Source organism: Martes martes (assembly GCF_963455335.1).
Source record: "Martes martes genome assembly, chromosome: 18".
NCBI lineage: Eukaryota > Metazoa > Chordata > Mammalia > Carnivora > Mustelidae > Martes > Martes martes.
In genome coordinates, this window is record NC_137906.1 from 29,861,441 (window position 1) to 30,149,798 (window position 288,358).

The 288,358-nt window shown below is 44.5% G+C and overlaps 2 protein-coding genes across 3 annotated transcripts; one reads left to right on the forward strand and one right to left on the reverse strand.

Annotated features, from left to right (window-relative positions):
- The first annotated feature begins 13,696 nt into the window (after positions 1 to 13,696).
- LOC308359345 (uncharacterized protein) lies at positions 13,697 to 106,643 on the forward strand. Of its 2 annotated transcripts, XR_013968427.1 has the most exons (5): positions 13,963 to 14,100; positions 15,508 to 15,596; positions 56,499 to 56,700; positions 95,043 to 95,119; positions 106,395 to 106,643. XR_013968427.1 is itself a non-coding variant. In XM_080830357.1 (4 exons), the coding sequence occupies exons 1-4, from the start codon at positions 14,097 to 14,099 to the stop codon at positions 64,758 to 64,760; spliced, it is 327 nt and encodes a 108-aa protein (XP_080686483.1). In that variant the 5' UTR covers positions 13,697 to 14,096; the 3' UTR covers positions 64,761 to 65,461. The 2 variants fall into 2 exon arrangements, 1 of the variants encoding a protein (XP_080686483.1); XM_080830357.1 differs by lacking the exons at positions 95,043 to 95,119; positions 106,395 to 106,643 and adding an exon at positions 64,729 to 65,461 and having other exon boundaries at positions 13,697 to 14,100.
- On the reverse strand, positions 47,718 to 229,256 carry MRTFB (myocardin related transcription factor B). Its single transcript, XM_080830358.1, has 17 exons — positions 229,201 to 229,256; positions 221,027 to 221,091; positions 162,263 to 162,478; positions 101,155 to 101,220; positions 99,050 to 99,105; positions 97,833 to 97,908; positions 94,310 to 94,471; positions 92,821 to 92,999; positions 82,420 to 82,554; positions 79,744 to 79,991; positions 74,806 to 74,938; positions 73,007 to 74,035; positions 71,210 to 71,347; positions 68,125 to 68,283; positions 67,670 to 67,807; positions 51,911 to 51,971; positions 47,718 to 49,596 (listed from the first exon to the last, which is right to left on the reverse strand). Exons 3-17 carry the CDS (start codon positions 162,414 to 162,416, stop codon positions 49,064 to 49,066), a joined length of 3,267 nt encoding a protein of 1,088 aa, XP_080686484.1. The 5' UTR covers positions 162,417 to 162,478; positions 221,027 to 221,091; positions 229,201 to 229,256; the 3' UTR covers positions 47,718 to 49,063.
- Positions 229,257 to 288,358: the final 59,102 nt, after the last annotated feature.

Here is a 288,358-nt window from a genome sequence, read left to right on the forward strand (position 1 = left end):
GATTGGAGCCCAGCCTCAAATCCTTCACCGCGGGTGGGGGGGTGACTTCCAGAGAAAGATCCCACCCCTCCCTCCCCAGACAAGATCCAAGTGATGGGCGGGGGGCGTAGAAAATCCTTTGCTGCGGAGAGCACGGAGCCGACGGGGCTGCACCCGGCCTCCACGGTCCGCTGCCGCCACAAAGCCGCGCCCCCGCCCCCCCCCCGCTCCCCCCGCTCCCCCCTCCCCCGCTCCCCCCCCACGCCCTATGGCCGGCCCGGGGCGGGGGCTGGGCCGGCCCGGGGTTGGCGGCGCTGGGGAGGCGGCGGCGGCCCAGGCGGGGCGGCTCCTCCCCTGCCCGGGAGAGAGGGCGAGAGCCTGGAAGCGGCGCGCGCCCGCCTGCCCGGGTGGGGGCTGGGGCGGGGGCGGGGGGGGGGTGCCTTCCTAGAAACCCTCGCCAAATATAGTCAGCGGATAGGGGCATTCCTAGAAATGCGGCGGCGACGTCAGCCTCGACCTGTGGGGGCAGAGCCTGGGGTTCTCCAAACTGGGGTGGGGGGGGACGGACGAGGGAGGGAGAGATTCCCCGTTTCCAACACCCCGTGGGCCGGAGGAGGGAGCCTGGGCTGGGCCTCCCTTCTGGGGGCGGGCAGGAGTCCTCCCCATGCGCTCCAGGGATCCCTCGGCTGGGGTGCAGGGTGCCTGAATGGGGACACATCTACTTAAGATTCAGACTCGCCCCCAGATCGGCTAGCCTCTTTTGGGAACAGGCAGTGACAGTGCCAGCAGGCGCTTTTAGCCGTTCCTCCCATTTTTCATCGTCCCATGAACAAACAGTGGAAGTTGGAGCAGCACCCAGACGGGCCCCCACGCCCGGTCACCACCCTAATCCTAACCTGCTCTGTGATAACTGGCGTCCCTTGGAACCCCCCAGTTTTGGAAACAGGACGGACATGCTCTGTTCCCAAGAACTCCCCAAATACCAACCCGCTTTCAAGCCAAAACATAAAGTTGTGCTTCTCCCCCTCCTCCCACCTGCCCCTGTCCCGTTCCAATGTACAGCTGCTTTCCAAGCGGCAGCGTCAGGGAGGTCTGCTGGAAATGGGGGGTAGAGCATTCAGGGTAACTTCTGCACCTGGTGAAGATCTGACGCCTGGCGTGACACCCCTTCCATAAGCTACATAAGGTTCCCACGGTGAGAGGGACCCTCCCCTACAGCTCAGCCCCTCCTGAAATCTGCCCCACCTGCATTCCTTGCCTAGGGACGCCCCCCCCCATTATCCTACAAGTGTCCCCTCTTGCCCCAAGAGGATCCAAATAACTGAGACATGACTTGTCCCCTCTACTGACCAGCCTCTTTTCCAGCAAATGTGACAGCACTGAGCCTCCCAGGATCATAAAAAATGTATTTGCTGTCCTCTGTTGGCCAACATGTGTCACACTCAGAAAACACATCGCCCAACCCAGTGGGGCCTCTTGATGCCATCAAGGGGATCCCAGGGACCACAGCCAGGAGGAGTGAGCTGGGTAGACCCCTCTTCTCCTTCTTCCACCGGTGGGGGGCACCCCTACTACCCCCCTCCACTTTTGGGGGGGAGGAAGTGGGGGAGTCCTGGGTTGTAGTCACTGCACTGATCTTCGACTCACTGCTTTGTGTCTTATGCCCCTTCTCCCTGGCAGGGTTCTAATTCCAGAAGCCTGGAGGGCAGGGCTCAGAGAGAGGCAAAGAAGGCTGTGGAGGGGAGGGCTCTGGGTTCACGGGGGCGGAAGGACCCCTAGGGGATAGTTTGTTCCATAGCAACTTGGAGGGGAATGTGGCAAAAGGGGGAATAGGTCAGATGCCACTTAGAGCAAAGGGCTGGTTAGTGATAATCACCGGTCCCCATTTGCTCCTGAAGACCTACTGTGCGCCGAGCACGGACGTATACTAGCTTGCTGAGCTCTGCCCATTTTCCGGAGGAAACGACTGAGACTTTGAGGTCAGTTGTTTTTGGATCCCAAGCTTGCTGTGTGCCAAGCCCAGAGCTGACTGCTGGGTCCACAGGGCCAAACGGGACAGGTCCCTGACCTCAAGGTGTCTGGGTCAGGGCACCATGAGTGACCAAAGGTGTCCACCTGGGCCAGGGTGTCCACCTGGGTTCTCCCTGCTAGTCCTTCTGGCATGTGGTCTCCATGAAGACTGCATTGCCTTTGAAGCCTCTCTTATGGGGTAGGGCGCTTGAGAGGCTGGGCTCCCCCTACTGCTTCTCACCTACAGGTAGACCCTGGACACTGCTGAGCCTGCCTGGGCCTCAGCTTCCTCATCTGAAAAGTGGGAATTTTAATACCTGCCTTATAGGACTCTCCTGGGGCTTAAATGAATCAAATACCCTGGTAGGGAGGGGGTACTTGGCATTTTTTCCCCCCATTGCTTCCTATAAAGATTTTCTTTTTATTTATTTTGTGTTTAAAAGTTGCAGTTTTAAGTCCCATTAACAGAAAATACGTAATAAAAATATCTTAACAAGGAAAAAAATATTCAGAAATGCTGCAAAAATTGGCCTCATGGACATAGTCTCAGAATTTTCATTAATACAGCCTCCTGTGGAAATTAATTATATGACATTTATATAAGTGTCTCTGAGTCACTCTTCATAGCGAGCACCTGTGGACAAGATGCCCCTCCCAAGCCAACCAGGGCCCTGCCTTTACTTTGTACTTTAAAGCGCCCTAGGGCACCTGGGTGGCTCAGTGGGTTAAAGCCTCTGTCCTTGGCTCAGGTTATGATCCCAGGGTGCTGGGATCGAGTCCCGCATTGGGCTCTCTGCTCAGCAGGGAGCCTACTTCCTCCTTTCTCTCTGTCTACTTGTGATCTCTGTCAAATAAATAAATAAAATCTTTAAAAAAAATAAATAAAGCACCCTAAAAGATGCCCCCCAATCCCTTGGAGGGCTGCTGTTGCCCATTCTGGCTCAGGGTCCTGCGACCTATGCCGGTGGCTGGCCTGACATCCAGTTAAGCCAGACTCGGGGAAACACCCCACTCTTCGGCCAGAAGCTCCAGGGGCCCACTCTGGCCTTCTCCCAGGAAGGGGTCCCACCTGCACCTAGGTTTCTGGCCGGGAGAAGATGCCAGGGCCCAGGCCAGAAGTACAAAGTGGCTATCTGGGCAAAAGGAGCCTCCGGGGAAGGTCTGGACTCCTCGTACCCTGCCCCGTCCCGCACATGGCAGGGCGAAATCAAGTTTTGTTAGGAATAACAGAAAGAAGAAAAAGTACTAGAAGAGAAGCTGTGTGGGGGCGAGCACTGGGACCGCAGTGACGTCCCATCTGTGAGGATGTGGGGGCTCTCAGGAGGCTGACAACCCTAGGCCCCGGGTAGACAGAAAGACAAACTGCTCTTTGGTGAGACCGAGGGCTCTTTGCTTCTCAGTCTGCTGGGGACCCACCCCTCGCCTGCTAGACACAAAGTGACACAGACCGGTTACAAAGGCCAGTTAAGAAAGGCTTTGCAGTGCAAAGAGATGCCACAGGTCAATCAGGCTGTGACCTTGGACAAGTTCTCGGCTGTCCTCACTGGTAACAATGGGGATGTTTAAGAGAGTGAAATCGCACGATTTGCATGGAGAGCATCCTAAGCACTCCGTAAATCAATCGTAGCCATGGTCCCTCCCTGTTAAGTGGGAGAGGGGAACCGGTCATGCCTCTGGACGCTAGGGGTGGATTCAAAAGGGGTTCTCCCTTGTCTCTAAGTTGTGGACACCAAAGCGGGAGCAGTACCACGGACTGGGTGGGTAGGTCGGCCTGGTCCGGCGTGACCTGATCGCTTAGAAATGCAAAGTCAGTGCCTTGGAACTCCAGCAGAGTGGCCAAGCTGTGTCAGGAACCTGGAAGAATGTTCCACACGCAACCCAGGTAGACACGGAGGACTCCGACGGCGTCTCCTTCTGCACAGACCTCCTCTCTGGAACCCTCATGACCGTCGGCCTAGCGCCGCCGCTCAGACCAGCACCAACTTAAAAATCAATACTGTTGGCTTTGAAGTGTTTTGACCAGACGTTGCCACTGGCAGCCCACAGGCCAAGTGGAGCCCGCAGACGTGTTTCCTTTGGCCCGCAGGCCATTTAAAATAATAATAGTAAATTTGATTTGGTTGCCAACATTTTTCAATCAGGAAATTTCGTATTTTAAAAAATCCAGATTTCTGGCTTCTCTTAAAAAAAAAAAAAATCGGTTGATCAAGAGATTTGGCAGCGGTGGGCCCGCATTGCCCTGGGGTCACAGTTGGTTAGAAAGCAGCAGCCAGTGGTAGAACATCAGTCAGGGAAGGCTAGCTGCTGTAACAAACAATCCCACACTTCCAGTGGCTCACCACGGTACGATTTTATTTCTTGTTTGGATCACAGCCCAGGAAGTCGGGAGCAGGGAGATCCACAGGTTAATTAGAAACCCAGGTGCCTTTTATTTGGGGGCTCGGCAGCTTTTTCAAAAACGTTTTAAAATATATTTTTTAAAGATTTTATTTATTCGAGAGAGAGAAAGTGCAGGGTAGGGGTGGAGCGGTGGTAGAGGGGCAGAGCGAGATAGAGAAAGAGTCCCAAGCCGGCTCCATACTGAGTGTGGAGCCCAACAGGGGGCCCGATCCCACGCCCCAAGATCATGACAGGTGCTCTGATATCTTCTATGGCTTCGTTCTTTCTCCATGAGCTGGGTGGGGACTACAGGGAAAGCGAACCAGCTTTTAAATGCATCAGCTAGGAAGTGTCCCACATTGGTCAGCACCAGTCATGAGGCCCAACAAATACCCCAAGAGGCTGTGAAATGTGGTGCCTGGCTCAGAGACCAGGAGGACGAGGAGGCTTATGGACCACCAGCGTCTCTGTTTCAGGTGGCTGTCCCAGATCCTTCCGCAACTCGGTCATGGAAATTCTCTTCTCATTGTTCTTCCTCACTCCTCTCCAGCTCAGGTCTTGGGCTCAGAGGAAACCACCAGTCATTGGTTGGAGAATAATCTTCTGATACAATCCCAACCAATGAGAGATGATGAATTAGGATGTGATGCCTGGAGCCACAGCAGCCGTTTTGGGCCAGGCTTGAGAGTGAAGCCAACATGCTGATGGCAGAGAAGAGATGGAAGGAACCTGTGTCTCTAGTGGCCTGATGGAGTTGCTGAAACATTCAATTAAGAGACCCACCGTACCTCTAGACATCCTGGTAAATACCTTATAAATGTCCTTATTTTTTAAAGGCAGTTTGAGATGGGGCAGCCCTTGTTCCTTGTAGAAAAAAGTATCCCAAGTGTTAAGGGCATACTTCCTGCCTGGCTGGATTTGCTTAGGTCATCTGCCTGGTCATATAGGTATTTGAGTTTTGACCCCTTGACTTAAAATTCTTTCTTCTTGCAATGCAGAGCTGAGGTCAATGTGGCGAGCCCCAACCTCCATGGCCTGGAATAGAAATTTCCCCGTGTCTATCCCTGGAGAATGCAATGTGCAACTTTCACTGCTGCCTGGGACCACATGGCCGTATTCGGGGCCCAGATCTCCACCTGCATCTTGGGGAATCAGCAATCCCTGTGTGACACTGATGGCAAGGTGTCCTTGGAGTTTAGGACCTCATGCTGGTCAGAGGCTGGTGGCCATTCCTAATGGCGGTGCCTGTCCCCAGGTCTCTTAAGAGAGTCCCTGAGATGACTGGCTTCTTTTAGACGGAAGGACAGGTAGAATGACCCATCCTCCTGGTTTACCCAGGACCGAGGGGTTTTCTGGGTCATTGGCTTTTCAGTGATAAAAGTGGGACAGTCCCAGGAAAACCAGATGGCTGGCCACCTTACCTATCCTGGACAGGGGATGTAGGAAGAATGGAGAGTTGCTGGTTCAGGTCTGTGGGAGTGGCTGTCACTGGGGAAGGAAAGAGATTAGAATCTTTTGAATATCCACAGCTGGTCCCCAAAGACTCCGGGTTAGCCTTGTGGGCAAGGGCTTGATATGCCCGTCAGGGTAATGGGTGACGGGACTAGTCGAAAGGAACCTAGACATCATGGAGATGCATTAGGAAGGGACACATAGTCTGAGAAAGAATAGGTTATGTAGGTGACAAGTGGCAAGTTGGTCAGAAGAGAGTCATCCCAGCTTACAGGGGAAGGGTAGGCGGGGAGGGGAGGAGGGGTGGGCAGGGAAGGGGGTAGACAGAGTCGGAGAGGTCAAGGCCAAAGGCGGCTTCCTACCAGATGGGCTGGCCATGGAGACAGTGGGAGAATTCTTAGAGCGATTGAGTTGAATTATTGGAGCCTCTCCCCACTAATGCCTGCTCTGGTAGCTTCTAGAAGGCCACAGGGGACACTGAAAAGGCTGTTCAGCTCCCTTCTGATACCAGACTCCTGTGGCCTTGGAATGCTACATTGTGCCATAAATCTGCATAAATCCGAGGCTGGGAGGGCTGGTTCTGGGAAAAGCCCAGGGGTGTGCCATTTCTACCTCTATACACAGGCCTCCAGCCCTGATCCCAAGGCCAGTCTGTCCTCCGGAACCTGGGGAGCATACCTCCTCTCTCTTTCTCTCAGTGATGCCATGTGTACAACGGACATAGCATTTTCCTCAGTGTAACGTGCCAGGCGGCATGATGTGGGTTAGACCCCACGAGAACCACACTTTTGTCTTCTTTTTTGTTTTTGCCATTAATTGTGAGGCATTTTGAGCCCATGAGCCAACGGCAAACAACAGAGAATAAATTAACAAACACCTCTGTGCCACCACCCAGCGTAAGTAATACAGGAATCAAATCCAATCAAATGCAAATTCAGTGAATACCGCTTGTGGCCAGTCTCTGGGATCCCCAGAGACAACGCTGTCCTGAGTGTAGACACTGTCACACCCAGGCAGGTCTTTAAAATGTTTTTTACCACCTATGAGGCCAGAAACAAACAGGGCTTTGTTTGTACAATGTTTACGCTGTATAAATGGCATCATCTTTCTCTGCCTGCCTTTTTTTTTTTTTTTTTTTTCTTTTTGCTCCACATTTTGCGAGCTTTCTCCGTGTCATTGGATGGAGTTACCATTTATTTCTTTGAACGGCTGAACTTCTTTCTCTTCTGTGAGCATTCCACAGTTTGCTTTTCGGTTTTTCTGGACGGACATTCAGCTCTTCCCAGCAGTGCTGCTGGGAACACACTTGTGTACACGAATTTCTGCAAGCCTTGCAGAGGCCAGAGGAAGGTCCCTGGGTCTTATTTACCTGGGTTTTTCAGAAACGTGGTGGCTTTTAGCCTGGCGTGGACTCTCCAGTTTCCCTCAGGCCCCTTGAGTCCTTGTTGCCTTATTGAAAGGTTTCACACGTTCACACAGCCCATCTGGCTCCTCTGGGCATTTGAGCTTTTAGCCTCTCATCTCTTGGGAAATGCATGGGCATGTAAGCCAGTAGTTGTGATGTCGTGCGGTAGGTGCTAGGAAAACAATAGACTCAAGGTGCTGGTGGTGTGTCAAGGAAAGAGCAGCTCCAACCAATGCACTGAGGGATGATTCAAAATAGTAGTTAAGTTAGTAATAGTGGGGCAAAGTTTTGTGGTATGCGTAGGAGTTTTCCAGGAAGCTGGAGATGGAGAAAGGTCATTCATTATAGGGAGAGGGAACAGCATATGTGCAGGCCCCCAGGATAAACCTGAATTGAATATATACTAAAGACTGGTGTAAAACAAGAGCAAGAGGGAGCACTGGAGGTGAGACACTTGAGGCCTGAAATGCCATGCTGAGGAGCTGGGATTTATCCTGGTGGTGGTGGGCAGCTTGTGAAGGATGTAAAGGATGGAATCATGAGAGTGACATATTCACTGTTGTGTTGGAGAGAGGTCAAATGACAGTGGAAGGAGGATGGAAGACAGGCAAGATGGAAAGCAAACGATACCAGTTAGGAGTCTACTGCAACTGTCCAAGCACCAGTCATCAAAAGAAGAAATGGAGCAGGGGAAGTCGAAACCAATACACAGTAGGTGACTAGAGAGAGGTTTAGGCATGGACCAAGTGGATGAGCAGGTGAGGGAGGAGGGGTGCGTCAAGGGTTGAGGTAAGCAGAATCCTGGTCTCCCAAATTCGGGAGAACCTATGAATATGTTGTGTTTCGTGGCAAAAGGGACTTTGCGGATGTAATTAAAGTTATAGACTTTTTAAAAGGAGGATGAGTCTGGATTGTCCAGGTGGGCCCAATCCGACATCTGGAGCCCTCCCAAGCAGAGAATTTTCTTTGGCTTGCAGGAAGCAGAGAATTTTTTTTTTTTTTTTTTGGCTTGCATGAGAGATGCAGAAGGCAAGGTAAGATCTAAAATGTACAGGGGACTTGGCACAGATGTCAGGACACTGCATGTAAGGACTGGAGAGAGGCCTCGAGGCACCGAGGACACAGAGCCCATACCTACCAGTGCAGGGACCCGGATCCGGCCAGCCACCCGAGGAAGCACGGAACCAGATTCCTCCAGAACGTCTGATCATAGCCGGGCTGGTCACCACCTTGACTTTAGACTTGTGTGAGATCCAGAACCCACCTGGGCTTCAGACCTACAGACACGGACAGAGAAAAATACGCCGCAGTTTTAAGTGGCTAAGGTTGTGGTGACTTAGTCCAGCGGCAGGAGAACACGAGTGCAAGCCTGGGTCTGTCACCAGCATGGCCTTCTTGTCCTCACATGGTAGAGAGAGAGAGAGAGAGAGAGCACGAGGGTGCACTCTCATGTCTCATCCTCTTTTTTTAAGGTATCAGTTCTGTCCTGAGGTCCTCACCCTCATGACCTCATCCCCTCCTGATTATCCCCAAAGTCCTAACCCCCTAATATCATCACACTGGGGATGAAGACTTTGACATATGAATTTGGAATTTGGGGTGTGTATGTGTGTGACATGAATGTTTAGCTCGTAGCACCTGGAAGGACTCACTTTCAAGGTCACATGGCTGCTCACAGAATTCGGTTCCTTGTGGCCCATTGGACCCAGGCTTCCGTTTCTTGCTTGTTGTTGGCGGGAGGATGCCTCCCATTCCTGGCCACGTGGGCCTCCCCAACGTGGCCGCTCATTCCATCCACCCAGCAGGAGGGGTCTGCTATCCAGAAGTGGCATCACGTCCCCTTTGCCGGATTCCCTTGGCTGGAAGCAGGTCACAGTCTTACCACTTAAGGGATGACACCGGGTGCGAATACCAGAAGGCGAGTATAACAGGGTACCACGGAGTCTGCCCGCCAGCACTTCTCTAAGGAAGAGACGGGGTTTCTTATCGGTATGTTTCCAGAATTGTCGAAGATCTTACGTGCCGCCAGGCATCGAGTTCCGGGGTTCTTCTGTGCCCACAGGGAGTGAAAAATCAGCTCTGCCCACCTGAGTGAGGGGGTGGGGGCAGCATGGGGGGCAGGGGGCAGAAGGGAGCACGTCTTGGGAAGTGATCGTCCTGCGCCAGCCTGGTGATTTGCAAAAGCAAAACTCCAGTAGATGTGACACAAACAACGTCTGGTGCTTCCAGGGGCCTGCCACAATATTTTCTTTTAAGTGCTACTCATGCCTGAAATATGCTTCTGGTTTTGAAATGTGGTTCTCAACTCATGCATGACTACAGATCACTCACTCTCTTCTTAAGAGGGCCGTTTTTTTATTCTTTAATGTAGGTTTTCAAAGCCCATGATGTCATTCCAGATGGGAGACGGACCAGGGCGGTGGACCCGAGGCCTCTCCTTGGAGGGGGTCAGTTCGGATGACAAGAGTGGGCTTTCTCCCTGCACACTTGGCATCTCGTGTACACGGTGTGAGCTCTGTGTGAACGCCTGTGCCTTCCTGCGCCCTGACACCTGTGTACTCTTCACATTTTCTCCTTTTTTCGGGTAAGTTTGTAAGTTTTTGCTGCAAAAATAATGACCCTGAAAGTGACACAGCTTCTCTCTCGGATGCCGTGATAATAGGAAAGCCATTGGTCATTGGGTCTGTAATTCCCCCACCCCTCCCTCTACCTGGAGGTCTCCATGGCCAACAGCAGGACAGAAGCCTTCCATGCAGGGGAGGGAGAGGGGTGCGGGCGGTGGGTAGTGAGTGTTCTTTCTGAGAAACCAACATAAAAATCCACACATGTGTGGATAAATATGCTTATTTATTTTCTACGAAGACATCCCCTAAAGTTACATTATACCAGATGGAGAAATTCTAGAGATCTGTAGAACAGAATGATGATCGTTAGCAAATTTGTCAAGAGGGCGGATCTCATGTTAAGTGTTCTCATCACGTACACACAAAAAGCAAAGGGGCCCGGGAAAAGTTGGAGGTGATGGTATGTCTACCACCTTGACCCTGGTGATGGTTTCCCCGGGTGTGTCCCTACGTCCACACTCATCCAGTTCTCTACGTTCGTTACATATGAGTGTTTTGGTTTATCAGTTATACCTTGATAAAGCTATAACACAACCCCCCCCCCAAAGCAGGACATGGCTTTTATTGCTAAATTAATCTCCAGATCCATCAACCAGTCATTCCTTTTAATGGCTGCCCATGATGCCATGACGTGGATGGACCGCCCTTGACATCCTGGCTGGTGGAGGGTTACCATGTTGCCATCAGAAGGACTCCACCAGACGAGAAGCAAGTGAGTGTGTATCATTCCAATTTTGGAATGGGAGAAACTGAGGCCGGGAGAGGTTAAGTGGAGGGTGTATTGCCCCCACCGGTTTCTGGTAGAAGTGGGGCCGAGCTAACGCTGCCCTTGCTCTATGCTGCCACCTGGTGTCACCGTTGAAGTTTGCTCCCGCACAGCTTCTGTAGACCAACAGCCCTTCCTCCTCCTTAAGGTTAGGATCCTGGGCTCCCTCTTCCGCTTCAGAATTCTTATTTAACCTTTTTCTGCTGCTGCCTCTCATGATCTGTCTTTACGCAGCTCCCAGTGCAAACCCACCTTCTCCGCAGTGGTCAAGTTCACACAGCAGGGTCTCAGGGGATCAAGGCTCAGTTACCTCTCCTCCAACCCCAGTGCAGGGGGCTGCTTTATCTTTCCCTTTACGTATCTGAAGCAGACCAGAGAACGATTCTTCACAGAGCAAACACAGCGGACTTCAAGCCGACTTCCAGAAATTCATAGAAAAGTTATAGAAATCCAAACATGGCTTTCTATATTCATGAACACAAGTGGTTTAAATCGACATAAAATGGCTTGCTTATTCAAACACATAATCAGCCTTACGCATTTAAGTGGAAAGAGGACCCAAATTCAGAGTTTTGGGGGCTGATTCGGCAGTGTATGCCAAACTGTGGGTTTTTTTTTTTTTCTTTTGAAGATTTTGTTTATTTATTTGTCAGGGAGAGACACAGCAAGAGAGGGAACACAAGCAGGGCGAGTGGGAGAGGGAGAAGTAGGCTTCCCAGGGGAGCCGGATGGGGGGCTCGATCCCACGACCCTGGGATCATGACCTGAGCCACCCAGGCGCCCCCAACTTACCCCTACAGCTTCTCCACATATAAATACATGCCATTAGATATTTTGTGCCATTGCGGGGTGGGGGGTGTGGAGAATGGTACTTAGAATGCTTTAGATAAATTGCCTTTTTCTAAATCATCATGCATCATGGGGGGCTAAAGGGGGCGTAGGGTGTAGGGTGGGGCAGGGAAAGTATTGGGGGTGCTTTCCTAGGATGATGTCTTCATCTAGGTACGCTGCTCCACTCTTTGAAGGGAAAGACAGGAAAATCTCTGCCGTCCACTAATCCCACCCCCCCCCCCCCCCCCCCGCCAATACTGGCCTACCTGCTGGGGGCAGTGTGGTTTTCTGTTTGTTTAACAGGAAGGGCTATTTAGGGATATTTTTAATAGGGAGGAACCTAAGTGCTCTTTTGTGACCCTTCTTCAAAAAAGAAATAAGTGGGTGCCCAGTGGAGAGAAGAGGACATTCAATCATCTGTTAATTCTGGATCGTTCTAAGGTGGTGCCTGTGTTGTAATAGGTTATCTTTGGGTTTGTGGGCTCTGGAATGAATCTGGGGGGAAAAATTGCACGTAAGACAGCCATCTCCCGGAAAATCCAAACAAGGTGAACGTTTATAGGATAGAAATGAAGCGTTTCAACAGCTCCCCGATTGGACCCCCCTCTCCACCCCCACGGAGAGGAATGACTGTTCATTTGATGTGGATCCTGCCCTCTGTCCACCCACGGCGGGCGGGGGCCAGCCACCCCAGCATCAGCAAGAGGCCAGAAATGCAGAGTCTCCAACTCCACCGAAGAATCAGCGAGCCCCAGGCTGAAGCGTGAGAAGCCCCGTTGTTCACTCCTTTCACGTGCGTGAGCTCCCGCCTTTGCACACGTGCACATGCACGCGCCCCTGGGTTTAGAGCGTGGCTCTCTTTCCCGAAGAGCGGCTCCCCGTGGGGTCCGGCTCCATCAGCACCCCGTGGGAGGGAGGTAGAAATGCAAACGGTGAGGCCCCAGCTTGGATTTACTGAATTCGGGGGCACTGGAGGTGGGGTCCCGCGACCCGCGTTTGCCCAGGCCCGGGGATGCTGATGAAGGCTGGCACGGTGGGGGCTCTTACCCCCTGGCCGCTCCTGCCAGGCTCCCCCCACCCCCATCACAACCCCAACCCCACTCTCCCCAACAGAGGGAGCCGGCCCAGATCAGGCCGGTGCACCGAGGTACCCCCCCTCCCCCCGCCGCCCCCACAGTCCACGCAGACAGCAGCAGCCCCCTGACTCCATTAGGAATGTCAGGCTGACCCAGGTTTCCCCGAGCTCGGTCAAGCCGGTTTTCAGACGACAAATAGGCCAGCCCCCCGGGGGGGGGGTCGAGGTCACTCGACTCGTTAAATGCCCTGGAGCAGCCGCGTGGTGCATCCTCCCGCGGTGCAGAAGAAGCAGGTTCCCCGCGACCCCGGCTCGGTATCCTGGGGCCGCCTCGACCGCCCGCGCGTCTGGCAGCGGCTTCACAACCGCCTCCGGCCGGCACAGACCCATTTCCCAGAAGGGCAGACGGAGGCCCGGGCCGGGTTTAGGTTCCCGCGTCCCGACGTCCCCGCGTCTGGGCAGGATTTCCTCTCTCACGCAGCGCCTGCCACGGATTTCGTTTTAAAAATAGCCGGCCCGCCCGCCAGCCGCTGAGTCTGGGCGTGGGCCCGGCTTCAGGCCGCGGCAGTGCTCTCATTAGAGAGGATGAAATTGGACTTGAACGTGGAGGGGAAAGCTCAGTGGCTCCCCCGTCCAATGCCAGCAGCTGGAGGGATTTTTTTTTTTTTTTTTTTGCTTGGGGCCACGGGTGTCCGGGGGACCCGCAACTTCCCGCAGCGGGGAGGGGGGTGTAAGGGGCGTTGATTTGCAGGGAGCGGAGGGCGGCGCGGGCCGAGTTTGCGGAAGCTGCGGGGCCAGAGCACCCGACTCTCACCCTCCGCGAGGCGGGGAGGAGAGCGTGAACCCAAACGGGGTGAAAACAGTGGGTCAGCTCTGCACCCATCTGCACGGCTCTAGACGCGGAGCACTGGAGTCGGGCTCTGCGACGGACACCCTGGAAAAGTGAGTCCACGCCTAAAAAGTCTCCCCGCCAAGGAAGACAAACGCTAGGCACGGACGGGGTTCGAACCCGTGATCTTCGGTTTACGAGACCGACGCCTTACCACTTGGCCACCGCGCCTGCGTTAGAATGGCGGCTCCGCGAGCCTCTATCCTGGCGTCGCTCCCGTGCGCTCGTCCCGCGGGCACGAGCGCGAGCGCGCCCGCCCGGCCGTCGTGCGGCCCCGCCCCTCCCTGCGGCCGGCGGGGCGGGGCGGGGCGGGGCGAAGCTCCCAGCGGGCGCGCGCCGGACGCTCCCAGCAGACTCCCGCCGGTCGACCTGCCGGGCTTGCCGGGTTCCCGCGTGTGTTGGGGCGCTGGTCCCGGAGTCCCCACGGCCCCGGCAAGAGGCGTGTCCGGAATTCTGGAGCAGGCGGGACGCTTGTCGGCGACACAGTCAGCGTTCGAATCCCAGCTCCTCCAGACTTAGTCCGAGACCTTGGACGGCGGGCGCGCGTCGGAGCCTCAGTTTCCCTTCTGGGGGGCGAAGCACCCGGAAGCGGAGGAAAGGTGGCGGTTCCCGTGGCCAGCCCGACAGCCCGGGCGCTCCACGGCCGCCCTGTGCGGAGCCCACGCTCGGCAAGGGTTGTTGAATGAATGCGTAAGTGTTAAAGAGGTCAGAAGCCCAAAGCTCCTTGTCCCCCAAATTGCCGCGGTTGAGCCCAGGGTGCGTGTCTCGTCCCGGACCATCAGCATCACCTGGGAGCTTGCAGCCCTGCAACTTCGCCTGCTCCCCTACCCCCGCCAAATGAGACCCGCAGGTGCGGCCCGGCGACCTGCGCTTTCCCAGGCCCTCCAGGTGATGCTGATGCGCGGGGAATTGCCGAGCCCCGCCGCTCCCGATAGCTGATAGGCACACGCATAGGCTCAAATGTATTTATATTCTCCACTTCTTGTCTTTATACAAATGGACTGACTTTGCAGTTCTCTGCGCTTTGATTTTTCATGAACATTAATGTATGATGGGTTCATCCAGTGGTTTGCAGTGCGTAATACAAAATACCAAAAATGATGGCATATTATTTAATAAATACTAGTAATTTGTGTTTCGTTAATAGGATACAGAATAACACAAGATTGTAAATTATTTATACTAGGGTGTATACGATAACATGACCATTATGCACGATGGGTTACCTTACTCTCTTTAATAGCTGCGTGGTTTCCCATTCAATGGCCATTATCAATTGATTTAATCAGTTTCTGGGAGGTAGGCTTTTTGCCTTGTGTGCGGCTCTTCTGGTGCGCGGAACATTCTGCTCCGTGCATCTTTCCCATCTGCTACCAGAGATGTTTGTTTGTAGGATAGGTGGGAGACATAGATTAGGAATGCTCACAGCCCACCATGCAAACATATAGGTAAATAGGAAACTTAAAAATACCAGGGAGTTGTGTTCGCCAAGTTGCTTTAAATGTCAAGATCTGGGAATGTGAGTGGAAAAGGCACCCCTTTTCCACCCAGCTCCCCACAGATACCGGGACAGGAACCCTGAGACACTGCACCCACAGTGTGGGAGATCTTCCCGCAAACCTCACCGCATGTCCCTCACTAGAAAAAAAAAAAAATCGAAGAACATTTTCAGAATTAAAACATGCATTCCCGAGCAGTGTTTCCAACTAGCTCATGTTAAAATTGGTTCCATCGTTCGCCTCCTTTTTTGGGTGTTCACTGAGCCGTTGGAGGGATTGTGCGGAAGTGGCAGAGGCTTATCAAAAATGAAAAGAAATTAGCAAATGAGAGAAATTCACATGGGAGCTGAGCCCAGAACTAACTGGCAGGTTGAATGGGAATCAGAGTCTAACAGGTGCTTTTTTCCAGCTTTGTCTTCCGAGGGAAGGGAGGGAGTGGAATCATAGAGGGGCATCTGTTCCTTCTTGGGGAGGTGGGATGCCCCAGGGGTCCGGGGTCTGAGGGGCCCTGGGAGAGGCTGGCCCTCCCACCTGCTGTGAGCCCTCAACTAGAAAACACAGGTGCTGGGTGGTCTGACCCTACTTATCTTCTTGGCAGACAAAGCCCTGAGAGCCTACAGATCTTGGACACGTGGAAGGAAGATCAGTCTGTCCTGGCCCCAGCATCTCGAGCGGTGCCTACATGAGGTAGGTCCTCAAAAAAAATTCTGTAGAAGGAATTAGCATTCGGGGTTCCTTTCATTACGGTCCTCTTTGTGGTTCTGCGAAAATTCCTTGGCTGGTGCCCTCCAACCACCGTTCCAGGCCCGTCCTGGCACTGACTGTCTCCTGTACCCCCTCTCGGGTCAGGCAGAAACTTTAAATTCCTTGGTGATAGGAGGTGTTTCTTGTTCACCCTGACAGAAAGAACTTAGATCCAACAAACGTTTCCTGAGCCCTAGCAGAGGCCCTGGGCCCGGAGGCTCCTGACAGCGCACAGAGAAATGTGACCTGATCCCAGGGCTCCCCAAATGCCAGGGCGAGAAACCAGGGCCTGCCTTTCTGGTGACAAAGCTAGGCGAGATGATGAAATACATTGGCTCTTTTCGTTCTGTCCGTATAATGAAGTCGCCTGGATTTGAATAATCCGGGAACATCTATGTTTCTTTTGTATTGAAATACCGTCGCTTTTTTGCATTTTAGAAAAAAATATATAGTTTTGCATCTTTTTTTTTTTGGTACTTTTTTTGTTTGTTTGTTTCTCTGTGCCTGTCCCCCAGGGCTAAGGTTGCTTGAAAAAAATGAAGTTGTCTCCAGAGCCCTCTCCCCTTCCAGGCAGGACTCGCCGAGCCCATTTGTTTTTTGTTTTTGTTTTAGATTCACTCATTTATTTGATAGGGAGAGAGTGTGTGAGCACAAGCAGGGGGGAGTGGGGGAGGGAGAAGCAGGCTTCCCCCGGAGCAGGGGCTCGATCCCGGGACTCCAGGATCATGACCTGAGCTGAAGGCAGACGCTTAACAGACTGAGCCACCCAGGTGCCCCTTGTTGGACCCATTTGAACAACACTTTATAGTCGAGGAGAGCCAGCTGTGACCATGGCAGCACCTGTTACTGGGTCCGCCCGTCTCGGGAAGACACAGACCCACTCACACGGTCTCAGGTGGGGCCCAAGGGGTCGCCTTTTGGACAAACTCCCAGGTCACGCTGATGCTGTTGGTGCTGGTCCTGACTTTGAGAACCTCTGCTTTCAGGTACCTTGGAGAAATTCATTTGCCTGAGGAAGATGTGGGGGGAACCCCTTAAGCTTAGATATTTAGGTCACCTGAATTCGTGATAGCAGGTTTTTACTAATAACCTAAATCAAAGCTCCGTCAGCCACTCCTAGCATCCTAGCAACAGCACTGTTAGTCATGGGGGGTGAGAGCCCAGGGCTAGAGGCAGAGAACACAGCCTTCCTTTGTTACTTTCTGTGAGAAATTCGATGTTTCAGAGCAGGCTGAGCACCTCAGATGCCGGGTGGGGGTCTGGGCTGTGAACTAAGCGGGTGTAAGGGGCCTGGGGCCACCATACATGCCCCCCCACCCCCAAAATATCTGAGTTTCAGTTACTTCACATTTTGCACATCCTGGCATTTTAATTTTAGCTCTTCTGGTGGGTATGTGGTTGTTATCTCGTTTTAATTTGCATTTCCTTGATGACTAATGACAGTAAGCACCTTTTCATGGGCCTGTTAGCTTCTTGTCACCTGTCTTGGGAAGGTGGCCGCTCAGATCTTTGGTCCATTTTTATAGCTCGTTTGTCTATTATTGAATCGTCAGAGTTGGTTGTTTAATCTGGATATGAGTCTTTTGTCAGATACTCATATAGATTGTGAGTGTTTTCACCTGGTCTGTGGCTTGAATTTTCACGTCCTTTAAGGTGTCTTTCAAAGCGCAGGAGCTTTTAATTTCGATGAATTCCAGCTTATCTATTTTTTTTTTTTCCATTTATGCTTCATGCTTGTTGTGTCCTAACGAAGAAACCTTTGTCACCCTAGGTCACAAAGGTTTTCTCCCAGCACTGTTACCGTTTTACCTTTTACACTGAGGCTTGTGATCCGTTTTGAGTTGATTTTTGTATATGGTGTGAGGTAGAGCTTGATGGTCCTGCTTTTCCCATGTGGATGTCGAGTTGTCCCAGCACCATTTGCCAAAATGATTACCCTTTCCCCACGGAATTGCTGTGATAACCGTGTTAAAATTCAGTGTTCTGGGGGCATCTGGGTGGCTCAGTGGCTTAAGCCTCTGCCTTTGGCTCAGGTCATGATCTCAGGGTCCTGGGATCGAGCCCCGCATCGGGCTCTCTGCTCAGCGGGGAGCCTGCTTCTTCCTCTCTCTCTGCCTGCCTCTCTGCCTACTTATGATCTCTCTCTGTGTCCAATAAATAAATAAGTAAAATCTTTTTAAAAAATAAAATTCAGTGTTCTGTGCATTTGTGGTCTGTTTCTGGAGTTTGTGTTGTTTCATTCGTCTGTGTGCTTATCTTTATGCCGGTGACCACCCAGTCTTGATTATTGTGTTTTATGGGGAGTACTGAAATCAAGGATTGTAAATCCTCCGACTTCGTTCTTTTACCAAATTGTTCTGCGTGTTCTAGTCCTTGGCGTTCCCCATCCCCGGTAATTTTTTGAGCCTGCTCATCAGTTTCTACAGAGGCCTGTCGGGATTTTGATTGGGAGTGCATTGAACCTGGAGATGAGTTGGGAGGAAATAGACTATTTCATTTCCCCGTTGTTTGTGGCTGGCGCCTATGGGTCCTAGATTCTGAATTCACTTCTTTTGCATTTCATTACGTGAGTTTCCTGTGATTTTCGGTGAAGGGGTAGCTGGGGCACTTGTGGTAACTGTGTTCGTCTGCTTTTGGCACCCCATTCATGTGTAGGGATTGTGGGGGGGGGGTCCCTGCAGAACACAGCCAGGTGGGGACTGAAGCCGAATGTGTCACTGCCGTCGCCTCTGTAACAAAATTAAGAAGGAGCGATGGTCTCCTAGCTCGGAGAGGGAGGGCATCGTTGTTTAAACACACTTTCCCAAATAATGCCAGCCGTACACGAAATGTGACGAAGACGTAAAGTAAATTTTTTTTGGCAGAAAAATTGCAGTTGTGCGGAATGCCCTGGGGTCACCTCATGAAACCAGTCTTAGAAGCTCTCACCTCGGAAGAGCGAGCTTCAGCGGGTTCCTTCCAGAGCCAGAATGAGAGGGAGTTGGCAGCTGTGAATAATGAAAAGTTTCATTCTTTTACTTTCCCCTTTTGCTTTTTCAGATGCGCGCTAAAAAGGTCAGCTAGAGTGTCTGGGGCACACACATGAGCAGGCAGCCTCGCCAGCGGTTTTATGTATCTGGAAAAACAAACAAGGCAATAGACAGTAACAGAGAATAAAATCGCCGTTTCTCTTGTGTTTTGTTCTCTGTGGAGCAGGAGCAAAGACCCTAGACTCCCCCTCCTCCTTCTAGAGGTTTACTTAGGATCTTCCCATCTCTTTTTTTTTTTTTTGCTTCTGTGTTGATCCACAGTTTACACACAGGAAAATCAGTGTTGGGGGCTTTTCTTCCCTCAAATGGTTTCCTTTTGTAAATGTTTTGGAATCTTTCTTTCTTTCTTCCTTTCTTTATTTGACAGACAGAGATCACAAGTAGGCAGAGGGAGAGAGGGGGGAAGCAGGCTCCCTGCTGAGCAGAGAGCCCGATGTGGGACTCGATCCGATCCGAGGACCCTGAGATCATGACCTGAGCCGAATGCAGAGGCTTAACCCACTGAGCCACCCAGGTGCCCCGGAATCTGTCTTTTTTAAAAAACAACAAAGCATCTGATGTCCAACTGTGTCACTGACAATGGCAGTAGCACCTTCCCCGCCTAGAATGTTTCGAATGTTTCCTCTTTACAGACCGAGCTGCCTTTGTAACTTTGCTTGTGCCTCCCTGTGTTCACAAGGGGAGGGTCCTTTACCAGAAAGGTCAGGGTCATTGCTTTCCTGAGGTCACCTTTCCGTCGAATATTAGCAGCCTTAAGCCAACATCCACCTGCTGGTGAGTGAGCCGGCTGGCCCTGATGCTGGGCTACAAGGGACTTCGATACTGGCTCTGTTCGAGTCTTTCATTTTTTTTTTAACGATTTTATTTATTTGACAGAGATCACAAGTAGGCAGAGAGGCAGGCAGAGAGAGAGGAGGAAGCAGGCTCCTTGCTGAGCAGAGAGCCCGATACGGGGCTCGATCCCAGGACCCTGAGATCATGACCTCAGCCGAAGGCAGGGGCTTTAACCCACTGAGCCACCCAGGCGCCCATCAAGTCTTTCATTTTTAAATTTGTGTGGCAGTGGTTGGGAGGAACAGAGACAGTCAGCCACCGACCTTCTGTGGCAGTGCCGCTGAGGTCTTCCCAACTGGTTGAGGGGTACGTTATGGCTATGTTGCTGTCAAAATGAACAGACAACTTTGGCTCTTTTCAGTATTAGGAGCTTGTAAGAGACACGAGGTGAATGTCCCAGGTGGGTTCCTTCGCAAATTACTGCCCCTTTCTATAAAGTAGCACCATATCTCATATGAACGATACATGGTGTGTGTTTCTCAATACAGCAAAGAAGAATTGATTTTCCCTTAGGTTTATGAATATTATATATTTCAAAAACTCAGATCTTTACTCCTATTAACCAGGAAGTCATTGTGACAGATAGATAGACACCTTCTTCTCGGCCCTATATTTTAAGGACACTGTTACAAAAACGACACCTGCTCTTCTGGGTTGCAATTTGTTTTTTTTTTAAACCAATACAGAGTTTTGGTGAATTTATGTTCGGAAGGGGGCTATCTCCCATACACACCCCTCTCCCCTTCCATGTGGGAGTTGAAGCAGTATATAGATGGTTAAAGATGACATCCATGTTATGAAGTTGAAAGTCACTGTTTGAAAATGTCATCTCCTGTCATCAGGCGCCAATTATCATATCCCCAGCTCTTGGCGTGGGAGGCGATGATTCCCAGGGCTGTTCTTGGCAACTGGAAAAGATAAGCGGGTAAAATTGAAATGGGAACAAACGTGAAGATAAATTTACCTACAGAGCAGAACAAACCTTTTGTATTTTCCCGTGGTGGCTTGGCTTTTCGTGTTGGGAAAACGTAAATGGACATGTGAAATCCAGGGGTACGAAGGTCGAACACGAAACGGGACTTCGCCCTTTTTCCTCATTCCGTTTTGGACACGTGCAAAATTTCGGGAAACCGGCATAAGATTTCATGGGGAAACTTTTGTGGTGGTTTTCTTTCTGGTGGTTCTCTCTCTCCATTCTTTTTTTTTTTTTTTTTTAATGATTTTATTTATTTATTTGACAGAGATCACAAGTAGGTAGAGAGGCAGGCAGGGGTAGGGTAGGGGGAAGCAGGCTCCCTGCTGAGCAGAGAGCCAGGTGCGGGGCTCGATCCCAGGACCCAGAGGCTTAACCCACTGAGCCACCCAGGCGCCCCTCTCTCTCCATTCTTAAAAAGTCGTCCCTGTGTTTTCTTGCAATGAACGTTCTGAGTGCGTAGCTGCTCATTGGGCACCATCTACCTGTGTCCACAGTGACAGTGGTCGCTCTGGTGTTTACTAAACTCTTGGGCTTTGCCAGCTGTCCTGGCCCAGGGGCGGGTGCTGTGTGTTCGGCTCTCTGGAAAGTTCTGCGAGGGCAAATACAGAGACACAGTACAAACACCACATGCAGACCTGAGCTGATCTCAAAGAAAAGCCACGAGCTCTATTCAGGTGCAAACACCTGGAGAAACCCCGATGGCTGCTTTCTTTTGAGTTGGGCTGTTGGGTTTTGGGTTGTTTCTTCCTGTCTTTGTAGAGTCTTTCTCTCCCATGATTCAACCACTCCCGTTCTGCTTTCTGCCTCTCTGTGTGAGTTTGAGTTTGCAGCGCCTCGCATGTTACATAAGTGGAATCAAACAGAATGCATTCTTTTAAAAAAAATTTTTTTTTTTTTCTGGCTTCTTTCACTCAGCGCCCTTATTTCAGGACTCATCCATGCCCTAGATTATTTCATACCAAGAATTCACTCCTTGTGATTGCTGAGTGGTAGGAATTTTTTTTTTTTCAAGATTATTTATTTATTTTTTTGACAGAGATCACAAGTAGGCAAAGAGAGAGGAGGAAGCAGGCTCCCCACTGAGCAGAGAGCCCGATGCGGGGCTCGATCCCAGGACCCTGAGATCATGACCTGAGCCGAAGGCAGAGGCTTAACCCTCTGAGCCACCCAGGCACCCCTGAGCAGGAGGGATCTTTAAAGCTGTTTCCGGTTTGGCGGAATGACCAAGAAAGCTATGACAAACATTCCCGTACAGACCTTTGACAGGATATTGCAGTGCTTTCAAAATGCCTGGATCATAGGTTCATCTTTTTAAGAAACTGGCAGACTGTTTCCCATAGTGGTTGTGCCTTTCACATTCGCACCAGCTGCGTAGGAAGGTTCCAGGGCCTCATTCCCACCGAGGTTTGGTACGGTCACTTTAATTTAGCTATTGTCACAGGCCTGCGGAGAAATCTCACTGTGGTTTTCATTTACATTTGTCCAGTGACTGGCCATGTTGACTATGTCTTCATGTGTTTATTTACTGCTCGCCTATCTTCTCTGGAGAAGTGTCCATTCATATCCCTGATGCCTTTTTTAATTGGGTTGTTTGTTTTCCTATTATTGAACTTGGCAAGTTCTTGATGTATGCTGGATACAAATATTTCATTAGATACTGATTCCCAAATATTCTCTCCCAGTCCGTGGTTCTTTTCATTCTCTTAACAGCGTCCTTTTAAGAGCAGAAGTTTTAACTTCTGATAAAATCCAATTTATCTGTTCCTTTCTTGATGTATATAAGAAATCTATAAAGAAATCTTTGCCTAACTCAAAGTCACAGAGGTTTTCCCCTAGAAAGTTTTCAATGGAAAACTGACATTTAGGTGATCCATTTAGAGTTCATTTTGTATGTGATATGAGATGGGAACTAAAGTTCAGGGGTGCCTGGGTGGCTCAGTGGGTTAAAGCCTCTGCCTTCGGCTCAGGTTGTGATCTCAGGGTCCTGGGATCAAGCCCCGCATCGGGCTCTCTGCTCGGCGGGGAGCCTGCTTCCCCCTCTCTTTCTGCCTGCCTCTCTGCCTTTTTGTGATCTGTCAAATAAACAAATAAAATCTTTAAAAACAAAACAAAAACAAAAACACGTGTAGGTCAGTAGGTCACTTTGGAGAGAACTGAGGATGTTGACAGTACTGAGTCTCCCCATCCATGAACATGGTACGTCTCTTGCTTTATGTCGATCTTCTTTATTTTCTTGGAGCAGTGTTTTGTAGTTGTCTGTGTCCACATCTGTGACATCTTTGTCAGATTTCTCCCTGTGTAGTTCCTGTTTTGGATGGTATTGGGGATGATACTATTTTTACCATTTCCTGGCAGTTCATTATTGGTAACTAGAAATATGCGTGAGTGTTTTGTATTAACCTGGTTTTCTACCATCTTGTTAAACTCACTTAGGAGGAGTATTTTGGTGCCTTCCTCCGGATTTCTCCATAGACAGTCATGTCGTCTGTGAATACTGAGTTTTAAGTCTTCCTTCCTTCCTTCCTTTTTTTTTTTTTTTTTTTAAGATTTTATTTATTTGACAGAGACACAGAGAGGGAACACAGGCAGGGGGCGTGGGAGAGGGAGAAGCAGGGAGAAGTAAATGCAATTTACTGTTGCATACTGATTTCATAACCAGAAACTTTTGTCTTATTGATTTTTTTTCTTTATTTTTATTTATTTGTCAGAGAAGAGAGAGAGCGCTCAAGCTAAGGGGACGGGGGGAGTTGCAGAGGGAGAAGCAGGCTCCCTGCTCAGCAAGGAGCCTGACGAGGGGCTCCATCCTTAGACCCTGGGATCACGACCTGAGCTGAAGGCAGACTGAGCCACCCGGGTGCCCCTTACTTCTTTCTTTTTAATCTGAATGGATTTTATATAATTTCCTTACCTTGTTGGCTAAAACTTCCCGTGTCATATTGAAGTGGTGTGAGATGACCTTCTTGGATAATTTCTGACCTTAAGGAAAAAGCATTCAGTCTTTTCTTTAAGATTTTATTTATTTACTTGACAGAGAGTTAGCACAGTAGGCAGAATGGCAGGTAGAGGCAGAGGGAGAAGCAGGCTCTCCGCTGAGCAGGGAGCCCGATGAGGGACTCGATCCCAGGACCCTGGGATCATGACCTGAGCCGAAGGCAGCCACCCGACCAACTGAGCCATCCAGGCATCCCACATTCAGTCTTTTCATAGTAAGCGTGATGCTAACTACTGTGGGTTTGTCACAAATGCCCTTTATCACGTCAAAGAAGTTCCCTTCTATTGCTACTTTGTTGAGGGATTTTTTTAAAAAGTCAGGATGAGTGCCAGATTTCAACACATTTGCTTCTGTCTATTGAAATGACCATAGTTTTAATTTTTTTTAGTTTTTAATATGTTGAATTACATTGACTTTTTTTTTCCCCAATGTTAAACCATCCCCACATTCCTTGGATAAACTCCACTTCATAATATATTATGGTTTTTATCTGTTGTTGCATCCAATTTTCTAAAAATTTATTTAGGAATTTTGCACATTCATGAAGGATATTGGTCAGTAATTAAGTTTTCTAGTAATGTCCTTTTCTAGCTTTGGTATCAGGGTGACACTGACATAAAGAATATGGAACTATTCTTTTAGTAAAGGAAGTATTTCCTGCTTTAAAATTTTCTAGAAGAGTTTGAAGGAACTAGTATTATATCTTCCTTAAATGATCAGTATAATTCACCAGAACACCATGTGGGCCTGGGGTTTTCCTAGTGAAAAGGTTTTTTCTTATTTTTTCAATTTCTTTCATAGATACAGGACAAATCAGGTTATCTATTTCTTCTTAAGTAAGCTTTCTGGTTTGCATCTTTTTTTTTTTAAATTTTTTTTTTAAGATTTTACTTTATTTATTTGACAGACAGATCACAAGTAGAGAGGCAGGCAGAGAGAGGGGGGAAACAGGCTCCCTGCTGAGCAGAGAGCCCGATGTGGGGCTCGATCCCAGGATCCTGGGACCATGACCCGAGCCAAAGGCAGAGGCTTTAACCCACTGAGCCACCCAGGCTCCCCTGGTTTGCATCTTTTAAGGAAATTGTTCCAACTAAGTTGCTGAATTCCTGATGTAAAGTTTCTCCTAACAGTGCCTTACTACCCACTTCCATTCACAGAGTCTGCCGGGGTCACCGCCCCCCCTTCCTGATATTGGTAATGCGTGTCCTTCTCTTCATTTTTCTTAATTTGTCTGGTAGAGGCTTATCGATTTTTACTTATCTTCCGCAGGGACCACTTTATTTCCATTGATTCCCCCCCACTTTCCTGTCCTATGTTTTTATGTCACTTATTTCTGTTCTGACCCTTATTATTTCCTTTTTTCTACTTCGTTAAGGCTTAATTTGCTTTTCTAGTATTTATTTATTTATTTATTTATTTTAAAATAATTTTTAATTTTTTATTAACATACAATGTATTATTAGCCCCAGGGGTACAGGTCTGTGAATCACCAGATTTACACACTTCACAGCACTCATCATAGCACATACCCTCCCCAGTGTCCATAACCCCACTCCCCTCTCCCTACCCCCCTCCCCCCCGGCAACCCTCAGTTTGTTTTGCGAGATTAAGAGCCTCTTACGGTTTGTCTCCCTCCCGATCCCATCTTGTTTCATTTATTCTTTTCCTACCCAAACCCTCCACGTTGCCTCTCAACTTCCTCATATCAGGGAGATCATATGATAATTGTCTTTCTCTGATTGACTTATTTCCCTAAGCATAGTACCCTCTAGTTCCATCCACGTCGTCGCAAATGGCAAGATTTCTTTTGATGGCTGCATAGTGTTCCATTGTGTGTATATACCACATCTTCTTTATCCATTCATCTGTTGATGGACATCTAGGTTCTTCCCATAGTTTGGCTATTGTGGACATTGCTGCTATAAAGATTCAGGTGCACGTGCCCCTTTGGATCCCTACATTTGTATCTTTAGGGTAAATACCCAGTAGTGCAATTGCTGGGTAGTAAGGTAGCTCTATTTTGAGGAACCTCCATGCTGTTTTCCAGAGTGGCTGCACCATCTTGCATTCCCACCAACAGTGTAGGAGGGTTCCCCTTTCTCCACCTCCTCGCCAGCATCTGTCATTTCCTGACTTGTTCATTTTAGCCACTCTAACTGGTGTGAGGTGGTATCTCACTGTGGTTTTGATCTGTATTTCCCTGATGCCGAGCGATGTGGAGCACTTTTTCATGTGTCTGTTGGCCTTTGGATGTCTTCTTTGCAGAAAGGTCTATCTCTTCTGCCCATTTCTTGATTGGATTATTTGTTCTTTGGGTGTTGAGTTTGATAAGTTCTTTATGGATTTTGGATACTAGCCCTTTATCTGATATGTCATTTGCAAATATCTTCTCCCATTCTGTCAGTTGTCTTGGTTTTGTTAACTGTTTCCTTTGCTGTGCAAAAGCTTTTGAACTTGACGAAGTCCTAATAGTTCATTTTGGCCCTTGCTTCCCTTGCCTTTGGCAATGTTCCTAGGAAGAAGTTGCTGCGGCTGAGGTCAAAGAGGTTGCTGCCTGTGTTCTCAAGGATTTTGGTGGATCCCTTTCTCACAATGAGGTCCTTCATCCATTTTGAGTCTATTTTTGTGTGTGGTGTAAGGAAATGGTCCAGTTTCATTTTTCTGCATGTGGCTGTCCAATTTTCCCAACACCATTTGTTGAAGAGGCTGTCTTTTTTCCATTGGACATTTTTTCCTGCTTTGTCGAAGATTAGTTGACCATAGAGTTGAGGGTCTATTTCTGGGCTATTATGTTCCACTGATCTATGTGTCTGTTTTTGTGCCAGTACCATACTGTCTTGATGATGACAGCTTTGTAATAGAGCTTGAAGTCTGGAATTGTGATGCCACCAACTTTGGCTTTCTTTTTCAATATTCCTCTGGCTATTCGAGGTATTTTCTGGTTCCATATAAATTTTAGGATTATTTTTTCCATTTCTTTGAAATGGAATTTTTGATAGGGATTGCATTAAATGTGTAGATTGCTTTAAGTAGCATAGACATTTTCACAATATTTGTTCTTCCAATCCATGAGCATGGAACATTTTCTTCCATTTCTTTGTGTCTTTCTCAATTTCTTTCATGAGTACTTTATAGTTTTCTGAGTATAGATTCTTTTCCTCTTTGGTTAGGTTTATTCCTAGGTATCTTATGGTTTTGGGTGCAATTGTAAATGGGATTGACTCCTTAAGTTCTCTTTCTTCTGTCCTGTTGTTGGCATAAAGAAATGCAACTGATTTCTGTGCACTGATTTTATATCCTGACACTTTACTGAATTCCTGTACAAGTTCTAGCAGGTTTTAAGTGGAGTCTTTTGGGTTTTCCACATAAAGTATCATATCATCTGTAAAGGGTGATAGTTTGACTTCTTCTTTGCCAGTTTGGATGCCTTTAATTTCTTTTTGTTATCTGATTGCTGAGGCTAGGACTTCTAGTACTATGTTGAATAGCAGTGGTGATAATGGACATCCCTGCTGTGTTCCTGACCTTAGCAGAAAAGCTCTCAGTTTTTCTCCATTGAGAATGATATTTGTGGTGAGTTTTTCATAGATGGCTTTGATCATATTGAGGTTTGTGCCCTCTATCCCTACACTTTGAAGAGTTTTCATCAGGATAGGATGCTGTACTTTGTCAAATGCTTTTCAGCATCTATTGAGAGTATCATATGGTTCTTGTTCTTTCTTTATTAATGTATTGTATCACATTGATTGATTTGTGGATGCTGAACCAACCTTGCAGCCCTGGAATAAATTCCACTTGGTCGTGGTGAATAATCCTTTTAATGTACTGTTGGATCCTATTGACTAGTATTTTGGTGAGAATTTTTGCATCTGTGTTCATCAAGGATATTGTTCTGTAATTCTCTTATTTGGTGGGATCCTAGTCTGGTTTAGGGATCAAGGTAATGCTGGCCTCATAAAATGCGTTAGGAAGTTTTCCTTCCATTTCTGTTTTTTGAACAGTTTCAGAAGAATAAGAATTAATTCTTCTTTAAATGTTTGGTAGAATTCTTGGGAAGCCGTCTGGCCCTGGGCTCTTGTTTGTTGGGAGATTTTTTTTTTTAAGATTTTATTTATTTATTTCACAGAGAGATAGAGCACAAGTAGGCGGAGTGGCAGGCAGAGGGAGAGGGAGAAGCAGGTTCTCCACTGAGAAGGGAGCCCAATGTGGGACTTGATCCCAGGACCCTGGGATCATGACCTGAGCTGAAGGCAGCCACTTAACCAACTTAGCCACTCAGGCACCCCTGTTGGGAGATTTTTGATGACTGGTTCAATCTCCTTACTGGTTATGGGTCTGTTCAGGTTTTCTATTTCTTCCTGGTTCAGTTTTGGTAGTTTATATGTCTCTAGGAATGCATCCATTTCTTCCAGATTGTCAAATTTGCTGTTGTATAGTTGCTGATAATATTTTCTTATAATTGTTTGTATTTCTTTGGTGTTGGTTGTGATCTCTCCTCTTTCATGCATGATTTTATTAATTTGGGTCCTTTCTCTTTGCTTTTTGATAAGTCTGGCCAGGGGTTTATCAATCTTATTACTTCTTTCAAAGAACCAGCTCCTAGTTTCGTTGCTTTGTTCTACTGTTCTTTTGGTTTCTGTTTTATTGATTTCTACTCTGATCTTTATTATTTCTCTTCTCCTGCTGGGTTTAGGCTTTCTTTGTTGTTCTTTCTCCAGCTGCTTTAGGTGTAGGGTTAGGTTGTATATTTGAGACCTTTCTTGTTTCTTGAGAAAGGCTTGTGTCACTATATATTTTCCTCTCAGGACTGCCTTTGCTGTGTCCCACAGATTTTGAACCATTGTGTTTTCATTATCATTTGTTCCCATGAATTTTTTCAATTCTTCTTTAATTTCCTGGTTGACCCATTCATTCTTTAGAAGGATGTTCTTTAGTCTCCATGTATTTGGGTTCTTTCCAGATTTCCTCTTGTGATTGAGTTCTAGCTTCAGAGCGTTGTGGTCTGAAAATATGCAGGGAATGATCCCAAACTTTTGATACCAGTTGAGACCTGATTTATGACCCAGGATGTGATCTATTCTGGAGAATGTTCCATGTGCACTAGAGAAGAATGTGTATTCTGTTGCTTTGGGTTGGAATGTTCTGAATATATCTGTTATGTCCATCTGGTCCAGTGTGTCATTTAAAGCCTTTATTTCCTTGTTGATGTTTTGCTTGGATGATCTGTCCACTTCAGTAAGGGGAGTGTTAAAGTCCCCTACTATTATATTATTGGCATTGTGTTTCTTTGATTTTGTTATTGATTGGTTTATATAGTTGGCTGCTCCCATGTTAGGGGCATAAATATTTAAAATTGTTAGGGTTGGACAGACCCTTTGAGTATGATACTGTGTCCTTCCTCATCTCTTATTATAGTCTTTGGCTTAAAATCTAATTGATCTGATATAAGGATTGCCACCCCAGCTTTCTTTTGATGTCCATTAGCATGGTAAATTGTTTTCCACCCCCTCACTTTAAATCTGGAGGTGTCTTTAGGTCTAAAATGAGTTTCTTATAGACAGCATATTGATGGGTCTTGTTTTTTTATCCATTCTGTTACCCTATGTCTTTTGATTGGGGCATTTAGCCCATTTACATACAGGGTAACTAATGAGAGCTATGAATTTAGGGCCATTGTATTGCCTGTAAGGTGGCTATTACTGTCTATTGTCTCTGTTCTTTTCTGATCTACTCTCTCTTTGCTTAGAGGACCCCTTTCAGTATTTCCTGTAGAGCTGGTTTGGTGTTTACAAATTCTTTTAGTTTTTGTTTGTCCTGGAAGCTTTTTACCTCTCCTTCTATTTTCAATGATAGCCTAGCTGGATATATTATTCTTGGCTGCATGTTTTTCTAGTTTCGTGCTCTGAATATATCATGCCAGTCCTTTCTGGCCTGCCAGGTCTCTGTGGATAGGTCCGCTGCCAATCTAGTATCTTTACTATTGTATGTTACAGACTTCTTGTCTCGGCCTGCTTTCAGGATTTTCTCTTTGTCACTAAGACTTGTAAATTTTACTATTAGATGATGGGGTGCGGACCTATTCTTATTGATTTTGAGGGGGGTTCTCTGCACCTCCTGTATTTTGATGCTTATTCCCTTTGCCATATCAGGGAAATTCTCTACAATAATTCTCTCCAATATACCTTCTGCTCCCTTCTCTCTTCTTCTTCTGGAATCCCAATTATTCTAATGTGGTTTTGTCTTATGGTATCACTTATCTCTTGAATTTTCCCCTCGTGGCCCAGTGGTTGTTTGTCTCTGTTTCGCTCAGCTTCTTTATTCTCTGTCATTTGGTCTTCCATGTCACTAATTCTCTCTTCTGCCTCATTTATCCTAGCAGTAAGAGCCTCCGTTTTTTATTGCACCTCATTAATAGCTTTTTTTGATTTCAGCTTGGTTAGATTTTAGTTCTTTTATTTCTCCAGACAGGGATTCTGTAATATCTTCCATGCCTTTTTTGAGCCCAGCTAGCACCTTGAGAATAGTCATTCTGAACTCTAGATCTGACGTATTACCATTGTCTGTATTGATTAGGTCCCTAGCCTTCAGTACTGCCTCTTGTTCTTTTTTTTATGTGAGTTTTTCTGCCTTGTCATTTTATCCAGACAAGAATATATGAACGAGAGAATAAAATATTAAAAGGGTGGCAAAGACCCCAGGAAAATGTGCTTTAACCAAATCAGAAGAGACCCCAATTTGTGGGGGAAAGAAGGGAGGTAAAAAGAAGTTCAGGAAAAAAAAATTTAAAAAAGAAAAAAATAAAAAATATAAAAAAGAAAATATATATACTAGACTGGTGAATAGAACAGAGTCACCCACTTAATTTTGGGAGTATTTTGGTCTCTTAGAAGAAACTACCTTCCAAAATTTTAAAGAATGAAAAACTTAATACAAAATAAGGGTAAACACGGGTAAACACGATGAAGGGATGGAATATGACTGTAAAGAAGAAAAATTTTTAAAAGATTTTCTAAAAAGAAATTAAAAAAATAAAAAATTTCTAAAAAAGGAGTTAATAAGATAAGCTGGTTAGGAGAATAAAGAAAAAGAAAGTGGAGAGAATTTGCTCCGGCTGGAGACTAGAACAAAGCCCTGTGCTAGATTTAGGGTGTATTTTGATCCATTAGAAGAAGTTGTACCCAAATTTTTTAGAAGAAAAAACCCTATGTTACAAAAAATAAAGTTAGATACAATGAAGGATAAAATATGACTATAATAATGAAGGTTCGAAAAGATTTTTTTTTTAATGGAAGGTATTGTTAAGATAAACTAGTTAAAAAACGTTAAAAGAGGAAAGAGTAAAAGTTAAGAAAAATTTAGCATAAGGAAAAAATAAAATTAAAAACATTAATTAATTTTGCAAGACCAAAGAATCATGAGAAGAAAGCCATGAGTTCCATGCTTTGCTTTCTCCTCCTCTGGAATTCCGCTGTTCTCCTGGCTAAGTGAACTTGGTCTTGGCTTGATTTCTTGCTGATCTTCTGGGGGAGGGGCCTGTTGTAATGATTCTCACGTGTCTTTGCCTGAGGCGGAATTGCACGGCCCTTACCAGGGGCCGGGCTAAGTAATCTGCTCGGGTTCACTCTCAGGAGCTTTTTTTCACTGAACACTTTCTGTAGAGTTCCGGAGGACGGGAATGAAAATGGTGGCCTCCCAATACCCGTCCTGGAGGGGCCAAGAGCTCGGGGCCCCACTCCTCAGTGCGCCCTCAGGAAAAGCGCTCCATCACTCCTGTCTCCCTGGCCTCCAGCCGTGCTCCGACTTTACCCAGCCTGTGACCAAGCATCTCTGTCTCTGGCACACAGCCCTGCCTGGAGTCTCCGAACCCCGCAGATCCCTGAGCTCTTCCAGGGGGTCTCCCTGGATCTTGTGGGGGTCCCTGTTCAAAGAGCAGTGGTTTGACTGTGCAACATATCACAATTTAAGGTAACCCCGAGTTGACAGCTCAGTCCCCAGCTCCGACTCTGTAGCCGGCTTCCCCGCTCTGATACCTGTGAGCTCTGCGACACTCAGATACCCCCTATCCTTCTGTGACCCCACGGGACCTGGGACCCCGACTTAGCCTCTGGAGTGATGTCCCTCAGTGGAGCAGACTTCTACAAGTTCAGATTTTGTGTTCCGCTGCTCCGTGGCTTGCTGGGCGCTGACGCTTCCCCAGTGGACTATCTTCCCGTCGCTTTGGATTCACTTTTCTGCACGTCCTACCTTTCAGAAAGTGGTTGATTTTCTGTTCCTAGAATTGCTGCTCTTCTATTTGATCTCTTGTTGGACTTGTAGGTGTTTGGAAAGGTTTGGTAAACCATCCAGCTGATCTCCTGCTACCTGATGTCATCTCAGCCTGTTACTCCTCCACCATCTTGACTCCTCTCGCTTTTCTAGTTTTTAAAAAATGGACACTGAACCATTGATTTGAGTCCCTTCTTTTTTATTAAAGGCATTTGGCCCCATGCCTTCCCCTTCATGTACTGCTTTCAGCAACATGTCACAGCTTTGGATCTAGTTCTCTTTTCCTTTAGTTCAAAATGCTTATTTTCTCTTTTACTTATTTTTTGACCCAAAGTTTACTCAGAAGTGTGTTACTTAGTTTCCAAGCATGTGGGGATTTTCTAAAGAATCTTCCATTTATGGATTCTGCACTTAATTCTATTGTGTTGGGGGAGCATGTGCCTTTGTAAAGACTCTGTATTCTGCTGTTGGGTGAAGTGTTTTATACATATGAAATTGATTGTTGGTATTTTAAAATATTAAACAAAAATCCTTACTCGGTTTCTCCTGACTTGTTCTGTCAGCTGCTGAGAGGGTATTAAAATCTCGACTGCAATTGTGGATTTATCTGTATCTCCTTGAAATTCTGTGAATTTTTTTGTTTGTTTCACGTTATTTTCATCTGTTAAGTACATAAACAGAATTCCTTTGACTTTTGATGAATTTGTCATTATGAAATGACCTTTATCTCTGGTAATATTATTTGCTCTGGGATCTTTGAAACTTTGTATCATGTAAATGTGGCCATTTCAAAAAAATATAACCATTTCAGTAGTTGATTAGTATAACCATTTCAATAATTAAACAATTGATTGGCATACCTTTCTCTATATGTTTACTTATAACCTATTTCTGTTTGTTTATAGTTGAAGGATGTTTCTTTTAGACAGCATAGAGTCAGGTTTCCTTTCTTAACCATTCTGAAAATCTCTGCCTTTTAACTGGATTATTTAGACCATTTACATTTAATGAGCTGATTGACGTAGTATCTTTGTCATCTTCCTAATTATTTTCTCTTTGTCCCAGCCAGTTATCCTTCAGGAGATTTAAATACTAAGAAAATTTGTCATTTATTTATTTATGTAGTTACAGTTTCTGGTGCTCTTCCTTTGTGTAGATCTAGAGTTGTGTCTGATATCATTTTCCTTCTTTCTGAAAGACTTCCTTTAATATTGCTTCTTTTTTAAAAAAAGATTTTGTTTATTTATTTGACAGAAATCACAAGTAGGCAGAGAGGCAAGAGGGGGGAGTGGGGGAAGCAGGGTCCCTGCTGAGCAAAGAGCCCAATGCGGGGCTGGATCCCAGGACCCTGAGATCACGACCTGAGTGGAAGCAGAGGCTTAACCCACTGAGCCACCCAGGTGCCCCAATTTTGCTTCTTTTTAAAAGATTTTATTTATTTATTTGAGAGAGAGAGAATGAGCAGGGAGAGGGAGAAGCAGATTCCCTGCTGAGCAGGGAGCCCAATGCAGGGCTTGATCCCAGAGCCCCAGGATATTGACCTGAGCCAAAGGCAGATGCTTAACTGACTGAGCCACTCAGGAACCTCCTTCCTTTAATATTTCTTGTAAGAATCTGCAGGTGATGAGTTGTTACAGCTTTTATATGTCTGAGAAAGTCTTACCTTCATTTTTGAAAGATGTTTTTGCAGGTAATAGAACCATAGGTTAACAGCTTTCTTTTCTTTCAGTGTTTTAAAGATGGTGCTCACCTACCTTTCAGCTTATATCATTTAAAACAAGAAGTCTGCCATAATCCACATCTTTGCTCTATTATACATAAAGTGCCCCCCTACATCTGCTTTAAAAAACTGTTTAATGGTGGTAAATATAACATAGCATAAAATTTGCCAGTTTAGGTGTGTAGTTCAGTGGCACTAAGTATATTCCATTGTTAACCGTCATCATTGCCCATCTCCAGAACTGTCTTCATCTTGGAAAACTAATATTGTACCCATTAAACAATAAATCTCCCTTGTTCCCTGTGACAACCCTTGGCAACTACCATTCTGCCGTTTGTGAATTTGAATTGTCTTTGAATTTTTAAAGCTGAATAAGACTTCTTTGCATGTATAGTCCACATTTTGATTTATCCATTCATATCAATGGAAAGTTGGGTTTCTTCCAACTTTTGGCTATTTTGAATAATTCTCCAATGAAGGAGGGTACACCAATACCTCTTCAGAAGTCTGCTTTCAGTTCTGCTAGGTATTTATCCAGAGTGGTGTTGCTGGGTCTATTAGATTTTTTTGAGGGTCTAGTCCTATTGTTTTCCATAGTGGCTACAGCATTTTACATGCCCACCAACAATGCACAAGGGTTCCAATGTGTCCAAATATGTACCAAGATCTGTAATTTTCTTTTTCAGTAGTTATCCTAATGGGTGTGAGCGGTATCTCATGGGATTCTGATTTGCATTTCCGTAATGACTTTTAATGTTGACCATCTTTTTTTTTTTTTTTTTTACATCTTGTGTAATTTTAAAAAAATTTTTTAATTAAATAAGAATTAAAAACATTTTTAAATTTTATTTTTTAAAATTTAAATTCAATTAGCTAACATATAATGTATTATTAGTTCCAGAGGTAGAGGTCAGTGATTCATCAGTTTATATGACACCCAGTGCTCATTACATCACGTGCCCTCCTTACTGTCCATCACCCAGTTACCCCATCCCCGACCCTCTGCCCCTCCAGCATGTTTGCAAACCCTCAGTTTGTTTCCTGTGACTAAGAGTCTCTTACGGTTTGTCTCCCTCTCTGATTTCATCTTGTTTCATTTTTCCCACTCTTCCCCTATGATCCTCTGTTTTGTTTCTTAAATTCCACATATGAGTAAGATCATATGAGAATTTTCTTTGAGTTATTTCACTTAGCATAGTACCCTCTAGTTCCATTAATGTCAATATAAATGGCAAGATAGCATCTTTAAACATTTTTATTTATTTGTTATTAACATAAAATGTATTATTTGTTTTAAGGGTACAGGTCTGTGATTCATCAGTCTTACATAGCACGGCACTGAGCATAACACATACCCTCCCCAATGTCCATGACACAGGCACCCCATCCCTCCCACCCCCCTCCACTCCAGGAACCCTCACTTTGTTTCCTGAGATTAAGAGTGTCTTATGGCTTGTCTCCCTCTCTGGTTTCTACTTGTTTCATTTTTTCCTGTCTTCTCCTATGATCCTGTCTTATTTCTCAAATTCCACATATCAATGAGATCATATGATAATTGTCTTTCTCTGATTGACTTATTTTGCTTAGCATAATAGTCTCTAGTTGCATTCACATCATTGTAAATGGCAAGATTCCATTTTTGATGGCTATATGATATTCCTATGTGTGTGTGTGTGTGTGTGTGAGAGAGAGAGATTTATTGTTTAATGGGTACACACACACACACACACACACACATATATATATCCAAGTATATGTATTATTTGGGTTCTCTCTCTTTCTCTCTCTCTCTCTATATATATATGCCACATCTTTATGAAATTGGAACATTTCCTTACACCATACCTCAAAATAGACTCAAAATGGTTGAAAGACCTCAGTGTGAGACAGGAACCCATCAAAATCCTTGAGAACATCATATATATATATGTCACATTTTTATCCATTCATCTGTCAGGGACAGCTGGTTTCTTTCCATAGTTTGGCTATTGTGGACATTGCTGCTATCAACAGTCGGGTGCACGTGCCCCTTCTGATCACTACATTTGTATTTTTGGCATAAACACCCAGCAGTGCTGTTGCTGGGTCATAGGTCAGCATAGGTCAGAAAATAGAGCTATTTTCAACTTTCTGAGGAACCTCCATGCTGTTTTCCAGAGTGGTTGCACCAGCTTGCATTCCCACCAGCAGTGTAGGAGGGTTCCCCTTTCTCTGCATCCTCACCAGCATCTGTCATTTCCTGACTTGTTAATTTCAGCCATTCTGACTGGTGTGAGGTGGTATCTCATTGAGGTTTTGATTTGTATTTCCCCTGATGCTGAGTGATGTTGAGTACTTTTTCATGTGTCTGTTGGCCATCTGGATGTCTTCTTTGAAGAAATGTCTGTTCATGTCCTCTGCCCATTTTTTTTTCAAGATTTTATTTATTTATTTGACAGAGATCACAAGTAGAGAGGCAGGCAGAGAGAGAGAGAGAGAGAGAGAGAAGCAGGCTCCCCGCTGAGCAGAGAGCCCGATGCGGGACTCGATCCCAGGACCCTGAGATCATGACCTGAGCTGAAGGCAGCGGCTTAACCCACTGAGCCACCCAGGTGCCCCCCTCTGCCCATTTCTTGATTGGATTAATTGTTCTTTCAGTGTTGAGTTTGATAAGTTTTTTATAAATCTTATAAAGATATATGTATCTATCTTTATGTATATATAAAGATACGCACATACACACACCCCCTTTATCTGATAGGTCATTTGCAAGTATCTCCCATTCTGTCGGTTGTCTTTTGGTTTTGTTGACTGTTACCTTTGCTGTGCAAAAGCTTTTGATCTTGGGACGCCTGGGTGGCTCAGTTGGTTGAGCAGCTGCCTTCGGCTCAGGTCATGATCCCGGCATCCCAGGATCGAGTCCCACATCGGGCTCCTTGCTTGGTGGGGAGCCTGCTTCTCCCTCTGCCTCTGCCTACCACTCTGTCTGCCTGTGCTCGCTCGCTCGCTCTCTAACAAATAAATAAATTAAAAAAAAAAAAGCTTTTGATCTTGATGAAGTCCCAATAGTTCATTTTTGCCCTTGCTTCCCTTGCCTTTGGCGATATTCCTAGAAAGAAGTTGCTGCGGCTGGGGTCCGAGATGTTGCTGCCTGTGTTCTCCTCAAAGATTTTGATGGATTCCTGCCTCACATTGAGGTCTGTCTTCCATTTTGAGTCTATTTGGGTGTGTGGTGTAAGGAAATGGTCCGGTTTCATTCTTCTGCATGTGGCTGTCCAATTTTCCCAACACCATTTGTTGAAGAGACTGTCTTTTTTCCATTGGACATTCTTTCCTGCTTTGTCAAAGATTAGTGGGCCAGAGAGTTGAGGGTCTATTTCTGGGCTCTCTCTTCTGTTCCATTGATCTGCGTGTCTATTTCTGTGCTAATACCGTACTGTCTGGATGATGACAGCTTTGTAATAGAGCTTGAAGTCTGGAATTGTGATGCCGCCAACTTTGCTTTTCTTTGCAACATTCCTCTATTCGGGGTCTTTCCTGGTTCCATATAAATTTTAGGATTATTTTTTCCATTTTTGTGAAAAAAGTTGATGGTATTACTGCATTGAATGCATTGCTTGCTCTCGGTAGTGTAGACATTTTCACAATATCTATTCTTCCAGCCCATGAGCATGGAATGTTTTTCCATTTCTTTGTGTCTCCCTCAATTTCTTTTAGGAGTATTCTCTAGTTTTCTGAGTACAGATCCTTTACCTCTTTGGTTTGGTTTATTCCTAGATATTTTATGGTTTAGGGTATAGTTGTAAATGGGACTAACTCCTTAATTTCTCTTTTTTTCTGTCTCATTGTTAGTGTATAGAAATGCAACTGATTTCTGTGCATTTATTTTATATCCTGCCACTTTGCTGAATTCCTGTATGAGTTCTAGCGATTTTGGAATGGAGTCTTTTGGATTTTCCACAAAGAGTATCATGTCATCTGCAAAGAGTGAGAGTTTGACTTCTTCTTTGCCAATTCAGATGCCTTTTACTTCTTTTTGTTGTCTGATTGCTGAGGCTAGGACTTCTAGTACTATGTTGAATAGCAGTGGTGATAATGGACATCCCTGCCGTGTTCCTGACCTTTGGGGAAAAGCTCTCAGTTTTTCCCCATTGAGAATGATATTCACTGTGGGCTTTTTGTATATGGCTTTTATGATATGGAGCTGTGTTCTCTATATCCCTGCACTGAAGAGTTTTACTCAGGAAAGATGCTGTTCTTTGTCAAGTGCTGTTTTAGCATCTATTGAGAGGATCGTATGGTTCTTGTCCTTTCTTTTATTTGTATTGATTAATTTGTGGATGAAACCAACCTCGCAGCCCAGGAATAAATCCCACTCAGTGGTGGTGAATAATCCTTCTAATGTACTGTTGGATCCTATCGGCTAGTATCTTGGTGAGAGTTTTTGCGTCTGTGTTCATCAAGGATATTGGTCTGTAATTCTCCTTTTTGATGGGGCCTTGGTCTGGTTTTGGTTTCAAGGTAATGATGGCCTCATAAAATGCGTTTGGAAGTTTTCCTTCCATTTCTATTTTTTGGAACAGTTTCAGGAGAATAGGAATTAATTCTTCTTTAAATGTTTGGTAGAATTCCCCTGGGAAGCCGTCTGGTCCTGGGCTCTTGTTTGTTGGGAGATTTTTGATGACTGCTTCAATCTTCCTGGTTATGGGTCTGTTCAGGTTTTCTCTTTCTTCCTGGTTCAGTTTTGGGAGTTTATACATCTCTAGGAATGCATCCATTTCTTCCAGATTTTCAGATTTGCTGGCGTATAGTTGCTCATAATGTTCTTATAATTGTTTGTATTTCTTTGGTGTTGGTTGTGATCTCTCCTCTTTCATGCATGATTTTATTAATTTGGGTCCTTTGTCTTTACTTTTTGATAAGTCTGGCCAGGGGTTTATCAATCTTTTAATTCTTTCAAAGAATCAGCTCCTAGTTTCATTGATCTGTTCTGCTGTTCTTTTGGTTTCTATTTCTTTGATTTCCGCTCTGATCTTTATTAATTCTCTGCTGAGTTTAGACTTTATTTACTGTTCTTTCTCTGGCAACTTTAGGTGTAAGGTTAGGTTGTGCCATTGAGACCTTTCTTGTTCTTTTGAGAAAGGCTTGTGTCGCTATATACTTACCTCTTAGGACTGCCTTTGCTGTGTCCCACAGATTTTGAACAATTGTATTTTCATTTTTTGTTTGTTTCCATGAATTTTTTCAGTTCTTCTTTAATTTCCTGGTTGACCCATTCATTCTTTAGCAGGATGCTCTTTAGCCTCCATGTATTTGAGTTCCTCCCAAATTTCCTCTTGTGATTGAGTTCTAGCTTCAGAGCATTGTGGTCTGAAAATATGCAGGGAATGATCCCAAACTTTTGGTACCAGTTGAGACCTGATTTATGACCCAGGATGTGATCTATTCTGGAGAATGTCCCATGTGCACTAGAGAAGAATTTGTACTCTGTTGCTATAGAATGGAATGGCTCTGAATATATCTGTGAAGTCCGTCTGGGCCAGTGTGTCATTCAGAGCCCTTGGGAATGTGAAAATATCTTAATGTATGATACTATATGTATGTTGCAGTATTTGGTTTGCTAGTCCTTTGTTTAGGATGTTTGTGTGTATATTCCTAACCCGCACTGGTGTGTTTATTTTGTTTTCTTATGTCTTTATTAGGTATTGATGTCAGGGTCCTCTCTAATAGAAAGTCAGGAAGTGCTCTCTTTTTTCAAAGAGTTTGTGAAAAATTGCTATTAATTCTTCTTTGAATTTTTGGTAGAATTCATGAGTGAAGCCACCTTGTTGGTAGTTTCTAAAAATTAATTCATTTTCTTTACTTGTTGTAGGTCTATTTGTATTTCAGATTTTTTCCCTGAGTCTGTTTTCAGTAGTTGTTTCTTTCTAGGAATTTGTCTGTTTTATCTAAGTTAATTTATTGGCATAGAGTTGTTTATATTATGTCCTTATAACTTATTATTTTTATTTATTTTTATTAGTATTATTTTTAAAAGATTTTATTTATGTAACAGAGAGAGACGCAGTGAGAGAGGGAACACGAGCAGGGTGGGTGGGAGAGGGAGAAGCAGGCTTCCCACTGAGCAGGGAGCCCGATGAGGGACTCGATCCCAGGACCCTGGGATCATGACCTGAGCCAAAGACAAACACTTAACTGACAGAGCCACGCAGGGGACCCTAAACAAGTGTATTTTTTACACAAAATATTTCCAACTCACTGAAAAGAATGGGGCAGAAGATGCTGTGGCTGATATCAAAGAGGTTACTGCCTATGTTCTCCTCGAGGATTCTGATGGATTCCTGTCTCACGTTGAGGTCTTTCATCCATTTCGAGTTTATCTTTGTGTACGGTGTAAGAGAATGGTCGAGTTTCATTCTTCTACATATAGCTGTCCAGTTTTCCCAGCACCATTTATTGAAGAGACTGTCTTTTTTCCACTGGGTATTTTTTCCTGCTTTGTCGAAGATTATTTGACCATAGAGTTGAGGGTCCATATCTGGGCTCTCTACTCTGTTCCACTGGTCCATGTGTCTGTTTTTATGCCAGTACCATGCTGTCTTGGTGATCACAGCTTTGTAGTAAAGCTTGAAATCAGGTAACGTGATGCTGCCAGTTTTATTTTTGTTTTTCAACATTTCCTTAGCAATTCGGGGTCTCTTTTGATTCCATACAAGTTTTAGGATTATTTGCTCCAGCTCTTTGAAAAATACCGGTGGAATTTTGATCGGAATGGCATTAAAAGTATAGATTGCTCTGGGCAGTATAGACATTTTAACGATGTTTATTCTTCTGATCCAAGAGCATGGAATGGTCTTCCATCTTTTTGTGTCTTCTTCGATTTCTTTCAGGAGTGTTCTGTAGTTCCTCGAGTACAGATCCTTAACCTCTTTGGTTAGGTTTATTCCAAGGTATCTTATGGTTCTTGGTGCTATAGTAAGTGGAATCGAAGAAAGAATCAAATGCCAGTAAGTAATGTTAATGTTTTTCTATATGGCTGTAGAATTATTAAATAAAACATAGAAGAAATTAAATGAAACATTCAGTATTAATTGAAGCTTACTTTACGCCTTCCATAGTCTCATTCTTTTTCTTTTTCCAGAAGTAGCCTGAACCTTGAAATTGACATGTCTTTACCAGCCATATTTTTTTATACCTTATGTCTTTATATATAGAAATCCCCACAGCCTTCTTGTTTTAAAATGTGACTTGAGTTACCCCTGCCTCTTCCTCCACTTTCTTCCCTGAAGCCTTTTGTTTGGAGATTCTTTATGGTGACACATTTGATTTTCTGGTTTAGTGCATTTAGGTAAATGGCTGTGTTTAAAGTTGACTGAAAGGCGTACGGGTTGTCCTCCTTGTTTGCTCTGGATGCGCTAATGTTCATTCGGGCACATGGCGGTCTGGGGCCAAGGTGCTTCTCCAGGACGTACACCAAAACAGTGGAGTCACAGAGTTTGTATCTTCAACTTTATTAGGTGTTGTAAAATTGTTCTGTAACTTTTTAAAGATTTTATTTATTTATTTGTCTGAGAGAGAGAGAGGGTGAGCACAAGCGGGGGAGAGGCAGGCAGAGTTTGGAGAAGCAGGCTCCCCGCTGGGCAAAGGAGCCTGATGCGGGACTCGATCCCAGGACTCTGGGATCATGACCTGAGCTGAAGGCAGATGCTTAAATGATTGAGCCACCCAGGAGTCCCTGTTCTGTGACTCTCGGGCTTCTAGATTTGCTCAAGGGGCTATAGAAGTCCCAGCCCTGACAGGCAATGTTTGGTTGTGAGTCACTCACTGGCTGTAGCCACTGCGGCTCATTTATGGTGTCCCGGGCTTATAATCCCGGCGGTGGCCAGCTAACCTAGTCAGAGCCCTAGCCTGAATGCCACACACCATTCCCAGGGAGTAGCTGCTTTGTAAAAATGTGTGACATGGAGACTTGGGAGACACCCAGTTGGGGCTGAACCTCATGACGGATGGAAATTCAGCCACGATAGGTTGAACTGGTAACATGTCGGAACGGAGACAAGTATTGTATGCACTGAGTCTGCAGAAGTGGTCTGGGTTCCGGGGCATCAGAAGTGTGGTCTCACATCCGGGCTCTGCTTCCTGCCAGGCAAATCATTCCCCTTTCTGTCCTCAGTTGCCACATCTGTAAAATGGGGGCAGTAACAGTTCTTAGCTCATAGACTTGTGGTTCAATGAGGTTGTGTGAAGTGTTTGGCGTAGGGTCTGGGGTCTAGTAGCACTGAGTATGTTTCTGTCCCCGGCTGCCTTCCCATTTGCTGGCACTGTGTACTAGGGGTATGGGGAGAGGCTAAGTAGCTTTTGGTTGTAGCACCTTTTTTTTTTTTTTTTTTTTTTTGTCTCCCTGTTGTGGCTTCTGTGTCTCTTGTGCATGTGATGTCCTGGCCAACCTTCCACGTTGTTTGACGGACATAATTGAAGTAGAGAACATAAAGCTGCTTGTCTGAATGGCTTTGGGGACCTTTTCTAGTGCTTTAAAGTAGTATGTAACAAACCCACTGTGACTGTGCTCTTGGTCGAGCGAACTTCATGGGCACAAAGCTTTGTTTGCCGTTCTGCTGAGTGTGGACTTGAGGACCATCCAGCTGTGGGAGAAGAGGCAGAGCAAAGGTCTCAAAGGCCGACACTGGAGTCCCTAATGGGAAGAACTTGACATTCTTAACTATGAACCTGAATACAGGCCCTTCCTCGCTATTGGTTCACCATCAGTGTCGGACAGGATTGTACTAGCATTTGTATCTTTTGGGTTTTAGATGCTTTTGAGTCTCCTGTATGTGTGGCCCAGGGTGAGTCTGCTGGGGTGACCCCCCCCAACCCTGCCCCCCGCCGGGCCATCGTCAGCGGTCCCCACCTGCAAGGATCTGGGACACAGTCCTGAGCAACAAGAGGGCCTTCCCAACGTTGAGGAGCATCTTTGTTTTTTGTCTAATGACACAGTAGGGGTTTGATTTTAGTAACTTGCCACAGACACGAGCAGAGAAGACGGGCAGGGTTTCAAGATGAGGTTTCTTTCGGAAAGTTAAAGCAGGTTCAGATGAACGGCTGTCAGACTTATCAGAAGCTAAGCCGTTTGTGGAAGGAGGGGGAGGGAAGGGTCATGAGGGGACGAGAAACCTCCGGGAGGACCGTGTGGCCACGTTAACTGGTCGGGGACGTGTGCTTCCCGTCTGTGCTGGAGTCGTTCTGCCCCGGTTCGGTGCGGGTGTGTGATTGCCCCGCGGGCTGCCTCTTGTTCATTTCCCATCGCTGGGCGAGTGGGCGCGTCTGCGTTTACAGCGACGGGAGATTCTAGATGATGCCTGTGTCCAGTGTCTGAAAAGCTTTCCAAGGCTCGGTGTTGCCCGAAGGTAACAGAATTCTCGACAGGAGACTCCGAGGCCCCTCCGGGGGGATCCTTGCATGCCCGGCTCTCGCCTACCATGCAGACCTGGTTTCTCAGACTTTGTGCGTGAAGGGGGTCCCGCAGCTGAACCCCAGCATCTGTCTAGCCTGTGGCTGGGCGCATGGCAGGGCCGCGGCCCCAGTCGCTCGTCATGTCTGGCCTCGCCCAGCCTGTTCTCTCTGCCTGGAACGTCCTCTCCATGTTCACATGCCATGTGAGCTGCGCACCTTCCCTGGAGCCCCCTGCTCTGTCCACAGCCTCTCCTCCGAGGCGGGGCACCTGCCCTGCTCCCTCTGACAGCGTTCTCTCCCCCCCGGGGTGGGGACACTGGCTGGTGATGTGTGATGTGTTGACACATTTTAGGCCCTTGGGAACATCACGGACTCACAGATGTGCTGAGGCTGCTGTCTTGGTCCCTCAGCATCGGATACCGACCCTGGGGCTGTAGTTAGGTAATTCGTGATCTTTCTTTTCTCCCTGTCTGCGGGTGACAGAGAGAGCGACACGAAAGCCCTGGCTGCCAATCTGGTTTACTTGTGGCCATTGTGTTTCACCAGATCGAGGAGTAAAATAGAACGCTGTTTCCCTCAAAACCGTATCTCCACCATGGGCTTCCATTTTTCTAGACTGAAAATTAAATGCCATTTTAGGAAAAGAAGACCCAATTCTAAAGACCATTTGTATGGTCGATAAAAACACCTCATACAGTTTTTTGAAACCTGGTTCCATTGAAGGACTCTCTGGGCGTCTGGGGAACTTTGTTGGTGGCTCTGTTGCTACCAAAGTGTGCGTGTTTACCCCTGCACGGCTGTGCTCGCCATGCTCTATCATGCTCCCTTCAGGGCTCCCTTACCCTTGCAGGAGAACGACCATCACTTTGGTGTCAATCTTGTCATATTCAAGTTCAGCCAGTCCCGGCTTCTCCTTTGTATCCCCCGTTCCTGGGCTTGGGGGAGGCTGGCCCCCTGGATGGGTGAGCCCCAGAGCTCACCTCGGTGAGGCTCCCGGTTTTGTGCGTGGCCAGCTGCTGCGGGGCGTGTTCCGAAGGTGGGTCTCCTCCGAAACCCGTGCCCGCACCCAGCTCTGTCGTGGCCCACCCTCTGCACACCAAGAACCGTAGTACATCAAAATGTTTTTTTTATTTGAGACACAAAAATGCAAAATTGCTGAGATATCAAACGTTTCCCGACCGGCTACAATACTGCCACTATGTACAAAAGATCTGATGAGAAATGTGCACACATATAAAAATACAGTATGCGTTACTATGTACAGTACATGTGCAAATGTATGGCATCCAAACATGATACGGAATTGATTTCAGGGGTGCAAACAGCAAATACAAAGGCATCATGGTTTTCTTTTAAAAAACAACATAAAGGCAATACATGAATGGACCCCCCGATTGCCGTACTTTTTTTGTTCATTAAGCTAGTGCTTTAGTAAGCGGGGCTCTGTAGGTTGGTATCTTTCTCCTTGTTTTCACAAAGTGAGATGCTAAGACGTAATGTGACCATGAAAATAAGAAGAGAAACACCTATCACGCTGTGTTTCGACTGCAAGCAAGAAAAAAGGAAACTAATCTGCACTTAGGAAGAAACCGTATTACTACTAAATATGTATTATTCTTAAACCAACAAAACAAATCTATACTATTTTACATGAAAACAATAGAGAAATTTCTACATCTTTGTGAAAATTATAACCTTAAATGGATAATACCTTTTTGGGACTGACTGTTGAGATGTCGTTAGTCTCAAATTTTAAATAAAAAGTGCCTTCTTTTGGCAAATACTTGGCAATGCCTTTGGTTCCTTTAAAGCAAGTTTGCATTACTATTGGTTACTTGAGGTTAAGTACTTTTGGTAGATACTAAACCCTCTCCTCAATGCTCCCTCCTCCTCCCCGGTCAGCCAGTTTCCTTACAGCATAACGTCGAGAGGTAATGGTGAATGGGTCTCGGTGATTCTATGAACTTGGTTAAAGCTTTGTCTTAGTGGTTGGCACAAAGCTCTTTTGAACACGACAAGCTGTCTGGATTATCGCCAAGGACCTATTCTGATTCCAGAGAGCACCTTTGGTCTGAGATGGCCATCCTGTTGTCAGGGAGTGGTGACACCGCCCGGCTGCGGCCCGCAGAGCAGAGCGACGTGCTGATGCGGCGGGGGGCAGCGCTCTTGTGTAAACACGTGCCGCTCTGGGCCATCCTGGCCTCGCACCCGGGACCGCAGGGAGAGAGGCTCTGCGGGGCCGCCGGCGCTCCCCGGATACGGCAAGGAAGGGGGGGGGTGGGCCACGCGCGGCCTCCCTGTGGTCCTGCAGACAGAGTCACTTCACCAAGAGAACAGGTGGCCCGGACAGGCGTGCGCGGGAGCGGGGCTGGAGACAGGGCGAAGAACGGCCGCGTCTTGTTACTTTCCAGTTGTGACCGCAGCGCTTGGCGGGTGAGCCGGGAAGCGGTAGGAGGCTCTGCAAACACACAGACCTGCCCTGCTCAGCTCTGCTCCCCGATGGAGCAGCCCTTCCAGTTAACACGCTTGTATCCCCTGGGCTCATTCCGTGGCCTCCAGGGCAGTGGACAGTGTGGCGTTCTGCTGTATTGCCGGGGGGTCAGGGAGACGCATGTGTGCGGAGAGGGGTGACAAAACAGGGAGGGTTGCGCGTGGACCCGGAGAAACGGGCTGCCCCTCTCGGGTGACTGCCAGCAAGAGCCTGAAGGGGTTTCGGGGGCTGTGCCGGCCGGAGCGCCTTCGCCCAGCACTTCTCTCGGGCCCCGCCTGTTCGTGGACAGGGGAGGGACTGTCCCATCGCTTGTGGGGACAGTTGCTGGGACAGCTGCTGCGGCTGGTTTCAGCCTGGGAATTAGGAACGGGCGCTGAAGAAAGTGGGGTGGCCTGGAATGATCGGGGGCGGGGGGAGGGCAGAGGAAGCCTGAGTCCACTCTGGTGAGCAGAGGGGGGACAGGCTGCCGACCCATCACTCGGGGCTGCTGACCGCACAGTTCCGGGGCGCTAGCGGATGACCATGACTTTGCTTTCAACGGGCAGCAGCCCGGGGGCCGCCGCGGACTGCCTTCTGAAATCGCACTTCCTAAAGTGTCAGTTACATGGATCACAGAACCGGGTTTTTAAAAAGGAAACTTAAATAAGATCTCTCTAGTATTATAAAAATAGTCCTATAAAACACAGAGTATCTGAGCAAGAAATCCCACGAATTGAGAATATACCTATGTACAAATATGTGGCAAGTACTGTACAGTAGATTGCACAATTCTGGAAGAACGCTAGCACGTGAACCCCCAGCAACATGCCCGGAGGGGCTCCCTGGACGCGCGCTGCTGAAATGTACATGGCGGCCCCCGGCCCCTAGACTCACAAAGCCCGGGGAAGCTCTGGGGCGACTTGCCCTTCCTCCCGGCCTGGACGACAAGTACCAGGCCAGGGTATGCAGGCCTGGTACCTGCATACCCTGGAGAGGCAAGCTCCACGGGATGGTGTTTCCGGAATATTCGGGGAGGTCAGACTGGATGGGAGAGAGCGCATGTCCAGGAGCTGGTTGTTTCCTTGGCAATGGGACGTTGTGCAAGACGACGGGCCATACCCCCCACGTCTACACCACACGCGCGCGTCCTGGCCGCCCTGCCCTGTGCTTTGACGCCCGTGACAACGCAGACAGTCCTTACCCTGTGTGCAGCGAGTCAGGTCAGAGGGGCCTCGAGGACAGCACGGTCTTTGGTCACGTCACCTGCTGCACACATCTCACCTCGGACACAGTGGCCCCCTGCCCCGCGTGCCAGCTGGCCGCCCACGCCAGGATGGGAGGGCCTGGCGGAATGGTGCAAGTCGGGGCTGGTGGAGTTCGGGTCGGGAGGCTCCTCGCCTCCCCTGTCAAGGAAGCCCCGTACGTACGGGTTTGGACGCACGCGTGAAGTAATTCCTAGTCCAAAGCAAGCAGGCTGGTGGGACAGCGTCGTCTGCGCTCGAGTGGGTTTCTGGAAAGCACCCTTCCTGCGGCATGTTTCCGGCCTTCGTTTGAAAAAGCAAAGGGAGAGCTGAGGGCTGGGAAAGCATCTCGGGCACCACTCAAGATGGTGAAAATAGCAAGCAAGAGTCCACGCGCTAGCTGGTCACTCGCCTCCCACAGTCCCACTGGTATCTGGGGTTCACTTGAGAAGCCACTGAAATCTGAGTGAAGGTGATGCCCGGAGTCCACGTGCGGAGCAGGTCAGCCCCAGACGAAAACCACGGCCAGGACCACCCCCAGACAAGTACCTGCCCGAGTAGGCAGCCCGTCCCCGGACGCAGGCCCTTCTGGAAGGGATGCTCCGGGGCCGTGCGTCCCCCGGGGTGACACTCTCTCAGCCTTGCTCCCACGGCGGCGTCCTGCTGAACCAGGCCGCTGGACTCCAGGCGCTGGATTCCCAGTTTCTAAGCACTGAAACTGCTCCCTCAGACCACACCGAGCGTAACCGCTTCTGCCCTGAACGTTTCAGACGTCTCTCAAGTTGGGAAGTGCCAGTTAAAGGAGGGCTCCTGTGTTCTGGCCGAATCCTGGAAAAGCAAACTTTCCTCCCATGGAGGATCTACAAACTGAAATCAGGTCGGCGCTCAGGCAAAGCGCAGACCCAGCCGTGATGCCCGGATTCTCTCCGAGCAGTGGGGCAGGTTGGCTCGGGCACGTCACCGTGGAGACATCACCATCTAAGGACGCAGAGAAAGCAACCTGGCCCTTGGGTTTACAGAACGTGAGGTGCAGAGCATGGTGAGATTATTCAACAAACACCTTCACACTTTTTGGGGTAGATTTCAGGGGTTTTTTGTTTTTTTTTTTCAGAAAAGTTATTTACATTTTGTCCTAACCTTAAATGACTAGCTTGAGATAATTCTGGAAGTCCTGTGACAGTTGGCATTTTAGAAAATTCTTAAGAAACTACTCAGCAAATGGGTGATAACTTCTTCTCTATATAAAACAATGACCAGTAAAACCTCCAGTTTTTCCCTCTTCGGCTTGATAACCTAGTGAGAGCTCGGGTATGACATCCAGTTACGGGCCTGAAGAATGCCCGTCAGGGAAAACGGCAGAGAAGAGGCGGCCAGAGCTGGGGCCCCGTGGCCAGCCTGCCCAGATTCCCCACGGGAGCCCCCGTGGGAACGTTCGGGGCTCCCGGCACACTTCTCCTCGGCCCTCTCTTTGCAACGCAACAGCTCAGAAGGATATTTTACACTGAAGCCTTCCTTGTTCTGTGAGATGGGTCTGGTTACCTGAAATCAGTCAGCATTTCTTTAAATACGGAAATACACATGGCTCAGGGACTCTAGAAACAGTCGAGTTATTAAAACAAGTAGGAGCGCTGGCTACCAATTCCTTACCCCAATGTAGGCTGTACAAATCACAATGTCAGGGTGTACATACAAATGTCTCATATACACATTAAAACCCACCTACTGAACCCCGAGGGTTGCTAATAGAATTTTCAGTGTTATCCGTATGCGAGGACTTTGTACAGTGGATGGTTTAGGACAGTGTTTTGGAGACGTCGTCTGGTGACGGTGAAAGATCTCCCACTTAAACTGAAACCTGGGAAGCTACGGTAAGATTCCCCAAATCACAAAACCACGACACAGATAAACGATGTTGGTTTCCGGACGGAAGCAGAAGTCCGCAGTGGCCGCCGTCTAGGAACGGGCAGGTGCCCTCCCCGGCCTCTGCCGCCCGCAGCCCGGCTCCGGTCACGGCTGGGACGGACCGCATGCAGGGGCCGCTGTCCTCTCGTTGGAGGGGAGCTGTCTGCCTTGAGCGTCGGGTCTGAAGGGGACCGCAGAGGCGTAAATGTAGTTCATGGACAGCCAGAGAATCCTCGTGTCGCTCTCCCGCACACGTCCCTCTTCTGGATGTCTTTATTCGTTCTCTGCCGAAGTCTGGAGAAACAGGTGGGGCTTCTGTAACCAGTGATTTTTCAGAAGGCCCTGTGCTGTGTTAAGTTGGAGAAATTCACTGCTGGGCGCCGTGAAATGTGTTCGCACTCGGTTTCCAGGCTGTGACCGTCTATCCGTTCTTCCCGTGACAACGTATTGTAATTGCAACAGCGCAGCTCTGAATCTGTCTCTAAAAACTGACCTTGGAGAGTGATCTTCATCTTCTGAAACGACATAGGCTCGAACGAGAAGTCGGCGACGTTAGTCCCACGGCAACGGCAGGTCCTGTGGATCTAGAAAGTCAGCAGAGAACATGCTGGGGGTGGTCGTGCTGAGGGGAGTGAGTCCTGACGTGTTAGGCATGGTGATGTCCAGCCACTCCATGTTGTCCAAGTTCGAGTCCGAAAGGTCCAGTGACAGACACGGGGTACTGGCGGCAAACTGGGCCTCGGAAGTCTCCATGGGGGAGTGTGAGTGGTCCAGCACACTCGAGTGACTCAGCAGATCGTTCTGGAGGTCCTCGATCAGAGAGAAGGGCTCTCTGTCCTCACTGCTGCTCGGCAGTGGAGCGATTTCGTTGGCCGAAGGTAAAGTTCCATCTAAGAAAGCTTCTAGCTGGTTCTCTAAGCTGGCGGACAAACTGCTCATGGGTTCTAAGGAGATGGGTGGTGCCATCTGGACTTGGGGTGGTGGCCGGGACACCACTGTGTTGACCGGCATGGTGGTGATGCTGGCTGTCACTGGTCTCATTTTGGAGATAGGCGACGGCTCTTCTTTTATAGGGAGGGAGATCTCTGTGCAAAACAATTGAAGGGATCAGTAAGTAACAATTCAGTACTCTTTAAACATTTCTGTCAAGTACCAGGAGAGTTGTTTTACTACTGGGCAAGGACTCAGACACCGTCCACCGTAGGGGTAGGAGGACGGCAGCGCTACTCGTCAGCTATGGTCCTTGGTGACCTAGCAGAGGATGGCTCATTTGAGTTAAAAAGACACTGAAATTTATAACATTCTGATAACGCTTTCCTCTCCTTTTTAGTAAGCGTGATAAGCATCACATGCAGTTACACACCACTAGGCAGGAGTCGATGGTTTTTTTATTTAATTATTTGACCTCTGGGTCTTGTTCTCCATTATTTCAGGCTTCAGACAGGGAACTGTGGATCTGCCATCACTGTGGTCACCACCCTTAAAGTCAAAGTGGGTGTCCCGTCTGTTCAGACGCGAAGTGCATTCAGAGACCACAGCAGATCTAATTAGTCTTTTCTCTGTTATCGTTACAGCCAAACCGCATGCCCCGTCAGCCATATATGTTCTGCAGGAAGTTGTACAGATACAATGCTGTCTTGTTTTCCTCCCAAATTAAAGCGAACACACAGCTCCTCTGACCTTCTTGACCTTATTTTTCTGACCTGTTTGTTTTCTGAGTTTACCTAAAATCTTGACACTCTGGCGGATGTCTTAGTGAGCACCAACGAAGCGTTCTTGCGGGATCAGGTGGAAAGGGAACGCGCCACCATCTGCTCTGGATACCAGCTTTCATTTAGATACCCGTATTTGAATAAAGTTTCTTTTTTACTTTCTGATGGGTATCTGGTGTCATTTCTATGCAAACATGGGAGGAGAAACGGATTTGCTAAGAGCTGTGGGAACTGACTGGGACGCAGAAGGACGGGAAGGAGCTCACATGCCCACTCCTTCGTGCGAGTCACTGACCGTGTGGACTCATGTGCTGACTCCCTGCGTGTGTCCTGCGTACGTCTATTGTGTGTCCTTTCCTGCGGTCAGCTCTAGAACCGTTCTGAAAGCTCACAGTGCTAGGTAGCCTGCCTCAGAATCAATTCTTTACATTTCTGTTTTCATTATCACTGGCGTTCATTCACAATAAGATAATGTCCTCACTGGATATTTTGCCATTAAAAAAAAAGTCCTGGGGCACCTGGGTGGCTCAGTGGGTTAAAGCCTCTGCCTTCGGCTCAGGTCATGATCCCAGGGTCCTGGGATCGAGCCCCGCATCGGGCTCTCTGCTCGGCAGGGAGCCTGCTTCCCTTCCTCTCTCTCTCTGCCTACCTCTTTGCCTACTTGTGTTCTCTATCAAATAAATAAATAAAATCTTAAAAAAAAAAAAGTCCTTGTAGAAAATAACTCATTTGATGACATCATCACATTTTAATTTCTAAGTTTGGGCTGTAAAAATTACTCCGTTTAATCATTTAGAAAGTCTTTGGCAAAATGCATTAAAAAAAAAAAAAAAACCTTAAGATCAGGCCATGAAACGGTTATTTCTTTTATTTCCAGAGCATAAATATATCACAAGTTATTTTGTGAGGCCAATGTAGTTCTTAGAAAAAAAAAAATCTGCTCATGTAGAGCTATAGTTAAGCATCAAGAATTTCTTGTCTTCAAAACCAAACAGTACCTGCTATGAACAGAGAAATTTTGACCACTGTTTAGAAAGCAGAATAAAACTCCTTTCATCAAGGTGATGTAAGAATCCTTTATTCTAAAACAGTGTTTTCAATTTTAAAATACTGATTTTTATACTTATTTTGAAAGATATATTTGCTGAGGTAGAGATAGCCTTGACTTTGTGAATGTGTGTCTGTGTGGTTAATACCTTTATCCCTTTCTAAGGTGATATGTTATAAAGTCCAAGATTTTCAATTTTATGTAGAAAGTGCTTTAAAATTGCCTTTAAATTTTCACCAAGATACTAAGGGCCCGTGCCATGTAACATGGTTGTTACGACGTTAGTGTGCACAACAGAGTGCTCTGGTCCCCTCCCAGTCATCTACATATGGGACAGGTTTTGAAGTTTTTCAACGTGGAATTTAAATGGGGCTCTACGTGGCTGTTTTGAGACAGTCCGTTCTCAGCAGGCATAGATCTATGGATAAAATCTAACACGATGTTATTGTTTTAAGCTGAAAGAATAACTTTTCCTCCATTTAAAGTTGTTTTAATGTCCTAATTGAAAACAGTGAACTTGGTTGGGATTAGAATACATTTCTCACTACTCCAAGATAGGCCGTGAGCTCTACAGGAAAACGTTCAGAAAATTGTCATAAAAGGCTACTTGGACGGGGTCTGATGTGATTTGTGACCTACCTCCACTCTTGATGAGGATATCAAAGAGGTCGTCCATCTGCTGACTGTGTGCATTGGAAATCTACAACAAAGGAGAATAGAAATCAGCCTTCTTTCCTACAGACGCGGAAGCACTCTCCAGTCGGGAGCTCTAAGCGACCTTACAAATCTATCACTTGATAATTTCGAGAACACTGAGGTCACTGGGGACATGAAGCCATTTACCCAGTGTGTCACAGCTGATGAACGGCTGACAGCAGGAACAGGGCTGATAGCTAGGTCAGCCGACCTATACACATCCCTTAGTTTTTACCACTGCATTCTGAGAGGCCGCTACTACTTGCTTCTAAAAATACCTGATTCATTTCCACTTACGTAAAAATAGAAGGTAGGCGTAAACTGCACTTAGAGAGGGCACAGTCCAAGTTTTAACATCTGTGTACTCCCATAATGCTGTCAGCACAGTCCAGAGAGCCAACATACCCGTGCCCTGCAAGTTTCCTCAGTGGCCTTTTGTAATAGTCCCGTCTTCCCCCACGCAACCCAGTGACTGCTTTTTCTGCTTATAGATGAGTTTAGTTCACATTTTCTGGAGTTTTACAGCAATGAATCCTCACAGTGTAAGTATTTTTGGTAGTGGATGAGGCTTCTTTCATTGAACATAATAATTCTGAGATTTCTCCATGCTGGAGAGGATGCCTTAGGAATATTTTTATTGCCCAGGAGGTTTGTTTTGGATGTTTCCATTTTTTGGCTTTTACAAGTTCAGCTGCTGTGGCATTTATGTACAAATCTCTGCGCTGGGTAAACACCGAGGAGGGGCATGCTGGAATCCTAGGGGAGTTATGGGGTTAACTTTTTAAGAAATGGCTGCTTGGCAAAGTGGTATTTTTCCGTTTCCACCAGCACTGTCTGGTATTTCTGGTCGTTCCACATCCTTGTCAACACTTGGTATGGTCAGTCGTTTCAATTTTAGGCATCTAATGGGTGTGTAGTGGTATCGCATTGTGGTTTCAATGTGCATTTTCCTAATGACTCATAATGTTGAGTATCTGGTCACGTGCTTGTTAGCCATCCGTGTATCTTTTTTTGGTGAAATGGCTGCTCTAATCATTTGCCTCTTCCAGACTTCTTAGGTTTACTGTTTGCATGGTGTATCTTTTTCTGATTATTTACTTTCAACCTGTGTCTTTGTATTTCAAGTATGTTTCTTCAAACCAGGAAACGGACTCTTAGCTATAGAGAACAGATGAATGGGTACCAGAAGAGGGGTGGGTGGTGGGAGGGCTGGGGTATTAAAGGGTGCACTTTTGATGAGCAGAGTGATGTATGAAGGTGCTGAATTCCTCCGTTGTGTACCTGAAACTAATACTACATTGCACGTTAAGTGGAATTTAAATAAAAACGTAAAAAATAAAAATTTTATCAACTAGGGCACCTGGGTGACTTAGTTGGTTAAGTGCCTGCATTAGGCTCAGGTCATGAGCTCAGGGTCCTGGGATCGAGCCCCATATCAGGCTCCCTGCTCAGCAGTGAGTTTGCTTCTCCCTCTCCCTCTGTGATGGCTTCCGCACTCTCTCCAATAAGTAAATAAAATCTTTAAAAATTTGTATCAATGAAAAAGAAAAGGTGCATGTATGTGTTCCCTACGGTATTACACATTAAGCAGTTTAGTGGCTTAAAATGCTAAAGTTATTATCTCACAGTTTCTGTGGGTCAGGAATTTAGCAAGGGTTTAGATGAGTCGTTCTGGCTTGGGGTCTTTCATGGGTCAAGAAGCTGGCCAGGCTCCAGCCGTCTTCAGGGGAGAATGTTTTTACAAAGATGGCTCACTCCACGATGGCCGTTTGGTCCTGGTGATTGACAGGAGGCCTCCGTTTCCCTTCACCTGGGCCTGTCCAGAGCGCTGCAGGACTGGCCACAGGATAGGACGGTCGCCCTTCTCCAGAGCCAGCATCCCAGAGAGAGCGAGGCAGGAGGGGCCTTGCCTTTTCTGAACTAGCATCAGAAGTCCAGCACCATCACTTCTGCCAGTTCGGTCATAAGTGAGTCATTGAGTCCAGGCCCAGGGAGGGATGTCAAAGAAATACCAGACATCTTAAGATATAGTTAGTTGGGTCTGTTTTTAGTTGTTCTGATAATTTGGGCATTTTTTAAAAAAGATTTTATTTATTTATTTGACAGAGATCACAAGTAGGCAGAGAGGCAGGCAGAGAGAGAGGGGGGTAAGCAGGCTCCCCGCTGAGCAGAGAGCCTGATGCGGGGCTCGATCCCAGCATCCTGAGATCGTGACCTGAGCCGAAGGCAGAGGCTTTAACCCACTGAGCCACCCAGGCGCCCCAATCTTTGTTTTATAAAAGCTGAACTTCAGTTGTTGCTTTAGGCATACAGTAAACATCCTTAGTTATTCACAGATTATTTCATGTTGTACTGTTGTATATAAAATATAAAACCCCTGAAAATGTAAAGACCCACTTCCTCCGAAATTTCATTAGGTATTTTATTTTTTACAGTGTAGGTTTTCTGGTGATGAATTCTTATTTTTTCTTTACCTGAAAATATTTTTAGTTCATTTTCATTCTGAAAGGACATTTTTACTTGACAGAGAATATTCTGGTTTGACAGTCTGTTCTTCCCCTCTAAGAGTTTCTAAGGATCTTGTTCCACTGTTTTCTGACTTTGGTAGTTTCTGATGAAAAGTCAATCATAAAACAAATTGTTGTTACCCTGTGTGCACTGTGTTTCTTTTCATGCTCTCAAGATCTGCTCTTTAATTCGGCGGTCAGTAATTTGACTATGGTAGGACTAGGCCTTCTGTTTGTCCTGGTTGGTGTTCACTGAGCATCTCAAAGTTAAAATATTCATCACCAGTGTGATGAAGACAAGTTTATATCTGCCTCATTCTCTTCTCAGAGTCCTATCATACCCATCTTAGACTGTTTGACATTCGTGCTTCTTAAAAACATTTTTGTTATTTAGACTGGATAAATGCTATTGGTTTATCTTCAAGTTCACTTATAAAATTTTACCTTTTACCTACCTACAACCTTTTTAACTTTTTCACTGTCATCTCCATTCTGTGAAGACCATCCATAATTTTTTTTCATTTTAGACATTTTTTGTTTTATTTCTGTTTCACTAAAAAATCATTTCTATATTTGCTATTTTTCATTCATTATGAATATATTTTCCTTTACCTCACTGATTGTTATGATAGTTATTGAAAATCCTTATCTGCAAGTTCTAACATCTGGCTTAGCTGGAGTTGGTCTTAGTTGACTGCCTTTTGCCCTTGAGATAGGGCTGCATTTTCTTATTTGCACACTGCATATTATGAATGCCTATTATGGATATCAAATTAAGCCTCTGTACTGTTACTTTTCTCAGATGAGTGGCCTTTTTTTAAAAAAATATTTTATTTATTTGACAGAGACATGGAGAGACAGGGAACACAGGCAGGGGGAGTGGGAGACGGAGAAGCAGGCTTCCCCCAGAGCAGGGAGCCCGATGCAGAATTGACCCTAGGACCCCGGGACCATAACCTGAGCAGAAGGCAGACGCTTAAGGCCTGAGCCACCCAGGCGCCCAGAGTGGTATCTTTTGTTTCAGCAGGCACTTAATGACCTTTCGAAATGTTTTCTGGGCAGAAGTTCCGATCACAGCTCTCATCTTTTATCTGTAGCTCAGCTTCTAGGACCACTGAGTGCCCATGTGGCTGAGGGGTCTGCTGGAGGTGTGGGCAGACAATTTGGGGATCTCCCCTCTTTCCCTCTTAGGTTGCTCTCAACTCGGCTCTCTGACGTCCCGGGGCAGAAAGGCTATGGTTTTTCTGACAGTAACCTCACCACTTGGCTTGACGCCAGAGTAAAAGCGGCAGAAGAGGGAAGTGATGCTCTCTCGCCCTCCCCTGCGCGGACTCCTCACCAGACTGTGACTGTGTCGGATCCCTCTTCAGGGCCTCCGTGTTACTGCTTTTTGTCTTAGGCCCAGGCTGTACAGCTGATATTGCTGGTAGGTTCCTTCACCACAGTGGGACTGGAAGTCTGAGCAAACGTATTTGAAAACCTCAGGATGCCTGGAGTTTGATGCTCAGCGGTACATAAAGATGACCAGCCCCGGATGGAGAGTGGGGCTCCCTCCGCCTACAAACACGAACCAGAGACCGAGAAATGGCAGGGGTTCCGACCACTGTCTTAGGTCAAAGTGACGTTATCGTGGTCTGGTGTTGCTCCATGTTATCGAGTGAGTAGACATGAGAACCAGGTTAGGAAGGATGAGTGCCACCTTTTGTTTCTCCATTAAGCGTCTGCCTTCCGCTCAGGTCATGATCCCAGGGTCCTGGGATCGAGTCCTGCATCGGGTTCCCTGCTCCGCGGGGAGTCCGCTTCTCCCTCTCCCACAAGCACCCTGCTTGTGCTTCTGCTTGCTCCCTCTCTTTCAAATAAATAAAATCTTCATCTTTGCAATTCACTTCAACCCTGTTCCCCTGTGAGAACAGACGTCACTTCCTAAGGCACCGATGGGGAGGACGGTCTAGTCCAGCACCACTGATCCCATCCTTTGTGTACATGTTTACAACTATTTCTGAAATTTGGTTTTTCCCTCACAGAGAAGGGCCCCTGCGAGGACGGAGCCAGAGAAACCTTTCGTGACGACCCCAGTTCTGCTCCCTTGGCCCGAAGCACAAGGCAAGCGTCTGCGCCCTCAGGGAGGCAGGGCCCCCACCCCCCCCACCCCCCGAGCACCCCTGCACACCCTGGGCGAGGACGCCAGACCAGACACGCACTGCGGTTGCTCCTCGAGGCCACCAGGTAGGTCAGCGTGACACTGCCTGGTTGAGGGCCTGGCCCGGCTGGTGCTTGCTGCAGAAAGTGTCGACAGCTCTTGGCGCACAAGCGATCGGGCCACATCGAGTCACCCCACAGAACGTGGGAGCCACGGGCACCAGCACAGCTGGGCTGACGGCCCCATGTGCTGTGAGCACTGAACAGTCTTCCTGTGACGGCTCGAGCTCGTCCTCTGCTTCCAGTGCCCCCGAGTGCCGTGACGCCCACCCGCAGCAGCCTCAGTGAGGCGGGGGTTCCTCCCTGAAAGTACCTGTGCTTCAGCTTAGATGGGCCGGGAGACCAGGAGGGAGGTGCAGGGTGAGGCGGGACAGGGTTACCGTTGCTGGGCACCCGCCACGGGCCAGCTGCCTGGACCGCAGGAGCTCTGTTCCCATCTGTGAATAGGGGGCCCCAAGGTGGGCTCGGCAGCCAGGCAGGCACCTTGTGCACACGGTTGCCGGCGGTGTGAAGTCAGGAGGACCCCAGGCTTGTCCACTTCAAAGGGCCTTTGCTCAACATGCTGGCAAAGCTGCCTGCTGGAGCGGAGAGGGCTGCGGACAAGAGTGAGGTGAGGCTGGGCGAGGCGGGGGCTGAGCAGTCTTGACGTGCAGCCAGGGCCAAGGTCGTTTCATGCCACCCTGACACATGGAGGCTTTAGAACAGAGGGACCTGCAGAGGACTTCTGGGAAGATGGTGGAGTTGGTCCCACGGAAACACCTAGGTAACAGCCACATTGGTACAACTAAGACGACGGGCACAACAGACTTCCCACGGTGAACGGCAGAGAGGAGGATACACGGAAGAGAGCAGGGAGGCGGAGATGCAGGAGGGATGGGGAGACCAGCCACAGATGAGAGGGTACCACAAGCATGAGAAGGGAGAGGACCCCTCCATCGGGCACTCCAGCGCCAGGGGAGCTGAACTGGGAAGCTTTGGAAGCCAGTGGGGCTTAGCTCGGGGAGAGCCGGACGGCAATAGGAAATGGAGCCCCCACCCTTAAAGACCCTGCCAGACAACCCCACTGAGATACAGCCTAGAAGCAGCAGTTTGAAAAGCACCTGGGGTGTAAGGGAAGACTGACCGCCTGATCTCAGAACCTGGGCTGGGGAGGAAGCGATCTTTGGGAGCCTTCAGCAAGGGTAAAAGAGCCGGGGGTGGGGCGGCGCCGTTCCTCCTCTGCCCGAGCCTGGACCCCCGACACTTGCAGGAACCAGGGCAAACACCCTCACCTACCTTGCGAACACCACACCCTGCTCCGCGCTCTCCTGGGCGCGCACACCATGCCACCTGCCCTGGGCAGAGGGGATGGTAGCGGATTCTACTGCAGCCCCAGCAGTAGGCAGGGGCGGGCCTCTGATTGGACAGCTGACCCACCAAGAAAAGGTTCTTGGTGACAAGGCAGGGAGAGTGCCCTGCGGGTTGGTCCAACCACCGCCCTGGCAAGTGGGCTGAGGGCAGGGACCTGGTTTCCTCCAACTACAAGCCCAAGGCTGCCCTGGTCTGGTCCCTTAACAGCCCAGAGACCAAACCCTGCCACAACAGGCGAAGTGGGCCGCTGCAGACGCCTGGACGGCAGGCAAACCCGGCTCAGCCACTGCAGTAGGGTGCACGCAACACACGTCAGCGCCTCCCGCAGCAGCTACTGCTGGGGAGCGGGCACGTGGTCTTCCAGGGCACTGCGGGACCTCCCCTTGCCGAGGCCACTGCTCTCAAGTGCAGGACACGAAGCTGACTTTCCTCGTACACAGAAACAACCCGAGACGGAGACAGAGGAACGCATCCCCACATATAAGAAAGAACCAAAAATGACATACTCAATAAATGAAATTAAAAAGCCAAAAGAGGGAATCAGTCATAGATTAGAGGAGGCAGAAGAATGGATCAGGCAGCTGGAAGACAGTAATGGAGAGCAACCAAGCTGAACAACAAAAGAAGAAATGAGAACAGGGTGAGGGAACTCCGCAGCACGTTATGAGGATCCCAGAAGGAGAGGAGAGAGAAAAGGGAGCACACAATTTATCTGAAGAAATAAGAGCTAAAAACCTCCTTAATCTGGGGAAGGAAGCAGGCAGGTGCAGACAGCACCAAGAGAAAACAGCTGTATACCAAGGAAACTCCATGTGACTCTCCCCTCATTTTTCGGCATAAACTTGCAGGGCAGAAGGGAGTGGTAGGATATATTCCAAGCGCTAAAAGGAAAAAACTTCCAAAAATACTCACCCAGCAAGGATATCATTCAGAGAATTAGAAGGAGAGAAAAAGAGTTTCCCAAACAAAACATAAAGGACTTCATCACCACTAAACCAGCTCCACAAGAAACATTAAGGGGATTTCTTTGGAAAGAAAAGGCCATCATGAGGAGGAAGAAAATGAGGAAAGGAAAAAATTTCACAGGTAAATACAAACATAATGAAAGTAGATTAATCCTATAAAGCCCAATATGAAGGTTAAAGTATAAAAGCAGTAAAATCAATTATACCTATAACAATCAGTCAGGGGAATGGCCAAAAAAAGGGATGTGAAAAGTATGACATCATACAGATAAAATGTGCAAGGAGGAGGAGTAAAAATTTAGTACTTTTAGAATGGATGCACATTTAAATGACCATCAACTTAATAATATATTTGCTATATGCACAGGATGTTATCTCTCAGCCTAATGGTAATCACAAATCAAAAATCAGTAATAGATATGCAAAAAAGAAAGAAAAAGGAATCCAAGCAGATCACTCAAGAGAGACATCAAACCACAAGGGAAGAGAGCAAGACAGGAAAGGAGCAGAGAAATAAAATCCAACCATAAAACAAGTAACAAGACGGTAATAAGTACATGCCCATTAATAATTAGTTTGAATGTAAATGGTCTAAATGTTCCAATCAAAAGACAGAGGTTCTTCAGCTCAGGTCATGATCCCAGGGTCCTGGGATCGAGCCCCGCATCAGGCTCTCTGCTCCGTGGAGAGCCTGCTTTCTCCTCTCTCTCTGCCTGCCTCTCTGCCTCTATCAAATAAATAAATAAAATCTCAAAAGACACAGAGTGACCGAATGGACAAAAAAAGCAACATCCATCTATACGGGGCTGACAGGAGCCTCCCTTCAGACCTAAAGACACACGCAGATTGCAACTGAAGGGATGGAAAACATTTATCATGCAAATGGGAGTGAAAAGGAAGCTAGCAGAGCAATTCTTAAAGTATTGGACAAAACAGTCTTTAAGACAAAGGACATTACGTAATGATAAAGCCAACAACTGAGTAAGAGGATCTAACGATTGTAAACAGTTACACACCCAACACAGGAGGACCTAAACCCAAAGGAACTACTAACAGTCGTAAGGGAAGAAACTGACAGTGGTACATAGTAGTCGGGGACCTCACCCCACTTACATCAATGGACAGATCATCCAGACAAAAATGAGGAAATAGGGCTTTGAATGACAAATTGGACAAGATGAACGTAACATACATTCAAAGCATTTCATTAAAAAACAGCAAAATACACATTCTTTTCAAGTACGTATGGAGCGTTCTTCAGAATAGATCACAGACAAAACAAGTCTCAATAAATTTAAAAAAGACTGAAATCCTATCATGCATCTTTTCCAACCACAATGGCATGAAACTAAAAATTAATCACGAGAAATAAACCTGGAAAGAACACGGTATGTGGAGGCTAAATAACGCACCACTAAACAGTGAACCCGTAAATCAAAGAGGAAACAAACCAGAGATAAATGAGACTGAAAACATAATGGTCCAAAATCTTTGGGACGGAGCAAAACTATTCTAAGAGGGAAGATGACAGCGATAGAGGCCTACCTCAAGGGGCAGGAAGAATCTCAAGCAACTTAGTCTTAAACCTAGAAGAGCTAGAAAAAGAACAAACAAAGCCCAAAGCCAGCAGAAAGAAGGAAATAATAAAGATTAGAAATAAACGAAATAGAGACCAAAAATAATCAAAATGGGATAGATCAGTGAAACCAGGAACTGCTTCCTTAAAATCACAACAACAATGATAAACCTTTAGCTAACCTCATCAAAAAGGAGGACTCAAAAAAATAAAGTCAGAAATGAAGGAGAAGCGATAATACCACAGAAATACAAGAGTACAAGGGAATACTATGAAAAATGGTATGCTAACAAATTGGACAACCTAGAAGAAATGGATGAATTCCTAGAAACATAATAGCACTTTCCCAAAGTGAATTAGGAAGAGACAGAAAATTTGAACAGACTCATTACAAAGAAATAAAATCAAGTAATAAAAAAACTTCCAACAAACAAAAGTCCAGGACCAGAGGGCTTCACAGGTGACTTCTACCAAACATTTAAAGAAGAGTTAAGACCTATTATTTTAAAACTAATCCAAAATAGAAGAGGAAGGAAAGCTTCTAGATTTATTTTACAAGTCCAGCACTGCCCTGATACCAAAACCAAATAAAGACACGACAGGAAAAAGAAGACCGTGGGCCAGTATCTCTGATGAACACAGACGCAAAATCCTCAACAAAATATTAGCAAACCTAATTCAACAGTACATTAAAAAGATCATTCACCATGAACAAGTGGTTTTTATTCCTGGGATAAAAGGGGGGGGTTTGATACTTGCAAATCAATCAATGTGATACATCACATTGGTAAGAGAAAGTAAGAACCATATGATCATATCAATTGATGCAGAAAAAGCATTTGCTAAAGCACAACATCCATTTATGATAAAAACTCTCACCAAAGGTTTAGAGGGAACATACCTCAACATCATAAAGGCCATATATGAAAAACCCCACATTCAATGGTAGAAACAGCTTTTCCTTTGAGATCAGGAACAAGTCAAGGATGTCCACTCTCACCACTTTTATTCAACACAGCACTGGAAGTCCGAGCCAGGTAATCAGACACAAAAAGAACTAAAAAGTATCCAAACTGGAAAGAAAGAAGTAAAAATTCTATTTGCAGATGACATGATACTATATATAAAAAACACTGAAGACTCCACCAAGAAACTACTAGAATTGATAATTGAGTAAAGTCACAGGATACAAGTTTAATATATAGAAATCTGTTGCATTTCTATACATTAATAATGAAGTAGCAGGAAGAAACATTAAGGAAACAAGCCCATTTTCAACTGCACCAAAAAGAGTTAAATAACTAGGGATAAACTTAACCATGGAGGGGCGCCTGGCTGGCTCGGTGGGTTGAAGACTCTGCCTTCGGCTCAGGTCGTGATCCCAGGGTCCTGGGATCGAGTCCCGCATCGGGCTCTCTGCTTGGTGGGGAGCCTGCTTCCTCCTCTCTCTCTGCCTACTTGTGATCTCTGTCTGTCAAATAAATAAATTAAAAAAAAAAATTAACCATGGAAGTAAAAGACTTGTAGTCTGAAAACTATGAAACTCTTATGAAAGAACCTGAAGATGACAAACAAATGGAAAGATAGTCCATGTTTATGGATGGGAAGAACCAATATTGTGAAAATGTTCACACTACCCAAAGCGATCCACAGATTTAATTTAGCCTCTATGAAAATACCAACACTGTCCACAGAACTAGAGCAAATAATCCTAAAATTTGTATGGAACCACAAAAGACCCCGAGGAGCCAAAGCAATCTTGAAAAAGAAGAAGTTGGAAGCATCACAATCCCAGTTGTCAAGATACAAAACTGTAGTAATCGCAACAGTATTACACAGGCAGCAGTGATCCCATGTAGATCAATGAAACAGAATACAGTCCAGATATAAACCTATTCTTCTATGGCCAATTAATCTATGACAAAGGAAGCAAGAACATACAATCGAGTAAACACAGTCTAACTTAAACAGTGTTGGGGAAACTGGACAGCTACATTCAGAAGAATGAAACTGGATGCCTTGTTTACACCGTGCACAGAAATAAACTCAAAATGATTAAGGACCTAGATGTGAGACCTGAAACCATGAAAGTTCTAGAAAAAACACAGGCAATAACTTCTTGCATATCACTCATAGAAACATTTTTAAATATATGTCTCCTCTGGAAAGGGAAACAAAAGCAAAATTAAACTTGGTGCTACACCCAAGATAAAAAGTTCCTGCCGAGTAAAGGAAACCATCAACAAAACAAAGAGGCAACCTACTGAATCGGAGTAGATATTTGCAAACGATATATCTGATATATATATTTGCAAAATATATAAAGAACTTACACAATTCAATACCAAAGAAACCCCCGTTTCTCCAAAGAAGACACACAACACAGGTGGCCAAGAGACACATGAAAAGATGCTCAACATCACTCATCATCAGGGAAATGCAAATCAAAACCACAAGGAGGGGGCACCTGGGTGACTCAGTGGGTTAAAGCCTCTGCCTTTGGCTCAGGTCATGATCCCAGGGTCCTGGGGTCGAGCCCTGCATCGGGCTCTCTGCTCAGCAGGGAGCCTGCTTCCTCCTCTCTCTCTGCCTGCTTCTCTGCATACTTGTGATCTCTGTCTGTCAAATAAATAAATAAAATCTTAAAAAAAAAAGGAAAAAAAACCACAAAGAGTTCTCACCTCCCACCTGTCAGAATGGTTAAAATTAAATACACAAGAAATAACAAGTGTTGATGAGGATGTGGAGAAAAAAGGAACCCTTGTGCACTGTGGGTGGGAATGCAAATTGGTGATGCCATGGTGGAAAACAGTATGGGGGTTCCTCAAAAAATAAAAATAGAATTACCTTACAACCCAGTAATCTCAGTATGGGGTATTTATGCAAAGAAAACAGAACACTAATTTGTAAAGAGATATGTACACCCGTGGAAAGTGCAGCATTATTTTTTTTTTAAGTGCAGCATTATTTACAAAACCCAAACTATGGAAGCAACCCGTGTCCATCCATAGACGAATGCATGAAGGAGGTGTGGTATTCACACACAACGGAATATTACTCAGCCGTAAAAACAGAATGGGCTCTCGCCACTTGCAACAACATGGTTGGACCCAGAGGGTATAATGCTAAGTGGTCAGTCAGGGAGAGAAAGACAAGTACGAAGCGATCTCACTCATATGTGGAATTTCAGAAACAAACAAAGGAAAAAGAGACAATCAAAAAACCAGACTCCTAAATACAGAGAACTGGTGGTTGCCAGAGGGGAGGTGGGGGGAGGGGAGGATGGGTGAAATAAAGGGGATGAGCACTGAGAAGTGTACAGAATTATGGAATCACTATATTGTACACCTGCAACTAATCTAACACTGTTAATTGTACTTGAATAAAAAGAGAGAAACCCATATAAAATACATGCCAGGGCCATCATCACATCTATCCTTAATGTGACCCATCCCCCAAGGAGAAGTTAAAGGAAAAACCTCGAGTTTGATTAAGTAGGAATTGCAGGTTCCACAGCTGCCAAAACTGTCTGGGAGTTTTCACAGTGCATGGTATTTTGATTTAAAGTAGCATTTACAGGAGAAGCATGGGAAATGGCAGAGTGGGAGGATCCTGAGCTCACTTCCCATGGACACATCAAGTGTGTATCTAAATATAGTGAGACTCACTTGGAAATGACCTGGAGACTAACAAAACTTCTCTCTCCCACAGCTTAAGATCTAAAGAAGGCCACACAGGGAAGGGAAGGAGGAGCAGGGATGTGGTCAGGAACCAAATCCCTGGCATGGTGATCTAGATCACCTGGGAGCGTGGAAGTGCTCCATGAAGATCGAGGGGATCAAGCCCCACAGTGGGCACCCCAACCTGGGGATTTGCAATGGGTAGATGAGCCCCCCAAAACCTCTGGCTTTGAAAATCAGTGGGGCAGGGGCCAGAAGGCTCTAGGGACCTGAGACTCTGCTCTTAAAGGGCCAGTACTTTTTATCACTTGGTCTGAGACCCGGCACAGAAGTGGCAGTTTGGAAAGTGTCCAGGTTATGTGTGAAGGAGACTTACTTTTTTAGGGCAAGTGCTGGGAGAGCAGGGATCTGGGGGAAATTTGTGTATGAATGTAACTGCTGCTGGGAGCCAGCTCTGACACTCTGTCTGTCTGTATCTTGCTAGCGCTGTTGCCCTGCCCACCAGGACACCCATAGAAGTCTTGGCCAGTCACGACAGCAGAGTGCACATGGTCCACACAGAGGACACCCCTGGAGTGACTGGTTCTGGTGAGCGGGAGGGACTGCATTCCTGGGCCTCACAGGATGCCTCCTACATAGGCCACTACTTTTAGGACCAGGAGATGGAGCTGGCCTACCTCATACACGGAAACAAATCCAGAGGCAGACTACATGAAACAGAAGCAGTCTGCCTGATAAAGAATTCAAAGTAATGGTCATAAAGATGTTCAACGGATCTGAGGGAAGAGTGGGTGAACTCAGAACTTCAAGAAGCAGAAAATATAAAAAAGAACCAATCAAAGCTGAAGAATAAAATAAATGAGCTGAAATACACACGAGAGAGAATCAACAGCAGATTAAAGGATGCAGGAGAACAGGTGCGTGATCTGGAAGACAGCGTAGTGGAAATCATCCAAACGTAACAGCCAAAAAAAAAAAAAAAGAGAGAGAGAGAATATGAGGATAGGTTAGGAGACCTCTGGGACAACAAGTGTACTGACATTCGCATTTTAAGTGTCCCTGGAGGAGAAGAGAGAGAGAAAGGGCCAGAAAACTTACTTGAAGAAATAATAGCTGAAAATTTCCCTAACCTGAGGAAGGAAGCCGCCTGGTCAGGCAAGCACAGGGAGTTCCAAACAAGGTGAACCCAAGGATGTCCACATAAAAATTAAAATGTCAAAAAATTAAAGAGAAAGAGAGTCTATTTATTAGAAGCAGCAAAAGAAAGGCAACTAGTTTTGTGTAAGGAAAGTTGAGGCTCTAAGCTGAGTTTTCCGCAGGAGCTTTGCCAGAAGGGAGAGGCATAATATATTCAAAGTAGTGAGAGGATAAAAAAATCTACAACCAAGAATACTCAGCAAGGATATCATTCAGAATTGGGGGAAATATAGAGTTGTCCAGGCCACCAGAAGTCAGAGGAGTATATCACCACTGAAGTGGCCTCACAAGGAATCTTAAAGGAACTTCTTTAAGTAGAAAAGGCCATAACTCGAAGAAAATTATGAAAGGAAAAAGTTTAATCCAAGCATAGCATCAAAGAATGTCATCTAATTACAAAGAAAGAAAGCAAAAGAAGAACTATGAAAAGAAATTAAAAAAAACAAAACCCATAACCAAAAACAATTTAAAAAAAAGGCAATAAGTAAATACCTATCAGTTTAAATATAAACAGACTAAATGCTCCAATCAAAAGACATAGGGTTACTGAATGGATGAAAAAAGGTAAGACTTACCTGTACGCTGCCTAGGAGAGACTGACTTCAGACCTACAGACACATACAGACGTGAAGGGACAGAAAAAGATACTCCATACAAATGGAAGCAAAAAAAAAAAAAAAAAAGCTGATGTAGCGATATTTAAACAGACATGGGCTAACCGGGTGATGGCCGTTAAGGATGGCACTGATGTCCTGAGCATTGGGTGGGAAATGCAACTGCTGAATTACTGAATTCTACCTCTGAAACTGATACTATATGTTAACTGAGTTTAAGTTAAAACAACTAAAAAAACCAGACTTTAAAGCAAAGGCTGGAACAAGAGACAATGAAGGGCACTGCATAATGACAAAGGGATCAGTCCAAAAAGAGGACAGTCAACTGCAGTATCTCTGCCCCTGATGCGGGCGCCCTGTGTACGCATCTGTAGGTGGACGTATACATATGGGCTCTCTCTGTAGCGAAGACTGTCAGACAATGGGACACACGGACAGTAATACAGCAGCAGTAGGGGACTTCAACACCCCACTTACATCAACTAACAGATCGTCCTGGCAGAAAATCAGTAAGGAAACAGTGGCTCTGAATGACACATCTGACTAGACAGACTTCATAGATACAGGTAGAGCATTCCATTCCCAAACAGCAGAATACACACTTTTCCAAAGAAGACATCCAGATGGCCAGCAGACCTAGCGAAGGCGCTCAGCATCACTCATCATCAGGGAGCTATGAATGAAAACCCCTAGAGACCACTTGGCACCAGTCAGCATGGCCTGTATCAAAGACAAGAGGTAACAAGTGTCGGCAGACTGTGGAGAAAAGGGAATTCTCCTTTTGCACTGCTGGTGGGAATGCACACTGGTGCGGCCACTGTGGAAGACAGTACGGGGGCTCCTCAGAAAGCTACAACTAGAGCTACCGCAGGATCCGGCAATTCCACTTCTGGGTATTTATTTGAAGAAAGCAAAAACATTAATCCAAAAAGATAAATGCACCGTAATGTTTACCGCAGCGTCATTTCCACGAGCCAAGACACGGAGGCAGCCCCAGTGTCCGCTGACAGATGAAGGGCTGAAGGCAGTGTGCTGCACACACTCCCTCACACAGAGGAGTATTACTCTGCCGTAATAAAGAGTATCTTTCCCACGTGTGACAGTAGGGATGGACTGAGAGGGAACTTTGCTAAGAGAAGTCAGTCAGAAAAACACAAATACCAAATGATTTCGCTTACATGTGGAATCTAAAAAACAGAATGAATGAACAGAACAGACACCAACTCAAAAACACAAACACTGGTGGTTGCCGGGGGGCAGGTGAAAGAAGTGAAGGGGATGAAGAGGTACAAATGTCCGGTTACAGAATACATCACAGCGACGGCAAGTACAGCATAGGTACAGTGACCTTGGAGTGACTCTGTAGTGACAGATGGGAACCACGCTTACGCTGCTGAGCGTTCTATAACGTCTATAAATGTCGTATGCCTGAAACCAATATAATATCGTATGTCGCCCCTACTTCAATTAAAAAAATAGCATTTAAAGTGCAAACAAGGCTCCTGGCTCTGAAATTTGTGTTTCTGTTGCAGCAAGTATGTCTTCAACAAAGGACCCGTGTGTGGGTGACTCCCCAAATGCAAGCCCGTGGATGTGGCCACTGGGCTCACTTACCTCTGGGAGGGAGGACTGGGCGCTGCGTGTCTGCTTGATGGCCTCCTCGTAGCGCGGAGGGTCTTTTGTCTTGGGGACCGGGCTCCCAAACAGGGAGTGCTGGACGACACACGGCTGGGGTGGCGGGGGTGAGCCGGGCTGAGGCAAACAGACAGAGGGGCACGTTAACTCTGGGCAGCGAGCCTCCTCGAGCCCCGGCCAGGCAGGGCCCTGCCCTCAGCACAGGAGAGCCCCAGGATCTGGGACCCGCGTAGCTGCCAGGGTGACATCCTGTGTGGGAAGGGCCACCTCTACTGTGCTAAGAGCTAAGCTGCCCCTTACAACTGGCACCACAGTAGTCTGTCTGTTCTGTCCCACGCATGCGGACAGTCCAGGGTGAGAGCGCTGGGGCTTGGAATGCCTCCGGACGCCAGCAAGCACGTCCTGCAGCTGCTGCTCCGTGCTCATGGCATTACCTTGCTGGAGGTGGTAGGTCCGTTCTGCAGGGAGGGCAGTGGGGCACTTCTGGGCTGCAGAACGCTGGGAGGAGTCTTATTAACACAGGGCTGCTGGACCGCTGGAGCGGGTGCTCTCGGGTAGGGGAGAACGGCGCTCGACGCTGAGGTTGTGAAAACCTGTAAAGAACCAGTATTTTCCATTCAGTGTGTTCTTTTCCTCTTCCGACCAAAGAAAACCACGTTTTCGGACAAGGGTCAGCAAATGTTTGCTGGAAAGAGTCATCAGGAATCCAGTTAGGGCCGGCAGGCCCCGGGGTCTCCTCTCTCTTGCGGCAGCCCAGAGGCAGCCTCGACAATACAGAAATAAATGGGTGGCACTGGGTTCGAGCAAAACGTTATCCACAGAGACAGGCAGGGGCTGGATGCGGTCCCAAGGCCACCTTTGGCCGACCCTTTCTAGCATCAATCGTCCCTTTACTCAGCGGCCTGTCTCTGAGGGTGGTGTGGACCACACCTCCTGGGAAATCAGCATTTGCTCAGTGTAATCTTTCTCTTAAGCGAAAGCCTAATTTCTCTTCTTCACCAGGATGATCTCATCTACTCCCGTGGCTGTAATGTTCACGATTCGCAACCACTCCTCTTTTCCAACCTTGCTCCCAAGTGCCACAGCCACATTTATAACCCTTATAAGCATAAATTTCGGACATCTCAAATTTAATACATTCCAAACTAAACTTTGCCCTTTCCTCCCACCACCTCCAGCTGCTGAGGAAAAATAATTCTTGGTTTTACCTTCATTTATTTTTAAAACTTGGCTGAATGGAGCCGTCAGTCCCCTGCGCTTTCTGCCCTCAGCGCTCCCGGAGCTTCGGAATGCCTCCTGAATCAGGCCTCTGTTCTGTTGTCCCAATCCGGGCCCTTGCTATCCATCGCTGGAAAACTGGCACAGCCTCCGTGCTGAGCCCCCCTTCCCGCCCTCTGCCACGGTCACGGCCGGGGATGCCCACACTGGATCGAGCCCCCGCACTCCCTGGCTCCTCGGTCCTTCACGGTAAAAAGCTCCCCTCTGGCCAGCACGCGAACCTGCTGCCGCCACCTGGCCCCCTCTCTAGCCGACCCTAACGGCCACCCGGCCTGTGGCCACACTCTTTTTTCCAGTTTCTCAAACACTTCTCCAGATCCCTGCGAGGCCCCATTTAAAGTCTGAGAAGCTAACTTCTGTCGGGGTGCGGTGAGGATTCCCTCCTGTGGAACGGCCGAGTGTGAGTCTGGCCCATTATGAGCCAAAGCTTTTATGGCCTTTTACAGATGTATGGCCACGGTGGGCTTTTGCTGCTGTATTTCACAGAACTGATTTACTAGTAAACACATCTAATATACTTTGTACTGTATTCTGAAAGAGAAAAACTTAGCCCTATATTTCTGTTGTAAATATACATGTATATTTCTCAAGCGGGAAAGTGTATTTATGTGTGTGTCTAAATATCCCTCCAAACGGGACAAGTGCTCTGGATGGGGAGTTCCATAAGTAAGTGTACTCCTCTTTGGAAAAGCTGAATTTCCTTATATTTGGTACAAGAATTTCTTCCTTTAAATTGGGATTAATGACCCCTAATTCTAGTATTTGGACACTTAATGAATAAGCCCTTATTCATCTTGTCTATACTCTGTTTTTCCCTCTCCTCTCTAAATCAAACTGTCTGGACATTTGGAACACTCACTAAGCTTATCACTAAATTAAAATGTTACTCTGAGCCCAGTAAGTAATGCGCAGCTGTAACTCCTTGCTCACTGCGTTTCCCAGAGGAGATTCTGGAAGCACAAATGACTACTGTTTCTGTCTATTGCTCCAGTGCTCTTAGCCCAGACAGTTCACACCCCCCTGGGCCATGTCTATAGGTACACCTAATTATCCAAGTTCTTTTATGCTGAAGACTAAGATTCCGAGACCAAGAATTCTCAACTTTTAAAATACTAAGACCTGGGGCACTTGGGTGGCTCAGTCAATTCAACGTACGACTCTAGATTTCAGCTCAGGTCACAATCTCAGGGTGATGAGATCAAACCCCATGCCGGGCTCTGTGCTGGCCATGGAGCCTGCTTAGGATTTTCTCTTTCCCTCTTCCTCTGCCCCCTCTAAAAAATAAATTAAAAAAATAAAATAGGGGCACCTGGGTGGCTCAGTGGGTTAAGCCTCAGCCTTCGGCTCAGGTCATGATCTCAGGGTCCTAGGATCGAGCCCCGCATCGGGCTCTCTGCTCAGCAGGGAGCCTGCTTCCCCCTCTCTCTCTGCCTGCCTCTCTGCCTACCTGTGATCTCTCTCTGTCAAATAAATAAATGAAATCTTTAAAAAAATAAATAAAATAAAATAAAAGGGTGAGACCTATTTTTGAGGCCTTTGAGAGTTTCCTGGCAAGGAGATGTGCACGTAGCTCCACCTACTGGATAGGAGGGAATTTTGGTAGCTTCTGGGGCCTTCGCATCAGACCTTCTTGGTAGGAACATGTGCAGAAGTTACCGAGCCCTAGCCCGACACCGTCATTTTAAAGACAAGGAAAATAACCCTCAGAGAAAGTAAGTGAATTTTGTACAAGGCCAACCACGTAGGAAGTGGGGAACCGGAACGAGCAGACCTGGGTCTTCTGGCTCTTAATCAGCAAGATGGCAACTCTTACCGATACAGAGATCTTACTCAAGGTAAACCTTTCAGAAAGTATCTTTTTCATCTTCAAACATCTCTTCCCAGGGAACAGCACTTCTTCCCCCTCCAAAAAATTATTAATTTGAAAAGAAATTTATTTTAAACCCCAGAAAATCCTACATATGAGGATTAATAACACACTTCTGAAACTTCTCCTTGGAAAAGGGGCTTATAACTGTTAAGACGAGCTCTCTTTCAGTAATGAAGAACTCTCTTCCCCAAACAACCGGGTGATCTGCGGCCAGAGGCCATGGCCCCTCAGGCCCGCCCAAGGAGGAGACACATCACACAGGACAGACAGGTGCTTCTCACGAGGAGACTGCTTTGCGGGCACTTGCAGGATGGCTGAGCAGACAACAGCTTGCGTCAGCGACAGCCTGTCACCCGTTAGCCTTCACCCACCTTTCTAACTTGCTGAGGCTGATTGAGCACATGTGGCGTGAAAGTGTCTTGCTTCTGAGGTACAGTCTGGGCTAAGCCCGAGGACAGCGTGGCCGCTGCTGTCTGAGGCTGAGTCTGGATTCCTGCTTGTGCTGGAGTCTAGGAAGCAGATAAAAAATCAATTTAATGGTCAAAATCAATCTCAGCATCAAGAGTTTAGATGTGCGGGCACCTGACTGGCTCAGCTGGAAGAGCTTGAGACTCCTGATGTCGGGGTCGTGAGTTTGAGCCCCACGTTGGGCACCGAGACTACGAAAAAAAAAAAATATATATATATATATATACACACACACATATATATATATAAATAAATTTTTTAAAAAGAGCTTAGATGTGGAACAACAGGTCATGTGGGGACCATATCTGAAGTGAAATAAAATATTTACAGATACAAACTTCATTTCATTAACACACAGATTTGAGCCTGAATTCTAAACCAGAGTGTGAAACACCAGACCAGTTATCTTCATGCTCTATTTCTTAAGTGGCTAAGAGTTTCATTCAAGAATTTTGAGAAAAGAGGAAACAGAAACAGAAGCCTACGAGAGCTCCCCACGTACTACGTCTGCTGCTGTAGTAACTGGAGCAGCAGCAGGGGAATCTCTGGGGCCCGCCGGCCCGAACTGCTGCTTTTGAGCTGCAGGCTGTGCTCCCTCTGGGGGGCCGTCAGCCACACGCCGGGGCACACACAGGCCCAGAATAAAACACAATTCTTGTTCTGAGAACATCAACTCCACTGGAAGATTTGGTTGGGGGAAAAAAAAAAAAAAGCTCAGAAGAGCTCTATTACAGAGTAGACCTTCAATTTCACAGACACTGGGAAGGTTAAACAGGGGAATTAAGAGTTTTTGCACATGCCAAGGGCATCGGGTCATGCTTCCTAAGCCCAGGGGTACAGGACCACTCTCCTCTGCCATTAAGAGACTCTGGGGCATCAAAATTGAGGAGCACTGCCCCCATTCTGTTTACTTGTGGCCCACACGTTTTGTTGAAACCTACCAAAATGCATCACATAAAAACAACTTAAGGTCAGTACACGGGTTACACAGGCACAAAGGGAGGTTTCCTGCCTATCAGTGCCTTAGCACGTCTCTCAACCACATCCTCTCTCCTAGGTTTGTGGTCACATTCCCCTCAGATGCCCAACATGCCTTTGGCATCTTCGCCTCACTGGTGTCTTCCAAGAATTACGTTTAGGAGGCAGAATATAGGAGTGGGCGTAAAAGTGAGAGCTCTAGTCAGAATTACCCAGCTCCGTCCTGGAGCAACTTGCCAAACCTCAGTTTCCCTATCTCAAAGTGGGTGTTGCCACTCAGACCTCCTGGGGGAATGGAGCGCCTGGCTGGCTCAGTTGGAGGAGCGTGTGACTCCTGACCTCGGGGTCGTGAGTTCGAGTCCCACGTTGGGTGTAGAGATTAGTTAGTTAAATAAATAAATAAATAAAAAGAATGATAAAGTGCTTGATGCTGCGTCCTGCACACAGAGCGCCCAGTGACACTAGCTATTCTCATGACACTGTGACCAGTATTTAGAAATGCCTGCATGCGGGAGACCGTGTTCACTGAAGATAAAAGGTATACAGAAACAACGCTAGCTATTAACGTTTTGGAATTCGATTCTATGAGGCCACCCCCTCCCCCACCCCCGCACTTCCTGGCACCCCGAAGCCCGGCGTGGAGGCATCTGTGAGAAAGCGTGAGGCAAGCTTCCGCTCTCGGCAGGCTGTAAGGCAAGGGAGTTAGAAGACACACTTCACACCTGGAGTCTGAGGCTGCCTACGGGGAGCTGCACTGAGGTGACACGGGAGCCCTGGATGGACAGCGGCAGCAGCAGCTGGGCAGTCTGTGTGGTCAGTAAAGCCTGAGGCGCAGCGACACCGGCAGGTGGCGGCTGTCCCTGCGAACTCACGTAAAACTGTGGGACGATGCTCGGCGGCTCCGCCTGGGCCACGGCGACCTCCTGCTTGATCACCACCGCCTTCTTGGCCACCAGGGCCTGGCCCGCCGCCGAGAGGGGCTGGCCGGCTCCCGGGCCCGGCTGCCTGGAGCCGGAGCAGTCGCTGAGCGAGGCCTCGTCCTTGACGGAGGAGCCGGCGCCGCCAAGTTTCGGATCTAACTTGGCCGCCGAACTGGCTGTGGTGCCGGGCTGCGGTTCCGGCGGCGGCTGCTGCCGCTGCCCCCGCTTTTCCACCTCGAGCTGCATTTTCAGAACTTCCACGAGCTTCTGCTCTTGTTCCAGTTTCCTCTTGAGCTCCTCGATCTGCTTCTCCTTCTCCTGCAGCTTGCGGTCCTTCTCAGCGGCGTCCAGTTCCAGACTCGACAGCGTGCTGCTGGTGGGGCTCGGGCTGTCCTCGGGGCCCGTCACTCGCAGAGGGGACGAGCACAGGAACTGCGCCGGCGACATCATGGTCATGATCTCGGTGAAGGTGTCTGCCATGTTTGTGTCCTCGGTCCCGAGACTGGACTGTTCGGAGGGGGACGGTGAGATGGGCAGAGGGGAGTTGACGGTCTCAACATGGGCGGCGGTGCTGGTGCCGGCGGGTGGCAATTCTGCCTTGAAGGAGGAGCCCGAGCTGGTCACGGGGTTGTGTAGTGTTGTGACGGGCAGCGCCACGGTGACTTCCGGGTTATTGGTGACGATGGCAGACGCGGGCACTGTCAGGACGCCGCCCGCGGTGACACTGCTGCTGTTCATTTCCTGGTAGGGTTTCAGGCGTTCAATGAGGTCCGGTTTGGTGCCTGACACTGGAAGACCCCTTAACTTCAGTTCTGTCTTCAGTTCCGACACCTGCAAGTACAAACAAGTCACACCTCTTCTTCTGGCCCTGCAACTTCTGACAAATCTACGGGACACTTTGATGAGAAAGGGGCCGATGTCTGTCAGCTCCCTTATGACCACACACCAGCAAGCGGGAAGGTTTCTCTTCCTAACCCACAGACACACACAGCTACAGACCCCAAGTACCGCAAAGGCCAGTGACCCAGCAAGGATTTATGTCCAAGGACTGAAAACCAGAAATCATGATGATAACCATCACATTCACTGAGTAATGACCATGTGCCAGGCACTGCTGGACATGCTTTACTCTTCCAACTCATCTTCACAGGAGGTGTGGGTATTATTACAATTCCTAGTTCGCAGAGGAGATGGGGGCAGAGAGAGGCTGACTCGCCGTGGTCCGAGCTACCATGGATAACTGAAGGCCGAGCTGGGGTGGAAACCCACGCAGGCTGGCCTTGGAGATCAGATTCTGGATTGTTACATTTTTCCTGCTTCTCCCAAACTTGGAAACGAGCAGGGAAGAAGAAAACCTGCCTCTGCAGTCAGAACTGTTCTGGTATCTGCACATGGTATATGCTCAACGAACGAGAGTCATTACTGGTCATTTTAAAAGAAACTTAATGGACATAAACAGAAAGTGCCTCTATAGAGGTTATTTTATGTTGGTGAAGTTGAAGGTCTACTGAAAACTTACCTATACATACGAGAGAAATCTGGCAAATCATTTACCTTTCTGTGGTACCTATGGGTGCATAAACTCTCCTTGGACTTCTCACCTTTAAGTCATCCAAGCTAGAAGGCAGAGGTCCCGGCTTTCTCACAGGAGCAGATGTATTCTGTCTTGGAGGATTAGGTGTGGTACTGTTCAGAGTGGAATTCCCACTGTTGTTATTTTTGTCGTTAAGTGGCCTTCAAAAGAACGAGAAAATGAGAGAGTTTATAATAAAATGATTTCTGAATTTGACATTGCTTCTACTAACAATGTGTTAGCTTGTGAGGAGAAAAATGCCATGGTCATGGGTTGGAAGACTCAATACTTTGAAGACAGACATCAAATTAGATTGCAGTGAAAATCCCTGTCAGTTTTGTTTGCTTGTTTGCTTGCTTGGTAGAAACTTAGACGGTGATTCTCAGCTTTGTATGGAAATACAAAGGACCAAGAAAGGCCACGGCATCCTTGAAGAAAAGCAAAGTCGGAAGAGTCATACCACCAGATATCAAAATTCATTACAAAGCCAGTTATTACGATGGTGTGGTGCTGGGGGCAGGACAAATGGAAGAGAACAGAGAATCCAGAAACGGACCCTCACATATACAGCCTCTTGAGTTATCATAAAGACGGCACTGTAGTGCAGTAGGAAAGGGGTAGTCCTTACGATAAATAGTGCTGGTCCACGCTGGCTATTCATACAGAAAAAAACAGGGTCCTTGACGGACCCCTACTTCACATCATCTCAAAAACCTAAATGTGAATTATGAAACCAATAAAGCTTTTAGAAAACTTAGGATAACATCTTCATGTCCTTTGGGTAGGCAAAGATTTCTTAAAGAGGATACAAAATGCACTAAGAAGGACACATTTGAGGGTTAAAAGTCAAGCCATGGGAAGAGATATTTGTAATATGTACTTCTGACAAGGCCTCATATCTAGAATATACAAAGAAGTCTTAAAAGCAGTAAGAAAAAGATAAAACCCAATGGGAAAATGGGAAAATCTTGAACAAGCGTACCACAAGAAAGGATACCCAAGTATCCTTCAACCCAATAAATGTGTGGACAGGGCTTAGCCTCAATAGACAGGAGGACAGTCCAGAAAAGCACAACAAAACAGCACTGCACGCCCAGCACAAGTGCTGTATGATGACTCAGACTGCGGGTACTGAGGACCCGGAACGTCCCGAGCTCTCGGCCGCAGCAGGTGAAGTGTGAACTGGCAGGACCACCCCGGAGAACTGTTTTATGCTATCTGCTAAAGAAAAACCTGCACCTCTCTTTTGACCCAGAGGCATTCCTAGAAGGACACCTGACAAGATAGACATGTGTGAGCCATGTTTATTATGGCGTTATTCACACCAGCCCCAACCGGACACGACCCAACTGTCCACCAAGAGGATGGTGGGTGGATCGATTATAACACACTAGACAGAGTAAAAATTAACCGCTGCTTTCTGTGCCAGGAAAGATGCAGCTCACAAACATAGTATTGAGCAAAAGCAGCTAAACAATATGTACTGTAAGATGGCATTTATGCAGTGTTCAAAACGAGGCAAACTAGTCTATGGGACACAAGTCAGGTAGTCACTGAGAGGGGACGCAAGGATGCCCGCCTGGGGGTACTGGGGATGTTCTGTTTCTTGATTTAGGGATCTACTTGGCATCGATTTTCAGTTATGATGTATGGACCTCTCCACAACCTATACTTCATTTAAAAAGGTTATTAAAGAAATGTTGGTGCGTCTGTTGTACTTTTGCACTCCTTTTCCTAAACCCCTTTCCATATCAAAACCAGGTCCCCGTCTAACTTCTTCCCCGTATGCTACTCTTGGCAACAACGGCATTTCTCTTCTGGGTGGTTGCTATCCATTCGAGAAAGGTCCACGTGATGCTTGATACTGAAGAGACAATTTCATTACAGCCCCAAGTTTTACTGTTATATGAACCTTGGTGCTGAAGCAAGTAGACTCTGAATTCCTTATTCTGAACGAGGATGAGGTCCCCAGTTAGAGCAGCTTTGTCAAGAGAGTTTTAAGAAGATTGTGTCTGAAGCCATTTCTGGCCCTGTCAACAGCTAACTCTTGATATAAAATCTGCCTAAATTTTGTGGCAGTTAAGTATTTTAAGTATTTAAGTTTTTTGAAGTTTGGATGGAATGACAAATGTTTTATGTATCATTTTTTTTCCTTTCTAAAAATTCAGTTTTAAAATCTTTTATTAGAATTATGAAAACTTCTAATGTAAATCAGAATTTCTCAACCCTATTTTCATTACTTTCCCTGCAAGGAGCTTTTTTAGATTTCGTTTTTCCTAATCAACCTCCCAGTGAAATTTTAATACCACAGGGGTACTGCATAATTACCTATGTACTGTATATCTGGGCTTTCTTAACTAAAAAGTACAAAATTCCTCCCAACCAGCTTTTGCTTTCTTGTGAATATTATCTCCTTGAGAAGGCACCATGTAAATGTGCCTTTTGATGTGCCATCAAAAAAACCTGATGATTCTATTTTGTGCTGTTTTTTTTTTTTTTGAGATTGTCTAATACCCTACTTGTTACTGCGATTAACAATCCAATGTTTACTCTGACCTTTGAAATAGTAAGTTAATCACCCCCGCCCTCGCAAATCGACAAGAGGAAGAAAAGGTGATGTTGGGGGGGGGGGGCGGGGACCTTGCGGAATGTGATGACAGTGTAGATGAGAAACCCAAAGTCCAGACACACGAAGGGACCTTCTAGGACCCTCCGCCAGCGTGTGGCTATGCTGGGACCACAGCCCTGTCTCCCAGGGCTCCTGATCTTCCCAAGGTACCGGCAGTCTGTGTCATCAGATAAAATCCCGCTGTATGGGTGCTATAAGACTTCCACATTGCTCTCTGTGCTGGAACTCCGGGGAAAAGAAACACTGTAATAAAAACAACGTTTCCACATCCAGGACGTGGAAATTACACAGAAGTGATGTTCGGTCTTTGCGTGGTGAACAAATGCAGAACGATAAGGGGTCTTTCCTCCTCGTTCTTTTTGGGGGATGCTTTCCTTAGGTAGGTGGCTTGGCGGCTGCAGGGATGGGAATGTTTACGGAGGAGAGGGGAACTATAGCCTTCATGGAAAGGCGAGGAACCGAGGAACCGAGAGAGACCAGGTCCTCGACACCCTCAGATGTACTCTTTCCATCCACAGACCGGCCCCACACAATGTCTTTCATTACAGAAAAGACTATTTCATAGATACCCTATGCAAAACAATCCTTTCATGGGATTTTCAGTTTAACGGGTTTCCTTGCCTGGGAGTAGGGCTCAGACATTCCAGCTCTTCCTGGAGTTACTAGGAGGAGGAGGAGGAGGGTGATGTCACGTGCTAAGCACACAGCTCGGTGCATCTTAAGGAGCACAGAGATGGGAGCCAGGGTTCGCGTTCGCATCCCCGCTGCCTGCTGTCACAGGAGGGCGGCGGCAGGGGAGGGCGCCTCCCTGGGCCTGGACAAAGCTGTAAAGCAGCGGCCGTTTGCCTCTGATACTCTTCCAATTCTCTTTGGTCTTCCCTGGTTTCCTTCCAACGTCAACATCTCACTCAGGCCTGCTTGCTCTTAAAGTAATAACATGCTACACAAATTCCTTCTTTCTTCATCTTTGTTTTAGATTTAAGCACTTTACAGTAAGGTCTGAATGACTAATAGGTCTAATCTTCCTCGAGATATCAGGATCTTCAAAGAAAAAAGTGAACTGATAATCGTTAGCATATGAGGAGATGGTTCTTAACAGAGGAGCTTTTGAGTGGGTCTTACTCCTTTCCTACTCCTAGAAGATAGGGCTCCCTGTGGAGGAATGCTTGGCATACGTGTAGAAGACAGGAGTCAAGTTTCTACAAATCATAAACTGAGAGGCCTGATCACTGAAAACATTTTTTCTTCTAATGAAATTCTGCATCTTTTTTTAAGTTTCTTTCTGTGAGGTGAATGTAACTATCCCGTTCTCCTGAAAACTGAGGGAAATGAAAGATAAGGCCTTTGCATTTTTATCTATGTTTCCCAGCAAATGCACACTGAGGATGGCTATCTAGAAATTTCTATCAGTGCATAACTAAAGTTTGCAGTGGACGTCCTGCTACGGATTCAGTCTTGGAAGCTGGTGGAACTCACTTCCTTCCGTCCCTCCCAACTGGGCTCAGACTCTGGAAATGTGTTCCTTCTCCACCGTTGTTGGTCACCAAGACCTTTAGCTGTCTTTGAAACATCTCTCATCTGTTCCTTCCTTCCCGTTATCAACGCCCTTTCATCTTCTCACATCTACTCTGTTGTGAAATTTCTGTTCTTCCTATTTCCAGACTCCCCTCCAGGACCAGCATCAAACCGCTTTCTCGCACTTTGATTCCACCGGGACAGCCTTCTGAATCACCTACCACATCAAGATTCAAGGCTGCCTGGCTGCGAGTTCCTCCAGACAGCGGCTCAACTCAGTTTTGTCTTCTACTTTTCTTAAAAAAGCAAATCACATTCTTTATTCGGGCTCTTTTTCTCATCAGCCAGGAACCAGACATCACCCACTCCTTCCTCTGTTCTTGCACCAAGAACGTCCCCCTTGGCTTGAAAGGGCCCTTCCCTAGTTTCAGGCTCTTTCCCATATAAGCATCCCACCTTTCTCATAAAGCTTTCTCAACCACTCCAGCTCCTACACTAGTCTTTTTTTTTTAAACTGTTTACAACAGGTCGTACACTTGTGCGCTTTGCTCACAGCATCTACTACTACGTGGGTGAGTAACAGGCAAAAACTTGGGTCACGGTGGGAATCCCCCCTAACTCGCAAGGTGGGGAAGGGCCGTCAGGGACAGAGACTGGCCTGGCCTGCCGGCCGCTCTCCCGGGGACCAGGGCGAGCCGCTGGGTGCCGAGCCCCGATGCTGCGCGGCGCCCACCAGGCCGGACCGGGAAGCCCGGGCAGCGGAAGGCCCTGGGCGGAGGACTCGAGCCGGCGCCCCCCGCGGCCCCGCGGCCCCGCGCGTACTTGAGCGGCGCGGGCAGGATGGTCTGGTAGTTGTAGTGCTGCTGCTGCTGGCTCAGGATCTGCAGCTGCAGGAAGAGCTGCTGCTGCTGCAGCAGGCGCGCGTAGTTGGAGTCCATCTGCGGCTCGCTCTTCTCGCCCTTCTGGTCGGGCGGGATGTACTGGTGGTACTTCAGCTTCTTCACCCGCGGCTTGGGGTCCTTGCACTTCTTGCTGCGGTGCTTGTCGTTGGGGTTCTTGGGATGGCTTTGCTGGGTTCGGGAGAAAGAGAAGAACGTTTTAGGAGAAGCCATCACCGTGTGCCTGAGGGACCCGGGAGCGAGCGGCGGAGGACCCCGGACCCCGGCGCCACCGCCGAGGCGGCTAGTGGCCGAGTGCGCCTCCAGGGCCAGGAAAACGTGGGGACGCCTCCTCTGACCAAGAAATCTGGCTCCTGAGGACTTACTTCCTCCTGCTGCCTTGTTCCCTTAGAGTGAGGGAAGGCTATGCAGCTCAGCCTTATCCATTCAAGTGCAGCCAAGAGTCACTGCGGGTGTCTCCTGCGGACACACTCGGAAGGCCTCACCCACAGCACTCCTAGTTAGAACAGGCTGCGGGCTTGAGCTACAAACTGGATAAGACGAGTGATCCGTCACTGTAACTGTGGACTATTTTATGGTCATTAAAATATTCTAGAGTCATTCTTGAGCAGATATGTACAAACAGAAAAGATGCTTCTAATGGAATAGAGCGGACTATGAAGTTATGTATTTCTTTTTTTTTTTTTAAATTTTTGAAGAGGGGAGGGCAGGGGCCGAGGCAGAGAGAGAGAATCTTAAGCAGCTCCATGCCCAGCGCGGAGCCCCAAGCGGGGCTCAATCTTATGACCCTGAGGTCATGACCTGAGCCCAAGTCAAGAGTTTGAGACTTCACTGACTTAGCCACCCAGGTGTCCCTCAAGTTACGTATTTCTAAGGAAAATACACCCAAATACTGCGATCTCACAGTATCAATCAGTTCCCCGTCATCTGCTTATTGTGCTATCAATAACTGATTTTATTCCTGGTCTTTTCAAAGTGATTACAACAACGGATGCGGTCTGGGAACCCGAGGTGGCACGCTGTTATGTAATGATGAAACCACTGACCTGGCTAATCAGGAAGGCACCTGCGGGAAAAGGGAGGGGACAGGCACACAGTAACCAGTAGGCCTCAGACTAAATCTGCTATTACCTAGTCACTGGCATGTTCTCCCATGAAGGGAGGGTGGGGAACAACAGCTTTCCTCACAGAACGCCCCGCCCCCCCACCCCGCCGAACTGTGATCTGTTTCTTGTGTGTACCTGTCTCTTCCTCTCCTAGCACAGTCCTGGGATCCCCGACCCAGCCTCTGAACCTCACCTTCTTCAACAATGCCTCCTGCCCCAGAATCAAAGCCCTCCCTACAGACACACCAGTGAAGAGGAGAGACCCAGAGAACAGGAGAGGCTGAGAACTCAGCACCCACAGGGACAGATGGGTCGGCATCCAAACGCTCTCCGTGCCATCTGCGGCACATGCTTGGGAATGTGGGCAAACGAGGAGAGCTGATGTTATTAGCTCAGCTGCCACGTGCCACACTCGGGAATTTCTGGCTCCAGTACTAAGTGATGGAAGGTGGTGAGATACACTGACTTGTGCCCTGAGGCCACAGACACTGGGCTGCACGGACACAGAGAGGCTGGAGCAGAGCCTTCTCTGCAGGAAGACCGAGGACCAAGACCGTGCTAGAGTGGATGGAAGCAAGGAATCTGGGGAGGCAGAAAGAAGGCTTGGCTGCCCTTGGGGAGCCTGGATCCTTCCGAGCCTCGTTACTTCTTCCGGCCTCCCTTCTGGAAGGTGCCGGGAGGGTTGGCTGGCTCTCCAGAGTCCTTTTTGCGTTCTAAACGTTTGACATCAGTGTTCTGCTATGTTTAGCAAAGCCACATCTGAAACGATGACACTATTCTCTATCACCGCCCCTCCGCCCCCATCCAGCAGTTCTAAATACACTTAAAAAAAAAAAAAACTTCAAAAGTATACTACTATATATTAAGAATTTTGATCTTCCGTGGGACTTGTTCTAGCTGGATTATTTGCGCCCAGTCAAATGTAGGGAATGGTGCCACCAATCTGCAGCTTATCTGGAGAACAAACCCGGCTCCGACAGGCCAAATCTGCTAAATCAAAAAATGCAGCCGCTTTTCTAAAGCCTTTAACCTGTCATGTAATACATCTGGACTAGCGCTGACACTGACCTAGTGTACAAAGTCTGAAATTACGTTCCCATTACAGACATCTGTTCGTGAGGCCCCCGACTCCCCAGCACTGTGCTAAGCGGCTCCGTCTTACCCCACTCCCAGGGTTTCCTTCATTCTGGCAGCCCGGATGGCGGCAGAACTGGGAACTGCTGATAAAATGTATCCTAAAGCCTTTCTGCAGGGCTCCGGGAGTTTCACGGAGACCGAGTGTTTTGCAGTTCTTCTGTGACTACAGAACAATAGGGCATTTGTGGAAGGTGGTGGTTTCCAAGACCGAGGCGTGATCGAGCAAGTCTGCCTGTGGTTTTGTGTTCAAGGCTTCAGCCCGAAAGCCAGGCTGGCCAACGCAGACGTGTGCGTTTGTGTTCCCGCAGACCGGCCACCGGTAAAGACCTTGAACCGGGGTGTGTGTAGGGACCCACCTTTACTAGCGCCGGCCCAGGTTTTGCTGAGGATACGGTATTCGTGGGGACAACAGGTGCGGTGGACCTGGTGGGGGGCTGATCCGCAGGAGGAGTTTTCAAGAATTCAGGAACTGCAGGGGGCACTGAAGTAAACTGGTGGAAAAGCCAGAAAGCGAACAAGTATGTGAACTCAGTGACATAAAATTAGAAAAACCAGAATTAGAAGGGAATGACCTCATTTTTTTTTTTTTTGTAAGTCCACCGGAAAAGAAAAGAAAAATATACTATTATATCTGAGACCCAGATGGTGGAGCACCATGCTTCACCTCCACGGAGTCAGCCAGCCAGTCTTTGTCCCAGTAGCAATGAGAAGCTAAAGCTAAATGAGGTTCGACTGACTCCACCCTGGTAGTGTTTTCTCAGAAATATGGTCAGAACCGCCCTGTTCTGGCAGAAGAGAAGTCCAAGACTCTTGTAAAAACGATCAGAACAATACAGGACACTCGTGAGGTTCTCTTGCTGTACAGAGCGGAGTAATAATACTGGTGAGTTCCAGTGTGATCTTTAGACTTGGTCACAGGCTCTCCCCAACACTGTCAGCATATCCTGGACCCAGGGCCTGGAGCATTTGCTAAGAAAGCCCCTGTTCCTTGGAGGTCCACTCCACATACGGGTCCTTAACTCTGCTTTACACTTTGTGTCCCCATGTCCAAGCCTGATGAGCCCTCCCCTCCGCCATCCCCCGCCCTCATTTCCCGCAACAGGAGGGCACCTGCCGAATGCATTCTGGAACAGCGACTTGATTCGCTGATGGCGCACCCTCACACCTAAAGCAAGAAGCTAATTTGTTACCGAGGCCAAATGAGCAACCCCTAAACCTCAATTTGGAGTCCCGCGTTAACAAAGGAAGCTCCCTACGGAAGGCCTTGATAGATTTTATCAACAACCTAACAGCCCATCTACACTAACAGTCTACTTTAAGTAGATTTTACGTATTCACTTACTGGAAGTAGATCTTACTATTATAACAAATCCGTTCAGTGTCGCACAGTAATTAGTACATGGACTTCACTATTACCAGCCTTCTCTTAAGGAAAAATATCTCCCTTTATCACTTCCACTCCCCCCACACAACTCTCAAATTCATTACAAGAATCAAAGTCAGTTCCTTTGCTGATGTATTTGGGTTTAAGAATAGCACACTGTATTTTTCCTCCTTAAAATAAATGACCTGAGAACTCAGAGGCTATTTAGCAGCAAGAAATATGCAGCTTGGCACATACTAGTTACTCAATAAATATTTGTGTAATGGGTGAATGGAAATTCTTTGTGGCTTTACTCATGCGGGGTGAGACGCTCAAGGCCAGCTGGGACTCTGAGTATGTGTGTGGGTGTGCAATGAACTCTGCTTGCCCATGTGGCTCTCTCCCTGAGCTCGCTTTTCCTTTTTGCCACCAATTTCAGCTTTTAAGTAATTTTAACAAACAGTGTTGGCTTTTTAAAGATGGCTACACGGTAGCCCCCTCCACCACGGTTTATGATATTTTCAGTGACCCGGGGGCATCTGCGGCCCGGAAGCAGACAACCCTCCTCTGACATACGGTCACAAGGTCAACAGCAGCCTAAGGCTGCGTCACATGCCTACCTCGTTCACCTCACTTCATCTCATCACGTAGCATGTATCCTTTCCATCATCACCACAAGACAAAGGAGGGCGAGTATAGGACGGTAAGATATTTTGAGAATGAAAGACCACATTCAAATAATTTTTATTATACTACATATTGTTAGAACTGTCCTATTTTATTATTACAGTTGTTGATCTCTTACTGTGCCTGATTTATAACGAGAACTTTATGTCAGTACATACAGGAAAAAACAGTATACACAGAGTTGGGTACTATCTGTGGTTTTCAGTATCCCCTGTGGATAAGGGGAGACTACTGTACTCAATTTCATTCAAATAGATGTGAAAGAAAGGGCCTTATCTGAGAGTCCTGACACCTGTGTTTCAGGCTGACCTCTGCCCCCAAAAGGCCCTGAGCCAGCCGCCGCCTCAGTGAACCTCTGACATGAAGAGGACAGTCAAGGCCAGCTAATCAGTGCTTTAAAGGGTGTGGTTTTAGTTGTTTCCCTTTCACTTTGCACATTTTTTGGAAGTGAGGATATTTATCTCTGGGTCAATTTTCATACAGGGAAAAATATTCCTTGGCTGTGATGTAATTGGCATATGAAAAAGAAATCGCATATTTGAATATATATATTTGCATATATGATAAATAAATATTTATTTCTTTTATATATATATATTCCTTGTAGATAAATTCTTTAAACGTGGCAAGCTGTTTTACCAGTCCAGCCCCCACGGACTGATATGATGGCAATGACGCATTTGAGAGCAGTCAGTGTTAAAAATCTGAAAAATAATTCAGAAGCATGAATGTAGTATCAATTATAATATGTATGAAAATGATTGTCTTTGAGTTCTAGACGTTTCCTAGTGAACTTCAGCCTTGACTACTGATACCCTCATCTTATTAGCTCTTGTGGTATTTCAGTGTGACTTTGCTACCCAGAAAGCCACAGACCCCAGTGAAACATGAGAATAAGCTAGCTGAGAGACAGTGATTATTAGTATTATCTACTCTGAAGATAAATTCTGGTTAAAAAGGGAGAAATGTCTAAGCTCTTCTTTACATTCTGCCAGTCTCTTTCATATGCTTTAGAAATGACCCCTCAAACAATCTTACATCCTATCTTGATGTTATTAGGATCCCGGTGGCTAGAGTTTAAAAAAAAAAAAAAAAATCTAAAGAGCAGTACTTCTGAAATGCCAGCATTCCAAAAAGGATGAAAAGAATATCCAAGCCATAAAGGATACTACACTTATTTTGTTCCACAGTCAAGTGAGCAATACGTTAAAATCTTAAAAGAACGCCTTAAGTGTTTAAATTTCCACTGAGACCTAAGTTCACCTTTTGTACTTTCAAAATTTAATCTCAAAATGATTCAGAACCTTTTCTCCAAGAAAACAAAAAAGCTGCAAACTTTGCTTGGTTTTATCAGATCTGACTGCTGTTCCCGACCTACAGGTCTCATGACTTCCAATCCTTCAACTGTCATCATGACACCGTGACAAGAAATGTCAGAAAAACGTTGCTGTCTAATATTTAGACATGAATATTTAAGCTTTAAAATAAAACTGAAAAAGGAAAATTGAAAAAAAAAAAAAAGGAAAAAGAAAGCACTTTGAACCTTAAAGACTGACTTTTCTCTTCTAAGAAAATGCTAAGGGAAAGTTCTGCTACAAAGAAAAATATAAGTCAGAATAAACGTTTAAGCTGATTAAAATTTTATAACGTATCAGGTGTCTATACTGGTTCCTTCTATAAAGATGATACACTTGTCAAGGACCAATCACCGTTCTCTGCTAAGTTCCTTTTTTATTAGATTTCTTTATGTGATCTAGAGGAGCAGAAATTAGATATTTAAAAACAAAGCTTTTTTTGTACTGTAGATTTTAAATCCAAAATAAATGTGTTTTTAATTTAGGATGCAGCAGAGATCTTAATTAAGATGGGAATATGCAAATAAGAAATGCAAAATGCAATTATTCTTTAAATATTGTTTCCATATTCCGATCCCCAGACAAATAAAATGAATACTAGTAAGAATGAATTGAATACAAATCAAAAACACATGCTTTGTATATTTAATGGATGGATCTCCTATGTAAATTCTAGTTTTGTTACAATCTATCACCTAGCACTGACCACTCTGTTTATGTAGCGCACAGCTGACTGGTTTAGGCATTTCATTTTTAGTACAAGCAGTTGAACATTAAATTAATCTTCTGGCACAACATCTGGAGGACATTGAGCTGGTACTTGATGACCTGATTAGTAGTGAGGATGTGCATGTGTCCTGCATTTAAAAAATCTGTTATTTTAAAAAACTATGGTAAAATATATTTAAGATGAAAGTTACCGTTTAGACCATTTCAGGGTGTATAGTTCTGTGGCATTACGTGCATTCCCACTGTTCTGTGACTGTCACCAACACCCATCTCCAGACCGTTTTCATCTTCTGAAACTGAGACTCTGTATCCATTAAACAATGATTCCCCATCCTGGCCTCCCACCAGTCCCTGCAACCACCCTGCACTCTCTGTACGAGTCTGACTAGTCTGGGTAGCTTGTAATAGTGGAATCACAGTTTTTCCTTTTGTGTCTGGCTTATTTCACTTACTGTAATGTCCTCAAGGTGCACCCAAGTTGTCATGTGGGTCAGAATCTCCTTTTTTAAGGCTGACTGATATTCTATCACACGGATATACCGCATTTTGTTTAGCCTTGTCAGTGGACACGAGGGCTGCCTGGAGCTCTGGCTGTCGTGCGTAATGCTGCCCTGAACACGACTGTACAGACATGGGCTCCGGTCCCTGCTATCAACGCTTGGAGCCATACACCCACAACAGGACTTCCTGGATCACATGGTAATTCTAGATTTAGCTTTCTGACAGAAGTACCACGCCGTTCTCTATAGTGGTTGTACCATTTCACAATCCTACCAAGAAGGTAGAAGGATTTCAATTTCTTCACGTCCTTATCAATGCTTGTTAATTTTGTTCTTTGGATAGTTGCCATTCTAATAGTGTGAGGTGGTATCTTACTGTGGTTTGGATTTGCATTTCTCTAGTGATTCGTGCTGTTAAGCATCTTTTCATGTGGTTACAAGGCTTTTGTTTGTTCGTTCTTTCTTAATTTTTTAAGGGGGTAGGGGCAGAGGGAGAGACAGAATCTTCAGCAGGCTCCACACTCGGCATGACGGCCAATGCTGGCCTCCATCCCACGACCCTAACTTGGGCCAAAATCAAGAATCAGATGCTTAACTGACTGAGCCACCCAGGCGTCCCTTGTTTATCTTTTTTCTTTCTTTTTAAAAGATTTTTATTTGAGAGAGAGACAAGGAGAATGAGCTTGAGTGTGGGGGTGGGGCAGAGGGAGAAGCCGATTCACCACTGAGCAAGGAGCCTGGTGTGGGACTTGATTCCAGGACCCCAGGCCATGACCCGAGCCAAAGGCAGATGCTTAACCAACTGAGCCACCCGGGTGCTCCAATGTCCTTTCGAGAAATGTCTATTCTAGTCCTTTACCCATTTTTAAATCAGGTTAGTTATTTTTCTGCTGAGTTGGGGGAGTTCTGCATATGTTCTAGGCATTAACCCCTTATCAGATTTGTGATTTGCAGATATTTTCTCCCATTCCATTGGCTGCTTTTCACTCTGTTGACAGTGCCCTTTGATAAATAGAAGTTTTTCATTTTGATAAAGCCTAAGTATTTTTTTCTTTTGTTGCCTTGGTGTCATATTCAAGAAGTCATCACCAAATCCAGCGTCATCAAGCTTTCCCTGGTGTCTTCTTCTAAGAGTTTTATAGTTTCAGTTCTTATGATTACGTCTCAGTCAAAGTAATTCTTAGGGGCCAGAATGCAGATGCCAAGTAAATAATAGAATTACTACTATTCATTTTTGGTAACTGACTTCTGGTACTTGCGTAGACTGTTTAGTTGAGTAAATAATGTTATGTATGCATGTGTTAAAGAGTGCACATAGCAGTTGCCATGATGAGTCGTAAGAGGATGACAGGATGCTGGGCTGGAAAAGGGTCTTAGGAAGAATCTCAAACTGCTGGCTTAACAAGAACAAAGTTCTTAGTTCAAACCCTGGGTGGGCCAGACAGATGCTCTCTTGATGACATCTGTCCCTGGGAACACACGTCAAGTAAGTAGCTCAGCGCTAGGCCCAAAGGAGTGCTTGGCACATGATGACCGGTATTTTTTATCCCTCATCTCATTTATAGTCAATAAACCTTGATTTGTTCATACATAAACAGGAAAGGCCTATTCTGTCAAATATACACTTTAGGCACTTTCCTACTGGTCATGGGAGAAGGGAATTAGGAACTAGGACGGAACACGACCTTGTGGTTAATGCTGGAAACCAGCTCAAAACTAAAGCATTACCAGCGATAGCATCCTCTTGGTATGTAAGTAATAGGAAGCTAGTTTGAGAGGGTAACAGGAGAAATTAGAGCCATATCTTGGATGGCCTAATTCAGTCCTTTATTGATAAGCATTTGAGATAAAACATAATCTAATACTAATGATGTGATACACGTGTACATGGCTTACCTGACCTTGCTCAGCCTCTTTGTTCGCTTAACCCAAGGTTTCTACATTATTTGGAAAAGGTCATCTACCTGGAGGTTACTAGATACAATGGGAAAAAAGTACCCCAAGTTCCCCTAAGCTCGTCTCCACACACTTCAGTTACACTGAGTAACTGACCCACAAGGTTTCCTATCAGCAGTATTTCCAATTTGGCACAGGGGTCATCCCTATAGCACAGACTGTGAAAATGAACACAGATAAGCATGTGGGGGCTTAACATAAATGATTAACTAAATGGCTTCAGCAATCGCATAGAGAAAAAAGTCTTTGGATTAAAAGCACCGGTGAAGCAACTCCTGGAGCCCACTTGTGGCAGGCTGTTGGTAATTTTCAGCAGCTTTCCATCGTTCAAGAATTGCTTAGGCATAAAATAAATTGAGCTCCAATATGTGATGTGTGTTCCATTAATGTTCTGGCAAATTCCTTTCCAGCTGTACTTTGATCAAAATTGAAAAGAAAAACCTGTACCCCTGGGGATAAAAATACATTATATGTTTATTAAAATAAAAAATTAAAAAAAAAATTGAAAAGAAAAGAGAAAAGTCCAAGGAAAGGCAGTGTTAGTCTCTTACAGACCACACAAAAATACATATTTCAAAGAAGAACTTTTTTTGGGGGGGGGGGTGGTTAAAATGTACGTTTCCACAGTGTGAAATCATTAGCGTTTTAGCACCAAGATTGAAAGAACCTGGAAAATCATTCTTTACCTAGATATTATGTGTTAATTCTTTTTTTGGGGGAGTAGGGAATATATCTTTTATTTGAATACTTTCCTATAGGACTCAATCCTCTGGTGTTTATCTGTGTGTTCTGAAAAAGAATTCAGGACACAATATGTCACAACACATTTTGGAATAAAGCCAGAAAGGTATCTTGAGCCTAATTTTCTCTTAAGTAATTATCTGTATATATAACTTTTATTTTTTATTTTGTAAAGATTTCATTTATGTGTCAGAGATAGAGGAGAGAGAGAGTGAGCATGAGCAGGGGGAGGAGCAGAGGCAAAGGGAGAAGCTGGCTCCCTGCTGAGCAAGGAGCCTGATGTGGGACTTGATCTCAGGACCCGACTGTGACCTGAGCCCAAGGCAGACGCTTAACTATCTGAGCCACCCAGTCGTCCCTGTAAATATAACTTTTAAAAACCAAAAAGAAGGGTGCCTGGGTGGCTCAGTGGGTTAAGCCGCTGCCTTCAGCCCAGGTCATGATCTCAGGGTCCTGGGATCGAGTCCCACATCGGGCCCTCTGCTCAGCAGGGAGCCTGCTACCTCCCCCCACCCCCCGCCTGCCTTTCTGCCTACTTGTGATCTTTCTCTCTGTCAAATAAATAAATAAAATCTTAAAAAAAAAAAAAAGAAAGAAATTCCCTGCACTGGCCCTGAACTTTATATTAGGCCAAATATTTTTTAAAAAATTGAATAGGGAAGTGAGAAAAATGTGTGTAAGCCATGGAATTAAACGTGCAGCATGAAATAATGATGAATTAGCATATGAAAAACCTCGGTTCAGGCAAACAAGAAACAAAGGGAGATCTGTGACAGAGTTACTCCAGGTGTGATCTGTGGACCTCTGATTCTGTTTATATGAAATACCAGGTTTGATGCTACCCCGCTTTTTTTTTTTTTTTTTTTTTAAGTAATGTCTGCACCCCACGTGGGGCTCAAACTGTCAACCCGAGATCAAGAGTCGCAGGCTGTGTGGCTGAACCAGTCAGGCGCCCGGCTACCCTACTATTGCTTTGTTATTTTGCAAGAAGATTAGCCCACAATGAGTTGGAAATTAAACAAACTACGTAAAAAGCAAACACATACTAGTCTTTCACTACAGGCAATATGAGGACCACTAGACTACAGTAACTAAATTCACCATTAAGCTCTCATAGTGAATTTCATTTTTAAGAGGGAAAATTAATCTTACCAAGAAGTGGTGAGATGGTGGTGAGAGTTGCACAGCTCTGGGACTCTGCGAATAACCACTGAATGAGACATTTCAAAAGGGCGAATTCTTGCAGTGCCATTTTTTTTTACAGAAATAGAAAAATCCACCCTAATACTCATATGGAATCTCCAGGGACTCCCAAGTAGCCAAAAACAGTCTTGAAAAAGAACGAAGTTGGAGGTCTCACACTTCCTGATTTTAACATTTACTACAAGGTGACAGTAATCAAAACAGTGTGGTCCTGGCATAAAGACAAACACTAAGCCAATGCAACAGAATCCAGAGTCCTTAGATTATTATGTATATGGTCAGTGACCTTCAACACAAGTGCCAAGGGGGAAAGGACAGTCTTGTCAATAAATGATGCTGGGAAAACTGGATATCCACATACGAAAGAATGAAGATGGATCCTTCTCTTACACCATATACAAAAATTAACATGGACTAAAAGATCTAAATGTAAGACCCAAGACTATAAAAATCCTAGAGGAAAACATAGAGAAAAAGCTTCATGACACTGGATTTGGCCATAATTTCTTAGGAGAATACCTAAAGCACAGGTAACAAACCCCCAAATAGACGAATGCCACTGTATCAAACTTAAAAACTTATGTGCCTCAAAGGACACTATCAGTAGAGCAAAAAGGCAACACAAAGAATGGGACAAAATATTTGCTCATCATGTATCTGAAAAGGGGTTAATACCCAGAATATACAAATAACTTCTGCAGCGTAATAGCAGAAAAACAAATAATTTGATTAAAGATGGGCAAAGGACTCAAATAGATATATCTCCAGAGATGATACACAAATGGCCAACAAACATACGAAAAGATGCTTAACAGCACTAATCATTAGAGAAAGGCCAATCAAAATCACAATGAGAGGGGCACCTGCGGGACCCAGTCCTTAAGCGTCTGCCTTCCACTCAGGTCATGATCTCAGGGTCCTGGGATCAAGAGCCCCACATCATACTCCCTGCTCAGCGGGAAGCCTGCTTCTCCCTCTCTCATTCCTTGTGCTTGTGTTCCCTCTCTCGCTGTGTCTCTCTCTATCAAATAAATAAATACAATCTTAAAAAAAAAAAACAACCCACAATGAGATATCATCTCATACCACCAGAATGGCTGCTATTCAAAGGAACATAAATTAGTAAGTGTCCGTGAGGATGTGGTGACACTGAACCCTTGCATACTGTTGGTGGGAGTGTGAAATTCTCCATACTACGGAGAACAGTATGGGGCTTCCTTCATAAGTTAAAAATAGAATTCCCATATGATCCATCAATCCCACTTCTGGGTATATGACCCAAAGTATCGACAGCAGGATCTCGAAGAGGTATTTCCAAGCCCATGCACCTAGCACCATTCTTCACAATAGCTAAGACATGGAAGCAACCCAGGACCCCCTGACAAGTGGATAAACAAAGTATGGTATATCCAAATAATAGAATATTATCCAGCCTTAAAAATGAAGGAGATCCTGTCACAACCTACAATATGAATGAACCATGAAGACTTGCTAAGTGCATAAGCCAGCCACAGAAAGGCAAATATTGTATGATTCTGTTTATATGAAATATCTGAAGTAGTCAAATTCATATGTATGTATGTATATATGTATCTATTTAAGTTCCAGTATAGGTAACACCAATATTGTATTAGTTTCAGGGGTATAATACAGTGATTCGGCAATCCTGTACTTGACTCAGTGCTCATGGTAAGTGTCCTTTTTAATCCCCATCACCTAGTTCACCCATCCCCCCCACCCTAAAGTAGTCAAATCCTTAGAAATGGAAGTGGAATTGTGATTGCCAGGGCCCGGAGGAAGGGGCTGGGGGCTGCTGTTTAATGGGTACAGTTTCGGTTTTGCAAGACAAAAAGGTTCTGGAGATCTGTTGCACAGCAATGTGGCAATGTGAGTGTACTTAACACGACTGAGCCGCCCATTTTAAAATGGTTAAGATGGCAGAAAAAAAAAGGGGGAAGGTATACTTTATAGTATGCGAATTATATCCCCAAAAAAGTTATGAGAAAATTTTTAAGAAGCAAATTACATAACTATTTGTAACATAAAAAAATGTGGATATGGAACAGAAATAAAATGTAAGAATCTACTGAAAAAAATGTTAACAGTGTTTGTGCCACTGATGAAAAAAATGTCTATTAGACTCTTCTGGAAGAAGCAGCCCAGTTAACCCGCTGTAGAAAAAAAGGCGCTGTCTGGTTGCGGGAGAATCAAGAAAGGCGCTACCTGGGCTGGAGTGCTTGTAGTCACAGGAGACGGAGATTCGCTAACTTTCGGCTCACTTGGGGACGCGGCTGACCCCTGTGACTCCTGGCTGGCCGGCTGGTCTGGAGACAAGGCGTCACTGCTGTCTTCGTCAAACGAGAAATCGCCCTGAGTCTGAGGATAGTCCTCCTTCCCAACACCTAAAGAGAGAAACAATTTTTAGCTTATCTTGGCCTTGGAATACCAAGCTTAAAATGATAAAGGAGAAACACTGTTTATTACAAGAACAGAAGCAGCTGGCTGAAAAAGAAAAAAAGAAATTGAACATAATGTACTTCCCAGGGGAAGAACGCACCGCTACCTATGATGAGTACTTGGGGGAGAAGTCAGACCTGATCAGATCAAGCCTTTGGATCCCACTCCCAGTTTCCGGAAGTACAGAAGACAAGAAAAGTTTTTAGTGACGCTGGGAATGCGAATGCATTCAGTAAGATCCAGCATGTGGACCGGCTAGAGGACCCAACAAGGCCTGCTCCCCAACAGATAACACGGTAAGAAAAGAGAGGAGGAAGAAGACCCACGCAGGAGATTAAGACTTAAGAGAGACATCAGCCAAAGACAACGTGTGGCCCTTGTGTGGATCCTAATTTGGATACAACTGTTAAAAAACATTAAGAGGTGTGAGAGAAAATGGGGCCATGACTCGGTGTCTGTTGATGAGTCCTACTTCTGGGAGAGGCCCCGTTATACCGACGCCTTACCTTATGGGGCTCCATTTCTTTGGGACTGAATGGAATCATCACTGAATGTACTATTTAGGATCACTGACTAGAAACTGCCTAAGATTTAAACTCATACTAATGCAAAATACCAAGTCCCCAGACTAATGGAAACTATAATAGTTTTTATAGTAGGATATTAACTTTTCAAAACTGCTTGCTGAGTAAGTGGTATTATTCTGGATTTTTTTTCTCTGCTAAAATTTATGCCAGAAAAGAGTACAAGTATGTGCGTGTGTTCGGGGTGGGGGGAGGAGCTGGCAACATTAGTAACGAAGTATAAGAAGATCAGGATGAAAGGACAGATATTACCCTTTTTAATAAACACATCTGTACTCATGTGCTGTTTACTTTGCTGAACTAACACAGAACAAGCGATTTATCTTTCCTAGAAGTAAACAGAATTGAAAAGTCTGTAAAAATCTTCAACAACACAAGAGGAATTAAACAGTGTAATGTAAAAAAGTTAATTTAGAAAACATAATGAAATCGGAACCTAAGGATATCAACCTCAGATGTGACAAGAGGAATCCCTGTATTAACTGGTAAGAGATGCCAGTCTTAGCATACATAAAGAAATAATAATAATGGAAAGTGGTCCAAGTGTTAATCAATTTCTACTTCATGCAGAAAACAACACTCATGACTGGTGCTGGCTTTTTGGATTAAATTTGTTTTAAACTTCTAAGTTCCTCTTTCATGCAGAAAACAGTAAATTTTTAGGGTCTTACCTATAATCGCCTCCTTAACACTGGAGTCTACAGGAAGGATGTTCTTCTCTACCAGCTCCATAGGACCAGGTCTTTGAGCAATCTTTTCGTTCAGATCATCAGCTAGTCGAGCTCTTTTCAGCTTCATCTGAGTGGCCTGCAGGGACGGCTCTGCAAATGTCTCTAAAAGAAGAAACACAGTTTTAACCATTACTTGAATTACTCTATTTCATAATGTTATTTCAGGCCAACAGAATTTAATTTAAACTGGCTTAAAAGTATTCGTATTTATGTGTTCTCGATGTATTTACGGACACAGAAAATGACCATCTGAGAATGCTTTGGTATACATTTATGTATTTTTAGTCCTGGACACTTTATATTGTCTATACAATGCCCTCAGACTCAAATTAACATGGACTGAAGCCCAGAACCGGGGTGCTGCTACTGTTCACTTCTGGCAGGAGGATCACACTCACGTTTATTAGGTGCTGGAGATATGGAGGATGGACAAGGGAGATGTGGTCCGTGGCTCAAGAAGTACACAGTTTTAGATTCGGCTGCACTGCAAAGCCAGTGCCTAGAAACGAGGGCCACTGGACCTTACTTAGGTTATGAGGTTTTCTGCAGGGGTTAATGGGAAGAGCTACAGGTCATATTCTCAGACTGATCCCCGTGTGTCTCAGAGTCGGTCATCATAATTAAGAATCTGGGTTTACTTCTGAATATGTAACTCTGGAATATCTAATTACAGGGTAACTACTGGTCATAAAGAAGCTTCAACTCATCTATTTACAAATGGATGGACTGTACAACAGATGCGGAACTAATGTAAGTATCGTAACTCATTCATTTGGGTAATTCTGTCAGTGACTTGCATTTCTGGTACCTCTCATTAACATTTTATAACATTGTTCTCAATAATGTTTATAACTGATAAAAAAAAAAATGGTGAGGTGTTAACCCAAAATTCTGAGTTGACCATTACTTGCCTCGTATATAGTAGAAGAAGGTCTTTGAATGTGATTCCCCATAAGTAATCTCAGGATAACTGATGTTCTGTTTTTGGCAGGTAAAATGTCCCGGCTGAAGCCCAAAGCTCGCCAAAAGCCCATGGCCTATAGACTACTCTCCAGCACAGCTGAACACTATTCTTTCCACCAGCTGAGCTATATGCTTACCGAAAGTCAACCTTGATTGTCCACATAACAGTTCCTATCAGTTCATATCTGATGTCAATACATAGTTGAACTAAAATGTTATAGGAAAAGAATAAGCTTCGAAAATAAAATTCTTTCTTGGGAACCTAATTTAAATACTTTGGGATGATTTGATAAAGGCGAGTCATTAAAAAATAAACTGGTATCCAATTAGGGTAATTTAACAACTAAACTGTTTGGGGGAAAATGACAAAATCTAGGATTTTCAACTCAGATTGCTTTTCAAGTGTCTTTATGTTGTTTTTTCCACCCTAAATGGAAACTGTAGATGATGTATGACAGCTGTGGTTTATGCCAGAAAGACGATGATCACGCAGATCACTCTCAGGTTGATGTTTAAACGCTTTGTTAACATCTAGGTAGGACAGTCTTTTTCCTCTTTCCCATCAATACAACCAAGTGATATCAGCAATATGTCTGGAAAAGCAAAAAATGAGAGGCTGGCAGTTTTTATGTTTCTGTTCTTGGTCTTATCATCTCCTCATCTCTCAGCGCTGAGGTTGGGTTTTAGCTGAACTTCAGAAAAATAATTTAGACTTTTGCCTGCCAAACATCCAATTCGATCAAAACTGGGATAATGTTAAAATAAGTTGAGGGGTGGTTGGAAGTTATCTTTTAAATTACCGATGATAAATTCTTTCTTACTTCAAAAATCCCAACTTGAGAACAGATGTCCTAAAAACATCACTTACGGTTCATTCATATACACGATTAAGTTTTTAAATGTTGGGTTATCTTTTTAAAAAAAAGCAAATATGATTCCTTTGGATAGTTAACTGTATTTGCCTTGGTTTTAATGGTATTAATAAAGCCAGTTACAGTTAGAAGGCAAGCTGAAACAGACAGCATTGTTCCTTCAAAAAATGTTCTTTATAGGTCAAGTAGGCACATAAGGAGACACCTGTCCAGTTAACTTACCGGTACATTTGCCTCTTAAAGATTCATTTATCCCTGATAGCAGGTAGTTGTTTGGACCCTACCACTGCCGTTCTGCAAAGGCTCTTAGGCCAACGGACTGCTGAGAACATAACCGAAAGTAGTGAAAGGCACAGACCTCTCACCTCCCACCCCAGATAGAAAGGCTGTCCCATAATCATAGATTCTCTGGAGTAGAAGAGACCCCACTTTGGGCTATAGATCTCAACTTGATCTTGTAATTTCTTTACAATGTCCTTACTGTGGTGTCAGCCTGTGCCTAGTCCCTATCATAGCAGGCCGTCTCTTGCCTACCAACCACTTTTGACAATCTATAATTCATTTGTTTTGCCTGTTTATCATCTGTCTGTGCCATCAGAATGTCAGCTTCATGCAGGCAGGCATCCATCTGGCTCATTTGTTGGGTCTCTGGTGTCTAGCTCACCAGCTAAGGAACCACCACCTCAAATGAGGGCAACGTTAGTGCTTCCAGAAGATTTTTGGACATGTCTGACCTTTAGGATATTATTTCTTATGTTGAGCCACAATATAATACTTTACTTTGTAATACCGATGTAATTCTAATATCGACTCTATCATTAGGCCAGAAGAACAAATATAATAGTCCTTCTACTTGAGAACTGTCTCTCAATCTTTTGAGAAATTTTCAGATTCTTTCTGTATCATCTCAGGGTTGAACACACTCAAGAGTATCACAGGGTCAAGCTTCTGGTCTTGAGCAACAAATCAGTCAGAGAAGCAAAACAACAAAAGAAAATGTAACTTGGGAACTTAGAGTGGGGAAACCAGCTTTCAAATATGGTCTGTCTTAGAGAGAAAAATATCCTGGCCTGAGCCACATGTCTCACCAGAGATGGAACAGAACTGTCCCTGCCACCACTTCACAGGTGATGAGGCCAGACCACAGAGAAAACCTAGGGGGCTGAGTGGACAGTGTTTATGTTAATAGTCAGATCAAGAGGGATTGTTGTGGGTAAGTAGTAACCAACATAAGACGTTAAGTGTGGGCACTGGACAGGTATATAACAGGGTCTAGTAGCCGAAAATCTAGGGTTTGACTCGTGGCCACTGACTTAATGGACATATGTTCCTCACTGATGAAGAAATCCTCTGGACCAGAAATGTTTTTCCAGAACAGATGGTAGAGACATCTACGACAGCAGCTGGTGGGGGAAGAGTCCACAAATTGGTTATTTGCAGATTCAAATGCCCCTTCCCCACGTAGCTAACCTAAGATTTTAGCTTTGGATCTTCATGTTGCTATCCAATTTGGAGGATGCCAGTCTGTTGGGTGAAAAGTTACTAAAGTGGAAAAAAACAGCAATGGTGGAATTCTTACTTCTTTTCTTGAGAAAACGCAGCAAAACAAGCAGAAATGAAAATTTTACCTTCTAAAATGTGCATCCTGACAAGTTCAGAACGATCTGGTCGGCTCCGAATCTTATGCTTCAAAAAGTTTTCAGTCTTTAGAAAAGAGAGAGAGAGAGAAAGTCTTACATAAATTGTTTACGACTTAATGTGGTTGTACATTTTTCTCTCAAGGTGCTCCATTTAAATAAATTGTACACTCTTTGGTCATGATTTTGGGAAGTAAAGAGTAGAAATCAGTACTTTGAAAAGCTATTATCCAATACATAATTTAAATTGCAGCCTTCAAAACTGTACAGGGATTTGAAGCGCATGCTGGCATAAAGTAAGCACTTTACAGATTTTTATTTTAAAACGTGGAGAAGGCAAAAGCTCATAATTGGAACAGACATCAGATTTTGATCATTTAAATAGCTAAACATCTACACTTCAGGACACAGAAAAATCCACCTAAATTACAAATTTCTTTAAAATCCTAATGTATGTTTGTTGGCAAACTCATATCCTTGATATTTTCTTATTCAGAACAGTTCTCAACTTGAACAATAAGGCTTTCAAATGGGTTTTGTGTTTTATAAGATGCTAAGAGATTATCATTGAGTTCTGGGAAAATTCCTATGGAATTTTTGGAACATGCTTATTTTTGTATTGCACGATAGAAGTTTTCCCTAAAGGAAAAAGAACGAACGTGCACAAGGGTCCTTTTAGAGAAAACTAATAAACATGAAATCAATGTGCAAATAGGACGGAGACCTCTCAAAGAGTAAAGCAGGGCTGAACCTAGCTACATTTTTTTATTCAGCAAATCCTCCTACCCTTCAAAGGTACAGCTACCACTGGGTCAAGAAACCGGGTCAAGAAACTACCTAAAGATGGGGAGTCAGGACAAGACCGGGCTGTTGGTCTGCCGGGGTTGCAGATGGCAAAACTACTCCATCATTATTCTAAAAACTGTTGGTATGCCCTGAAAGCAACAAAGCGAGGTGTGCTTTGTCCTTTATGTACAAAACTAGTTACAAGTCTTAAAAGAACAAAATTTGAACGTCATGCATTTTCTACAAACTCCCAAGATAAAACTACCTGAGAATATATTGCTCTGCACGCCACGTGTCCTGAAAATACGCTGCATTTTCTCTATTGACAATATTTATAAGTTAAGACTGCTACTTGCCCACAGGTACTTTAAAATAAAAGAGAGAAGCAGAGAAAGAGAACATTTGAAACTGGAATTTCTTACTCTGGCTCGTTCCAAGCTTTTTATCTGCTCATGGAATGCAGCTGGGCTCTTCAAAGCTGTGAGAAGAACAGGAATCATTTCGGGAGCAGAGACAGAGGCGTTAATACTTCAGTCAAACGTTAGGGTACATTATGTTGATGTTCCCTCCTCATCTTATTAGTTTGTACCTACGGTTCCATTTATTACTAGTTCCTTTAGGAGATATGCGAAATTGGAAACCTAAATGTTTCAGAATGAAAACTATGTCTTCACAAATAAAACAAATGAACAGTAAAATAGAGCTGTATACACAATGACAATGCAAATGCCAGGTCAGATGGTTCCAACCAATAGTTGGGCCAAATCACCATCACCAAGGGAACTGTGTGGTGATTCCTTGACAGGTCTTTGATCTTAGTGATCCTATAAGATGCTGGAAAAAGCCCAAATGTCCTTAGGACATTTAACCTAGGGGTGATCTAATCTTGAACACAAGGGCACTCTGCACTTCCCCCTAGCAGAGCTGAGTTACTGTTTACTGTGACCACATATGCTCCTAGCCCGATGCACTGTGGTCCATCACAAGTACACCGCTGTTGATCATTACAGCAACTTTGCAAGGTAAGTATATTAGCCCCAGGACAGATAAAAGGCTCAAAGCGGTTCAAGGGCTGCTTGAAGTCATACAACTAGATTGTGGTCAAAGTAGAACTTAAATCTAGAATTGCGAATGAGAGTTTCCTGCTTTTTCTATTGTATCGCAATACAGCTTACTCTAAAGACATAGTGTTTCTTTAATATGTTAACTATTAGTACTTTAAATATTCCAGAATCCCAGAATGAGGATAAGCAGTGTTTCGCTAAAACATCACTTACTATAGTATTTCTATCAATTATCTTTGCAAAATCTTTTGTGTGTATGTCTACTTACAACTCTAGGCAGTCAGATAATGTGGATGGGATTTGGGCTACGCTTACTTGGGCTGTCACCTCCAAAACTTGGCCTGTTGGCTCTTGGCAGAATTATTTTCAGCTCTGGCACTTGACACTGCAAAGATTCCCAGCAGCCCAGGCCAAACAGGTTTGACTAGGGACCAGCTCCTAACAGAGGACTAGTGGTGGTGTCTTAAATATCCTAATTCGATACTATCTGACTGGTTCATCGTCAGGAATGTAGTGGTAGAGAAGTCTGGCAGATTACCAACCCAGCTTTTGTGTCTATCATAATATGAGATTTAAAATATTTAGATAATTAATAGTAATCCAGAAAAAAAATTTTTACTGGGAAAAATACCTACTGCAGAGAAAAATTGTTCTAGGAACCAAAAAAAAAGGGTAATATCAATGAGTCAGATAACAGGGAAGTATAAGTATGGTTTGTAACTTCTCTTTAGTCTTTTAAAGCCAAATAAGTTACTTTTTAGAGAAATCAATTTTTAGATAAACACTCATATAAATAATCCTAACACCAAAGCAACCAGTCTTCCCTTCTAAAATATAAAATCACCTCCCAACTTAGTGAGTAAAGGTAAGATGACAATGGGCAAATATTCTTAAAATTAATCAACTTTTAAAAGTGAAGGAAGGAGGCATCAAGATATTTGGAAGTTAGGTGTATGTGGGCAAGAAAGGGTGTATTAATTGTAAGTAGAATGCTTATCCGTCCTATTACTGAGATGCCCTTCATTCCAGACCACACACTATATTGTATCAAAGGTAATTATTTTGAATTAAAGTAGAACAAGGTTTTTGAATTAATTTTATCATCCTACTCTTGAATGTCTAAGTAACAGTGGACCTATTACGTAGAGATGACTTCAGTTATTTCAAAACGAAAACAAATGTTCGTGCATGAAGTAAGACCTGATCTTAACCCGGTTTCCCAGTTTTCTTTATACAATACAGAATTCAGGTCCATCTTTTAAGCTGCATCTGGCTTCCAGAATGTATTTGAGATGATTCTCTTAGGCTGGCGATGCCGATGCCTGGTTTTCCTTCTCAGCTTGTGTGGTAATCATATATGGACCCAATGGACACAGCTCAAAGCAGAGTGTGCTCCAGGTTCTCCTCGGGCACGTGCACTGGGCTACATCACCCTGGAGGTGACATCGGCGCTGAAATCTTACGTGGCATGATGCCCTGGTCCACCAGTTGCTCCCTTGTCCTCCTCTGCTGCAGCCTCAGCTGGAGCACTGTGAAAAGGAAAGAGTCACCATTGGAGTTTATGAGCAAGGACGGGATCCAACTCGCCAAGCCCCAGGCGGGATACAACTAAGCTTTATTAAACACCTTCTATTCCTGACTGAGTAAGGATACCACCTGGCACCGTCGGACTGATAGAAAATTGATGTGTAGTTTCTACCTGTTTGCAATTACAACGTACGCAGCCAACGGACAAAATAAACCAATAAACCAAAATGGTTGGTCTATACATTAAGACTTCCTAATAAAGTAGTCTAATTGGTAGAAACAGAAATGAGGGATTCCTTGACATTAATTTGGGTTTTTTTTTTTAAAGCAAGTTAATAACAAAAATTTATTTTAAGATTGACTTATTTGGAGGGACCTGTGCCATCTGGAATGAGTTTTAAATAGCTCTAATGAAGACCAAATTTGTAATAAAAATTAGACCTATGAGATATTACTAATGACCCAAAGGAAAATTTCTACATTAAGAACTCAAAGTTTAATAATCTTTGCACAAACATAACACCATGTCTCATTCTACAAGTTTTCAAAAAGCTGACATCAACTGATATCATTTTAATGAAGAAAGGATAAATGATTCATTAGAACTTGTAGGGAATGAAGAAGACATCACAAAATTTTAAAAATCCATTTTGCCAAATCTAATAAAAATAATTTTCCCCCTCGATTTCTCAAGCAGCTTCCTTTCCTAGCATCTATTTTTTTTTTCTTTAAATCTGGAAAACGAGTCAATTTCACACAAGAGGAATACATGAACTAACTCTGAAAATTACTTTCCTTGGTTTACCTTACATTCAATTTTAAGTTTCTATTTTGATTTTTATGGTTTCATCTGTGGATGAAAACCAAGGTGAGCTTCATTAAGGGTCTGAGTAAGGGTTGTCATGATGCTTTAAAAAAAAAAAATTACCTTAATGTATTTCTTGAAGAAAGAGAGAGAATGTTCTAGCAAGGAGGTGATGGCTGCAACAAGAGGCTAGCTCAGACCAGTCTCGTACCCAGGTTCAAATGTAATGAACACAATGGCTCCTACTTCCAATAAACCCCAGTAGCTAAAGATGCAGGGCCCACGGGCCTCATATCCTTGCTTTTTGCTCGCCATTGTGCTGACTACAGAGCACAAGCCTAGACAGACTTCCAAAACAGTCTAGACTGTAAAATGGCTTTTAAACACATTTCCTTATTCATTGCTAGATACGAATGTCATCCTTTATTAAATACTGAAAAAAAAATTGTTTTCCTGCTTCTGGGGGCCACAGGATCACAAAGCATCAGTGACGTCCCATTTAGAACCGAAGCAACTGACCCAAGATTCTATTACGTGAAGCAAAAGAAAAATTTAGTGGGTCAAAAAAATATATGCACATGCTTCTCAGACTAAAATGGTGTGTCCTACTTTGAATCAATTATTCTCTAACACAAAGATCTTTTCCCTGATAACTTATAGTTTACTGAGGATAGTATGTTCCCATCGCAGTACTTTACCAGGAACAAAAATAACCCCAAAGAGATGACCCGTGCATAGCATAGCACCCAGATGCCTGTGCACTCTAACATTCTTCTGTGAATGCTAAAGCTAATGCTTGTCTGAGTTTGAGACGGTCACACTCAAGAATCCCAACAAGAGGGGGCGCCTGGGTGGCTCAGTGGGTTAAAGCCTCTGCCTTTGGCTCAGGTCATGATCAAGGGTCCTGGGATCAAGCCCCGCTTCCCCCTCTTTCTCTGTCTGCCTCTCCGCCTACTTGTGATCTGTCAAATAAATAAATAAAATCTTAAAAAAAAAAAAAAGAATCCCAACAAGAGGAATACTGAGAGGAGAAAAGGGTGAGAACAGTGTCCAGTTCAAAGGCTGACACTTCTGGAACCCGGCGGTCCGTGTCTGCTGACGCATCTCTAGCAGGAGTAGCCTTCCTTTCTCACGAGGGAGTCCTCAAAGAAAGGTGTAGAACAGAAAGGGTAACGCAAACATCACCAGCCCCCTTCTTTGGTTTAAAACAAGCAAACAAAGCACCATACTTGAGACAAATGTATCCAACACAATACATATTTTTAGGGCGAATGGCATCTTGAAACGACAGATAGGTTGGCGACAGCTTCATGTGCAAACCAACAGTGATGACAACAGCCCGTCAGCCTGGAAGTGTCTCCTGACCGCACACCGGGCAGCCGCACTCATGCACGGTGATGGCAGCGCCGGCAGCTAGAGCACCTTGGACTAGAGACCACGTTCTCATGCTGACATGCAAGGGCATGTGCTACCGCGAGGGTAACACGCAAAGTGAACGCACGTCGCCAATGTTCAAGTCAAACCAACACCAAACGCGGAGCACTTGTGTCTTCCATCCGGTTTCCTATGTGGCAAAACAAGCTTCCTAGGTCACCCTGCTGGAAGGCAGGAGAAGACGCTGCCCAATCAATTCTCTCCCCATTGCCTACTGAACGTTCCCAAGATGCACAATCATCACACTGCAGCTGGGGCGGCAGGCAGCCCCCCGCAGGCGCGTTCGCGGACTAGGGCCCACCCACTCGAGGTCTGCTACCGGCTGCAAGGTGCACATCTGGGACGTGTGGCCGAAGGCAGCAGGAGCAGCAGCTACGAATGGAAGGTGTGCTTTAAAGCAAAGCCATCAGCATGACCAGGAATGGATGAGGAGGCAGAGGCACAAGGAGCTAGCCAGGCTGTGAAGACCGATGACCCAGGCTGACTGGTGTTCACTGCGGCAGGAGGTGGGCACGCGGGACACGTGACACTGAGTGTCGGGCACCAGGCCCTGCAGAGAGACTCGGGTACACTGCCACTTTGGGTCAGGGTTAAAAACACAAGTTACCGTATTGGCCCCTATGAAAGATAACCTGATCGATCACAACCTGATCGAAGTTCCCCTGAGAATAACTACTGGTTATAAAAAGTACATACAGGGGCAGACTCAGTTCTGGGAAAGATCAGACTGCCATTTAGGACTTGCCACTCATCAACCCAGCACACGAGTTCACCTTTAAGAAATGACAAGCAGCATCTGCACCCGAAGGCAGAATGTCCAGGCCAGGAAAGACAAGGCTGTGTGACTGTCTTCCAACCACCGGAGCTGGGAGAAAGCAGCGGTGCTCAACCCGGACAGTGAAGGGGGACGGGGCCCTCAAGATGGACGACTTGACTCTGTTAACGATCGGGGAGCTGTTTGCAGTGGTGGGATCAAGATGCTTTCTCGGGGTTCTCGGGGGCCTGTATGAACTGAGCCTGGAGACCATCTTCCTGGCCCCCGGCAGGCGACAGACTCATGTCCCCATGGAGACAGGGAAGGCCCACAATGCTGACCACCGCCGGGCCTGCTGCACAGTTGTCGTTCTTAAGACAAAGGAGGAAACTGTCATGCTGGCTGGTCTCTGGAAAACCTGACACACTCTGCACGTGTCGATAAGATTGCATTTCTGTGGCCACAAACGCGAGCCCAGACGCTGGTCCAGCCGTGCTTTCCTGTGGCGGCGGCAGGTGGTCGTACAGCTGCCTGAGAAACCACCATCCCAGGCAATAGCCTCGTGTCTGAAAACCAAACCTGACAGCATTGTTCCTGGCGCTGATGTGAGCTGATCAACTGAGCTACTGGGCAACTACATCCCAGTACCTCATCCACGGCCTCCACCCTATTAGGAAACTGACTAAAATCGAGGGTTCTCCATGGCCATTTTGCAAATACTACACGCAGCATAAGAAAACGTGTAAATCTAGAGAATTCAGAGGGAGAAAAAATAGTTCAAAATAGTGAGTGGCTCATCCTTTCAGGAAACAAAGGACATAATAATAATAGAGTTTCGCGTTACAACTGCTCATATGGGAACATTTTCAAAGAATGTCTTTATCTTTTGAAAAAGGTAGAAATGAAATAATCCAACACATGGGCCCAGTAAGTCCGTAAGTTTAAACTCAATGAGTTTAATTCCTGGAAGGAAGAATGTCCTTATGTGGGCCATACAAGGTACGACCATGAAGTGGTGAGACTAATCTCTTCATGCACAAACCAGCATCTTTTGAAATTACCAAAGATGTGTGAGGCCATGGACATGGACTACTTTATATCCATTTCATTTAAAGAAAGACCTTTTTTTCATCAATTATTGAATTTTTCCATTTCAATATTTCAACAAAGAAACAGAAACACAATTTTTTTAAAAAATTTTATTTTTTTCAGTGTTCCAAAATTCAGTTTATTTTGAAAATTCTACTTCACGTTATTCTTTGCCACAGCAGATAAAAACAATACTGATCAACAGAAGTGTTTGCAACTTGTTCTTTTTCCAGAAAAGAAATGCAAAAATCTGATTTTTAACCACCATTCCAAAGAATGAAAGGTAGCTTATTATCTAATGTTAAAGAGGAAATGTCCCTCTAATTCAGCATCACAAAGAGTTTACACATTAAACAGTACTTTCTTTTAGTTCCTTTCCTCCACTTCTTAAATGGACTAAACTGCCTTTAGAACAAAACTTCAGGATTAGTTTCCTACAGAAAAAAACCCTTAAAATGCAATAATGTCTTTCACATAATACTTATACCCCACTTCAAGATTCTCAGCTGCTATGATGAGTGCTGTGAAATGTGTAAACCAGACGATTCACAGACCTGTACCCCTGGGGATAAAAATACATTATATGTTTATTAAAATAAAAAAATTAAAAAAATAAATAAATAAATAAATAAATATTTTAGAAAATGGAAAAAAAAAAAAAAAAAAGATTCTCAGCTGCTTTTTGAGCCATGGGGATATGTCCTTTCTCTTTTGTTTCTATATGTGCAATACTTGAAATGTTTCTATAATATGACATAATTAAAGTGCTTTTTCACTCTAAAGGGAAAAAAAGACCCACGTTATGCAGCATTTTAATAACAGACGACAGTTTAGAACAAGTTGAACAAGCCAAAGCAAAGCACAGTTTTGGGCACGAGCTTTGCAAAGGGACATCTGAGGACTGTATACTATAAAAACAAGGCAGAAATGACCCTTTCTGGGAAGCGGTGTGGCAGTCAGCCATGGTCTTGGAAATTCTTTATAAATAGCTGGTTTCAGTTATGGGGTATGAAGGAGGGTAGGCTAAGAAGGGGAGGGGAGATGAGCAGCTGTCTGAAAGTTAAGAGGACTCAATGTATGTTATTTAATTGCAGGACACCGGGCAGAAAAGACTGCAGAATCATGAGGGCTGAAAAAAAAGGCCAAGATCTGAGCAGTCAAGTGAAGGCCGGGGAAACCAGGGGCAACAGCAACGATGGGAAACCAAAGAACACTCTTATTGATTCTGTCTTGACTCCAAAGGCAGTACTAGGTAAAAAAACAGGCCCTGGTTTCTGTTTTTAAATTTAATTTTTTTTTCAAACAGATGTTTGAATAAAGAGAATAAAGTGATTGGACTTGGCAAAAATGGATTACATATTGTTTAAACTGCATTAAATCAGGGGCCTGATCCTATAAATACAAGACAATGTTACCGTCATATTATCTTTCAAACAGGTACGGGAGGGAGTAACGGGCCCCAGGTAGTATCATAGGACAATGAAGTCTGAGGGCCCCGTCCAGTCCGGGTCACAGGGTGTTATTAGAGCAGCGGTTGAGCAGGGAAATCGACACCTCCACCTGCTTAGTCCAGGGAAGGCCAAAAATTTGAAGTCTTGAAAAAATCTATATTCAGAGAGCAAATGACTGATACACTTTTCCTTTTCCTTAAAAATGGATGTTTAAAGAGGTGGTGGTGGTGATTAACACTGTTACTGTGACCACTATTGCTTCAGGTAACTTGGTAAAAGTAGCCACTGCTTTTTTTTTTCAAATATAAAACCGTAAGGATGTTTTTGAAGACTTTATTATTACTTCTTAAATCAGTTTTAGGTTTATAGCAAAACGGAGAGGGAAGTACAGATTTCCTGCATACACCCCAGCCCCCATACACGCAGCCCTCCTCCACTATCAGCAGGACTAAAAGAATTTAATTCCATAAAGATTCACATGCTTATAGCTCTTTGCTGTGGATGGGTTTCTGTAGTCAGAGGGTAACAGCCACTTGCTGACGGGTTTCTTTCTGGGCCTAGGACTCAGAAATACACCACCACACCACCAATACCTTTATTAAAAATCCACGTTTTATGAGAATTTCTATTTATTTATTGAGATAAGTGACACACACACATAAAAAAGGCATTCAGAAGAAAAGTGAAAGTCAGTCCATCCCGTTCCGCAACTCTCAGCCTTCTCTGCGAAGGTAACCACTGTGAAACTTTTATGGCCCCAGAGGGTATTTTGTGAATATTCCAGCTTATAAAATATGCAAAGGAGATACACAGGGTAGGAGCATACTATTCATGTAGGTTGGTGATTTGTTTGAAAAAAAGCCCCACAATATCTAGCTCATTCTTCTTACTGGCTGTATGAATGTACATGTATACATATGGATGTATCACCATATGTACGGAAGTTTTCAGAGTTTCTGCTATTATCAACCATGCTGTACTGATTGTCCTCATTCATTTTTGGGTATCCTTCCCACGATGATGATGATGACTATATACATAAAATGTATGATAATGGGACATGCATTTAAATTTCTGATAGGGGCACTTTGCAATCCAAATGGTTTGAGCAATCTACATTCCCACTTACGAGGTAAGGGAGTGCCCTTCTGTCCATCCTTCCCCCACAACGTACATCATCATGTTTTAAGGTAACTTTATTTAAATTCAAAAACAAAGATCAGTTCTACTCACCCAAGAATAATGGCAAATATTGTGCCAAAATAATGGTGAAATTTGATATAATTAATCAGCAGCGAGGGACCAAAAGATATCAAAAGCATGAGTGAGCGTGATGGGGCAGGTTTTTGACTGACTGGGGAGATATTTATGGTGGTTGTCAGAAGCCCCGCTCAAGCTGTCCCTTGCAAACCTCCTATTTATTTATAAACTTGGTAGAATTTTTCTGATGTTCCTGGGTAGAAACCTTCAGCACAAGACATCTCATTTTCCCCCCTTCAACACAGCTGAGAGATGTAACAGACAGATTTAAGATATATTTAGACTAAAATCAACAGTACGTGGTAAGAGACTGGATGTTGTGCTTCCAGAAGGAAGAGACAAGGAAGATGACGCCTGGGTTTCTGGCTTAAGCACCTGAGTAGGCCATTTACCGAGATGAAGAGCCCAAGCTGGCCATTCGGGAGCTCAGTCCTGGCCATGTGTGAACTGGAGGCAGAGCGGTCAAACTGACATTTGGCTCTGTGGGTCCAGATTTCAGAAGGGAAGTCTTGGCAGGAGACTGAAATTTGAAAGTCGTCACTTAAGTGGCATTTGAAGCCACGAGTGTTCGCTGAGGTAGAAAATATAGAAAAGATAAGGCAAAAGAAGCCTGAGATTCAGCTCCCAGGAAAGTTAAGGAGGACAAGGCCACTGTGGGTGAGCTAGGGCATGCAGATCCAGCAGAGGAGGGCGGAGGACGTGGTCTATGAAGAAGAAGAGCCTGGAGAGCGTGTGTAGAAGTGTTTCCAGCAGGGGGTCATGACCAACCGCGGTTTCAGCGCACGAGGAGCTACTGCTTGGAGTGGCGGACGGAAGGCAGGCCGGAGGAGGTTACGGAATAAAGCAGGGGCATGCGTGTGAATGAAGTGACTGGAAGCAATGTTTTCAAGATGTTGCTCTGAAGGGTAGGAGAGAAGGGGAGAAGCTTCAGCCGCGTGGAATTTCAAGCTGGAATACACCCGAGCCAGTTCATAACTGACGGAGATCAAGAGACAGGACCGGGGAGGGGGAGGACGGGAATGAATGACTTGAATGAGAACGCACAGGAGAGGAACAGGCCGCAGGTCCCCTGAAGGGATTCCGGGGAACACAAAGACCGCTTTTGTGGAGAGATACTTCCTCTAGGACAAGAGGAGGATAAAGAGGATTGGGTAAGGCTGGGGATCTAGATTTGGTCTGGGATGTCCAGGGATTTCCCAATGACGGCTGTTATTTTCTCAGAGGAGGAGGAGAGAAGGCGACTTGCTGAAAGTGAGAGGAATGAAGGAAAAGTTAGTTTGAGGCCAGCGAAGAAGGAGGTTCGACTGTGAAGAGCAAGTTGGAAAGGGAAACGCAGTTGTTTGTTACTGAAATGCTCCCACTAATAATGGCAACAGCTTGGGGGACAGAAGTCAGTCAGGAAACTGGCAAGTCACTCACTGGCTCTGAACTTTATCATTTTGATCAGAGAAAAGACCACAGGATACAAAATTAGAACATTTGGCAGTTCTTCCTAAAGCTCATTATACAAAGTCTTAGGGAAGAAGAGTCGCAGCCTGGAAATTCCACTTCTAGGTGAACTGGAAAGAACGGAAAACGGGGACTCATCCTCACACACTCACACTCACACACACTCACACACACGTGCACACGCAGAGCAGGGAACAGTCCAAGTGTCTGCAATGAATGAACGGTAAACGCTGTGGCCTGTCCACACGATGGAATGTTATTCAGCCATAAAAAGGAATGCGGCTTTGACACCTGCCATGACACGGATGAGCCTGGAGAACATTATCCTCCGTGGAGGACACAGACACAAAGGCCACATGATAGATGGTTCCATGTATGTGAAATATCCGGAATTGGGAAATGCAGAGACAGAGTTCAGACGGGTGTCAAGCAGGAAGTGGGGATGGACGGGGTGGGGGTGGGGGGCATGGGAGGCACTGCTTACCAGACATAGGGTTTTTTTGGGGGGTGATGAAAATGTTCTGGAACTAGAGGTGTGTTTGAGCAACACAGTGAATATACTGAATGCTTCTGAATTATTCACTTTAAAATGGCTAAGTTGAGGTTACACCAATGTTACCTCAAAAAAAAAAAAAGGCAGAAAAACAGACTTTAAGAAATTAGTAACTTCAGTGCCTGGGTGGCTCAGTTGGTTAAGCGAATGCCTTCAGCTCAGGTCATGATCCTGGAGTCCTGGGATTGAGTCCCGCATCGGGCTCCCTGCTCAGTGGGTAGCCTGTTACGCCCTGCTCCTCCTGTCCTCTCTATCTCGGTCTCGCTCCCTCCAGTAAATAAATTTTAAAAAAGAAAAGAAACGAAACTAGTAACTCAATAATCAAATTTCCCATTTCTCGCTCACCCCTCGCTAGCCCTCCACCACCATAATTTCATGGACCACTAATGGTGACGTCATCTTTCTGTGGTGTGATAACTATAGCAACAGCCACGTTTTATATTCCCTGTCACGGTAAATTCTAGGTTTTGTTGGAGTTGTTTTGGCCTCTATTTCCCCTTCTAGAGGATATCTCTATATTCTAACACCTTCTACAATGCTCATAATATAGAACCTTTAATAAACATGTTTTAATTTTGTGTACTATACTTACAGTATATAACAGAGTTATTTTTTTGGTAAGATTTTATTTATTTATTTGAGAAAGAGTAAGAAAGAGCACGAGAGGGGAGAAGGTCAGAGGGAGAAGCAGACCCCATGGAGCTGGGAGCCCGATGCGGGACTCGATCCTGGGACTCTGGGATCACGACCTGAGCTGAAGGCAGTTGCTTAACCAACTGAGCCACCCAGGTGCCCTGGAGTTATATTTTCTAAGAAAGAGAATATCGTGTCAAATTTAAGAATAAGTCAATGGAAGAATTTCCTGTGGGCAAGTGCTTATCATGGGCAGAACCAAGACTGTTTCACTTTGTTGCAGGAACTTGGCGCTTAGGGTATTTTTGAGTCAATATTGGTGGTAGAACACAAGACATAAGTCCAATTATGTTGCTTTAAAGGGTATAAGAAGATTAGTAGGGGAAGGTGAAGGGCAAGGGAGTAAAGGAAACCATGAAAAACTGGCAGACGCTAATTTGTTTTTGTCTCCACTCACAATTAATGTAAAATTCATGATGCATTAAAGAAGGGAGAAAGCACTTAAGTACTCTCACAAACGATAAAGAGTAGCAACCAAAGGTCACAGACTTCTGGTGATATTTTCAGGGGTCAAATCTGCCAGTTCAAAAATAAGGTTCTTCTTTAAGTGATTCCACAAAATAGAACACAAAGAGGCCCCAAAATAAAATGGCGGTTTGTCTCGTGAGAGCCACACTCTCTGCGCTGATGAAGCGAGCTTCCTTCACCAGCACTTCCCTTCTGGAGCGGAAGCAGAGCCACACTGTGTGCCCAGAAATCCACACCTCGGACGGGCCGAAGAGCAAACAGCATTTTGAGTGGGAGTTTTCATATTATGATTGTTTTCCACTTAAGAAAGGGAGACAGCATCAAGTAAACTAAAAAAAACTATGCAAAATAGCATTTCAAAAAGTTAGGGCTTAGACCACATAGGAAATACTACCTTTCTTTCCAATGTCAGAAAGCCTACTGTATCCTTAGGAAGTCCACCGGGCTGGGGGACGTGCGAAGAGGCAGGGGGTATAGATTCTGGAATTCTACACTTGCTGGCAAGGAGGTCACAGTCTAAAAGGCACCATTTACCCTCTATTAGGAATTAAAAATGAAGTCAAAATGAGAATGTTAACGGTCCGAGCTCACACACTATAGCTTTCCTGAATTAATCTGCAGCATGAGGTCAGGAAAACAATGTTTCCAACGCTCAGCCTTGGAAATTTACAGGCACTTTGATAACTCCATGGTTGGCTGCTGCTTCTGTTACCATGGAAACAGACTGCTAAAAATGGGGCATGTTTCTTTAAACTGATCATACCTTCACACAAATTCCCTTCTCCTTTTTGTCAAAAGTTGGAATGAATTTAAAGTATGCTTCTCGTGGTGTGACAACGTGATGTCAAGCCAGGGGCCTGACACAGATCGGCAGGGATGACATTAGTCTGTGGCAGACGTACAGAAGGATATTATACATATATGCATTTTAAACATCTCGTTTGGTTAAAAAGTGATGGAAATAAAGTACACAGTGGCATAAAAGCAAGTGTAACACAAATAACAGGCACTTCAAAAGCAAAATCAACCACTTAACTGCTTCATCACCAGCAATGTGAAGAGGTTAAAACAATATTTGATTTGTTTCTTTGAGACAATTGATTTCTAATCTGTAGGACGATGCTGGCTCTGCACCCAAACTTCTAGATTTGTTAGCGTCTATGGTTCTGAGAGAAGATACTATTTTTCTTATTTTGGGGGCAATCAGAAATTCTATATTCCACTGCCGCATCAGAATTTCAGTGTGTAGCTCTAGGTAAAGGTGCTGACTGGTAAAACTCCTTCCTAATTCTTCTATGATGGGAAGATGTATGTGGCATAAAAGACTCTGAAATGTCTTAACGTAAATGCCCAAGGCAGCCTCTCTGAGTAAAAGGATAAATGACAATGAAACAGGAAAGCTGTGAAATATTATTTACTTCCAATTAGCAAGTGCTACTTTTTTGAGGTTCCTGATCCTGACTTGATAGCTTGGCCTTTTTGCCCACTGTGTGGATTCAGGAATGGGACTGATACACACACACACACACACACACACACACACACACACATACACGTGCATGCATCTACCTAGTTACCCGCGTACACACACGCACACAGCAATCTGCTCACCAACACAAGAGAGAACAGAGAAGTGGGCTGACCTGTGTGTGTCCTCGTGTCACAGTGACTGCACATGACCGTGCAGAGGAAGGCACGAGGTGCAGCCCGTCAGGCCAATGGACTAGTGTGGGGTGGGGAGGGAGAGGCATGCTGGGAGAGGAGAGCGATGGAGGGACAGAAGTGTGACCTGCTTCTGGACAAAGGGGCCCGGCCTCCCTCCTGGAGGGGTCTGAGTGGGTGGGGCGAGACTGGGAGGCAGCTCTATGTCCGTCCGCTTGAGTGAAGACCCCCGTAAAGACCGTACTTGAGGAAGGGGATGGAGGCAAGGGTGATGGCCGTGGTGAAACAATGCTGTGGGTGAGAGAAAGATTTCTGAGGTCGCGCTGACAGATCTGGTGGCAGGACCTGGTGGCAGGTTATGAGGCAGAGATCAGGGATCAGTCCCACTGAGGTTCCCAGCGGGAGCCAACGGGTAGACAGAGGTGCCCTTAAACTGGAGGAGTCTGTTTCCTGGGAAAACGAGGCCCACTGGAGCCATCAGGGACGTAGAGGGCTGAGCAGGTCTACAGCACATGACAGAGGGCTGGCCTGCATGGGTGTCACCCTCTCATTTGGACCAAAGCCCACATGGGTTTCTCCTGTGCTCTCTGTTACGTGTGTGCAAGTTTGACCTCCTATGTTATCGTTTAGTTGCTCATTTTTTTAGGCTATGAACTCCCTGTATGTTGGCATGACGCTGAGTACTCAAATTTCTGCACAATGAAATTATTTCTAATAAAAAAATTAAATTATATAACTTCATCTCAAAAAGAGATGAGACCCTTTTTTTTTTTTAAACACTGAATCATGCCTAGGAAGAGGAATCGTTTACTTTTCCTTCATACCTACACGTTATTTTAATTTGTTATAAGGACCATATCATACGCTTCCGATTTAGTTTTTAAAAATGGTAATTTGGTGACACCTCACCATACGACACTTTCAATTTTGTAGAACACTGATAGAACACGAAGAAAGAAAAAATTCCCAGAGGAATCAAATGAGATGTTGCAAAACTCAAGTGGTTTTTGCTCAGAGAAGGCTTTGTAGCTCTATTTCAACTGCCCATTTGTCCCTTTCTCCCACCACAGCTCAATAAATGTATTTTGGTTGAGCGGACAGCACAATCACGATCTCACTACTCCATTTTGTTACTTTGTTGCTTACTTCACAGAAGCGTAGAAGCAGCATATCGGAAAAGGGAGAACTGCCAGGTTTTGGCAAAAACCAAACCACAAATAACAGTGCTAGTCATCTCGTAATGATCTAGGGATCATTCTGTGCGCGGATGAGTGATTTCACACACCTTGACAGTGCCTTAAGGCACCAATGCATCCCACAGGGGGTTATGAGTTCATAACTGAATTATAAGTTATATCTGAAGGGAGGAGTTCAGATTACACAGTTCAAGAAGGCAGAGAGGCAGATAATACTCTTTAAATACCTGTTGCATAATATTAATGTGTCCATGACATGCAGGACACTGGGGGTGAGATACAAAAATGATCCACACAAGGATTCCATCCCCCAAATCATTGCAGTGTAAGAGTGAAGACAATACATGTATGCGTGTCACCGCGGCAGAGGGTAAAAGGTGAAGAAGAGATGCCGACGGAGTTACTCAGAACACGCCCGGGGGAAGAAAGTGTTTTCAGGTGATAGCGTCCAGCGACGTTCTTCAGGAAATGGCACCGGGACTGAGTTTTCGGCGACTTTGAACCTGCAAAGCTGGGGTGAGAGGAACGTGGTGGGCAGAGGCGTGGAGGGGGAAGGGGACGGCAGCACTGTCTTTCACGGAACTTTCCACACTGACGAAGTGTTTTATAATCTGTACTGTTCGGCATGGCAGGCACGAACCACGTGTGCCTAATGTGATGACGGAGCTGAATTTTAAAAATCTTATTTCATTTTAATTATTTTAAACAGCCATATGTGGCTAATGGACAGTGCAGGGAGTATGTATGAGATAATTTCCAAAATGTAGAAAAGTTTGGGTGGTTTGGTAAAGGTATTTGTTTAATCTGTTTTTCCCCAGGCTGGTTGGCTCAGAAGACTTTGGAAAAATGTGCACCTTTTTCTTAAAAAGGCCTACTACAGCCATGACCCAGCACACCACGTTCATCTACTCCACTGTTTACTATGCAGGCTACCACACACTGTCACATACTTTATCTCAAGTGTTATTTACCAGCCGGAGACAGAAGTGGGAATGTGGCCCCCAATTCTGTAACTCTTCCTCCCATTCCCACACCCATGGGCTGAGCAGCACAATGAAAAGCCCAGATTCCCCAAGTCACTTCTCAGAGAACAGCTGACTAGGGTAGCAGTCTAATTCGCTTTGGGCTGTGTGCTGAGCAAGAGATGCCCTCTGGTTAAAACACTGAGTTCTGGGGCTGTGGTTAGAGCAGTAAGTGTTAGTCAAAGTAAAATAATACACAGCCCAGTTTTCTTTCTAGGGTTTTTATTCTCACTGTAAGACACTTCTTTAAAGTGAACAACCATTTTCCTCTTTAATTATAACTACCTGGTAGCACTGGTGTTATAATTCATTATCTTAATAATAACTCATATTAAACCACTTATCTGAATTAAATCACCTCAGTTTATGAGATTAGCCCTCAAATTTTGTAAATTGTTAATTCTTTGGTTGTCAAGTCAATGATCTCTAATATCCATCTCTAGTTTTAGACCCAGAAATTAAATTTGGATCTCATCCGTGTTGAATGCAATTAGAAAATGTTCACTTTCTATTGTGGACAAGTCAAAAGTTAAGATTCCGTATTGCTGCTTTGACAAAGTAAACTAGTCTAAGGAGAATTCTCTATCTTGAATTTGATCAGGAGAATTCATGATATTTATTTTTTTACTTAAAAGATTGTATTTGTTTATTTGACAGTGAGCGAGACAGACAGCGAGAGAGGGAACACAAGCAGGGGGAGTGGGAGAGGGGGGAAGCAGGCTTCCCGCTGAGCAGGGAGCCCAATTTGGAGCTCGATCCCAGGACTCTGAGATCATGACCTGAGCCGAAGGCAGACGCTCAACAACTGAGCCACCCAGGCGCCCCAAGAATTCATGGTATTTATTGCTATCTTCACCCAAAGCAGCTAATAATTAAATTCTCCCACTACACACATGGATTGGTATTTATCAGAAAGTTTATACAAGCATTAATGAAACTGTGAGGTAACAGGCTTTGTTATGGGATGACAACTATTCAGAGGCTGTTCACACTTGGAACATTTTCTTCTTAAATTTTCGATAGGTATTACTAAATCTTCTTGTTGAGGTGCCACAGAGACTTCTGAAGCCCACGATTATTTGCTAATAGAAGTCTGCTTTCTCCCTAATAATAATTCTGGCTAACTAGCACTGTCAACAGTAACAGGAATTCTGAAATATCCCAATATAAGTTAGAAACAGAGCACCTTCTTGAGCAGCGGGCTGGACTGCCAAGCCTGACAGTAGACACACATCAGAAACACCAGAGAGACCAAGCTGTGCCCATGTGGTTAGAACGAAATGGACCAAAATTTAGCCTTCCTTCACTACCTGGAAACCTGCGTTCTTGATATTAAAAAAAAAAAAAATCGCACAGGCTCTTCTTTCAAACAAACCCAAACCAAAACCAATGTTGCCAAAAAGGAGTGGAGGACTAAACACTACTGATGTGAAATATAATGAATATTTTTGGCGTCCCTTAACACATGAGGCATCAACCATTGGACACTAATAATCACTAGTACATTTGTCTCTTCTGACAAATAGTACAGGATCTAATTAGACTCTAGCATGTTTAGGTGTTTCCACAACCGCTGCCATATCAATCAACTTTCATGGATTAATACAACAAACGGTCCATGTTTGGTCCATGGCCTAAAAACAGATGAAGTGTCACTGAGGACTGTCCCCAATCCCAGTGTTGTGTTCTACAAGTCTGCTACGCTGACCACTGCAACTTGTCGGCAGGCAGTGACGGTGACACAATTATAGGAGTTCCATCTTGCACAGGAATCACCTTATTTTTATGCCACTCCAAATAAAAAAAAAGTGCTTTCTGCAAAATTTCTCTGATTTTTTTCTGTTCTAATTGAACCCAGGTCTAATCTCTCTTTCAGCATCACTAATGGGGAAGTAACAGATCATCCTTGATATCTACGGGGTTTTTGTTTGTTTTTTCCCTCGGCCCTATCTCTAGCGGAAAATGGGTAGAAATACAATCTGTGGAGGTACATAAAGCAAAACTGTGGTCAGTGCAACTGTCGTGAGTAAGAGTGATTTCACTTAACCATTTCTGTGGAGTGTTTTAAAATATGAAAGTTCTCTTCCCTTACCTCTTTATATGTATGAATTTATCTATTTAAAGATTGTATTTATTTGAGAAAGAGAGCGAGTGAGCATGGGGGGGCACAGAGGGAGGAGCAGACTCCCCACTGAGCAGGGAGCCCAACGCAGGGCTTGATCCCAGGACCCTGAGATGATGGCCTGAGCCAAAGGCAGAAGCTTAACCAACTGAGCCACCCAGGTGCCCCTACGTATGAATTTATATGATTTTATATGAATTTACATGACAGTAACATACAAAATATTTCTCTATAGCTGTAAATTTATAGGGAATTTTAAAAATGAAAATTTAAGTAGAAGGAAAAATAACAAAGGGCTGAAAAAAGACAAGCAGAGGGATGACAAAGTGGCATCAAATCGGGCACCTCATAAAAACAGTGTGAGGTACATGTTGCTTCTTGTCGCACAAATGAGGAGATTAAGGCTCGGAACAGTGAACCTGTCCAGGGTCACGGGGCTCCAGAATGGCGCGACTGGGACCCGATCCTCAGCACCTCTCACTTGAGAGCCCACGCTCGGGCCCTTTGGCCACTCCGCTATCACACAAGCATAAATGGGAGGCACGGTCGCAATGGTTAGGGAAACAACCCATACGTTACGTAACCACGTCAGCTCTGCTCTGCTGTGCTTGCTGTTCATGCTTCTAGCCTGCTTCCCTATTTTTAATCCTTGCTCCTTATCCTACTCTACGCTTGTGATGACTCTGTTTCTTTCCCTGCTTCAAATGTAAGGTACGAACGGGAGCTTAACACCTGGCCATGACTTAAATGATGCTTACATAATTAACTCTTTGTTTTTTTTTTTTTTAAGTTAATGATTTAAAAACTTCAACCTCCCTCAGGGACTCTCCAGAACGTGTCCTAAAAACTCCACTGGTATTGATTCTCCACGAATCCGCAGGAAGGCTTGCTGTGAGCAAGGAGAGGCGACCCCATTGTTTGCTTCCTGGCAACAGCTATTTATACTTAATTGTGTCGTTTGTTTGGACCTGGATGTTTTCTCTGCCCATACCCAGAAGTAGTTCAACTCTAAAAAGTCCAACTATTGTTTCTTCTTCTTATCTTTCAAATCTGTAACAATCTCTATCATCACATTCTCATAGTCTGAATGAGCAAAAAAAAAAAAAAAAAAAAAAAAAAAAACCAGGGAGCAATATCCTTTTGGAAGAAGCTTAAGCTGCCACTGGGGCAGGTAAGTCCAGATGTGCTCTCTGGGTCTCCAAGATGAGCAAGGGCGAGTGGAGAGGTGAGGGGTGGCTGATGGCAGGAGCCGAATGCAGATAAAATATTACTGTGGGCTTTTGTTTTCCTCCCAAGGAGCCCTAGAAAATCAAATTCCAAAGTAACCATGCATTGAGAGGGGTGACCTTCATTATCTCAAATTCAGGAAAAACTTAATCTCTGTAGATCCCGAATTTCTGAAACCACAGCCCTTGATCTCCAGCTGCTCCAGTAAAGCACATGAACTGGTCTGACCACTCTTCAGTATATGCCACGACAGGGGACAGCACAGCTCGTACCTTTGGCCATTTTCTCGAATCAGTCAGGGAGGTACTGTGCAGTGGCCACCGAAAATAATGGACAGTATCCTTAAGCTTATTTTTTGCCTTGTTAAAAGACCACAAAACCAAGCAATGTGTCTTTAAAAGCAAAACAAAACAAAACGATGCAATGTGCATTACGACCAATTAAACCAACCATTTAAAGATATCATTAAGAAAGCACTAGCTACCTTCCTGGTTTTAAACAATAAACCCCGTAAACATGTCAATTGGGAAAAAAATTAATTTTCCCGGAATCATGCATTTGTAAACCTAAAGCAAACAGCGCCCTGAATGCTACTGAAAAGGAAGTGGCCTCTCCTGGGGGTGGGAGTGGGGGCAAAAAAAATGGAAAGAACGAGAGAATATACGAAATGAACCTGAAAGGTTTCCCTGAAACGAGGACTGGCCTCCTAAGTCCTCTTCCTGTATTAATTATTGCAAAATCCCTAGAGTTCTATCAGTTAATGAACCGCGAGCTAGAAAGAGCCACCGAGAACGGCGTTAAGCTTTCATTTCAAAGAACTTAGAACGTGTGAGGTACCCGAGCGAACAGAGAGAGCAGACACACGGCACGGTCAGCAGACAGACACGCTCAGCCTGGCTGACGGGAACACGGATTGGGCGCTTGCGCCCCCGTCCACAGACACACTGACCTTCCTTGAGACTTTTCTGGTTGCTCCCCTCAAGGCATTCCTTTTCTTTTAATGGCTCGAAATCCCCAGCAGTTAAAATCTCTGGGAAGCCCTGTTGCTGCTTCTTGGAGCTATCGATCATGGTGAGAGGCTTCTGGAGACGGGCAGCATCCAGCAGGAGCGAAGCGCAATACGCCGAGCAGCACAGACCAGCGCTCAGCACGCTCTGGTCCCCGGTCCCCGGATCCTGGGTCCTGGGTTCCTCCTCACAAGACCCCGATCGCTGGGCAATTATGTCGTTAAGCAGCCGAAGGCAGCCATTCCCGTTCAGTTCCCAGCCTGACCCGCAAATACACTCGTGCTGCTGGAAGCCCTAAACTCTCTCCCACGTTGGGAGGCAGAGCCCCAGAGGCACGATGCTGAAATCCCACCCCTTTTCCCAGCCGGCCCCCTTCCCCTTGCCATTCCAGCTTCCCCCGCGCGCTGGGTACTTCCAGCTGCAGTTTGATGGTCCGAATCATCTGACAAACACTGAGTCAAGCAGTTAAAAATAAATCCTGTAGTTGTTAAAAGAGAAGACTTTGCTGATACCTAAGAAGACAAATTGCTGCCTGTGGTCTCTCGCGGCTCTCTATAAACACACCCGCAGGCTGTGGAAATACTTTCTATCAGCCAGACGAGCACATTCATTACTCAGTAAGTTCTCCCGCTACACAAACGGCACAGTCTAGGGCATCCGAAGGAAGCGGGTCTTCTCCCCGCGGAGGGACCGCGCTGCATAAACAAGCCACCGGCGGCACTGCCTAACGACCGGGGCGCGGAACTCCCCAAGTTCTTTTGTGGCGTCCGGCTCCTCCTGGCAGAGCCAGTGCTCTTTGTAACAGGGAAACGTACTGCAATTGCGGCTTTCTGCCGTCACCAGTCCGGACCCGAGCGGCAGTTTCCCTTTGTGCCACTAGTCGGCTGCCCGAGTTAACATCGCCATGATTGTTCCCAGGGAAAAATCTCCCTCCCCGGTACTGAAGGCAGAGACAGCAAGAGGAGCTTCTGTTTCAGAGCCGACTCAACCGGCGGCCAGCCCAAGTTTGATCTCACGTGGGCTTTCGGCCACGGGCACCCCCCCTGCCCGCCACGGACTGCTGTCCCCCCTGAACATGAGGGACGCTGCTGGGAGGAAATCTCTAGGGATGGCAACGCCAGGCAAATGCGGAGACAAGCCTGTTTGTAGACCCAGAAAATATATGTCCACCCGTAGCTCCTGCCAAAAAGAAGCTTTTTTTTTTTTTTGAAATGGTTCAAAGTATGCACCTTTGCAAAAGGGTTCCCAGAACAGCCATGCGAGGTTGTAAGAGCAGTAGCTGGAATGTGCTTCCATGAGGGCTACGTTTTGTTCACTTTTTTATAACAGACATCTACCAGAGTGCCTGGAAGACTAGTTCTCAATAAATACTTTTTGCACGATTAAGTAAATAAATTAAAGCAGGAGAAGCTGCAATAGGTAAACTTAATTGTTCAAAATTCTAAAGAAGTCCTCCATCCATGCCCAATAGTCAGTGATTTTAGATGAAATGTTCTCTAAAGGAAGCACATTTTCTCTTCAAAAGAGAAATACCCATACATTTTGAGTGTGCATCTGACATGATCCTTCTGCGGGATGAAGAAAGGCTTACGTTTTCAAAGCCAGAAAAGCCCAGTACTGCTGCCCCCACTGAAACACAGATGGGAACTGGATGAAGATTCTGTCCTTTGTCCCTGGTTCCGGGGCTGGTGTGCACTCAACCCAGACTGTTCGAGAAAGATAGCGATCTACGCTTCTCCAGCATCTCTTGAGAATGGGATTACACAACAGGCAGACATGGCTCTTGTCGACTGAACTTCCTTCCGAAGCAAGGGAAGCCCAGGGCTGGGAGACCACACCCCCGCAGGAACAAACAGCGCGGAGCTTATCACACTTCTCAAAAGCGCCGTGGAATGCTCTGCTCCTCCTTTCCGATCCCAAGGCCTCTGTTCTACCCTGACTGTTCCTGCATCCCTAGAGGAGGAATAAAAGCCTTTTTCAGGACATTCTTTGGGTCAGTCACCTTTTTAGCAGTTTGGCGAAGTTTATCTCTCTTAACCCCCAAGAGCCCCTTCTGACCGGGATGATTATTGGTACATTCTAGCCATTTTACAGACCAGGACCAAAGTGTTCTCCAAAGCCCGAGTCTCTCTCCTACTGCAACGTCTGCTGTCCTCCAGAACATGCTCTGTCTCCAGGCTTTAGTCTGATCTCGGGACAGGTTTTCACAGCAGAGCCCATAACTTTTATGGCCTTCTAGTAATTCTGCTCCTGGTGAGGGAGAAGGAGAGCCAACATAACCCTGCTCAAATGCTTTCATGAAAGCACTTCCACTTTTCCTGAAACGAGAGCAGCAGCGGCCAACTTTATCCAGCCCTCGCAGGGTGACCCAGTCTAAGTGCTTTTCACAAGTCACCTCATGTGTCCTGCTGCTGGGCCTGGGGGTTCAACATCATCACAGTTCACAGATGAGGAAACCGAGGCCTCGAAAAATTGACTATTTTTGTCAGAAGTCCCCTATCATATATATGGTGGCCAGGACTCCCAACAGGCGGCCTGGCTCCAGACCCCACATTCTTAATTACTTTGCAAAAATAACAACAAAAACAACAAACCCTCATATTCTCTTTCTCAGCATGCTGCTTTTTAAACCCCACTCAACTGCAGTGAGGCCACAAGTTTAGAAACCTGGGTAGATACAGAACCATACCAGCCACTTCTATTTTTTTTAGAAAAGAATGGCTGTGTGCATGTGTTGATTATGTTAAAAAATAAAACAGTTCTCTTTTAAGGATCCTCTGTAAGCTTATTATTTTTGCATCTGATAAATATTTTAAAAATTTCAATAAGGAAACACATTGTCCTGCTGTGGGTTTATATCTAAAGTCTTGTCTCTGTAGTTTTGAGAGAAAAAAATTTTTTTAGTGGTGAATATGCCTGAAAGAACATTTATTTTGGTATTTTTAAAAATGTGAAATAATTTCAAATTCACAGAGCATTGTTTTCCTGAACCATCTGTGAGAAGGCTCTGACATGACACTTCTTTACCTTAAATGCTCCGGTGTATAATTCCTACAAACAAGGACATTGTCCTATAAAACCCCAATATAACCATCAACATCAGGAAATCAACACCAATTTATCACCATCTAATCCAAAGACTCCACTCAAGTTCCACTAATTGTCCCAACAACATCCTTTAAGGCAAAAGGATCCAAAACAGGATCACGTATGGCCCTGAGTTATTTCAAGTCTCTTCAGTATTCTTTCATTTGTGAACAGATCCTCAGTCTCTCTTGACTCTTCCTTCCTTAAATTGTGAAGATTACATACTAGTTATTTTGTAGAATTGCCCTCAGTTTGAGTTTTGTGGTGTGTCTTCATGACCAGACTCTGGTTACGGCAGGAATACCACGGGGCGGGGTATGGGGGGCGGGCGGGGTGTGTTCTCTGTATCCCATTATGTGGGGCACAAATCCAGTTCATCTTCTAACTGACAATATTTGTTTTGATGAACGGATTAAGACGGGATTGGCCAAGTTTCTTCATTGTAAAGTTAGTTTTTCTCTTCGTAATGAATGATTTTGTGGGGTTGAACTATTTATTACTTAGGATGGTCACCAAATGGTGACTTAGAAAATTCTATCATTGCTTCTGCGTTCATTAGAGGCACATCTCAGTGTAAGGAGAACCCCCCTATGTGGATTATGGCACCTACTTCCATCACCGTGGACTCACGGATTCCTATTTTATTCAGTGGGTGACAGCATGTTCCCACCATTTAGTCTGATGCTCAGAATATTCCAGATTTGACTAGTGGGAGTCCTTTCCTGCTGACTTCAGTTCCTCTGAGCGCTGGATTACTTTCTGGTACAAGGTATTCCAGGCTCATCTGCTACCTTCCCTGCTCCGCTGAGAAAGTAAGGACTCAGTAGCAGGTGTCCTCATTGCTATGAGGGTGTCAGCGTTCCCAGGCCTCCTCTGTAGGAAGTCAGGGAATATGTCACTGAGTTTGTGTATGAACAAACACGCACACACATACTTATGGTTCTCTGTATTAACAGATGTAAATGCAGATCTATATTTAAGTATGTACATCTGGTCTTATTTGTATACACATGTTGAAAACCATGAGTTCACCCTGATGCCTCCACTTCCAATCCAACACCAAAGGTTCTTTCTCAGCTTCTCTCGCGTATTTGTAACCCTTTTCTCCTATATAGGGAGAATCTTGTCTCCGCCACCCCACTCGTGGATACCCTGTTCATCCCACTACTGTTACTGCTGAACCAAACCCTATGCAGATGTCTCCTCACCCCAGGCGGGCTCCGAAGCCCTCCCCAGATCGCTGCCCCCACCCCCACAGGGCAGCTGTCTTGCTCACCCCCACATAATGTCTTTTGGACTGAATTAGGGATGAAGGGAGGAAGGGCACCTGCGTTCTCTCTGAGTGAAAGCGGCCCACAGTTACCCCGTGAACTGCTTGCAGTAGGTCTGTCCTTGCTCCGTACTCTATGTACGACATCTTCTTCAGTGTCGTTTGGCTCTGCTGTCACGAGGGACGTTTAACTTCAAAGGATAGGTGATTAAAGTCACTGTGGCTAGGGTAAATCTGCTTCCACGGTGTGTGTGTACACACACCCAAAAGGGCTGTTTTCCTACAAAAGAGAGTTCCATAAATCAAGTCAATTTTCCCAGTACTCCAAGCATAGATATTTAATAAGCGTGAGAAAAACTGTATGGCTTGGAGACTAGGAATAATCCAGGAAAGGCTTCAGGGACTCGGAACAGAAACAAACACGGCTCAAGGGACCTACACAAGAACTTGGCAGTCTCAATATATGCTCACAAAGCTGCTGATAAAAAAGATATGGTTGGGATGACGCTGCACTGGGGTAAGCACAGACCTGAGAACATCACCAACTGTGCAACGTTTCACCAATGTAAAAGCATCTGAGAGGGACAGAGACGATAATTAGTAACAGCATGGAAAGAGACTGCTAAATACTGAGTTGTGCTTTTCCTATAGCATTCCCGACACCGGACTGAGAGAAGATGCCTCTTCTTTTCAGCTCCTGCATCTTGGTACTTGGAACCGGGCCTTCCAGTAGCCCTCCCGGAGGAGCGGATGCAGGCCCCTGGTGAGGCTGCCTCCACAAGGCTGGAGCCTGTGTCACAGAAGCCATGCAGAGGAGGGCCACAGACCGGACACACTTAGGGAGAAAAATGTCAGTCCAGATTACACCTCAAGTTTTCCCCAAGGGTGCCAAATTTTTAGTAAAATATGTATTTGAGACTTAATTCTCCCTCCTCTTAAAATTATAAAAACACTATAAAAATATTCTATCTTCAGACAACTACTAAATGGTTATGGTAAGTCTCAACAATTTAATAATTATTAAGCCCAACTTAAGAATCCTGATATTAAAACTTTTTTTTTCCCCGCAAAAAAGGACACAGTGTGAGCTCTGAAATCAGACAGCATATCTTAAAAGCCCTTCGTTTTTGTTCCTTTTTAAATACATGGGTATTGGGGCGCCTGGTTGGCTCAGTGGGTAAAAGCCTCTGCTTTCGGCTCAGGTCATGATCTCGGGGTCCTGGGATCGAGTCCTGCATCGGGCTCTCTGCTCAGCGGAGAGCCTGCTTCCCCCCTCTCTCTGCCTGCCTCTCTGCCTACTTGTGATTTCTCTGTGTGTCAAATAAATAAATAAAATCTTTAAAAAAAAAAATGGGTACCAAACTGTAGTACTTCCGATAGAAACAACCCTACGGAAACCACTGTTTCAGGAGGAGGGACACAGTTTTCTGTTATTCCTAAGAGAATGAGATTTTGAAGGACCAGCAATGATCTGAACGACCAAGTGCTGTAGCATAACCGAGTGCCGCAACAGGGCGAAAGAGCCTGGTGAGTCGGCGGTAAGTTGCGCTTCCGATCATCTTTCCGGCCGGCGCTGCTGGGTTGAGCTCTCCCCTCTCTGAGGCGGGGAGCTGCGCCTTGGCCAGGCATCCAGGACGGGGGCAGGACCGTCCACGGTGCGCTGACCAAGCCGTGCTCCGAGGCAGCCACGAGAACTTCCTGTGGGACGGGGCGGACGGCCGGGGAGGCAGAGGAGCACATCTCCCCGGTCCTTCTCAGTCAGCCCGTGCGTCCCCACGGCACCCCTCCATCACAGGGCTCCGACGGCATGCGAGTGAGCAGGGCCGTCTGTCTCCCCAGCCCCCTGCCCACAGCCTCAGGACGGGTCACGAAGACGTGACACAACACACTTTGTCAGCGTTAAAGGGGTCCTTTGAGTCTTTTCTCCATTTCTAAGCTTTGCCCATTTCTATGAACACAGCCAGGTTTACGACAGAGAGCCAGCCTCAGAGCAAGCCTCTTCGGAGTTGTCTTCCTCGGACTCTGAGTTACAGAGGACACGGGAGAAGGACAGACGGAAGGGAGGACGGAAAAGTGGGAGAGGTCACATCCTAGCAAAGATGGGAAGACGCGATGCTAGGTCACGGTCATTGTGACGGTGGGTTAAGAAAACTGTCCACGGGAGTGTTTCTCCACCTTTTTTTTTGGCATCATCGTCCCTATGGCCCGACCCTTTCTTACAGAATTTTTTCCTCATCACATTCCACGAAATTTCAACACCACAGATCGACATGTCCGTTTCCAAGCTGTATGTGCCTTACACATGAAAGGTGTGATCTTTTTGTCTCTCCCCCAAGAACCGATCTGTGCTCCTGTTGAGAATGCTTCATCTACAAGAGGGAAAAACCAACGTCTCCTGTTTTGCTGAGGAAGAAACCGTAAGGTAGTAAGAGTGAGAGTGAACTGTAGGCAGGAAACCCTCCACGAGAAAATAACAAATGCTCGCCATCTGGGATAATGATTTTTTGGATCACAAGTGGATTTAACGTATTTTTTGTGGACCTTGAAGATCTTTTGATCCTCAGCAGCTCTGAGGTATGGGAAACATGTACTGGCGTTTGTTTTATTAAGAAAAGAAAAGAAAGGAAAGGAAAAAAAGAAAAGAAAAACACTGCGGTTCAGATATGAAATAATGTATTTTGAAGTCACCCTGGTGGTGAGCACATATCCTTAATCCTGGCTTTCTGACTCCAACATCCTTTTCCCAAAAGCAAAAACCTGTATGGTTTTTCTTTCTTTTTACTCAATTCCCACAGGATTGTCAAAGGCACGTAATTAAGAAAAACCAGTAATTTAGTTTCAGGGGGTGATAACATCGCAGATGGACTTAGGAAGCGTGGAGGCAGGACGGTTTTGTGGAACGCGCACGACTTCAGGGGTAAACGTGATTCGATGGTGAGAGCCACGCGATCCTGGAAAAGCAGCGCCATCTCTGTGCCGTGGCTGCCTCGTGGGCAGAAACGCGGTGACGACCCCGGCAGGACAAGAGCTGTTTGCTGTGAGTGTGCAAACTGGGGAACGGATGCATGTGAAGTACCCGGCACGAGCACGGCGCGCGCTCCCCGCATGGCGAAGCCCCGACGGACTCCGTCCCGGCAGGGTCTCCCTCGCCTGCGACCTCCGTGGCTGCGCGTTTGCCCGGTGAGGGGCCCTGCGGCGCGCACGCGCGCACGCGTAAGTGCAGAGCAGCTCGCTAAGCCGCGCGTGCCCTCCGTCTCCCACCACACCCGCGTCAGGCCGCCCCGCGGCGGTCTGGCGCCCCCCTGCTACTTTAGATTTCGTTAGATGGCAGCTGACGTGTCTCCACACGCTGATGCGTTTTCCCTTCACGGAACAAGAAGCCGAAACAGCGCCCCCAGGTGACTGACCGCGGCGGCGGCCCGAGAACCGCGTGGAACCCGCGCGAGGACCTCGTCTGGGTCCAAGGACTGTTCTGGGCCGCGCGCTCTCCGCGGAGGCGCGCCCCCGGGGCGTCAGACGCCCAGGCTGGGAGCCCCGCCACGCATCGCGGCGCGCAGACGGACACCGAGGGCGACGTGGGACGCGGGAGTTTCTGTTCGTGGGCGGGTGAAGTGCTCCTGAGCACAGGTTAGTACTTCCCTGGCAGCGGTGCGTGACAGCAACGTGAGACTAATAAAAATGAAGTCCTCTAGTAACTGTTGTAAACTTAAGTTTGTGAAACGCTGCTTCACCGCTCAACTCAAATGGGGTGAGGGGACCCATTTACTCTGCTGCTTGGCTTCCACGAGGTCATCCTGGGCAACGAAACATCTGCCTTTGTTTCCCTCATCTGACTGGGTATCCTGCTTGGCCACCTTGGGAGTCCTGACAGAGGCGGACAAGATAAAAGAGGCAGGACGACTGCCCAAATCTAATACGAAAGCAGGTCATGCCTTCACACGCGCTCCCTGATGTCTCCTTGGTCTCTTACTGAGTCTCAACCGGGACACTGTTTCAGATCATTTCCATTTTCCTCAAGACCCCACTGTAGCACCAGCCTCACACCCTTCCCAGCAAGCAGCGTGGGCCCCAGATTTGCTAACACTGAGGTCTTCAGACAGAAGCGCTACTCCACCCTCCTGCTCCCCTTCTGGCTCCTCTTTGGTGAAGTCATCCTTCTTCCTGCCGAGGGGTGTCCAGACACTTGGCTCAGGGCTGTAGCTCCTTCACACCTACTTACAAAATTCATCAGTTCATTAGGCTTCTCCTTGAGGATCCTTTGGACTCATTAAGATACCTGCACATCCCCTTGTACTCCTCCTAAGATTCTGACCATTTCTAAATGTTCTCCCTTACCAATCTCATCCTTTGCACTGGTGCCAACTGTTAACTCCGAACACCCAGCAAGGCCCCCATGAACACAAATCCTGCCTCTGGATCATCACGCATTTGCTTTCTAAATGGCACTTGATAAGCGAGTTTTCCTTCTGCAGTTGAGATATCTTGATTCTAAGGTTATGTGCTATACTCAGGACTAACTCACCTATGATTTTATAAGACAGTCCTTGCTTCACTGTAATGGAAAATCAAAAATTAAAAAAAAAAAAAACCAACCCACAACAAAAGCAAATGGCAAGTGATGAGCTCGCCTAGACCTCAGCAGCATCCAGCTCCAGACCCCACACCTCAACGCCATCCCATGCTGCCGTACTCATCTTTGCAGCCTCAGGGCCCAGGACACTCTGATTGCGGAATTAATGCTGCCTGCATAAACAAATCAGTGTCACTAGACCAATCGAAACTCATCCGGGCCTCTCTTCTCGTACCGAATTCTGCTCACATTTCTTCTCTTGGCATCCAAGCCATCAGGGCTCCGTCTCCTGATTTCCTGAGCAGCATTACTAACCCGGACATGGTCCTTATGCTTCAACTAAATCAAGTTGCCTAATATCCCCTAAAACGCTCTGAATTTTTCTTCCCTTTACTCAGGTTTTTTCTTCTGCCTGAAATTCTCCATCTCTGATGGAAACGGTCCTCAGGCAGTCTTCAGGAACTAGCTGCAGTATCAATCACATTCAGAAGCTTTCCAAAATGTGCCTCAACACCACTGAAGAGTCAGGTCTTTTTCCTCTGCTCCCTCTGAACGCTCCCAGTACCTGTCATGGGAGACTAAGCCTTCTGGAATGATAATGAGATGCTGCCAATTCTGGTCCCTAACGGTGATGGGTCACTGACTGTGTCCTGAGCATGAGCATCATGCATGGTGCTGAGGGCTTGACAGGCGCTCCCTCAGATCACTCTTCTCAAGAACTCCATCCACTACTGGCTCCAGCTTACAGGGAGGCACCTGGAGGTGAAGTAGTCTGTCCAGCTACACAGCTTTTAAGGAACAGAAGAGAGATTTTTAACGCAGAAAGCAGGCTTCAGGCTACTAGCTTTTCTCCATGGGTTCTGTGAGAGAATTAAGCTCTAATGCCCAAAGGTGTCCACTATATTAACTTCTCTCCTATGTGTGGAAAATGGCATTAGCTATGTCATCCTTGGGATAATTGAGGAAATAGTCACTCTAATCATATTGGTAGGAATTCATTTTCTCACAGAACCTGGTTGAGAAAGACTGCATGTTTTTAACTACTGATACTCTGCACGTTTCTGATATCCCATCCCCACATTAGCAGATTTCACAAGCCCCTCAAAAGCTGGAACTTGATCTCATCCAATTTTTTATTTCCTGTGAGATGTGTTCTGGTGTTTTAATCATGTTCATATGGTCAAGCCTCTCCTTAATTGACTAAATCCTTACATTCAGCAGCCGAGGCTGGGTGACGAACATCTTCCTTAAAATAGACTTAACACTACCCACCACATTTCTCTGGTTGTTTGACAAACACTTAAAAATCACTATTACTAAGATATAAAGACAGTAAGATACATCAATTTAAAGTGTATATTTGTGGCACGTTTTGATGGAGATTTAGGGCTGTGAAATTATGGTCACATCTGAGATACAGAGCATTTTCAATGTCTCTGCAGCCTTCTTCCTGCCCCTTTGCAGTATATCCCACTGCCACACCCAACCCCAGGAAATCACTGATCTGCTTCCCATCACTAGAGATTAGTTTGCTTGTCCTAGAATTTCAGGTAAATGGAATTATACAATATGTAGTCTTTTGTGTTTGAATTCTTTCACTAAGATATGATTCAGATTCATCCATGCCGTTGCGTGTATCAGCAACTGGTTCCTATTACCAAGTAGTAATCTAGTGCATGAATAGATCACATTTTGTTCAAACATTCATCTGTTGATGGACATATGGATAGCTTCCAGTTTGAGCTACTATGAATAAATACGTTATGAACATTTATATATAAATCTTTGGGTAGATATTTGTATTCCCTCCCCCCTTTTAAAAGATTCTATTTATTTGAGAGAGAAAAAGAGAGCATGAGAGAGTGAGCAAGCACAAGCTGGGGGGAAGGACAGAGGGAGAGGGGGAAGCAGGCTCCCCACTGAGTAGCCTGACACGTGGCTCGACCCCAGGACCCTGGGATCATGACATGAGCCGAAGTCAGATGCTTAACTGACTAAGCTACCCAGGTGTCCCTGAATTCCTTTTTTTTTTTTTTTTTTAAATATAAAGGCTTAGTTAGATAGTAGATGGATTCTTAGCTTTTGAAGGAACTTTATTGGCAGCTTTATTTTTATTTATTTACAACAAAACCAAAAGACAACCAACAGAATGGGAGAAGATATTTGCAAATGACGTATCAGATAAAGGGCTAGTATCCAAAATCTATAAACAATTTATCAAACTTAACACCCAAAGAACAAATAATCCAATCAAGAAATGGGCAGAAGAGATAGACCTTTCTGCAAAGAAGACATCCAAAGGCCAACAGACACATGAAAAAGTGCTCCACATCACTCGGCATCAGGGAAATACAAATCAAAGCCACAGTGAGATTCCACCTCACACCAGTCAGAATGGCTAAAATATTTTTAAAAATTTTTTAAAGATTTGAGGGAGACAGAGCACACGTGTGCATGAGCAGGAGGGGCAAAGGGAGAGGAAGAGAGAATCTGAAGAAGACTACATGCTCAGCAGGGAGCCCAACGTGGGGCTCGATCTCATGACCCAGAGATCACGACCTGAGCTGAAACCAAGAGTCATACGGTTAACTGACTGTGCCACCCAGGACCCCCTGCTGCTTTATTTTTAAAAGCCCAAAACAGCAAATAACCATGCATACACAGGTGACTGAATGAATAAATTTTGGTATACAATGAAATACTACTCGACAATACGCATAAATCTCAAAATAATTATGCTGACTGAAAGAAGCCAAATGAAACTGAGCACTTTATCTAGGACTCTATTTCTAAAAAAATTCTAGAAAACGCAAACTAATCTATAGTAACAGAAAGCAGACAGTGGTTGCCTGGAGACTGTAGTGAAAAGAGGAGTGGATTACAAAGGGGCAGGAGGAAATTTTTAAGGGTGATGAAAATGTTATCTTGATTGTGGTGGATTCAAAATTCCTTAAGTTGAATACTTAAAATATGTGCAGTTTATTGTACATCAACTACATTTTGATAAATTAAAACAGAAAACCCACAATGGTACTTATGGGAACAGAGAAATTCCTTCATGTTAATGACAATTTTGAAACAGTCTCCCTTTTCAAAACTTGAATGCAGCAGATTATTTATGTGGGTGTCTAAAAACAACTGAGCAACAGAACTGCTCTAAAGAATCTTAAAAACAACAACAAAACTCTACTCACACTGACGGGCCCTTTCATCTGTTAAAATAAATAAACTGAATCCCGTGTGTTGTAACTGAGTGATTTCTCAGACGTGTGCCAGAGGCGTGAGCTGGTGTGCAGAGACTATCAGGCATGTGTGAGTTTGGTGAACTGGTATGTGTTACAGACCAGGATGGGGGGTGGTGGTAGTGACCCTGAACACAGAAAACATGGAATTCAAGTTAGAAACACTGCACGTGACACAGAGGACACTTCTTAACGCGAAGTGCCATAATCAATGACACATCTCTAACAGCGACGACCACGCACCGATCAACAGAGCTGCCGTTACAGACTAAAACGAACAGGGGAGCAGTGGGATGCCAGCAGAAACGCACAAGGAAGAGGAGACTTGAATCTGCCTCTCAGCATGAGACAGCTGAGGCAGACAAAAATAAGAAAGGACATATGGCATAACCGTTAAGGAGACCTCACTGTGTTGTAGTGAACTTCTACTGGGTGACAAAGGAGACACCTTCTCAAACTACACATGGAGTATTTTTAAAAAATCACAGATTAGGGCACAAAGAAAACTTCAGTAAGTCCCATAAAATAAACAAATACATACAGCACTTGATCTCAATGTAGTTGTACTAGAAATTATTAGTAAAATAAAATAAAATAAAAACTAAAAAGGCCTTGTCTACCTGGAAGCTAAAAACATCTCCTAATAACTAGTAGAGAAGAGGAAAAACAGAAACTGAAATGAAGGGACTTCTCACCAGAATCTATGGCTTTTGTTCAAAGCAGTGATCAGAGAAACATTTAAAAAATATCAGTAAAAATAAAATGAAAAAAAAAAAAACAACAAAAAAAAAAACTATGTGCCTCAGAGAAAAAAAGATTTAAAAAACAAAGAACAGAGCCACCATGACCCACAGATGATATCATAAGGTCTATCTCATGAGTGACTGGTGTTCCAGAGGAGGACAGAGAGATAATGAGGCAGAGAATGTACTTGCAAAGAAAATGCCTGAAAATCCCCCTCAGTTTGATGAAATACATAAATTTACAGATTCAAGATCCCTGGCAAACTGCCAGTAGCACACAAACACACAGCGCCATCACCAGCCTCCAGACACACAAACGATAAGCAATTAGAGAACGTAAGTAGAGGACACCCCATCAGTAAGAGTGACAGAGAAGATAAATGCTCAGGAGTAAACTAAAGAGATGTGTAAAACTCCTGGAAACCCCCAAAGTAGGCTTGAACAAATAGACAGTCCTCATTCCTGGAGAGGATAATACGACATCATAAAAATGCCATTTTTCTGTGAGTTAATTCACACATTTAATGCAATGTCAGTAAAAACACCAACGCACTTTTTAATGGGGTTAGACAAGCTCATTTGGAAAAAAATGAAAACACCCAAGGCACACAGGAAAAACCCAGAGGGAAAAAAGTACTACGTAGAGGAGGGAGAAAGAACCTTATTAGATTAAGATAAACTCAAAGTAGATCAGGGATAAAAACTAAAAAAAAAAAAAAAAAAAAAAAAATCAAACCATCTGAGTACTCTAAGTAAATATTGATGGATGCTTCTATTACTGGGATATAGGGAAAAGCTTTCTAACCGTGACCCCAAATCCAAAAGCAATAAAAGGAAAGACTGGTAAATCTCAGCCGCACTAAAACAAAACAAAACAGACACGTTACAGAGGAAGGGCTGATCTCTCCAACATAAAAATTATTTTAAAATCGGACTGAGAAATGAGTAGGTAATACACACTCTCCTCCCAAAATATTCTGAAACAGCCCTTACACGTATCAGAAAACGTTCAACCTTACTCATAGCTAGAGAAAGGCAATTAAAATTTCACCAACATACCTGATGGCAAAAACACGACAACACGTCATGTTGGTGAGGCTTGGGGGGAATGAGCATTCGCGTACACTGCTGATCAGAACGCAAACTGGTGCAGCCTTCCAGGGAAGGAATTTGGCGACATGTAACAAACCTACAAATGCATTCACCTTTTGACCCAGCAATCTTCTATCTAGGAATGTACCTGAAAGATAAACCTCCAACACTATAAAATGGTACATGCCGAAGCTATTTACTACAGCACGATTTGTATCTGCAAGATACTCTAAACAGCCTAAATCCCCATGCGAAGGACTGGTTGAGTAAACCATGGGGGCATCCACACTGTATAAACTGGGATGAAGCAGTCTTCAGAAAATAGTAAGTGAAAACAGCAAACTCTAACATCATCAATGTCACCTCTTGTATAAGAAAGAAGGGAAAACAAGAAAATAGAGTCGCTTATCTGAGAGAAAAAAAGCAAAAAAGGAGAAACCAGAAACCAAGGACAGTGATTCCCTTCAGTTGGTGGGGAAATAGGATGGAATGGATCAGGCTGGGGATGGGACAGGAGAGAGCAGTGGGGAGTGACACTTAATTGAGGACATCTTTCTTTTTATATAATTTAACTTTTAGAACCTTGTTAACATATTACATTCTCAAAAATAAATCAACAAAATCAGCAAAGTTGGAGGAACACCCAAATTTGAATACACACACAATAAATGAACCCAGCTGTATTTCAAATAAATAACATGGACACATTGAAGAGAAACTAGAACCAACCTTAGCAACTTCTGACTATATACGTTTGGGCTAAAGACAGAACGAAGGTAAATAAAGATTCAACTCCTGTTAGCAAGTATTTTTAAAATAGGTTTACTGATGCCATAAAGTTCGCCCATTTCAAGTATAGCAGATTTATTTCTCATAGTGGCATGAGTTAGCAATTTCAAAAACTATGTGTATTCTAGAATTAAATACTATGTGTATTCTAGAAAATACATTGTGGATGGAAGGAGGATGAAAGCAGTTTTCTCCCTGTCAGATAAGGAGGTTTTAAAAATACAGAAAGGGGGAGGCTGCAGAGAAGCCTGTGGTGCTGGATAAAAGTGGAGATGTCAGTAAAGATGCCTGATTTTTAATACATGCAGTGATGTAGGTAGACAAGAACAGATACAGATGGACGTGTGTTTGTGAACAAAAACATGCATTTCCTATTTCTGTCGACTGTTTGTGACCAAACAGTAGTGGTAAGCGTATCACACCCAGCTCCCAGGTCTTGGTTTATAAATACTCCACTAAAACCAACCAGACTTCCTAAGAGAAAGGGCTGATGGCAGCCCCTCCTGCTAGGGCAGGAAAAGTACAAGTTGAGTGTGGCACATACTGCTGTGTCAGAAAGCAAGTAAGTACTCAAACAGTGATGGGAACCTGCGAAAAGGACGCAGAAGGCAGCCTGACGGAGACCCCAGCTGGCCAAATCTAAGACAACTTGAGCATCAAAATAATAATGGTAACAGAATTACTATTAGCAAATAGTATTATTTACTAATAAATGCCACAAGACTCCACGATCCCATGCTGATATAAATACATAAATGCAGGGGGTAGAAAGGAAAGCTTGTTTTTAGAGTAGAATGCCATCTAATAAATGTAAGGCATGATGGAGTTAGAAGTCACCAGCATGATCATTGTAGGCAAGAATTACCAAGGGACACCAAAACTACTTAGGACAGGTGCAAGTTGGTTTGAAAGGAGCAGAATATTCACTTAATGGCAGAGTATTTCCTCACATTATACTTATTACTTACAAAATTAGAGCAACAATAACTTCACAGTGCAGGAACCCGGAAGATACTACCTTAACCACATACTGAAGTTAACATCACCAATAAAGGGTCAACCTGTCATCGTACACCTCTTCTGTGGTCTTCCTGCTGAAGGGGCATAGTCTCATCTCATCAGGAGGAACCAAGGGATGAACCCAAACCGATTGTCATTCCACAAAATAACTGACCTATTCACTTCAAAATAACCCATACTCTTCCACAATGTCTTAAAAGACCAAAGAAGAAGAAGAAACAGCAGCAGCAGCAGCAACAGCAAAGAATAAGCCTACAGAACTGTTCCATTTTAATGAAGCCTGAGCGACCTGACAACTAAATAAATCCCATTGGACCATGAAACAGGGAGAGGACACTTTTATTTCGTTTGCTATAAAGGATATTATTGGGACAACTGGCATAATTTGAATAAGGACTGGGGTTAGTAAAGAGCACTATATCAGTGTTAATTACAGATTTAAATAAGTATGCCATGGTTATATAAGGCAATATCTTTATTTTTAGGAAAACATACACCCAAGTGTTTGGAGGTTAAAGGGCAGTATGTCCACAACTCACTCTGAAATAGTTCTGGGGAAACCATTATGTATGGATATGGAAAGAGCAGGATAAAGCAAGTGTGATTAAGACATTATCACTTGGGGAATCTGGATAGAGGGTATTCGGGAATTCTTTGCACTATTTTTGCAACTTTCCCGTAAGTCAGAAATTATTTCAAAAGAAAGTTTTAGAAAACAAGTCAAAGTGTACATGTTGGATCTGTGCGTTTCAGTGTATGTAAAATATAACTCAACCTTCAAAAATTTTAATGACAAAGATTTTTCAAATAGGAGAAAGCTGGGAGTACTGACAAACCCTGCCAATAAAAGCATCAATTGGTTTATTTTAGAAAAGCCACTGGAACTATGTTAAAGAATCCAGAAAGAGGTCTAAACTGTTTGACCGGGTAATTCAATAGCTAGGTCTTTATTCTAAAGAAATATTCTAGAATATACAGATAAACAAAACAATTTATGCGCAGTGCTCTCCATCCTAGCACTAACCACAGCAGCAGAGACATGATCCAACTGTTAATCAACAAGGGAGTGAATAAATTGTGACAAGTATATAATGATATCTTGTATACAACCACTGAAATAATGACTTCAAAACTGGAAAACAATTATCGAGTACTTACAATGAGCCAAATAAGTAAAAATGATTTTTTTCCAAAGGAATATTTAATAACATGGAAAATAATTCACTATAAGATGAAAGGAGAAAAGGAGGCCATATAAATGCATGTTCAGTGTGGTCACCATTTTGTCTTTCTAGAAATTATATGAATGGAAAAAAGATAGGGACAAAATACTGTGAATGATAGGACTTATAGCTTACTTACACGCTCTGCATTTTATCTTTCTGAACTTTAAAAATGGTCTAAAATGAGCATATTTTAGGGGCGTCTGGGTGGATCAGTGGGTTAAGCCTCTGCCTTTGGTTCAGGTCATGATCTCAGGGTCCTGGAATCAAGCCCCACATCGGGTTCCCTGCTCAGCAGGGAGCCTGCTTCTCCCTCTCTCTGCGCCTGCTTCTCTGCCTACTTGTGATCTCTCTCTATGTCAAAAAAATAAAATCTTTTTTAAAAAGAGCATGTTTTACATTTATGATGAAAAAATACTAAACCTTAGTAAAATATTTTCTATGGTAAAATATTCTGAATGCACAATCCAAAGTGTCTCATCAGAGTAAGAGTCTATATGTAATTCATTTAAACAAATTTTAAGTATTATAATTCTAGGTTAGCAATATGGATCTCTATAAAAAGAGGCAAGGCAGCCATTGAGAAAGCACTTAACAATTTTAAGGCATTTTTATGAATTTCAAATTGAGAAGAAATGAGTAATTTATTTCATCAGAATGGTCAGCAAATCACGATATTCTGACATTTTGCAATAGGTATTTCCTTATCTTATGATTCTGATATTGTTCTAGGAAATGACTCTCACATATTACACACTATTGTCATTCTTTGTATTATTTGGCAAAGAAGTTATGCCTGACATTTCTTTTACAACACGAAGAGAGAAGCCATTTGAAAAGAATTAGCAAAATTAATAAAACAAAAAAACTTCCACTTAACAAACATTCCACCTAGTTTCAATGTCTGAGGGACAGTCAGATGACATAATATACTACCAACCTCAAAGCCACATTCTGGTAAAGCAGTCTAATAATGCTAATTAGAGAAAATCATTTTAATGGAGTCCATGGTATATGAGTAATTCCAAAATTTCAAACTATAAAATTAATTTACAAGAGGACTTTCACCATCTCACAAACTAGGATTGTCTCATTTACCATTATACACATATTTCCATGAGCCACTCAAATAAAAGGGACGGCATTTTAGCTATAATATATAAATGAGACTTAATTTCATTTGAATTCCTTTATTTCTATAAAATACAACCAATTCAATAACAGTTACTATAGATATTTTACTCAGCACTAATTGTATATGAGACATTCAGCTAAAAATGCTGTTTCGTTTCATTTACTCAACTACCCTGACAGATATGAACAGTTAACCTGCTTTCATCCCACTTTACAAATGAAGAAACCAATACCCTTGTAAGGTAACTGACTAAGGTTCTTTTTTTTTTTTTCCCTTAAGATTTTACTTATTTATTTGACACAGAGAGAGAGAGAGAGAGCACGAGTGGGGTGAGGGGCAGAGGGAGAAGGAGATTTCCTGCTGGGAGGACACAGGGCTCCATCCCAGGACTCTGGGATCGTGACCTGAACTGAAGGTAGACGCTTAACTGACTGAGTCACCCAGGCACCCCACTGGCTGAGATTCTTAAACTCAGACGCTCTGTCCAAAGAGCCCAAAGTCCATTCCCTTAGCCAGGATACATCTTAAGACTCCATGAGTTAAAGTAAGAAATACTCGAAAATAAAACAAGACGAAATCAGAGGGAGGAGACAAACCGTAAGAGACTCTCAATCACAGGAAGCAGACTGAGGGTTGCCGGGGGAAGGGGGGGGTGGAGGGATGGGGTCACTGGGTGATGGACATTAAGGAGGACACATGATGTAATAAGCACTGGGTATTATATAAAACTGACGAATCAATGAACTCCGCCTCTGAAATCAATGTATTACATGTTAATTAACTGAATTTAAATTAAAAAAAAAAAGAAAAAAAAGAAAATGTTCCCTAGCCCTTCCTCCATTTTGCATTTAATAAACTGACATGCTTGTTACACACATACACACACACACACACACACAGTACTTGAACAGATGGAATTAAAATGTATTTCAACAGTTACAGAAGTGGTAGTGTATTATATACACAGATTTTAGTCTATGGCAAAATAACAACAATTCAAGTGTCCAAGAGTAAGGATATGGGTAAGCTATAACTAATCTACTCACTTGAGCCAATATGCAATAAATTGTTGCTTATAAAGCATAAAAATAAAAAAACTACAAAAAAATATTAAATTGAAAAAGATAAAACAATAAAACCACCCAGGAAACAAATTTTAAGTGACATTTTAAAACCAAAACAAACAGACAAAAGATCAGAGAGCTACTACAGAATTTTACTGTGATTATCGGAGAAGTGGGTGTATGTATTAACCCTTTTGTCTCTCCTTTTCTTCTTTCTCCTAAATTTGCTGTAAGTATATGCTACTGCCATTTTTAGAAGAGTCAAACTCCTTTTAAAAGAGCTAGTAAGCTAAGTATCTAAGCAGCGTAAAAAGACCAAAGAAAATGCAAAAACAAGCATGAGAAGTGCAAACACTGGCTTATAATGAAAGCACTTCTCATAAAAACTGATATTAGCTATTTCTTTACATATCATCACAATGGTTTCTTTTCCAGACTATTGTGTTTGTTGTAGCTTCTATTTTTTTCCCCTAAATATTAATTTTGGAAACATGAAGATTTTTAAGCCTCCGAGAACATTACTAACATGTTAACTTACAAGGAGTTAGGAAGTTTCAGAGGGGGGCGAGAATGTCTAGTGAGGGAGAAAGAAACAGGAAAGGAAATAGGAAGCAGTAAGGCAAACATACCTCAAGCGCTGTCAAGAAGAAACATTTTCTCAGTCATAACATTAGGGACTATACCCAGAAAACAAATATGAAGAAGGGAAATTAAAAAAGAAAATGAGAAGTGGGATATTAGGTGTATTCAAACTGTATTTTCGTAAATGATACTTCATAAGGAAGGACAGAAGGCCTTGGGAACTAACACGACAAAGTACACCTCCATTGTTTCTATGAGTATTACATACAATTTCAAATGAACCAAGAAAAAAAGTCTGGGAAACCAAAATATTCTAGAAATAGTCTTAAAACAACAGGGCAACAAATTCCTGGACACAGAGATCTGTAAAGCACGAAACGGCGTATACCTAATGAAATGCAGCTTACAACAATATTAGCATCACCAACAGTCATCGATTCCTTCCAAGGGACATTTATTACCACTTCAGGACGGTCCTAATAGCATGGAACTTCATGCACACTGGAGAGCCTAAATGGATGGATGGGCCCTCGCAGGCCTAAGCAGGGTGTTCTGCTTTCCAGAGTCTGGTCCCAGTACTCTCAATCAGAGGCAGGGGGAAAAAAGGTGGATTTCCTGAAGTATGTGTCAGCTCAGTGACTGTAATTTTCAGTCACAAATGGCAAGGCTGCTGGGAGGAGATGCTCACTTACAGTATACACTAGGTCATACTTACGCACAGAGGCAAGTTAAAATAAAGAAAACAGTGTAATGTCAGTAGTATGGAAGCCCTATTTTTATCAGCCAAGAAATATTTCCAAAAACATGGGTTTTTCTTGGATTTCCTTATTATTTGGTTGCTCTGTTTCTATAGCAAATACAACACCAATAAACACTCATCAGTGACTGTGGAATGAGCTAAGCCACTGGGCTGTTCCTTGAGAGAAGAGGCTGTAGCTTACCCATGTGCAGAGGCAGCATCTGGCACAGAGTTCAACACTTAACAAAACACGCTGCACCAATAAACAATGATCACAAAACCAAGGCCAAAATGCATCGACCCACAATGATGGCAACATAACTGTCACCTACTGTTGCCTTCTTTAAAATACACATACGTACACACGCGCTTATGCAAGACCATCACATAACACACAGGCACAAATAAACTCACTCCGGGAAGTTCCTAGCAGTTCTGGGGAAATTAAGTCCTTATCTGAAGTGATGCAGAATGAAATGTCTTTTAAAGGGGTTTTCACCTTATGCTTCACAGAAACATAGATCAGTATGGGACAATTAAGAAAGGGTTATTCAAAGTCTACAAGATCATCAGCAAAGTAGAGCAGAAAGTTATGTTTAGGTCATGAAGCCAGAGTATATAAAATAAAATTTAAAAAATAATTTCACTCATAGCACTGCCAAAAACAGATGTATGCACAAGATTTTTTTATTTTTTATTTTTTTGTGGGACACGGATCCCAGGACCCTGGGACCACGACCCGAGCCAAAGCCAGATGCCCAACTGACTGAGCCACCCAGGTGTCCCAGATGTACACGATTTCCACACTGAAAACTAGAAAGCACTGCTGAGAAATTAAGGAAGGCCAATACAAATGGAGAGATGTTATACTGATGGACTGAAGTTAAGAGGTTAGTTCACCCCAAATTAATCTATAGATTCAACACAGTCCCAATCATATTCCTGCTAGGTTTTTGTTTTCGTTTTTGTTTTTTTTTTTTAAACAAGCTGACTCTGAAGCAGAAATGGAAATGGAAAGGACCTAGAATATCTGAGCATTCTTACAAAAGGAAAACAATGTTGGAAAACTTACCCCACCTGATTTAAGACTGCCTGTAAAACTACAGTAATCAAGACAGTATAGTACCAGCATAAGAATCAAGAAACAGATTAATGGAACAGAAGAGAGAGGCAGTCACAGATCCACACCTAACTGGTCTTTGGATTTCAGACAAAGGTGCCAAAGCAATCCAGTAGAGGGAAAGGGGGCTTTTTAACGAATGGTGTTGAAACAACCAGAAATCCATATGGAAAAAGATGAGCCTCATCCCCTACCTCACAGCAGACATCAAAGTTAATTGGAAGTATATCACAGACATACCGACAGACAACAACCGAAAAGCCATTAGAAGGCTTTTTTTTATAAAGGCGAGTACTTCCATGGCTTGCGGGCAGGCCAAGGTTTCTTAGGGGGGAAAAAAGCAGTAATCTTAAAAAAAATTGATATATTAGACTTCATCAAAAATGAAAACTTTTGCTCATCACAAGACACTTTAAGAAAATCAATAAGGAGGGACGCTTGGGTGGCTCAGTTGGTTGGGCAGCTGCCTTCGGCTCGGGTCATGATCCCAGTGTCTTGGGATCGAGTCCCCACATCGGGCTCCTTGCTCGGCAGGGAGCCTGCTTCTCCCTCTGCCTCCCTCTGCCTCTGTCTGCCAGTGCTCACTCTCTCTCTCTCTCTCTCTAACAAATAAATAAATAAAATCTTAAAAAAATAATAATAAAAAAGTAAAAGAAAATCAATAAGGAAGGCACAGACAAGGAGAACATTCACAAAACACATTTGACAAGTATCAAGGGCATATAAAGAACTTCAATAATTTCACAATAAAAAGCCGGCTTATAGCCAGGCAAAGGTGTCTCGGACAATACTATTTCAAGAAATTTTCAGAATCGGACCTGAGAGAGCCTGGTGGCATCTCAGAGCACAACCGGGCAGAAGGGCAGGCAACGGACTGGGGAGAAGAAATGCCAGGGGAAGCACAGACGGCGGGCGCTCCAAGTAAGGTCGTTTGAAGTCAATACTGAACTCTGGTGACGTACACATTGACGTCTGCAGGGAAGCATGCACAGATGCTTATAATTTATTCTGAACTGTCAAAACAAGCATGGGGACAGGTTAATGGTAGAACTGAGGTGGGAGGAGGAACAGATCAGAAGTCATTGATTTCCCCGTGGTTTCCCAGATAACCTTTATACTATTTATTATTTTATTTTTAGTTTTTAACTTTTAAATTTAATATACATGCAAACAAGAGACATGCCCCAAGCGGACGATTTGCTGCTGAATGTTTACAAACTGGAAGCACTCAGGCAACCGGCATCAGGAAATCAAACATTTCCCATACCTGGAGAGCTCTCCCTTTGCACTTCCCTTCCAATCACTTCTCTCCTGACAGTAGTAACTGCTGTCTGGATTTCTCAAACCACAGCATAGTTTTACCTGTTTTTGTACTTCATAAACGAAATCAAATCATACATACTCTTTTGTGACTAGCTGTCTTTACTCAGTGTTATTTTTTTTTTAAGATTTTATTTATTTATTTGTCAGAGAGAGTGAGCACAGGCAGACAGAGTGGCAGGCAGAGGCAGAGGGAGAAGCAGGCTCCCCACTGAGCAAGGAGCCCGATGTGGGACTCGATCCCAGTACCCTGGGATCATGACCTGAGCCGAAGGCAGCCACTTAACCAACTGAGCCACCCAGGCGTCCCTACTCAGTGTTATTTTTGTGAGAGTCACACAGATTCTCACATGCAGCAGTGCTGTGCTGATTCCCATTGCTATGTGCCACTGGGTGATAGGTCACAATTTACTGGGCCATTCTTCTGGAGATGCGCATTGGGCAGCCTCTAGTCTTTCCCTATAGCAAACAGTGGATGAACGGGTAAAGAAGATGTGGTCCTTATACACGGTGGAGTATTACACAACCATCAGAAAGGATGAATATCTACCATTTACATCGACATGGATGGAACTGGAGAGGGACTATGCTGAGTGAAATAAGTCAATCAAAGAAACACAATTATCATATGGTTTCACTCATATGTAGAAATAAGGAATAGTGCAGAGGAGCATAGGGGAAGAACAGAATACTGAATGGGAAGAAATCAGAGAGGGAGACAAACCATATGAGGCTCTGGACTCCGGGAAACAATCTGACGGTTACAGAAAGGAAGGTGGGTGGGGGGCTGGGTAACTGGGTGATGGCATTAAGGAGGGACGTGATATTATGAGCACGGGATGTTATACTCAACTGATGAGTCACTGAACATTATATCATAAACTAATGATGTACTATAACTTGGCTAATTGAATTTAAATAAAAACAAACCAACAAAAAAACAAATAGTGCTAGGGGCATTCCAGTAGACTGAACCATATGAAATTACTCATAGTGCCTACAAAAAAATGGCAGTTTCATATCACTCAAATTACTACATCATCTTCTGATGAACACCTGTATATATTCCTGCTGAATAAAATCTAGGAGTGGACTTGCTGATGCTTAGAATTATGCAAAAGTTTTTGAAAAAGGTTATACCCGTTTACATTTCCACCAACTGTTCAAGGTAAGTCAAGGTAAACTTGATTTTTTTACCTGGTGTTTTTCCATTTTTGCTGTTCTAGTTGGCGCGTGGTAATACCTCACTGAGGTTTGCATTTGCGCTGCTCTGATGACTAATGAACACATATCCATGTCCATATATATGGGCACCATTTGGATTTCCTCTTTTGTGAAGTTTGTGTCAAGGCTTTTGTCTGGTTCATTCTATTGGCTTGTAGGAGTCCCTTATATGTTCTGAAGAAGAATCTTTCGTTAAATATATGCATTAAGAATTATCTCTTCCCATTCTATGGGCAGCCTTTTCTCTCTCAATGGTGTTTTTTGGTGCACAAGAGTTATTAATTCAAACATAATGCAACCAGTCAAGTTTTTCTCTTATGACTCATGCTATCTGTGTTCTGTTTGAGAAATTTTTGTTCACTCCAAGGTTATGGAGATGTTTTCCCCTAAAAGCTTTACTGTTTAACCTTTCATAGTTGGACTGTGTGTGGGTGTGTGGGTGTGTGTGTGTGTGTGTGTGTGTATGAATTCCAGGTAAATTTCTTTCCAGTGGATATTTAACCCAGAACCATTTATTAAAGAGACCATCCTTTCCCATTGCACTTACGTATTACTTTTGTAGTGAGTTAAGTGATAAACACTATCTCTGATTTCTCTTCTGTTCCACTGGTCAGACTGTTTTTCTGCTTAGGCCACTTTAGGGTTACAGCAGGTCTTGATATTTGGACATGTAAATCCTCTGGTTTTGTTCATCTTCTTTAAGGCTGCATGGCTCTTTTGGGTAGAAATGATGATTTTTTCTTTCTTTAAGAAAAAGTTCTAGGGGCGCCTGGGTGGCTCAGTGGGTTAAAGCCTCTGCCTTTGGCCCAGGTCACGATCTCAGGGTCCTGGGATCGAGCCCCGCATCAGGCTCTCTGCTCAGCAGGGAGCCTGCTTCCTCCTCTCTCTCTGCCTGCCTCTCTGCCTACTTGTGATTTCTCTCTCTGTGTGTCAAATAAATAAATTAAAAAAAAAAAAAAGTTCTAGCTCCGTCTACTGAAAAGGCCTAGAAGCAATGACACCCAAGTAACCATGAATGTGCTTAGCTCTCAGATCTTGGTTTCTAAAAACGGTTCCTCAGTGATTGGAACCAGGGATCCTTAGTGAAAGAGCTAATTCCAGGAATAATTTCATGGGGCCATGAAAGCGTAAGAAGACCCTGATATATCCTTTGCCAGAAAGTAAGTATGTGCTCAAAAACTAAGGGGGATGGGTCAAAGGAACACAAAAATCACCTTGAACAGGCTCTCACTGGCCAAATTTGGGACCATTTGTATCACAAATGATGACAGAAATGGATAGTACCTTTCCAATTATAAAAAACAATCTAGTGATACTTCCCTTAGAAAAGAAGGTTCTTTTCAGAAGAATGTCAGCTACTACAGAAAAAATGTCAGAATTAGAAAACCATCAATTTCAAGTACCTATTTGATAACTTATTTAAACAAAAACCATCATTAAAACCATGGCTGAAAGATGCTTGGGACACAGAACTGTTCTACACACTACTTTGTCATTATTTATACTGTAACTGATTATTATTTACAAAGAGGAAAGGGGACATTTACATAGGAGAAATAGGAGGTGAACATTACCCAAGTAATCAACCTGAACTACCACCAGTAATGGAACCAACATCATGTATCTCCTGATGTGATTCATGCACGTCAAGCTACGTAATGTTCCCACTGAAATGTTTAACCTGAGCTAATCACAAGGACCTAAATAGACAAATCCAAACCGAGGGTCAATTTGCAAAATAACTGGTCTGGACTTTTAAAAAATGCCAAGTAGTGTAAGATTAAAAAACAAACAAAAATGGTTGTGAATGCAAAATGGTACAGCCACTTTGGAAAATAGTTTGGTGTTTTTTTGTAAAAGTAAACATATTCTCACCATATGATCCAGCAATCGTACTCCTTGGTATTTCTCAGAGGAACTAGAAACTTATGTCCACACAAAAACCTGCATGCAAATATTTATAGCATCTTTCTGCATAAATCACCAAACTTGGAATCAATAGAAATATCCTTCTATAGATAAACAAACTGTGGTCCACCCAGACAATGCAATATTATTCAGCACTAAAAAGAAATGAGCTCTCAAGCCATGAAAAGACATGGAGGAAACTTAAATACATATTATTAAAAGAAGCTAGTCTGAAAAGGCTACCTATTGGATGATTCCAATTATACAGCATTTCGGAAGAGGCAGAACTAAAAAGATGAATGGTTGCTAGGCTGGGGGGGTGGGGCGGGGATCGAAGAAATGAACAGAGTGCAGGGGGTATTTAGGACTGTCAAGATACGGGGAACACATGGCATTATACGTTTGTCCAAACCCACAGAATGTACATCACTCAGAAAGAGCCATAAGGTCAACTACGGACGCCGGTGATTATGAGGTGTTTATGTGGGTTCATCCTTGGTAAAGTAAAATATGGGCCATTCTGGTGAGTGATGTGGATCATGGGGGAGGCTGTGCATGTGTGAGGGCAGGGGGCATACGATAAATCCCTGTGCCTTCCTCTCAATTCTGTTGTAAACCTAAAACTGCTCTGAAAAAACACATAACATAACATTAAAAAAAAAAGAAAAGAAATGTAAAAAAAAGAAAAAGAAGAAAGAAAAAAGCAAGTCTTTAAAAAAGGTCGAGAAACTGTTCCAGATTAGGGGACATTAGGGGACAACTAGATGCAGTAAATGCTACATGATAAGATCCTGGTTGAAAAAAAACAACAAAGGACATCATTGGGAGAAGTGGGGAAATACGAATATGGGGCAGGTATTAAATATATGCTAGTATCAATGTTAAGATTTTCAGAGTCATAACTATCGTGGTATACAGGAGCCTATAGTGTTAGAAGACGCACGTTGACAGGTTCAGGCATGCCTGCAACTTACCCATAAATCACTCTTCACTAAAAAGTTAACAAACTGGTCTAAGTTCAGGAGTTAAAAAGAACAGGTTAAAAACATTATTACCCTACTATAGGAAATCAGAAAAATACCCCTTTATATTATATTTATATTATACTTTTATATTTTTTCCATAGGAAAAAAATGATTTATAGACTACATTAAAGGAGATTTTTATTTTTGTGTTTAAATATCAAATACTTTCTTATGAAATAAATTGCCATTAACAGGATGATCCATTATTAGGATCTCAATTTTACTCACTAACCTGAAGATGTATTTGTTTAAAAGGTTAAACAAGAACAAAGAACAAAATGACTATTTGGACATCTTCCATTAGAGGAATTTTTTAAATGTCTTCATTTAGCTGAGTACCTTTGGAAGTACAAGGCTAGAATAAAGAGACACACAGAACTGCCTGCGTTCTCTGGTCCGAACGACCGAGGTGCCTGGTTGTAGGGTCGCCCTCCTAGCGTGGAAGCGCCTGAGAAGAGTGTAAAGTGAGGTACGACACGAGAAGAGAGTGGTGACCAGCCCAGGGCCCGTTCATCTGCACGCACTGTGCATGTGGGGAAAACGTACCCAGGGGGGCAATCCTGGCAGATGCGACAGGCAGAATGTCGTCAACATCAACAGGCCTTGAAATTTTAAAGTAAAACTATTCTGCTCAAGCAAGATTTTAACATCTTTAATTTTCGCTTTCTATGCGATTGTATTTATACCTTTTGTACCTATTTTCTGTGTATAAAACTTAAAATAGTCTGTCTTCAAAATACCTTTAACTCTCTTTCGTCCAAATAAAATTTATCTGCCCTACTCTGACACCTTTATATCCTTATATAACCTTAGTTCCCTTTATAAACTTAGAGGTGGTGTTAAAAGCAACCATATCTTTAAAACTTTGTTCCTTTTTCACTGCTTGTCCCTGCATTATTCAATCTCTGTTCAGTTTATATTCCTATAAAATGAAAACACTTCAAACCCATCTCATAAGGGAAAATGACTTTACCCATTCAGGGAATAAGCCCTCTCTCCACAGGCACAAATTCGTACTTTTGCTTGGCTATTTGCCAGTTTGGGCTCCAGGCGTACTGTATGGGCAAGGGGAAAGAATGTAGTAATATGCAGAAACACATGGAAAAACCTAACACAGGGCCTTATTTGCAGGTGGATTTTGAAAAAAATGTGTGTTGGTTGGTTACTTCACAGAAAGAAGCAAGCAATGAAGTGTTTTTGTGAGAAGACACAGAGTAACTAAGAAGGTCAGGATACAAGTGTTAGGTATATGACCTACATGATTATATTCCTAAAAAAAAAAAAAAGTAAAGGCAGGGAAGAGCACCTTATAAAAAGTATTTGGCTTACAAATAAAAATTCTATTAGAAAAGATTCTGCATTAGTATATTTGGACCACTTCACACATTAATGCAAGTATGTTTTCCAAACATTTGGGCTAATTAAATGGAACCGTATATCTGAAACTAGACAGAAAAACAAATACATTCTAAAGTCCACAGTTTGAGTATATATAGATGATTCTAATTTCCAAAACCACAATTAATCTTTTTATTTTTCATTTGGTTTCCCTCTGTCGTTGTCAACACATCATCTGGATGGAACAAGACTGAGAACCGATCTGACAGTCATCTGACGGACCTGAACACCTGTTCTGGGCTCTGTCCTTCTGGGGCTCTGGGGCCAGTTCTGACACCTACGCCTCACTTACCCTGCCCGCTACTAGTGACTCCCATCTGTTCCTTGCGTCCTAACCTGCTCTGTCTTCTCGGCAACCGTGAGACAGCCACACGAGGGCACAGGTGGGCAGCCAGAGAGGCCATGTGAACCGAGGTGGGAGCTGTCAACCTCTGGGCCCAGGGGTAATGCAGAAGCATAGACCATGGGACCCAGATGACAGAGACTTTGACTGACTTGTGTCTCTGTGATCCCCAGGTGATCTCCGTAACATTCTCCTTCATTTCTATTACACCACACAAACCCTCAATATAAATTCTCCTGTAAAGCTCTGACAACAAAGGATGAGAATCTGTTACATGTTGTGAATATTCAACCTGACATTTAGTGGCCTCTGAGCAGAATCTAAGAATTCCAAATAGAATCTAATTCTCTGGAGAATCACCCCAATACTGTAATATAATCACAAGCTACCAACTTACTCTAACATTTCCCATTATATATGTGGCATATTTTTTTCAAAAAGTTTTTTTCCTTCCTTGATACATACACACTGTATGTGTATTATGAAAAATGCACACTACAGGAAAGAAGGTGAGAGTACTGTGTATGTACATAAAATGCCAAAATTCATTTGATGTAATTCTCTGCAGGGTGTTCTTTGGAGGACACGGTAGGGGCTGATAGGACAATGCAGAGAGGATGGTGAGTTGCGTTCATGACGAATCTGCAATTTAATTCTATGCTTTTTCACTTAATAGAACTAGATATTCTTGACAAGAAAATTCCCATTAATATATATGTGAGAAGAAAAATGTACTCTTTATATTTTCTAAATTGGCTAAAGGCTGACTCTTTTGCCAAACTGAATCCAATTCAAATACTGGGGCAAAGAGAAGTTTTCTGAATTTCAACATTTCTGTGAAGAGAAAATAATATATAATCATTTCTTTATTAATGAAGAACGGATTCTGCCAACATGTGAATCCTTTCCTCCTTGAGGTCCCCCACTGAAGCATGCTGACTTTGTGGAGCGCGGAGGGCCTCCGCCACTGGCTCCAAGTGATCCAAGAGGCCCTCACCTGAGAAGCGTGCTCACCACCCTGCACCAACAGCAAAAGCTGGAAAGCTGGCTGACGTAAGTGCCCCCATAACTATCAGCCTCAGCCTTGAGCCCACAAGCCGGGAGCAGCCTGCTGCACCCAGCAAGATCTCAGTGTTTGTTGGGGGGGGTGCCCAGACACAGAGCGGCACCTCGGCAGTCCAGGCAGAAGGCAGAGATGCAGGGCACACGGGCCGTGTATTAAATCCCTAATTCCAGACTCTGGTCCGCAGCTATGATGGGATAACAAGAACTGCACCCAGCCTCTCATCAGAGGAAACTAGACAGCTCGACGAAATGTGTGCAACAATGGCTTTCCGGCACTGGGACGCGGGCAGTGTGTCACTGTGACTCCTAGAGGAAAGGGAACAACTGAGATGAGCCTCTCAGCCGCTGACCGTGAGATCGAGCCCTCAAACAGTGCTAGGTAGGCCTGCGGCACTGGGGAGCCAGAGATGAGAGCTAAGGGGAAGCAACGACAGCCAGGAGTTGTGGGGCAGACTGTGGAACAGGACGGCCTATACTGAGAACGAGCCCTGGAGAGCTGCACGGGGCACCCTGGAGTGTCTGCTGAGTCCTGAGTTATGTGTGCCCACAGCGGTTTCACAAGGCGGGGTAAGAAATGACCAGGGAACCGGGGGCTGAACACTTCCAAGGTGCACAGGAGGCTGGGAGATGTTCGAGCTCTGACTAGCCTGAGCAAAAAGATCTCCCCGGGGCACTGAGTGGGGCATTTGGCAGAGACTCCATAGTGGGTCAAGGCCTAGTAAAGGCACCACCCCTGGAGGGAAGGTTACCTTCTGTCTTTCCTAACAAAGCTGGAAGAAGGCTTTGGGAGTGATCCAAAAGTCCAACACTCGAACCAAAACAAAGCCCCAACGCTTTAAAGGAAGACAACCAAAACAAAATCCAGCCACTCAGCAATGTAACACTCATGATATTATATCCAATAAAAAGTTAGTAGACAACTCGCCAGGAGGAAGGAAAATGTCTTTGTAATAGGAGAAAAATCTGTCAATAAAAACAGATGCAAAAATGACAGAAAAAAACATGAATTAACAGCCATAACTATCTACAAGTATTTAAAGGAAAACGTGAATACAGTGATGAGAGAAACGGACAATGCAAAAAAAAAAAAAAAAAAGGAACTTACAGAGATAAAAATAAACTAAGATGAACATTTTATTGGATACAATTAGCAGCATATTAGACCTTCATTAGAAAAGATCAGTGAACATTTGAAAAAAGTATAGCTAATAGGATGCTACAAAAATAAACAAAATACTAAAAAAAGAATTAACAAAAAAAAAGGGAAGAAAAGAGGAATAAGGAACAGACTGAACAGATACAACATACCACAAAATGATTGATTTAAACTCAACTGTGGTAGATGGCCTCTACTAATCTCTGCCTTCTGGTATATACGGTTTTGTAGAGTCCTCTCCCCTTGAGTAATTTGCTTCTAAACAGTAGAAAAGGGCACCGTTGAGGAAATGTTGGGGAAAAAAAATTACTTTTGTCTTGCTGGCACACCTCTCTCTTACTGGCTTTGACAGGCCCACATGGCAAGAACAAGGGTGGCCTCCGGGTAGCAGCCAGCAAGGAAATGAGGCCCTTGGACCAACAGCCCTCAAGGAACTGAATCTTGCCAACAACAATGTAGCGAAGGTTACAGGCAGATCCTTCCCCCGCTGCACCTTCAGATGACACCCAGCCTTGGCTGATACCTGACTGCAGGCTGCTGAGAGACTGTGAGGCAGAGGTACCCAGCTAAGCTGTGCCTGAATTCCTGACCCAAAGAAACGGCGAGACATAAATGTGTCTTGTGTTAAGCTGCTAAGGTATGAAGTAGTTTGTTACACAGCTACAGATAACTAATATGCCAAATAAATCACAATTACTTTAAATGGAAACTATCGAAATAACTGCGGTTGAAAGACAGAGGCTTTTTTTAATCTAGTGCTCTAGAACCCATAACAGACACTCAAAATACATGAAAGGAAAAAAAAAAATTGAAAGGAGAAATAAATCCACAATATTAGTTGGGGTTTTCAACATACCTCTCTGAGCAACTGACAGAACAAGAAAAAAGAAAATCAGGAAGAATATACGACTTGAACAACCTTATAAACCAAATGACCTAACTGACATTTATATACCGTTCCACCCTCAAAGATATATGAAACATTCATGGTCATTTAAGAAAGGTATCCACTTTTATGAGAAAGTACATGTTACACAGAGTACACTATTACATAGTGTAAAGAACAAAAACCACAGCACTGTCTAAAACCATCAGATTCTGAAATCCATAGTTTAGGACTAAGTTCTTGGACTTCTTTAAATTTCAATTTTTCCAATCCTAACTTGATCTGCTTGGTGTAAGTTTAAATTCTTTGACCTGGAAAATCCTCCAAATTATACTTGGGGGTCCCAACAAAATCTTTAGATTTTTGAAAGTGTGAACATTTTGTTTCCGTTGAGGGTTCTGAAAGCACTCAGCAAGCACACAGTCAAGCAGCTACTCTAATTCTATGCACAAATAAACAAGCACACGATGATGCAGCCAGAGATTTCACTAGTTTATCAGCAAGTTATTTAATCAAATTCCACTTTTTTGTAAGACGCAGAGACTATCTAACTGAAACTGACAGTGAGAGACAGAAACATCTATGTTAGACAAATAGATTAGAAAAGTAATACTTTCTCATACTGAGAGTATATCTAGTAGAATATCACTTTGTTATTCTTGGCCTGAGAAAAACAATAATAAGAGCATATAGACCTTTTTCATCATATTCATTTTATACACATCAATCAAGAGGCACGTAATTCTTTGGTACATTCAATAACTACTTGTGACCAATCACTAAGCGCCTTATCATTTCACTTTTGTTTCCATTTTATTTTACCAAGGAGACCTCTAAAATACCCTGGGTTTCTGATGGGTTTCTACAATATGATAACATGAGTTTTATTTATCCTGACATTAAAAGGCTTGAGTGAAATCATATACCAACTCACTTCCTGTGTCCCACTTTAAAATTTGTTCAAAACGTATTACAATCTGACACCAGAATCAGATATCGAATCATAGGAAAGTTCTGATTGTGTAGGATTTCTTTTGTTTAATACTTAAAGCTTCGTACTTTCACCCAAAGGATTAACTCATTGAAAAGAAACAGGCAAAGAAGGAAAGAAACCCCCCCACCCCCCACCCCCCCCTCCCCCCGCAAACCTGCCCCTTCAAATGCAGAATGCTGTTTGGCCCCGGAGTTTCATACATACACTCAGACACACCAGACTGGGTCAACCATGGGGCTGGTAGCATTTAAAGCCAACTATAAATCAAATAAATCCTAATTATCCATTTCCTTAGGTTGTTCAGGCTCTAAATCTTTTGGGTTCTGCCCTTCTCATTTTTTTTTTTACACCATATTGTTTTTATAAAGAAACTTATAATAATATACAACAGACTATTTTAAGAGAATTCAGATGAACTGAAAAACAACTTATAGATCTGCCCTCCCCCACTCAAGTGACCTTAAAGCATAATGTAAACAACTGCCATCACACCACGATTTCATAGAATACTATCCTACACCACTAGAACTGTTTGTTTTCACACATGCCAAAGGTCCTTGGGAAACAAGTCATTGTATACATACATATTTATTTTTGAAAAGGTCATTCCCAAATTTAATCAATTTCTTTATTAAATAATTGGGTTCAGTCTGAAAACATTTTAATTGCGAGATGTGATTATGACACAGATTTCCTGGAATCAAAACGAAAACGAGAAAGAATTTAAAAGTCAACTCAGAGCAAGAAATCTCTTTAAACATAGCAAATAACTGTTTTACTACTTCAAAATACCAGAAGTCCTCTGTATAATACTTATCATATAGATCAAATGCCTTAAAAGTGTCTAAGCAGCCATATCTACTATCTTAATCTCTTCAGAACAAGTACATAAGGAGAAAAATCGATAAATCAGTCCTTGATGACAGAGGGTTTGTTTAGGAGTTTACCAAATGGAATGGCCCTGCTGGAATTCCTTCAAGCAGCCTGTGAAAATGTCAGAACAGAGTCTGTTTTGGAGGTCATAGTCCCTAGAGAGCTCTGAGTTTTGGCCTGTTTGTCTTTTCACATGCTTTAATATTTGAAAATCATTCCTTGTAGACACTGACTGATGCCCAGGGAATGCTAGGATTGTGGGAACTGGCAGTACCAACGAGAGAGACAAACTTCATGGGAAATCAGTGCCTACTACATTGACCCCTTGGCGCTCATCAGATAAGCCGCTCTTCAAATGTTATGAAGGTACACGGAGAGACATTAAGAAACTGCCCGTCATTTGACATCTTTAAAGAGAAATACTTGTGGAAAATGGGGGCAAAAATGACTGGGCCTACTGAAAGAAACACTCAGTTATAAAACATCGTGGTGGAGCCCTGAAAAACCGTATTCACTTGGTGTGAATTCGAAGACGGCATGGGAGTTGAAAATTCATGAGTAACTTTTGACTTCCCTAAAACTTAAGAGCCTCCTGTTGACTGGAAACCTTAGAGATGACGTCAACAGTCAGTTCACACATACTCGGTGAGTTTCATATTTTACATGCTGTAGTCTCACAGTAAAGCCAGAAGAAAAAAAATGTTATTAAGAAAATCATACAGAAGAGAAAGTAACATTTTCAGGACCGTACTGTATTTGTCAAAAACAATCTGCACACACGCGGACCCATGCAGTTCAAACCCATGTTGTTCAACCGTCAACCCGAATTGCGTTCTCAAGACATACATGACTGTAACAAACAGTTGCAACGTGCTAGTTACTTTGCCCACATTGTTCTACAGGCTTGACTTACATGAACTCATTGCATCCTTAATGCAACTCTGTGAAGCAGGGGCTAGTATGATCCCCGTTTGGTAGATGAGAAAAGTGAGGCAAGGGGAAGGGGAGTCATTTGTCTCAGTCGACAGCCAGGAATGGTGCAGCCAGGACCCGGACTCAGACACAGGGGCTCCAGGGTCGGTGCTGTCACCACTGTGCACACAGCCTCTTTCGCGGTGTTTTTACATCAAGCAGGCAGTGCCGGGTACCTGGAACCGAGGACTTACGAGGCACCAGGCACACGCTAGTTAGCATAAGAACGCTCTTGCTGTAAGCCTCTCGGCAACGTATGAGGTACACATAACGTGACTGCTGTTTATGGATTAAAGACACGGGCTTTGTGCGGCCCGACACCACACAGCCTGTCCAAGAGAGCAGGCTCTATGCTTGACCCCACAGACCTCTTTTTCTCTTTTGTCTTTTTCTTTTTTTTTTCTTCCATAGACCTCCTCCTTTAAAATCGGGTTCTCTCTCTCAGTTATCTGCAAGAATCATCTCTAAATTCATTTTCTGTATATACTTGAAGGAATTACTTTCAAGGATCTATGTGCCCAACAATTTTAGGTGAATGCACCACATTCTGACATGCCAACATTGCACCAGAAGGCTTAAAAATCTAAGAATTATTCTAAGGTAGGAGATACAATGATCACTCAATAAATATTGTCTAATAGTAAAATCATCCCGATTTCCACTCTTGAAATATGGATTTTTAAAACCATTTTAGAGAACTGGGAATTCAGATATGGCAAGCTTTCCCCCGATACACTATATGCCGGCACTTTGACCAAGCAGCCCAGTCAACAAGGTTCCTCACCACTACGTTGGGATCGTGGCTTCTGTCAAAGAGAGTCTCCTATTTTGTAGCTAGGAATATCAAATCTGCAGAGATCACTGACAAATTCTAGTACTTCTTAGCTTTCTCACTAACCGACGAGAACCAAATTCAAGTTGTAAATCAGACTTTTTGCTTTTCTTGTTTTATCTTCATTAAACATAGGGCTCATCTTTAAAAACTTGGGTTTTACAAAACAGACACCCAACTACTAGCATTTCCTTAATGAAAACAACAACATAAATGACCAGAAAAGAAAACGAATAACTTGGGCTTTAAAAAAAGCTATCCTTTAACTGACAGTCTGACGCTATTACAAAAATGTTAACACATACCTGCCAACCCTTAAACACCACGAATAGGGAGATACTGCATATCCTAAATTAGATACAGTTTTGTTTTGTTGTTGTTGTTTTTAGGATAACACAATTGAGTCAATTTCTCTTTCTTTTTAAATATGGGGGGAAAGTCTGATTAATTGGGCGAGCTGGCATGTATGTTTAATAATACATCTGCAAGGAATGTAATAAACAGCGACATTATTAATTTGTATCTGTGGAAAATTCCAACTGTTAATTGAGATGGAAGTTATCTTCCATTCTATCTGGTTCTGCTGCCCGATGAACAGCACAAGGCAGAAGTGATAATGAGATATAAGAACACATGATGCAATGAGGAAGGGCAGCCAGAGAGAGACACATGGGCTGAAAGCTACCATACGGATATTACAATGGGCATACCGTGACACAGACAGCTTCCGAGACTTACCCATGCTCACAGACTGAGTCAGCAGAGGAGACTGGAGTCCTGACTCCCAAAAGACTACACTTCCTGTTAATAATAGTGAGGGCAGCAGGTGAGGGTAGCCAACAGTACGGATTAATTTAAAGGAGTTAGAAAAACATTGGGTATGATATTTGCGAATTAGTCAGGGCGATTATTAACTACAAACCAAAGAGAAAATTCCAAAACATTTGTTATTCCAACATATTTGTCTTCTTGCTTTGTCTCAACAGTGCCTTATTAGTGATATCTTAACGTAAAATAACAAAGGAAGAAAAATCACGAGTCACTTTCCCCCCCGTATATTCCCTAAATTTATCAGTCTCCTTCAGTCATGGTAGAGAGCAGGTGTCCAACATCTATCCTTCCTCTTCCTTTTTGGTTAAGAGAGGTCCCTGTGGTTGGGTTAGGTGGAGCACACAGGCAAGAAAGAGCCCAACTTAATTTTAACAAAGTCTCTTGGCCTACCAGAGGGTCTAATTATAAGCCAACTACTTAATTACACGTAGTCTTAGGTCTAAGTGGCGAGGGTGTTGTAGTTGAGTGATATTTATTAACTAATTATTTATATTATATATGTCCTCTTTTAAAATTACTTTCTGAGGGACAGGAAGGACTGTTTCTTAATTAATGAGTTTCCGTTTCTTTGCTGGACCAGTGCCTAACGGAAGTCATACAAAAATTATCTCAAATAGTCTATATAAGAAATGATGTACTTCTAGGACTCTGATAACTTTAGAAAACCCTTGTAACGATTTTAGGCAAACATTTTTTAAATATTAAGATAATGCGGTCTCACACTAGACTGAACTGATAATTATTATTATGTTCTATAATTTACTTCTAATAAACACGTTAATTGTTGACATTTAAGAGCATTTCTGCAAGAGGATGCAATTTAAAAACTGGGTAAATACTGGATAAATAACTCAGAACGGGGCTTAACGGGGCTTTCAGGTGTGCTGGGCTGGGCCTAGAGTCTTACTGATGCACTCCTGAAACTGGAACATCCCCCTACCCCCTCAGCAATGACCACAGCAGGCCCATGGCACTGTTCGGACTCGCTGCTGCAGGTGGGAAGAGTGTAAGCTACTGCCCAGCCCCACCCCTGCCCCCACCCACACGCGGCTGGGGCGTGTTCAGCGATGCACTGAAGCAGACTACACCTCAGTAACAGCCCAACCGTCCAAACAAGAAACCCAGCGCACAAAAAGGAAGGTGGACGGGGTTAGAGATGCTTATTTACGTTGTGAAACACAACCCGCTATTTAATAGAGAGCTGGTAAACACCACTGCGAAAGAGAGTACCCCACCTGTAAGCTACTTATAGGACTTCGTTTTCATTCTGAAAGGGTCAAGAAATTGTCACAAAGAGAACAGGAAAGCTGCCGTAATTAATCAAGAATTTCCTCTGCAGCTGTCAGGGGGTTCACAGTTGGCTTTTAAACGTTCAAACTGTGTTTAGTATTAACATGTAGAGCCTAGTTTTTAAAAACATATTAGAAATGAAGGAAGATTAATTAAGGAAGTTATATATATTTCTCTTCCCAGACTAAGTACTCTTTCTGTAGTAACTCCTGAAAGCAGAAAAAGAAATATCTAAATGTATCAGACTGTTTATTAACATCACTGAGAATTTTAAATATTCAAGATCCTAAATAGGTTAACAGTAAAGCCAAGGACAAGAGAATGTTACAGAAAATTATTCATTTCTATTTCTTATAGAAAGGGAAAGGGAAAAAAAGAACCCTATAGTTCCATGTCTTGGTCATTTAGCATCTATTAATTTCCTTCCCATTTATGACACTCTGAGAACATCCTGCCTGCTCCAGAGAAAAACAGAAATATTCTCTCTTTCCTCACCAATCTCCAGTAAGCCATACCATCTTGCGCACATGCTAAGAAACAGGGCTCTGTTTCAGACAAATGCTCATCACCTTTGTGCATTTTCAAACACCTGGAGTGACCGTAAGCCTAACAGGTAGGTTAACAAGGAGTAGGGAAATGTTTTCAAAATAAAATATCAAGAAAAGACCAGCCGTGAGCAAATACCATTTATTTCCTATGGTACGAGGCAAGCAATTTTCTTTGGCTGGGTTTCATGGCAAGGCAAATTTCACCTGACTGTCTGCAAAAGTATTAATACCTGTACTGAATTCGATGCAAAGAACTACCTTGCGTTCCCTTGTATGCAACAAACTTGTGAATGAATTATTTTCTCTCTAGTATGATCATTCTAGAACAGACTGAGAGATGGTCTAAAACTATTCACTGTGATAAATTTAATGGATGGAAAACCTTAGGAACAAAAATTTAAAATGGGACCGTTAACTCAAAAACCCAACCACTGCAGTGACTAGAAATACCAAAGTTTAAAATAAGAATAACAACGAAGTTTCCTCCTTTCTGAGGCCTAAAAACACGCGATTTCAAAGCAAATACCGTTTCAAAAAGCCTGTTAATACAGGGAGGGAAAAGTGGCAGATACTATTTTCCACCTACTTGATACTAGTGACAGCTGGCCTGTGGTGTATCCGTGGCCACGTTAACATGACTGAGCCTCATCCTCAGAGCTGTACCAAGAAGTATTAAAATACCAAACTGTTTTACAAAAGGGGGGGAATCTACGTCGACTTATCTGCTTTACTGCATGATAAAGCTGGCAGTGACTTAAAAGCTTAAATTCACCAACCAACATGCTTCTCAGTCTTGCAAATGACCTCAAGACATAAAACTATAAGCTTCCTACCTGTGGTCTCCTCTAAGTGGGGGCACGAGGCGGAGCTGGGCTCTTTCAGGCATGTTGTTTCCATCTACTTTGTCTCTCCTTGCCTTTATAGAGCTACATTCAACTCACAGCACCTGAGCTTTTCCTAGTTTGGCAATAAAAAAATAACCGTCCCTTGGACAGATTTCCCTTTTACTGCCTGTGTTTACCATCTGAAGGAATGCTAATATTGTGTAAAACACCCAAACAGAGCTCAATTTTCCTGTGCAGGCACTGTTTCATTAAAGGTCCATCACTGTATATCCACGCTTCCTTTACTAAGGACTCCTTTGTTGGGAAGAATTAATGGTCTAATCGGTTGCCTTACTTTTGAGGTACCTCTAGTTACGGAATTATTTTGGCCACATTCAGGGGTCAAAAAAAGCCCTAGCTTTTCTTTGGTAAACATCTTTCACATTTCCTGCAACAGTAGGAATTGTCTGCTATTCCGCTGCATTACCAACATAAATATTGGTCAAAAATAAGGGAAGACCCTGGCGTCACTGCCTAGGTGTCAACGTCTCTGTCCTCGTTAGGTTTACTTATAAGCTATTTGGTGACATGATCCTTCTATACACTAACCCAAACTGAAATATCTTCATATTCCCCAACTCGAAAAGGAAAGAATTCAAACAAGTGAAATTCAAATGCTTAGGACTAAAAATGAAACACAATCACCAAGGAAATACCTATACTTGACTATTTCATAAACAGTACATTGTATTAATTCATTATGAGGCCAAGACCTACATTTTATGTATGATATGACCTAAACATGGCATTAAGAAAACTTAAAAAATGAAGAATAAATGTAAAAAAACAAGGTAAGACAGTTATGGTTCTTTTATCTCCCTATTGCTTGATGTGATTCCACTCTACTCATAAAACTATCAAAAAGGTAGATTTCTCGGGTGCCTGGGTGGCTCAGTCCATTAAGCACTGCCTTTGGCTTGGGTCATGATCTCAGGGTCCTGGGATCGAGCCCCACATCGGACTGCCTGCTCAGCAGGGAGCCTGCTTCTTCCTCTCCCTCTGCCTACAGCTCCCCCTGCTTGTGCTCACGTTCTGTCAAATAAATAAAATCTTAAAAAAAAAAAAAAAGGTAGATTTCTGATAGCTGTACAAGGATTCCAGTATGCCTTGGAATATACACACAAATCAGGCTAATATATCATAAGTCTGAACTTGGGGTGTATGCCTGAATATAAGGTAAGGTTTTTAACTTCCTGATGTCACCTATTAGAAAAGAGGAAACTGCTTTTTGAGTCTTTACATAGCATCTCAGATTATAAGATACTTTTTCATATACTTAATAGTAAAAAAAAATGTACCTGAGGAAAACATATTTGCTTAAAAATTAACTCCATTCAAAGCTAGTTTTAGGATGTTTATAAAAATATCTTAGTAGGCATCATCAAAAGGGGGGAAGACAAAGACAACACATTAACTAGTCCCAGGTTATAACCTTAAAATTGAAAGTACTGAGTGTTGTTATAAATAAGACTTTGAGAAACTGCTTTTAAAAAAGTGGAAAAATGCTATTTGGTCAGACAGAATGCAAGTAACAGTAGTTAATTCTGAGGAAGTAACTAGGTAGCTAAGGGGAAAGACTGGGAGGTGATGTACTTTTCACTGTGACCCATTTGTACCCTGTACATTTTAGGGCAGTGACAGTGTTACCTACTCACGCAAAGCAAAACAGATAATTATATTCTAAAATAGGAACTACAGCCACATAAAATGTTATGACCAATCACAAATCACATGAGTGATTATGTTATAGAGACTGTGAACAAACAAGTGCAAGACACACAATGCACGCATACATGCAGGCACGCACCCAACCCCACCGGTTCGTCAATGGTAGTCTAGACGTCAAATCTCCCGTGTCAGATCATGCGCGAACTCAAAACCACTCTACCTCAAGACAGAAGAGACAGAAATGAAGATACACCCTGAATTTTAGTGCTAGATGGATGAGGCCAAGTGGTTTTGCTGATGATAGAAAAATAAGCACTTCTCACAAAGATTCATGGATAAAGTGTAGCAAGCTGGTTCTATGAAATATGAGGGTGAATAAAGCAATCCTTCTGTATTATTGCACTGCTTCATGAAATGTGATTTTAGTTATGTACATGTAACTAAATCACTCAACTAAAATTTTTACCTTTTATTCCATCTTCCTAAAAATTTATATAGGGAGTCTACCCAATATTCGGGCTAACCTTATATTCAGGCATACATATTTAAGACAACATTCTTGCAAGAGAATGTGGTGTGCTTCATCAAGTAAATCACCACAAAGTATAAACTTTCCCAACACATTTCCCTCCTCTGCTACATATGACCATTGTCTTGAGTTACTGTATACTCCTGCAGTTTTATACTGGTGCAACTCACATATATTTTTTTGAGGATAATAATCTGAACATGACACAGGTCTAAAGGTACTAAGTGAATTTGATGACACTTAGTCATGCTTTAGTAAATATAGTTACACTCTGTCAGCCAGTCTTAGAAAGGAAGGCCCCTAATTGATAGAAGGTTCTATAGCCTGAAATGTCTGATAGCACTTAAGTCAAAATATTGCTTTACACCACTCACACTTGACAAGGGTTATGCCCAAGTACAAGTACCAGAGACCCTATCTGAAGCAGACAAGTGTACTCTGAATACATGTACTAAAGATCGGAGAATCACAGCGTATCATTTTCCTGCATAAGATAAGGCCAATAGTGAAAAGGACTGGGAAACAGAACCCAGAAAAATAAGCAACAAGGTACATAAGGAAGTATTCTGGAAGGGAATGGTTTCATTTCTTCTGGCTTTTAAAACCAAAATTTTAAAAATGTCTATCTGTAAATGTAAAACTGTTCAGAACTACAGAAAGCACAATAAATTCAGCTGACATTCTTAATGTGGCCCTTTTAATATATATGCTTGATGTGTTCACAAATTTTAACATTTTATGTTTGTTAGTTTTTATAAGTATTAAAATTAAGTGTCTATTATCTATCCTTATTTATTTACATTAAAAGTCGATAGTACTGTATTTTCCAGAGACTCAGACAAGCCTCTGTGATCAATGAAAATTTCCTGAACAGATACCAAATGAATAGAAAATATTCATTTTGTACACAATGACAAGCAGTCAAAGAATGACAATATGATCATATCCTATACCCACTCATAGAAAAATACTCAAATAAGAAATTATTGCTTTCTTAGTGATCATCAAAATAGCTTAAAGGTTGTCAATTCTGAAACTAAGGTGCAACACATTGGGGACGGGGAAAGGGGAGGACAGTCTGGTCCAAGCCTCAGTCTGTCTCACAGGCTACCCTCCAGCGTCATCGTAGCGTGAAACCTGGTGCTAGCATGGTTGCCCCCAGAGCTTGTTTGCAAGGAGAATACCGCTACCAGATACTTACTGGGGGAATAATGAAAGAACTGAATGCAAAGTGAAAGTCTGCCTTACTCAAAACCAGCCAGTACCCCAATGAGGCTCTCCCCTCATAACAGGCTGCCCAATGTTACCAGCCCAAAAAAAAAAAAAAAAAAAAAAAAAAAAAAAAAATTTACTACCAAACAGTAATCAACTTGGCTCACAAAAAGGGGAGTCTTTAACCCAGTCCCCACCACGCATGCTCAAGAGCTCACCGTTCTTCCTCTCATTCAGAGGGGGCAGGTGCTGGCTGGGCTGCAAGGACAGCTCCTGGAATTCGTGGGCAACAGCTTCACTTTGAGGACTCGGGGCAAGATGGGCTAACGGCCCCAGCTCATCCTCGGCGTCCAGTGCCCCTGGGGGATCCATGGTGCTCCAGCGACTGGCGACGGGCGTCCGAGACCTCTCTTAAATGCGGCCTGCCGAAGAGACTGTCAAGTAAAAACGTGTAAGTAGATGGTACATTGATTTTTCTCCAAGTTACACAAAAATATTAAAATGGAAACCCTGGGTTCTAGTCCAGCTTCACTGCTGTGAAGCTACTGCCAATTCATTTACTTTCTCTGGATCTTGGGTTCTTTGTCCAACACACAGGAATAATGGGCTTCCTATCTAAAATAGCACTTACCAGATAATATAAGTTGAAAGGTATTTTATATAATTTTTTGTACTGTGGATTAAAGAAAGTTATAGTTATTAATGTCATTAAAGATTTTATTCTTTTAAAATATTTTATTTATTTATTTAACTGACAGAAAGAGAGAGACAGCAAGAGAGGGGAGTGGGAGACGGAGAGGCAGGCCTTCTGCTGAGCAGAGAGAGCCCGATGTGGGGCTCGACCTGGCTTAGGGGCTGAGCAGTGGGCAGCAAGAAAGCTTATTGAAAACTGAAAGCTAGGGGTGCCTGCGTGGCTCAGTGGGTTAAGCCTCTGCCTTCGGCTCAGGTCATCATCTCAGCATCCTAGGATCGAGCCCTGCATTGAGCCCCGCATCGGGCTCTCTGCTCAGCAAGGAGCCTGCTTCCCCCTCTCTCTCTGCCGGTCTGCCTGCCTCTCTGCCTAATTGTGATCTCTGTCAAATAAATAAATAAAATCTTAAAAAAAAAAAAAAAAGAAAGCTGAAAGCTAAAAGGATGGTGGTCCACATTATGCAGGGTTGAAGCATTTCACCAAACTGTTGCCTGCTTAGTAGCATTCCCTAATTCCCTATCACAGTTCATTGACCCACTCTCCTAATGATGGGCATTTGAGTTGTTTTCAGTTTCTATTACAAATAAAAATGCTATGAAGATTCTTGTCCAAGTATTTATATGGATATATGCTTTCACTTCTCTTGCATAATAAATACCTAAGAGTAAAATGAGTGGATCGTACAGCAACTGAGTATTTAAGTTTTAAAGAAACTAACAAAGTATTTTCCAAAGTGATTATGCCATTCTGCAGTCTTACTAGCAGTGAAGGAGAATTCCAGTAGTTCTACATCCTCGCTGACAATTACGGTCAATCTTTTTCATTTTAATTATTTCAATGGGTGTGAAATGGTAACTCAGTGTGGTTTTATTTATGTATTATTTTATTGAATTATACTTGAGATATTATACCAGTTTCAGATGAACAAGACAGTAATTTGGTATTTTTATATATATATACAAAATGATCATCACAATAGGTCTGGTTACCATCTGTCACCATATAAAATCATTACAATATTACTGACTACAGCCCCTGTGCTGCATATTACGTCTCTGAGACTTATTTATTTTATAACTCAAAGTCTTCACTTCTTAATTCCCTTCACCTATTTTGCCAGTCCCACCTTCCCTTGCCCAACCACCTGTTTGTTCTATGAGGTCTGTTTCTGTTTCGTTTTTTCATTTTGTCAGATTCCACATATAAGTGAAATCATACAGTGTTAGCTTTTGTCTGACTTATTTCACTTAGCATGATATCTTCAAGGTCCTGTTGTCACAGAAAACAAGATTTCCTTCCTTTTGGGCGCTGAGTAATATTATACACACGCACACACACGCACGCACGCACGCACATACAACCTTCTTTATCTATTTATTATCTATTGATCGATATTTGGATTACTTCTATGCCCTGGCTACTGTAAATAATACTGCAATAAGCATAAAGGTAGTATATATATATATATTTTTTCAATTAGATTTTTCATTTTCTTCAGATAAGTACCCCAAAAATGGAATTCCTGGATCATAGGGTAATCCTATTTTAATTTTTTGAGGAACCCCCATACTGTTTTCCATAGTGGCTGCCCTAATTTACATTCCCACCAACAGTGTACAAGGGATCCCCTTTCTCCACATCTTCACCAACACTTGTTATTTCTTGCCTTTTTGATGACAGCCTTTCTGACTAGTATTAGGTGGTATCTCATTGTACTTCTGATACACGTTTTCCTGGTGATCAGTGATGCTCAGTATCTTTTCATGTGCTTGTTGTCCATCTGTATGTCATCCTCGGAAGACTGTCTATTCAGGTCCTCTGTCCATATTTAATGGACAGAGTTGTTGTTGTTATTTTCGTAAGTTCTTTATATATTTTGGATATCAACCCCTTAACAGATATATGGCTTTACAATGACCTTCATTCAGCAGCTGCCTTTTCATTGTGTTGATGGTCTCCTTCACTCTGCAAAAGCTCTTTAGTTTGATGGGGTCCCATCTGTTTATTTTTGCTGCCCTTGCCTAAGGAGACATATTCAAAAAATGTATCACCAACACTAATATCAAAGAGCTTACAGCCTATATCTTCTTCTAGGAGTTTTATGGTTTCGGTCTTGCATTTATGCCTTTAATCCATTTTGTGTTCATTTTTGCGTATGGCTTAAGAAAGCAGTCAAGTTTCATTCTTGCGCACACGGCTGTGCAATTTTCCCAATACCATTTATTGAAAAGACTGTCTTCTCCCCGTTGCATGTTCTTGTCTCCTCTGTATAGGTTAATTGACTATATAGGTGGGGGTTTATTTCTGGTCTGTTCTCTTCCACTGACCTATCTCTGTTTTTGTGCCAGTACCATACTGTTTTTATTATTACAGCTTTTCAGTACAGTTTGAAATTCCAGAGTATAATACTTCCAGCTTTGTTCTCTTTCCCAAGAATGCTTTGGCTATTTTGGGTCTTTTGTGGTTCCGCACAAATTTTAGAACTGTTAGTTTCACATCTGTGAAAAATGCCATTGGAATTTTGATACAGACTGCAGTGAAGTGGTTGATTTGTAGACTGCTTTGGGTAGTACGGACATTTTCACAATCTTCATTCTTCCAATCCCAAAACACAGCGTATCTTTCCATTTATTTATGCCATCTTCAATTTCCTTCACCAGTGTTTTATAGTATTCAGAGTATAAGTCTTCCACTTTCTTGGTTAAATTTATTCTAGGTTATTTTACTGCTTTTGATGCAACTGTAAATGGGATTATCGTCTTAATTTCTCTGATAGTTCATTATTAGGGTGTAGAAATGTACAAATTTCTGTATATTACTTCTGTATCCTGCAACTCTGTTACAGTCTTTGCTTTCAATTCTATTTTGTCTGATGTAAGTATAACTACCTGAGCTTTCACTTCCATTGGCCTGGTAGGTCTCCTTTTCCACTGCCTCACTTTCAGTCTGTGTGTGTCTTTACATTCAGAGTGAATCTCCTACAGGAATTTCCTATAGAAATTTTCTCTAGAAATTTTCCTACAGAAATTTTCTCTAGAAATTTTCCTACAGAAAATTCTTGTTCTTTTCTATACATTCAGCCACCCTGTCTTTTGATTGGCATTTAAACCATTTGCATTTAAAGTAATTATGAGGTGCCTGGGTGGCTCAGTCTGTTAAATGTCTGACTCTTGATTTTGCTCAGGTGGTGACCTCAGGGACGTGGGGTCAAGCCCCATGTCGGGCTCTACGCTCAGCAGGGAGTCTGCTTGAGATTCTCTCTCTCTCCCTCTGCCCCTCCTTCCTGCTCATGCATGCTCATTCTCACTCTCTCTAAAAATAAATAAATCTTTTTTAAAAAATAAAGCTATTATTAATAAGTATGTACTTATTGCCATTTTGTTCATTGTTTTCTGGCTGATTTTGTGGTCTCTCTCTGCTTCTTCTACTCTCTCTTTTCCCTGTGGTTTGATTATTTTCTTTAGCATTATGCTTAGATTCCTTTCTCTTTCTCTTTTGTATATTTAAGTTTCTTCTTTGTGGTTACCATGAGGTTCACACAACATCTTATTATATATTGTCTCCTTTAGGTTGATGGTTAACTTAATTTTTTAAAACCCTTTATTTAAATTCATTGTAGTTAACATATGCTGTATTATTAGTTTCAGGGGTAGAATTTAGTCCATATAACACCCAGTGCTCATTATATCTAGTGCCCTCCTTAAAGCCCATCATCTAATTACCCCTTTCCACCAATTCCTCCCCTGCGGCAACCCTCAGTTTGTTTCCTAGAGTACAGCATCTCATGTGGTTTGCCTCCCTATTTTCATCTTATTTTATTTTTCCTTCCTTTCCCCTATGCTCAGCAGCTTTGTTTCTTAAATTCCACGTATGAGTGAAATCATATGGTACTTGTCTTTCTCTGACTTATTTCACTGAGCATAATACCCTCTAGTTCCATCCATGTCACTGTAAATGGCAAGGTTTCACTCTTTTTGATGGCTGAGTAATATTCCATTACACACACACGAGCGTGCGCACACACGCACACACCCCCCACATCTTTTTATACATTCATCTGTTGATGGACATCTAGGCTCCTTCCATAGTTTGGCTATCATGGACATTGTTGCTATAAACATTGAGGTACATGTATTCCTTTGGATCACTACATTTGTATCTTTTGGATAAATATCTAATAATTCAACTGCTGGGTCATAGGGTAGTTCTATTTTTAACTTTCTGAGGAAACTCCATATTGTTTTCCAGGGTAGCTGCCAACCAACAATATAAGAGGGTTCCCCTTTCTCTGAATCCTAACTAACATCTGTTGTTTCCTGACTTGTTAATTTCGATAGTAACTTAATTTTTAATGCATTCCAAATCCTTATATTTTTACTTCCCACTCCATGTTTTATATATCTGATATTATACTTTATATCTTTTTATTTTATATATCCTCTTACTATTGTACTTTTAATAAAACTACTGTTGTTGGGGCGCCTGGGTGGCTCAGTGGGTTAAAGCCTCTGCCTTCAGCTCAGGTCATGATCTCAGGGTCCTGGGATCGAGTCCCACATTGGGCTCTCTGCTCAGCGGGGAGCCTGCTTCCCTTCCTCTCCCTCTGCCTGCCTCTCTGCCTACTCATGATCTCTGTCTCTCTGTCAAATAAATAAAAAAAATCTTAAAAAAAACAAACTACTGTTGTCTTTTAACTTTCACGCCAGCTTTATAAGTGGCTGATCCACTAACTTTATTACTTATTTACCTTTTCTGGTGGAATTTTTACTTCCGTATATTCTCTTTTCTTTTCTTTCTTTCTTTCTTTTTTTTTTTTTTTTTAAGATTTATGTATTTTAGAGAGGGGGTGGAAATCTTAAACAGGTTCTTCACTGGGTGTGGAGCCTGACACAGGGCTCGATCCCATGACCCTGAGATCACTACCTGAGCTGAAACCAAGAGTGGAACACTTAATTGTGCCACCCAGGTGTCCAACTTTCATATATATTCTTATTAATTAGCACCTTTCCTTCAGTGTTTAGAGAAGTCCCTTTAACATTTCTTACAAGGTTGGTTCAGTGGTGGTGAATCCCTTCAGGTTTTGCTTTTCTGGAATACTCTTAATCTCTCCTTTAATTATGAATGATAACCTTGCCGGGTAGAGAATTCTTGGTCGGCAGTTTTTTATTCTTTTCAGTACTTTGAATATGCCATGTCACTCCCTTATGGCCTGTAGAGTTTCTGGTGAAAAACTTGCTGAAAGCCTTACAGGGTTTCCCCTGGTATGTAACAGTTTCTCTTCTCTTGCTGCTTTTAAGATTCTATCCTTAACTTTTTAGAGATTTATTTATTTGGGAGAGACACAGAGAGAGAAAGCATGTGCAGGTGGAGGGGAGGGGGAGAGGAAGAGAGAATCCTTAAGCAGACACCCTGCTGAGTGTGGCGCCCGACCGGGGTGGGTGCGGGGAGGGGTACTCAATCCCTAGGACCAGAGATCATGACCTGATCCGAAATCAAGAGTTGGATGTTAACCAAATAAGTCATGAAGGTACCCCACTTCACATAATTTTTTTTTAAGATTTTATTTATTTATTTGACAGATAGATAGCACAAGTAGGCAGAGTGGCAAGCAGAGGGAGAGGGAGAAACAGACTTCTTCTGAGCAGAGAGCCCGATATGGAACTCAATCTCAGGACCCTGGGATCACGACCTGAGCCAAAGGCAGCCACTTAACCGACTGAGCCACCCAGGCGCCCTCACATAATTTTTTTAGCCTTTTCTCTCTCTTCTCCTTCTAGGACCCTTATAATGTGAATGTTAGTATGCATGAGGTTGTCCCAGAGATCCCTTAAGGCATCCTCACTTTTCACAATTCTTTTCTTCATTTTGCTGCTCTGTCTGGGTGTTTTCCATTTCTTTGTCTTCCAGCTCACACAGTCGTACTTCTGTTTCATCCATGCTGCTGCTGAACCACTCTAGAGTGTTTTCTATTTCCAAACTTCTGTTTGGTAGTTTCTTATATTTTCTATCTCTCTTTGTTGAAGTTCTCTCTGTGTTCCTTCACTCTTCTGAGATCACTGAGCATCTTTATGACCATTACTCAGAACTTTTTATCAGATAGGCTGCTTCTCTCTGTTTTATTAAGGTCTCTTTCTAGGGATTTGCCTTGTTCTTTGGTTTGGAACATATTCCTCTGGCTTCTCATTTTGCCTGTCTCTCTGTCTATATGTATTAGCCAAAACAAATACCTCCATGAGTCTTTTTTTTTTTTTTTCATTTTTTTTCAGTGTTCCAAAATTCATTGTTTATGCACCACACGCTAGTGCTCCATACAGTACGTGCCTTCCATAATACCCACCACCAGGCTCACCCAACCCCCACCCTCCTCCCCTCCAAAACCCTCAGTCTGTTTCTCAGAGTCCATGGTCTCTCACAGGGTCTTCTCCCCCTCCAATTTCCCCCAATTCACTTTTCTTTCCTTCTCCCAATGTCCTCCATGTTATTACTTATGCTCCACAAGTAAGTGAAACCATATGATAATTGATTCTTTCTGCTTGACTTATTTCACTCAGCATAATCTCTCCCAGTCCCGTCCATGTTGATACAAAAGTTGGGTGTTCATCCTTTCTGATGGAGGCATAATATTCTATCGTATATATGGACCATATCTTCTTTATCCATTCATCTGTTGAAGGGCATCTTGGTCCTTTCCACAGTTTGGCGACTGTGGCCATTGCTGCTATGAACATTGGGATACAGATGTTTCTTTTTACTTCATTTTCTTTTTACTACATCTGTATCTTTCCTCCCTGAGTCCTGAAAGCACGGTTTTGAGCAGAAGCTCTGCCATGTGACCCAGAAGCACAGTCTCCCCTGGCTACCAGAACCAGGCACTCCATATGTGTCCCTTGTATGGGTTGTGAGTGCCTGCCTTTGTTTTAGGGATGTGGTTGCTATGTGTGAAGGGTGGAGCTCAGGGCACTCACCCGGCCTGGTTGTAGTTCAGCCACTACACAGGGAGGGAGGGGTTTGGGCCGCTTGACTTTCCTAGTTGTGGCTTTGGTCTTTGTGTGGGGTGGGTTGGGGCCCAGGGCGTTAACCCAACCCTTTTGGGGCTGGGACACTGAGCAGGATGGGTGGGGCAGGAGGCACTTGCCTAGCCCAGTTATGACATGGGGTAGGGAAGAGCACACCCTCTGGTGCTAGCAGGCTAGAGAGAGGGCACCAAAAATAGAACCAGTCAGTTCAGTCACTGGCAAGTTAGGATGAGATTGCAAAAATGGCATCCACCAGTATTTCTGTCCCCAGATAAAGTCCCTGCAGGTTCCTGCCTCTCTAGCTGCTGCTTTAAAACTAGTAAGTGGTTCTCCCTCACTTATGGTCTAGGTGCTTTTCAATCTGTTGCTTTTGTGCTGGATCTCAGAATGAATGTTTTTGCACGAAAGCCCTTTAAGAGCAGGATCTCCGTTCCCTGTAGTTCTGGGATTCTCCTAGTATTAAGTTCCATTGATCTGCAGAACCAGACATTTTGGGGGCTTGTCATTCTGGTCCTTGCCCCAAGGGTTGGGGTGCCTGGTATGAGGCACAATCCTTTCATGCTTTGAGTGAGTGTTCTGCCCTTGGGGGTTCCCTCCTACTATGGGGTAACCCTGACCGGATGCTCCTCCTACCCTTCATGATGCCTCTTTTGTCTTTTGTTGTAGAGGCTACTGTTTATCTAGCTCTCTAGAGCTAGATCTAGAGCAAAATTATTCCCTATGTAGCTGTAAACCTGTTGTGTCTCTGGGAAGAGGGGAGTTTAGGGTCTTCCTATGTTACTCTGAGCCCCTTATCACTGCGATCTCAGTTTGTATTTCCCTAATGAAGCTGAGGGTCTTTTAATGTGCTTATGTGCCACGTGTGTATCATCTTTGGTTAAGTACCTGATCAAATATTTTGTTCCTTTTTAAAATATATTTAATATTTATGGAATATATTTATTTTCTTATTATTGTTTTGAGAGCTCTTTATGTATTCTGGACAAGAGTCCCTTATCAGATATATGCTTTGCAAATATTCTCTCCAAGTCTATGGCTTATTTTTTTATTCTCTTAACAGTGTTTTATAAAAAGCACCTGTTTTTAATTTGATGAAGTCCAACCTGTCGATTTTTTTCTTTTCTGAATCATGTTTTTAGTGTTGTAGCTAAAAAACGTATGATTAATCTAAGGCCACAAAGATTATCTATCACGTTTTCTTCTAGATATTTCATAGTTTTGTGTTTTACATTTAAGTCCATGATCTGCTCTGAATTAATTTCTGTATATGCTGGGAGATATGAATCAAAGTTTTCTGTCTTTGGCATAAAGGTACATGACTGTTCCAACACCATTTGTTGAAAAGGTTATCTTTTCTCCGTGGAGTTGCCTTTGCAACCTTATTGCAGACCAGCTGACTACATACATGTGGATCTACTTCTTGACTCTGTATTTAGTTCCCAGGAAAGAATGAGCCAGGAATGAAGAGGTCCTAAATTCTGTGTATGAACTTGGCCCAAGTCTCTGGTGACCCCCTAAATGATGCACATGCAAGGAGAATCCCAACAGCCCGGCTACAGGAAAAAAAACAACAAACAAAACAAAAAACCAGAACTGAGATTTCACTTGCTGGTTACCACAGGAAAGGGAGTGTGCAAAAGTGAGTTCAGCAAAGTTAGTTGCTAAAATAAAACAGGACTGTTAAGAGGAAACCTCACAGAATCCAGAGTCTCCAACTGCCCATCCAGAGTTCCATATTCAACAAAAATATCCTTTAATAATGAAGGCAAAACTGTCACCAGCAGGCATACACTACGAGAAATGCTAAAAGAATTTCTTCAGGCTGAAGGGAAGTGATACCAGATAGAAACTTGGATCAGAGGAATGAAAAGCATTAGAAATGGTAAACATGTAGATAAAAACCAAAGACTTGTTTTTCCTCCTGCTTTCTTAACTATTACTATTCAAAGTAATATTTACAGCACTATGTCAAGGGGCCTATCATGTACATATTTATACTATATATGACAATAGCATAAAAGATGGGGAAGGGTAATTATCACGACATTATTACATTTCTACACATTATAAGAGAGGTGTGCAATCTTAACTTGAAGTCCACGGACGTCAAAGTTATATATTGTACTTCCCACAGCAACCATTAAAAAAACATAGCTTTAGCTCAAAAACCAATATGAAAATTAAAAAGGAACTCTAAAAATACTCAACTAACCTAAAAAGAAGTAACAGAGAAACAAAAAAAGAGAGAGAGAGAGATGGGACAAACAAGAACAAAGAGTAAAACAGAAGATCAAAATCTTACTTTATCAATGGTTACCTTAAATGTACATGGACTAAACATTTTGATTAAAAGACAGAGACTGACAGAATGGATTTTAAAAGTCTAAAAATGTCATGCCTGTAAGTGACCTACTTTAAATATGAAGGCATAAATAGGATGGAAGTAAAGGGATAGAAAAAGGTCAGGCAAACAAGAAGCCTGAGGTTGAAATGACTACACTAACGCCAAGGGAAAAAAATAAAGAAGGAAGGAAGGAGGGAAGAAAGGAAGGAAGGAAGAAAACTAAAAAAGACGTGTTAGGTAGGTACACTTACATGTAAAATGACCTGTTTCACTACAGAATATTAAAACATGGCTCCTAGATTTTTTTGAAATATGAATTTCATCTCAAATTATTTATTCATATAAAATAAAATCTGTCCACAGTAAACTAATTCTAAGATACCAGTACCACACTGCCCTTATAACAGTATGATGTACAAACTCTGAACATTAGCGTTAATGATTTGAAAGATCCTTTATGCATGAGACTTTAAAATATTTTCATGCAGGATTATTTTTTCTTCAACTTGAAGAATTTCTTTCAACCTATTATTCCTTGACATTATGAGCACCTTAAACTCCCACACGTTCCCTCCAAATTAAGAAAATTATAAGCTAAGAAAATCTTTTACAAAATGTAGCAAAAGGAAAAGAAAAAGTGCTCAAAATTTTTAACTTAATATTCATGAACATTTTTGATTGAGTCTAGACTCTATCTAGTCCCACATTCTACTACCAAATTTGTAAGCTGTCACCCAATATCCACTTAACTGCCTGATAATTTTCTTTTGAAACTGGAATATAACATCAAACATAAAAATACACTGTCCATCCAACAGCCTCTAATTGAGATGTTAAAGAAATGGCATTAGAATGAATTCTTTCACTGGGTCATAATTTAGTTATGAAAGTAAAGCAATCATTTAGCTTTAACTAGAGAAAGTGTGATAAAATTCTAACTTGTCTATAACTGACAGAATGAATGAATATGGAGTTAATACCCTACACACCCATATGGCAAAACGAAACTAATCCAACAATTATCCAGCACCAGGTCAAAGCACAACACAACACTAGTAAGCTCAACCTGGAATATAGCTCCTCTTCTCAAAAAACAAACCACTTCATTGTCAGATACGACATCAGAGACAGAAAAGAATGAGAGACCTCTTGTTCATCTATTAATTCATTCATATCTTTTTTTCTGGATGGAGAAGTCAAGATAGCACCAATAATAACCATGTATTTTAAAAGATGCTGGGCTCTTGGGCTAAGGTAGTCTCCAAATCAGTGCTAATATCTATTTTGAACTGAGTGGAGTACAGAGCCAAATCTTTTTCCACTGTACCTAACTGTTCCTAATGACTAATGCACAAGAAATATTAGTAAGTAAAGGGTATCTAGTCAATGATATATAAAGGAAACTAAATAATAAGAGTCCAAAGAATACCAATATCAAAATTAATACATTTAATATAAAATCAGCCAAATGCAGAGACAGAATATCCAAATATATTCAATAAAAAATGATTCAGCAACACTACAACTGTTGTCCCTGCCCTTTCAAGCTCTCCTGAATTATAAACATTAGGAAAACACCTGGCTAACAGCCAGTAAAAAACAAATCTCTAAATTCAGACAAGATAAAACTTGAATCAGGAAGTTCAAAGACCATGTTAATCACATACACAAAGTAATTTCCTACATCAGAAGCAGATTTACTATTAAGTCCCATGATCAAACAAGTTGAAAATTTCAAATCAAATGCACTTTTGAGAAACAGAATTTTGGTTGGGGTTGGGTAAATTAATGGTATCAATGCTGGGGTACTTTATATTACCTATTCTTGCTCCAAAGCTCCTGGCGGCAATTTCTTAAATAACTAATGTTAGAATTCAAAATTCATTTACTTATTTAAGAACTCTTGCCAACTGTATATGTGACAATATTTCCTTAATAATATATTGCTACTTCTATATTGTCTTCTAAATGAAATTGCTTAAGGATATCAAGAATTCAGAGTCAAACCTGTTTATATTTTTATATAAACAATATTCACCTCCCAGTTTCTAACTGGGAGAAAAACCGATGAAAGAAATACTTTATCCAATCTGTCCACACTCAGTTTAACAATTAAGATGGAACCAGAAAACGAGAGTTCTAAAACTGCAAGTTTTTATACAAACATTACTTCACTACACATTACTCTGATGAACTCTCACCATGAAAGGTGTTTTTGTTCCTAATTTTTTTTTCTAATATAATTCCTGGTTTGATTACTTGAATGCTCTTATATTTAAAAAGACTGTATAAATTCTAGACTAACATATTTTATGTGAAAATTACCTTAGAACTGACGTCTAGTGTAAGTACTTCTTAACGTTCCTCACAATGTGATACTTCCTTTGAGGGGCTTAAAAAAAAAATCCTGGGAGGGACGGGAAAGGGAGGATCTCCAGAGATTTTGACGTAACTAGTCTTCGACAGAGTTATTCTAATGTGCAGCCAGTGCTGAGACTCACTGATCCAGTGGAACCCCTTATTTTAAAGAGAGAATAAATCATTTGGCCAATGAGAGGGAAGAGAGGTCGGGAGGGAATTAGTACAGCTGGTGTGAAAACTGAGACTATAAGTAGGTAGAACAAGACCCTGAAGATCTGAACATCTAACTGCATTTGGATAAGTCAGGAAAGTCTTCAAGGATGAATAGGGGTTCGCAGGCACAGACTTTTTCTCATCACACGTGGACGGTGCTAGAGCAGAACGGGCAGGCCGGGGAGTGGCGGAAGATGAGTCTGGCGCGGTAAGTCAGCGCACAGCTGCGTAGGAATGTGCACCGTAAGGGACAGTGATAGGAATAGACTTGTAGTTTAGAAAGATAATTCTGGCAGAGGCTGGTTACTGATAAAATCTCATGCTGAAATGCGGAGGGACGAGGTTAAGACTGTGGAAATGCAGAACGGGGAATAAGTTCAAATAATATTTAAGTGGCAAAATGTCAAGGCTCGATGACTGCCTCGTTGGAAAGGTAAATAACGAGCTGAGGGTGGCTGAGATTTCCAGATGTGAGCGGACAGAAAAGCTGGTGGTATCATTCGATAAGGCACGGATGAGCAGTGGTGAAGAGCGTTCACTCTGAGAAGGGACAGGCTCCCAGGAGGGAACCTGGGAATGGCGAGGCGGGGGTTGGGGGGGCACTCGAGAGAGAGCTATTGGAATTTAGGCAAAGCAATTAACTTCTCAGGGATCCCGTTTCCTCACTTATACTAATCTTCTCTGTATCGTTCCAATTTTAGTATGTGTGCTGCCGAAGCGAGCACCGTTTCCTCACTTATAAATGACAAACAAGTAGAAGAAAATGGAAGAATATTTCCATTTCTGCTCCTCTTGGCATTAAGTTTATGCTAGGCTTTCCTTAATTTCACCCTAATGACTTTTCTGTTGGCAGGCAGTATTCTCATTTTACAGATGAGAAAACCCAAGCTTGGAAAGATAAAGCAACTGTGAGAGACCAGGGTCAAAGCCAGGATTTCACCTTCGAAGACCATATTCCTTCCCCAGTAACGTGACGTTTATGTGCCAAATGTGAGTGAGTCAGAGCAAGTAACTGGGAGAGAAGCATTATGTGTGTGTTGGGGGGGGGGTGCTGAGGAAGAGGGAGCTGGAGCTGTCAGAACAAATCTGCAGCGAGCACACTGCAGGCCCAGGGCATCAGGCACCGTGCTGGGCACTGGGGTTCCAATGACAGCTCGGTCATAACCCCTGCAGCTCCTAGAGGTAAAGACCTTGTCAATCGGGCAGTTACGACACAACATTAGCGCTGGGCAGGAGCACGCAGAGCGTGCCTGCTTTGTAGCAGATGAAGGCAACGCTCTTCCTCCTACTGTTCCCCTTCAGCGAACACTGAGGGCGTATCTGGAATCGAACTCCAGACCGGAAGAAAATTAAATCTACAGTCGTGGATGTGCTGCACAGAAACATGGCGTGCTTCTCACAGCAGCTTACAATCCTTCCAAATCGACAACTTTTCTGAGTATGGTTTTCATTTGTAGCAGTTGGATTTTTATGGGTAGTCATTAAATACACAGCGAAAAGGTACTATAAATATACCAAAAACGGACAATACGCTGTATAGAAAAAGTTATGTAACTGCTTTCCTACGCTTGAGGTGGCTCTTACAGCTCGAGATATGCCGACGGGGGATTTATTTTTTAACTTGTTTACTGAAGATTTGTTCCAACTGAACAGAACACAAAGCAAACTCTATCCTTAACAGCCTCCAAAATGATGCATTCTTAAGTACTGTACCTAATACTTAAGTAAACACTGTTTCTGAAATATTCATTTTGATCCACTTATAAATCAAAATTTGAATTAGAAGTTTAAAACACACGTGGGTTTTAAATTACTATATAAAAAGACATAAACAGCTAGAAGATATTATGCTCCAAGGCAAATGGCCAAAATGTCTTTTCTTTTTTTTAAAGCTTGAACAACTTCATTTCCCAAGTTTATTCAAAATGAATGATTCTCAGAGAATAAGAACTGATTGGAAGATTAATTTTAAACTGAGATGATTTCCATATTTAGCAAATACTGGGTTCAAAACAAATTCTAAATTTTGTTGACTCATAAATTAGCATTTGATTTACATGTTACAAAGTAAATATTTGTAAACAGACTAAACAAATGTCTTATTTAACAGATAAGAAAAAGATACTGTACTCCTACCTCCAGGTTCTATAAGGCAGAGAGGGAAGGAGGAAGGGAAAAGGAAGAAAGAGGGAAGTCTCTTCTATTTTCTAGCTCTTTATTCTTTGTGATACTAGGAATCAGTAGAATTTAAATTTAAACAAGGTGTTTTACTAAATTCAGAAGTATCACAAACACACACAAAAAGCTAAAGTTTAATTTACCTGTCTAAGATCTCATGGCTAGTTAAGTAGCAGATGGGACCAGGTGGCTAGTTATCAGGTAGGTAGTTGGTAAACTGAAAAGACTCAGTTAAAAGAGGAGTTGTTGGCCTCTAGAGGACAAACTGATGGTTGCCAGAGTTTGCCAGAGGGTAGAGGGGAATGGGAGGTACAGGCTTCCAGTTCTCGAATGATTAAACCACAGGGATGAAAGGCCCAGCATCAGGAATATAGTCGATGATAGTAACAGCACTGTACGGTGGCAAGACAGCCGTACTTGCAATGAGCCTAGAGTTGCTGCCCAGAGTGTAGGACTGCTGAATCGCTATGTTAGACACCTGAAACTCATGTAACAACACCGTATGTTAACTATACTCAAACATTCTTTTAAACAAGAGGAGTCGTTAAGGATAATACACATAAATCTTGACACATTTTCTTTTAAATCAGAGTCTATAAATGTCCTCTGGTTTTGCCAGTCTTCCACTATAGGGTCAAGGCCTTCTCTTTCCACATGTATCAGCTGTCTGGCATAAACCACCATGGTCTATGATTTTGAGTTTCAGTTTTTTATAAAGTGGAACAAAAATTTAAAGGATTTTAAGTAAAGAACTATATTTTTACAATTTTTAACCCGATTTTTCCATTTCTCTCACACACCTGATTCAATAGTATTAAGTAAATGACTTTGTGTTTCCAAATATTTAACTTTTTTTGCACTCGTATTTCATCACTTTATGTAACATTTAGTTAAACTATGTAATTATGATTATTCCTGCTACTGGCATAAACGGATTTGTGAATAAACACAGCTGATTTTTGGTTAGCATACAACTTCATTAGTGAGAACAGAAATGCATACCAGACTTCAGTGTCACCTCCTGTCCCAAGACAAAGGGCCTGGAAAAGGTTGGTAAACCAGCAAACTGGACCAGTGGTTGAGAGATAAAAGAAGTTCTACCACAAAGCATTTTAAAGATTTATGTTGATGCCAAAGGCATCTCAAATTAGAAACTTGGGCCTTTTTAAGTCTCCTCATGTTTGTTAATACAAATTACAACTTAGGTATTATTTGTAATCATCTAACTTTATGCAAAATATGTTAATACTATACTTTGAGACAAATGTTCTGAGTACATGTCAAATGAAAGTTCATATTCAGAGTACCATTAACAGCACCCTAGCAACTCCACAACTCCACAATCAGTTTCTACTGCCACTGTTAAATAGGAAATCTGTTCTCATTTTATCACAGTCCTTCAGAATACTTGTGAATTCTTCTCTACATTAAATACACTTTGGCACATATCATAAAAGAACAATTTCAATCATCTGTGAAAATTTTATTAGTTTTACGACAGTAGTGGATAAGGAGTTTGGAGTTTTTCTCAACTAATTGAGATAAAATTCACATTCCATGAAAGTCACCACTTCCCATGAAAGTCAGTGATTTTTAGTATATTCACAAGGCACGCAACTATCACTAATTCCAGGACATTTTTACCACATTTAAATCCCATGTGCATTAGCAATCATCTCCTTGTCTCCTCTCCCTGCAGCTCCTGGCAACCACTCATCTACTTTCTGTCTCTATGGACTTGCCTATTCTAGACATTTCATGTAGAGTATGAGGCCTCTGTGGGGAGCTCCTCTCACTTAACGTAATGTTCTCAAAGATTCAGCCATGCTGTACCAGGTGTCAGTATTCGTTTCCTTTTTCGAGATAAGTAATATTCCATTGCATGGATTTACCACATTTTGTTCATCCATTCATCAGTGATGGACTCGACTATTTCCACTTTCTGGCTGTGATGAGTAATGTTGCTATGAACCTCATGTTCAAGTTTTGTGTGAACATGTTTTCAATTCTCCTGGGTACATACATAGGAGTGGAATTACCATATAGTACCTGTACGCCTATTTGAAGAACAATATACAACTGTCCACAGGGATACACAGCATGCATCATTTTACATCCTCCCCTCCAGCAAAATAGAAGGGTTCTAATTTTTCCAAATCCTTTTCTTCTGGGGGGGTTAATCATAGCTATTTCAGTGGATATGAAGTGGTACCTCATTGTTGTTTTGATCTGCATTTCTCTAATGACTAATGATGTTGAGCACCTTTTCATGTGCTCATTGGCTGTTTATGTATCTTCTCTGGAAAAAATGCCCATTTAAAAGTTGGGTCATTGGTCTTTTCCGTGTTAGTTGGAATAGTTCTTTCATGACGTGTGTTTGCGAGGAGCCGTCACACAGTGCTGGGGAGAATGCAAAATGACACAGCTACTTTGGAAAGCAGTTTGGTCTTTTCTTAAGAGCTAAATGTAATTCTACCCTGTGATCCAGCAATCCCACTCCGAGGCGTCTATCCAAGAGAGACAAAGATGCGCATCCGCACAAAGACTGACAAGCAAATATTCACAGCGGCATTATTCCTAACAGTCCCAAACTATAAACAATTTAAACGACCATCAACTAGTTAATGAAATTAGCAAAAAGTGGTATATCCTAACGGAATATTATTCAACAACAAAAAGGAAAGAAATACTGATACAACATGGAAGAAACTAAAATATGTTATGTTCAGTGAAAGAAGCCAGACACCAAAGACCCCATATCGTACGATTCCATTTACATGAAATTTCCAGAAAAAGCAAAGCAGAAAGCCTTCATGGCTGAAAACAGTGGTCTTCTGAGGCTGGGGTGGAAACCGAGATTACATGTACATGGGATGGCTGCTAGGTTTCTTGTCGGTGTGATGAAAATGTTGTAACAGTAGATTGTAGCGAAGGCTGCCTACCTCAGTAAATTTACTAAAAATCACTGAACTTTACACTTTTAAATAAGTAAAACTTCAGGTATATAAATGGCACCTCAGTAAGGTTACTTTAAAAAAATATATATGATCTGTATGTACACTTGTATAGTAGCATCACTTAGAACTGCCCCAAACTGGAAACAACTCACATGACCTTCGGTCTGAGCAGAATAAAAAACTGGTGCATCAATACAACAGATCGCCCCTGAGCAGTAGTGGGACGGAGCTCCTGACACCTGCAGCAATATACCCGAGTCTCAAATGTGTCCTCTGTTGTGAAAGGAAGCCGTCCCCAAAGGGCTTCGAGAACTGGAAAGCCACTTCTGTGAGAAAGTCAGAGCTCTAGATACAGAAAAGACATCGGTGGCTGCCTCGAGTGGGATTGATAACAAAAGGGAAGCCAAGGGGAAGTCTGGGGGTGAGAGAACTATTCTACATCTTGATTGTGGTTGTGGTTTATTTGTCAAAAATCAGAAATGTATGTCAAAAGCAGTGGTTGTTACCACACATTTATAAAAAATAAAGTCAGAGCAATGACACGGCAAAAGACGATTTCTCGCAGTTTGATTTGTCATAGCAAACAACTAGAAATGACTCCAGTCACAACCCCGGGAGACGGGTTAAATACACAGTTGTGTATTTACGGTATTAAATACACGGGACATCCACACAGTTAAGCACCATGCAGTCGTCAGAAAGAACAAGGAAGCTCTCCTGGGGCACCGACAGGGAGAGAGCTCTGATTTGCTAAGTGAGACCGTAAATGAGAGAAAGAGAAAAAGAATATATTCATTTTTGCTACAGTGGAACTCTGGGTGCAGACACAAGAAGGCGGTGGAGAGGCTGTCACCTGTGTGAGCGAGCGCACTGGTGTGACGGTGTGCTTGCTGGCTGCGGGGAGGGCAGATTTCCTACTGTTTTACTATCATCTTTGAACAGCCGGATGTAGTACTTATGTTTTAAAAAGAAACAAATCAAAACCAAAGAACCTTTTTGAATACTGTCTCATCCTCCAGTATACAATATATACTTCCTCTCACCTTTGTGTCATCTACAATTTGTCTTTCTATATTCAACTTAGCCAAGGACTAATATACTGAACTGAACAGAGCTAAGGCAATCCTTGCAATAAACTAATAAAAATCTCTCTTAAATTGGTGTTAATCATTCCTGTGCAGTTGTAAACCACACGAGCTACAAGGGGCATGACTTTGGGCAAGTCACTTCACCTCCCTAAGCCTCTTTGTAAGATGGGCGTAAATAGTGTCTCCCAAGCTTGCGGGTGCAAATTAAAGGAGACGATATATGTCAAGTGCTCAGAGTCCTGCTTGGCGCTAAGAAGGCATTCAGTAACTGCTCACTGGCTTCCTCTTTAGCTATGGTAATATCCTGGCTGGAGTATCCACCTGTCATTGTATTCAGCCCGTATTACTTAAGACCTCTGGTGATGAAGGTTTTCTTCTGTTGGTTGGGCTGCCTGGGTTCAAATTCCAGCTCTGAAATTGTCTAGTTGGTGGGTAAGAACTTTCAAAGCCACAGGATCTTTGGTTAAAGATGGAAGTGACGAAGGCTCGTAGTTTGTAGGATTAAAGGGAGAACTGAAGATAGATGAGAGGTCACAGCAGAGCTGTGAGCACACCGTGCACTCGAGTCCATCAATGTTGGCAACCAGTACCATTATTTTGTCTACCACAGGCCTGGTCCCCTAGTATATGCAATGACATAGAGTGTCACACTTATTATCTAAGTTTTGCAAAAATAGACTTTATTTCTAGCTTGTCTTGACTTTCTAATTAGACTTCAAACTCCAAAAAAAAAAAAAAAAGGTTATTCCTACCAACTGTTCAGACACACAAAAATACCATGATGAATAAATGATAATGGGTTTTAAAATCTCCCCAACACAGGCATAATACAGGCTAGTTCTAAAAGTAACAGAAGTTGAAATCAATATTTATATATTGTGTTGTCTTCTCCAACATTTGGGATTTAACAGGCTTTGGATTTCCAGATAGCTGGCAATATGACATGGGAAAGAAAAAAAAAAAAAAAGAACTCATTTTTAAAGGAAAGGTACTGGGGTGCCTGGGTGGCTCAGTCGGTTAAGAGTCTGCCTTCGGCTCAGGTCATGATCCCAGGGTTCTGGGCTCGAGCCCCACGTTGGGTTCCCTGCTCAGCCAGGAGCCTGCTTCTCCCTCTCCCTCTGCCTGCTGCTCCCCCTACTTGTGCTCTCTCTCTCTCTCTCTGTGTCAAATAAATAAAAAATCTTTAATAAAAAAATAAATAAATAAAGGAAAGGTACTGTTCTGGGGCACCTGGGTAGCAGAGTTGGTTAAGCATCTGACTTGATTTTGGCTCAGGTCGTGATCTCAGGGTGGTGAGATGGGGCTCACACTGGGCGTGGAGTGGAGCCTGCTTAAGATGCTCTCTCTCCCTTTTTCCCTCCCCCTCTCCCTCCCCCCTCTCTCCAACAGCTCTAAAAATAAATAAATAAAAGAAAGAAAGAAAGAAAGGGCATTGTTCTTATAGTCACTTCTGAAATCTAGGAACCCAAATTAATCTCAATGGATTACAAGATTCCCGAAGTTGTTTGTTTTTTTAAGTACAACCAGTAAAAGCTCTCCATGTACTTTTTATTCCTTATAACATTTACCTCTTCGGCTTTTTCTTAGAGGAGCCAGAGAAGTTCAGGATTTTGAATTTAGTCCTTGAAGTAATTATCAGGGTTACAAGATCCGTACTGGAAATGACTAACTACTGAAGGGGAAGGGAGCTCAGGTTGCTGTGTTCCACAAGCCCTTTGTTTTTCAAGCAACATTACTTTAATTATTTCCTATAAATACATCATTGTCCTTAAGAAAAATATTTTTCAGATAAAGATGAAAAAAATCTTTAATCATCACTTGGAACATGGACCTTGGAAGATCACTTGGAAATGACCTCAGCTTATTATAAACCTTCTAAGACAGATTTAGTGCATAAAGCCCCCTTGCCAAATAAAAGCAACTATTACATGGAATTTCATTAAACAAGTTATTTTTAAAAGACTCAAGAGTTTTTATCAGATATGTGGCAACAGAATACTTTTATAAAATTCTGGGAGATATGGTTAAAAAAAAAAAGACCTGCCAACTGGACAGAGCTGAGTTGTCAGCCACAGAGGGCTCCCACTCACCCTCACCCATCTCTGGGGTCACCTTCAACTCTTCTCAGGTTTCAAACCTTTGGCTGCCATGACCATTCTCTGCCAGACCAAGATTTCCATTAAACTGTGGGCAGGAATTAGGATTTCCTTTTGAATCCAGAAGATACTGGGTCCCCAAGTATTTACCTGCAATGGAATTCCGACCAGGAAGCAGTGCTCCCCTCCACCCGCCCCCCGGAGGGGCTGGACAGAGGGGGAGCCCTGTGCTGCCATTACCTACACACTCTTGACAAGACGGCTCAAGAAAGGAACAGGCAGCTGCACCGTGCCGACCTGACATAGACAGCAGTGGGCAGACACTCACGTTAATGCAACATTCCAGTCTCCATCTTCTTAGCACACTGCACTATTAAAGGCTGTAAACCTTAATGTGGTCCTTGAGGCAAGTGGTTGGGGTGTGATGCGGGGTGGTGAGTCTGTCTTTGAAGTGCTCAGGCAACTCCAACAGGTACCAAAGCACAAAACAAAAGACAGATTTCATGGTTTTGAACAACCCAACACTGTGCACGACAGCAAAGTACGCAAAGAACATACAGGAAAAAAATATAACAGGAAAATGTTATAGTTACAACATTATACACCTATATAATGTTATAGTAGTTAAAAAAGTACTTAAAGACAGAAACTGAGAAGAACCTATTGCCCACCAGTACATGAACTGAACTGAAAGGGTAAATATCCATTTTAGATATAGATATAGATATAGATATAGATATAGATAGAAAACCTGGCTACTGAACAGAAAAGATCATGTATACATACAACACATACACGGACTGAGCAAGAGAACTGGGGCAGGTAGGCAGAGTAGCGGGCAGGCTGGCAGGCGAGAGCAGGCAGGGAGAGACTGGGCAAGGCAGACTAAAGAGGAAGACGGCGAGCTGGACAGAGATGGGGCAGGAGGCAACGAGGAGCAGAAACGGGCAGGCGGATGCGGAGACCGACAGACACGCAGGGACTGACTGCCAGTATACACTTCCATGGGTCAGTGCTCAGTGTCCCAGACTACAGCCGCCAGCCACATGTGTCTGTTTAGATTTAAGTGAATTTAAATTAAATGAGACAAAAAATGCAGGTCTGCAATCAAACTAGTCACATTTCAAGTGCCCCACGGCCACGTGAGGCTAATGGCTACTGCACCGGCGGACAGATGAGAACACCCCCGTCACTGCACGAGGGTCTAGTGGGTGGTGCTGTTCTAGACTCCTTGGGATTGTGCGAAGTTTACACAATGAGCATGCTATACTTGTGTAGTCTGCAAAGAGAATAAAGCCATTTCCAATTAGTAAAACAGAAATACAGAGGGTTTTGGTCCTCCTGCCCCATGCTGCACCTCTTTTAACAGTTCTTTATCAAACAGCACAGAAGCACCAGAGGGTTCACGAGGGCTTAATGATCTATGTACTGCCATTTTTCTAAGTTATTTGGTTCCTACTAAGTCAGTTAACTACTTAACAAGCCTTCAAATACCAGCAAAATAAGGAAGACAACGACATATATTTGGAGCGTCGTGACATCACTCTTGTTCTCTAAAATTTAAAGAAAAGGTCATGTTACTCATTCTTCATAAAGTAAGTGCAGTTGCTAGAAACCCCTTGGAGTTTAGACAAACATTTTAGATGGAAGCTTTTCTTCAAAAGAATAATAGCACTTAAAAATAGCATTCATTTTTTTCTGACTCAATTCAGTACAAAGTAGAGAAGAAAATAAAGTAAGCCTGAGGTTAAAAAAGGGGGCCACATGAACTGTAAAAGAAAATGGCAATGCTAAGAACCCGTTTTCAAATGAAAGCTGTAACACCAAAGCAATGAATGTTCATATTAACCAGTTTCTAAAGGCTTTCTCATGTAAGAGATGTCTGAAGCATCTGGTGAGGTTTTAAGAGAATAACACTTTAAAGAAAAGCTAATAGAAAGGTCTCCAGAAAAAACAGAAGGGATATATACAAGTTTGCTGGGAATGTACAAATGGTAACATTTTGAAACCCTTAGCTCCCTCTGAAAAAACCACTGAATGCTGCTCAAAGATAGTTCATATGGCTACCCCCAGCAGCATCCAGTGACCCACTGGGTCCCGTGGTTAGATCTAATCTGTGCCCTCAAAGTTCTCTTTAAAACCCTGCCCAGTATCACATCCACCGACTTGCCCAACGCAAACACCCACTACTCTACTGCCAGACCCTACGTTCCAATCACAACCATCTGGTCGAAGTTCTTACCGTGGAGCTTTGCATAATATATAAATTTCCAGTAATTAAGCCGGTATAAAAGTGACACAAGAATGTACGCTAGACCAATGGAGCAGAACTGCAGACTGAGCAATCTAATACACGACAAAGTGGCATTACAAATTAGTGGGGGCAAAGATGGACTATGCAATCAGAGATGCTGGCTCATACCACCAGTTTATTCACATGGAAAATTATTCCCTATCTCATACCACACACACAAATAAATTCCATGTGGATTAGACTCATGCTAAAGAGCAGAACAAACTTTTAGAAGAAAATATGGTAGGATCTCTTTATGACCCCAAAGTACTCTGAGTACGGCAGGATTTATTAAACATGATGCAAAGAGCACCAACCATAAATGAACAGACCAATAAATATGACTTGATGAAAATGTAAACTTGCACACAACAAAGCACACCATAAAAGATAAGCCACTGGGAGAACATATTTGAAATGCAAAATATCAACAAAAGATAAGTAGCCGGAACATATAAAGAACTAAAGATATAGAGGGCTGTGGGGGTAAGCAATCTGACAGAAAAAACATACAGAAGAGAAACAAGTCACAAAGGAGGAAAGTGAAATAGTCAAATAAACAAGGAAATGATGCTCAAACACACTAGAAATGAAGAAAATGTACCACTTCAAATCAGCAAAAAAACTGAAAATCTGATAATACCAAGGCCTGGCAAGGGTATGGGACAACAGGAACTCTTGGACATTGCTCTAAGGAGCTGCACTTGGTACAACTGGAGAATGATCTGGCAACACCTAGTGAAGTCAAGGATGCACATACCCTATGCACCAGCCATTCCACCTCTAGGTACACTCTCAAGAAGCTGTTAGATATGCACCAGAAAATAGGTACTGCGTGTTCACAGCAACACTGTCCAACAGCAAAGCATGGAAATTACCAAACTCCTGCTGACAGCACATGAACAAACTATTATAATCCTAGAATGCCACATAACGAAAATGGGTAATAGTCATGAACAACAGGAATTATTGCTACATACATCCGTATGGAAGTATCTCCTACATACTGTGAAACGAACAAGCAAGTCGCTGTAATATACAAGAATAACCATACTGCCCAAAGTTCAAGACCCACAAACTAAATACAGTGTGCATAAATACAAAGGCATGTAGCATGAGTAGAAAGCCATGGAACGGAGTCACAAACCCTCACTTCGGGAGGATGGTTCTTCTGCAAAAGGCAGATGGTGAACAGCATCTGGCACGTCCGCAGGGGGCATCGACTCTACGTGCACTGTTTCACTTTAAATCATTTTAGGCTTTACGGGGCACCTGGGTGGCTCAGTGGGTTAAAGCCTCTGCCTTCGGCTCAGGTCGTGATCTCAGGGTCCTGGGATCGAGCCCCGCATCGGGCTCTCTGCTCAGCGGGGAGCCTGCTTCCTCCTCTCTCTCTGCCTGCCTCTCTGCCTACTTGTGATATCTGTCTGTCAAATAAATAAATTTAAAAAAAAAATCTTTAAAACAAAAATCATTTTAGGCTTTCCATGTAAAGCAAAGGTAGCAAAATGTTACGATGTGACTAAGCTGTACAGAGGTTGTATCATTCTCCATATTTCTCCATATCCATAGGTTATTTCAAAGAGTAACTTGCATATTCAAGAAAGAGAGAAAGCACAGAGGGACACCTACTGAAGGGGTTGTCTCCTCACATCATGCCTGGGGCTACGGGCAGCTTTTCTGTTTTCTTTTCTTGCCTTCTTTATTTTCTACTTCTTTTCTCCCAGAAAGTCAACCCAGATACTTTTAGTCCAATTTCTTCTCCCATCTCACTGCCCAAACCAACACCGTACTTTTTTGCTCTTGGAGGGCCTACTATGTGCATCCTCACATTTATATAAATTGTGTATTAAATGCCTCCAAGGTGCCAGTTCCTGTGCCAGGAGCTGGAGAAACATACACTGCCCTTCCCTTCACAGAATTTAGCTGCGAGGAACAGAAACATGAGACAAGCAAGGAAAAAGGTATGCAATTAAAACTGTGAGGAATACTATGATGGAAGAGAGTACGTGCCACGGGAACATATAACAGAAAGGCCCCATATAGCGTCGACTGGGTTGGAGGGATAGGAATATGCCAGAAGGGAAGGGTGGAAGGGCCTTCCAGACAGAGACACAAACCAAGCTGGTGTCTTTTGCACAACGCTGGAGCACCTGAAGGGCGGGGACTGCTTCTGATTCCTATCTGATTATCTCATTCTTTCTGATTATCTATCTCCCGATTCTGTGCCAATTTCTTCCCGGGCGCTCTAACAAATGCTTCCTGGCTGATTCTAAGGCGGCCTCTCAGCAATCAGGAGATTCTGTGCCAGTAGCTCTAAGGCAGGAAAGCAGTCCTTGGGGAATGGCCCAGTATGTGAAAGGAGTAGTCACCCAAACAGGCAGAACCGAGTCTGAGCCCACTGTCTGTAGTAGCTCAATCCCACAGAAAGCACTTGCATACGCTCCACGTTATGAGAGAGCGGAGCCTTTTTCTTCAACTATCCATCCACCTGTTGACCCATCTCCTTCCTTGTGCAGTACCATCATCCTCCCCTACTCACCAGTTTACTTCAATACTTTTAAGGGCACCTATGTGTGCCAAGCTAGGGCTATGAAGACCCATAGAAGTATGGCCTCTGCCATGAAGAGCTTTCCTTCTAGACCATGGATCACAACTAAGGGTGACTATGTCCTCCAGGGACCATGTAACAATGTCTAGAGACATTGCGGGTTGTCACAATGCAGCAGAGGGCAGGGGGTATGCTACTGGCATCTGTGGGTACAGTCCAAGGATGTTCCTTACAATGACAGTCCCCCACAACAAAGAATTAATTATCTGGCCCCAAACGTCAATAATGCCAAGGCAGAAAAACCTGGTATAGATGATTTAGAACCATGTCAAGCAGGCAAATGGCAGAGGTCAAAATCCAGAGGCCAAGCAGGTCAAATGTCAGAGGCCTATGAGAGAGTTACATACCAGGTCATGAGACAGGCACATCAACAGTGTCCATAGTGCAAGAATGAGAAACCTGCTCTAGAGAATTAGCAATGTAATTATAGCACGATGCACGAGGAGTATAAAATGTCATCCAAATACAAAGATGCAGCATCACCTCTAGAACCAGGAGAGAAAAGGTTTCCTCGGAAGTGACATCTAATTTAAAACCTGAAAATCAGACGAGTTAGAAAGAAATGTAAGGACGAAGGCTGGGTAAAGCGGTTATCCCAGACACGAGGGACAGCTAGTGGGCAGGTGGAACTATGGAACAGAAGAAATACGTCTGTACAATGGAACGTGGGAGCAGCTGCTGAAGCCCTGGAGGGGTAGACAGGCCCAGATCATAATGGCCTTGCGTGATGGGCAAGAAATGCCGATGTTATCTTTAGGACAGTAAGAAGCCACTGAAAGGACTGACACAGAGGAGTGATATAAACAAAGCTTGATTCAGGACAACCGATTGCTAAGTAACTGAGTGGGAAGGGGCTGCCACAACCCAGACGACAGTCATGGCTTGACCTAATGCTGGTTCTGATGGAGGGAAAGCATTCAAGAGATGCTTGGGTATTAAGTACCACACTAAGATGTGTACCTATGCTAGTTCTCTGCCTACTAATTTCAAAGCCCCACAAACTCCCAAACCTTGAAGTTTTAAAATTCATCTCTGGCCCAACCTAACCAGAACCATGAGGCAGCGAGACCAGAACGCGGACTCAGCTGAGGCTATTCATAGCACGTTCACCCTACTGAATGTGAGTATTTCAAGGCAGGAGTACTAATGTTTAATTACAGGGTAGTGCCCCAGACCTCACTGGGTAGCACAGTAACTTTTTAAAATTCAAAAAAGTCCTGGGGCGCCTGGGTAGCTGTTGGTTAAGCATCTGACTCCTGATTTTAGCTCTGATCATGATCTCAGGCCATGAGATTGAGCGCCACATCCGGCTCCACCCTGGGCGTGGGGCCTCCTTGAGATTCTCTCTCTCCACTGTTCCTCACCCCCAAACTCTCCTCTAAAAAACCCCCAAAACAAAACAAAACCAAACAAAAACAAAAACAAACAAAAACCCAGAAAAAAAAACTTCCCTAAAATTAGAAAAAGCCTGTATTCCAAAACGCAAGCAAGCGCAAGGATTTACAGTAAGGGGTTGTGGAGTTACACAAAGTGCTAAATAAACTTTGATCAAACTCCAGGGAACTGGGCAAAGTGGGTTATGTGTTCAGAGTATTTTTCTAAGTCACCATCCTTACTAACAAAGTATGAAACTTCCAAATAGCACATATATCCCTGCCACGTGATTCACTTTATGTAACTTTGCCTTAAAAACCTAGACATTTGGCATGTGATCCTAGCAGACACAGCAGCAGGATTTGGGGAAAGAACTAAGATTTCACTGAAATTTATCTATTTACCTCATCATTCTTCCTCCCCAGAGGGCCACACAGAAGAAAGAGTAGGTACAGTCAGTAACAAGCACCAGATCTTCATCTGAGTAGAATCATTCCCAATACAGCCAGTTAGGAGTTGAAGGAGTCTGAGGGTCACCCTCCCCATCACCATGAGCACGGCCATAAACACACTGGCGACCTGATGCTTTCTCAGCAGAGGCGACCTGGCCCCTCTGCACCCGTGTCAAGTGGTTACTGGGCACAGCTGCAGAGACAGGGAGGAAGGACCTGGGTCCCACTCCCATTCATCCTTTCCCTCCTCAACACATATCTGTGAGGGGTTTCTGTGTCCCGGGCACTGTTTCTTCTAGGTGCTGAGGACATAACAGAGACAGGTGTGGTCCTTCAGAGATCATGGACTCTACAAGGGCACAAGGACATAAAACGTGTCATTACAGTAAGGTGTAAGAAGTGAGGAAGGGAAAGCATAATGATGACAGTGTGCAGCAGAGGGACCGAATGAAGTAGGAAGGGAAGAAACTAGAAAGATCTGAGAAAGCGATAATTGAAACGGAGACCTACAGGATGATGAGAAATTTGGATCCGAAGGTACTAGAAAGAAAGGAAGCAATGGAACTGAAGTGAACCAGACAGCAGGAGAAAGGAAGGTTTGAGAGCTAAGGGTGGGAGGTATAAGGCAGTGAAGCTCACAGCCAGTAGAAACATGGTGGAACGCAGCCTCAAGTGCAGGCTACAAAGGGGCTATCATCTATCCATCCTCCCGGAAATGGGACTACACTTTCTGATGTCCTGGAAGGCACTTCTTGCCTAAAAAAATAAATAAATGTGGGAAGTGGGTTTAAAATACTTAAATACTTGTTTTATGCTTATTTGTTTTGGAGAAAACAACTCTTCTAATGTACTAAAGTACACCTAAAATGCACTTCAAATGGACAAAACAAATAGCTGTGCACTGAAACATTTAGAACACTTACAGTGAGTCTCAATCATAAATTAGGTCATCAGCAGCATGCTGCCAACTTTGTAAAGCACTATGGTCTGGCAGGGTACTTTAGAATAATAAATTTACCAGAAACATAATTAAGACATTCAGATGTCAATGGAGAAGACTTTGGCACGTTAAAGTTTCCAACCACAAATATACCAGAGCAAATCATACTCTATATTCTGAACCTACGACAGTCCGAAAAGCAAACGCTAGAGTTCTACCCCAGGGATCCCAAGGACTCGCCATTCATAGCCACTACTTTTATTGACAGACTCTTGTTATCTCATGCCAGAGTAACAGACTTTTTAGTTGTGTGTAACGCTTTTTATCCTAAAATAATTCAAGAGACCTGCCGAACTAAAAGAGCTCGTATTTCACTTAGTGCGCTCTGGAGACTTCGGTGGGGGAATGAAGCCTGATGTAAGGGGAGGCACACCTCCCAACTATTACTTAGTTTCTCTGTGGATATGTTTTTCCTCCCCCCCCCCCAACCCCACAAACAGTCTCCTCCTCATTGTCTGTTAGAATCATGTACTGACCCCTCCTGAATTCCTCCATGACTGGGCCAGATGTGTAGTTTTTCTGTCTAATCCCTTGCCATCGTACAAGAGGAGCTGGACTTCTCTTGAATCATCCAGGCTCCCAGAAATTCAGCTTCCTCCACAATGGGAACCTTGAGATCCTCTCCAACCCCCACACAACAATCCCATCCCAGGCCCACCCCAGAATCTGGCGACCACATCCGTCTCTCTGCCACTCGTATCTGCTTATTCAGCCCGCCTCCCCTCCCTCCAACCACCCATCAATTCTACACTCAACTAATATTCACTGAATATTCACTAAATACCTGTCTTTTGCCTTATTCTGTGCTAGATATAGGGTCTGAAGCAGTGTGAAAATATGATGGCATAATAACCCAGAAGTGTCTGTCCTTCTGTAATTTACAAATCAGTAGAACAGACTGCCGACAAGCTGTTAAGTGCTGTGGAGACGAACAGAAACACAGGGAATGGGGATCTTAGTGCTTGAATTCAAACAGGGCGGCTAGGAAAGCCCTGAGAAGGAAACACCTGAGTAACCCTAACCCTGAAGGAAGTAAGGGATCAAGCTATAAAGAGGAGCTGGAGTACAACAGGGATACAAAAATCGGACTTCTGGGGCGCCTGGGTGGCTCAGTAGGTTAAAGCCTCTGCCTTCAGCTCAGGTCATGATCTCAGGGTCCTGGGATCGAGGCCCACAATGGACTCTCTGCTCGGCAGGGAGCCTGCTTCCCCCTCTCTCTCTGCCTCTCTGCCTACTTGTGATCACTCTCTGTGTCAAAGAAATAAAATCTTTAAAAAAAAAAAAAACCCCAAAAACGGACTTGTGCTCTCAACTGGTCCCTCTGCCTGTCGCATTCAGGACAGGAGGGAGAGCAGAACCAGGCGAACCTGGCTCTGGCGCGAGGCTTCCTGTGCAGCCCCAGCCAGCGGCGGTTTCCCCTCCCCCAGCCGTCATACTCCAGGACTTGGAGGTGGGGTAAGTATCATCTGCTCCTCATCACTCTTGTTTCCAGACACTCCCTCCCCCACCGCCCTGAAGGCCCTGGCTTTGAATGTCCTATCACCAGACTATCCTCACCGCCGGGCTGTTATCCAACACCCCTCACCCCCATGACCACCTGCCAAACCAAGAATACTCCTCCATCACCACAATTTCATTTCCCTACCCTCTGACCACCACCTCCTAAATTTCCAGCTCCCCTTCTTCCAAAGTCTGGATCCACCAATCCATGCACCCTCCTGGGATCTCCACGCCACTGTCCTACTGCCTTTTTACTGTTCCTCGTTCCTCGCTATGGCCTCTTCCCTCTTCTACTTAGTGCTCAGTCCCTTCAACTCCACTGCTCCTTTGTGCCTGCTTGGCAGACCATGGACGCCGATGAAATCCCACACCACCCCTACTGCACACCTGCCCTGCAACAGGGAAGAGCCGAGGGGGTGGAAGGATGGCCAAAGTCAGCGGAGGCATGCTCCTGAGTAGGAGAGGGGATGGCATCCAGGGCAGAAGCGATGCCCCACACCGGACCTGCAGTCGGGTCCCTGTGCAGTTAGGAGGGAGCACCTGGCAGAAGCAGCTTTAGGACGGACGTCCTCTTCTGGTTGTTTCTATGTTCTGAGTGATGGTCAGCAAGGCCATGGAGGAGTGAGGTGGGAAAAGTGGTTAGAGGAAAAGAGAGCAGCTGTTGGGAGGGCAGGCTGGGGGGGGCAGGCGGGGGGGGGGGTTGCGCATGGCATCCTCCTCTTCCAGGTTACCCAGCCCTCACTCGCCTCTAACCAGCCTGGAACTAGGCAGGGGCGGTGGAGGGGGCAGACCACTTCACCAGTACCAGTGTCTAACTCTGGCTTCCCCCATCCAGATCCCTAAAGCCAAGCACTGCCGGACAGACTCAGAAAAAGGAGAGGAGGGTGTCCCCAGTGCACAGTAACTGATTTCAACTGGATTCTCAATGTTTCTCAGTAAATCCTTTCCTCACCTCTGGTTAATGCCCATCCCAAAGCCCACAGCAAGTGAGGATTTCCTACTTTCCTCAAGTCCCTAGCACATCCCCCCCACCCCTCTCATTCTGGGCAGAAGAACTTGGCTTCTGTTTTCTTGAGAGCAAAGGCCACTCGGTGTGAGTGAGCTTCTTTAAAACTGCCTTTCTTGGGACGCCTGGGTGGCTCAGTCCTTAAGCGTCTGCCTTCGGCTCAGGTCATGTCCCAGAGTCCTGGGATCCAGCCCCACATCAGGCTCCCTGCTCGGCGGGAAGCCTGCTTCTCCCTCTCCCATTCCCCCTGCTTGTGTTGCCCCTCTCACTGTGCCGCTATCTGTCCAAAACAACAAAATCCTTAAAAAAAACAAACAAACAAAACCAAAAAACTTCCTTTCTCTGTGACTCAAAACCCCTGCAGGTTTAACATTCACTGTCCCTCCCTCCTGGCTCAGAAATATTCTTTCCTCTGCTCTATGGCTTAACCCCACCTCTCCCCCTCTACCTCTTCTGCCTCTAATCTACAGAGCTTCACTCGGTTATCCCACCTTTCTTGCATCTTGGATTTGTTACTAGGTTATAAAGACAAAAAAGTATTCCAGATGAAAGAACCAAAATGAACAAACTGTATAAGTAAGAAAGAATATGGAATGCTTACGAAAAGGGCAAGAAAATGGTCTTATTACACAGCAGGGCGTGCTGGAGAGTGACCGAAAATAAAGTCAGATGCATGGGGTGGGACAACATTACAGAGTGTCTTAAAAGCCACAGTGGGGCTAGTAATACATTGTATGTTAATAAAAAATTAAAAATTTAAAAAATTTTTAAAAAGTTAATGAAAATATTTATTAAAATATTCATAGATGAAAAAAAAAAAAGCCACACAGTGTAGGTCCATGATTTCTGAACAAGGAAACACTCCCAAGGGAAAGAGTATTTAAGGTAGAAGAGACTCAGAGCACAGGATGGGATGGGATGGGATGGGAAAGGAGGGCTTTACACTAAAAACAGGAACCGGATGAGGGGTTGGGGGCGGGAGGTGAAGACAAGAGGGTGAGGGGATCATCCTGCCAAGTCTAAGGACAGCCTGGTCAAACGTGGAGACAAAAGACATTTCCCAGAAAGGAACAGACAGCGGCAGCGGCTGACAGCACCCCCTGGGTGAATTCCAGCCGGAGCTCCGGAGAGAGGGGCTGAGTGCTCCGAGGTGGAAGGCTGTTTTACAGTCACCGTGCTTGGAAACTGGACGGGGCCGGCACCTCTGAGATCACGTGATTCAGTCCCCGCACTTTATAAATGAGGAAGCAGAGGCCTGAAGAAGTGGAGTGATGCGTCCAAAGCCTCCAAGCAAGTTGTCGGGAGAGCTGGCGCCGGGGCCCTGACCCGTCTGCCTTCGGAGCTCCTGCCACGACACCCTGAGCTTCCTCTTTGGCCACGGAGACCCGCAGGGGCCACGCTTCTGCTGACATACATCACAGTAAGGGAGGGGCCACCGATTCCGGCCCCTGCACGCATCCCGTCCAGGACAGTCAGGCTTCAGAGCGGCTGGGCTGACTCTACCCTAGGATTTTCACGGAGCCCAGCTCCAACTGCCACGTCTCCAGACGCTGTTTTCAAGTTTCTAGTGGGTCTCAGGGCGACACGGTAAACACAACATAACCCTACTCGAAGGGGCATTAAAGTGACTTTGAAATTACAGGGCAAACCACCGACCCTTATTGTTCCTTCTGCCCCTCCTATTCCGACTCAGTGAAAGCAGTTAAGATGCTGTTTGCCCCCTCGGGGACGGAAATCTTCGGCCCCGTGTATGATTTCCTGGCAAACACTGCAGTGGTATTTGGTATTCTTCATACTGTCAGCTCGCAGAACTCTGCTGATAACAGAAAGGAGTCTATAACACTTCTAGCAAGGCTTCTACATTTTTTTCCCAGACAACATTCATTAGTAAAATAGGAGTTTCTAGGTAATTTCCCAAGGGAACTTTGGGCCTCCACAGAAGTTAATATGACTAGAGTGGCTAGCGTTTTATGGAAAACAAGCACAATGATTTACACTAAATAAATATGGACAACTTAGCTCTCTCATTTCCTCTGTCGGTGTCAAAAAGGACTTCAAGGAGCCACCACGGACTTCAGCAAGGTATCCATTCTAAGACAGATACTTAGAGTGGGCTGTCCTGAACCATCTGAGCTTACTAAGAGATGACTGAATGAAGTCAATAGATAAAGCCGAATACTTTTATAACAAAATAATTCAGTATTATCTTTTTTTTTCCTCCTCTTGCTATTTCAAAGGGCTGAAACAATCTTTTTAACAAAAGAAAAAGAATCATAAAATGTGCCAAATCCTTCCTTGGAGAATACTGACAAGTCTGCATTTTCAAGGACAAATTTCCAAATACTCGTGCCCACAATGGTAACAGTGATGCGAATAAAATGTACACAGTTCAGGTGCTGAGCTTGACCCCTCGGTGTACATCTTCTTCTATCTTTATTTCCTCATACTACTTATTTTGAAATGTATTTTTTTCCCGTACCACATGCTTTGAGCACCTCAAAAGCTTACACTGACCATATCTGTTTGCTTAGCAGCTTCAAGACTCTCCTTTGTGACTAAGCGGCAGGTGCTGCTCAGCTTATTTTCACACACGTAAACTAAGCCCTTGAACTTGGGGTGAGGAAAAGCATTCGGCTTAAAGTTTGGAAAGGAAGGAACTACACAACAGCTTCCTTTAGAACAGCCTGCCTTTTCAGCTTCCTGCATGAAAATAATATTGTATTTGTATAGGAATTGCTAAGAAACAATGAAGAAATTATATTTTAGCCTTTAGAGAGTTAAGCTTCAAACCTCTTAAGCAGCAATTTTCTCCAATAATTTGGATATTTAAATCAACCAAAGGACAGAAGAAGAGACTAAGAAGATAAAATAGGAATGTGGGCACAAATTTTTAAAGTGGATTATACAAGTTTCAGATTACTATAAGGAGCTCATGTTTTCTTTCACTAAATGACAGGCATTAAGACGTTCACTTTTAAAAATCCCAAATATCAAGCTACTGCATTTAGTAGAGATGATGAAGGAAGGGTTTTCTTTGTTGCTGTAGTTGCTGCTACTATTGTTGTGAAACTGGTTTGATTAAAACACGTAACCACACACATAAGTACACACATACACACACCCCGAGTTCATTATTAAACACAGCTTTTCAGACTCTAACTGAACCAGAGACAGGTGAACATTCTCTTTAAAAGTAAAATGAAAATGCATCAGAATTTCGACTCCCAGGGGAGAGAGAAGCCCCCCCCCCCCAGGAGGCAGGCTTTAACTGCCCCCTCCTAGACTTGTACAAAGCAGCCACAATCCCCAGCAGTCTGCTCCCATGGCCATCTCGCACGCACAGATTTCAATAGCTACCATGAGCCCAGCCAGAAAGAAGATGAGGTTGCTCATCAGCTCTGGGTTCTCTGGCGTGCATAATTCAGTACGCTACGACCATGCATTTAGATATTTTGTTATCCAGGGTTGTTAAGTGAACTGAAGCTTAGAATGAAATTCAAGCGTTTGTTCTCACCGTATTCTCTCCCGAGCGCTAACACTTCATCTTACGCAAGCCGTCAGGATTCGAGGTGTGTTAGAGAATTCCATACACCTGGACCGTTCAGGAAAGAGTGGGACAGATGTGCGAAACTATAGACGCTACCAAGTTTCCTGGATGTCATTTAGCCTGCCCTCGTCCCACCCCTTCACAGCGCCCAGCATCAGGCCCAGCAGCTGTTCCCAAGTCAGAGAAGTGTCCGGCCCTGGTCTGGGAGACGGAGGCCAGGTGGAGAGCAGCCCAGGTCACCGTCAGCTCCAGCCCTGGCAGAGCCACAGTCCACTGCTATGGCTTGAACTCCATCAAGTAAAGAGGAGTGCTGGAGGAGAGGTCGTGGCAGGGACAGAAGGCAGTGGTGGCCACTGTCCGGGATGAGAGCTCACGGCTGCCTGTGCCTGCCTGGCACCAGACGCTTGGGAACGAATAAAGACAAGTGTGTCTCTGGAGTCCCCGGTAAGCCCCACCGGGCGCTCTCTCGTGGCCCTCTCTTGGGCCTTACTGCCGCTGACCCCGCTGCACCCCCTCCTGCAGCCGCCACCCACGTGCACAGCATTCCACCGCTTTTCTCTATCTTGTCCTCTGCCCATAAGATTCTCAGGTCACTGGGGTGAGGAAGCTAATCTTTTCATCTCTGTAATTTTCCCTGCCTTCCAGTGGATTCGTTGGCACAGGGCAGTCCTTTAGTATTTGTTCCTGAACTTTCTGTTGTTGGAGACCAAAATGAAGTCTAAATTCTAGTATGTCCACCCCTGCAACTGGGCCAACCTCCTACCCTATGCCTACTGCTCATTCCTTATATCTGATCAAAACTACCATCAAGGAAGGATATAATAAATCCCTTCAATCGAAAAGGAAAATGATAGGTGTGGACGAACCTTAGTGACCCTGCACAGTGGTGGGATTGCAAGTGCCTAGATGGGAATGGAAGGGAGAGTCTCAGCAGCTGCCCCAGAAGCCCGGCATGGGGCAAGTGCTTCCCTCTTATACCCAGCCAGTCCAGCAGGCGGACAAGTGTTCTGTGTGGTTTTTGCCCTGAGTCTTTGGCACAGTGGGCTCTGCCTAACTGCTGTCTCCATCCTGTTCCCTCTCTACTAACCAATGCCCACACCCACTTGAAAACAGCGGGCCACACAAACCACCACACTACTCTGAATGGTGTACGGAGCACCGGCATAGCCCGCCAGAGAGGGCAGCTCGGCCCACACTTCACTTGTATTTGTCCATTTACATTCTCAGCAAGGCTGGAAGCTGCCTCAGGGCAGGAACCACGTACACTTCCCCACACTAGTGCTGGCCCCATGCTGAGCGCATGTAGTACTCAGTGGGGCACCACCAACAAGATCCACAATCCAGCAAGCATGGGAATGTTCTACAAACGCAGTATCCTCACTGGCAGTCACCAAAGCATCCCAAAATTACTGGAGAGCTGCAATGAACAATGATGAGACTGATGCTGTGAAAAAGCAATTCACATTTTCTCAGAGTTTATTCAACGACGGGCTTTGAGCTGTGCCCTTCACAGCGTCTCTCATGTAATCCCCGTGAGACCTGGAGAGGTCAAACACCTCAGTTACATGGTCAAGTGGGGCAGCTGGCAGACTGACTGCAAAGTATACTCAACTGGCTCATGAATTCAAATATTTAATATTTGAGGGGTGCCTGGGTGGCTCAGTGGGTTAAAGCCTCTGCCTTTGGCTCAGGCCACGATCCCAGGGACCTGGGATGGAGCCCCGCACTGGGCTCTCTGCTCGGCAGGGAGCTTGCTTCCACCTCTCTCTCTGCCTGCCTCTCTGTCTGCTTGTGATCTCTGTCAAACAAACAAATAAAAAATCTTAAAAAAAAATTTAATATTTGAATAGTAAATGATTTCCTAAGAGTATGGCTAAGAAGACGGATTGTGGTTTAAAAAGAAATGTTGTGTTTTTTGTTTTTTTTTTTTAAAGAAATGCTTTAAAATAACTTTGCATCTCTTAGCCCAAACCCATGCAGTTTCCTCTGTGGGAACTCCACCTCTGACCCACTTCCCCGCCTGTCAGACGAATTCCACGCATCCGGAGAGTCACCCCGAGCACTCCCTAGCTCCTTCGGTAGCACTCCTGCCGAACCTCGCAACATTCTATCGACAGCCCCGCGCTACTCCCAGTATCTGATGACGTCCCCCGTGAGAATCTGAGCTCCTAGAGACTGAGAACCTTGTCTTCTCATCTGTGTGCCCAGGTCTCTAGCACGGATCTGCCACTTACACTTACAACAAGTGTGAGGTCAATGTCTGTCTTTTCAGTAGTTGCAGGAGTAGCAGCGTGAGGAGTTTCGGTTTGCAACACCTATCCTTCACTGCAGATCTGTATCGAGAGCGACATCATAACTTTCAACTCAATAATTTAAATTTGTTTCCATAGCAACTAGGCAAAGTGCTTCTTATAATACTGGGAAAGGCGAGCTCTAACTTAGGGTTCAACCCACTGAAATACTTCACAATCATTTGCTTTTGTTCTTAGTATGAAGAGAAAGGATGACAGCATTTAACTCTCTGTAACTTCGTCTCAGTCTAAGAACACTCTAACTTCACCATTAACACTAAATCAAAATTTCTTTTTTTTCAAACATAACTAGATGATCACTCCCATTAATAAAGGGACAGCATCTTATTACTTGCAAATCTAAACGATCCATAAAAAAGCAATATATCTCTCTCATCAGGCCACAGCTATACTTCAGACTCTGACAGAACAAAAGGTATAAATCGTAACATTCTATTTTTAAAGTAAACATCACTTTTTCCTGATAATTGGCCTTTTATAAAAGAACTGTCATGGACAATTCTATGAGATTAGAGGAGAGACCTCTGTGGGCTAATTTAAAACACAGCCTAAATCAGGCAAGAGGGGTAGCATAAAACAACTTGTCAAGACCTCTGTCAGTTCAGCAATTTTATTTCAAAGGAAAGGAAAAGTGGATTCAACTTTTTTTTTTTTAAGATTTATTTATTATTTGACAGAGAGAGAGATAGCACAAGCAGGAGGAACAGCAGGCAAAGGGAGAGGGAGAAGCAGCTCCCTACTGAGCAGAGAGCCCAGTGTGGGGCTTGATCCAGACTCTGGGATCATGCTGAAGGCAGACACTTAACTGACTGAGCCACCCAGGCGCCCCTCAACTTCTCAATTTTAATTAGGCTGCTTGCTTCCTGAAAGTCTGCTGATTTCTATGATATTATATGTCAATTTCTGGGCATTCGTTCACATTTTTTTTGGTCTTTTTTTAATAGTTGGTTGGTTCCGTTCCTTCTACCCACTCCCTCCACCCCTAATTATGAGACCTATAAAGAGCACTGGTGATACCCTGACAGCCCTAAGTTCTTATAAGGATAACAAAGTAGAAAAGCAAATATACCTCATGGACCGGCTAACTATACTAATTATACACTCAGCCATACTTTCTTCAGTGTGGTTCCCAAAGAAACACAGATGGGATCACACAGCCTACCTGGAAAAGCTGTCTAGTGAATGGGGGGAAATTAAATCCTAGAGAAGATCTCATCTGAAATTTAGTGTCTTTTTTTTTTTTTAAAGATTTTATTTATTTATTTATTGGACAGACAGAGATCACAAGTAGGCAGAGAGGCAGGCAGAAAGGCAGGCAGAGAGAGAGGAGGAAGCAGGCTCCCTGCTGAGCAGAGAGCCCCATGCGGGGCTCGATCCCAGGACCCCGACATCATGACCTGAGCCGAAGGCAGAGGCTTTATCCCACTGAGCCACCGAGGCACCCCCGAAATTTAGTGTCTTTCAAAGTTTAAAAGCCTGTCACAGTTTAAAAGCCTGTCTTTGTCAAATTTTACGACAGGAAATAACTGTATTAACAGAAACAATACTCATCTTTGGTTTCTGATTCTCTACGATGAATGGGACACTCTGGTTCACAGGTGACAGCTCAACAACTTAGATAACAAGGCCTTCCAACAACCTGAGACTTACGGAGACACTCAGAAGGCAAGATGTAGCTACATGAACGGACAAGAAATTCACTCTGCTGTCCTGCCAGGGGCAAAATATACAGACATCAGTCCACTTCGTGAGTTTCAGCCATCACGGTCTCTGCTACTTCTGAGCAGCAGCTGAGGAGCATGAATTTCAGGACTAAGTTAGGAGACCGCATCCCGTGGCTTCCTGAAGCCGCTACGAGAAACTCCAAACAATGGTGAAAAGAATGAGAACGTACGCTCGGCCCAGACGTTCAAACAACAGAACCCTTTAGAGGCCGCTCCTACCTGAACACACAGACAATGCTCAGGCTTTGCGGCTAACCTTGGACTCAGGGCTCATCCCTCAATGCTCTCTACTCTACACCATGTCGAAGTTCATTTGCAGTCTGTCTTCTGCTAGATTTTTTCCACTCTGGTTCAAGAGCACCCTCTGCAAAGACACAGTCATCCATTAACTAGGTAGATTACACATTCATACATATGTTACATCACCCTGTGGTTTCACGATCGTTTCTTCCAGGAGCGAACCACAGTCTGTATGCCGGGGCGTCCAGAAACCCGGTGGGGCTTCTCCCACAGGGAGGGGACGCACTGCCGACTGATGGCAAGGCGGCCCCTAGCTCCGTCGTCATCGTCATCTACAGCAGAACGGGGAGGCAGGGCCCCGTCGCCTCCTTAAAACTGCTCCCCGTTCAGTTTCCGTCATTTCCACGTCAGCCCCACATTGACAGCAGTCCTGCTGGACTGGCTTCGAGAAGGCCGTAAGAGCGGGTGGCATCTGTCGCCAGCTGGCCTAATGTGCCTCGTGGAAGCGTAGCTACCTCACGGTAAGACCCTGTCCCGACAGAGGCAGGGAAACTGGGACTCCAGGGAGTATCCCAGGGTGCCACCAAAGTCTGTGCGCCTAATAAGCACAAAGGCTGCCAATAACACAAAGAAAAGCCCTCAGCTCATTCTCCTAGCTCAAACGTTCCCTAAGTGAAAAGAGAGAGATTGAGAGACTGGAAGAGAGGAGAGGAAACACAAGGTGAGGCTGGAAAATGCAAGAGCAAACACCTCTGTTAGATAAACAGTATATTCTTTTTTCTTTTTTGGGTGGGAGGGGGGCACCCATGCCGGGGTGGGAGGGGCCAAGAGAGGGGGAGAGAGAGAGAATCCCTAAACAGACCCCACGCTCTATTTCATGACCCTGAGGTCACCACCTGAGCTGAAATCCATAGTGGGATGCTTAACTGACTGAGCCACCCGGGTACCCTCTAAGCAGTATCTCCTTACTCTCTAACATGAGACATCACACTCGAGGATTCCTATACGACACGATTTCCCTGAGCACCTTTTTAATCAAGAGTCGTGCTGGGTGCTGGGATACGGAGATGAATAAGACCCATTCCCTGACTTTAAGGTTTGTTAGGAAGACTAGCAAACACAAGAGTCACAACATAGCGTGGTGAAGAGTATTAGATGAGGGCGAGGTGTTATGGGGCGGAGGGGGGTTCTTTAATGCAACTGAGTAGGAGGACTGGCAAAGGAGCTAACTCTTAGAGTAAGACAGGGAGAGGAGAGGAAGGAGGGGGGCAATTCCAGGTGGAGGGAGCTGATATGCAAATGATCTCTCTACTCCAAGACTTTTTATCACCCTGCAGTCTCCACCTCACTATTCTCTTTTAACCTGAAAGCTAAAGCCCCCAAATAGAGGAAAATGCACATACCGGAGTACCTATCAGGAGAGGGCAGATGCAAATATCCATGCGGTGGGAATGTTTTACAAACCTGGAAACTTGTAACGCGAAAAGCAGCATCAGTTGTCTTTCGCACATACTGTTTGCTGGACACCTGGTTACAAGTTTGAGACCAAATAAAGCTACAGAGCTAACAGGTTTGAAAGCCATTATAAATGCATGAAAAATCAGTTGCATTTGTTTAATTAGGAAAATGTATGATCCTAAAAGCAGATGACATGGATGAGGTTAGAGTCACTTTGGGAAATAAAAATTCTAAGTTAAGCAGATTCTCACATGCATGTGACCCTTTAATTATTTCCTTAAGTCCTTGAGAAAAGGAAAATGGTTCCCCAGTCAAATAGTATTAAACATTTATTAAGTGATAAGTCATATATTTTCTCATTTAAACTACAGTCAGAGGAAAAGTTTCTTCAGGCTAAGCTCCCAGTTACAGAGTATCAAGGAGGGAGGCAGGACTAGAATCCAGATTTTCTGACTCAAAAGTCTGGGTTCTGGTCTGGGCACCATTACAAACTAGACACTTAATCCCACTTAATCTTAATCCCACTTAATCTTTCTCTCTTGTTTCTTCCCTACAGCTGACCACCAGCCACACCAGTGCCCCCCAGCAAATAGCTGTTACATATTTTTCAAAATCCCCAAATACAGTACCTTGATTCAGGACTGGAGAGAAACTCAACCTTCTAATATGGACACTGAGAAGATACTACTACTACATTTTGCTGGTTTCACTCCATTGATAAAATAATTACAGAATTAAGCCTTTTTAATGATAAAAAAATATTTTTAAAGTTTTAATGTGTTAAGGAATAATTAGAGAAATACTGTTTACTGAGACTGTTTGCAGCGAGATACTGATGTAATTCTTTTTCACGATCCCCCCACATTCCGCCCCCAGATTTTCCTCCTATTCAGCCGTCATCCTGTCAGCAACGCCTGTCACTACTGTTACAGCTGTAGTTACCATGACCACTGCAAACAATCTCAACAGAAACAAAAAGCAGGTTTGTCAATTAAATCCAAGGGAGCATTCACTGGAGGCAGACTTACTCCAAGAATATTCTAACTCATTTTTCAGAATACAGCAACCGAGAAGGGAGATCAGCAGCTAATGTAATACAACTTTAGGAACTAATACTTTGGATTTGGTGTTGCAAATTGATCCTAGATTTCAACAAAATAAGGTCCCTCAGTCATCAAATTCTCCAAAGAGGCCCTCTTACCCCACTCCTTACAGGCTAAACTCTCTTTGCACTCTTTCTTACTTGCTTCGGTCACAGCATTTATAACACTGTAAGATAACAGAGAAAAGGCTATTCGTATTAACTGCTGACTCCCTTAACCCCTCGAAGCCTCAGTATCCTCACTTGCCTTGAGGAGGAAACAGTTTAAAGGAAGGCCTTAATGGAACCATACCGTATAAAATTAGAAAAATTTAACAAAAGGAAAAATAACTAAAACTACACACAGAGAAAGTAAGCAGAAGAAAGGAAATAACGAAGATCAGAGAAGAAAATCAATGAAATTAAAAAAGGGAAAAAAATGAAAGACATCAAAAGTTGGTTCTTTGAGGGGGTAAGAAAAAAAGTCGATAAACTTCTAACTGGATTACTCAGGAAAAAAGAGAGAAGAAACAGATGACCCGACTCAGGAACGAGAGAGGCGATATTACCGTAGATTCGACAAATACGAAAAAGATAATAAGGTGCTCTGATGAAAAACTTTATGGCAGTGAATTCAACAATGCAGATGAAATAGATGAATTCTTTGAAAGATTCAAAGTACCAAAACTGACTCAAAAAGAAATACTCTGAATAGCCATAAATATATTTTAAAAACTGAATTTGTAATTTAAAATCTTCCCTCAAAGAAAAGTATGGATCCAGGTGGCCTTATTGGGGAATTCTAACAAAAAATGAAGGAAAAAATAGTACCAATTCTACACAAATTCTTCCTGAAAACTGAACAGGAAGAAACACTTCCCAACTTATGCTATGAGGCCAGCATTAACCTGATACTAGACAGAGACATTAAAAGAAGCTATTCTGTCCCTCAGGAACACACACTTAAAAATTCTAAACAAAATTTTTGCAAACCAAATTCAATAATACTTAAGAAAGATAATACCTCATGACCAAGTGGGGTTTATCTCAAGAACACAAGGTTCATTTACCATTTGAAGTATGCTCAGTGTTATTTACCATATTAACAATCTAATAAATAAAAACAATATGATCTAATAAATAAAAACAATAAATGCAGAAAAGTATCTAACAAAATCTAAAATCTATTCCTAATTTGAAGAAAAATCTTAGTAAACTAAGGACAAAAGAGAATTTCTTCAACCCGATAAAGGGACCCACAAAAAATTAATAGTAACATCACAATTAATGGTAAAAGACTGAATGACTGCTAAGACAAAGGATGTCCACTCTCACCTCTTCTATCCAATATTATACTAGAGGTTCTGATTAGTACAATAAGGCAAGAAAAAGAAATAACAGACATTCATGTTAGAAAAAAAGAAATAAAACTATTTAAATGTGATATTGCTATTTATGTGGAAAAATCCAATGGACTTCACAAAAAAGCTACTAGAACTAGTGAGTTTAGCAAAGTTGTAGGATATAAGATTTAAATACAAAACTGAATTTTTTATTTCTGAATTATTGAATTATTTCTGAATTATTGAATTATTTCTATCTACTGAATTATTTCTGTCCTAGTAATGAGCAACTTTGTATTGAAATTTTTAAGACTACCACTTATAATAATACCAAAAATATATGAAATCCTTAAGGATAATCTGACAAAAGATGTGCAAAACTCTGTACTTAAAAATGTTGTTGAGAAAAATTAAAGACATAAGTAGAGAGAAATAACACCTTCATGGGTTAGAAGACTCAGTACTGTTAAGAAGTCATTCTCTCTGGGGTGCGTGGGTGCCTCGGTGAGTTAAATGGCTGCCTTCGGCTCAGGTCATGATCTCAGGGTCCTGGAATGAGCCCCAAATGCGGCTCCCTGTTCAGCCCCACATGGGGCTACCTCTCCCTCTGTTGCTTCCCCTGCTTGTGCCTTCCTGCTCGTGCCCTCTCTCAAATAAATGAATAAAGTCTTTTCAAAAGAAAAAATAAAGAAGTAATTGTCTTCAAATTGATAATACCAATTCAATATAATCCCAAACAAAATCTCAGCAGACTATTCTGTAAAAATTGATAAGCTGATTCTAAACTTCATAGGGATATGCAAAAAACCTGGAATAACCAAAACAACTTTGAAAAAAAGAACAAATTTGCAGGACTAACACTACCAAATTTCAAAACTTATTATAGAGCTACAGTAATTAAGAGACTACGGTACTAGCATAAAGATAAATAAATAGATCACTGAAACAGAGGGTCCCAGATTGATCCACATATACGGACTGATTTTGACAAAGGTAACTCAGTAGACAGAGACATCCATATGCAAAAGGCATGAACTCTCTGATCCACACCTTGTGACACATGCGCAAATTAAGTCAAAATGGGTCATATATCTCAATGTAAAACCTAAAACTAAAACACCTATAAGAAAACATTGGAAATAATCTCGACGACCTAGGATAAGGTAAAGATTTCTTAAATATGGTAACTAAAAGCATAACCCACAAAAGAACAAACTGATAAACTGAACTTTACCAAAATTAAAAATGTCTGCTCTTTGAAAGACACTGTTAAGAGAAGTAAGAGACAAGTCGGACTGATAGAAAGTATTCACAGATCATATATCAGAAAACGAATCTGTACCTAGGATATATAAAGAACTCCTGAAACTCAGTAATAAGAAAATAATCCAATAAATGAGTAAAAGGCTTGACATTTCACAGAAAAATGGCAAATGAGCACATGAAAATATGCTCGGCACATGAGTCACCTGGAATATGCCAATTAAGAGCACAATAAGAAACCACAACATGCTTATCAGAATGGCTGAAATTGAAAAGACCGAGCGGACCAACTACTGACAGAGATGTGGAGCAACCGGAACCCTCACGCACTGCTGGTAGGGAAGGTAAGAGGACACAGCATGAAAAACAATTCGGCAATTTTTAAAAAGTTAAACATACACCTACCATAGGATCCAGCCATCCCACTCCTAGGTATTTGCCTAAGGGGAAAGAAAGCATATGTCCATACAAAGACCTGCATATGAACGTTCAGATCAGTTTTATTTGTAATAGCCGGAAACTGGAAATACCCAAATGGCCATCAACAGTGACGAGACTGCAGAATATCTATACCTCTCAGCAGTAAAAAAGGAATTAATTCTTGATACATTCAACGATATAAATGAATCTCAACATGATTACGCTGAGTGAAAAGAAACACACTAAAAAAAAGTACATACTATTAAAAATCCACTTCTGTGAAACCCTACAACAGGCAAACTAATCTATAGTGTCAGAAAGCAGATCAGTGGCTGTGTTGAGAAGGGGGCAAAAGGGTGTGAGGGCAGGGTTCCGAAGGGTACAAAAAGTGGATATTTCCATTATCTTTATTGTGCCTATGGTTTCAAAGATGTCTATATGTGCCAGAACTGATGGCATTCTACCATTTAAATCTGTGCCATTTATTGTGTATCAATTAGGCCTCAATAAAGCTGGAAAAAAAGTAACTGCCTAAACTTTACAATGTCCATTTTTAAATTGTCCCTTTTTTCACCACATACTAAAAATCTTTTATTGTAGCAAAGCAAATGATGTAACTGCTTCAAATACACCTTTCCCTTTGACCTTTCCTCTACATAAACAGCACTGTAAAAGTAAATTACTATTGGATAGAAAAGTGAACAAACTGGTCTCCCAAGATTGCACAGCGGTCTGTTCTCTGGCTCCAAATGAAGCCTAAATGTTTAGCTCAACTACCAGTCCTGAATGTTGGTCACCTAATACTGAAACTATTATGACCACGAGCCACCCTAGAGCAATTCATTAATACAATAAACATTTACTGCACATGTACTCTGTCTGGCACTGTTTTAAGTATTAGATTTCATGCAGAATGATCACCAAAACACAAAGCCATTCTGCATCTAGTCTGGGAATAATCTGTAAGTTTTTAGTCATTGCATTTAAATAACACAACTAAAGAACGTCAGGGGAAACAGGCAGATCCTTCTAACACCAAGTCAAGATAATAAACGCTACTGACAAGATGATTAAAGAATTATACACTGACAGCTTAGAATTCCAGAATGAAGGTATCTCTGGAAACCTAAGTGAATTCAGGACAAGACTCAAAAAGTACTCCATACACAGCTGCAAGAGCAGAGCCTGTCAGCTACAAGAGGTCCCGCCAGCTTGGAAATATAAAAAGATGTGAAAAACTCAGGCAGACCAAGAAAGACAAAAGCCGAATAACGTCACTTATATGTGCAATCTAAAAATGAATGAACAAAACAGACTCTTAAGTCCAGAGAACTGATGGTTACCAGAGGGGAGGTGCATGGGAGGATGGGTGAAATAGATAAAAGGGATTAAAACTGCCAAACATAAAATAAGTAAGTCACGGAGATTAAAAAATGCAGTGTAGGGAATAGAGTCAATAACACTGTACTAACAGTGTACGAAGACAGATGGTGGTGATTATACTTGTCAGGGTGAGCACTGACGCCCTGAACTGTTGAACACCTGAAACCAACATAACATCGTATGTCAATTATTCTTCAATAACAGTTAAGTAAACTTAGGCAGACGGATCCAAAGCGATTTACATAAACAACAACAACAACAACAATGAAGCTCTAAGTAAATTCTCTGTTCGTACCACAGACAACACACACTCCGGGCCATCGTGTATTCTGTACTGTCAATTTTACAGAGTTCTATGCTACCCGGACCAAGGATAGTAATCACATCTGATAGAAGATGGAAGCTTATTTTCACAAAGAAAATTCAATAGATCCACATCTCTTGCCACAAATATAGGCTCATTTACAGCTGGATGATCAGGTCTATCCATTTGAAAACCTTTACTCTCTTTTTTTCCCCCTGCAATACTTCTCTTTTCTATTAAAAAACTGAATAAATTCAGGGCGCCTGGGCGGCTCAGTGGGTTAAAGCCTCTGCCTTTGACTTAGGTCATGATCCCAGGGTCCTGGGATCGAGCCCCGAATTGGGCTCTCTGCTCAGCACAGAGCCTGCTTCAGCCCCTCTCTCTCTGCCTGCCTCTCTCCCTACTTGTGATCGCTGTCAAATAAATAAATAAAATCTTTTTAAAAATTGAATAAAATCATGAAATGGATGTAAAAATTAACGAATATCCCTTGTTAGAGATAATTGTTGATGACATTGTGCCTCACATTCCCTTAGAAACTGTTATTCTGTTCCCAAAATTTTCAGGTTGCCTCCGAACTGTCATGTTCATATTCTCAAAGGAATAATTTTACTAAACGATAAGCTTTTAGTGAATTTTGACTGACATAATGATTCCTTGTCACATGTTCTAAACACATCATACCCAAATTTATATCCACATTAAACACTGCTAATCTTCTAAATATTCTACAACTCCAGGCCACAGGTTCTGCAAGCATGATTTGTAAATATTCTTATTCCCCATAGAGAAGCAATAACCATTAAAACAAAAGATAAAAAACCAAACCAGTATTCAGTTATTTTACCTTCTGTTTTTTTTCAGAGTTTAAAAAAAAAAAAAAAGATCCTGTTTTAGGTAAAATGGTAAGTATCAAAAAGGAGATATCCTCCACTGCCAGGTGTTAACATGAATGCCCTGCAGTAGTTACTTCCATTAAAATGTGCAAAGGGTACCTGCTGGACACCCAAATCTGTGTTATTTCAAGGTATCTCTACCATCAATTATTGCCCTACATTTCCTTTTTTACATTTCCTTTTGGAGGAAAATGCTGTCCCACAGCCTAACGTCTACTGGCAATCTCTAATGTGCCAGGTGCCGTGCTAACACGTACGTGCAACACTTCCCCTCCCCCTCACAACAATGCTCTGATGGTGTCTTTTACAGTGAGGCAGAGTATGCAGGACTTTTAACAACCTGCAACCTGCCCAAGGTCACACTGTGCTTTCCCATTAGTAATAGCGCAAAGGAAACCCTGAAGCCATCAACAGCCAGTCTCCCAAGTCAGGCCTTGAGTGGGACCACAGTAGCCTGAGAATGTGGACTCATCTAACCAAGAGCACCAGGGGTTTCTTGATTATCAGTGGGGTTAGTTGGACACGATGCCTTAACAAAGAAGAGAAACAAGGTTGCGGCAGGACTAGGTGTGCATAACAATTTGTCTTCCATGCTTTGGCTCTCAGTACCCCTGGGGACCATAGTCTCACAAAGTCAGGCGAGGTCTCTTCTGTGGGAGAAGACTGTTTTCAGAACTACGGTGTAGCCTGACGAGCAGCATGATGACTGCTCCTGACCACGTGTCGAGCGCTGAAAACAATTCTGATTTAAAATCCTACCAGTGTTTATCATATGAGCAAATAATACAGTAGGAAATTATAACCAATGAGATACATAAGTGAGTAATTCATTCTTCATTCCTCCCAGGATTTGACATTTCATTCATGACGACAGAGAATCGTGGTTTCAAATGGTAAGCCTGGAGCCCCCGGGAGGCACTACTAGTCTGGCCTTCCACAGCCCTTGGAAAATAAACTATTGTATACACTCCTGGGGTTTCGCGGATAACACATGCCTAAGACAAGTCTACAGAACACACACTCTCACCCTTAGGGAATTTCCGAACACTACTTTGCTATCTTTAAGATGTAGAGTAAAACTCACTTAAATTTAGACTTCACTATCATAGGAGCAAGAACAGGTTGAACAGCTTCTGCATTTTCTTTGTCAATTAAGAAAGACTATTCAGTAGAGAACGTAATAAACAAGATCTCTCAGCTACTTCAACTACAGACACTACAACTGAAGCACACTGGGAACGTCTCTTTACCTACAGAATACATGTAAATTACTTACAAACACTTACCAAATTCTTTGTAGCCGCCAGGCAACATATTAGCCTAAATTCTAAACACACTTACTCAGAAGTGCATTTCAATTGTTATATACTTTCCATAACTCAGACAAATTCTTCCCCTAATTAGACTAAATCTAGGTAGGGACAGATAGATAGACACCCCCCCTCCCCATTATTTAATGCTACTATTTGAATTATACTCATCAGTCATCAGAAAATCCAAAATTAAATGAGTGGAAATCCCATGTCTAGGAAAATGATCGTGTCATCTTAGGTGAGGCATCGGAGGAAGGACCCTGACCAGCCCAGAGATCAAGTGCAGGGGGGACGCAGGCTCTACCTGTGGTACCACGTGTTTCCCACTGTCTGTAAGAGCTGCCTCTAACCTGCTGGACCCCCACACTGTGAACTTTTCTATTTTGAATGATGCTACCTCTGAAGAATTAACTAGTAAATAATGAAGCTAACTACCTCTTAAAGAATAAAATTATTTCAGAATATAGAATACACTATACTGTATCACATGCAGTTTAACTGTTTTTTTCAGGAGCTGACAAGGGGTACCTCCAGAAATCGACATTCTTTTATTTTGGCCCCATAAACTGATTTCAAAAGGGATACAATTGGCAGGGGCCTAGGTTCTCAAGACAGAGATTTTTGCATGTACTTAATAATTTTCAGTGCAGTTAGTAACTTAACTTATGCAGGAAATCAAACCCATAATACTGATCTCATTGTCATTAAAATCCCAAATGTATACTTTTCCACTCTTTGAGTAAATTTGGTAAAATTCAGAATATACAAAGTCTTAGCATTTTAGGTATTTGTTGAAACTCTATCTGAAAGAATAAGCGCTAATCTATAAACCAAAAGAAATGTATCTGAAGTGTATTTTTAAGATATATATATTTCAGTAATTTTTAAAAACGGAGATGCTATAAGCTACTCAATTTGGGATCTTAGAAATGCTCTAGCAAATTACAACTTGTTAGAAGACACTGGCCTACATTCATAGTCAGGCAAATTTAGTGAAAGTTCTTTGGTGGAAAATTAAATAAGTAAAAATGTTCCTATCTCTACTATAGGGGGTGAGAGTGGAGAGAAGAATCTAGGCAATAGAAACACTAATACAGTATCTTGATACATGGCAGAGTGGTTAAGAGGAGGGTGTTCAGCCTAAAAAGTAAGGCAATTGTAGTTATGCCTTAAAATGAAACAAACCATCTCCCCAGTGTGAATATAGTATTACTACTTTATATAAACATGACTGTGTGTTTCTAATATTTAAATAATAAAAATTATGGCATATTCAAACTACCAGTGGTGTGGTTTTCCTGAATATAGAGGGAAGACAGAGCTGGAAGCACACTCACCTCAAAATTAAAGGGTAAAAAACCAAAGTCAAATTCCATTTTTAAACTAGTGTTCCAATGGTTATTAAGAGATAGGAATCAGGAGTCCGATTTCAAGATGCCAAGATCTGAAATCTGCAATTCATTTTCTTTTTGTACAAAAGATGAAACTAAGTTAACATCTGCTATCCGCAATGTAAAATTTAAAGTCTTGATGTGAACTGACTTCTTACTTTTAAGGTGAACTTCCAGTCCTTTCCATTCACAAAGAAGACTTGAGTTATTAAGCTCCCTGCTTTGTATCTCCAGAGTTGATCAAAGCACATTTTCTTAGTACAATCTGTATTGTTCCAAGTGTTTTATAAACATCTTTTTTGAGAGTTTACAGGAGTGATCTGAAATCCTATCCAAGGTTTCATCCTATGAGTCAGTTACTCTTAAAAGGAAATAGAATCTCTGTCTTTATCACCTTTATTTCCCAATCTATCACAAACCCTAATTCTAACCTGGCATAGAATTTAAAAAAAAAATCATTGGTAGGATTATCAGTAGAAATCACTGACATTAAATATCAAGCAGGGCAAAGGGAAAAAAGAGCATAATTTTATCACAGGGACATGAAAATTACAGGTCTATATAGTATCTGAAATTTCATAAAAATATCTTAGCCAATAAGGGTAACTCTCAAGGCTTGTCAACCATCTAGCCGTACACTGATACCCCCAAATCTCTATTTCCAGTCCTCATCTGAGACCCAAACTGTCTATCCAGTTGCCTGCTGGACATGTTCATCTGAATTTATTCATTTGTGTAGGTATTTACTCAATACCTACTCCATGCCAAGTACATTATGGGAGGCTCTGGAGATTCACAGCAAAGAAGACAGTCCTGTCTTCTGGGGCTTCTAATGGTGAAGAAAGCCAAACCAATGAAACAATCATAAAAATACATAATACACAAATTGTGATAAGCCCCATGTGCCAGTCTAAGCTAGTCTAAAAATGAACTCAGTTTACTCACTGCTCTCTGGTCTGCTTGCCCTCTGAGCCCTTATTCTTGGACGGAAAAGTTGCCATCACAGGTTACCAAAGCCACAAACTTGGGAGGCATTCCTGACCTTCCCTTCCTCCTCAGATCTCCTCAATCTCTGCGTCCCGCCTGTATTCCCAGAGTAGATGGGCATGGTTCGGCCCAGAATGACCCTTCCCTACTTCTGGGAACTGCCAAAGTGGTGGCGGTAGAAAATTCCAACAGAGACCCTTTCCAATAAAGACATAAAACTCAAGGCCAAGAGAGCCCCTGGGATTTCTGAAAACTAAAGCTAGAGGGAGAAACTCTTTCTTCCTTGGTTGAAGAGTATGAAGAGAGCCCCTGTCCTGTGGAGAAATCGGAGGCAGCAGACATAGGATCAAGAGTCTGTGTTATAAGGAGTATCTCTCCCTTCAGGCCCCGGAGCTTGTCCTGGTTTCTGCAGCATTTCATTCCTTTTGGACCTTCTCCAGGAACCTCCCACTTAATCCCCCTTGTGACTTAATGTTTCAGCTGGGTTTCTGTTACCTGAAGCCAGGATTCCTAACAGCTCCTAAACCTTTCCAGCCCATGACCTACCCAAATTCTGCTACAAATGCTCTAGTTCAGGTCTTCATCAACTCCCACCTGGATCCACTGAACAGCGTAATGGGTCTTCAGTCCCCATCCTGTCCCATGCATCCAGCACCCCCAATACAGTCTCCAGAGTGACCATACCACCCTCCCCATGCTGGACGATTCAATGGCTCTCCTCGATATGGACAAAATCTAAATTCTTCAACAGGACATATCCAACTCTCTATAATCACTCTTCCTCTCCAGCCAAGCAACTGCTTCTCCCTGCCCCATATTTTATGTCCTGATCACATGGAATTTCATGGGTTCCAGCTCAGACAGACAGACAGAGAAAGACACATACACACACACATCCATCATGCTAAACTAATTAGTAAGGAGGATAGTTTCCTTTCTGAAAACCTTGGAAACCTGAAGAAATTCAAGACACGTGGTTTTGTTTAGGCTCACTTCTCGGCATCAAGCGATCACATCTCCATCTGTACTTCATGCTACAAATAATCCTAACTGTGACTGCTAGCCTATACCCGGTGTTAGGGCACACGATATATACAGCAGCAAGGAGCCAGGAAGTCCTGATCGCCTAACGGTCTCTGTGGACAAAGCACAAGTGTCTCCTCCTCCATGAGGTGCTCTCACCCAGATCAAGAGGAGTCCTCCCTTCTCCTTTCTGCATCTCTCCACTGTCCTCTGTGGACACTCCTCACATAGCACCTGTGCTCTCGTTCCTTGCGGACAGAGTCCCGTTCCACACCCTCTGGCTCCCTGGGTCCCGTGAAGTGCTCAGTGCATGTGAAACACTTGTAAATGTTCAAAGAATGATGCACGCATTCTGAGGATGCAGAATGCTGAAAGGCAACTTTCTAATTAAAAGCGGGGTTGGGGGAATTTGTGTCTTAGGTTAAGAAACTTCTTGTGTGTTAAGAAACTTCTTCTTCATGCTGAATTAATGAGAATACCTGAAAACACAAAAGATGTTTAATGCCTCTAACCCACTGCATAGTTAACCAGCTGACCATTTTGCACCAATTTCTTACATGGGAGATGCCTAGAAATAAGTTACGATTTTTTAAATTAATAAAAAAAAACTTCAGAGAGAAGACCACACAAGCAACAAAAAAATAAACTGGATTTAATCAAAATTTAAAATCTTTGGCCTCAAAGAACAACAAGAAAGTGAAAAGACAATCTACAAGATGGGAGGAAAACTGGACCATTTGTATTTTGATAAGGATATGGGTATGTGATGTGTGTATCCAGAATATGTAAAAGACAATCTAATGTTTCAAATGGAAAAAGAATTTGAATAGGTATTTCTCTCAAGAAAGATACACGAATGGCCAACAAGCACATGAAAGATGTTCAGCACCATGAGTCATTAGGGCAATGCAAATCAGGACCAGAGGAAAAATACCACTTCACACTCACTGGGATGGCTACTATGAAAACAACAACAGAAAACAACAAGCACTGGGCAGAGTGTGAAGAAACTGGAATCCTTCAATATTGCTGATGAGAACATAAAATGGGATAGCCACTTTGGAAGAGAGTTTGGAAAAAAGCTAAACACAGAGTTACCATAAGACCCAGCAACTCTACTCCCAGGTCTGCATCCAAGACAAGTCTGCCCAAAAACCTGTACCTGGATGGTCACAGCGGTATTATTCACAATAGCCAAAACATGGAAAACACCCAAATGTCCATCAACGGATGAATAAACAAAATACGGCAAATGCAGCCAATAGAATATTACTTAGCCACAGAAAAGAATGAAATTCTGAGGCATGCTAGAGCATAGATGAGCCTCAAAAACATGCAAAGTGAAAGAAGCCGGACACGAAAGGCCACATGCTGTAGGACTCCATTCATGTGGCATATCCCGACCAGGCAAATTCACAGACACAGAAAGCAGCTTAGTGGTTGCCAGGGGCTGGTGGGAGAGAAGAATGAAGAGAGACTGCTAATGGGGACAGGCATTCTTTCTGCGGGGATCAGAGTATTCTGGAATTAGGTAGGGAGGTTTGGTGCACAGCTCTGAAGATACTAGAGTCCATTAAATTGTGCGCTTTACACATATGAGCTGAAATTTACAGTATGTGAATTATATCTCAGTAGAGCTATTATTTAAAAAAAAAAAAAAAAGGGCACGAATTCCTACAGCGACACCTCTGTGCAGGGGCCTTACCGAATGGCTCTGCCTGCTGCAGGATAACCTGTTGTAAAAGACACACAATCTGTTCAGAGGAGGAAATGATTTATTTTCCTACCACTAAATCCCCACAGCGACCAACCATAAAATCCAATCCAAAGTAAAAAGAGCAAAGAACAAAAGAACACACGATTTGCAATTCACTGGCAGGTATGAAATGGAATTAACCGAAGACTGAACCAAAAAAAAAAAAAAAAAAATTTTTAGCAGCACTGCTCGCTTCCCTTTGATTACACAGATTTAAACAAGTCAAAGTCCTTTTTGACTCATGAAAAAATGAAAAACAAGCATTCCCTCCTGTAACAAAATTAACATCCCACAGAAGGTCTGTTTGTACTTGGCCGTCATGAACCTTTCATCTCTGAGCACTGTTAAATTAAACAAGCCTATGTTGTATTGAACACCGTGAGCCAGACACCCTGGCAGGCTTCTCACTTCATCAGTGGATGCTGAAGAACATTAGAAATAAGAGGGTGGTGAGAAGGACGCTGACGGTAGTCATAAAGTGGCTTGGACTGCACTCTGTGGGACATTTAAGTATCTACAATGATGAAACATGGACCAACTCCGAGACCCCCTTCTCTGTTGGTGTTTGTAAGAAGAGAGTACAGACTTTGGAGCCAGATAGGAATTCGAGTCCTTGCTTAGGTTTGGTTCTTAACACACTAGCTGAGCACCCAAGGACAACTTTCCTAAGGCATTTTATGCTCTAAAACTGGGTGATTACATCTATCCTCCGAGTGTTATAAGGACAAAATGAGGGAATGCCAACTGCTCAAGATGCAAATCGCCACCGCTCTCAACTCTGCACAGCAAATGCCCATTTTAGAGCTGGTATCAGAGTGTAAGTAATTGACATCAGCCCTCCTTTTTCTACCCCGAGGACATCTAAGCAACCAAAAGATCCTATGAAGATTTCATATTAAATAAATTACCTCCTCCCATAGAACTGAAAGTAAGAAAGCCATCAATAAAGTCTGTTTTAAATGTATTAAATCAGGGCATGACACAAAGCATTCATTCACCTAAAAGGTATTTAAAAGTACTGAACTCAGACACACCAAGAGAAACACTTACTATCAGAGAGAAATGCCTATTTTTCAGTGCAATAATTGGTAACCTTTCTGCAAAGACTGATGCAATCTGATTATAATTCCCAAGTGTCAGTAATCAGTTCTTAAGGTAAAAGAAAAAGGAAGTGGGATGGTTTCAAGCACTCCAGAAAAGATGTAGGAGGATATCCTTTGCCACTGACAGCAATTAATGTTTGAGTGACGGCTGCTAGAACATTCATACTGAAAAACTTTGTCACATTAGGAGAGACTGAAATCTATTTAAAACAAAACTTACTAGGTTTAACATACACAAACACAATCCTCACCATGACCTGGGTCTCCTCCCTGAACAAACCAAACGGGCACGCAGGCCAAGGTTGCATGGAACCCCCATATTTATCATCACACCGCTATGATGTGATCAGCCATACTCCCATGTTGGAAGTCTATTTAAAGAGGGCATCTGGACACTGCAGTAACAGACAACAGTCAGACTCCCTCCGCCCAGCTCCAGACAAATTTCTATCACACCCACCACGAGGCAAAGCTTGCAGGGTCAGCAAGCAAGGAAATTTCTCAAGGGGGATGCAGCAGTCAGAGGCTGGAGATTTCCCTAGGGAGTTTCTCTGAGCCCTATGCTCACTTTGGAACTTGAGCCCCAAGGCTACTGCTCTCCACCCCTCTTCACCTCACAGAGGTAATAATAATGCCTTTGTGCGACACCAGCTCAGGTATGCACACTGCAGAAGTCAGCCTGGGGTGCTTCCTGGGCATCTCAGCTGTATACACGCACTTATAAATGTCTTTCCACTCCCCCTGCAGTTCCATACTCTCACCCTGATCATGAAACCATTTCATCTGTGTATTCTACCACCACAAATTCTGGATATGAAGACAGAGCTTCTCCTCTTTCCAACTTCCCAATCAAATAACCACATATACTGCCAGTCTAAACTTTAAGCTTTATGCCTAAAATAGGAAGAAATCATTACAAATGCACAAAATCCAACCCATACGTAAGAATGTCTTAAAATCTGTTTAAATAACAATTCTTACAACAATTTTTTACAAATGCTGCAGTTAAGAGGAGAAATAAAGGATAAAGTCTTAATTTTAATTAAGACTTTGGTTTAACCACTACTAGTAATTCCTTACTTTTCAAGAATATTTTTAGAATTAGGGTTTCAAAACATGCGATTAAAGAAATTAACTCATCAGTAAAATGAAAGCTACCATATAAGCAAATTCCTATATTACCACAGAAAAGAGTTTCAAGAACCCAGAACTTTGGTTATTCTAGAAAACAAATACAAGGTTATACCATTACCCACAGAATATCCAAGGGAAAAGTCCAGGAATCTCATTAATTTAGAGCCCACTAATGAAGACTCAATAATTTTCTTTTAGGTCTGCCTAGATTTAACTTTGGACTATTTATTTAGTAAGGCGTTGCTATGGAAATTAAAGTCCAAATGAAAATTGCTAGGGGATTATTTAATCAATTTTTAAAAATTTTTATGCAAATAACGGCTGCTAAAATACTAATTAAAACTAGCTCATGCATTCTTTAGAATCCCATATTCCAGTGGAAACAAAACGTATGAAACAAAAGCCTACAACATTGCTTAAATCTATTAAGCGCTTGTTCCATGTGCTCTGTTTACTTTGGCTGTGAAAAACTGGTTTAGGAGTCAGAAAAGCTTAAAAGGCAGGATACTGGACAAAGATTTATACATTCTTCTCAATGGCTGGCAATCTATTTCTCTACTTCTATTTTTAATAAATGCTGAACCACACAATAAAAATATAACTCAATTTCACTCCATTATAATTTAAAACTTGGGGTATGTACTTTATTCTTGTCTTCAAATAACAGAACTGAAAAATATTCCCAGGTCTATAATACCAAATATCCTAGGACTCCTGAATTAAGATGTAGTATTTTACTGAGATACTTACTTTGCCCTTAATAGCAACAATAAAAAACAAAGCAGATTTAAATCACTGCAGTACATGTGATTCTGAAAATAAATGAGATACAGTCTAAATCAATAATCCAAATAAAATGTTACCGTAGCATGTGTCACTGCAATTATGTATGTCTAGATTTAGGTGCATTTAAGAGTCATGGATACTAGTTTTCTTCTCTAACAAATTAAATTTCTTAATGAAAATTTAAGGCACGTCTCACTTACATCTTAGTTCTAACTTAACAATACCAATATATACCAATCACTAATTCCTTCCAAAACAATTTGAAAGTCTGCCATGTACATGCCAGGTGTCACACTAGGTGCTGGATGGATCGATAAAGCGTACTTGGTCCCACCCTCAACAATGTTAACTTGGAATGAAAAGAAAAGCACCCACATGAAACACAATCTATATTATAAGAAGATGCATTTTATACATAGGATAAAATGATAAATTTTAGTTGGCTTTTTATTAAGTCAAAGGACAAACACCAGGACAACGACATGGTTGGTGTCTGTTTTGTGGGAGACCTTAAGTAACTTTGATTTGATTGAAATAAAATCTTAAACAAACATAAAATTAGAGTCCATATTCATATCAGAAACTGGTAGAACACTCTGGGGACAGATGGTACTCAACATCAGTAATCACAGGTTTACATTTAAATACATATTCACGTAACTGACAAATTCAGTAAGTATTTCACTGTCGGGGTGCCTGGGTGGCTCAGTGGGTTAAAGCCTCTGCCTTCGGCTCAGGTGATGATACCAGGGTCCTGGGATCGAGCCCCGCGTCGGGCTCTCTGCTTAGCAGGAAGCCTGCATCCTCCTCTCTCTCTCTCTGCCTGCCTCTCTGCCTACTTGTGATCTCTGTCTGTCAAATAAATAAATAAATAAGATCTTTAAAAAAAAAAAAAAAAAGGGTATTTCATTGTCATCCAAATTTGTGAATCCCATTCTCTATGCTATTCGGCAGTTGGGATCCATGCTCGAAAGATGTTAACAAGTTAGTTTTTTAAAGCATCTTCAAGCTCCACCATAAATGAATAAAAAACAAGAGTACTGCTCCCCACAGAGGAAAACCTTCGGTATCCAAAACAATTAGTTCGTTGCCAATAATTTAAAAGTATTTATAATGAGGTAATCCGGGCAACAGAACTAAAAACAAAGGACTCAACATATTTCAACATTTTCATCATATTAAAGTCCAAGAGAATGTCTCACTTACACATGAGAATCACACGTTATGTTCTCAATCAGAAAATTCTTCATGTAAGTAAGAATACCAAATGAAAAGGGTCTTTGAAAACATAAAAGGCTTATTTCAGTCAAAAGCCTTGTTATCTCAAAGATGCCTTTTTTTTTTCTCCTATTGGATGGGCAAAGATTAAAGATTAACAAAACTTCATGGGGCAGGGGTATGGAACACAGGACTCTCATCAACTCTGGGGGAGGTGGTGGTGATAAACTGGTAGTCTTTACAGAGGGCAATTTAAACATATGTATCCACATTTAAAATGTGCAACATCTTTGACTCTGCAGTCATACATCTAGGAAGATAAATGAACAAGTATACAATGGTGTGAGTCCAGGTTTAATCAACACGCCATTATCCACTAGAAACAATCTACATGGTCATCAAAGGAATGATTAAATAAACCAAGGTGCCTCCAAACCATGAAATATACAAGAGTCAGTAAAATCACCATATGTAGTTACACAGTCCTTTTACAATGCACGTGTAGAGATAGACAAAATACACTGTTGCATTAAAAGACTACCATATGTAGTGTAAACCAACTATTTAATGATTTGTATATGAATACTTCTATATCCATACATACATTTCTCAAAGTATGTTCACCAAAATATAAATGGTAGTCATTTCTGGGTGAGAGGAGTTAGGTGTTTACTTGTGTCATCATGTTGTTTTATATTGATGTAAGATCTTTCTGTTATAGTAAGAAAATACAACATATCTCATTTAAAGAAACTAGTGTTGTCATCTCACCAAAAAGGCCTTCAAATCCCTTCAGTTCCCTGTTTTTAAAAACAACATTTTCACCAAATGTTGTAAGTATATATAACCACCAAGTAGCTCATGGCTTTCCACCTGCTGGGATCCCCTTCTCAATACCAAACTTTAAGACAATGAAGTCATGGGAATTTAAAGATTAGATTCAAAAAAGTAAAGAAAGCCAAATAACCTTGTTCAAAAAAACCCATGTTCCTGGCATCCACCTTAAGAACCCCAGGTTCCATGAACTTAATATACTCCTAGGACAATCTAGAAGAATTTTCACAACAGTGAGCGGTGGGGAGAGGGTTCTCAAAAAAAAAAAAAAAAATCATAAAAAACTTACCTCAGTAAAAATATTTAATTATCTTCCTGTCTTACATTCTCTTTCTTAGCACCTTTACTGTGAACCTGAGGGGGGAAAAAAATAAAAATTACTTTTTACTGAATACCTACTATATGCCTGGCGGGGATGGTCAGAGATAGCCTCCTGGAGAGCGTGAAGTTCAAGATAAATTGGAAAGAGCAAAACAGAAGCTACTAAAAAGGGATGGGTGGGAAGGGAACGGGGAAGTTGTAAGTGTAATCAAATAACGTTTCCTAAATTGTTCAAGAACCTGTAGGCACCCCATTCAACAAAAATAAATGTTAGTTTTTATTTTTATTAATATATGCTTTTACATAAGAAGTCTACTTGCCTCTCACCACCGCCATCATTGTTATCATTGTTATTACTGAGAAATGACATAATCCTTGTCCTCTAGGGGCTTACAGTAGATAAGAGTTACCCAGATACATGATATATGGCTAAAGATCAAAGTCAGTTATTCGTTCATTTATTTAACAAATACCGGAGTAGATATCCTTTGCCAGGTCTTTTGCTGGGCACTTTTTTTTAAAAAGATTTTATTTATTTATTTGAGAGGGAGAGAGGAGTAAGAGAGCACAAGCAGGAGTGCAGCAGAGGGAGAGGGAGAAGCAGGGTCCCCACAGAGCAAGGAGCCCAATGGGGGGGGACCCTGAGATCATGACCCGAGCCCAAGGCAAACGCTTAACCGAGCCAACCAGGCTCCCCTCCTGGGCATTTTTGATGGGCGGACAGATACGGTTTCTCTCCTCAGTTTCCAGTCTATCAAGACCCACACCACAGGGCACACAAGCTGCACAAGGAGACAGATACTGCTCCTCCATGGTGCGGGGCAGTATGCATCCGAACCTGCGGAATGAGGCAGCAGAACATTCTGGGTGGAAGGCACGGCATTACAGGAAACACAGGGCCTTAAGGGAATGCTAAGCAGCCTTGTTGTCGGGATGCATCTGACTGGCAATGAGTAGCGAGGCCAGGAAGCAGGAGGGTCCTCAAGTGCCCCCCAAGTCTGCTCCATGATCTCAAGCACACTGACTACCTTGTTCAAATGGAATTCCAGCTTACTTTTAACTTCAAGTCTAATACCTTACTGTTTTTCTTCATGGTTTCTTCTTTCCTCTTTCAAAGGTGACAGGGGTAAGAGTAGAAAAAGAAGAAAAAAAGCCCAGGAGCCTCAACCTGCATGGGCGCTGGTGGCAGAAGCAGCACTAAGTGATGAGTTTCACATGTTCTTCTTTAATTCCTCCGACGTTCTGATATGGACAGAACTGTTCCTTTCACAGGGGAGGGAACTGAGGCTCAGAGAAGTCAAACGGGATCTCTGAAGACCACAGAGCTAATAAACACAGACACAGATTTAAACTGCAGGTCTGACTCCCAAAGCTTTCTTTCTCTTAGGCAAAAATGCATAAGGGATTTGGCAGAATTTAAAGTCGGTTGAAAACTACTTATAACTTCAGGGTCTGTCAATTTCTGTGCTTACCCAGAAAAACAGCCTTCATGCACACAATCAGAACCACTTAGAGACGATAAAGAGAAGATCTCACAAAAGCAACAAAAAAGATAAACTACGTACAAAAAATTTAACAAAAAATTGGCAAAACCTATGTAAGACAAACTTTGAAATGTTCCAAAAGGATTCAAGAGTAGACTCAAACCAGTGAAAAAATACACAATGTTCTTGGATAGGAAAATATCAGAAAGACATGAATTATCTGTAAAATTAGTTTATAATTTTAACATGATCTCAAGTTTTAAAGTGTCTCTTTTCTGGAACTAGACAAAATGATTATAAGTTCACATGGAAAAATAAACAAGGAAAAGTTGCCAGGAAAATGAAGGGCAACGGGGGAAAGTAAAATAGTTTGTAAAACCAATACCGCGTACTGGTGTATGACTAGAAAGACTAATGGAACAGAACAGGAAGTTCAGAGATATGCCCCAATACACCTGGAAGTTCTGAATACAATCAAGGTGTACCGCATTCTGAAACAAATGGTAACGATAACTGGCAGCTACACAGAAAAAGATAAAGTGCAATCTATATACTATCCTCGAACACCAGAAAAAATCCCAAATATATCAAAGATTTAAGTGTATCAAGACCCACGCTACAGGGCACACAAGCTGCACAAGGAGACAGATACTGCTTGTGAAACCACAAAAGTACTGAAGAAGAACTTGAACAAATTTCAAACTATTGGAGGCCTTTCTGTGACTCAAAATCCAGACACATAAATTAACTATCTAAAATCTAAAGAAAAATCTTTTAAGCTTTCTCTGTACCAAAATACATGAAAGTAAATTTAAAAACAAATAACAAACTAAGGGAAATTGCAACTCACATCCTAAAGGATTAATTGCTCTAATTTATACATTCCTAGCAATTGATAAGAGAAAAGCAATCCAAATGAAAAATTACAAAGGGTATGGACAGACAGTTCATAGAAACACAAATCACCTACAAGCATATGAAAAGATGCTCAGCCTCCTTCATATCAAACTAATGCATATTAAAACTACACTGTTACCATTTTTCACTATCAGAATAATACAAATCTAAAGGTTGGAAAACACTGTTGGAGAGGCTATGGAGAAACAGGTACCCTGATGCATTACTTGCAGGAGTTCAAAATGACATAACCCTCAAGAAGGGCAGAATTTAACAAAATTATAAACACATTGCTCAATGACCCAGCAATCCCACTTGTGAAAAAATATCCCACAGATACACCTCAGATTTATGAAATGAGATCTGTACAGGTGTATCTACCAGGACACTGTCTGTGATTGTTAAGAGACTGGAGAAAATTCAAATATGCATCAATGGGGGTTAGTTCAATAAACTAGGGCATGGGCATACAGTGGAATATTCTGAAGCTGTTAACTAGTGTTTTCTACACACTAATATGGAAAGATTCCAAAGGTATATTAACTAACCAAAAAGCAAGGGACAGAATAATTTACATGGTGTGCTTTATTTTATATACAAAGAAGTAAGTATATATACTCTACAGGTATCAGCTTGTGTCTACACAAAGGAACATCTATAAGGAAACAAACAGGGGTGCCTGGGTGGCTCAGTAGGTCAAGCGTCTGCCTTCGGCTCAGGTCACGATCCCAGAGTCCTGGGACTGACCCCGTACTGGGCTCCCTGCTCAGCCGGGAGCCTGCTTCTCCCTTTCCCTGTCCCTGGGCTTGTGTTCCCTCTCGTGCTGTCTCTATCAAATAAATAAATAAAATCTTAAAAAAAAAAAAGGAAACAAATAAAAGAGGATATTTATGAGGAAAGGGGACAGGTTAGACTACAACAGAGCTGGAAATTAGACTCTTCAAAATAAGCTGTTTTAATTTTTGAACATGAATATTTTACCTACACAAAAACAACTTTAAAGTGCTGAAAGTGTAACTCACAGAAAGAAGAGAACTACTCATAAGCCAGAGTCAAAATCCAATGAACATTAAAAGAGAATTTTCTCTGAAATTAGATATTGACAAGCAATTTTTTTTTTTTACAGATTTATTTATTTGAGAGAGAGCGCACACATATGTGAGCAGTGGGGAGGGACAGAAAATCAGGAAGCGGACTCGCGGTTGAGCCTATAGTGGGGCCATCACTCAACATGATAAAAGACAATGGAATCTTTTTCTTCAACCAATCTGAAGCCTACGACTGTAATAATCTATAAAAAGAGTTATTTAAAGGGGCGAGGAATTACAAGAGAGAACAGGAAGGGGCCCCTAGGCCAGCAGCAGCAGCATCACCTGAGAACCTGGTGAAAACGCAAATTCTCAGGCCCCAGCCCAGACTTACTGGACCAGAAACTCTGGAAATAACGGAGGGAGCAATCCCCACGATGCACAGTCAAATCTGAGAGCAACTGATCCAGTCCAGGGCTTCCCACACGTTTCTGTGCATCACCTGCAACAGGGCTCTGTGAGAATGAATAGTTCAGTGGGTCTGGGCTGGGCCCGGGAGTCTGCATTTCAAACAAGCCTCAGGAGGCGGCCAATGCAGCCGCTGGCTGGGGGAGCCACACTTGGAGAAGAAAAGCTGAAGTCCACCTGGCGGGAGAAGGTATGCAAACCGTCTTCACGTGGCTGAGTTTCCTGCAGAAACTGCCCTCAATATCAGATGGAAAAAGTCCTTGCACAGGTTTTCTGGCTAAGAGATACCACGTAACCTCCAAAATGAAAGCCGTACTTGGGGCACTGGGTGGCTCAGTCAGCGAAGGCTCCGACTCCGGATTTCGGCTTTGGTCATGATCTCAGGGTGCTGCGATCAAACCCCCTGCTGGTTTCCCTTTTGGCATGGGGTCAGCTTGAAATTCTCTCTCTCCCTCTTCCTCTGCCCCTCCCCCGCATCGTGCATGCGCTCCCCTCTCTCTCAAATCTTAAAAAAAAAAAAAAGGCTGTACTGAACATGTAGTAAATATATCTTGAATGTGTATAAATATATATATATATATTTTTTAAAGATTTTAACTAATCTCTACACTCAATGTGGGGCTCAAACTCACGACCCCAAGGTCAAGAGTCACATGCTCTATGGACTGAGCCAGGCAGGAGGCCTCAAAAATATTTCTTATTAAGACAACAGAAACAGCTACAAATTGTTGAAGTCCAATTTAAGACTGTCCCATTTGAGAAAACTTTCAATTATGAGTGGACTCAGGAGCATTTCGAAATGGAAAAAAAAAAAAAAACCCACAAAAAACCCCATACCCTTATATCTGTTGGGTTATACTGTCTGATGAACTTTACCTCATATCCATTAGCCATACCACCTGCTCTCCATGAAAAAACACCAGTTTCTTTCTAAAAAACTGTTCTTATATACAAACACTGATGTTTCATTCGCTTTACATGTCGGTGAAGGGGGTGGAGGGGCTACGTTTTCTTACAGGAATCTTTCAAGTAAAGAATTCTAGTCTAGGTGGAAGTACCTAGAAATGTCGGGTACATTTATTTTGCAAGTCACACTCCGGATAAATTTTTTCGTGTTAAACATTAATCAGTGTGCTGAAATTCCCACATATTCCCTATTTCATTGAATGTAAGACACCATCAATTCTTGGACACACAATTATTTCATGTACTGCTAAGAAAAGTTGCCAATTAAAACATGACATGCCAATTTTAAGATAGCATTCCATTTTAGATATGCACCTTTAAAATAATGAAATAGCTTAATTATAAAGCTCAAAGATATGTACATAGTAAGTTACTCCTTTTCATCTAAAAAGGCATGGATTTTGGCCCATTTAACAATGTATCCCCATACTTGGCAACTGGAAATCTCGGTATCTCTGCAATTCATATTATTTGTTTCGCTTTGGTACAAATTATATATATTTTTTCAAGTAGTGATTTTTGTAAAAAGTAGTGAAGAAAAAAAGAGGAGTGACCTCTTTTTACCCTGCAACATGATACTGCCTGTTCAAAGTAATAAAAGTTAATTACTCGCAGTCTGGATAATTTTCCAATCTGAAAGTATTTAACGTATCTAACTCTAGTCAATTTTATATACCTTATGGTTCTATTTTGACAAGAGGCTTTACTTGTTTGTTTCCATGGCACCTTTCAAAAGTAACAAGCAATGAACAATAAACACCTCACAGCATCGTATCCATTCAACAAAAAAATAAATTTGCTTTGCAGATTTAACAAGAGTTGAAGGAATGTACAATGTTACACTACAGCCATATATTAGTCTGAGTAGAACTTTTTGACTCAGCATTTTCCTCCTCCTGGCAAGATAAACAGTTTCAAAGAAAAAGACAATTTCTAATAAGCCACACTAGGAGGACTGAGGACCTATGTGATTACAGGACATTTTATTTTCACCTTTGTACACATCTACATTTTCTAAATTCTCTAATATGGATACTAGCAAGAAAAAAAAAGGCTATTTAATAAATGGTTACACTAATTTATATCTTACTTTAATTCAGACCTTTTTATTCTACACATTATCACTGTCCCATCCCAAGTCCATTCCAACCTTCTATTCCTCACTCATTCAGGTGTTGAGCGGTCAGCATTTCTAACAAGAATCTCAATGAAGCAAATTTTTCAAAGGGACATAGGTACTAACTTTATCTCCCATCTGAGATTCTAGAATAATCAATGAGACTGTCATGAGCCAAGAGCCTACCTTTCTGGTATGTCAGTTACCTCAGAAAGAACAGGGGAAATTTTTTTTCCAACAAAAATTGTTTGTCAGTTAAATTCTGCCCCCTTTCCTGTTATACTGGAGTAGAGAGTGGATTGCTGTTTAGAGTAAATCTCGGGGGGCTGGTACTGTCCTCTAAGAGAGATGCTTAGATGTAAAAGTAACTGGGGAACAAGACTGTCATTTAGTGTCTGGAGACCAAGATGCTGGATTTCACACAATGCGTGGAACAGACACACATAATGAAAATCCACGCTGGTTCTGAGAATCTTTAAAAAGTCTAGCCAGATTAATCACCATAAACTGGCATCACTTTAGAACACTGAAAAGTTTTTATAAGCAATTATGGGGAAACCCCAGTAATTTAGGAGAAGGCAGCTAAAGTGAGACAAGTTGAGATACTGTATGTCTGAAATTAGTGGCTCTTTCCTCACATCACACACTATTAACTCAACGTCATTAATACTGAGCATATCTGAACTAATGAGACATTGACCCTGAATCCAAAAATTTCCATCTTTTATTCGTTCTCAGTGATAAGTGGTAGGATTCCAGCGTTGTGGCTCAAGGTAGCAGCATCTCAAAGTTTGTGACACAAAGGTCCCATATAATGTAGACTTAAAATACGGTCCCCTCCATAGAGGCCTCTATAATATACTACTATTACTTAGGTGTTGACTGACTCTGTAATTTATCTTGGCATGTCATCCTTACTTCCATCTAAGCTGTTCCTCTATTATCATAAATAGGCTATCCCAACACTTAGGTTCCCCCTCTGCTCCCCTCCCCCTCCACGCCAGGGTCTGTCTCTATCTTTGCTCTTTCCTTTTCTCGTTTGAAAATGCTGATAGTTTTACTGCTCATCAGTCTAAACATCTTTCATTAGAAACAGGTGGAAGCACCCAGTACCGCGCTAGATGTACATGATGTGGCAATTTCTGTCATACATTTTTCCTGTATTTCTCCCTTACGTGTAAACTGGAGCATCACACGGATTTTCAATTACGTGTGGGCACGGGTTACACTGCTGATGAATTTCAGTAAGGTGGGCTTTACAAAAGTTTGCTGCAAAGGGGGAGGGGCCTCGGTTGTGACAAGGTTGAGCACCACCGCTTCCAAAGAGTGGAATCACGAGCTTAACCAAAATCAAACTTGAAAGTTTCCTCTGTTTAAGGCAAGCCCTGGGCTCCAATATCTCACTTGTATGCAGCCTGACAACCCATCCCTGGCGCACACCGGCTGCTCTAAGGCCATTTCTGGTCTTAAGCGGAGCCCCAACGAGAGTTCCTGTCCATTTGGGGGTCAGGAACCCTTCTGGGAATACGACAAATGTCGAAGACCCTCCCCTAAGAAACTCACATAGCAGGCTGCACGCAATCCCAGGGGGGCTCCCACACAGCTTCTGCAGCCCATCTGGGACCCTAGGACTGGAATTTGAGCCCTAAAACCCTGCGGGTGGGGGTGGGGAGAAGGATGGGAGGCAAGGACCGGGCGTGGGCGCCTGGGTTTGAACCCTCCACCCCACCTCTTCCGCGCAGTGTGACTCTGGGCTGGGCGCTTCACCTCTCTGTGCAGCCCGGCAGCGGCGCAAGTTAAGTGCCCGGCAGACTGCAAAGACTCGGTAAACCGTGTTGCCGCGGCCAGCGGCACCGCGTCCTGGCGTCAACCCCGCCGCCCACGGGAACCGAGGCGGGCCCCCAGGGTCGCACCCGAGCGCGGGGCCCGGCCGCGAAGGGGACCGGACCGGCCCGGCCGGCCCCGCGGCCCCGGCCCGGCCGCCCCGCCCCGCCTCGCCCGCGCGGGTCCCGGGACAGCGCGGACAGGGCGGGCGGCTCCGCTGCGGCCGCCGCGCACACCGGGGCGGGTGCCCCAGGACGCGGGCCGCTCGCCGGGGCCGCTCCCCCGCCCGGCCCTGCGTCTCCGCCGCCCTCACCCCCTCCTCAGCCCCCAACGGCCGCCACCGCCGCTAGCAGCTCACCTCCCGGGCCGCCACCGCCGCCGCCGCCGCCGCCGCCGCTACCGCCGGCCGCGCGCGATCTCGCGAGACTTCGCTCCCGTCGGCGCTCCCCCGCCCTCCCCCGGGCGCAGCGCCGCAAGCGCGGACCCCGGCCTGTAGTCGGCACGGCCCGTGCCCCAGAAGCAGCGCCCCGCCGCGGGGTCAGGCCAAGCCGTGCTCGCGACCCTGCGTCCGGGCTCCTGCAGCCATTCCGCCCACGTCCGTGACCACGAAGGGTTAAAAGCCAGGTGCGCGACTGCCGACTCCCCTCACCTGGCCGGCCGGGTGCGCATGCGCTTGCCCGGGGCCCCGGACCTGCCAGCCTTTGCAGAGGCTCAGACCACACTGACTGCGGTAATCCTAGCAGCGGGTCTGGGAGTGCTTACTGGGCGCAAAGTACTGTTGCAACTCCCCTCACAACAGCCCCGCGAAGTGGGTATTACCATCCTCCCCACTCCGGCGAGGAGAAAACGGAGGCTTGGCTAGATTAAGTAACTAGCCCCAGGTCACACTGTTAGGAATTGGCGTCCGGGGTTGTCTGCCGCCCAAGCCAAAGCCCCATTTTTGTGGCCTCCAAGACAACGCCAGGCCCTGGCTTTGGCCCTCCTTTGGCTGAGGACGCTGAGTCTCATCAGCCCGTCTCTACTTCCCTCCCAAGGTTCACTAAGGTGAGAGGAGGCGGGCGCTCCTTAGGAGGCCGGCTGCTCTCACCTCTATGGTTTTACGGAGCTGCCGTCCAAAAGATGCTTCTCCTGCAGGACATGAGCTCCCTGAGGCCTCCCTGTGCCAGACTCAGTGTAGGGCCCTGAAAACTATGTGACTATTTATATTCTTATATTTAGTAGTCTCCTCTTTCGACTAGTGGCCTTTTGATTGTAGAGAGCACAGTAGAATGGGACACAGGACAAAGAGCTAGAATACATGTTAGGGGATGCAGAGAAAGGTGTGCCATCTTCCCCGGGGGTGAACTCTTCACATTATATTATTGTTTGTTTGGTTTCTTTTATATTTATTTATTTATTTTATAGAGAGACAGACAAAGTAGGAGGAGGGGCAGAGGGAGAGGGAGAGAATCCCCAAGGAGGCTCCCCACAGAGCGCAGAGCTCTACCTTGGGCTCAATCCAGGACCCCCGAGATCACCACCTGAGCTGAAATCAAGAGTTGGGCGTGACCAACTGAGTCACCCACGCGCCCCTATATCATTGTTTCTAAAGCAAAGGGGCTAGCAACCATTGAGGGCATTTCAAGGTTGCTACCAATATTCTTCCAAGTTAATTCTTAATAGGATATATATTCTTTATAGGACAACGAACACTGGGGGAGATGGAGAACCTGGCCTGAGCTCCCACAGTGAGACAGGATATGAACCTAAGCCCGAGTCTAGAGCCCAGTACTGCCTGGCACGTAAGTCGCATGAGTGAGCATGAGCCGGTTCATCTGGGCCAGCAAGCTGCTGTGAAATCAAGAGCCTGGGAGGTTCTAGCTACCCCTTGCATCAAGGCTGCATGGGCTTACCCAGCCCACCTGACAGTCACATTAACATCAGCAAACATTGGCCTGCCCATTCTCCAAGGTTGTCCACTCCCTCCAGAAACATGGCCATTCTCTGCAGGCCAGAGGTTACGAGTGCGCCTCCATGTACCAAAATCACACACACAGTCCAGCTGATGGAGCAAGTGAGAAAGGAAGGGGAAATCACATCGGATGGACAGCTACCAGGTGCCAAGCACTGCTCTCAGTACTGTCCCTTCATTCACTCACTAAGTCCTGCCAAAAACCCCATGTGAGAGGTATGCTGTCCCTGTTTCAGATAAAGAAATCAAAGGGCCAAAATGGGAGTGAAATTCCCCAAGCGTACACAGGTAGTAAGCGGGAGGGCTGGGGTTGCACCCCAGGTTTGTCTGTCCCCAGAACCACAGACTTTGGCCTCTGTGACTAACAAGGTTCTCCACTGTCCCAAATGCCCATGTCGTCACATAGACGTGGAAATCCCCTGAGATTGGGGCTCTAGGTCATAAGACACTGTATGTTCTCCTCTAGGTGGACTGTGCTTTAGTATTCTCATCTAAAATAAGGACATAAAGAGTTTGTTGGGAGGATTAGCCAGGCTAATATACATGAAGCACGTAGAAAAGTGACTTACACTGATTAAGCGCTCAGTAAATTATACCTATTATTACCATGGGTGCAATGTCTGTCATGTTTTATTCTGTCCCCATGCCCCAGTACAAATTCCCAATCAAGCTGGAGGATATGACCTTATCTGCTCAGGCAGGGAAATAAAATTAGTTTCTAGCAAACAATAAATGCTCTTTAATGGACAAAATGGCCCCCACAACCCCCCCCCCTCAATTGTGGAAAGAGACCAGAGGCTCCTGAACCTCAAATGCCCTCTCTCTTCCCTGTTTTCTGGGATGCCGGGAGCCAGTTTTATAAAAGGCTCCCCTCAGAGATGAAAAGCTACCCAAATATTTTTAAGTTGTTGGTAAAAGCAATGAGAAAAAGAAAATTTAATCTGAGACTTCTTAAGAAAATTTCGGTGTGGTTAGGGATTAATAGAACCACAGTGACATCATGACTTGGGAGAAGGTTTTTAGAGGAACTGAAGCTGCCACACACTCAGGCCATTGTACCCCAAATAAAGTAAGGCTTCCCCCCGACACAAGGCATGCCGCACGTTCCCATGAATGGCAATGTCTTGCTATGGAAGTAAGCCTCATCAGGGAAGGAATGAACACAGCGGTGTCCAAAAGCACCTTACACTTGGATGGCACAAAACCAAACAAACAAAAAGCCCAGGGGTGATTCTAATATGCACACCTCTGAGGGAGAATGTCCAAAAAGCACTATTAAAATGCCTTCCGGCCCAGGAGATTTTTTTTATCTTGCGATTTGTCTAGCACTCATTTGTTCAATAAAAACTTGTTAAGCATTTAAGCTTCAGTTATTGTGTTAGAAGCCATCAGCAAGACAGGCATGGTCTGTGCTCACCTCACATGTATGGCCTAAAGGAAGAGACAGGTGTCAAAAAATTTGGCCAATGGGTGTTGGCATATTATGTGATAAATATAAAAAGAGGAGAAAATGACTAAAAAAAAAAAGGAATAAAGGCAGGATAGATGGAACAGTAGGAAAGAACTTGCTTGAACCGAGTTTTAAAGGATGCATCAGGGGCACCAGTGGGTTAAGCCTCTGCCTTCGGCTCAGGTCATGATCTCAGGGTCCTGGGATGGAGCCCCGCATCGGACTCTCTGCTCAGCAGGGAGCCTGCTTCCCCCTCTCTCTCTGCCTGCCTCTCTGCCTACTTGTGATCTCTGTCTGTCAAATAAATAAATCTTAAAAAAAAAAAAGAATGTTTAAAAAAATAAAATAAAATAAAGGATGCATCAGAGTGAACTAGACAAGGAGGAGAGGAGTGATCATTCCAGAGATAGGGACAGACAGCATGGATCAGCAAGGGGTAGGTAAGTTTTGGGGGGCTGGGAAGGGAGGATGGACGGAGGCCCTAAGAGGCATCTCAGACCTGTGCGTACCATGAGCACATTGGGACAGCAGAGTAGGAAACCAAATGGAGCTATGACATTGGTCCCCACATACACATCCTGCCCCACTGGGCAAATCCAAGCTCATTATGGGATCCTACCACCTCTGCCCCACCAGTGCTTGGTCAAGGATGGGCAGGCTGTAGTGACACAGCTGTCAGATCACTAGCCAATCAGAATTTGAGGAAATATCACATTGCAAGTCCTGGCACCCCAGAGTGGAAAGCAGGATGCAAATCTCCCGCCTCCCTCAACGAGGACAAGGGATACGATGTAGGCTCTGCCAGCCAGATGCCTCACATGAAGCTGAATCCGATCACGAGCCTCGGTTCTGTGGAAGTGACTAGTGGCCAAAGCAGCTGGTCTGGGGGACGGCGGCTGCAGGGCAGAGGTCCCGACGAAGAAGCTGTACCAGCGAGAGCAAGCTTAGGCAGAGTGGTGGTTAGCTCCTGGGCCAGGTCTGCAGTGTGCTTTGAGGCATTTTTCCTAGAAGCTTAGCCCCAATCTCTTTTCTCCAGCCCTCGCCATGATTCTGTGGGGTGCATAACATCCTTTATCGTGTTCCCCTCTCTGCTTAAACCAGCTAGCATCCCCACCAAGAGCACGGACCCCTCACAGGCCAAAGCCAGGTGGAGCCTAGGAGACTCAGAGAGAAACTCACTAGGGCAGCAACAAAGGGAACTTTCTCTGCTGTCAGGGAGAGTACCAGAAAGCCAGCTCACTCTCCCCGCCTTCCATGGAAACCCCACTGCCCCACAGCTTTGCCCACAGCTGCAAGATAAGATAGGGGTATCTGGCACAGAAACAGAGAAACCAAAGACCTTGGGTCCTTGACTACACCGCCAAGCTGCTGGACTGACCTCCTTCCCTGAGTTAAAGCAAATGGTTAAATCAACTCATGTTGGCTTCTCTGTTCCTTGAAGCCCAAACATTCACAGGGGGGCAAGCAGGAAAGGAACAGCTTATGGGGAACAGGTGTACCTCTTCCCTCGCTGTGTCAGGAGCTGCCCCCAAATCCTGACCAACTTTTCACCTCTATCTCTCCCTCCCCGGGACAATATCAATCCCACTCAGATAAGCACTACCTGATTCCAAGCGTTTTATTCCAGAAGACACTGCCTTCCTTTGCCCTTACCATCCTTTGGCTATCTCGCGGATGGGCACCTAGTGGTTCTGTTACTTGCCCAGCCCCCACCCCTGGTAAGGCCATGGAGCCCAAGTTCTGGAGGCAATCCAGATCCCAGGCTTCTTTTAACCACTAAGTCTAACACCATGCACCATCCACCTTCATTAGGAAGGAAAGAAGGAAGGAAGGAAGGAAGGAAGGAAGGAAGGAAGAAGGAAAGAGAGGAAAAAGGTCTTTAGCCAGGAAAAAATTAAAAATGAACTCAAATCCAATTCTGTATTTTCCATCTGGCCCTGAGCAAGCTTTTGCATTCTCACTGTGACACGAAAATGAAGTTGATGACCCCAGCTTCCTAGAGCCTAGGCTTCATCTGTGCCATTCACTGGTGACCTCTGGTCTTCCACCTTTTGGGCACGTGCGAGGTGGAACTTCCTGGTCCACCTGGGTAGGGTCATGTGACTAGTCCAGGCCCAGGAGTGTGAGCAGAGGGAGTGGGTGTCGCTTCTGGGCTGCTGCTCTGTTGAGCGGAGCCCCCAGCCAATCCACATGGACACAGAAGGTGAGCAAAACCTAAACTTTTATCGACTGCGAATTTGGTTGTCCTAGTGTATGCGAGTCTATCCTGACTGAGGCATACAGTGTGGTCATTTGCTCATTTGCTCACTCAATAAACACTTTTCTGTTATGGCTCAAACCCCAACTGGACAAGCAAGAAAGCTCAGGCAGGGGTCCTGAAGCTTCTGGCTCCGTATGGCTCGGGTACAGCCCGGGCCTCGGCATTTTCATGGGGCTTCCCGGTGATTCTGATGCACTGGCAAGCCGGACACCCTTGCATTATGAGGGGCTCACCACGTGATGGTAGAGTACGACAGGGTCCCTACCACTGAGGACCACACACACTGTTATTTCAGGCCTCTGTGCTTTGACTCATGCTGGTCCCTCCACCTGGCACGCCGTCCCTCCATGCCTACCTCCCTGCCTCCAAACACCAGCCAAATCTTCAGATACCCAGTTTGATGACCCCATCCTCAGTGCTGGGATCGTCCCCCAGAGCATGGTCCTACAAACAGTTTGTGTATGCTTCCTCCATTGGATTGCAGCCTTGTAGAGAATGGGGTCTTGGTGGCTCCCCTTCTCTGTGGAGGTGGGGAGAGACTTACACATCAGCATCAGCCATAGCCATGTGAATACACAGCTCAGCAAAACCAAAGCCCTACAGCTTACAAGAGAAACCCTCCCAAGAAGACTACCACCAGCAAAGTATTTCGGAAAGCAGCTTTGGGATTCTAATTCAGCCTCTGCCACTTTGCAGCTCTGTGACCATAAGCACCATATTTCATCTCTCCTGAGTCCCAGTTTCTTAGCTGTCAGATGGGACTAAAGACAGTTCCTGCCTCGCCCAATTACGAGAATTCAATGAAAAATAAGAACTGAATTAAATTTCAGCCACATTCATCACTGTTACCTTTACTGTCATTGTCTCCTTACTACTCCCTACTGCCACCACTGAGCGTGCCCCTGTAGCTGTGATTATTAATATTATTACTTACCACATGCTCCCTCCCTTCCCGCCAACCCTAAGTGACTTTGCTAAGCATTCCCTCCAAGAATGAAGAGTATTCTTGGAATTCCCGAAATGAATTCTTCATTGTCTCCTTGATGGTTCAGTGCCCACAATGGTTTAGCACCCCTGGCGCCCCCCGGAAAGCTGCCCAGTCGGCTCCGCCTCAGGAAGTCTGTGGTTACCAGTATCAGGCTACCTGGACACAGCTAAGAAAATATGGGCTCTCCTGAGGCTCCCCCTCTTATGGACTTGACTCTGGGTTCATTCCTGGTCAGCCCAAGCACTGTGAAGGTGGCCCGCAGCCCTGGCTATGGGAGTGGCAGGATCCCAGCCCAACAGGGCTGTGGGCTTCTGCAATCCTTGATAACACACACAAATAATAATACCTGGAACGGGTTTACGTCTTTCTTCCCGGGGGTGCTAAAAGAGTCAGGCTTTTGAGGTTCAAATAAAAAACGCTCTGTATGCCATCAGGCTGGGCAACTCCTGGTCTCCTTCCTTATCGTCAGGTATCCGGAGCACAGTGGGCAAAATTTGGGTTTTCAAGAAAACATTCCTGAGGTTTCATGCTGAACGACTCCAAGCTGGTATGAAAGAACGGAAAAACAAAACTCCCCACACCCGAAGTGTTACAAGGACAGGAGATGCAGGGAACAGAGACCAAACCTCAGACAACAAAATAAAGGAACATGTAAACTAGGTTTTTCTGACGGAAATGATTCTGAAGCCCCAGCCATGAAAGTTTCCTGCTAAGGATCTACTTTCTGGTGAAAGTTCACAAGCGTCTGTGAAGAGAGAAATCAAGATGGAGAGTCACAGGACAACATGAGACCAACATGGATTTGGGGGCAGGAGGGGCAGAAGTCAGTAAGAGATAAGAGGGCGGCCAGAAGAGGCAAGGTGCTTTCGGTAGCAAGGAGAGAGGTCAAGGTAAGGGGATCAGTAGGTGAGAGTTTTCTCCAGAGGGCTAGAGCAGGAAACAGAAAAACTACCTTTTTTTCCACCCACCCCCAAGATTTTGTTGATAGACAGCTGCTCAAATAAATCTGTATTCCCATTTCAACTGACTCATTTGGCTGGAACAATAAGCTTACATTCCAGAGCCTGGACTGACCTCATGTACCCTATTACCAATAAAATATTAAGTATGTAATTAGTGCTTTTTGCACTAGGACCACGAAATCTGCTGGGTTCTTTCTCTGTCTAGCTTCTGACAGCAGTATCCAGTGTTCAACTGGAATTCTCATGCCAGCCATTTCTAGGGGAGAAAGGAAGTGGGGAGGGATGAGAAGGGAATGTGTTTTACAATGTATCAAGATTTAGGGATCAGTCCTTCAATGAAAAAAAAAAAAAAAGAACAAGTTACAAATAAAGGAAATTACAAATAAGGAGGGAGGCTAGAATGATCCTGGGGTGTTGAGTCACAATCAGTAGTCTTGTAATGAACTAGTTTTTTAATAAATAGAAAGACAGATACATAAAAAAATAAATATGGATGTGTTTGCATGGATTAATATACATATTTCCAAGCTCTGAACACTGAGAGGTCCTAGAAACAAGGATTCCTAGCAGCGATGAGCACACTTACCACTCCTATCTTGGTTTCTAAACACCACACTCCAGTAAAAGGAACCAGGGCTCCTGGGAGAAGTGGTTGCTTCCAGAGCTGGGGCAGAGAAAATACAAGATGAGCCGGGGAGATCATGCAGTGCCAGAAAGTAGGGAATTGCTTTAAAAAGTTTGGGTGCTTATTGAGAGGATAAAGGAGCCAACCTGAAGGAGTGACCAAAGCTGGACCAATTTACGCAACAAAAAAACAATAGTATTGGATTATAAGCCTTAACCCTTGAGTTCATATTGATGGAAGAAAAGAAGCAAAGAAGGGAGGGAAGGAGTCTCTCTCCTTAAAGAAGACTTATAATTGGGCACCTGGGTGGCTCAGTGGGTTAAGCCTCTGCCTTCGGCTCAGGTCATGATCTCAGGGTCCTGGGATCAAGCCCCGCATCGGGCTCTCTGCTCAGCAGACAGCCTGCTTCCCCTTCTCTCTCTCTGCCTGCCTCTCTGCCTACTTGTGATGTCTGTCTGTCTGTCTCTCTCTCTTTCAAATAAATAAATAAAATCTTTAAAAAAAAAAAAAGAAGAAGAAGAAGACTTACAATTGATCAATGTAGGGTGAAGGGTACCCGGGTGACTCAGTCAGTTAAGGATCTGACTCTTGATTTCAGCTCAGGTCATGATCTCAGGGTTGTGAGATCGAGCCCTGAGTCGGGCACCATGCTGAACATGGAGCCTGTTGAAGAATCTCTCCATTCTTCTTCCTTTGTCCCTCCCCCGTGTGCTTGCACCATCCTTTCCCAAAAATTAATAAGTAAATGTGGAGTGAATGAGGGGGGAAAAATCACCTTCGGAAAGCACAGTAGTAATTGCTGCCCTAAGATCCGACCATGGATGTTAAAATTTAAGTGGGGAAAAGTTTGAGGAGGAACAGGATAGTCTTGAAGTTCCCCTCCTGAGATATTTATTAGTTATAAAGAGAAAAATAGCAACTTCACATTGAAGAAACCCTATAAACACCACGGTAACCAAGTGATTGAAGTTAACCTTACTAGTACTGTGTTATGTTTTTGTGTACCCCAGATACAATTTGATAAGAAGGGCACCTCACCTCCGTGGCTCCTCCCCTAGAACTCATAACCGCTGCAGTATCTGCAGAAAACAGCAGACAAATCCAAATGGAGTGACATTCTACAAAATACAAAATTGGTATTTTCTTTAAAGTGGCAACGTCAGGGCACCTGGGTGGCTCAGTGGGTTAAAGCCTCTGCCTTCGGCTCGGGTCATGATCCCAGGGTCCTGGGATCGAGCGCCGCATCGGGCTCTCTGCTCAGCGGGGAGTCTGCTTCCCTTCCTCTCTCTCTGCCTGCCTCTCTGCCTGCTTGTGATCTCTCTCTGTCAAATAAGTAAAATCTTTAAAAAAAAAAAATAAAGCGTCAAAGTCATGAAACTAATAACAACACTGTAGGCTACCTCTACTGCAATTAAAATACAATAAAATAAAACAAAATAAAAGTGTCAAAGTCATAACAGACAAGGAAAGCCTGAAGAATTGTCACAGACTGGAGGAGACCAAAGAGACACAATTATTGAATGCAGTCTGGGACCCTGGACAGAAAAAGGACATTAGAGGAAAAAGACTGATGAAATCTGGACAGAGTTCTCAGGTTAATTAATTATTTTGTACCCGTGTTAATTTCTTACTTTCGATAATTGTACTATATTTTATTTTTATTTTTAAAAAAGATTTTATTTATTTATTTGAGAAAGAGTGTGTGTGCGCATGAGCATGAGCTGGGGGGTGGGGAGGAGCAGAGAGATTGGGAGGAGCAAACTCCTCACTGAGCCGGGAACCCAACATGGAATCCAATCCCAGGACCCTGGGATCATGACCTGAGCCAAAGGCAGACACTTAACTGACTGAGCCACCCAGACGTCCCTCTAATATAGTTGAAAAGACACTAACATTTGGAGGTGATGGGTGAAGGGCATATGGGAATACTCTGCTGTTCTTCTAACTTTTCCATAAGTCTAAAATTATTTGAAAATAAAAAGTTTTTTTAAAAAGGACGTGCTGGGGCACTTGGGTAGCTCAGTCAGTTAAGCATTCAGCTCTTGGTTTTGACTCAGGTCGTGATCTCAAGGTTGCGTGATGGAGCCCTGCATTGGGCTCTGCACTCCTCATGGAGTCTGCTGGATTCTCTCTCCCAGGCAAACCATAAGAGACCCTTAATCAGAGGAAACAAACTGAGGGTTGCTGGAGGGGAGGGAGGTGGGGGGATGGAGTAACTGGGTGATGGACATTAAGGAGTGCCCGTGATGTAATGAGCACTGGGTATTATGAAAGACCAATGAGGGGCACCTGGGTGGCTCAGTCGCTGAGTGTCTGCCTTCAGCTCAGGTCATGATCCCGGGGTCCTGGGATCGAGCCCCGCATCAGGTTCCCTGCTCAGGGGGAAGCTTGTTTCTCCCTCTCCCACTCCCCCTGCTTGTGTTCCTTCTCTTGCTGTGTCTCTCTCCATCAAATAAATAAATAAAATCTTAAAAAAAAAAAAAAAGACTGATGAATCACTGACCTCTACCTGTGAAACCAATACATTATGTGTTAATTAATTGAATTTAAATTTAAAAAATTAAAAATAAATAAACAAGAAAGAAAAAGATGCTCTCCCCCTCTCCCTCCTCTCTCTCTCTCAAATAAATAAAATCTTAAAAAAAAAGAAGATTGATGGATCACTGACCTCTGCCTCTGAAGCCAACAATATATTTAAAATTTTTTTAAATTTTAAATTTTTAAAAAAGTTTTAAATTTAAAAACTTTTAAATTTAAAAAATTTAAAATTGAACTTAAAATTAATTAAATACTTAAATTAAAAATTTTTAAATTAAAAAGAAAGAAAGAAAAAGATGCTCTCTTCCTCTCCCTCCTTCTCTCTCTCAAATAAATAAATAAAATCTTAAAAAAAAAATGAGATGCTGAATTTACCTAGTTATTGTTGACACGGTTTTCTAGGAGCAACCTGGAAAGCATCCATTCAAAACCAGGTATAAGAAATAAGGCCCTTAACAAACTGAGGGTTGCTGGGGGTTGGGGGGGGTAGGGATAAGATGGCTGGGTTATGGACATTGGGGAGGGTATGTGCTATGGTGAGTGCTGTGAATTGTGTAAGACTGATGATTCACAGACCTGTACCCCTGGGGAAAATAATACATTATATGTTAATACAAATAATTAAAAAAAAAAAAAAAGAAAGAAAGAAGGCCCTTATGAGCTATCCATTTCTTGGGGGAGGGTTCAGCAGGGGGGTTTCATTCAACAAGACAGAGTTCTGGTCCTCAGAGAGTTTACTGCCTAGGGGAGGAGAACAGACTCCAGATTAAGTTCAAAAGAAAACTAAAGTGATTGGGAGCTCTGCCAAATGCTGTGAAGGAGATCACTAAGGTCCAGAAAAGCTTTTCTAAGATAACGACACCAAGACTGAGACACCGAGTTGCTGAACATATCCAGAACGGGAGAAGAACCCCAAGTAGAGAGACAAGCACACCCAAAGCCGGGAGCCAGAAAAGAGCTTGGCGTGTTCCAAGAGACAAGACAGGGATCCCCAAGAATACTAGGTCATAAGTTGACTTAGAAGAGAATCGTAAATCCACAGTAGACACCACCACTATCCACCAAAATTACTATCCTCCCCCCCGTCATATGGTCTTCCCAACAATCCTACCAGGTAGCGATGGCTGAAACCATGACCATTCCCACCAATCCAAACCCTCTCTAAATGGTAATCACCGGCCATGGTCTCAGCATTTTCATCCCACCAAATTCATATATTGAAACCTAACCCCCAAAGGGATGGCATTAGGAGGTGGGGTCTTTGGGAGGTGATTAGGTCAGGAGAGTGGAGCCCCTGGGAGTGGAAATTAGTCCCTTATAAGAAAGACCCCAGAGATCTCCCTCACCTCTTCCGCCATGCGAGGACCCAGAAAGAAGATGGCCGAGTGCGGACCTAGGAAAAGGCTCTCACCAGACACCAAACCTGCTGGCACCTTGATCTTGGACACCCCAGCCTCCAGAACTGTTGACGAGACACCACGTTTATGGTCTTTCTGTCGGCAGCCCAAAGGGACAAAGACACGATGCCAGTGTTTTAGGGTCATGGGAGGGCCTGTGGCGGAATTCATACCAGCACAGAGATCAAAACCTGTGCTTCTCTTTTCCCCTGGCCAAACCTGCCCAGAGGAAAAGCCCAAGTTGGAGGTCTGTTTCTTAGCAGAGCACACGCATGCGACGCTCGGAGCAGTTTGCAAGTGGAGAGCTGAGAAGTAATGAACTGTTCTAACGGTGGGGGGCGGGGGGAGGGGAATATTTGGAAGGGACAATAAAAGAAGGAAGAAAGGGAAAGACATTCAGGGGACTTTGAAGATACCTAATGATCTGGGGCGCCTGGGTGGCTGGCTCAGTGGGTTAAGCGTCTGCCTTTGGCTCAGGTCGTGATCTCCAGGTCCTAGAATCAAGTCCCATGTAGGCCTCCATGCACAGTGTGGAGTCTGCTTTTCCCTCTCCCACTGTCCCTCCCCCTTCTCATGCTCTCTCTGTGTCTCTCTCTTTCAAATAAATAAATAAAATCATATATATAAATATATATAAATATGATCACTTGAAAGTTATTGGTATTAAAAACTCCCTCCAGACCCTGAGCCCCTGTTAAAGGTCACTGCACACTTAGGTCTGGTGTGTCTCTGACCATCTGTGCCTGTGTCATGTGTCTGTCGGTCTGAGTCTGTGGGTCCTGCTGTGCCTGTCCAGGCATGGACACACCTTTGTGCTTATGTGCCTTTGGGCATGAGTGTGTGTGTGTGTCTGCGTCTCCGTGTGTCTGTGTCTGCGTGTGTCTGTGTGTGCTGGAAGTCGCAGCGAAGGACTGACCAACTGACTCAATGCTTGCCAGAGTGAAGACAAATGAATTCCCACAAAAGCCAGAGGGAGAAGTCAGTCAAGCCAGGAGGAAGTCAAGACCCAGGTGACAGTGAGAAAGTAAGGCCCTAGGAATTCAGGCACATCCTTGTGGGGATGTTGGAATTTCCCCAGGACTCAGAATGCAGTGGGAGGGGCCAGGCCCTTCACAATGATCTAAAGACCTCAAAGGGCAGGACACCCACCCCCAAACCGGCCTGTGGCTTCCAGAGTATTATCCTCTGATAAGAGGATAATAATAAATTAGTCTTGGGGCTAGTACTTTCCTAAGACTGAAGAGACACCCCCCCAGCTGAGCTTTCCGAGGTCTTGCCTGGACTGGCCCCCCACGGAACACACTGGATCACAATGAGAAAATCATCCCTCTTTGTATTTGCTGAAATTTCAATCCCTCTGCTGAGAAAGCCTCTCCTGGCTGCTACTCTTTCTTTAACACCTTTTTGGCTCACCTTTCTTAAAAGAAGATCTTTTTTCTTTCTCATCCGTCAAGAGCATCCCAGCCTCAGCCACTTTTGACTAGAACACTCTCTCATGGATACACAGAATTATGGCTCTAAAGAAGTGTGATGTGCATCCTTAACAGAACATCCCCCACAAACAAACAAGACAAAACAAAACAAAAAACAATTCTAGGATCATTCCTCCATTGAGCTGGCCGTCTCCATCAACAAAAACATGAAGACAGGGAAGACAGCATCTCCCCATTTGGTAGACATCTTAATTTTTCTTAACTATTTTGGGAGTGAAGTACTAAGTCTTCAACTCGTTAGAAACTAATACAGAAGCCCTTCCTGAGCTTTTATTTATTTCATTTTTTTAAAAAGACTTTATTTGAGAGAGAGAGCAGGAGCAGAGAGGAAAGAGAGAAGCAGGCTTCTCACTGAGCAGGGAGCCCGATGCGGGACTCGATCCCAGGACCCTGGGATCATGACCTGAGCCGAAGGCAGAGGCTTAACCACCTGAGCCACCCAGGTGCCTCCTTCCTGAGCTTTTAAGAGACTTTTGTGATACTATAGGTACCTTCAGGAGATCTTTTATGTGTCTGTTTTCTTGCTTCTAATTTTTATTTTGGAAAAAAAAATCTAGACCAACAGAAAAGTTGCAAAAACCATATAATCAACACTCTTAGCCTCTTCACCAAGATTCACCAACTGTTGACATTTTTGCACATTTGTTTTCTTTCTGTGTATGTGTATGGACACGTATATATACATGCAGATATATAATACACACCTGTATAATATAAAGATATACAGATGTATATGTATTTACATGCACACGTGCGTATAGACACTTTTAAAAAATAAAACAGAAAGATTTGTAATGGAATCAGCCCCTCACTCTTCATTCCCCGGGGCAACAGTTCTCAAACATTTCTGCACCTTTGGGGAGATCTTTGTAAAATACCAACCCTACAGGTGTGGATAAAATTTAGTAGTAAGAAGTAGTGAGGATCAAGTATCAGGATGTTAGAAGCTACTGGGGGCTTGCAGAAGCACAGAACCACTGAGGCACCTGGGGGGCTCAGTCAGTTAAGCCTCTGCCTTCAGCTCAGGTCATGATCTCAGGGTCCTGGGACTGACCCCGCATCAGGCTCCCAGCTCAGCAGCGAGTCCGCTTCTCCTGTTCCCTCCGCCCCCTTGTTCCTGCTTGCTCTCTCCCTCTCTCTCTCAAATAAATAAAATCTTAAAAAAAAATCCACAACCACTGCCCAATCATTTTTTCTTAAAGACAAGTCATACACACAGTTACTACAAAAGCATTTGAGGATAAATTGCCACGATCATCATCCTTTATCCCTAAGTAGTTCACGTACCCCCTAAGAACAAGGAAGGACATTGGCTTCCGTCTTCATAGTATGGTCACTCAGGAAACTTCCTAGTGACAGCGTGCCAGCATCTAATATTAAATTCATGCTCAAAGTCTGCAAACCGAGGGGCGCCTGGGTGGCTCAATGGGTTAAGCCTCTGCCTTCGGCTCAGGTCACGATCTCAGGGTCCTGGGATTGAGCCCCACATCAGGCTCTCTGCTCAGCGGGGAGCCTGCTTCCCCCTCTCTCTCTGCCTGCCTCTCTGCCTACTTGTGATCTCTCTCTCTGTCAAACAAATAAATAAAATCTTCAAAGTCTGCAAACCATCCCCAAAAAACCATTTCAGTAATTGTAGCTTTTCTGACCCAGGGTCCAGTTCAGAATGACATTGCCTTTATAAGAAGTCCTTTCCCTCCACTGTCATTAATCTGAAGCAGTTCCTCCATATTTTTTAGCCTGTGATGTTCTGTGACGTTGCCCAAACCCCCTTTTTAACCACGGGAAATCCAGAGCCTTGAGCTAGTAACACAATCCGGCTAGAACGTAGTTGACTTTGGTTTGCTGAGTATTCATCTTTCCGATTATCTTCTACTGATGGCAAGAGACCATGATTTCTATTTTTGGAAGTGATATGCAGTTTTTTTTTTTTTTTAAATTTGGAGAGCGAGTGAATGTAAAGGTAAATACAGGTATGTAGAGGTAATTCGGCTCTTCCCAACCCCAGCACTGCCGACGTTTGGGGCTGGGTAATTTGGTATTCCAAGTGGTGGGGGAGGCTGTTCTGTGCATTGTAGAATGCTTAGTGGCATCCCTGGGCTCAATCAATGTCAGTAGCGTCCTCTGCTTCCACTCTGGTCATGACAACCAAAAATGTCTCCAGACATTGCCAAGCATCCCCTGGGAGGCAGACTCGCTTGGCTAAGAGCCACTGATGTAGCCCCATCCATGAGCGAGGGGGGTGAATGGCTCTGGTTTGGGACACTTACCAAGTGCCACCATGCGCCTGGCCCGGGGCTAGGTACTGGGGGACAGAGATGACAGAAGAGGAGCACAGCCCAGCCCGGAACTCCGGGAGCCACTGTGAGACAAAGGTGGCGGGAGGGGTGCGCAGAGCAGGTCCAAGAGGCAGAAAAAAGTAAACCAGGAAGAGGGAGCTGGGAAAACCATATCGTCACCAAGAATTAAGTCTCCTTAAGCCTTGTGACCTTCGAAGTAGTTCTTCTGCCCCAATAATTCCTTTTAAGACATGAATGAGATCATTTCAGTTCCCTGATTAAAAGCCTCCAGTAACTTCCCATCCCATGTCCGGTAAGATCCAAACACTGTGTACAATGATGTAGCTCCTGTTTTCCTCTTGGGCTCCCCCTTGACCTGCCTCTACCTTCGTCTCCTCCGGCTGCTCTGGACCCCATTGTGTCCCAACATCTCACCAGGCTCATTTCTGAGCAAGGTTCTATGCCTCGCTATGTCCTCTGTGTGGAATGCTGTGTCCCCAGATCTTCGCAGGGTTGGCCGCTTGTCACCAGGTCCCTGCTCCATTGTCACCTCCCCTCAGCGTGCCATACCCGGGAGCCCTTTCTCCCAGGGTCCGCTTTGACGTCTGCCCCTGCACTTCCTGTGGTAGGCACGGCTGCCCAGGGGACCTGACTTACGCTATCAGCTTCCTTCTCTTCCATGGCCGTCCAGGCAGAGGGGACCACGGGACCCCCATCTGGCCGATGAGAGATACTGGCACCGTCCCTCCCCATCTTCCACCTGCCCGCTGGATCTCAGGGCTGATGACTGGAGCTGTTCAGCCATTCTATGACCAGGAGGGAAAGACCATACAAACATCAGATGCCATAGAACCAGCACCAGCGTCCTCTCACCGCCTGTTCCACGGAGGAAAATAAATCCCTAGGGTTTAACCTCACTGTAACTGGGTTACTGGGTACTTACGGGAAAACCCACCCCTGACCGAAACACTCTCTGAAATTATCCTGTTAATTTAGGTGTTTGCGTTTTGTCTATATTCTTCCACTGGGCTCGAAGTGCCGTGAGACAGTAGCTCAGGTCTGTCTTATTTACTCCCACATCTTCAGTCCCTGGGCACGGGGCCCGACTCAGGACAGAACTTAATCACGATCCGCCTGTCTGTTCCCCAGTTCTCTTCCCTATAAAATAGGGACGGTCACAACACCTTGAAAGATCGCAAGGATGAAATGAGTCAATACATGTATAGTGCTTAGAGCAGTGCCTGGCCCATAGCCATCACTCAAAGGATTGTTATTATTTGTTGACTTAAGGACCTAATTAACATATGGAAGAAAGGGTTCCTTCTCCGTGAGATTTTGTAGCAGCAATCTTTGGCTTCTTAACTTTGCTTCAAATCAAAGCTGTGTTTACTTGGTGCTGACAAGCTGGGCTATTGATTAAGAAACACGACCAGGGTGGTTGGGAGAAATTCACACCATTAACAGTGAGCTGCTGGATTAGCACCTTTAGGGAATGGAGAGGGAGACAGACACCGACACACAAAAGGGTAGAGTGCATAAAGCCTGGTATATTCCGAATTCCGGCCAAGAAATGCTGGAAATGAAATCCAATATGAGATTGTGCGGCTGTGCCCCGTGGGAAGAACTGAACTGTGCATTAAAACTCATGCTCGGCTAAAACCACTCAGAGGTAAACCGGAGGTTATAGGGACAGAGAGTTACCCTGTGTTGGGGTGGGGGACAAGCTAAAAATCTGAAATGATTGGGTGATTCCTAGGCATCCAACAACCATTTTTCCCTAATTGCCTTGCAACCAAGTAGGTGCCAGCCCAAATTTCAGATCTCACGGGAAAGAGTTCATGACTAATACTATTGCTACTAACTAACGCTTTCCAGTATTTACTCTGCACTACACCCTGTGCTGACACTTCACCAGCCGTGATAGAGACCATTTGCTAGGTCCCTGTCCAGGATTCTTTCCCTTTTTCTTTACTAACCCCCCAAAACCTGACTTCTTTCAAGGTCATACCAAGGAGCACATATCCCCAAATAAAATCGGGGCCAATCTTTATGATTAGCACCCAAACACACACCCTAATGAACACAGGGCTATGATCTCACTTACTTCTCACAAGTCAGCGAGGTAGGGGTTAACACCATCCCCATCTTACAGGTGAGCAGACCGAAGTTCAGAGAGTTTAAATGATTTGCCAAAGGCCATACAGCTTCTCGCTGGTGGGGATAACATAGAGGAAGCCAAGCAGCTTGATTCCAGACCCTACACTGTTTCTATTCTTCTGGTCCTTTCCCATGTGTGAAGAGCTACGGTAGGGCTGCTGGGCTGGGGGGCACCTAAAGTGGACTGAGCTGACCCCCAGCTGTCTAGGCGTCCCCCAGCTGTAGACCTAGCAACTTGATCTGCTGGGACAGTGACCAGCACAACAGGATAATAAAGGCCACCTCCCAGGGTTACGAGGGCAAAGCAAGAGCCACGAAAGAGCGTGACAGAGGTCAGATGCCAGACATGGGACTTCAAACCTCACCTCTCCTTCCATTCTGCTCTCTTGCCATGGACGCTGCCATGAGCCATGCCCAGAACCGCTGGGACCTGGATGGTGGCTCGGTGATGAGAAAGAAATAAACAGGCCTCATTTTAATGCTTATATCGACCCTGGACCTGATTTTTCCAGCATGAGACTCATTACCAGTTGGTGTCTATTGACACTGAGTAGATTAAGTGAAGGAACCAATGAATGAGTGATCAAGGCCTTTCCCAGGGACTGTGGGAGTCATGGAAGCCTTTAAGGCGATATCCTTTTGGTTAAAGAATGAAGACATTTGTGGGGCACCTGGGTGGCTCAGTCAGTTAAACATCTGTCTTCAGCTCAGGTCATGATCCCAGGGTCCTGGGATCGAGTCCCACATTGGGCTCTCTGCTCAGCAGGAAGCCTGCTTCTTCCTCTCCCACTCCCCCTGCTTGTGTTCCCTCTCTCTCTCTCTCTCTTGCTGTGTCAAATAAATAAATAAAATCTTAAAAAAAAAAAGAAAAAGGAAGAATGAAGACATTTGCATTAGAGGAGAGAGGAAATAGTGAAGTGAAGATTTCTTTTTTTTTTTAACACAGCATTGAGGGGATTCAAGGGAGGGGACAGCCAGAGCTGGAGGAGATAGGAAAGGCCTTCCACTGGACTGGGGCACCAACTGGTGTCATGGGAGGTTCATGCATGCTTTTGGCAGGATCCTCTAAAAAGCAGAGGGAGTCACCTCCACCAGGAAGACTTCCCTGATACCCCATGCCTGGTTTGGGTGACTACTCTGTGCTTCTCTTATCATCGTTCCATACACGAGCCTGTTAATTGCGGTTCTCTCTCCAAGGTGAGCTCTTAGAGACAAGGGTGTGTTTTATGTCCGTTTCCCATGTCCCTAGCACAGGGTCTGCCCCAACGTGGGCATTCCGGAAATAATAGGAACTATTTATTGAGGGCTTCCCAGATGCCTGGCGCTGTAGTAGGTCCCCTAGCTACCAACATCTTTGACTCCCTCCATGAGCTCGGGGAGCCGGGATGGACTTATCATGTTATTGCACAGGTAAGAAAGCGGAGGCTGAGAGAAGCCAAGAAAGTTTCTATTTCTTTTTGCAATTTCTGCGTCCTTCTCTTCCAGACTGCCTGGCCTAAATTCTTGAGGTCTGAGGACAGTGTGGAAGCTCAGGGTGCTGGGGCGGTCTGCCTGGGTGGTGGCTGGCTGGGTGGGTGGGTAGGAGACTAGAACAATGAAGCGAGAGCACATGTTAGCAATTGGCATCTGGGCCGCATGCAGACACAATGCATTCTCCCAGACCACCCAAGGAGAGAGCCCTTGTGGCCTCCTCCTGGGAGCAAGGAGTGTGAATCACACGCTCACCCAGCGCCATCTGCTCACTGATTTGGAACAAATGGGCGCAAGCGAGCTCATGCTCTCAGGTGCGTGAAGCTTCCGGCCAATGGAATTGGGAGGACAAAACCCAACACCCTCAAAGTTCCAGCCACACATATGGATGTGTGCAGAGGTGAACTGACATGGGATGTAGGCAGTGGACATAAAAAATATCAGCCCCAGGAGCCAACGGGGAAGAAAAACCCACCGCCCACCTCGCATCCAATTTTAGAAATAAATAAAATAGGGCCACAATTTTGTTTTCTGAGGGAGTCCTAGACAGACTCTTGAGGTCCCCCAAGGGACCTCTCCTCTGTTGCCTTTCCTGACCACGCTCCAGGCTGCCCGTAAATTGGACCCTGTCCCCAGCCAGCGGGCCTCTAGAGCTCGGAGACTCACCGGAGCAAACAACTTCACAAAAACAATCTGTCCCATAAACAAAGTCCATGGAAAGCGTCCAGCCCCACACAATGGAGCTAATCTTCTGGGCACACATTTCCCGTCCAGGGTATTAGCGTAGACACCACTTCCTCCTAGGTGGACGTAACGACACTCTGCCCGCGGATCCAAGAACAATAATGCTCTGTAGATTCCCCACTTGTCAGAGGCATACCAGGCAGGAATTCAGAAGCAGGGAGCTGCTCCTTCCCCCTCCTTTCTTTTCTTAAAGAAGCCCTGCAGATTTGAAGGCAGGGTCATATCTGGAAGGGGTATCAGGAGCCTACAACCCTGGGTTCGGACTCTTCTGTACCACTTAGCAGCCCTGAGCTTTGTGGCAAATGATGGAATCTCCCAGAACCGTAATTTCCTCGTTGTTCGAGTGGGATTGTATAAAGATGCCCAAACTCACTTGTACTCAGGGAGACGTAAACTAAAAAGGTTGAATGGCCACTATCAAGAAACACAGAGAATAACCCATGTTGGCAAGGATGTGGAGAGATTGGAACCCTTGTGCCCCCTCGGAATGGGTGGGGGGGGGTGGGTAAAATGGTGCTGCCACTCTAGAGAACATGATGGAGACGCCTTGAAAATCAAAAATATAATTACCCTATGACCCAGCAATCCCCATTCTAGATCTATACCCAAAAGAATAGGAAGAAGAGATATTGGTACACCCGTGCTCACAGCAGCATTATTCACAATAGCCAAGAGGTGGAAAGAACTCAAATATCCATCTATGGATAAACTTATAAGGAGAACGTGGTCTATCCATACAATGGGCTATGATTCAGCCTCAAAAAGGAAGGGTGGCATGCCACGTGCTACAGCGTGGATGACCCTTGAGGACATTCCACTCAGTGAAATAAGCCAGTCATCAAAAGACAAAATGTGTATTTCTACTCATACATTTTATCCAAAGTAGTCAAACTTATAGGAATATGACGTAGAGGAGTGGTTGTCCCTGGGGAAGGGAGACTGGGGGGTTATTGGAAGGGAGAATGGGAGTTATTGTTCAGGGGGTATAGAGCTTCAGTTTTGCAAGATGAAAAAGTTCTGGAGAGCTGCTGTGTTTACAACGGTGTGTACAGACTGAACACTACAGAATTGTGCTCTCAAAAAAATGGCCAAGATGGTGAGTTTTCCGTTATCTGTTTTTTACCCCATTTTTCAAAAATCGAAATATTGAGATACTATTTCTCTACACATCAGACTGGCAACAGTTAAAAGTTTCGGCGACATCAGGAGTTAGTAATGTTGTGGAGAAATGGAAACCTTTGTAAGATGTTGCCTTGAAAGGGGGGGGCAGTGAAAATTAGGATAACTAACTGTAAAGGACAGTTGGCTCCGTTTGGTAAAAATATAAAACACACATATTCTATCACCCAGCAATTTCTCTTCTCATCATCTATCCTAAGACATGTACAAGGATGCTTCAGTCATCAATGTTGTAAATGCAAAAAATTGGGAACAATCTAAAGATTTTAGTTACTTATTTATTTTAAAGAGTGAGAGAGCTCAAGTGTGGGGGGGATGGGAGGGAGGAGCAGAGCGGGGAGGGAAAGAGAGGGGAGGGAAGAGGAAAAATTCTCAAACAGACTGTATACTGAGCGTGGAGCCTGGCACTAGGCTCGAACTCATGACCCTGAGATCAGGACCTTAACCAAAACCAAGAGTTGGATGCTTAACTGACTGAGCCACCCAGGTACCCCAAATTGGAAACAATCTGAATGGCCATTAATAGGGGAATGGACAAATAAAAATGGCACCTACTTATAATGTAAGGGAAAGAAGCAGATCTGTTTATATTAATACAGACTGATCTCAAAAATGTATTAATGAGTGGTGAAAAAAGCAGATTAGATATTTATATATAGCATATCACTTGTATATGTGTGTATTTTAATTAAAAAGACACAAGATACTAATATATATTTTCTGTATACGCAAATACAAAGGAGGAGCCAAAGAATAATCAGTAAATAAAACCCTTATTACTTTCTACTGTGTCATTCTCTGAATTAGCCCCCAATGATCCTAGCCCATAGATCTTCATGCACTTGTGTGTTTCCCTCCCACAGTAAATGGGACTGACGTGTGCCCTATTCATTCCAGTCTCCCAAGAGCACACTATGGAAGTGACTGGAAGTGATGGTAGATGACTTCTAAGTCTAGGACATAAAAGACATTGTGGATTCCTCCTTGCCCTCTTGCTTTCTCCAACTGCTCATTCTGGAAGAAGCTGGCTGCCATATTGTGAGGACACTCAAGCCATGTGACAAGGAATGGAGGGCTTCCTCCCACAGCCAGCACCAACTTGACCTGTCCAGTTGACCGTCCACCTGTCCCAGTCAAGGCTTTACGCTTCCGCATCTCATCGGAAACCCTGAACCAGAACTACCCAACTAAGTTGCTTCGGAATTCCTGCCCCACAGAGACTGTGATATAATAAACGTGAATTGTTTCAGGCCACTAAGTTTGAGGGTCATTTGTCATGCAACCACGGGTAACTGACACAGATGTAATTGCCTGTTGAAGGCTCTGTGCCCCAGACCTGCTCGCCGTTTGCTCTGGCAAGTGTCAGAATGGCATTAAAGTCACATTAGTCCTACACCGAACCTGTTCTTCTTCACGTAACCGGAAGGATTGATTGTTCTTCAAGGCTTGTTTCTGCACTTGATGGAAAGTAAATTCCATTGCCCAGACTGTGAGAAACACTGAACTGGTCTGTTGTGGGCTGAATTGTGTCCTCCATCCCCCCAAATTCCTATGCTGAAGTCCTAATCCTCAGTACCTCAGAATGTGATGGTACTTGGAGACACGGCCTTTAAAGAGGTAAGTTGAAATGAGGTCATTAGGGTGAACCCTAATCCATTGTGACTGGAGTCCTTATAAGAAGGTGAGGACACACACACACACACACACACCCCACATGAAGGGGTGCCTGGGTGGCTCAGTGGGTTAAAGCCTCTGCCTTCGGCTCAGGTCATGATCTCAGGGTCCTAGGATTGAGCCCCGCATCAGGCTCTCTGCTCAGCAGGGAACCTGCTTCCCCCCGCTCTCTGCCTGCCTCTCTGCCTACTTGTGATCTCTGTCTGTCAAATAAATAAATAAAATCTTAAAAAAACAAACAAACACATGAAGACACAAGGAGAAGATGGCCATCTACAAGCCAAGGAGACGGCTCTCACCAAAACCCAAACGTACTGGCACCTTGATCTTGGGCTCTGAGCCTCCACATTTGTGAGAAAAGAAATGTATGTTGTTTAAATGACCCATCTGTGGTATTTTGTTTTGGTTCTTCTAGCAAATTAACACATAGTCTAACACACTTACTTGCTTTACAAATAATGACCTTAGGTCCAAAAGGGCAGAAGGGACTTGGCCAATGTCACAGAGGGAATGCGGAGCAGAAGAGCCATGAGAGCCCTTATCTCCTCACTAGAGTCCCGTGGTTCTTCCAAAAAGTGAGACCGAGGCCCCAAGGTGGAGGAGGATTCTCAGAAAATTCTCGCTGACATCATCTGAGTTCCTTGTTCTTTGTTCAAGTTGGTGAGTGAGTGGCCTCTGCCCGCAGCCTCCAACACCTTCTCTCTCCCTCACGTGCTGCCATTTTTAAGAACCAGACCAGGTTTGATTTCCTCTTTCCAGGCTCACCCCCCACTAGAAGAGAAGCCATTCAGGGAATTATGCTACTGTCCAGGAAGCAGTGACAGTAAGCCTTTGGAGTATCCAACACGGCGGCCAGAAGCCCGTGATCTTTCCAAACTCACATAAAGAGTAAAACAAAACAAAACAAACAAACAAACAAAAAAACAAAGAAAGAAAGGAAAAAAAAGTCTTACCTCTATGGAAAGAGAAACTCTTGATGGAAGACAAAAAAAAAAAAATCTCTTGCCTCCACACACATTCCCAGTTGCCTCTGGACAACTCCATCTGGGTGTTTCCTCGACAACTAAAGCTTGACAAGCCCCAAATGGAACCAGCGTCCCTCAAAACAACTCCACCTACCATCATTCTGACTTCAGTTAATGTCATTGCCATAACCGTAGCAGTGACCTACCACGTACTAAGCGCCAGCAATAGGCCAGACAATTTACACAAATTGTCCGTCACTCAAACTCAGTCACGCCAAGTGGGGGGGATTATCATTGCCCTTCTCCAGATGAGGATGCCCAGGCTTTCAAGGCTGATGACGTGGTTCCCTGTCTTGGAAGTGGCAGGGCTGGGACACAAACCCCTGTCTGCCGGACTCCCAGGCTGACTGGCGGCCCACATCTGGTCTGCAGATGGCGTTTCTTTGACCGCAAGAGTGGGTTTTTGTTGCTTTTTGTTTTTAATCCTAATTAGTTGCTAACATTAAAAAGTCAGGACGTTTCACATAAAAAGCCAGATTTCTGGAGTCTCCGGGGGGGGGCAAAAAAAGAGAGAGAGATAATCTGGCATAATCTCGATAGGGTCATTAACTTCTCCGAACCCAGTAGGGATCATAAAAAGGGGGCAGGCAGCCGCTACTCAGTTCTAGAGAGGGTTCGGAGAGTGGAGGCTGGCCCAAAGGGTCATGATGGTGGTAATGGCTAAGGCTTACTGTATACTTATCGTGGGCCAGGAGAATGTTCCTAGGCCAGACTCCAAAACACGAGGCCTGTGGAAACCTGGATGATGAAACCCAGATGATGACAGATTTAGGGATCCAGGTCCTGGTTACCCAGGGATCGGTCTGGGTTCCCTGCAAGACTGTGAGAATAGCCTCCAAGACTCACTCCTTTCTCTGTTTTCCCAGAAACTGTCCAATACACATCTGCTAGATTGCATTGAGTAAGTTTTGGTGATCAAGGCAAGGTGAGCTTTGAGGCTGGTGTCTTCTCCTCCCCCTAACAGGAGAAGCAAAGAATCAAGGCAAAAATTACCTGACACAAACACACATACCCTTTGAGCCAGCAATGCCAATCAGAGGCATTTATCTAAAATATATATTCACATGTGGGCAGGAATCACCCATGTAGGAGGAAATTCATGGCGGCGTAATAATTGCCAAAAATTGGATACTGATACCCACATCATTGAGGCCCCGAGCATTACTGTATGATAAATATTTAGCCACGTGTCTGGCACGCATTTTTGGAAGCACGATTGAACTGTGTTAGTAACAGTAGTAGCAATCGTAGTAGCAGAATTACTTCTAATCCCTAGCCATCAGAAGGCAAGACGCAGCTCTGCACTTTGCACCGTCGGTGCACATCTCTGTTGAACGAACAACGAACTTTTCAAGAGAGAAAGGCAGCAAGGGGGCTCTGAAGCAAGTCAGTTGGCATCAAAGCAGAACTGCGGTCAAAGGATTCATGCCTGGGGACCTACCACCCGCGGGCTGTGTCCCCCTGCAGTCACATGGCTCTCCTGGACCGCTGACTCCTGGTTTACAGGAAGAGGATTATCTCACAAGCTCAGGGAGGAGCACATGTTAATTGCATTCTCTGCAAAGTCAAGTTCAGTGCAGGGTATAGCAGTTTAGGGTATGAACGAGCACAGCTTGGTGGCTCTGACTATTCTTGGGTTTGGAGGAACACTTCTAGAGTCCAGCCACCCCAGAAGTGAAATCTCCAAAGAGCCAAGGCAAAAGACAAGGTTGACTGTACTTCTGTCCCTGCAAGGTGGAGAAAGACATACCCTTCTTGGACCCCAAGGCAGGGTTCACCCAGCAAAGAAACTCTTGCGTTTTGACTTTCAGGTCTTATATTTCATGGAGCTGTTTTAACAAAGTACCCCCAGCTGGGGTGACTTAAATAACAGAAATTTATTCTCTCTCCATTCCAGATCAAGTCCAAGATCAAGCTGTCAGCTAAGTCGGCTCCTTGTGAGGCTAAGAAGTAGCACCTGTTCTATGCCCCTCTCCCAGCTTCTGGTAGCCTCAAGCACCCCTTTGCTAGTAGGTGGTGATCTCCCTCTGTCTTCATATTGTCTTCCCTCTGTACATGTCCGTCTCTGGGCCCCAATTTTTTTAAACGATATTATTTATTTATTTGACACAGAGAGAGAGAGCGCGCGAGCGCACAAGCAGGGGGAGTGGGATGCAGAGGGAGAGGGAAAGGCAGGCTCCCGATTGAGCAGGGAGCTGATGTGGGGCTCGATCCCAAGACCCTGGGATCATAACCCAAACCAAAGGCAGATGCTTAATTGACTGGGCCACCCAAGCACCCCACCAATTTTTTTTCTATAAGGACACCAATCTTACTGGATTCAGGCCCAATCTTATCAAGTATGACTGAATATTAGCTCGATCATTTGCAAAGGCCCTATTTCCAAATAAGTCACATTCACAGGTACTGGGGTCCTCAACATACGTGTGGGGGACACAGTTCAGCCCATAACAGGCCTTGTCAATGAATGGGAAGGAGGGCCCTATGGCCCAGGCCTGCCTCTCCCTGTCGCAGATACCCACCACTCCTCACTTCTGCACACCGCTTACCTCTGGCCCTTACTTGACATTTTCTACCCCGAACACAAATTTGAATCCTTCCTTTACATTCAACCGGAATAATGATATTCATTTAACTGTGGATGTGATATGCTAGTTAGTTCTCTAATGCATGTTAGAACGTATGCATTAAAATGATACACGGATCTCTTATCAGAGTTTGGGAAACGTTGACCTCATTTAATCCTAGGTTGTTTTCCTTTTATTTTTTTCCCTACATGACTGAAGAGAAGTCCAGAGCTCTCTGAGCTTGCCCAGTCCTGCTGGTCCCTCCCCAAATGTCTCTTCCTATCAGAGGCTTGCCCTTCAGTCTCCCCACAAGATAGTCCCCTGTTCTCTGGATGTTTCTTAATGTACAGGTTTCTTAGCCGGCGGCTATTGGCATTGGGACAATTCCTTGTGTGAGTCTGTCCCATGCAGTTCCCATCCCGTCCCCTCCCACTGCATGCCAGCCCCAGCCCTCTGCCATTGGGACATACAGAGGTGCCCACTCCTCTTTTCAAAGCCTCCAGTTGAGAACCCTTCCCCGGCGAGTCTCCTGGTCAAAATGATCCAGTTCCTGGTCCCACCTCCACAAAACCCACTCTAGAACTCTTATCATTCTCCTGGTAAGCCCAGCTGCCGACCATGACATGACCTCAGATAATCAGCTTTAATCCCCAGTGGCATGGTCACGGGGTCTCCTGCCTACACTAGGGTGTGGTTCCTAAAAGCACAGACTGGGGACCCAGACTGCTTGCTCTGACTGGCCCGGCCACCTCCCCGGAGCGCATGACCCAATAGAATCAGCGCGTCTACCTCCCCTTCCCTAGCGTGAGGTTCAACGAGCACCTGCCTGCTGGGCAGAGGAAGTGAGTTGATGCACGCAGGGCATCAGCACGGTGTCGGGCACACAAGTGGCAGCAAATCAAGTGCAGAACCAGCAGCCGAACCTGACTGGCTCACACTCTGTAGCAATGCAGCGAGGAGGGAGAAGCGGGGAGCTCCAGGGGAGGGCCGGGAGACAAGGTTCCAGGAGCTGTTGCCTTCTGCCTCTGTAGGGAGGTCGCCAACCCTCCAGGGACCTGTTTCCTCATCAGAAAACAAGGGCTCCGGACTGAACGCTCCTCTGAGCCTCCTGCAGACTCCTGAGACCCGTCTCTACTGTGACACCCGCAGAGATGGACCAGAGGGGAAGCCAGCAGGGGGGCTGCGAAGGCAGCAGGAGCCCACCCTCTAGAACACCAAGCTCCCTCCTCGTTGTGCATTCTAAGGCCGAGGGCTGGCCAATCGCACGCGGGCTCTCACCCCTTGCCCTCCCCTCTCCATGCCCGGGCACCTACCGGATAAAACTCAGGGCATCTGAGGACGCGCAGGATGTTATCTGGCCCAGAACGCTGGGGCCCAGTTTCCAGGGAATGAGTCAGGTGAGGCAGCAGGTAACCTAGATAGCCACTTTCTGCATGGTCCCCAGAGGCGGCCGCCTGGGAGAAGCACTGCACCCAGGGGACAGCACCCAGGGTGGGGTGGGGGGCAGCTACCTGGGCTCAGCTTTGATGGCAGGACGTTGATTCCTCATGACAACCCCAGGGGTGGACGAGGAGGCAGGTCAAGCAGTCCTCAGAGCTACAAATTCCAGAAAGCAGCTCCCTGACACGCGCATGTGCACAGTCAACATGAAGACAATGGTTTTGATCGATATCATCCCCTCGCCATTTATTGCACACCCACCAGGCGTGGGGCGTGGTGCTAAAGGCTTTCCACACAGTGTTTTTTTCCTTTTAAAATACTCAGTAGTCACACAGCTTTCTGAGTCAGGAGTCTTGGTTTCCAAGACGGGAAAACTGAGATTCTAAGACCTTAAATATGGTGCCCAAGACTCTTTTCAAAGAGCAGAGCCGGGACTCAAACCCAGGCAGCCCGACTCGCCACCAGTACACAGCATCTTGCCGCCCCCTTCAAAGGCCTTACCACACCCCTGCCTATCTGGCTGCCCTTAAAATGTTTCCATGTCCCCTTGAGAATGCCCTGGATGCTTGATTTAACTTGCTTTCAACTGGAAGCCAAGGAGATACAGCGGAGTGCCTCAGCGGGAACAAGAAACCCACCCAGAATGCTGGGCCCAACCCTTTCGATTGATTCCCCAATGCCACTGCCGAGAGGAAGGTGAAAATCGTCATGTTCCCTGAGTCCAGATAACCTGCCTAGCCCTAAGCCCTTGACCTGAATAATCTCAATATCCACACACAAGAATCCAGGAAGCAGAAGATATCATTCCCATTTTACAGCTGGAAACACTGAGGTGTCTTGTTTCAAAATCATACAATTTAGGAAGCCACAACATAGACCGAAACCCAGGCCTAGAGGCACCAAGGAGGGCAGGAAAATTCAAAGAGCTGTGGGCAGGCAGTTCAAAGAGTCTCAAAGCCCGAGCTGGTGCCAGGACAAGGGGCTCCTCCTCTCCAGGACTAGCCGCCCAACCACATGGCCAGAAGCGGGCTGTGTCCCCTGCCAGGCCTGCGCCAGCCAGCACTGCTGTCCTCGGCCCACTTGCCTGTTGCGCTTCCAGGAATCCACAGATCTGTCACTCAGCGTCACAGACATCCATCTCCCAGCTCCGGGAAACCCGAGCCTCCCCACACCTGCCCGGCCAGGATCCCAGGACACAGGGCTGGGGGGAGGGGTAGACCTGGGTCTGGGCTCCTTGTTCCTACCCATGGAGTCAGACTAGGACAGACATTGCGCTGAGGGTGCTCCCTTACTCCCCAGTCGCTTGTTAAGTTCTTGCTATTTGCTACGCACTGTTGTGAGCCCAGGGAGGGAATCATAGTAGATAAGACAGGATTGCTCTAGAAAGATACTCCATCCGTCTTTTATGGCTGAATATTGCTCTGCTACCATCCCCAAACCGCTACCAGTAAGCCCCTTTAAAGTTCTTTTTTTTTTTTTAAAGATTTTATTTATTCATTTGACAGACAGAGATCACAAGTAGGCAGAGAGGCAGGCAGAGTGAGAGAGAGAGGGAAGCAGGCTCCCTGCCAAGCAGAGAGCCCGATGTGGGGCTCGGTCCCAGGACCCTGAGATCGTGACCTGAGCTGAAGGCAGAGGCTTTAACCCACTGAGCCACCCAGGCACCCCTAATGTTTTTTCTTAAAAACTTTTTATTTTGAAATAATTTTAGATTGGCAAGAAGTTGCAAAATTCGTACAGAGTTCTCATGTACCTTCACTAGACCTTTCCAGGTGATAACACCTTGCAGACCAATGATACATTTTCAAAATCTGGAAACTGACATTGATACAATAGTATTCCTTGAACTATAGACCTTACTCAGAGTTCAGCAGAGTTCAGTTTGACAAATGTATGGATCTGTGTACCAGCCATCACAATCGGGATACAGACTTGTTCTATCACCACCAAGAAATTTCTTCCCCTGACCCCTTTATAATTACACCCTCCCCTACCCAAACCCCTGGCAACCCCTGATCTGTTCTCTATCTCCATAGTGCTGTCGTTTCAAGATACATATACACAGAAGCATACAGCATGTAACCTTTTGAGATCGGGATGCTATTGTTTTCACTCAGCATAACACCCCTGAGATCCAACCAAATTGTTGGATCTATCAATACTTCATTCCTTTTTCTGGCTGAGAAGTAGTAGTTGGTTTATCCATTTGCCTGCCGAAGGACACTGGGCTGGTTCCAGTTTGGGGCTATTGCAAATAAAGCTCCTGTGAACAGTTGAGTACAGGTTTTTGTGTGGATAGAGGTTTTTCAACAGCAGGTGCGCCATTGCTGGGTCGTATGGTGACTGCGTGTTTAACTACAAGAAATTGACAGACTCTTCCTGAGTGACTGTGCCATGTTACCTGCCCACCAGCAGTAGGAGAGGTGGGGTGCTCTACATACCCACCCACACTTGGTATGCCAATGTTTCCTCAAGAGAGCCTTTCGAACAGGTGTGCAGTTACATTTCGTCGTAGCTCTGTTTTGCATTTCCGTAATGGCCACATCTTTTCATGTGTGTATTTGCCATCTGTCTTCCCTCATCGGTGAAATGTCTGTTATCTGTTCATGTCTACTTTTGCTCATTTCCTAATTGGATTTTTTTTTTTTGCTGTAGGTTTTAAAGTCCTTTATATATCTTTATTTTTATTTTATTTTATTTTTTTTAGAGAGGGAGGGAGAGGGGAAGGAGGAGAGGGAGAGAGAGAATCTTAAGCAGACTTCATGCCCAGCATGGAGTCTGATAAAAGCCTTGATCTCATGACCCTGAGATTGGGACCTGAGCCAAAATCTAGAGTCAGACACTTAACAGACTGAGCCACCCAGGTGCCCCCCTTTATATAATCTTGATCCAAGCCCTTTTTATATTTTTGATCCAGAATTTTGAAAATATTTTCTCATAGGTGGTGGCTATCGTTTCATTTTCTTAGCTGGTTCTTTCATAAAACTACAATTTCACATTGTGATCCAGTCTAACTTCATATTTTCTCTTTTATGGGTTGTGCCTTTGGTACCGTGTATAGAACTCTTTGCCTGACCCGAGGTCACAAAGATCTCCTCCTATTTTTTTTTTGCAAGTTTTGTAGTTTTATGCTTATGTATAGAGCTATGACCCATTTCGAGTTAACTTTTGTGCAAGGTATGAGACTAGTTCGGGGATCATCTTTGTCTATGGATGGCCAATTGTTTCTGTACTTATATTTTTAAAAAAAAGGCAATTGGGCACACTTGTGTATCTACTTTTGTGTTCTCTATCCTGTTCACTGATCTATGTCTCTATCCCTCTGCCAATACCACACAGTTTCAATTACTTTAACTCTATAATAAGCCTTAACATCGGAGTGAACCTATAATCTCTCACTTTCTCCTTTTTCAGTACGGTTTTAGCTATTCTAGTTCCTTTGCCTTTTCATGTAAATTTAGAATCATATTGTCTATAGCTACAAAAAAAATACTGCTGGGATTCTGATAGGCGATGTGTGAAACCCACAAATCAATTTGGGGAGAACTGCCATGTACATGATGCTGAATCTTCCAACCCATGACCAGAGTGTATCTTTCCATTACTTAGGTCTTTTATTTTTTTGTTTTTTTTTTTCTTAAAGATTTAATTTATTTATTTGACAGACAGAGATCACAAGTAGGCAGAGAGGCAGGCAGAAAGAGAGGAAGGGAAGCAGGCTCCCTGCTGAGCAGAGAGCCCAATGCGGAGCTCGATCCCAGGACCCTGAGACCATGACCTGAGCCGAAGGCAGAGTCTTAACCCACTGAGCCACCCAGGCGCCCCTACTTAGGTCTTTTAAAAAAATTTCTTTCATCAATGTCATTAAACTTTTAGCATGTAATTTCTGTCAATGATTTGTTGGATTTACGCAGAACTATTTTATTTGGAGGGCAGCAACTGTAAATGGTGTTGTGTTTTGAACTTTGGATCCAAGTCGCTTCAATGTCCGACTCTTGATTTTGGCTCGGGTCATGATGTCAAGGTCGTGGGATCTCCATCCCCGGTCACTGGGGAGTCTGCTTGTCCCTCTCCCACTCCGCTGCTCCTCCTCCTACTCGTGCTCTCTCTCTCTCTCTCTCAAATAAATGAAATCTTTAAAAAAAATTTTTTTGGATTCAATGGTTCATCACTAGTGTATAGAAAAGAATCCATTTTTTGGTGTTGACCGTGCATCCCGCAACCTTACTATCCTCACTTAGTAGTTCTAGGAGTTGTTTTTGGTTTTGTTTTTGGCTTTTTTTAGGTTCCTTATTGCTCTTCCAGGAATCTCCAACTCTGTCCCTTAGCCTCAAAGACCTTCATCTTTCAGGCTCCAGGAAACCTGAGCCTCCCTGCACCTGCCCCGCCAGGATCCCAGGGACACAGGGCCTGGTGGGGGGTGGCCAGCAAGGAGCTTGAAGACCTAAGTCTCAGCTCCTCTTTCCTGCCATCAGTCCTTGCACAAAGGTTATTTATTCATTCCCCAGTACTTGACAAGTTCTTACTTGATGCAAGTTGCCTCGATAAGCACTAGGAAAACACAAGTAAACAGGACAAAACTGGCCGTGCAGACCCACTCCATTCTTTCTGTGGCTGTCCACTGTTCTAGAACTATCTTGAAACGTCAGTCATCAGGCACCCTTCATATTTTGAACTTTCAATGGCGCTCACTTGTGGCTTATTGCTTTCATACACATTAAGACTTGAACTCTTATTAATATATTCTGTACATTACAAACAAGAAAAAGCTGTTTAGCATCATGATTAACCCCCTCTTACTTGGGAGTCAGAGTGCCTGGGTTAATTCCAGATGCATTCAATAACTGTGGGGAAGGGACTTAACTTCCGTGTCTCACCTTCCCCTTCTCTAAATTAGGGATAATAGCATCTCATACAGTTGCTGGGAAATTTAAATGAGGAAACAGTGTCTGGTTCACAGCGACTTTGCCGTTCTTATTCAAACACGTAAAGTCCAAGTAAAAACGCAAAATATTGGGGCGCCTGCGTGGCTCAGTAGGTTAAGCCTCTACCTTCGGCTCAAATCATGATCTCAGGGTTCTGGGATCGAGCCCCACATTGGGCTCTCTGCTCACTAGGGAGCCTGCTTCCTTCTCTCTCTCTGCCTGATGCTCTGCCTACTTGTGGGCTCTCTCTCTCGTCAAATAAATAAATAAAATCTTTCAAAAAAATGAAAATGTTAACATAGAGAGAGGAGCTCTACCACCTCTTGGAGAGGAGATCTTGTACCACCTCTTGGGAGAAGCTGTTGTACTGAACCATTCCTTTCTGGATGAGGGCTCAGGTTGTCCCATTTTTGCTGTTAGGGAGAACGCAACAATGGACATCCCTCTCTGTGGCTTCCTCGGCCTATGCCCCAGAGTGGCTGTGAGGCACCTTCTGAGCAGCAGAAACTGCTGAGTCATGAAAAAAGCACCATTTTTCATTTTAATCACCACTGCCAGGCTACCCTCTGCAGGGACCATATCAATTTACATCGCCTGGGCATTTCCATTTCTTCACACCCACAGCAACACTTGATATTCTCAGAATCCAGGCCACCTCTCTTTGGGGGAAAGAAGGGACCAGGAGGAAACCTGGAGTCTGAAGGAGACATTAGTTTTGTTCTGGACATTTCAATCTATTTACAAAATGTATTTTTTTTTAAAGATTTATTTTTGAGAGAGAGAGAAAGAGCGGGGGTGGGCGAGGAAGAGACAGGATCTCAAGGAGGCTTCCCACCCAGCATGAAGCCTGACGCAGGACTCGATCCCATGACCCTGAGATCACGACCTGAGCTGAAACCAAGAGTCGGACGCTCAACCAACTGCGCCACCCAGACGTCCCTACAAAATGTGTTCTTGACGACTTATGTAGTTAAACAAGACTCCTAAGCATCTCCCCTCCACATAATACCCCTCATGGAACTCAAATCTAGTGGGAGTAATACAGGCTGAGCAATCACACAGATGATAATTATGCTCGCAGATGGGAAAAAGGGCTGCAAAGGACACTGACGGGACGCGGTCGTGCGGCTGCTGATCGTAAGACGGGTGGCGGTGGTGACGGCTGCTGCCGGCAGGTGCCAGCCATAGTCCTTGCAAAGGTCAACTCATTTACTCCGTGTAACTGCCCCCCAGGGCAGATGTCACTCTCTCCATTTCCCAGAACAATGAAATAAACACAGAACTTGGGGCACCTGGGTGGCTCAGTGGGCGAAAGCCTCCGCCTTCCACTCAGGTCATGATCTCAGGGTCCTGGGATCGAGCCCCGCATCGGGCTCTCTGCTCAGCAGAGAGCCTGCTTCCTCCCTCTCTCTCTGCCTCTCTGCCTGCTTATGATCTCTGTCAAATAAATAAATAAATAATCTTAAAAACAACAACAACAAAAAAAAAAACACGGAACTTAAAATCTTGTCCAGGGTCACACAGTATGCAGAGGGACCAGGATTTGAACACAAGCTATCTGGCTCCAAAGCCCTGATTCTTAACCAACTCTGCGGCAGCTGTCCCTTCCTGCTGGAGAATTCCTACAAGCAGGACAAGGGGCACCATAAACCACAAGGGCAAGCATAGTACCATGGGATACAAGAACAATAATAACAATGACTTATATGTTTATGGGGAGTTCACGAAGTGCCTTTGTGCATGTAATTTTACAGAAGGTGAAATTCTACAATGGGATGATGATAGGGTTGTGAAGCCTTAGCTCCCATCCCTGTGTGACAGAAGAAGATATTAGAAGTCAAGGGGTGCCTGGGGTGGGGGTGGGGCAGTTGGTGACGCATCCATTCTTGGTTTCGGCTCAGGTACTAAACTCAGGGTCATGAGATCCAGTCCCGCACAAGGCTCTGCCTTGAACATGGGAGTCTCGTTTCTCTGCCTCTCCCCACTTCTAAAATAAATAACTAAATCTTAAAGAAAGAAAGAAAGAAAAAGAGAAATCAGAATTCAGGGATTAACAGGTTTGCCCAGAGTTACAGTACACGTGAGAGTGAGGATGTCAGTCCCATCACTCTGCCTCCTTGCTCCGTGTGGTGGGCAGAACGGCCCTCCTGCCCCAAAGATGCTGGCACCACAATCCCCAAAACTTGTTAAGATGTTATGTTACAGAGCGAAAGGGCCTTTGCAGATGTGATTAAGGCCAAAGACCTTAAATGAGGGAGACTGCCTTGGAATTTCCTGGTGGGCCCACTAAAATCACATGATTCTAGAAAGTCCTTAGAAGCAGGGGCGCCTGGGTGGCTCAGTTGGTTTAAGTGCCTGCCTTCGGCTCAGGTCATGATCCTGGGGTCCTGGGATCGAGCCCCTGCATCGGGCTCTCCCCTTCCCCGAGTCCCACAACCACAGGGAACTTGAATTCAGCCAACTGAAATCGACTTGGAACCAGATTCATCATCCCCAGAGCCTCCAGAAAGGAACGTGATCCCACTGACGCTTTGGTCGCAGACTTGTGAGACTCTAGGCAAAGAACTCTGGGTCTTGCTGTACTGGGGACTTCTGACCTACAGAACCACGGAAGAGTAAATCGATGTTGCTTTAAAGCCATCAGACCTGCGGTTATGTGTTATAGTAGCAATGGAAAGCTAATACACCACAGGCGATTTGCAGACTCGTTCCATCTAAAAATATCTCTCCCAGGGACCTGCCGCAGTGACTGATACACTCCTGCTGTCAGGGGCACATCTTGAAATGAAGGCATTGTTTTTCCCTTTGAAAGCCTTGTTGGACACTATGTGAAATGAAGTCATGTATCATTAGCCTCTCGCTAATTAACGCGTGACCAGAGGCATTTCCTGGCTCAGAACATAGTACTGGCAGGTCTTGATGCAGAGGGTAGAAGTTTCGAGCAGAAAAGGATCTTTCTCTGAAAGGGAAGCTCGAGGTAGGAGACAGAAGTGGGAGGACCCTGAGTGGCAGGGAAGGACTAAGGGCTCATTGGAGGTAGGAAGGAGAGAGGCCCCCAGCATGATTTTATCTGGACCCACCATGGCCTTACAGTATCCTGATTTATGGCTTGTACCTGCTGCTGTCAATGCTGAGAAAGTCCTTCTCTAAGCTCTTCTCGGGGCTGGCTCCAGAGTCAACTCATGGAAGGTCTTCCAGGACCATTCTGCTGATACACCACCCCTCTGCCCGAATCACTCTGGTCTTCTCCATGGCCCCATCACCCTCTGCTGTGACCTACTTTGCATTTTAAGGTGCTTATTACTCCCACTCTGACTCACCTGTAAGGTCCAAGAATGCTGGGACTCAGTGTCTTTTCTGATATCCCCAGTGCCCAAGCAATGGCTGAGACAGGACGGGGACGGGGACTCAGCAAATGCTTCCGAGTGGACAGAAGACCAAAATACAAGGTCATGCCTACCGACTGCCATAAAAGACACAAGGGATAAGATTCTCTAAGGGTGGAGGGGCTGATGGGAGAGAACTGATTCAAGAGGTCCGGTCTGGGATGTTTTCACGGGAGTAAAGTACTCATTCCTTTACAGATGAGTAAACTGATCCTCCGTTTACTCATCTGTAAAGTGGGATAATACATGGTTAGATGATACAGCACCTGTGAAAAGTGTTTGTAAACCGTAGCGTGCTGAACACAGGTGATTGACGATTCTTACTATCTTTGTGGTACCAAAACAGAAGCAAAATCCAAAATACAAATGAAAGTTACGATTCATAATTTCAGTGGGTCAGTGGGTCCCCATGGCATCTGAGGCCATGGGTTCTAAGTAATCAACACCAAGATTTTGAACGATATGATTGTTCGTGGGTGAACGATCATATTCTTGCAAATTTGCTGGAAATGCATGACTGGGTTAGCACCTTGCTGGGGTGTTGGAGGGTCCATGCAAGTGATAACTTGGCCAACTGGGATTGGCCGGGCATCGTGCAAAGGGCTGAATGTTTATTCCCTTGTTTCAACTCAAACAGCCCTGCTCGGTAAGGGTGTGTGTCTTCTCCAGAGACACAAAACTCAAGCTCAGAAGAGATCGGATTGCACGTGTATCTGTCCAGCTCTGACACCTATGTCATTCACACCACCAGATGAGTGAGATGAAAAAGAAGTACTTTGGGGCACCTGGGTGGCTCAGTCTGTTAAGCTTCTGCCTTCCACTCAGGTCATGATCTTGGGGTCCTGGGATCGAGCCCCACATCGGGCTCCCTGCTCAGTGGGGAGTCTGCTTCTCCCTCTCTCTCTGTGCTCTCTCTCTTTCTCTCAAATAAATAAACGAAGTCTTTAAAAAAATGAAAAAGAAAGAAAAGAGAAAAAGAGGTACTTTGGGGCAGGGACAGGCAGCTGATAGAGGAAAGGATGTGAGAAGGAGGCCTGCAGCAGCCAACACTCTGCCATCTTGCCCAGCCAGACATAGGAAGCTCAGATGCCCGCAGGGGCTGGGCAGTCAGCAAGAGGCTGAGGGTGTTTATATCATAAAACTCACAGGCATCATCTTTACTTACACAGACGCATTCATGCTTTCTTCTAAAACACAGACGGCTTGCTTGGCCTGGCTTTCCTTTCCCTTGGTACAAGAGCAATTTCTCGACTGTCAAAGAACAGGGTTATGTATGTGCAATGATCCCCGGGCTGCGGGTTCTTGGTTGCAGCGCTGGGGATGGGTGGGAACTGCGGCAAATTGGAGAACCGCTCACACTACCCCATTCCAGGCCACGACGCCAGGTGGAAATGACCCAGGATCGTCAGATCTGATTTTCCAAGAGAAGCCAAAAAGACAGATTATCGCGTGAACTCTTAATTTCTAAATGTTGTCAGTGAATTCTCTCTCTCTCTCTTTTTTTTTAGAATAGCATACAGCCCACAAGACATATCTGTGAGTCAGACGTGAAACCATGTTTGATCTAGAATGAATAAGGTTGGTGAGAATAATAAACATGGAAACGAAAATAATAATAAAGACAACGATGATAAACATGTGAGTATTTAAGATGCATGAAGAACTCTTCTAAAGGCTTTACCTGAATGAACTAATGTAAGTTTCCACCACAACCCTGTAAAGCTAGGTATTATTATTATTTTTAAAGATTTTATTTATTTATTTGACAGACAGATCATAAGTAGGCAGAGAGGCAGGCAGAGAGAGAGGAGGAGGAAGCACACTCCCTGCTGGGCAGAAAACCCAAAGCGGGACTTGATCCCAGGACCCTGAGATCATGACCTAAGCGGAAGGCAGAGGCTTAAGCCACTGAGCCACCCAGGCGCCCAAAGCTAGATATTATTATCCCTGTTTTATAACTGTAGAAACTGAGCTCAGAGAGGCTCATGCCCAGGTCCCTAGGAAGGGCAGGGCCGGGACTTACAGCAAACACATTGACCAGAACCTGGGTTTTTCTTCATCCCCAAAGTCGATTCAGAAAAGACCTCTAGATTTCGCACTCAGGAATGGGGTCGTTATCCTGGCGATTGAGGGTAGAGTTTAGGAGTCGTGTGGATTTCTGAAACTACTTACAAATTTTTATATGGATGCCAGAGTATGTTTTCATTGGAAGGGAAGTCCCAAGCTTTCCCAAAACTCTCAGAGAGACCCCAGAAAGGGAGGAATGACTGATTCATGACTGTTCAGAGAAGCCAGTCCCACAGACCAAGGGGCAGAAGCTGGATGGCCAGGGGTTAAAGAGACAGTAAGCTATAGCCAGGAAGGGCGAGCCCTTTCTAGAATATTGGCAGTGAAGAAAGAGAGAAAGCAGGGGTAAAGGGAAGATTCTACAGATAAGAGAGAGCTGGGCATTTTGTCTACTAGGGAAGGGGTCAGGGAGAAGGGAAGAATGAGGGGTTTATGGTTCTCCCACAGCAAGGACGCTTTGGAAAAGGGCCATGCCTTGGCTCCCAGGCGTGAGGATCCCAAGGAGGCTAGATGAGCCGAACTAAAACATGGTTTTACAAAGTGGGAGTAGCTTCCCTCCCATTCTCTGCTCCCCACTCCCCCGCCCAGGAGTGAAGCTGGAGAGCTTTCCCACCCACCCACCCCTTTCCTGCTCTCCAGCAGGGCTCCTGGCAGCAGGCCCCCTCATGCTGCAGAGCTGGGGTCAGCGTGGCCCAGAGGATCTGCTAGTGTGCGCCTCTCACACAACCGCCCAGCTCCTACTTCCTTCCAGGACCGGGAAACGGTAACTGCCTCTTTGCCTTCTCCAAGAAAAACAGCCTCGCCATCCTACTGGCAACGTTCCCTGCTTCTGGCATTGTTACTGCCCGGATTCGTTTGAATTATCGCTCAGATTCATTTCTCCCCAGGAGGAGAGACAGGTCTTCAAATATATCAATGACGGTAAATAGATGAATTTGAAAGGGTAAGAGACGATGAGTGAATGCCACCTACAGAAAGTCCCCTCAAAGTTCTTAAGTTGAAATGTAACCCCCGAAGTGGTATTAGGGGGTATGGCCTCTGGGGGGTGATTAGGTCATGAGGGTGGCATCCTCCTGAATGGGATTAGTGCCTTTATAAAAGGAAGCTCCTTCAACCCTTCTGCCAGGGGACGACATGGGTCCTCAGCAGGCATGGAGTCTGCCAGGCGCTTGATCTTGGACTCCCCAGTCTGTCCAATAAATAAATAAAATCTTTTTTTAAAAAAAGAATTAGGGAGTTTAACGTACAATTTCTTGTGCTTTTGATGACACCTCTTATGTACATTTCTTAGGTTTGGGAAATTTTCTCACCTAAGATTCTCTTCTCTCTCTCTCTCTCTCTCTTTTTAAGAGTTTATTTATTTGACAGACAGAAATCACAAGTAGGCAGAGAGGCAGGCAGAGAGAGAGGGGGAGAAGCAGGGTCCCCACTGAGCAGAGAGCCCGACGCGGGGCTCGATCTCGGGACCCTGAGATCATGACCTGAGCCAAAAGCAGAGGCTTTAACCCACTGAGCCATCCAGGTGCCTCAGATTCTCTTCTCTTAAAGGCAGAAGGCAGAAACTCACTTTCCTGGACTCCTTTGCAGCTAAGACACGGGGTTTGCTCCTGGCTCTGCGCCCTCCAAGCCTGATTATCTGGTCCTGCTGGAGATTCTGTGAGTCACCTAATACCGCCTAACATTGTCCCTTTCTTTTCAAAGTCACCAACACGGAATCTGTTGTTTGCAACTGAGGACCCTGACAAAGACAGGAAGGTTGACTAGGTAATTAGAGGGGAAATGTAGGAATGGAGCTTGTGCGCATGGGCAGAAAACGGTATGATGTGGCAAGAGGAGCATAATACTTTAGGGTGCAAAATTTCCCCATGTTTGAGAAGGACATACCTTCAGCTTGGGAGTCTGGTATCATGGACCCTACCAACAGCGTGTTGGGCATCTTCTATTCCATACAGAAAATTAGGGGTGTGGGGACACCCCTTCCAATGGGGGTGTAGAAAGGAGAACGTTGGGTTCAATCAACAGAATATCTTGTCCCTGAAGTTAGGGTATTAACCTCAAGCCCTTTAACCACCGGCCACGGGTACATTTGGAAGAACACACTCCTGGGAACCAGAAGCCCTTAGGCTAGAGACAATGAACTGTTAACTGTGTGGCGTTGGGCACAAGATCACTTCTAATCTCTGACCCTCAGTTACTCATCTGTAAAGTGGGATAATACATGATTAGATGATACAGCACCTGCGACAAGTGTTTGTAAACTGTAGCATGCTGAACACACGTGATTGATGATTCTTACTCTCTTTGTGGTACCAAACCAGAAGCAAAATACAAGTGAAAGTTAAGATTCATAGTTTCAGTGGGTCAGTGGGTCCCCATGGGATCTGAGGCCATGGGTTGTAAGTAATCAACACCAAGAAAGAAACAAATCTTGGGGCACCCGGGTGGTTCGGTTGGTTGAGTGTCTGACTCTTGGTTTTGGTTCAGTTCATGGTCTCAGGGTCATGACATCCAGCCCCGAGTCGCGCTCCACCATTAGTGTCGAGTCTGCTTGAGATTCTCTCCCATTCCCTCTCCCTCCCTCTCTGCCCCCTCCCAGCTTGTGCATGTACTCTCTCTCTCTCTCAAATAAATAAAATCTAAAAAAAAAAAAAAGAAGAAGAAGAAGAAGAAGAAGAAACAAACAAACTTATATCTCATATCAAAAAGTTTGATTCAGGCACATTTGGATGCCAGAACTCAAGGAATAAAGTCCCAGCTTCATCTCTCCATCTCCTATTCCATTTCTTGTTGTGCGTCCCGAAATTCTCTCCTCCTGCTGCCAAGAGGGAGGCGGCAGCTATAGCCCTACATGAAGCCAGGCTCTGAGGAACACAGCCTCCTCTCCGAGATTTCTGTAAAAGCCTTTGAGCATCTCATTGGCCCAAACCCAGCGATAGACTTCCTACTTCAGTCAGTAACTTATGACTGGGGGAATGCGTTGATCCAATTGGTCAATTCTCAATCACATGATCACATCTGGGGCCAATCAAAACACTTCATTCACATGGCCTGGGAATAGGGCTGGGAGGTTTACACATAATAAAAATTGTTACAACAACTTCAAATACCCAGGTGGGTAGTTACTGATGCGGCTGGGGTGGGGGGACAGGGTTATTTACTATACTTTGAAGAATCTACATGGGACCCACCTTAAAAAAAAAAAAATTATGCTTGGGGCGCCTGGGTGGTTCAGTGGGATTAAGTCTCTGCCTTCGGCTCAAGTCATGATCCCGGAGTCCTGGGATCGAGCCCCACATCAGGCTCCCTGCCCCACGGGGAGCCTGCTTCCTCCTCTCTCTCTGCCTGCCTCTCTGCCAACTTGTGATCTCTCTTTCTCTGTCAAATAAATAAATAAAATCTTTTTTAGAAAATATGCTTAAAAATGCAGCAAACACCCCACAACTTATTTCTCACAGCGAGGAGCCTCATTCCAGCAGCTTCTATGAGTTATTGATTAGGAGGGTGACCTGAATCCTGCCCTCTGAACGGACCTTTTACATCTTATGACTCTGCTAACTTTCTACAGAGCTCCTCCATTTGTTCCTGTATGTGACCTAATTTTAACAATACTATGAGTCAGAGAAGTTAAGAAACTTGCTTGAAGTCACACAGCCAGCCCTGAATTCCTGCTTCCTGCCTTGTAAACCACTCTGATCCTGGGATACGAGCAAGAGATCGTATGGGGAAGTAGGGAGCTGGGAGAACAAGGGGACAGGCATTTAAGCATGAAGAGTTACGGAGGCAGAAGATAAACGAGATAGACTTGATCTCTGTGTGCACAAGCGCGAAGTTGGGTGTGGACGCGGATACCCTAACAGACCCTGGTTGTTCCCTGTGCTCAGGACAGGGGTGAGCCCAGAGCCCTCTGGGAGATCCTGCGGATTCTGCGGGCGACAGTGGTCTTCAAGTGAACACGGGAGTGAACAGTGTACATCTTTAAGGATCAAATAACCCCCATTTTAATTATTAACTTGCTGCATTATTAACTGACCAGTTGTGTGTGACAGAAAACCAAGGGTCAGAACCCCACGGCAACAACTGGTTCCTGGTGGAGTCCTCAGGCCAGCAGTTCTGAAAGCTTCTGGGGGCAAACCTCCTTCCAGAAAGATGCATGATTTGTCTGCAATTTTAGGACTCAGTCCTACATACTTCCTCTCCATGTCCTGAGGGGCTACCCACATCAGGCCTACTGTCCCTCTCTTTGCCTGGTCTCTTTCCAAGTAGTTAACCCCACCCCTACTCCCCACGCCACCCCACCCCCTCTGGCCACCCCCCCCCCCAAGGTCTGCCTTGGGGAAAGGAGGAAGAGGAAGAGATGAGGAGGTGGGACTTAAAAGCACAAACCTAAACCATTTGGAGAAGAGAGAAAAATAAAGCTCTCTTCCAGAAGGCACTGGCCAAACAGATTTAATCGATATTCCTACGGCATGCACTCACTCATTCATTCCAAAACTTCAAACATATAGATACCACTTCCAAGGCTTTTACCCCGTTCCTCCCACGCTGTGACCATTTTTCTTTAAGACAATACACTTGAACTCAAAACTCCTTTTAAAATATTCTATCACCGCCATAGCTAGAGAGTCCTGAGTATTGGGGGGAAAAAAAAAAGTAAACGCTCAGAAAACAAAACAACGTCATTAAATCCTAGCTTGCTTGGGAACTGTCCTTAGCTCTGAGCCCAGAGGTGTACTTTCCATTTAAATAGACAGATTTTGGGGGGTGCCTGGGTGGCTCAGTGGGTTAAAGCCTCTGCCTTCTGCTCAGGTCGAGATCCCGGTGTCCTGGGATCAAGCCCCGCATCAGGCTCTCTGCTCAGCCGGGAGCCTGGAGCCTGCTTCCTCTTCTCTCTCTGCCTGCCTCTCTGACTACTTGTGATCTCTGTCTGCCAAATAAATAAATAAAGTCTTTAAAACAAAAAATAGATTTTTTAAAGGCTGGCAGGGAGGGTGGGGAGAGGAATAGCATGTTGAAAAGAGATGTTAGAGATACAGGCAAACCAAACTGCAGCTCTCGATGCTATCAGAAGGACAGAAATGATTACGGAGCCAATGATTTTCTTTTCTTTTTTTTTTTCTTATTAAGATTTTATTTATCTATTTTCCAGAGAGAGAGAGAGATCACAAGTAGGCAGAGAGGCAGGCAGAGGGAGAGGGAGAACCAGGCTCCCCACTGAGCAGAGAGCCTGATGCGAAGCCCAGGACCCTGAGACCATGACCTGAGCCGAAGGCAGATGCTTAACCAACTAAGCCCCCCAGGCACCCCAGAGCCAGTGATTTTCTCACCGAATGGTTCAGACCAGACTTTACTTCATTCTTCACCCAGTTGGGGAACACTGTGATTTACAGAACAGAGAGCTACTGAGTCACCTGCTATGTGTTCTTGGGCCTCACTGGATGGGGATGGAAGGGGCCTATATGTACAGTCCCTGCCCTCCTGGGGAGACTGTTCCCTTGGAGGAGACAAATAACTAAAAGGAAAGGAAGATAATTTCAAGTCAGGTTGAGTACTACCTGAAAAAAACCAACAGAGCCAATGAGGGCTTATTAATAGAGCGTCCAAGAGGCCTGGGACGGGCAAGGGTGGGCTGCACAACCTGGAGCCAAGATCGGAAGGCAGTTTGGTCTTGGGGTGGGTGAGACCAGAGTGTCCAGTAGGAAACTCATGTTCAGGATCAGACTCTCAGGGAGTGGGAAAGTGGTTAGCGGCTGTAACGCGATATCCCAAGGCATGATCTGAAGGACAGGAGAGAGACCTGCTCTTTGCCCTGATTCAATCGGAAAGCAAAGCAGATGTTGTCTTAATAGTTTTCCAGTCCAATGGCCAAGAGAAAACAAAACATGTCCTACATGTGGTTGTATTTAAAGGCAAGATTACAACACATATCCAACAAGCGTTGGTTGTTGTTGGAGCGAGATTCCATTTGTAATCGCAGCTGAATTAATCTAATTAACTGCAAATGAAGACAGTTTTTCAAGTTCAGCCAAAAAGGTCACACGTACACGGTATTTACAGTGTTTCCCCCTCTTCTCTTTGTAGGGCCCGACCCTGCCATCCTGGTTTTAATCGCTGAAGTCCCAGCGACACGACATGAGGGTTTCTATTTGCTGTTTGGCTCGATCACTGCAGAAGGCCAAGGGTCAATGCCCTGAAGAAGTTAGATCATTTAAAATATAAATCAGTACAACTGCTTTTGATGGTAATTGATCAATATCCAGTCCCCAAAATGGAGATTGTGCAATCTACCACCAGACTTGCTATACCCATCGAGGGTGAAGCTCTATACCACGGTCCCCCTCAGCCTTGCTGGACTGCCTGGGCTCCCACCCTACCAGCCAGGACCTCTGTGTTTCCCTGAGAGGGTTCTGGAGAGGAGTGTAAGAGGTGAAACCTCAGACTCAGCACTGGTCTCCTGAGTGCTGGCCGTTCTTATGGCCGTCGGGGGTGGGAGGTGGCCTGGACGAAAGGCTGACTTTCGTAGCTCTGCTGTGGGGCCCTCTTGAATCATCTTTGTTGGGAGGCTGGATATGCTGGGGGAGGATAATGGATTAAACTCATTCCACTTGAAAGAGCTCACTTAGATAGAAGGAAAAACACAGATGACGACACTGTTAAGGTTACAAACCACAGACAGTTGGCTCCCCCAGCCCATGCAGGATTAAAGCTCTAGGGCCACGACCTGTTAGGCTCGTGAAGCAGAAGGGTTAGGATGCGGGGCTTCTGATTCAGGCAGCCGTGGGTTCAAATTCAGGTCTATCATTTACTATGTGTTGAAACGCACATAAGCTGTTCGACGTCTCTGAGCTTCCGTTTCCTCATCTATGAAAAGGGCAGGACGCCACTTGCCGCTCAGGGTCGCTCTGGAGGCAACACGATGCATATGGAAATGTCCAGGTGAGGTCATGAGCAACGTCAATGGCACGTAATTTACCTCCCTTCTGCATTCAGTAACGGTCCCTTTTCTCCGCCACTCCACACTTTTCCCAGATCTGCCCTCTTGCCGCTCTTGTCTGGTCTCCTCGTGTGACTGCTCCGACTCTCCCAGTCTCTATGATATCATCCAACCCTGCTCTTTCAGATTCCTCCTGACGTCCATGGTTCCATCTCTAGTGCTTTCCTTTACATCTTCTGAGTTTGCCCTCCCAATAATCCCCCCTTCGCAGATGGAGAAATAGGGTTCAGAGAGGTTAAATGACTAAGCCCATCAAGGTCTGCTGGGTAGTGCCAGGACCACCTGCTCTCGCTCATTGAGTCCAGGGCTCTTCTCTTTACGTCTGGAGGAAACAGCTTACTATATCCCTTTCTGCTAAGCAACCACAGAATCTATAAATCGCTGGATGGGCTCATAGGATTGCATTGCTCAACAAATTCATTTTCTCGGCAATGAGGAAACCAGAGAGGGGAAGTGATTTGTCCAAAGAATTAGGGGTGGCAGAGCTAGAACTTGCACTTAACCTGCTAACCTCCAGGCTTGGCTGCCTTTAGCTTATGCCCAGGGCCCGTGGGTCTGGCTCAAACTCCGCAGCCCCCTTCTTCAATTACATCTCCCATCCCTTCAAGGCTAGTAAGGCAGTACTGTGCAACAGACCTTTCTGAAATGGTAATGGAAGTGTTTTATAGCTATGATGTCCATCCTGATAAACACTAACTACACATAGCTGTTGATCCCTAGACATGAATCTACCATAGATGAAGAACTAAAATTTCATGCTATTTAATTTTAATTCATGTACATTTAAATACCCACATGTGGTAGCTTGTGGCCACCACATTGGACAGGGCAACTCTAGAGACCAGAAAGCATATTGAGTGTATAGACACAATTGATGCAATTATCATAGATATAGAAGATTCTTGTAATAATGATTGAGTCTAAGCTGTCTGGACCTTGTTAGTAGCTATGTTCAGTTTCATTTAATGACAGAGCACAACTTGTCCCCAAAGGTGCCTTTGCTCAAGCTATTTCCTCTTTTCCTTGGCAACATCTTACCCATTATTCTAACCTAGGCTCAAATTCACCCTCGTTCAGGAAACCTTTGCTGATCTACTTTCCCCCCACCAAGCAGAGTGAACAGATTCTTCTAGGGAACTCCCACTGTCCTATAATTGGCCCCAGAAGGATGAGAAGGAAGAGAGTTTTTGTTTTGGTTTGGGAAGTGGGTGAGAGGGGAGAGAGCTTGCCTGGGGGTAGAGAGTTGTGGCGTGGGCATTTGGGGAGCGGGTGTGAGAGATATGAGGAAGAAGTGACCGAAGGAAATGGGTGATATGCGACTTAGACTTCTCTACCTGCCCTAAAAAGTCTTCAGTAAAAGTAGATATTACAAACTAGAGTGACACATGCATAGATCTCACAAGGTTGAAAGGGAAAAGCAAATCACATGCTTCACAATAAAAATACCTAACATACTAGGAGGAGAAGGGAATTTTCTCACAGATGAAGGTCATCTATGAAAAACGCAGAGCTAACATACGTAATGGTGAAAGACTGAAGATTGGTCTTCAGTTCCCCTAAGATCAGTAACGAGACAAGGATGCCCATTTTTGCCACTTCTACTCAATACTACTGGAGATTTGTGCACCTGGGTAGGTTAAGTGTTTGCCTTCAGCTCAGGCCATGATCCCAGCATCCTGGGACTGAACCCCGCATCAGGCTCCTGCTTAGTGGGAAGTCTGCTTCTCTCTCTCCCTCTGCTGCTACCCCCCCCACCCTGCCTGTGCTCTTTCTGTCAAATAAATAAATAAAATCTTTATAAAAAATATTACTAGAGGGGCACCTGGGTGGCTCAGTTGGTTAAGCAACTGCCTTTGGCTCAGGTCATGATCCTGGAGTCCCAGGATCAAGTCCCACATCAGGCCCTCTGCTCATCGGGGAGCCAGCTTCTCCCTCTGCCCCTCACCCCTTTCATGCTCTCTCTCTCTCTCTCAAATAAATAAAATCTTTAAAAAAAAAATTACTGGAGATTTTTAGCTAGGCAAGACAATAAGGCAAGAAAAAGAAATAAAGAACATCCAGATTGGAATGTGAGAAACTATCTTCACTTGCTGATAAGATAATCTTGTGCACAGAAGATCCTGAAGAGTCCACCAAAAAACATTAGAACTTCTAAATGACCCCTGGGGCGAATAACACATTATATGTTAATAAAAATAATTTGAAAAAAAGAACTTATAAATGAGTTCAGAAATGTTGCAGGATACAAGATAAATATACAAAAAGGAACTGTATCTCTTCTACATATTGACAATGAGCAAATCAAGAATGAAGTTAAGAAAACAAAACATTGAAAAGAAGAAATACTGAGGAGTAAATCAAACCTAAGAAACACAAGACTTTTGAACTGAAAACTACAAAATACTGTTGCAAAAAATTACAGAAGACCTGAGTAAATGACCGAAGCTGAAATCAAGAGCCAGACACGTAACTGACTAAGCCACCCAGGTGTCCTGCAGCTCTTTTTAATTGAAGTACTGCTGATGCACAATGTGGTGATTTGACAACTCTGAACTTCATGCTGTGTCACCTCAAGTGTAGTTACCGTCGGTCACCATACGACACCGTTACAGTATCACCGACCACATTCTCCACTCTGTACCTTTCCACCCTACGACTTCTTCATTCCATCCTCTACCTTCCCCCATTGCTCACTCCCCTTCGCCCATTTCCCCATCCATCCACTCCCTCCCGGCTGGTAACTACGAGTTTGTTCTATTTGTGTATGTTTTTGCCTCTTGTTTGTTGGTTTGCTTTGGGTTTTTTAGATTCCACATATAAGTGAAATCATATGGTATTTGTCTTTCTCTGTCTGACTTAATCTCACTTGGCATGATGCCATCTAGGTCCATCCATGTCATAAATGGCAAGACCTCAGTCTTCATTACAGCTGAGTCACAGTCCACTGTATATGTATACCGCATGTTCTTTATCTCAAAAGGCTGATTGTCCTGGACTCCCCCTCCTTCTTGGGATGATGTGAGATGATGAAATGTTTACGAGACGGGACGAAATGAGGTGAGTGACATGAGTGTGGTGACATAGCGTCAGGCCACCACTGACCTTCTGATGATACTTCAGAAGGAGGATCACCTGGTTTGGGTCTTCCGTTGACCATGGTCACTGAAACTGTGGGAGGCAGAGCTGCAGGTAAGAGGGGACTACTGTATAGCCACACAATGGAATCTTATTTGCCCATAAGGAAGCAATAATACGAACTAGGAAAGACTAGATGCACAAGCTTTACCTGGTTTCTGATTTCCCCACCTGCTACTGGCAAGACTCTCATCCGAGCTCCCCTCCCATTCCCTGGAAGAATCTTGCTGGGAGATCTAGGTCCTTTTGGGTTCTTCACACCTTTGCAAGGACATGTGATTCACCAGCAGTCAAAACTCACTGAGTAGAATTGCTTTTAAGAGCCCCCACTTTGGGCGCCTGGGTGGCTCAGTTGGTTAAGGGTCCACTTTCAGCTCAGGTCATGATCTCAGGGTCCTGGGATCAAGACCTGCATCAGGCTCCTTGCTTAGTGGGCAGCCTACATCTCCCTCTCCCTCTCCTTCTGTGCTCTCTCCCTTTCTCAAATAAATAAAATAGAATCTTGGGTGGAAAAAAAGCCCACACTTTCTGAAATGTCTGGGTGGCTCAGTCTGTTGAGCATTTGACTCTTGATTTCAGCTCAGGTCATGATCTCAAGGTCATGGGATGGAGCCCCACATCAGGCTCTGTGCTCCATGGGAAGTCTACTCTCTCTCTCTGTAGTGAATAAATAAGTCCCTTTAAAAAAATAATAAAAAAAAAAGAGCCCCCGCTTTCTTCCTGTCTTCCTCACTATTTAAAAAAGACCTGTGAAGAGAGCTTCCTTCACGACTCTTGAAATCAAGGAAACGTATAAATAAGTTATACATTGAATAAGTCAGACTGTCACTCTCCACAGGTCATTTTTGTATTCCCAGCTATCGTTCCTCAATTCCTGGAGGCTGGGGCAGCCCTCGGGCCAGAAGGAAGAGACTGAAGGGAGGCGCAGATATCTGTTTGTAACCTTCCCCAGACAGCTGAGTGGGCTCGCTCAGCCCATCGTGGAGACCGGAAGCTTGGACGCCTTGGCCCAGGGCTCTTGGCAGGTAAGATTCAAGTGCACCCCAGCACTCCCTGCCAATGGCAGCCCAGCACCTGGGGGAGAGCCAGGCAGACAGATGGCATCTGGGCCTGTGCTGGTAGCTGCCCAGGGTGGGTGGGAAGTCTGGCTTCACGTGGGAGCTGCTGGGGGATCGCTCCTGTGGAGGAAATTCCAGTCACTGAACAGAACCTGGGAAGTGCATTCTTGGAGCTTTGGGCTGGAAGATTCTGCCTCCAAATGTCTGTTCCCCGCACAGAGCTCTGCCAGTTGGCTCCCTCTCCGCCCCTTCTGGGACTGGGTTGGTTTGTTTTAGGGGGGCCGCAAGCAGGTCTCCACACATCCCAAGTCTGTGGCTGATGGAAAGGTAGCAGAGAGGCTGGACCCCGGGGTGGGGGGAGGCATGGGCTGTGTTCTGGCCAACCCAGTGGAGAGCCTGGGGACGGCACCCTCAAAAGGTCCAAGTAGGCCAGCACATAGCTTCTACTCCACATCCAACCGACCCGCAGTTACCCCACTGTGAGTCCCAGGGGTCACAACCCCGCCTGGAAAGGTTCATTTCAGCTTCTCCCATGGTCCCTTGCGATCGGTTGTGGCCACATCTGTCCAGTGACTGACCCTTAGTAACCTGTGGTCTTTGTGGCCCAGGGTGGGCGAGGATGGAATGGGACGGTTGGCCTTGGGAACTAAGAGAAAAGTGACGGTCGGTTCTCTCCACTCCCCATCATTTCCCTGGGGTCCAGCTGGCCCACTCCACCACCCACTCAAATAAGAGGCCTCCAGAAATCAGTCCTGGGGCTGCCATCAAGCCCTTCAGCTTCTCTGAAGGGCCTCTGGGAGTCACAGCTTGTGGCCCACAGCCACTGCCCTCCTCCTGTTCAGCCTGTTGCCAAAGCCATTCATCCCACCCTCGAACGGGACCACGTCATAGGCCTGTTCTGAAAACCCTATCTGGCTCCCCTCCAAGGACTGGAGGCCCACAGATGGGCCTTTGCTTGGCCTGCACTGAGTTTTTTAAACATTTTGAAATTTTGCACGAGAGTAGCCTTTTCCAACTTCTCTTGAGACACGGAGCCCTAGTCCTGCGTAAGCAGACTTGGTCGGAGCTGAGTGCTACCCCACCCCACCCCAGCTGCAACTCAGGGAGCAGCTACTCCCCACGGCCACACAGCCTGGCTCCGTTCTTCCCCGTGAGGCCCGCCTGGTACCTGCCTGCGTCTGAGTTTCCGGCTCTAGTCTCCATACCAGGGCATGTAGCTGGGCTCGGGGGCACAAGAGGACTTGACCCCAGTCTGCTTTTCCACCTTTGTTCCTGCTCACTCCTCCATTCCTCCCCTCCCTCCTGGCTACCTCTCGGCACACTGGCCACACCAGGCACTCTGCTCACCAGACAAGCCAGGGACCCACGTGAGTCCGCACCCTGTGCAGTTCCCAGTGTTTGCATTTCTGTGTCCTCCTCCGGCAGATGTGAGGAGCACCCACGGTGCATGGGGGGTGGGGGGTGTGGGCTGGGTGCTGAGGACCGAAGTACCAGACCCAGTGTGTTAGTCTGTGTTCTCCATTGAAACAGAACCAAAGGGATAGATGTGGGATAGATAGACGATGTCCCAGCTCCAAGACCACCTGGCAGAGAGAAAGCATCCTTTCTTACTCAGCCTTTTGTTCTATTGGGGCCTTTAACGGGTTGGATGAGGCCCACCTACCTCGGGGAGGGGATCTGCTTGACTCCGTCTACCCGTCTGCACATTCACTCCTCCACGAACACCCTCACACACTCCCCAGACACAATGTTTAACCAAACGACCCGAGCAGCCCGTGGCCCAGCCAGGCTGACCCAGAAGACGAGCCCTGAAGTTCTGTCCTTGTTTTGCGGAAGTGAGGTATTCAGAGAGGCAGGAAAAGAATGCCAAAACGAAGTGGTTAAGTGCTGGAGGAATTCTCACTTAGCCTTTAAGCTTCGCCTCGAATAGTACCTCCTACAACTCTTTTCTGATCTCCCCACACGATCAGTGACTTTCTCTTGGGAGAGATTCTCTCGTCTTTTCACCACGAAATGTTCTGAGTCTACAAAAAGGTACAGAGATAATGCAGCGAAGTCCCATATCCCCGCTCCTGTCCTTAAAAGATAAAGTATCGCAGAGACAGCACAGCCTGGGGTGGCCAAATGGTCGGGTCTGGTTCAGCACGGAAAGTTCTGCAGCCTGGGACCCCTCGGTGCGCACCAGCTCAGGATCCCACCAGGGCAGGCCGTCCCCGCCTCCCACCCCTGACTACATCCTCGAGATCATTCCCCCACGCCCAACTCCCCATCAGAGGAAATGACCGATTGATCGAAATTGGGGCTTACCATGTACGCGTCTTTCTTTATACTTCGAACCCATCCCTAAATGACACCGGAGCGCTGTTTTGCGTCTGCGCACAGGTGCCCATGCGCACGCACGCACGCACGCACACACGCACACACGCACACACCCCACGCGCATGCGTGCACGCACCCCAAATTGGGTCCAGGACTTGGGATGGCCTTTCTGCCTGGGGGAGGGCGGGAGGGCGGTGACATGAGCCTCGTGTCAGGGGGTAAGGCTTCCCGCACGTTTGAAGGCAAAAGCTAGAAGCGCAATCAGCTGTCTGAAAGCCAGAGGGGGGGAGAGGTGGGGTGAGGGGGTGGGCAGGGGACTAGCGCGGGGAGCCCGAGGAGGAAGCAGAGAGCTCCCAGGAGAGGCAGTTAGGAGAACATCAGAGAGGGGTCCCGGGGCTGGAGAAGGTCTTCAGGACAAGAGAACGTGCAAGGCGTGTTTGGTGAGGGGGCTGCAAATTCCCCGTTTCATGCTTCACACTCCACACTCGGGAGAATGCACAGCCCTCCTAAGGTCTGGGGCACGGGGCGAGGGGAAGAGGTGCCCCAGCCCCGAGGTTCCTAGTGCTTCCCACAATGCTCCAGCGGCTTGTGCCTGCACCCCGCTAGCTCCCAGGGGCCTCCTGGCTCATAGTAAGTGCTCAGTGTTATTTGTGGAGGGAGGAAAAGAGGGAGGGAGGAAGGGACGAAGGAAAGAGGGAAGGAGGCAAAGAAAAAAGGGAGGAAGGGGGGGAAGAGGGAGCTGGGGGGAGGGGGATCTGGAGAGGCTCCTGAGGGTCTCTCAGGCCAGGACCTAAGGGCCTGATCTGCAGAGCTGGATGGGAGGCGCTGTGTGGTCCCGCGAGCTGGACCTGCGCTCTGGGACTGCAGGGCAGAGCACTGCGAGCGTGGGCAGGAGGGGGCGGAGGGTGGAGAGAGGCAGACAGGGAGCAGAGGGAAGTGGAGGGGCAGAGGCGTGCTGCTTAGCAACCACAGGAGAAGATTTAGGGAAGTGACAGGACCATTTCTCCCGGTGCCTCAAAGGGAGGATTTTTTTTTTTTTTTCTAAAAAAATTTTTTTTTTTTTTTTTTCTAAAGAACTGCCTGCCGCCTACATGGGCTCAGAAGGCTGGCTAGGACTGGGGGGCTCCCCAGAAGTCAGGGCCACTGCTGAGGAAGGCTGGCCAGAGCCCCCCACCCCCACCCCGTGACTCTCAAGAACTCCAAGGGGTCCTTTCTCCAGGCCCCTGAAAGGAAGGGAAGGGAGCCTCATAGGCAAGACGTGTGGACACAACCCCACCCTCCTCTCAGGAAGGTGTTGGGGCTTCTCCCTTCCTCTTCTTTCCCCCAGGACCCTGCCAGCAGCCCCAGTCCTGCTCCTTCCTCCCCACTGAGGATTCTCAGTTGCTTTTCTTTCTTAATTTGATTTTCTCTGGCTCAGAATCGAGATCAAAAGAAGAAATTCTTTCCAGCCTTTTAGGAATAATTCCCAGAATCTCCCACTGGAAATGCATACATAATTACCATAATTATTTAAAAAAAAATCTTTCTGGAGCTCTTCTCCATTTCTTTTCCATCTCTGCAGCAGGCTTGGGGAGGTGAGGGGAGAGGGAAGCTTCTAGAGTATCTTTGTGGTTGCAGGTTCAACTGTAGTCACCATATTCTTGCAGGCAAAGCGTAGGACCCACACCCCTGCCTTGCAGCACACGATAGAATTCTAGATGCTCCAGGCAGGAGACCCAAGTAGGACTTCGCTAGGGTTCAACATCACAGAATCACCTGGTGGGAAGTTATTCCCTTTCTGATTTGTTTTAATTGTCTTCATTTCAGCAAATCTCAAGTCGGTGCTAGGTAGGTCTTTAATACTCTCTGATGCATGCTAACTTTCCTTTTAAGAGTGGCAAGCCCCAGCAGTCCTCAGCCTTAGAGCACGCAAGAGTGACTGCTGCAATTTTATACCAGCGCTGTTTTGCATTATGACTAGTTCTCCGTGTGCCATGAGGCTGGGGGGAGTGCTCTGTATTTGTATTGATGGCTGGTCCTTTTCAGAGGAAAGACGAGTAACTAGTAACTAATAATCGAAGCGGAACAGGGATACACTCCCTAATGCCGGATGCTTTTGGAAAGGTCCCCAGTTTGTCAGCGCCCCAGTCCCCAATCCAGGATGCCGGTTTTCCCCCTGGCAGCCTGCGGGTCAAGTACGGGGAAGGATCCTGTTTAAGGTCAGCTGGTTGAGTTGGTCAGGGTTGGCACCAAGGAGCCTCGGATGGGAATTTTTAATTTTTTTTTTTTTTTTTTTGAGCTACTCAGCCTGGCTTTGCACCCACTCGTAGCCTGCTCTGTTCCCTGGGATTCCAGAAGCCAACTCATCAAGGTCTACTTTGGGGCACAAGGTCAGAGAGCGTGGGTGGCTGCCCAAGACACCTATTCTTTTGGCTGCCATACCCCATTTCCCCTCTGACCACCACCAGTCTGTCCTCTCGGATGTGGGATTTGAGTGGGGGAGTCCTGCCTGTGGCTTTAGGGCTGGCGTGCCGTCTGAGCCTGGCTTCCTCTGGGCTTCCAATTCCTCTGGCCACCACGATGGATGGGTTCAGGGAAGGGTAGGGAGTTGCTGGGAATACTGGGGGCTGGCTCTTTCCCACTGGCCCTGATCCTGAGCCGGAGACTTGGGAGCTCCTGTAGCCCTTTCTGCCACCACGAGGAGGGAGCCAACCCCGAGGGAAGGGGCTGAGAAATGGAGAGAGGGAAACCCGATCCTGATGGTATCATTTCCATCCCTGGATCCAGCTGTGCCTGAAGCTAGCCCCTACCACCTTTTAGAGTCCCCACGGAGCCCACAAATTCCCCTTTCATGTAATCCAGTTAGGATCAGTGCTTCGGTGACTTTCACCCACCAAGAATCTTAACCGATAAAATGGCTCGGTGGAAATCCTTGGCCTCGGAGACAGAAAGCACGCAGAAGGCTTCCTCCTTGTGCAGAGGTGAGAGGCATTTTGTCACCAGATACAAACCCTGGCACAGAGAAAGCTATCGGAGCTCCCAGTTCCAGAGGACCAGCTAGTAGGCACAGGCTGGTTTAACCCTTATAACAGTCCTACATGACTGCCTACTTTTATCACCATTTTATAGACGAGAAGATTGAGGTCCAGGGGATCTCGGTGAACCTTCGCGACAGAATCAAGCCTTGTCCCTCAGTACCGTGTTGCCCCAGCCACACCTCTAGAGCAAACAAGGAGATTGCCCAGCGGTACCTACCAAGCTCTGGGCAGGTGTGGTTGGGAAGGGACCAAGGGGTGAAGCTCTCGAGTGACACGGAGTGATATTTACAGAGCAGGTGGTATGAATGCCCCATCCACCCCCAACCCTGGCAGTCACGGGGTGCCCAGTCTACAAAGGCTGCACGCCAGCATGCAGAAAGGGCATCGAACTCTCTTCACCCTCAGGCAAACACAGAAAGGCGGAAAAGGCCCTGAGTAGAGATCACAGCTCATGCATTCCCATCGGCCCTGCAGCTCTGCACCCATCAATCATTTCACTTTCTGAGCCCTGCTGATTTTGCATCAGGAAAATGGAGACACCCCAGCTCCTTGGCCCCAGCCACCCCGAGCGCCAGATGGGGACAAAGATGCGAAAGGTTATTTGTGCCATCAGGAGCAGGGCTGAGGATGCAGGGAATCCCTTGCCTTCCTGGAGGTGGCCACACAGGCCGGAAAGGGTGTTAACCCGCACTTCCTCCTCCCCACCCAGAGGCACAGAGACAGGCCCAGCGTGACCTGAGAGGAACCTTTCTGTCCCCAAAGCGAGGAGAGATAAGAACTGTGAAGGAGAGAAGCGAGCTCGGCTACAGGCGCTTGGGGGTTTATTTTTACCCTGTTATCTCTATCCTGAAATGTCAAGCGTGGAGCTGTCTTTCTCTCCCCAGCTCCCCAGCCTCCCCAGCCATTCAGCGTGGCAACGCAGCCTGGAAACAGGCCCCATTCTCCTTCTCTGGTTCCTCTGCCTTTCCAAGAGAGTCACAGTGCTATGGAGACGGGAGGCATGGAAACCCTGAAATAGACAAGTGGGAGGTGAGACCTTTTATTTGGGTTCTGGAACAGGCTCACTTCCTTCTAGAGGCCCCGGGGTGCAGAGGAGGCCCTTGGCACTGCTGGGTACCTATTCTAAGGTTTGCATCAAATTGGTTCTTTATGTTGCAAGACTCAGAAATCCCTACTTAAACGGGGTTATGTAATAATGAATTTTTAATTGGCTGAGGCCACTGAAAGGCCTAGGCAAATGTGAGGCTTCAGGTCAAGTTCGATCAAGGGGTTTGGTGCTGTTCCAAAGATTCAGTTCTTTCCATCTCTCAGCCCCATCTTTGGTGTTGACTTCATCCTCGGGCACCATCCTGTGCCTCAGGTACCGACAATCTCTAGCAGTTCCAGAATCTTCCCCCATGGTCACAAATGGCTGCAGCAGGGGATCTAGACCTGACCTCCTCATACTGGTAGCTTTTGAAAATTCTTTTGGCCAGAAAGTACCAAGAAGTGTTTTCTTGTGTTTCATGGGCTTTGACTGGGTTATATGGCCATTCCTGAGCCAATCACTTTGGAATAGGGGCCGGAAGATGGAAAACAAACAAACAAACAAACACGCATTGGTTAGAGTAAGCAAACCAGATTCCCAGGAACAGGGAAGCAATGGTTTCTTGAAGATTCTGAGCACTGTACCCAAAAGGTTCTGGGAACGGATGCTGAGCAGCAATCAGAAGACTGTCTTGTGCTGTATTCACTTTGCTTGATCCTTCCCTACCCGGTAAAGCTCCCAAGGTTAGACGTGCCTGTTCTTATCCAGAAACAGGTCAACATCAGTTTCAGGTTAACCTGGGGTTCTGAGTTCTAAGAATCCTGGGCCTGTTAGTCCCAAAATTTCACCACTGCCCTCCAAGGTAGGTGGGTAGGCACCAGCTGATGTGGCTTCTGTTTACCTGCCTTCCAAATAAAATTTACACACTACACCCTGGATTCCCTATCGCTCACCCCCGACCACACGCTTAGCCATACCTGCTTCTGGTCATTGCTTAGACAAGCCAATCACCCTTGTGCTACACAGCCTCTCCCCTTGCTCTTTGTCTAGGATCTTGAATTCCTTTAAATTTTTTCACAGTTGGCTTTATCTCATCATTCAGGACCCTGCTTCAATGTCACGACTTCTTGGAAGCCTTCTCTGACCGGCCTAGTGTGTGAAACCACCCACGAGCACCCCGTTCCTTGCTGGTTTGAGTATCTTTCTCCCTGGGCTAGACTGCGAGCGCCACGGAGCAAGGACCGTGCTTGTCCTATTGAGGTGCGGCCCTCGCAATTCCTGGTTATGTGACTGGCAGTGTGTAGGTACTCGATAAAAATTGGTTGGGTCAGCAAAGGAGAATTCTTTTCCGAATAGCCTTGTAAACTTCTGCAGAGCAAGGTAACTCCTTCTGTTTGTCCCAGCTTTAACTGGGTGCCTACCAAAACACTGGGCACAAAACACGAAAGACACAGCGTGATAAATGGTATTTTTTTTTTTTTCCAAATGAAGAAAGGAGCTCTCTGCTGAAGGGATTTGCTCCAAGTTGTACCCAAATTAGTACAGAAAGAGACCTGGGAAGTGCCAATGCTTCTTTGAGGGACTGGTTTTCCTAAGCTGATGCACGTGAACGTTTAAGGGTGGGAAGCTCTAGCGAGGCAAGCGGGGCCCTCTGTCCACCCAGGTCTCTGACTCAGGTGGCAAGGTCACCATTCACAAGTAAAAGCACGAAAACAACATGGGATGACACTGTTTACTCCCTTCCCCAATGAAGCAGAGAGAGAAGAATGTCCCATAAGAAGAAGAACATGTCACCTCATCCAAAGCTGCCCCGTTAGTCAACGTCAGAAGCTCAGTATGCTGATGACTCAGAAGAACCCTCATGCTCTTGAGGGACACAAACTCACCTCGGGGCCAAGGAGACCTACCAGTCTGTGACAGTCCTCAGGACAGTCAGGTGACTGTGGAGGGCTCAGCGCAGCTAATGGAAACTCAAAAGCACGCCTACAGATAGACCTCAGTTGTCTCTGTACTCAGCAGATGACATGCCATCCAGGAACTTAAATATTCTGTCGTTGCTGATTCTCTGTCCACCCAACCAGATCCATCCCTCTCTTGGGCTCTCACATGACACACTGAACCTTGCTCTACAGGACTCCCCAACGTTTGTAACACTATCTATATTTAGGTGATTACTGGAGTAACGTCCCTCTTCCCCACCGGACTCCAAACTTCTCAAAGGTAGGGATGATTTCATTTGCTCACCACTGTATCCAGGGGTGTCTGGCACCAACCCCGTGCCTAACGTGTACAGTGAGCCTTAGAAATATTTTTTGAATGGAAGAAGGGTAAGTGAATGGAGCGCAGGGTCTGCTGGGAAAACACATCCCAGCCAGCCCGACTTCTTGGCTGGAAGACAGCAAAGAGGTTGCATCTTTCAAAGGAAATCAGGCCTTGTCACAGTAGGACCACCTTGTCCTCTCCATCAAGGTGTCTCCTGTGCCGAGAACACCATCTGTCACAGAGCAGAGAGTCAGCAGATGCTGCGAGAATTAAGAAATGAATGGATACTGTTCTTCCCTTTACCATAGAAGATGGTTAACTTCTCCAGGATAAATTCCTGGAAAGGGAGAATGGGCATGGGGAGTTATAGTATAAAAATACACAGAACCAAACCCAATGGTTTCCTTCAGGTCATGCCCTTCAGACTCAATGGGTCTGCTTTTAGGCGTCACTATACCAGGAGGTCAGCATGGGAAAAGCTTGGAGCACCAATTAACCAAGTTTGCTCCTTTAGACTCATAGGGACCATATTCTGGGGTTAGATACTTAAGGTTTAAGTGAGCTATGGCTCCTGGTCCTCATCACACATTCTGGAAAAACAAAAACAAAGAAACACCAGGAAGGGTACTGTACCTTGAGAGGCAAGTCCCAGTCTCTGCTACCGGGTCAGGAGGGTGCTGGAATGAAAGGGAATTTTCTTCTCCATTGCCACATCCTCCTTTCTGAGGGACAGCTGTGTCCTAATGGGTCGTTTTGCATCTGACGTTTAACCAATCAAGGGGTCAAGACACTTGGTCTTTGTCCCTCCTTTGGAGGTAACAGAGACATCCAAGATCTCAGTCTTCAAGATCAACCCAAAATCAAACACCAAAAAAACTCCCCCAAATCCCTCAGGAAAAACCTCCATAAAACCAAATCTCCAGACCTGCCTGGGTCTCGAGCCCACCCCAGCCCAGCAAACAAAAGCGGCTCACCTTGGAACTACAGAATCCCTTCTAGAACCAGAAGGAAAGGAAAAGGGATTTACGGGTCGCCTCAGAGCTGTAGGCTCTGGCTTGTCCCCAGGATGAGTTCATTATTTATTCTTAGAGACTGGACTCAAATTAAACAAACAGTGCCTATAAATAGAGCGG

What these genes read in the sequence shown, in the direction of transcription:
- LOC308359345 (XM_080830357.1), top strand. An exon ending in TCGAGCGGTGCCTACATGAG is followed by an intron (nt 15,597 to 56,498) that starts GTAGGTCCTCAA and finishes TTTCCCTCACAG; the next exon opens with AGAAGGGCCCCTGCGAGGAC. An exon ending in TTGCTCCTCGAGGCCACCAG is followed by an intron (nt 56,701 to 64,728) that starts GTAGGTCAGCGT and finishes GTATCTTGCTAG; the next exon opens with CGCTGTTGCCCTGCCCACCA.
- MRTFB (XM_080830358.1), bottom strand. Translation starts at nt 162,416, where the DNA reads ATGGATCCCCCAGGGGCACTGGACGCCGAGGATGAGCTGGGGCCGTTA. An exon ending in GGACCAGGGCATCATGCCAC is followed by an intron (nt 99,106 to 101,154) that starts GTAAGATTTCAG and finishes TTCTTCTCACAG; the next exon opens with CTTTGAAGAGCCCAGCTGCA. An exon ending in ATCCTGCCCGCGCCGCTCAA is followed by an intron (nt 74,939 to 79,743) that starts GTACGCGCGGGG and finishes GTTCTTTTGAAG; the next exon opens with GCCACTTAACGACAAAAATA.